Genomic DNA, 244,455 nt, shown 5'->3' on the forward strand with positions numbered 1-244,455 from the left:
TAAAATGTTATTCTTAACTACCATTAAAGTTGACACAATGTGGTGGTTTTCTCCCTTGTAGAATCTAAATCTCACTATAATTTCTAATCTTGAAGAAGGAATACTGACCCTCAGGCAAAGACACCTGCCAAAAAAGACTGTATTTGGAAAGAACCACATAATAGTTGGGGGAGAGGGAAGGTATCTAACAATTTATGGTCCTATATTGATTGAAATGTTTCCTTTAGAGCTTGAAAATGCTCTCTTCCTGTCATTGGTAACTATTCAATCAGTCCAAAACCAGTTATACTATGTGCAAGGTATTGTGCTAAGTGATGGGAATACAAAGGCAAAACAGTCCCTTATATAATAAATCTTTCCAAACCTCTCTACAATAATATTCCTATAAATAACAGTTGTCTACCTCAATTTGTTCAGCCATCCCCTAATTGATGAATACTCTCTTTGTTTACAGTTTTCTGCTAGTGAAGTCCACAAGCATTTATTAAGTACCTACTATGTGCAGGCATTGTGCTAAGCACTAGGGATTGTTGTCGTTGAGTTGTGTCTGAGTTTTCATGACCCCCATTTGGGGTTTTCTTGGGAAAGATACTGGAATGTTTTGCCATCTCTTTCTCTGGTTCATTTTACAGCTGAGGAAATTAAAGCAAACAGGGTTAAGTCACTTGCCCAGGGTCACACAGCTAGTAATTATATTTGAACTCAGGATTTGAATTCAGGTTTCCTGATTCTAGGCCCCACATTCTATCCACTGTACCACCTAGCTGCCCCAAATTGGGAATACAAAGAATCAAAAGAGTTCTTGTAGGGTAGCTAGTTGGCACCAGCCCTGGGTTCAGGAGTACCTGAATTCAAATCCGACCTCAGACACTTGACACTAGCTGTGTGACCCTGGGCAAGTCACTTAACCCTCATTGCCCTTCAAAAAAACCAAAAAAAAACCCAAACAAACAAAAAGAGTTCCTGCTCCTCCATCTCATGGGGGAGACAAAATGCAAACAAATATATACAAAACAAGCTCTATACAGGACAAATAGGAAATAATTAACAGAAGGAAGGGACTGGAATTAAGAGGGATTGCAAAAGGTTTCTTGAAGATGGGATTTTAGTTGAAACTTGAAAGAAATCAGGGAAGCCAGGAGATTGAGATGAAGGTCAAGAACATTCCAGGGATAGGGGACAGCCAATGAAAATGCCTGAAGAGGGGAGAAGGTGTGTTTTTGTTGTTGTTTCAGTTGTTTTTCAGTCCTGCCAGACTCTTTGTGACTCCATTTGGGGTCTTCCTGCTTGTAGGCCCAGAGCTTTATACCCTGTGCCACCTAGCTGCCCATGTCTGGTGAGAGGAACATTTCCAGGGATACTGGATTGAAGATGACACTGGGGAGTACAAGGTATGGGAGGACTGGAATAGTAGGGAGGGGCCAGGTTATGATTCTTTTTTTTTTTTTTTTGGCAGGGCAATGAGAGACAAGTGACTTGCCCAGAGTCATGCAGCTAGCAAGTGTCAAGTGTCAGAGGCTGGATTTGAACTCAGGTCCTCCTGAATCCAAGGCCAGTGCTTTATCTATGCGCCACCTATCTGCCCCCCAGGTCATGATTCTTACCTTGAACACATCTGCCCTTTTTATGAAGACATTTATGAGTGATTATGAGGAACCTTTGGCAATAATAATGCCTCACATTTGTTGTTGTTGTTTTAATTTTATGGATGGCAATTTTTTTCCTGTAATTTTCCAACTGCCCTCCTTCTTCAATGGAACTATCCTGGGTAACAAGATGTATAGCTGAGCATAACAAACTGATACAGTGACCATATGTTTCATTTCTGAATAGCCCTCTCCCACCCCTCACCCCCAGCCCCCATTCCGGGCACCTTCTTTTGTAACACAAAACGGCAAACAAAAAGAACCCATAGATCGAGCTCTTCTGTTCCTGTCTGCCACGGTCTGCTTTCCTGGTCAGCAGAGTTTCTCTCTTTAAAGACTTTCCTCATTTTTCCTCCAGAATTGATTGATCAGTTGATAGACAGACTTATACATAGGGTGTGTATATATGTGTGTGTATACACACACACACACACACACATATATATGTATGTATGTATGTGTGTATATATATACACACATAAATATATATATATATACTTATATTTGTCTACATAGCTATATATATAACTATATCATCTATCTATCTATCTATCTATCTATCTATCTATCTATCTATCTATCTATCTATCTATCTATCTATCTATCTATCTATCTCTATAGCACAGTGGATAGAGTGCTAGATCTGTAATCAGGAAGACTTATCTTCCTGAGTTCAATTCTGGCCTCAGACACTAACTAGCTATGTGAATGTGGGCAAGTCACTTAATCCTGTTTGCTTTAGTTTTGTGAGATTTGGAACGCTACCAACCTGTTGAGAAAGATATTGTAGGGAAGCTCCACCATGAGGAGAAAGCATGTGACTTGGAAACCATGTGACTTTAGCGTCCATAAGTTACCACCTGTTAGTTGTGTCAATTAAAGTTACCAGCCAATTAGCTTGGAGGGGTGTGTGTGTGTGTGTGTGTGTGTGTGTGTGTGTGTGTGTGTGTACACCGTCCTGTTTCCTGTTTCCCAAGAGGTTCTGGGAGAAGCCACTGAGGCGAGGCCCTTGGTTACTGACCTCAGCTTTGGTGGGTAAGATGCAGGGCGCTCTTAGAGATAGTTAGATTTTTACCTCTCTCTTTCTCTTCACCAACTTCTGATGCACTTTAATAAATACTTAAAAGTCTAAACTCTTGCTAAAGCTTCTAATTTAAGGCGACCAATCATTAGATTTTAGACATCATAGCTAGAATTTTAGGCTCTTACAGTTTACTCATCTGCCAAATGAGTTGCAGAAGAAAAAGGCAAACCACTCCAGTGTCTTTGCCATGAAAACTCCAAATGGGGTCACAGAGGGTTGGAGACAATTGAAAAAGATTGAACAACAATTATATGTATGTATATATGTATATATATATATTTTAAATTACTGTTCATTTTCAAGTAGAAATATTTGATCTTGTTGTGGTCTAAACCTCCACTACAATTTCACCACACTATGACCCAGGTAGATGCCATTTCTACACTTCTGTGTGGATTATCTTTTTCATTAGAATGTAAGTTCTTTGAGGGAAGAGACTGTCTTTTGTGGGTAATAAAGCCCCCAAACCCATTAGTAGTATATTCTCTCCTCAGTGGTGGAGATAACTGTGCCTGCATGTGACATGTGGGGTAAAGTTGGTAAGAATGAGAACTCATTCAGTTTTTTCAGTCACTTTGGGTTATGGATTCCAGCTTCAAGATAGAAGACTTACAATGCCAAGCCCTCTTCAGCACCCTCTTCCCGAAGGGAGAAAGGCCCTGGAAAGAAGCTGACATGATAGCAGTCGGCAGTTTCCACCATGTCCCTATTCTTAGCTTGCTATACTAGAGACTTAAGGGAATTTTCCTCTTTGGGTTATATCTGGGACTCTTTCAGTTGAGCTGAGTTATCTTACCCCCAGAGAAAGAGATTATTTCGTCTTTGTATTGTTTGGTATTTTTCTCACATGTATACTTTCTCTCTGTTGTTGTTTTGTTTTGTTTTGTTTTTGCAGGCAATGGGGGTTAAGTGACTTGCCCAGGGTCACACAGCTAGTAACTGTCAAGTGTCTGAGGCCAGATTTGAACTCAGGTACTCCTGAATTCAGGGCCGGTGCTTTAACTACTGTGCCATCTAGCTGCCCCAAAGATAACATTCTTTTTTTTTTCAGGGCAATGAGGGTTAAGTGACTTGCCCAGGGTCACACAGCTAGTAACTGTCAAGTGTCTGAGGCCAGATTTGAACTCAGGTACTACTGAATTCAGGGCCGGTGCTTTAACTACTGTGCCATCTAGCTGCCCCAAAGATAACATTCTTTTTTTTTTTTTCAGGGCAATGAGGGTTAAGTGACTTGCCCAGGGTCACACAGCTAGTAAGTGTCAAATGTCTGAGGCTGGATTTGAACTCAGGTACTCCTGAATCCAGGGCCGGTGCTTTATCCACTGTGCCACCTAGCCGCCCCCGTACTTTCTCTCATATGTATACTATGCTTGGATGTATACTTTCTCTGATTTCTGTGTTGCTATCAGCTTGGATAAATGGATTTCTTTGCCATTTGCTATGTGTGCTCATTGTGGAACTTGTATTTGGTGGGAAGAGGGTCAAGCCTTGGATATAAAGCTTGGGGCCCCTTTTTCCCCATTAACAAATAAAGATCAAGAGTTTAGTTTGAACCCTAAAAATTACTTCTCACAGACTAACAATATTTAAGGGAGCAGACAAGTATAAAGTTAGTTCAATATTTTCTCTCTCTGAAGAGAGCAGAGTAGTCAATCTTTGGTCCTAACCTCCAACTTTTCCTTTTGGCAAGAATTAAAGTTTACATTGGAGAAGGGTGGAGAGTAAAGACATTAGAGATGTCTACTTTTGCCTCTCTTTAAGAAACATATGACACCCCTTGTTATGTGCTTGTATTTGTATCCTCATTGCTTAGTACAGCACCTGTAACTTAGTAAGGGCTTAGTAGATGCTTTATTTCTCTCTCTCTCTCTGTCTAAAAGAAAATTTTCTGAAAGTGATTATAAATGATTTTACACATAACTCTACAACTATGTTATCTGTTAATCATTAAAAAGAAACAAAATCTTTGTTTATTAACTTTAACAAGGTTGGAATAAAGTTAGCTCATGTTCTCATCAAAGAGGAGTCCTTCCCTTAGTAATTTATGTTGGCAGGTTTAGCAAAGATTGGTCTGTTTAAAAAAAGTTTTCATTTTTATTATAAACTTAATAAACATCAATAAATAGGAACATTTTATAATACAAAGAAAAATAAAAAAGAGGATTGTATATGAAACTGTAAAATGTTATAGAGTTGTTTTTTCTCCCACAGTATACATTTTAGGTTTGTTTGTACTTTTTTTTTATAATTCAAATTTAATATGGTGATTCTATCATTGTTCTGCTTGTCTGTATCCCCTTCTCAACTTCCTTCTGCTTTCTTCTATTTTTAACGATTTATTAGCATCTTTATTTTCTTCCTTTTTTAAGTGATTACTGTCACTACTTCTCTCATTCCCCTTCCTTCTTCAAAAAAGAAAAATAAAAGCCTTCCCTTGTAACAAATAAGCATATTCATGTAAAGCAAATTCGCACCCTGGCTGAGTCTGAATATTCTATTCTTCTTCTGTACTTCTAGTCACCCTTCTGCAAAGAAGAAGGAAGTATGATTCATCAATGGTTTTTTTGAAGTGTTGGTTGGTCATTGAATTGATCATAGTTCTTAAGTCTTTCAAAGTTATTTTCCTTTACAGTTTTGTAGTCATTGCATAAATTGTTCTCCTGGTTGTTTTGAATGAACTCTGCATCATTTCCTATCAGTGTCCTGTGTTTCTCTGAATCCTTTTTATTTTGTTATTTGTTACAACACAATAATATATCTTCTCATTTATATGTGATAATTTCTTCGGCCATTTCCCTTCATTCCCTGTTCAGTTGGCAAGTAATTACTTTGTTTCCAGTTCTTTTGTAAATATGAATCCTTTTCCTCTTTGATCACATTGGGATATGTCTATTAGTGGTATCACTGGGTCAAAGGGTATTCACAATTTAGTGACCTTTTGAGGTATAGTTCCAAATTGTTTTCCAGAGTGGTTGGTCCAATTCACAGCTCCAACAACAGCATACTGATGTGGCCTCAATCTCATGCCCCCCCCACAAATTTCCATTTTCATCTTTTGTCATCTTTTCAAACCTGAGGGTTGTGAGGTGGAGTCTTGGATCTATTTTACCCTGTATTTCTTTAATGATGATTTGAAACATTTTTATGCATCATTGAATTTTAAGCATTTTTTTAGTTATGTGGAATGAATGTAATTTTTTAAATTATAATTTCTTCCTAGCTTTTGTTAGTATTGGATTGAAGAATCATCCTACGCAATTCTAGTTCATTGTTGTTGTTGTTTAATAATTTTCATTCATGTCCAAGTCTTCATGACCCCATTTAGGATTTTCATGGCAAAGATATTAGAATGGTTTGCCATTTCTTTGTCTAGCTCATTTTACAGATGAGGAAACTGAGAAAAACAGGTTTAAATGACTTGCCTAGGGTCACACAGTAAGTGTCTGAGGCCTGATTTAAAATCAGGTCTTCCTCAAGCAGGATGATTTCAGAAAAACCTGGAAAGACTTACATGAACTGATGTATAGTGAAGTGAACAGAACCAGGAGAATGTTGTACACAATGAAGAATTATGAATGACTTAGCTATTTTCAGCAATACAATGATCCAAAACAATCCCAAAGGACTAATAATGAAGCATACTGTCCACTTCCAGAGAAAGAATTGATATTGATTAAATATAGACTGAAGCATGCTATTTTCCACTTTCTTGTGAGCCTTCTTGTATAAAATGACTAATATGGAAATGGTTTACGTAATTTCACATGTATAACCTATATCTGATTGCTTACCATCTCAGGGAGCAGGGAGGGAAGGGAGGGAAGGGAGGGAGGGATAGAATTTTGAACTCAAAACTTTAAATAAAAATGTTTGTTTTTTTTTTAATTGGGGAAAAAAGGAAATCAGTTCCAGGGCTGGCACTCTATCCATTGTGCCACCTAGCTGCCTAATTCTGGTTCATATCCTCCCATAATTCATTCAGAGAACATCCACTTAACCTTTCCTGGAAATCACTGAACATTCCATCAGTACCCAGGCTGCCCATCTGTTATCCCTCCAACAATGGTTTCCAAACATGAATAATATAAGCATAAACTCCCTTTGATAAATTGGATACACATAGGGGTGAACAAGGCACACCAAAAAGCCATAGTGATATGCAAACCTGGTTTTAAAGAGAAAAATTAAATTAAGAAAAAAGCTCTCATCTCTGTGTTGAAATTCAGAACATCAGGTAGTGTCTTCCATTGAGTTGTGCTGAACAAAGTACTTTATAGCCAAAAGAAAAAACTGTCCAGGTAGAGAGCTGGAGGTCAGAGACACTCCTCCCCCCTCTACCATCTGTCCAAACACTTTTGTTTTGAATAGTTTTGAGTATCCCCAGAGATATTCTCAAAGGAATCTATTAAGGAAATGACAAGTCAGAATCCATGCTAAGAAAAAAAAAATGAAGAACACTTGAGATAGGACACTAACAACTCACTTTTACAAAACACTTTTTCAAAGTGCTTTTCTCACAATGGCAATGAGGTTGGCAGCACATCTTTTATTACTTACATTTTACAGATGTAGAAACAGAGAAACCTGCTCATGTTTCTCACACCTAGTAAGTACCAAAGCTGGGACTGGAAATCTAATCTCCTGATTCTGACTCCCATGATTTTTCCCACTATACCACAATGACCAAGATCCTCCATCTGTGAGCTGCATACTTTTCTCATTGAGTCATGAACCACACATTTCAGCAGGATTGGGAGGAGGAGGAGGAGAGCATACGACTTCAATCATGCCCTAGTATCAGAAGTTTAAAGGTTGGAGTAGTGGAAACACATCCACTAAACCGTTTCACTGACTCACTGTAGCATGGCAGTGACCCTTGTTTCTGGAAGGCCAGGACAATAGGACATGTGATCTGGCAGGTTTAACCATGCTGGGAAGACTAACTATGGGCCCTTTGTCTGTGAATCAGGCTAACTAAATTTGGAAGGGCTCTGTCACCAAATTGGCTTTAAGATGATAAGCTTTCTGAGCCAGGATAACTTGCAAATAATGTCTACTTGGTTGGAGAAGAATTGTGATAGGCTTTTGAGAAGGGAATCTCCACACCAATGAAATGACAGATCTTTGAAGTACTAAATCAGTGAAAAGAATACTAGCTTCAAAGTCAGTAGGTTGAGATTTTAATTCCTGATCATTCTACTTAGTATCTGTATGATCTTAGGCAATTTATTTCATCTATCCGGGACTCAGTTTCTTCAACTGTAAAATAAGGGGTATGGACTAAATTATCTTGAAAGTCCCTTTTCAACTTTAAACTGACCAAAAATGAGCCATCTGTCATGCAGAAGGAAGACCTGATTTCTTCTTCTTCTTTTCAAAAATAATAATAATAATAATAATTATTATTATTATTATTATGGCAATGAGGGTTAAGTAACTTACTCAGGGTCACACAGCTAGTAAGCATCAAGTGTCTGAGGCCAGATTTGAACTCAGATCCTTCTGAATCCAAGGCTAGTGCTTTATGCACTGCACCACCCAGTTGCCCCCAAGACCTGACTTCTTGATAGTAGGACAGGTACCTTAGTAGGACTTTAGAAATTAGGAGACCCGTTTTGATTTCTAGGCACTTCTGCAGCCACAAAGTTTTGCTTCCATGAGCCCAAGCCCCTAACAGTCACCAGTCTTCCTTATTCAACACCAGGTTAACTAATCTTTCTTTTTAAGTTGTCCAAGGAGGTACACAGAAGCAAGAAGAAGAAAGTAAATCTGAAATTAGAGCTTAGTGGGGAAAGAAATTAAAACTAATGACCCATAAGAGCTTTTAATTTAAAGATATTATCAAATGTGTTAGATTTAAACTTTCATATTTTTTTTTACCACAAATGTGGATTTCATTTATCAAAATGTACCATTTGTGTTGTTAAGGGCTAAAATTCTAGCTAAACTGTCTAAAATATCTAATGAGTGGTCGCCAATAAATTATAAGCTTTAGCAAGAGTTAGACTTTTAAGCATTTATTAAGGAGAATAAGAATTTGGTAAAGAGAGAGAAAGGCCTAGATTCCTATCTATTAAAGGGAGAGCACATTTCTAGCTCCCTTCTCCGCCAGCGTCCTCAGGAAAGAGCCCCAGAGTCAGCGCCAGTCTCTTCCTTCCTCCTCCCACTAGTCTGCGTCACTTCCTCCCCGCCAAAGAAAAGACTCCTGGTCTTGCCCTCAAAGACCTTCGCTTCATGGGCAGAACTCTTCTACAGTAAGTATCCAGCAGGTGGCGTCATTCCAATCGTTACAGTGTCTTATCTTCCTGTCACATTGTTAGCTTCTTGAAGGCAGAAAAGATGCCTTATTTAAATTCTTAACCACTTTTAGCACCTAGCTTTATATTTCTTAACAGTTTTTTTGGAGGGGGGGGCGGGGAGTGAGGCAATTGGGGTTAAGTGACTTGCCCAGGGTCACATAGCTAGTCAGGTGTCTGAGGCCGGATTTGAACTCAGGTCCTCCTGACTCTAGGGGCCCACCAAGCCTTATATTTCATTAGAAGTTGAGTCTATAATGCTTATTGAATACATCTCCATGAACATTAAAAAGTTAATTGCAATTACATTATAATTGGGAATTGGACAGATGGGAATAAGAGAAAAAGGTTTCATTGTAATTGTTGTTGTGGAGTCCTTTTAGTTGTGTCCAACTTTCTGTGTCCCCATTTGGGGTTTTCTTGGCAAAGATACTAGAATGGTTTGCCATTTCCTTCTGCAGCTCATTTCAACATGAGGAACTGAAGCAAAGAGGGTTAAGTGCTTTGCCCAGGGTCATACAGCTTGTGTTTGAGGCCCATTTGAACCCAGATCTTCCTGACTCTAGGCCTGGTGCTCCATCACTGCACCATCTAGCTGCCCCTAAGCATAATTACAAATTATCATTTTGTCCTCTCCCAAGTTTTCCTTCTACAGTGTTCTCAGGAACAACATTCTCTTACTAAGCAGTTTGCTTTCACTTTAGTTCTCTTTCAATTCTACTTCTTTCATCTTCTAGTATTTATGGGACATGGTTTCTCACAGAATACATTTTATATCTGGCTATTTTTTCTTTTCTTTTCATTCAGGTGACAAGCAATTAAGTGCCTAGGAGGTGCTAGGCATTGTGCTAGATAGATGGGTATGTCTGGGGAGGAGGGGATATTAAAGCCAAAATAAAACCATCTCTGCTCTCTGGGAGCGTACATTCTCATCTTTTTGTCATTCAGGTTCACAACTGTAACGATTGGAATGACGCCACCTGCTGGATACTTACTGTAGAAGAGTTCTGCCCATGAAGCAAAGGTCTTTGAGGGCAAGACCAGGAGTCAGGAAGTGACGCGGACTAGTGGGAGGAGGAAGGAAGAGACTGGCGCTCAGTCTCGCTCTTTTTTCCTTTGGACTCTGGTGGAGAGCGGAGCTAGAAATGTGCTCTCCCTTTAATAGATAGGAATCTAGGCCTTTCTCTCTCTCTTTACCAAATTCTTGTTTTCCTTAATAAACGCTTAAAGGTCTAACTCTTGCTAAAGCTTATAATTTATTGGCGACCACTCATTAGATATTTTAGACAGACTAGCTAGAATTTTAGCCCCTTAACAGATGGCTGACCACGAAGAGGAAAGCTAACCCTCAGTCTTCTTCTGATCTTCTGGTTGGGTAAGAAATTTCCCCTCCCTTTCCCTTTAAACTGCTAAGTACTGGCGCATTGGCTGTGTTTTCCCTTTAAATTTTTTCCAATGGACCTTTTAAACTCCCTAATTATCCTATTTTTGATTTTAGTCTGTTTAACCAGACAAATGGGAGATAAGATCATGTTAATGCTTTGTTTTTGTGGATTTTCTATTTTTCTTTTTATTTTTGTTAGAAGAGCCAGCAACATACTCACACAAGGAAATATCTCCCACTCTCCCAACCATGCTTTTTCAGAGAAACCTGAAGAGATTCCTGCAGCTTTTCCCAGTTCTAACACTAATTGTTGCTCTAATTTTGCATGCCTGGAGGCAATGACCCACCCTCTAGAAGCTTTTAATCCCCTAGCACCTGGAGGCAAAGTGGGGGAAGAGGAATCCAGGCCTGAGTTCAAAATCAAGTCTGATTCAAATTGCTCTGGTCCCTCCCCTCCTCTCCAGACCCCACCCTCTACTCCTCCTATGGCCAAGCCCATAGCTTCCCCTGCCTGGGAAGTCCAGAGATCTGATGCGCATGCTCACCTTTTTCTAACTACATTTGCAGCTTCAGGCTCAGCCCTTCCCCAGCCTGGCTGTGCTTCTGAGACAACCTTAGAAAACCCTTTAAATTCCAGATATACTCGTTTTGTTCATAATTTTGCTAACCTGCTTTTGTCTTTAATTAGTAATCTTATAAAGCATTTGTATGGTGAAAAGACTGACAGACAATATAGAGGGGTTAAAGAAGAAAAGCTTAAGCTGAATGAGAATGACAATCATCACCATAGTTCAAGACTCCGCTTCTTTTGCCATGGAAGTATATATATTTTACAGAAATGTAGAAGTAAACAGCAAGGTATTGATATGAGTATTGGGGATTTTAGATATCGGAATCAAAAGTGTTCTAAATTCACTCAGATTATTAATAGTATCAGTTCAGAGGTTACATAGGATTTCTATACTATTACATATACATTTTGAAATTAATGGTATGGGTTTATTTTCATAGAGATTTTCATGCTTTTGAGATTGTGTCATACTTAGTTTCTAAAACAAGGAGAATATTTGTAAAAGCTTTTTATAGTCATGTGATCAAGTTTATATTTTATAATACTCTTATTGATATTAAGTTCACATTCATTTAGACTTCCTTAGTTTGAATTTCATTGTCTTTTATTGTTCCATGTGTATTTTCTTCTATTCGTTTATCTATCTAATTTTGAAAAATTGCAAGATGGTTTTGATTTCATAATACAATGTTAATTCTAGGAGTATTGTGCTCCCATATTCTGAGTTGTTTGTTTTTGTTATTTTTTTTTTCCTCAACTGATTATTTGATCAAACTCTTTAAAGCATTTCCCTGGCAAATTGGTTGCCATGGCAAGTGTAAATTGATTCTAGAAGTATTATTTTTGATAAGCATATTCCCAAAAAAAAAAAAAAGAGGGGAACATTTGTAAAAGTTTTCTTTTTTCAAAAAAAAAATTCTTTGAGTTTCTGTTGTGCTTTAACTTGTATTTAAGTATGTTCTGATTTTTCACAAAAGTAATTGTATACTAAGTAAAAAAAAAGGGGTATTATTTGAAATTGTTGCATAATTATATATTGTGTTCTGAGTCAAGATGTATTCGCATTTTTTGCAATCATTTATTATCCTCAATTTTTAAATCCATATGAGACTTGGATTATGGGAACTTATCATTTAAGACACTAATTACCTTTATTCTGAGTTATCAGATGCCAGTTGGCCAAGGTGCCATCCAATCACAAGAGGAATACATGCAAGAGCAGACACTGAACTGTCACATGAGGGGAGACATGCATGAAGTCAAGGTATGGCCGAGGGAACGGCTTTTGACAAATGTTGAGGTTGGATTCTCTTGGTTTAATATTTTATTTTATTTTTCCCCACAATATTGTACAGATGGCTGGAAGTATTCATCCCACCCATCTCACTTCTACACCTGGCTTCCATGCTCCCTCCTATATGCCTGATGCCATGGACATCTCAGTCCCATGCATCTGATTAAGTCTGACTCAGTTTCTTCCAATATGTTCGGTGGCATGGACATATATTCCATCCACCTATTTTAAGCCTGGCATACTGTATGGGCAGAACATATTGCTCAAGTGTGGGAATGCTCATATCCCATCATTTCTCTGTTCTTTTATGGTAACCCCCATAATTATCTCAGGTGTCATGATAAATACAGTGTTGAATTTGGCCTTGACACCTGTTACCAATTATATTAGATTTTTTAATTTCTCATAATGGCATGAGGATAATTAGGCAGATGATGCAAAAAGTGATGAAACAAAGATAAAAAATTATTTTTAATAATTAATATCGCAGCAATTGTCTTCTCAATTACCCTCCATAAGGGGGGGACTATAGTAATATTATAATTTTAAAGAATGTTTCAATTTTTGTTTTATTATATGTTTCATGTGTAACAACTAAGATTCTGAATTCCCTTAGACATGTTTTTGAGAACTTTCATTGTTTGATTTGATTATTGACAAAGCTATTTTAAAGTTCTGTTAAGCTCAATTTTGTAGGAAATTTCCTGGCTGATTACCAGTATCCACACATCAACCCCTGAAAAGACTTCCATTCCACGACTACACCTAGAGGACATCTGAGAAAAGACTTTCAGAGACTTTAAATGAACAGTTTTGTTTTGTTTTTTTTCTCTTTTCTTTTTCGGTTATAATATACACCATCTGTAATATGTACTCTCTGCAGAGGCCCTCCCTTTGCAAGACCAATGTCAAAGCGTCGGTTCATGAGGACAAAAAAAAAAAAATCGCCCCTCTGGACAAAACTTTCCTCTCTTCCTTTTCTATATTGTTGTTCACATATTATTAGTTAGCAATAGTTATTATATTCTTTTTACTGTTCCGTCAAGGAAACATTTTGTTTCTTGAGGAACAACAGGGGGGACTGTAACGATTGGAATGACGCCACCTGCTGGATACTTACTGTAGAAGAGTTCTGCCCATGAAGCAAAGGTCTTTGAGGGCAAGACCAGGAGTCAGGAAGTGACGCGGACTAGTGGGAGGAGGAAGGAAGAGACTGGCGCTCAGTCTCGCTCTTTTTTCCTTTGGACTCTGGTGGAGAGCGGAGCTAGAAATGTGCTCTCCCTTTAATAGATAGGAATCTAGGCCTTTCTCTCTCTCTTTACCAAATTCTTGTTTTCCTTAATAAACGCTTAAAGGTCTAACTCTTGCTAAAGCTTATAATTTATTGGCGACCACTCATTAGATATTTTAGACAGACTAGCTAGAATTTTAGCCCCTTAACACAACCTTGAAGTCATCCTCCATAGTTCCTATTCACTCATCTTCCAGATGCAATCAGTTGCCAAATCCTGACAAGTCAATTGCTGTCTCTCTCACCTAGCCCCTTCTGTCTATTCACATAACCACTGACTTAATTTAGGCCCTTAACATTCTTCTCTTAGACTATTACAATAACCTTCTAATTGGTCTTCTTGTCTCTAGTCTCTCCTGTCTTCTATACAGCTGCAAAAGTCATATTGCTAAAGACCATGTACAATATATTACTCTCCCTCTTTTTTTTGTGGGGGGGGGGCAGGGCAATGAGGGCTAAGTGACTTGTCCAGGGTCACACAGCTAGTAAGTGTCAAGTGTCAAGCTGGTGCTTTATCCACTGTGCCACCTAGCTGCCCCCTATTACTCCCTTTCTTAAGAAGCTTTGGTGGGGCAGCTAGGTGGCACAGTGGGTAGAGCACTGGCCCTGGAGTCAGGAGGACCTGAGTTCAAATCCGCCCTCAGACACTTAACACTTACTAGCTGTGTGACTCTGGGCAAGTCGCTTAACCCCAATTGCCTCTCACACACACACACACACACAAAAGAAGCTTTGGTAACTGTTGTTTCTAGAATCAAATACAAACTCCCCTGTTTGGCATTTAAAGTCTTTAACGATGCAGTTCCAACCTGCCTTTCCATACTTATTACACATTACCTTCTTGCACACTCTGTGGTCTAGCTAAATGATGTATTTGCAACACCTTCCCTTCCCCCCCTCCCAACATTCTATTTTTCATCTCAGACTTTGCACAGTCTGTCCCCTATGTTTGGAATGATTGTCTCCTCAGTACCACCTTTTAGAATTCCTAGCCTCCTTCAAAGCTCAATTTAAACACCAGCTCAAGAAGGACCCACATGTACAAAGATATTTATAGCTGCTCTTTATGTGGTGGCAAGGAATTGGAAGTTGAGGGGATGCCCATCAATTGGGGAATGGCTGGACAAGTTGTGGTATATGAATGTAATGGAATATTATTGTGCTGTAAGAAACGATAAACAGGAGGAGTTCAGAGAAACCTGGAGGGTCCTGAGTGGGCTGATGATGAGTGAGATGAGCAGAACCAGAAGAACATTGTACACAGTATCATCAACATTGTGTGTTGACCTACTGTGATGGACTATATTCTTCTCACCAATGCAATGGTACAGAAGGGTTCCAGGGAACTCATCTTGGAGGAGGATCTCCAAATCCAGGGGAAAAAAAAAAAGAACAGTGGAGTATAGATGCTGAATGAACCATACTATTTCTTTTGTTTTTGGTGCTGTTGTATTTCTATTTTGAGGTTTTTCCTCATTGCTCTGATTTTTCTCTTATAACACGACTAATGCAGAAATATGTTTAATATTATTTTATTTGATTAATCTAGACTGATTGAATCAAGTGAGAGTGATTAACTGCTGATTAGCCTACTTCAAGTTAACTGGATTGTAATCACACCTTGAGAACACCTTCAGAACCAATGGATTTGGATGATGCCAACCAATCAGCTTGAAGCAGTGTGTAAGGACCGCCTCTGTTCCAGAACTATAAAATGCTTCCACAGTCAGCTTGCTGGACAGTTCCTGATTAAAGCAGGAGGACTTCAGGAAGAACCCAACCAGGCTGGAACTCAAGGCTAGGTAGGACTTCTTTTTCTTAACTTTCTGAACTTCTTGTGAATACCTCTATGCTTTAATAAATGTTTAATGCCCAAAGACTGGTGCTGAAGCTTCTAATTTAAGGCAACCACAATTTAGATTTTAAACATCATATATATATATATATATATATATATATATATATATATATATATATATATATATATATATATATAACCTATATCAGATTGCCTGCTGCTAGGGGAGGGGGGAGGGGGGAGGGGGGAGGGAGGAGGGAGGAGGGAGGAGGGAGGGGAAGGAGGGAGAAAAATCTGAAATTGGAAAGCTTGTATAAACAAAACAAAAGTTGAGATCTTTATATGTAATGGGAAAAATAAATAAATAAAATACTTTATAAAAAAGAAAAGTTTAAACACCAGCTCCTATATGAGGCCTTTCCTGATATCCCCTCTATTAACCCATCACCCATCATTTTGTATTTACTTTGTATTTCGTATCAACTTATATGACTACATACCTTTCCCCTCAATAAAATGTAAGCTCCTTGAGGTCAAGGACTGTTTAATATTTACTTTTGTATCATCAGCACCTAGCATAGTGCTTGGCGCATAGTAGATATGCTTTAAAGCAAGATTTACATTTTAAAGTACCAGGTATTCGGATTTTCCAAAGTAGATCGATTAGCATGAACTAGGGACTAAAGTCTTCTATGAAAACTTAATGCCGACAAACTTGATCTGGAAATTGCTTTCCTCCATCTACCTCATTATGGACACCCTAAATAGGTGTTTCCAATATTTTCCCTTTCGTTGCTTTCCCCTTCCCCCCCCCCCCATTTCTAGGCTTTATTCCAAGGGGCCCAGACCGAGGGCGGCTGCTGCCCTTGGACCAGACTGGGTGTGAGGAGAGTGGCGCAGGAACTGGAGTTTCTCAGGTACAGGAAGTCCGCCCTAATGTTGGCAGCGATTTCGGCTTCCCACTCGTTCCCGTTATTGAGAAGTTTCTTCTTGTTGTAAAGCAGTTTCTCGTGGGTCTCCGTGGAGAATTCAAAGTTGGGGCCCTCCACAATGGCGTCCACGGGGCAGGCTTCCTGGCAGAAGCCGCAGTAGATGCACTTGGTCATATCGATGTCATAGCGGGTTGTCCTCCGGCTGCCATCTGCCCTGGGCTTAGCCTGGATGGTGATGACCTGGGCTGGGCAAACGGTGTCGCAGAGTTTGCAGGTGACACACCACTCCTCCCCTGAAAGGTAGCGCCTCGAGGCGTGCTCCCCACAAAAACGGGGGCTCAGAGGGCCTTTCTCAAAGGGAAAATTGATGATGGCGGGTTCCCGGAACAGGTAACTCAGAGTCATCCCTAAACCTCTGAAGAGCTCTGTCCACAGTAGGGTCTGGGCTGCTCAGTCAGTCACAGACTTCATGTCCATGGTGGGCTCCTTCACATTCACATACTTGGAGGAGGAGGAGGAGGAGGAGGAGGAGGAGGAGGAGGAGGAGGAGGAGGAGGAGGAGGAGGAGGAGGAGGAGGAGGAGGAGGGACGACTGCAGTGCAGACCTCTGGCCAGGCTTCGGCAGCTGGCTGGTCCTGTGCCCACGACCCGGGAAAGGACACGCGGCAGAGCCATGTTTGGGCAGCTCATCTGGAGCAAGAGCCACCGCCACCACTCCCTTTCATTGCTTTTTTTTTTTTTTTTGAAGTGAGGCAATTGGGGTTAACTGACTTGCCCAGGGTCACACAGCTAGTACGTGTTAAGTGTCTGAGGCCAGATCCTTTCATTGCTTTTTAAAGCATCTACTGGGTAGCAAATACTATAAAATTGAGTAGTCAAGAGGAGAGGAAGAATAAGCATTTATTAAGTGCCTCCTATGTTCCAGGCACTGTGTTAAGAATTTTACAAATATAATCTCATTTGATCTTCATTCATAACCACAGAAGTAGGTGTTATTATCATCCTATTTTTATGAGGTGAAAACTGAGGCAGACAGTTTAAATGGGTAAGTGAAATGCCCAGGGTCACACAGCTAAGAACTATCTAAGATTGGATTGGAACTCAGGTCTTTCTGACTCCAGTCAGAGCCTTCTTTCCACTCTGCTACTTAGATGGTCCCAAAAGTACAGAAAGGCTACAATTCTTAACCTCAAATCACCTAAATTAGATTTTGAAACAGATATGCAAACATGCATAGGATGCTCATTCACAAGATATTTCTTTTTTTCCTCTTCATTTTCTTTTTTTTTTAGTATTTTATTTTCCCCCAATTACATGTAAAAAACCATTTTTTAGCATTCATTTTTTTAAAACTTTTGAGTTTCAAATTCTTCCCCTCCGCCCATTGTGAAGGCAAACAATTTGATATGCTATACATATTTAGTCATGCAAAACAATTTACCTATTAGTCGTGTTGTAAAAGAAAACATAGACAACCCCCCCCCCCAAGAAATATAAATGAAGCCAAAAAAAAAGTATGCTTCCATCTGTATTCAGACATCATTGGTTCCTTCTCTGGGGGATGGATAGCATTTTTTATTTTAAGTCCTTCAGAGATGTCTTGGGTCATTGTATTGCTAATAACTAAGTCATTCACAGCTGATCATCTTACATATTGCTGTTACTTTGTACACAGCACATTTCACTTTGCATCAATTCATGTCTTTCCAGGTTTTTCTGAGAGCATCCTGTTCCAGATACTTACTTCTTAAGTCAGCTTTGGGAAACTGGCCCTTTTTGTTCTCTAGGATAGCTAGAAATTGCCTTATTGGTAAAAACAAACAAATAAACAAACAACAACAAATTAGGGTGGGCATCCCTAACCAAGAAGATGCAGTATTCTGGCTATCTTCCCCTTCCTTCCCTTCCTTCCCTTCCTTCCCTTCCTTCCCTTCCTTCCCTTCCTTCCCTTCCTTCCCTTCCTTCCCTTCCCTCCCTTCCCTCCCTTCCCTCCCTTCCCTCCCTTCCCTCCCTTCCCTCCCTTCCCTCCCTTCCCTCCCTTCCTCCCCACCCTTCCCTCCCTTCCTTTCCTCCCTTCCTTTCCTCCCTCCCTTCCTTTCCTCCCTCCCTTCCTTTCCTCCCTCCCTTTATATTTCCCCCAGTAAAGACAATTTTTAACATTCATTTAAAAAAAAATGAGTTGCAAATTTTCTCTCTCTCCCTTCACCATCCTCCTCCCTGAGATGGTAAGCAATTTGATATAGATTATACAAGTTCGATCATGTAAAACATATTACCGTATTAGTCATGTTGTGAAAGAAGACAGACCCAAAGGAAAAAAAAAGAAAAAAATTTAGAAGGTGAAAAATAGTATGCTTCAATCTACATTCAGACATCATCAGTTCTTTCTGTGGATGTGGATAGCATTTTTCATCATGAGTCCTTTGGAATTTTTTTTGGATCACTGCTTTGCTGAGAAGAGCTAAGTCATTCACAGTTGATCATTGTCCTGTTGCTTTTCTTACAAGTGACCCCAACATCCCACCTAAGAGAGACAATTCCTTACACAAATACCTTGTAATAAATAAGAATGGGAAACTCCAAAATGAGTCTCAAAAAAAAGAACATGAGACCAGCTGGTAGATGGAAGGATTAGAGTAAGGTCTTTGAAAACCTGATGCTGACAAATTTGAATAAGAAATTGTTTTCCTCCCCCTACCTCATTATAGACACCCTAATTAGGTTCTTCCAGTCTTTTCCCCTTCAATGTCCTAAATTATCAGCCTGTTCCAGTCTTTGGAACAGATATTCTTTTGTCCTGGCCTAAGCTGTGACTGTAATACTTGAAGAACAGGCCAGGAGGGAAAGTAAATGTGAAACAAACCTGTGCCATCAATTTCTCTGTAATTACCTGTGAAAAGATCCGTTTTCAAAAAATGTGGTTTCTATTGATTTATTTTTACAACACAGTTATGCTGGGGGGAGGTGGGGAGCAAGGGGGAAAGGAGAGAAGAACCTTCTCACTCCAGATTGAACCCTTCCTTGTGACAATTAAGCAAAAACACCTGATACAGTGACCATATCTGCCAAATTCTGACCCAGTAGTCCCCTCCCTCTGTCCCTAAAATCTATTTTCTCTCAGATGTTTCCAAGTTACTGTGACTTAGTATATAATGGTCTGAAATCTGTATTTGCTGAGAGGATTGTCATGTTCTTCCCCTTTGCTTTCCAATGGTTTAGAAAGACCTTAAAATCACAGGTTATGGGCTTGTTTCATGCACCCATTTGCTACTCAGATCCAGGATTTCAAAGAACAGGGACACAGCCACATTCGTTGTAAGATGGCGTTGGGAAAAGAAGCTGTATATGCAAATGCTGCCAAGAAATCATTTCTAAAGAAACTAAAGATAGATTCTGGATGGCCCATGGCTATTAGGGGCTAAATGATTTTATCCTGAGGCACAGTGGGCTTGGAGTCAGGAAGACCTGAGTTCAAATATGGCCTCAGATACTTACTAGCTGTGTGACCCTGTGCAAGACACTTAACTCTGCCTCAATTTCTTCATCTGTAAAATGAGTTGGAGAAGGAAATGGGAAACTAGTATGCTGCCAAAAAAAAAAAACCGTCCAAAAAACCCAAACGAGATTATGAAGAGTTGTACATGACTGAAAATGACTGAACAACAACAAAAGATAAATATACCAATTGAGAAGATGCAGACTGTGGGTACCTCTTAATAAACCAAACATAAGGTTGGACAAGGCTAAACATCGGGGTGAGTAGAACTCCTCTAGGGTCAAGGGCTATGCTTATGGATTCTTTAGCTACACTGGTTGCCTCAATGCATGCCACCTCCTTTTAAGTCCAACCATCCTGTATCACAAACGAGATTACATATGTTAGCAATTAATAACCTGTACCAATGACCATAACAACAACTTGTTACGTGTCTTAAGCATTTGGTCTTAAGAGTGTCTTACATATAGAATTTCCTCTTTATGTGAGGTAGGTAAGATGTTTTATAGACAAGGAGACTGAGACTCAGAGTTTATGCAATTTTCCCAAGGTCATACAGTATTACTAGCAACCCTGTGGTCATTCAACTGGAGATAAATAAAACTCTGTTTTGTTGATTAAAGCTCTTTTAGCACCTTGAGGCTGCATTATGTTTTCAGACAAATATCACTTTAATATGAGCCTGTTTGCCATTTGCATGGTCACAGTACAGTTCCCTCAAGACTGTGTTTTGGAGAAGTCATGCAAGTAAATGAAAATTTATATCCTGCTAGAAATGTAAAAACACAGGAAACATAGAGCCGACATGATAAGCGAACATGATTTATCAGTAATTTGTCAGGTCTATATGGTGTTTGCACAGTTATTTGCATGTTGCCTCCCCCAGTAAACTGTGAGCTTCTTGAGAGTGGAGTCCATTTAAAAAATTTTCTTTGTATCTCTAGTGTTTAGTCTAATGTCTGTCACATAGCAGGTACTTAACCCATGGTTAGTGATTTATAATTGCTTAGTGACACAAAATCTTATTTCTCTTTTGGCTGAGAACAAGGTTGCTGAACCTGGAGGCAGGAAAACCTGAGTTCAGATAATTGTTCAGACTCTTTCTTGGTTATATGACCCTGAGCAAGTTCATCTCTCCTCTGCCTGCCTCAGCTTGTTCATCTGTAAAATGGAGATGACAATAGTACCTACCTCCTGGGGTTGTTGTAAGGACAAAATGGGATATTTGTAAAGTACTCTGCAAACCTTTTAAAAAGTGCTATGTAAATGCTATCTAAACATAAACATGAGTATGCACACTGACTGAAATGCTGTTGTATATTTTCATGCAATTTGGTTGATAGAAAGCGCATGGGATCAGGGCAGCTAGGTGGCACAGTGGATAAAGCACCGGCCTTGGATTCAGAAGGACCTGAGTTCAAATCCGGCCTCAGACACTTGACACTTACTAGCTGTGTGACCCTGGGCAAGTCACTTAACCCCCATTGCCCTGGGGAAAAAAAAAAAAAAGAAAGCGCATGGGATCAAGGAATGAGCCTGTTTTCTAATTCCCACATTTCCTTTCCAAACATCCAGTATTGATAGCTCAACCTGCCTTACCTAATGAATTTAGCATGTTGATGGGTAAATCTTTTTTTGAGTTGCAATTTTTTTTCTCCTTCCTTCTGTCCCATCTCCCCTCCCCAAGATGGCAAGCATTCTGATATAGGTTATACATGTTCAATCGTGTAAACAGGTGGGTAAATTTAATGTGACTTCTGTTGGCATGGAAGTGTAGGAACATTTGAGAGTAAAAACATGATAAAAATGATAATATTCAGGACTTGAAGTTTCAGTCTTTGTTTGGAGAGAATTATAACTTATGTGATGCAGGCTCTTAGAGTCTTGGACACCACAATTTGTCCTCTGTCTACTCACTACATTACTGAAATATTATGAGACCTTTATGAAATTGTATTAGGAAATATGTCCAGCAACCTTTGTTTCTCTTCTCTTACTAATGGCTGCTTTCTTATATTTCCAACAATGGTATTCCATTGATGGGGGTGAGGTAGGGAAAAGTCTTTACCCCTTTAAAACATATAAAGGCTTATAAGGTTTTAAAAGAGGATGCTTTAATTTTTGTCCTTTTGTTGTTGCTCATTAACTTAATTTTTTATGTCTTTATTCTTCTTCTTTATAAACCAATATGCTTTAAACAATTTCCCCCCAATTACATGTAAAAATAACTTTAAACATTCTTTTAGGAAATTTTTTGAGTTCCTAATTCTCTTCCTACCTCCCTTCCTGTCCCCCCCCCCCCATTGAGAAGGCAAGCAATTTGATATAGGTTATACATATGGAATCATGCAAAACATATTTCCATGTTAGTCATGTTGTGAAAGAAAATAAAGAGAAAAAAAGAAAAAATAAAGGAAATAAAAAGTATGCATCAATCTCTATTCAGACTCCACCAGTTTTTTCCTCTGGAGATGGATAGCATTCTTCATAAGTCCTTCAGAATTGTATCACTGAGAATAGTTGTCATTCACAGATGATATACAATATTGCTGTTGCTGTGTACAATGTTCTCCTGGTTCTTTTCACTTTACTTTGCATCAGTTTATTTAAGGTTTTACAGGTTTTTCTGAGAGAATTCTGCTCCATATTTCTTTTCTCTTTCTTTTTTTTTTTGGCAGGGAAATAAGGGTTAAGTGACTTGCCCAGGGTGACACAGCTAGTAAGAGTCAAGTGTTTGAGGCTGGATTTGAACTCAGGTCCTCCTGAATCCAGGGCCAGTGTTTTATACACTCATATTTCTTATAGTACAATAGTATTCCATCACAATCATATAATACAACTTTTGTTCAGCCATTCCCCAATTGATGGACATCCTCTCAATTTATAATTCTTTGCCACTACAAAAAGAGCCACTAAATATTTGTCTACATATAGTCCTTTTCCTTTTTGTTTTTGTTTGTTTTTTTTTTCTCTCTGGGATACAGACCTAGTAGTGGTATTGCTTGGTCAAAGGGTATGCATGGTTTTATAGCCCTTTGGGCATCATTAACTTAATTTTTTAAAAGCCCTAAAAATCATTTATAGAATATATAAAATTCTTTAATTTATAGTAATTCTGAGTGATAATGACTTCCTTTAATTTAGCTCGAATTAAAACATTAGTAGCAGAAACTCAAAATGGAACAATCACTTCTATAAAACAGCATTGTGGTTATCGGTTTCTTGACCTTGAAGTGGCAGGCACATAGTAGCCACTTAATTAATATTTGTTGACTATTCTCAACAATACAATGTTCCAAGAAAATTCTGAACAACGCATGATGAAAAATGCTATCCACCACCAAAGGAAAACTGATAGTCTGAATGTAGATCGAAACATACTTTTAAAAAACTTTATTACTATTTTTTGGTCTGTTTTCTGTCATAATATGACTAATATGTTTTGTATGACTGCACGTGTATAACCTATATCAAAGTGCTTGTCTTTTCCATGAGGAGGGAGGAAAAAGAGGGAGAGAGAGAATTTCAAACTCAAAATTAAAAAAAAAAAATGTTGGGGGCAGGGAGGTGGTGCAATGAATATAGTACCCACCTTGGACTCAGAAGAATCTGAGTTCAAGTCCAACCTCAGACACTTACTAGCTGTGTGGCTCTGGGCAAGTCTTTTAACCCTGATTGTCTCTCCTTGCCCGTTCCCTCCAAAAAAAACCCCAATTGTTTCTCTGTGTAATTGAGGAGAAGAACTTAAAAACAAAAAGATGTTTGTTGACTTGACTTGTTGACTTCCCTCACCTAGGGGTTGTACAATGGTCCCTGAGGCCTCTCTAGATCTAGCATCCCAAATTTGACCTTTCTTGTCTCCACCTGTTTTCTGTATATATTTCTCATGTGTTCACTTTATCTTTACTGTCATCATTACTTCCTCTTAAAAATTAAATGTTGAACGACAACTCTTGCCTTCAGCCCCAATATGTCTGTCATTGCTATCTTAGATGTCATAAAACCCCAGCATGTCCCAGACAGTGCTTCCATCTCACTAGGTCACCCTCTCAGCTGCTGGATGCATGACCTTAACCTGGGAATAACTCAGTGTTCTCAGGGTGAAGGCAGTTTACACTGGGCACATGATTCACTTTCTAATGCAATGACTTCATCTCTATTATCCTAAAGGAATGCAGCGGGTGGACTGACATTTTGCACACTGGCACAAGGGAAAACAATCTGTTGCTGTGCTATTATTCCCCAGCTGTGCCTTGATAGGATGCTGTGGACTAATTAGAGAAGCCCAAGAGCCAATGAAGTCTTTTTTGAAGTCCAGGTTAATACAAGTGCACATTGCCTTTGGAGAACAAATTAGTTTTTTAACTAGCTCTTCATTTTGAACTTCCATAAGTAAAAGTTAGTCAGGTGGCAGTCACTGGGCTTTCCTGGGACAGATAAGATGGGTTTTCTAAGGGAAGCCTAAACATTTCTGAGATCACCTATTTGACACAAAAGGTAAACAAAAATGTCAGAGTGTGTGTGTGTGTGTGTGTGTGTGTGTGTGTGTGTGTGTGTATGCTCAAGCTTCAGAGGTCATTAATCTAATCCAAACCCCTCATTTTTAAAAATGAAAAAGCTGAGTTTGAGGTCAAAAAGTGAATGTGGGTGTGTATGTATATGTGTTTATATACACGTGTATAAAAACTCAAACTGCTGGTTATTTTCACACTATGCAATTATCCCCTGTAAATAATTCTTGAAATGAAAGACAGGGACTTGAATAACTGAGTCCCATGGACTCAGGAGTACTGGTTTGGTTCATACAAGTTCCCCATTAAACTACTTTCATTTTACCTACCCTTAGGGGAAGACCTCAGAAAGGCACTGTGCTGCTCAGTCACCTTCCCAAAGAATTTAACAGGAGGAAAGACAACTTTGTGGTTGCCCCCAAATGAAACAACAAAGGGGCCGTGCAGGGAAATATAAAGGCTTGAAGTATGGAAGAAAAGAGCTGTCTCTTACTACCATTACCTGTTCCCAACTGGAAATTCACTCCTCTTCTAGTCCCTGACAGTGGGACTGTGTATGAAAGAACAGTTTCAAAGGCTCTGGCTGGAGCCCTAATAATTGAAGCTGAGCAAGAGCGGGCCATGTGCTTTTTTGAGAACAGTGGATGCATTGTTCATTACAATAAAAGTTCCACTTGTCAGCCACACAAATATTTAATACGATGAAAAGGCAGATCTGATTGGTAACTAGGAGAGCAAAATAGCTCTTTTGGTTTCTCCCACTCTGATTTGAGTAGACTGGAACTTACTATTCTCATATTCTCGTAGGAAGTCACACAGTTCTGCTAACTACAATTCAGTCACGAAAGGGGAGTGAGTAAATTCCTGCCAGAGGAATCACTCCAGCCCTTGAAGGAGAGGGGAAAGGCATCATAAAAGCAGCCGAACTATTTCCTGTTTATAACTTTTGGTCATGAATGGACACTCCTCCTGATTTATCTCTTAATACATCTTGGACCTTATGAGAGACCAAGTTATTCTCTGTGACCTAGAAAGACTCAGTAGTGATAAAAAGTATTTGGTTGTAATCATGCTTTAATATTATGACATTAAATAATGCTAAAAGGATGGAAACAATTAAAAAAAAATAATAATTGAATAAGATAGGGTAGCTAAAAGGTATTACTCAAATTTATGAACAGAAACTAGAAAAGGGAGGAATCAGTTTAAATTCAGAGCCCTTAAGGGAATCTCTGCAAAAAGCCTGTCCTCCAGGCTTGTTCTATGTATATATGACAGGTTTTTAAAAAAATTCTTGTATGGATCTTTTTTTTTTTTTTTTTTTTTTGGTGAGGCACTTGGGGTTAAGTGACTTGCCTAGGGTCACACAGCTAGTGAGTGTTAAGTGTCTGAGGCCGGATTTGAACTCAGGTCCTCCTGACTCCAGGGCCAGTACTCTATCCACTGGGCCACCTAGCTACCCCTCTTGTATGGATCTCAAAGCACAATAGAACCTGCTCAGGTGAATAAGCCTACAAACTAATAAAAAGCTTAAGAAAACTACTGATTTAACATTGTTTTTGAGGGAAACTGGGGAGAGGTCAGACAGCTTCCTAGCTTCTCTCTGCCATCTTGGCATGCTACCTAGAATTGACACTAGGGTTTGCTTTTCCTTCTCATCACTTCTTGATACTAACTGTGATATATGGAGTAAAAGGTCACTAGAAGAATAATGCTCCCTGGCTCACTCTGAGCATCTTTATACAATTTTCATCAAACTAATTTTTTAGGTTTATGCAATGTTTATTGGTAATTGGTTTATTGACAAGAGTAGGGCATCTAGGTGGTGCAGTGGATGGAGCACTTGACTTGGAATCAGGGAGACTCATCTTCATTAGTTCAAAACTGGTCTCAGACACTTAATAGCTGTGTGACCCTGGACAAGTCACTTAACCCGGTTTGCCTCAGTTCCTCATTTGTAAAATGACCTGGAGAGGGGAATGGAAAACCGCTTCGCTGTCTTTGCCAAGAAAACCTCAAAGGGGGTCACGAAGAGTCGGATAGGACTGAAATGACTGAACAACAAGAAGTCAGGAGGAAAAAAAAAAAAAAAGAAGTCAGGAGGAACCCTGTGCCATTCATCAAAATATTTGTTTTATTTCTTTATTTTATTTTATTTTTGGTGAGGCAATTGGGGTTAAGTGATTTGCCCAGGGTCACACAGCTAGTAAGTGTCAAGTGTCAAGTGTCTGAGGCTGGATTTGAACTCGGGTACTCCTGACTCCAGGGCCAGTGCTCTATCCACTGTACCACCTAGCTGCCCCTGCCATTCATCAAAATAGCTAAATAAAAACATGTACTTTCTAACTAACTGATTTCATAGAATAGTGAATATGATTTTTTTTTTAAATGGATGTTTTGAGGGCAGCTAGGTGGTGCAATGGATAAAGCACAGGCCCTGGATTCAGGAGGACTTGAGTTCAAATTCGACCTTGGACACTTGACACTTAACTAGTTGTGTGACCCTGGGAAAATCACTTAACCCTCATTGCCCCGCAAAAAAAAAAAAAAAAAAAAGGATGTTTTTATTTCTGTTCTGATGATCCCTTGACTGTAAGATCTAAGAAACTTTTGAACAATATTCAATGTAATAAGGATTCATTAAGTAGCCTCTATACTCCAGGCTCTGTACTAGGTGTTAGGAGGCATTTGAGGACCCAAAACAGAATAGCCCCTGTGTTCAAAGAGCTTATGTTCTTCTAATACAATTCAGCCAGCCAGAACATTATCAAAAAGAAAAAAAAAGGAAAGAAGCTCATTTGGGGGGGGAGGGTAAAGTTTTAATCACTGTCAGTAGTATTATGGTAATTATGTAAAACAGTTGGAATTTTTAGAATTCAATTTTACAACAGAATTCACTAAGTTTTTGGACTTAACAGGAAAGTAAATGGATATTTTAAAGGGAATTGGGACTAAAAGCAATTTCTCCTGCTCAGACTGGAGAGGCAGACTCTCAGGATTCAATTTAATTCAGTTCATTAATATTGTTTGAGAATGTGCCATATGCAAAGCACTATCCTAGTTGCTGGAGAAGTATTCCCCAGGATCATATTTTCCTGTTTCTAAAATAAAGGTCACAGCTTCCATGCCTATGCCTATGTAGAAAACCTCTCTGTTTTATGCAGATAAAGAGCTTCCTGCTGTGGAAATCTCTTCCTGGCAGGTATGAAAAGAATGTCTCATCCATGCATTTTGTAACGGCTTCATCTGAAAAGTAGTTATCTCGCCCTTGCCATAGAATGCATCTTTTTTTTTTTTTTCACAAAAGGCCCTTTTGAAAAAAGTACATGATAATCTTAGGCTTTATTAGAATTGTTTTGATTGTGGGGGCGCAGAATGGTAAATCCTGATCTTGTGTAAATCCTCATGAATGCATCCCATGTGCCCTAAGTCTCCTCCCTTCAGTTCCACATTATCCATAGTACAGTTAATCTGCCTCTGGATAATCGAGAGTTAATTATGGCTGGGAAACTAATTCATGCTCAAACCACACCAGTCGGCTCAAATATTTATTATGTATCATTGTAGAGATCTAACACAAAGACATTCTTTCCTGAGCAGTTTTATTTCAGATCTATAGTATGCTGCAAAAACAACACAAAAACGAATCCATAGCTTTGTGAATTCACTTTCCCCAACCTTTAATGTTTCCTTTAAAAGAAAAAAAAAGGTGATTCAAATGCTTTGTCACATTCATATCACAGAACCATAAAATTTCAGAGTTGGAAGGGACCCCAGAGACCATCTCATTCAATCCAACTACAACATATTGTATTTTGTAGTTTAGGTGTGATGGTAGAGGTCATTTGTAGTTTGTGTTTAAGATCTTACAAACCCACTTTATGCCTTAATACAGTGTTTACTAGAATGTTATTCAGAAAGAAATATTTCTAGTGGAAATTTGTCTGCTAAAGATAATTCTAAACCAACTTTGGATATTTGTCTTTCAAAGAAAATTAGAGTCCCAAGTCTCTTCTACTTTTATTTTACCAAACTTTCATAAAAGAATGAATATCCAATTTCCAAGGGGGTATCCAATTTCAGATGGGGATACGTAGGTATAATATGGCTGTGGCGTGGTGAAAAGAAAGAAATCTTGTTCACTGCATCCATTCGAAACAGATAGAGTTTCACTTTTAACACCCTTTGGGCTCTGTAAATTATATTTGACTGAGGAGGTCAGGCATTTTCATGTACTAGCTAGCTTCAGAGCAAGGGAAGTTCTACATCAGAACAGAAGAGAAACTAGTGTCTTTCAAATCTGCTGATTCAATGGGTGTGCAAGATCACTGTATGACATTATTTCATATATGAAGGCTGAAGGCAAAATAAGGAAGCAGAAAATTAAAGTCTTTTGCTTTAAGTCAAGGCTTTGATATTACAGGAACATATAAATATTTTTTCCCCATCAGATCACACTGTCCCTTCACTATTCATTTATTACACCGTGCTAGATATCAGGACTGAAGAGTCCAGGGTCTATGATTCATTCTAATTGTTTAAGAAAGCCAAAAGCCCTCAGCTGTAAACAGCTCAGGTGAGAAGTCTTTAAGTAGTAACTCTTCTATTATTATTCTTACAGAGTTGACAGTTTATTCTGGAGGAGAAAACCTATACCACTGCACATAACTTTAAACTTTTCATTTTTTTTTCTTCAGCACCTTAAAAATGAACTTTTCAGCCATTACAGTTTGATTCCCACTAATAAATATGTTTCGGCTTAGACCTTGTTCTTGGACAACCTATGTCCATTGAAGACCTAGATCAGGCTGGAATTGGCTTGATTTGTAAATCAGTAGAATATGTTTGCCAAATTGCAATTTCTGTGTTTATCTGCTAGTGAGAGGGCCTCCAGGACACCATATACTCTGACCTGGGAATAAGAAAGAACACGTGGATTGTATTTTAAATGGCCTTAAAAAATGAACCTTTAATTCTCTTCTCCCTAAGTCATGCTAAAGAATACTTTCTGTGAGGATATGGTTTCCTAAACGGTCCTCTTCCAAGCTTTTGAAATCGGGTGCAGATCCAAAATGAGAAATGCAACGTAAGGGGCTATGGTCCTCCATGCTCTAGTCCCACATGCAGAAAGAAGCAGTTCTAGGAAGGTTTCTTTCTTGTGTCATGATATAATTTAATCATGTGTAATCTCTTTCATACAAATGATCTTCTTTTTTTCTCCTATAGAATAATGTAATATTCAAGAATGTTTAAAAAAAAACAGGGAAAATACATTTGAGAAGAGAAAAGAATAAAGGGAAAAAAAAAGAGTGAAGAGAGTTTTCATCTGAAATGGAAAAACAAAATACTGTGAAATCCCAGGTTATAACAAAAGGGCTCTGGGTGACCAAACTTTGGCAAGCCGTGGCACTTTGGCTGCTTCAGTGTGGTAGAAAGAAAAGCCAGGCAGGCTAGGGTTTCAAGAGGGTATTCTAAGCATTTGCTTCTCTTTTACAGACCCATTACTACCTTCTGGAGTTCTGCAACATTTGCTTGGTCATGTTTCTTGATAAGAATTTTTCTTTAGTGAAAGGCCATAACATTGGGGTTGAAGTATAAGAGGGTTTTTTAATGCAAATTTTTTGGGTGGAGCAATGCAGGTTAAGCGACTTGTACAGGGTCACACAGCTAGTAAGTGTCAAGTGTCTGAGGCTGGATTTGAACTCAGGTGCTCCTGAATCCAGGGCCGGTGCTTTACCCACTGTGCAACCTAGCTGCCCCCTATAAAAGGGGTTCTTGCTCATTTTATCCTCAGCCAGCAGGATAACTAACTCCTTGGTTCTGGCTGGGAAGCAGTTGGAACAAATATCATATTTGTTAGTTCATAGGCTCAAAGGATCTTCAATTTAGAGTAAGGAGGGACTTTGAGAGTGCATCTAGTCCAAACCCTTCATTTGACAAATGATGGACTGGGCCCAGGGAGATTAAATGATTCAGCCACAGGAAGTAGCAGTCAGGATTTGAATCTGGGTCCTCTGGGTTATGCCTCCAAATCCAATATTCTTTCCATGGGAACAAGTTTCTTTCCTAAGTAGCTGAGGGAAATGACCCAAGCTCATCTTAGGTCATTAAATTTTAAGTTCAGTCTTGAATCTCAGCGTAGTATACAGCGGAGAGAATATGCAGTATGGGTTCAAAGTCACTTTCCAATCAACATGATCATGGATAGCCTTTCCTTTGGGTATAGGAGAAAAGTACTGTGTGCCTGTAGATGTGGTGGAGAATTAGGACTTAACCTAAGGAGTATTTCATGGTGCCCAAGGAAAGACCTTGAAGAGTGGTGATAAAAATCAAGAGATAAGATGGTTTTGTAAAACCTATCTGATTTTTTGTTTGTGTACAAAAGAACAGCATTGGAGTGGTGGTTCTCAAACTCTTTGGCCCAATGCTTCTCTTCCTTCTCTAGGGCTCTTGAAATCTTTACCTAGACACCATTTTCCTCCTTTTGCTGCACCTAAGTCAAGACACATCCATCTGCCACACAGCAGGTCTTTTACCACCTCTTTTTTTTTTGGGGGGGGGGGGTGCGAGGTAATGAGGGTTAAGTGACTTGCCCAGGGTCACACAGCTAGTAAGTGTCAAGTGTCTGAGGTACCACCTCTTCTTATTAGAGAAAAATTTATTTGGACTTGCTACTGCTTTGGCAGCCATAGAACAAGATCACAAATCTTGTGTTGTAGCAGTTTGGTACAGACATCCTGGACATGAGTTTGGGATCTATATTTGGCCCAAGGTGACATAACTCAAGTATTACCTGGCATATCCTGACTGAAATAAATTCAAGTAAAAAAAGAGAAAAGTGAAGGGTAGGGGAAGAGAAAATACAAGGGCATCTCAGTTGTAGCCAAACCCAAATCACAGCACATAATCCCAACAAGTGTAGCAGAAAGTTGGAAAAGATGAGGTCTGGTGTGCAAGGGTGACTAATATGTCACTGAGGCAGATACTTTGGGCCCTGAATGATAGCCAGGGTAAATGGCCATACCTCTGGACCAGTAAACATCCAGTTAAAGTTGATTCCAAGCCCCAAGGAAATATTTACAACATAAGAGAATTATGTGAATATTCATTTATATTCACAAAAACCACATGTACAAAACTTTAAAATGTATGGATTAAATTAGCTGTTGAACAGTGTATATTAATTTCAATTAAAAATTGTCAGGTTTCTCAGATGTACATTACCTAGATTCTGATAAAAAAAACAAATTATAAATCTTATGAAATTTTTATAAAAAGAAGTTCACACATGTACTTAGATGATGTTTTTGTAACTATGATTATTTTCTAATGGGCTGTTCCAACAATTAATTTTTTTCCCAGGGGGGAGGGGGAATTCAGTGGTTAAATGTGCTTTTTAAATAAAATGAGAATGACAGAACTCTACATATTTTCTGGTGTTGATATCCTCTCCTCTTTTAATGTCCAAAAAACACCAAGAAATATCCATTTGTCTTGCAGAGACGACTCTACAAAAGATTCCCAGTTTTACAGAGTGTGCAGGCCTTTACTTATTAGGAATGCCTTTTGGTTTGGCTCACGTTTCAAGAACCTTCGGAGCATGTCCATGCCGTCCTGTGATCCCCCAGGCTTCAGGATAAGGTTTCTGTATTTCATTCCAACCTAATAAAATAAAACATTATGTCTTAGAGTTCATGTTTATACCAATTTTCCAAATCTATATATAGGTTTTTTAAAGTTGGCTGGGGGGGAGGGGGAAGGGATAGACGTGTAGAGAAGGGAAGCTCTGGCTGGATTCTCTCTTCTCCCTAGAGTAGAATTGCTTAGCAGATTTTTCTTAGTACTTTTCTGGAGAGCAGATTCAATTGTTCTTTGGTCCTCTCTCTGCCCCAGTCTGACTCCTCGGAGTTGCAGAAGTTAGCCTTTGAGTACAAGGCAGGAATATATTAAAAAGGAATATCTAGAATATTCATGTTTAGTATCCTTGGGCAAGCAGAGCTGCAACTTGTGTATAAAGTAAACTTTCTCCACTCTCAGTTGCTCCTTCAAACTACCAGTTCTAGCTCCAAGAGAAAGCAAGGAAAACAAATACTACAAATAAGGGTTCTAGTGATCTGGAGGTACTGTTGGTGCTTTCTCAGAAAAGGCTGAATTAGAAGTAGCTTCCAGTGTGCTTGGGGCCCATATAGAGAAAGGCTCCTTGTGGTTCTGGAGGGGTGTTGGGCCCTTTACAAAGTTTGGCTTGGGAGCCTAGAATTCAAATCATGGCACTATCCCTCTATACATCCTGTATTTTACTATGGGGACTCCCTGTATTTTATGCATCTATATGAACATAATCCACCAGAGAAGGAAATGGCAAACCACTCCAGTATCTTTGCCAAGAAAACCCCATTGACAGTATGGTCCAAGGGGCAGCTAGGTGGCACAGTGGATAGAGCACCGGCCCTGGATTCAGGAGTACCTGAGTTCAAATCCGGCCTCAGACGCTTAACACTTACTAGCTGTGTGACCTTGGGCAAGTCACTTAACCCCAATTGCCTCACTAAAAAAAAAAAAAAAAAGAAAAAGACAGTATGGTTCGTGAGGTCAATAAGAGTTGGACGTGACAATGATTGAAAAACAACAAGATGAACATAGCAAGTATCATTTGTCTACTGCTGAGAAACAAAGCAGCTGTAATTAAGGGCAAGAGACTGGGATGACAACCTCATGTGCACAAAGGAGGGAGTTCCCGAAGGGAAAGAGGACTGAGTGGGAAACTTGATGGAGAATCTAAATCTATTTGGGTCAAGAGGACTAAAAGACTCCACTCACTGCAAGATGAGCTAGAGAATTGCTAGTGACTAAAGCAGCATGAACCTCTGACACACACCTGATTCTGAGTAACAACCATGAGAGAAGTAGCAGTGACACCAAACACATTAATATGGAACAAGGGAAAATGGATACATGAAATCAACAGATTACCCCTACCCCTCATTTGAGCTGACTCTTTTCTCCCGAAACAAGTCTTTCATTGTGAGATAAGAGGCATCAGTGACAGATGTGTTTTACCTCATTCTTTTCCTTGAAGTCAGTCAACAAAGATTTATTAAGTACATACTATGTGCCAGCCACATAGTTGGACAGAGAGGTGGCACAGAGGATAGAGTGCCAGGCCTAGAGTTAGGAAGACTCAGCTGAGTTCAAATCTGGCCTCAGACACTTCCTACCTGTGTGACCCTGGGTAAGTCACTTAACCTTGTTTGCCTCAGTTTCCTCATTTGTAAAATGAGCTAGAGAAAGAAATGGCAAACCACCCCAGTATCCCTGACAAGAATGCTCCAAATGGGTTCATTATGCATTGGACATGACTCAACAACAACAATGACAAAGGCGGGGTGGGGGTGGGGTCATTGAAAAATGACTTAACAACATGTGACAGGCACTGTTCTAAGTGCTGAGGTTACAAAGAAAGGCAAAGGGCAATACCTGCTCTCAGGGAGCTCAAAACCTAATGGGGAAAGGGGGAGACACAACATGCAAATAACTATGTACAAACAAGATATAGATGAGATAAACAGGAGATAATCGATAGAGGGACGGCCCTGGCATTGAGGGGAATTGGAAAAGGCTTTTTAAAAAAATTATTATTATAGAAGATGGGATTTCACCTAAGACTTGAAAGGAGTAGTCAGGAGGCAGAGATGAGGAAGGAAAGTATTTCAAGCATGAGGAACCACCAGTGAAAAAGATAATTAAAGACAGCTTGGAATATTTGACCTGCAATAATACTGTGTTGTATATCATTTGAGAAGTTGAGGTACAAGATACGGAGATGCCTATTCTGGTCATGGGCTAGATATATGCCTTACACAGACCAAGACACACCAAGTCAAAACTTCGGACCTCAGCCACAAGCTACACCTTTGACCCTTATGCTTCTTTCCTTTTCTTACATGTCTAAACTTGACCTATTCCTTTCATCACAGGCTGCTAAATAATGAGTTAATAAGTGGCAAAAAGAGAGGAGGAGAAAGAGGTCACCCTAAAAGTCAATCCTCCAGCTGAGGGTTAGAGAGGAACTACAGTCCATTTGGATAGCAGATGGGAAGAGACCTGGGTCTTGGTAATAACATATGTGTGTGCACATGTCATGTTTATTTAGCACTTTAATGTTAAAGAGCCACTATTTAAGGATGGTACCCAGGGAATTCTCCTCATCATTTTCCCAGCCAGCTATTTTCCTGGGCCCCATCAGTTCCAGAAACTCATCATTCTGCAAGATGAAATCAAACTTGTAAACTCATACCTCCTCTGATCACTTCCCCACCAGATTGCATGACTACATTGTGCCCCCACAGATAACCTTGCCCCACTTCCCCTTTTTAGCTTATTTGTATGTGTTATTTCCCCCATTATGAGCTCCTTGAGGGCAGGAACTGTCTTATGCCTTTTTTTTGGTATCCCCAGCTTTGGGCATGTAGTAGGAGCTTAATAAAGGTTTTCTGACTCTGACTTAGAGCACTGCCCTTACAATAACCTGAGTTAGACGGTGCAAATAACTTTGTCCTTAATTTTTACAGGATGATACTGAGGTCCAGAGAAAATTAAATGACTTATCTAAGAAATATGTTAAATCTAAGAGCTGGGATTGGAACCCAAGTATTTTGACTGCAAGATCAGAGTTCTTTCTACTATCAATCAATCAATCAATCAATCAATCAATAAACACTTATTAAGTGCCTACTATCTGCTGGGCACTGTGCTAAACTCCAGGTATACACATAAGGGAAAAGACAATCCCTGCCCTCAAGGAGATTATAATCTAATGGAAGAGACAACATTATTGTTGTTCAGTTGTGCCTGACTCTTCATGACCCCATGGACCGTAGCATGCCTGGACCTTCTACCCTCCACTAGCCCCCAAAGTCTGTCCAAACTCATGTTGGTTGCTTCCATGACACTACCTACCCATCTCATCTTCCCCTTTTCCTTTTTCCTTCAAGCTTTCCCAATGTCAGAGTCTTTTGCAATGAGTCCTATCTTCTCATTTATATGTCCAATATACAAACAATAAATAAAAAACAAACTAAAGACAGGATAAAAAGTAAATAATTGATAGAAAGAAGGCACTATAATTAAGAGGGTTTGGAGAAAGCTTCTAGTAAAAGACCAGGCTAACTCTGACAAAATGATATTCCTGAATACCTCTGCCCCAACAACACTTGCAAACCAATGACCTTGAGTCCACCATGGGGGCTAATCCACGGCAAAGTTCCTATCTGCAACATCCAGTTGAGAGCCTTGAGAAAGAATCTGGGCTTACTGGAAGAGCTGTTATTTGTACTTTTAGAAGGGTGGGGTAAGAAAAGAAAAGCTGGTTCTTGCTGGTAGTAGAGGAACAGAAAATATGGCCTTTATCCACTGATTAGCCCCGACACTCATTTAGCTATTAAATGACAGGCACAGATTCTAAGATTAAATGGCTGTGTTTTGATGGGGGCAGCTCATGACTCATCCAAAAGACCGAGTCATTTTGGAGTTAGGGGCTGCTCAGGCTCACACTCTGTGGTTGAATACAGCTCAAGCCTTTCACTGCTTACCAGCTCCAAACAAGTTGATTCAATTTCCTGAATTACAGTGCAATGGTCTCTTAATAGTTTCATTTCCTTCACAATGAGGTTTTGAGAAGAAACTCAGAGCCCTTGTGGTAACAGGATCTTGTTTTTCTTAAAAGGGTTAAGTGAATTCTTGTGCTTTAGGAAAGCACCAGGCTCTCAGGATGAGAGAATGGAGCCAGTCAAACATATCCTGCACAGAGAGGAGGCAGGGCTGGTCCATTATGTCCATGTACTAGAGGTGCCTAAAAGTGGGACAAGAGCAGACCCCACTTCCCCACCTCTTGAACCAAGGTGACTCTGTAAACTCCTTAAAATGCAGGGGCTGTTTTCTTTTTGGTTTTTCATCCTGAGCATTTACCAGGCTGTCTGGTAAATAGGAAACTCAGTTTCCTCATCTGTAAAATGAGCTGGAGAAGGAAATGACAAACCACTCCAGTATCTTTGCCAAAAAAAAACCCAAATGGGGTCATGATGCCTTGGACATGTCTAAAAAAAGACTGAACAACAACTGGTAAATAGGAGGCACTAAATTAAACTGAATTAAAGATTTAAATAATTGCCAGTAGTGATTATTCCATAAGGAACCAGTCATTTCTGAGATAAAGGAATAAATACATTCTAGTCAGGGTACCTTTCTCTTCAATACAACACAAACAAAAGAGGGAAGATCAAATAATTGTGGGTTCAGTAGCAACACTCTCCAGTCCAGTGAATGAACTGGCTCTGTGGCTAATATTTCTAGCACCAATGAACCAAGTTCTCATAAGCTAATAAATACTTTCACCAAATAGAGAGGCTTAATGTTTTCCCATTTTTCATATTAAAAAATTTTTTAAAATTGTCCATTCACTGAAGCGTCTTACCAGCAATATGGTAAAATGGGGTTGATATTGTGAGAAATGGGTAATTGTCTCCTCTCAATGTGGATATAACAGTCAATCATACTCCCCTGACCTGTTTGTAGGACAAAGGTCTCAGATCCCCTCCTCCCCCTCAGGTTAGCAAGGTCATATGGTTCAAGGAGCCCTGGTCTCAATAAGGTCTGCTCCAGAGTTGTGTCCATATAAGTATAAGGTCCACTCCTGAGTTATGCCCATACAAGGAAGAGGGGTGGGAATACTGCGTTCTGATTAGCTAGTTTTTGTGTGTAGATTGTAACCCCGACCAGTGATGAAAAAGGGGAAGGTCCATTTGTGTTAGGGACTAGGTATAAAACAGGGCCTGTGAGCCCCCTTTCTGGGCACCCACTAGCTGCACACTAGGGTGCCTCCTTCTCATGAGAAGAAAATAAAGCCTTTGTCACCTCGCTGCTGAGTTCCTGAGAATTATTGAGAAGAGGATGGATTTTCCCCTCACAATATGAAATCGTGTGTATATGGCTATTAATACTAGAACCCTTGTGTCTTTCAAAGATTGCGGAAATTCTCCTCACTGTTGATGTTTTCTAAAGTCTTGGGTCTCTCCTGAGGTTGGTTATCCATGGACAAGGTCTGTTAAATAGTCATATCTTTTACTTGAGATTCTCTTGAAAATACTAATGTTCAAAAAAAAAAAAAGAAAAGACTAACGTTCACCTTTTGAGTAAAGCTAAAGGTGGAACAGTAGGTGTGTTTATTAACATATATGTGGAAATAATTTCCATCTCCATTTTTTGTTTTGTTTTGTTTTTGCAGGGCAATGAGGGTTAAGTGGCTTGCCCAGGGTCACACAGCTAGTAAGTGTCAAGTGTCTGAGGTTGGATTTGAACTCAGGTCCTCCTGAATCCAGGGCCGGTGCTCTATCCACTGCGTCACCTAGCTGCCTCCTCCATCTCTATTTTTTAAAATAAACAGTGACACTAGGTGGCGCAGTGGATAGAGCACCGGCCCTGGATTCAGGAGGACCTGAGTTCAAATCCGACCTCAGACATGACACTTACTAGCTGTGTGACCCTGGGCAAGCCACTTAACCCCAATTGCCTCATCAAAAAACAAACAAACAAATAAACAATGACAAAGGTAATTCTTTTTTTTTTTTAAAGGCTGGGTTTGAACTCAGCTCCCCCTGAATCCAAGGCTAGTGCCTTATCCACTGCGCCACCTAGCTGCCCCCAAAGGTAATACTTTCTTGAAGAATGACAAATGGGAAAGATGAGGCATTTATATTATTCAGGTACATAAATCCAGTTTAAACCCAACTGAGGTGATCCATAATCACTCAAAGGGTTTGGCTTATCCATACAGAAAAAAACAAGCCTATTAAAAATATTATTCAGGCCATAAATAGCAGTTAAAGGGACAAACTCCAATATGTATCCATCACTGTATATATATGCATATAAATGTCTTGGGCAGATATCAGTGTTTTATATATGTCTGGGAAAGATACCACCTGTGGACAAGGGATTGAGCCTAGAATTGAAAAGGAAGAAAGGATTAGGCCAGGTTGCCTTTGGAACTATGCAAAGTTGTTTAAGTAATCTCAAGTTTTTTACTGAAACAAAGATCCATCTTTTAAATACCAACTTCTGGTATTGCTGTATGACTGTAAATCCTAGAACACTACAGTCTCTGAAGCTCAACCTATTATATCACCCATAGAGTGGTGGAAAAGCAAATGTTATATGTGAAGCAGGCTGTCATATACTGCAGGGAATTCTTAAAGGAGAAAGGTATAAAGGTGTCATCAAAGAAATGTATGAGTAATAAAGATTGACTAGTGACATGGGTGATGGTGAGGTATAACCCCTGGACAGTGTATGTGCACAACAGATGTTAAAAGAAAGTGAGGAAGGCTCCCTAGCATACTAGGTGGATCCCTTTGTGGTGAATTTAGGGGAACAAATGAACTGGATTGACCCAGTACAGGAAAGCCTGGCTGGACTGTTAGTCAATAAACATTTACTAAAGAAAAACACAGTAGTCATTTCCCTCAAGGAACTCGCATTCTATTGGGAGAAAGGAGTGGAAAAAAAAAAAAGCACTTGACTGGGGTGGGGGGCAGTGTTGGGGAGTCAGTGGGCTAGGGCACAGACAGTTGGACTATGTGTTGTGGTTTGAATCACTGGAGAAAAATCCACTGAGGAAATCATAGACCCACTGGAGTACAGTATATGTGTTTTGTTTGGGATATTATATATATTAACATATGTGTGTGTGTGGCTATCATACACACACACACACACATTTTTCAATTAGCTCTTCAGTGATGATCTGTCATTAAATCGAATAGCTCTACCCTGTATCTCTCCCCCCTCCCTACTCCCAGGAAGCTATCTTTTATAACAAAGACTTTTTTTTTAAAGAGAAAAAAAAATCAGCAAAACCCATTAATACATAGAAAATTCTGATGTTCCACATCTATGGAACTCTACCTTTGCAAAGGAGTAAGGAAAGGGTCTTTGCATAATTATTCTTTGGGGTTGGGAAAATAAATTGCTAATAGAATGCAGGGTGAGAAGCAGCATGGTGTAGGGATAGAGTTGGAGTCAGGAAGACTTGGGTTCAAATCCTGCTTCAGATATTAGCTGCGTGATCCTAGGTAAGTTATTTCACCTCTCTGTTTAAGTTGGACCTGATGGTCTTCTAAGGTCCTTTCCAGTTTTAAATCTTTAAGTCACGAACAATCATAAATTAACTAAATGTATAGGTGGCCAAAACATAAGGACATTTCTACTTTATTTACATCTCTCCCTTTGCCATTTCAGTAGGCTCCTCCTACTATTATTCATTCCAGGAAAAGCACCCGGAATTCCATGGAGGATGAGGACACACACAACACACCTTGCCTACAACATGCCTGTCCTTTCCCAACTTGACCACAAAAACCTCCCCAATCCCCCCCACCCGCATTTTCTAAAGAAGAGAGAATGAAGGTAAAGGAGTAGGATTTTGAAAAGGTTAGTTTGGCAATAAGGGGAGGAAAAGAGCCAAGGAGAAAGAAGCTGTCAATCACCCATGCTTAGGGCAAATTTATTTTGATTTGGGGACCCTACCTTTAGGCTGAGATTAGAAAGCCTTAGGCCCTCAGGGTCTCCCCCCTCCTCCTCAGCTTCCACTGAATGAAAAAGCCCCGTGGGCTATACAAAACCCCAGGTCAGACAGCTGGAGGGAAAAAAAAGCCCCCAGCTCCCTCTGACCTGAGCGGATCCCAGATAGCCTGTGCTGAGGCACGTGAAGTGGGAGTGCACCCCCCCCCCACCACCAGCCGCAGCTCTGGCTGGCGGATTAGCTTGGTCTGTGGGGGCGAAGGAAGCCCCGAGATTTGAGTGGAGAGAAGAAAAGGTATATATAGACCTGGGAGACGGACTAGAGGAGAACTGCTGACTAGAGCGAGGAAGGAGATTAGGAGGGGGACGGAATAGGAGAGAGGCTGACTAGAGGGGAGCGGACAAGGACGGAGCAGAAGACAGACTGACCGGGAGGTGGAGAGCACAGAAGCAGGTCAGCACAGAGTACAGGTTGGAGAAAGTGAAGATTAAGAGGAGTTAGAAGAAAATAGCTGACCAGGGAAAGTGTATCGTACCCTGAGGTCGGAGGCAGCTAAGGCCCTTATTGTATTCAAGAAGTTCCAAGCGCAGCAGGTGCGAAAGAGACAGCAGGAAAGCAGTCAGGTTGTGCACTTTATTTCCCCGTATTCCTAATTTTCAATAGTATCTCATAAATAAACTCTGCTTTGATTATTTGGTTAACAGGCTTCTTAATCTTTAGTCTATCAGTTTGGGAGCAGTGTGGTGGAACTTTATAAACAGCCCATGTTAAATTAACGAAGCCAGACAGCCAAATAGTCAACAGTCCCCAGATTAGTTCTCCAGTCAGCTTCAGCCCCCAAAATTAGGCTAGTCAATTTAAAAATATTTTTACATCATTAAGAGGGTAGAGACAAGAAACAAGAAGTTCCAGCTCTATTCCCTTTGCCTGTGCACCCTGCCATCAAAAGCATTAAGAAAAGGGCCACGAGGTGCAGCTAGGTGGCCCAGTGGATAGAGCACCAGCCCTGGATTCAGGAATACCTGAGTTCAAATCCGGCCTCAGACACTTAACAGTTACTAGCTGTGTGACCCTGGGCAAGTCACTTAACCCCAACTGCCTCACTAAAAATAAAAAATTAAATTAAATTAAATAAAAAAAAGAAAAGGGCAGCGTGTGACAGCAGTTAGATGGGGGGAAGGGGGATGACACTGGTACATCCTGGCATACTGGTTGAGAAACCCTGCCTGAGAAGGCTCTATTAGCTGCTAATTCTGTTTCTTTTCCCACACCATTTCCCATAGACATCTCCCATTCTTCAGTCACATTTCTACTACCTTAGTTCAGGTCCTGATGACTACTTGTTTGGTCTATCATGGTAGCTTCCTATTTGGCATCTACACCTTGAGTCTCTCTTCACCTCAATCCATGGCCACCACAGTGCTGTGACCTTGATGTGACCCCACTCGATAAACTCTGGTGGCACCCTCACAGTTAAAACTCTTCAAAGCATGGACCCAACTTGTCTTCCTGGTCTTTTATATCACTACTCTCCAGGGCACGTTAGAGTTCAGCCATATTGCGCTGCACTCTTTCTTCTCTGTTTTTGTATTGGCTGCCTCCCATGGTCTCCCTAATCCCCTCTGCTTCTAAGAATCCCCAGCCTTCAAGATTTAATTTACATGCTACCTGCCAGAAGAAAGCCTTTCCTGCGCTCCCTCCCCCTGGAAGGTTCCCTTCTCACTACTCTGTAGATGCATGTTTTTGTATCTTGTATGTTGTCTCTTTCATTAGAATTGTAAGTTATTTGAAGCCAGGGACTGTTTTTGCTTTTTCATTATATGCTCAGCACTTGGCACAGTGCCTGGCACCAAGTGAGCACTTAATGATGCTCATTGGTTGGCTGAATCTATAATTGAAATATATGCTCAACAAGTCATTTTTACTTCCCTTCCCTTCTCTCCCTGTTCATCAGGCAAGGGACCAAAAGAATGCTGAAATGGGACTGGGAGAGGAGGAAAGAGGAAGGCAGAGAAGATGCATACAGGGAACAGGAAGGGGAGGTGGGGGAAGGAGGGACAGAATTTGGAACTCAAAACTTTAAATAGGGGGCAACTAGGTGGCACAGTGGATAGAGGACCGGCCCTGGATTCAGGAGGACCTGAGTTCAAATATGGCCTCAGACACTTGACACTTACTAGCTGTGTGACCCTGAGCAAGTCACTTAACCCCAATTGCCTCAACCAAAAAAAAAAACAAAACAAAAAAAACCCCAAAACTTTGAATAAATTGTGTTTATTATTTTTTTTAAAGAGAGAAGATACATGAGATTTAGGAAGAGGACTAGTAAAGCACAAGGAAGAACCACATCTAGGCATTTTAGACAGAAAAGAATCTGTCCTATCTTTAATGATTTCCAGAAGAGGAAAATCTACAACATCCCTTAGGAACTCATTCTAGCTGGAGTTTTATCTAAGATTCCAAAGTTTGAAGGAGCCTGAAGTAGATTCTACTGTAAGAAGACCCTGATGTCAACCCTAAATTCTTCTTGGTTCTATGTGTGTGTTTAAAGCTTGCTTATAAGACCATGTTGCCTCTGTATGGAATCAAAAATTGAAATAAAAGTATTCTTTATACTCAGTCTCCTTTGAGATGCTTGTGAAAGTGTCACTCAAGCCCTACTTCCTCTTCAATGTTAAAGGGAACAAAGTGAAGCAATTCCTCAAAATGGAAGGAAAAGAAAATAATTTTGGCAAAACAAACAATTGTCCTTGAATTGAGAATGTTTGTTGTCCATTGGAAGCTGACCATAAACATAAATGGTCCTAGTGAAGATGTTTGTTCTACTCTGCCAACCCTGGGATACCTGATAGAGACAGACAGATAGCTATAAACACACATTGATTTTCCTATCTTTCAAATAATTCTTTTTCTGATTCACAGATAATTAGATAAGGGACTGGACCAGTAATTTCATTAACATAGGAAACTCCAGGATGAGGGAATTCCTCCTACCAGTACTTTGAGCCCCTTACCTGATGAACAGGGGGAGAAGGGAAGGGAGGTAAAAATGACTTGTTGAGCATTTCAATTATAGATTCAAGCAACCGATAAGCTTGTTTTCTGGCAATCACATCTGGTGTATCTAAAAGGCATCCTTCAGAAAACTGTAGCCAGACCAGAAGCTGCCACCCCAGGTAGCCTCTGAAGGAGGGGACTTAGCTCTTGGATAACAAGATAACTTTCCCAGCCATCATCCAGATCCCCAAACAGATCTCAACTGTGATCTTAAAAGCTAATAAAAGAGCTGGAGTGCAAATATAGCTTTATTTTCTCCATGGAAAGAAACCCAAGAATTGACTGTCAGTGAACTAGGCATAGGTCTGAAATCAGAGAAATAAAGTTTCAGGGCATTTACAGGAAATCTGACAGCTTTAATAGTTTGATAGTGGAACTTAAACTTGAGTTTCACTAAGGTGCTTCCTAATATGTGTGTATATATGAATGTATATGGGTATGTATGTATTGTGTATACACATGCATATGCACATATACATATACATGTTTGTAGGAGAGACAGTGAAGCAGAGAGTATACAGAGCTGGCTTCAGAGATGGAAAGACTTGGGTTTAAATATTGCCTCTGCCTTGGTGGCATAAAGGCTGTGTGATTCTGATTCTGAGCAAGACATTTCTATTTTTTCAAACCATTATTTATTTAATTTATTTTTAAACCTTCTTTTAATGGGGGGGGGGCGGGACAATGAGGGTTAAGTGGCTTGCCCGAGGTCACTCAGCTAGTAAGTGTCGTGTTTGAGGTCACATTTGAACTCAGGTCCTCCTGAATCCAGGGCCAGTGTTTTATCCACTGTGCCACTTGGCTGCTTCCTTAACCTTCTTTTGTTTGTTTGTTTTGTTTTTTGTGTGGGGCAATGAGGGTTAAGTAACTTGCCCAGGGTCACACTGCTAGTAAGTGTCAAGTGTCTGAGGCTGGATTTGAACTCAGGTCCTCCTGAATCCAGGATCAGTGCTTTATCCACTGTGCCACCCAGTTGCCCCCTTAACCTTCCTTTTTTTTGTTTTTGTTTTTGCGGGGCAATGAGGGTTAAGTGATTTGCCCAGGGTCACACAGCTAGTAAGTGTCAAGTGTCTGAGGCTGCATTTGAACTCAGGTCCTCCTGAATCCAGGGCCAGTGCTTTATCCACTGCACTACCTAGCTGCCCCTTAACCTTCTTTTTTAAAAAATCTTGAGCTCCAAATTTTTTCCCTCCCTCCACCATCCATTATTAAGAAGGCAAACAATAGGATATCAATTATACATGTGAAATCATGCAAAACATATTTCCATACCACTGGGCAAGACAATTAATTTCACAGTGTCCCTGGGCAACTTTTTAAGGCTGTAAGTTACAGAGAAGGTTTGGACCTGCACTGGTAGAAGGAATTTCCTCATCCTGGAGTTTCCAACATTAATGAAATTACAGGTATAGTCCCTTATCCAATTATATACATATATGTATATACCTATCTGTGAATCAGAAAAAGAATGATTTGAAAGATGGAAAAATCAATGTGCGTTTATAGTGCACTCTCTCTCTCTCTCTCTCTCTCTTTCTCTCTCTCCATCTACCTACCTCATCCCAACCCATTCATCCATTTGTTGTTGTTCAGTTATTCTGTCATGTCTAACTCTGTGGCCCTGTGAACTATACTGTCCATGGGGTTTTCTTGGCAAAGATACTGGAGTGGTTTGCTGTTCCCTCTCTAGCTGATTAAGGCAAACAGAAGTTAAGTGACTTGCTCGGGGTCACACAGCCAATAAGTGTCTGAGGCTGAATTTGAACTAGGGTCTTTCTGGCTCCAGGTCCAGTACTCTATCTACTGAGCCATCTAGCTGCCTCCATTTATCCATATGTACATATAAATATAAACACACACATGTATATACATATACATGCACATGTATGTGCATATATGTGTGTATGTGAACAATATAGCATAGTTCTATACTAGATTTCTCTCAATTTAGGATGTTTAAATTTAACCTTTTTGAAAGTAGAGCAATCTCTTCAATCTTACTTCTCCTTTGGGGGGGGGGGGGGCGGCAATCAGGATTAAGTGACTTGCTAGTAAGTGTTTGAGGCTGGATTTTAACTCAGGTCCTCTTGACCCAAGGGCTGATGCTCTATCTGCTATGTTCCCTAGCTATCCAGTCTTACTTCTTAACATTCAAGCTGGGCAGCTAGGTGGCACAGTGGATAAAGCACCGGCCCTGGATTCAGGAGGACCTGAGTTCAAATCCAGGCTTGACACTTACTAGCTGTGTGACCCTGGGCAAGTCACTTAACCCCAATTGCCCTGCCCCCCCCCCCCAAACAAACAAACAACATTCAAGCTGATGCCCAGGGTGGGAAACAGTAGACTTTCCAGGATGAACAAAGAGATATGTGTAACCTCTCAGACTTCAGTCACTGGAGATTCACAAGTGTACCAAGGAATTCTTGGGAGACTCCAAAGTTTTCTCCTTTGATTGATCAAACAACATTCAAGGGAAGGTGGGTCTCAGTGCACCAAAGCTTGCCCCAGCATCTTGTGGTCTCACCCTATTCCCCTTTACCCTTGAGAGCTTCACATTCATGTTCTGACCAGACCTGTTAATTTCCCTGTAGGAGGGAGCTCCCACTGAGGGCCCTTTCTGGTGATGCAAGTTGGGACCCTCTCTGCAACTTATTGTCTTAGAAGATAGCTGGAACCTTGAAAGGTCAAGTGACTTGTGCAGAGTCACACAGCCAGTGTATGTCAGAGGCAGGACTTGAACCCAGGTCTTTCTGACTCCAAGGCCAGCTCCTTATCTACTATATCACCCTGTCCATACCAAGACTATTAAGTAGAAGCTTTTAATGTATTCCTTTATATAAGACACAGGTAACCTTTTCAAAGGAGTCTGATTTGTAGCCTGATGGCAGAGGTACATGCCCAGAAAAATGCAGGATTTTAAAAGGAACAAAATACCAAATCTCAAACAATCTCAGTTAAATCTGCCTTTCTCTGATGTCAGTACCTATCATATCATTCCACGTCTGTGATATGGAATAATTATCCATGATTTCTGTTGGTCTGAATGACAAATCTGCCTTTATTCTTTACAATACAACTCAAATGTTTAATTAAAAAATATTTTTGAGGGGGCAGCTAGGTGACGCAGTGGATAAAGCATTGGCCCTGGATTCAGGAGTACCCGAGTTCAAATCCAGCCTCAGACACTTAACACTTACTAGCTGTGTGACCCTGGGCAAGTCACTTAACCCTCATTGTCCTGCAAAAAAAAAAAATTGAACCTGTAGAGAACAGGCTGAAAATTATTAGTTTTTAATACTTCTAGAAAGAACATTTGATTTTCCTAACTCAACATTAACCTCAAAAGTAAATTCTTTCAAAACTGTCAGTAATCTGATGATATAGCCTATGGATGAGTCTCATTAGATTCCCCGATCTCTTTGAAAAACTGGCCTAGAATCTGCTACTGCTGATCTTGATTTCCAGCTCTGGGAAAGGAAAAACTTTTGCTAATGCAATCTCCAATGTTCCTTTGAGATTTAAGGTGCATGGATCTATCTGGGGAGTAACTGATCCTTTGCTCTAAACTATCAGAGTACCAGTCACTGGTGCTATGAAAATAAGAGAGAACTGGAACATCCTAAGAGTGGGGAAATCACAAGAAGGGTAGCCCAGAGCAATTAACAGTATCAGAGGGAAGTGGTTAAGAAAAATGATACGGCATAAAGGCTTTTAATCTGTACCATATTGCTGAAACACAGAATTTGGGGGGAGCTGGCTATTGTTTTGCCTCTATTAAGTAAATGGCTTCAAGCTACGTTCCATGGGCTTCCTAGTCATTGGACCTTGAAATACTGGAGTCTGGATGGATTGGTCATCATGCTTGCTTGGCTTCTAGAAATCCAATTCGGTAGCATTCCTAAGTCTATATTAAAAATGATTTGGCTAGTGGCCAACTAGAGAGTTTGAGAACAAGGCCAATGTGGTAGTATAGAGAGGACACAAAGACAGCTATTGAACTCTGGAGTTATCCATCATTTGGCTGATCCTTCAGCATATAGCTACCTGGTTAAGTAAAAAGATGTCTGACACTTGACACTTACTAGCTGTGTGACCCTGGGCAAGTCACTTAACCCCCACTGCCTTGCAAAAAACAAAAAACAAAAAAAACAAAAAAGATGTCTGAGCTGAGGGAAACCAAGGGGATGTTGGTAAGATGAATGAGAGCATGGAGGAGATGATGAAGTGGATTTATAGAAGGGTAGGTGGTATCCCAAGTCTTCCAAGGAAGCAGTTTTGGACTTATTAGAAGAGGTAGGAATAACATAATTAAGCCTATCTTGGTGTATTTAAATTCTATGGATAAGGGATAAAGTCTATCTAGAGCTCAAAAAAAAGTTAGAATTGATCTCTTCAGTGGAACCAAGTAAACCCAACCAAACTTTTTTCCAAATTAAATCATTTATTCATTCAAGAAATATCCCTTTATGTGCAAGCACAGTGGGGAACATAAAGATATAAAAGATGCAATCCTTGCCCTCCATGGCCCTATAATCCAGTGTTGGAGATAAGACATACATACATATAAATAAAAAACAAACCATCCAAATGATATAAATAAGCTTCAGAGGAGCAAGAGCTCAATTCTGGTTGGGGTGATTAGGGAATGCTATAAGGATATGGATGAAGCATTTGAGTCCGGTCTTGAAGCACGACTAAGATTCTGATAGCTGAAGATAGTGAAGAAGGCATTTCAGGCATAATGAATGACATCAGCAAAGGCAAATGTGTAAGTGCAAATAGATCAGTTTGACTAAAGCCTAAAGTTCATAAAGGGAAATAATAGAAGGAGATAATTGCTAGAAAGGCAGATTGGAGCCAGATTACAGAAGACCCTAAATACTATGATGACAAAAATGTTGAGGTTTCCCCCACTTTCTAGATATATGACCTAGAAAAGTCACTTAAGCTCATCTGTCTCAGTTTTCTCATTTGTAATATGGGAATCATAATAATACCTACCTCCCAGGGTTGTTGTGAGGACCCAACGTGATAATAGTTATAAAGTGCTACTGCTCTGATTCTCTTGTAACAGGATTAATGCAGAAATAGGATTAATGTTATTATGTGTATATATATGTGTGTGTATATATATATCTATATGTATATGTATAGAGATATATAGATATAACCTGTATCAGATTGCCTGCTGTCTGGGGGAGGGGGGAGGGAGGGGAGGGAGGGAGAAAAATCTGAAATTGTAAAGCATGTATAAACAAAAGTTGAAAACTATCTTTACATGTAATGGAAAAAATAAAATATCTCATTAAAAAAAACCATAAAAAAATAAAAAGTGCTTAGTACACTGTCTAGAACAAATTAAATGCTATATAAATATTAGCTATCTTCAATTTGTGGGGTTTTTGGTTTTGTTTCTTTTTGTGAGGCAATTGGGGTTAAGTGACTTGCCCAGGGTCACACAGCTAGTAAGTGTCAAGTGTCTGAGGCCGGATTTGAACTCGGGTCCTCCTGAATCCAGAGCTGGTGCTTTATCCACTGCACCATCTAGCTGCCCCAGCTATCTTCAATTTGAACTGGAATAAGGAGGGTCTGTGCAGGGACACCAATGGCTACAGAATTATATTAGAAGAGTAAGGTGGGGGGGGCGGCTAGGTGGCGCAGTGGATAAAGCACCGGCCCTGGATTCAGGAGTTCCTGAGTTCAAATCCGGCCTCAAACACTTGACACTTACTAGCTGTGTGACCCTGGGCAAGTCACTTAACCCCCACTGCCCCGCAAAAAAAAAAAAGAGTAAGGTGACAAGGATCCAACATAGGGTGGAGCGGAGGAAGAAATAGGTCATGAAGGTAGACATGAGGATAAGAGGTGGTCACTGATTATTACTGGGGCGAGGGAGAGGGGCAGTCAGATATAATGTTATGATTTCAAACCTAATGGATTGGGAGAATGACATCACCAATGATAGAAACAGAGACAAGGAGGAAGGGAGAAAGCTGTTTGGCAGGAAAGGTTATTTTGTTTTTTGACGTGATGAACAAGAAGCTGGTGGGACCAGGGCGGGGAATGAGCATTCCAAGGACAGAGCCTGGGGGAACATCTACATTGGGAAGGGAGATGGCCCACAGCACTGTTTCTTACTAACTAACTAACTTCTCACAAGCTCTGTTTCCTCATCTATATAATGAAGCATTGGAACCAAATAATTTCTAATATTTCTGCCAGCTCCACCAAAGAATGGCTGGAAAGACATGAAAATAATTTTATTGCAGTAACTGTCAAAAAAACCCAAGAAAGGACAAAGTTCCTCAATGGTCAATTTTCAATAGTAGTGTCAAATGCTGCAAGGAAATCAAGGAGGATGAGGACTGAGAGGTCAGTTGATCCAGTGATTAGGTTGTCACTGGTTCTTTTTTTTTTTTTTTGGTGGGGCAATGAGGGTTAAGTAACTTGCCCAGGGTCACACAGCTAGTATCAAGTGTCTGAGGACAGATTTGAACTCAGGTCCTCCTGAATCCAGGGCCAGTGCCTTTTCCACTGCGCCACCTAGCTGCCCTGTCACTGGCTACCTTTAAGGGAGATGTTTTGGTAGGAAGGAAAGGAAACAAGAACGTATTGATTGCCTACTATGGGCTAGGCACTGTGCTCTGTGCTTTAAAGATACTATTTCATTTGATCCTCACAACAACCCTGGAAGGTGATGCTATTGCCATCCCCACTTCACAGCTGAGGAAACTGAGACAGAGGGAGGGTAAGTGAGTAAGTGACTTGTCCAGGGTCAGGCTCCCAGCCGAAGTTATATAGTGGGACTTTGTTCTGGGCTTGGTCAGTGTGGCCCTATGTTTTTCTCCGGGAATGTTCTATAGCCAGAGAACATGAATGAAGAAAGCAGATGGTAGGGGTGAAATTTACAGGACTGAGAAAGTTGGGGGCATCAATAAGTGCAGGTTAAAAGAGCTGCTCAGGGCAGCTAGGTGGCGCAGTGGATAGAGCACCGGCCCTGGAGTCGGGAGGACCTGAGTTCAAATGCGGCCTCAGACACTTAACACTTACTAGCTGTGTGACCCTGGGCAAGTCACTTACCCCCAATTGCCTCACTAAAAAAAAAAAAAAAAAGAGCTGCTCAGTGTCCCCGTTGGACAGGGAGTGAGGTTCTAGGCATGAGAGGTCCTGAATGAGGTTGGTGTGAGAAGCAGAAGGGAAAGGTATTCTTGGGCTTCAGTCAGAGTGAGGGCACAATGCTCTCAGATCAAATAAACAAATGCTTATTGAGCCTCTAGCACGGGAAGGCACTGACTGTGCTTCTACACCCTGAAAGGCCAAGGCCAGGAAGGACTTTGAGAAGCCTCCCTTTAGCTAGCTATTCTTCTTCTGACCATCGTTCAAACCACAGGAGTCCAGGACGACACTATAGAAACCAAGAGCAGCAGCAAACACGGTGCCGGGTGAAACTTCAATAGGGCAGGATGCAGGGCTGTAACGAAGGAGTCTTTGGCTGGGGGCCACCTGGTACACTATTCACGGTGCAGTGAAAGAAAAGGCTCAGGTTAAAGAATCAACTTGAGTTACTGAAAGGCATTCCTGTAACCAAGTAAGGGGCACCAGCAGTGGAGAAAAGGTGCCTCTCACAGAAAGGAATCAGCGAAGGCATGCACACAGGATCAAAACCCAAGGAGATCATTTGGATCAGCAAGGAGCTTACTTTCTTCTCCCCAGCTTCCAAAAAGGTAAAAACACAGCAGAGCACATGTCAAAACAAGCAACTATAATGCCCAAGTGCTGTCAACAAAGCTTTGAATTTTTAATTATGCAACATATCGGAATGTTAATGAGCAAGAAAATGCAGTTGGTATTATAAAAACCCTTATGGAATTGGATTGAATCACTTCCACCTCTCAATTCATTACTAAGTACACATGATTTATAGAGATGCAGAGGGCTGGAATGAGAAATAAACTATCACAATCTACTAGAATCTTGTTACACCCATGGTTTTAGCATTTAGAGTGGGAGGGAAGGAAAGAACCTGAGTCATTTATCTAAGAAGAAGAAGAAGAAAAAAAAAAAAGCAAATATTCTACCTCTGGATTCATGATCCCTTCTTTTTCAAAGCAGCTATAAAATATGTCCATGGAAAACACTTCACTCCACAAGTATCCATAATACTGGGCATCATAGCCTCCTGCCAAGTGTCCAAAAGTTGCTGGCATGTTTGTACCTTTAAAAGAAACATGAAGGCAAATTAATACCCTGAATGAAGTGAACAGTGAAGAGACTCTCAGCTGGCTAAAGTTTCCACGCTAGAGGGGGTGCCTGTGGCTCTGACTTCCCCACCAGTACAGTTTGGATCACTGCCCCAGGCCAAGGTGTTTACAAACGGCTCTCTTATCTTAGGCCCCAGATTAGAGCTGGTTTCGGCTATGTTCAGGAATGTCTAACAATAGTTTAGAGGCCCTGCCCACACCCTTTGGATGTTTCAGAACTCCTTGTTCTTCTCTCTTCCTTCAGACATTCATCTGTCTCTACAATGACTATTAATCATAGCCCGGGCCCATCTCTTTATATTTTATAGTAACATGGTCATTAAATGTCTCAGGACTACAATTGGGTTTTAGGATAATAACCACTTAAGTGGGGGCCTTTCGTTTGAGGGTTATCAAAAGTGGAGCACTAATTAAATTTAATTTACTAATTTCTACCACAAAACTGTGAATAGCCTCTCTAAATATAATGGGGAATAACAGTGACCCAAGGAACAAAACCACCCTGTATGTTAGATGATTGATGCTATCTGATTACTTTAATCTCTCTTCTGTCTTTATATGTGACTGAATCACTTCAATAACTATTTCTTTCATGAGCATCATCCTGGCTTATATTTCATAGTGATCATAGAGCTAGAAGGGCCCTCAGAGGCCATTTAGTTGAACTCCCTCACTATACAAATGAAGATACTGAAGACCATAGAGGTTAAGTGACTGGACCAAGGTCACAGAGTTTTGTTGATATTTTTAATTTATTTATTTGTTGATATACCCACCATATCTCAGATCAGGAGTGGCTAGGGAGATAAAAAAAAGGAGGAAGCCAGACTTGGCCAGTCAGACAAACTCAAAACTTAAGTTAGGTCAAAGTATGCTTAGTTTTCAGTTCCAATCTTAATTTTTTTTTTTTTTTGGTGGGATAATGAGGGTTAAGTGACTTGCTTGGGGTCACACAGCTAGTAAGTGTCAAGTGTCTGAGTCCAGATTTGAACTCAGGTTCTCCTGAATCCAGGGCTGATGTTTTATCCACTGTGCCACCTAGCTGCCCCAGTTCCAGTCTTTCTGAGTAGGAGACTGACTCTGTAGAAGGGTCTGGGCTCTTCCTTCCCAGCAGCTCCTTATAGAGAGAAAGGGAATAATCACTGCACAGGATGGCACCCAGGAGGTGAGAGTACCATCCTATTCTAACTCTTTGACTCTTGTCTTACTGCAAAAATGGTCTTTCAGGAGGCTGGTCCCTCTATTTGTGAAGGGGAAAAGCACAATTTCAAGCAATTTTGACAAGGTATGTTGGAAGTACCCTTGTCCTTATTGGAAGTAATTGTGACACTACAGAAAAAAAACCAAACAGATGAGATTAGGCCATCAGTGGCTCCCAGTTGCTTCCAGGATCAAGTATCAAAATCCTCTGTCTTTTCAAGCCCTTTCCTACCTTATATCATACTTTCTTTCTCATACCTTACTTTCCCATAAGAGACTCTAGCCTCCTTGAACAAGATACTGCATCTCCTGACTGCATTTTCATAGGCCATCCCCCATTTCTAGAATTCTCTCCCTCCTCTTTCTCTCCTGGTTTCCTTCAAGTCTCTGCCGCAATTTCACATTGGGCATGAAGCCTTTCCCAGCCCTTTTTTATGTTAGTGCCTTCCCTCTGAGGAGATCTCCAATTTATCCTGCATTTGTATATAACTGTCTGCACCATGTTTCCTTGTGCTAGACTAAGCTTCTGGAGGACAGGGACTGTTTTTGACTTTCTTTGTGTCCCCAGTGCTTAGCAAAGTGTCTGGAACAATAATAAGCACTTAATAAATGCTTCTTGTCTTGACTATCTTCCCCAGCAGGTTAAGACCAAATGTACGGTTGGCTACACAGAAGAAAAAATAATAACTATACTAAATCTTTGAATTTACATACCTGGAGTAGCTGAAATGCCTAGAATCTCTGAACAGTATTTGGCATATTCCTTTGAGGAGTCCAACGATGCATCAGTATGGAGAGCTTGATCAACTTTGCTCAATACAATCTGGCGGAGGGTCAAAAGACCTAACAGAAGAAGAAAATTGAGGTAAGGTTTTAACAAAGGAGAAGCATGTGTTCTTTCTAACATGCTAACATTACAGGTTCCAAATATTGATTCCAAAAGAAATAATCACCTTCCCTAACGAGTAAGAACAAGTTATAAATTCTTTGAAAGAATATTTCAGCAGGTAAGGGCTACTAAACTTCTCCCTTTAGGCTCATTCACAAAGCTTCTTTACTCCAGTAAAGTTATCTTCCATTATCACTGATGGGCACAATGGTTTAAAGAAGGAGAGAGGGTGAAGGGAAGGGCAGGCCAGAATTTTGCCCTCAGGTGTTCTATTTTCTTTCCTTCTCTGGCCTTTCCAGTCATACCTGTGTTGACCAGTCGAGAAGCAACAAGTTTTTCAAGGAGATCCTCTGTTATAGGGTTCCCATCTTTATAGTGTTTTGATAGGCGTCTGAGGGAATCCTTGTCCCATACCCAGTTCTCAAGCATTTGGGAAGGCACTTCCACAAAGTCTGTTTCCACATTAGTCCCACTAAATCGAGCAAAATCAGTCTGAAAGGCAAGACAAATGGACATTTACAGGAGGAAAACCTGAAAATATAAAAAGATCATCACTTATATTTGTAGGATTTACAGAATGTAGGTTATATTGCTGGATTCTCACAGCAATGCTAATTAAATAGCTAGCTAGGATAACTCTTATTATCCCCTTTTACAGATGAGTGAAGGTAATGTCACTTGCCTGGTCAGGGATCCTGGAATCCAAGGTCTTTTGACTCTAAATCTAGTGTTTTCTCCTCTGTACTACACTGCTTCTCCTAAGTCACTTGGCAGTCAATTATATTCAATAAAATTGCAATGGAAAGAATCCAAAACTAATGATCATAACAACACAAATTTCTATAGCACTTTATCACATACAAACTCTGGGAGGCAGGACCTATGTGTATTATGTGTACATGTACTAGGACGAGGCAGCTGATAGAGGGCTGGGCCTGTACTCAAGAAAACGTGAATTAAAATCTAGCCTTAGACACTCCCTAGATATGTGACCCTGGGCAAGTCATTTAAGCTCTGTTTGCTTCTTGTTTCTCAACTGTAAAATGGGGATAATAGTATCTACCTTGTAAAGTTGTGAGGATTGAATGAGATATTATTGTAAGGTGCCTAGTATACAGCAGTTGCTATATAAATGCTTATTCCTTTCCCTCCAGCACACTTTTTTCTCCCCAGACCTACAATTTCATCAGTTTAGAAAAGTCTCTGGTGAGGAAACTCACTCTATCAATGCAGGCCAGTACCTGCCCTGCAATTTATTGTCTTAGAGAGATACCTGGTACACTGAGAATAAGTGAATTGCCCAGGGTCACAAAGTCAAAATGTGTCAGGAGACTTGATCCAGGCCTTCCAGCCTCCAAGATCCATTTACTATATCATGTTGGCCTTCAGTGCATGTATTAGTAATCTTTTTACAGATGAGGAAACTGAGGTTTAAAGAGAAGTCAATGGTCAAAAGTGAGTAACTTCAGTGCTGGAACTAGAACCCTAGTTTTATTTCAAATCCAATTCTCTTTTCACTCTGACATTTTGCCTCTTACACACAGATCAAGTAAAGCTGGAGTCAACTCTGCCCTTTAAAAAAGCAATATTAAAACAACCTCAGGCATTCGAATGAAAATAAAAATACTGTATTTAAGCAGCATGAAAAATAACCTGCTGAATAATCTATATTGAGCAATTATTTCATGATTCCTCAGCCTCAGACACTTGAAAAATCACCAGGAAACCATGACTGACATGAATATTGGCCTGTACTAAAAATAAAAAATAAAAACCTTCACTTCGAAAGTCAAAATATTTCTAAAGAACTTTCCATTCAAAACAAAGAGATCCATAATCCAGGATAGGCAAGTTCACCTCAACTCCCCCTTCCAGCTGCTCTTATGTTTATTCAACACATGCCTTTCGTGAACACTCATGCCCCACTGCTTAAGTACTCAGTCATAGTCAAAAATCAAAGAGTTAAATTACAGTACTAGCAATTGCCTCCATATTTATTTTTTATTCATTTTGGGGGAGAGAGGAAGAATTATAATCTAAGTTTAATGATTATACATTTATAGTCTCTGAAGTAATGAAAATCAGCTTAGGGTGGTTAGGCGATGACTTAGAAGCAGCAAGACCTGAGTTGGAATCTGGATTCAGGGGCTTATTAGCTGTGTTCACCAGCTGTGTGACCTTAGGAAAGTCACTCAAACTCCTCCAGTTTCAGCTTTCCCATTTGTGGTAAAAAAAGGGTGGAGGAGGGGGATAATAATGGTACCTACTTCCTAGGGTTAGTGTGAAGATCAAGCAAGATAACATATGCAAAGAGCTATGTAAACACTAGCTATTATTATGTTCATTATTATCACTAGTATGCAGTGCTGAGAGGTGCATGATAGATGAGAGTAGACTGACAATTTTACAAACAAGGAATTAGGAAGGAGAAATGGAGGAAAGGATGTTATCAAAGAGAGTGTAGTGGGACCCCAAGAGACCCAAAGATTCCAAACCCAAGGAATCCTTAAACTTGCACAGCTTTACCTCCTACCTCTGGAATGTGGTGTTGCTGAGCAGGACCTTGGTATGTTGATAAGCAAGATCAAGGTCTGCAAGATGATATGCAAGATGGGTGCTGCAGTTGTTTTGCCTTTCCCAGTTTTGCATTTCCCTCCCAGGGGTTTTGTAATTCCCTCCCTTTTCTTTGTTTTGTAAACATACAAAAAGACCAGGTCTTCTCTTACCCAGGAAGACAGTCTCCATAGTGATTCTGCCTCTAGGCAATATATTCCCCTCTCCTAATAAATCTTTTTTTGTTTGTTTGTTTTTTTAGCGAGGCAATTGGGGTTAAGTGACTTGCCCAGGGTCACACAGCTAGTAAGTGTCTAGTGTCTGAGGCTGGACTTGAACTCAGGTTCTCCTGGGCCCATGCTCTATCCACTGCACCACCTAATAAATCTCTTTTTATTTTACTAGGTTTGTGATAAACTTCCAATTCTTTGGGTGAGCTAGCCCCCTGATCCACGTCATAAGTGCCCCCAACAGAAAGTATGGATGAAAAAGAAGGCAGACTAGCTAGTGATAAAAGCAGGGGATTGGATCACTCAGCCCAGGTATAGCAGGTATATCACTGGAGAACATCAGGAAGAAATGAGGATGGCCCAATCAATCAATAAACATTTATTAAGTTCTTACTACATGCCAGGGTCTCTAGGAGGCATAATAGATAGTGCTGGGGCTGCAGTCATGAGGACCTGAGTTCAAATCTGGCCTCAGACACTTACTAGTTATGTGACCTTGGGTAAGTCATTTAGCCCTGTTTGTCCTAGTTCCTTATCTATAAAATGAGCTGGAGAAGGAAATGGGAAGCCACTCTAGTATATTGGCCAAGAAAACCCCAAATGGGGTCACAAAGAGTCAGATATGACTGAACAACAAATATACCTTATACCATGCTAAGCATGCTAAGGGCTAGAAGCCTTCTTTTCATTAACTTCACTAATTAGTTCTAATAATGGTGGGTGTGGTGGTAAAAGTCGAATAAGAAATGTTAATCAAACTTCTTGACCTAGTAACCTTGGTCAGTTTACTTCTCCAGACAATGAGTAGACAGACCCCAGTGATGAAGTTGTAAGAGGGTATGGACAAGAGTCATACCGGACAGGCAGGCATGGATGTGCTGGGATCTGTATCACAGAAAGAAATACTCATATCAATGAGATCAGCTAACCATCTTTGTATAGATCTGTGAGAAAATAATGGGTTTGGGGGTGTCTCAGAGGCCCCCTACTTGAGGGAGCCTTGCCTCATCTGTTTCAGAGCCAGCCCAGAGTCAGTAAAGTTGGAGCTAAGACTCTGAATAGAAATAATAGAGATTAAAACCACCCCTACCTGAAAACCTTTTCCCTCAGACGGTCTGTCCTCTGGACTCTGATCTCAGCAGTACTGCTCATTTTAATATGGACCATCCTTAAGTCCAGTAAACCAATAGATTTGAATGATTCTAGCCAATTAGCTTTGAGCAGTGTGTAAGAGCCGCCTCTCCTCTGGACTGCATGGAGTTTATGCTCTCTGACAGCTCTCTTGGCCTGGGACGCTAGAGGAGGCAGACACATGACCCCCTCACACACTTGCATGTTCGTTCTCGTTCTCGTTCTCGTTCTCTCTCTCTCTCTCTCTCTCTCTCTCTCTCTCTCTCTCTCTCTCTCTCTCTCTCTCTCTCCCCCCCCCAAGAAGTAGGGCTTCTGAACTTTCAGAGTCATGTGCTCTCTCTTTACTAATATTACTTAATATGCTTTAATAAATGCTTAATGCCAAAGACTGATGCTATAGCCTCTAATTTATAAGTAGCAATCTATTAGAAACCCCAGCTAAGCTCCCTAAAACTTGGGACAGAGATAGGCACCCTCATATAATTTCTTTTTTCTTTTTTTTTTTTGGTGAGGCAATTGGGGTTAAGTGACTTGCCCAGGGTCACCCAGCTACTAAGTGTCAAGTGTCTGAGGCTAGATTTGAACTCAGGTCCTCCTGAATCCAAGGCCGGTGCTCACTGAGCCACCTAGCTGCCCCCCCTCATATAATTTCTTTTTTTCTTTCTTTTTTTTTTTTTTTTTGCAGGGCAATGGAGGTTAAGTGACTTGCCCAGGGTCACACAGCTAGTAAGTGTCAAGTGTCTGAGGCCAGATTTGAACTCAGATACTCCTGAATCCAGGGCCAGTGCTTTATCCACTGCATCACCTAGCTGCCCCCTAACTTTTTTTTTTTCCCCTCATATAATTTCAAAGGACACAGATCATTAAGTAGAAAAGCAAAAAGACTGAGTTTAGGCTATCTTTTGGGATGCCTAAAGCACATGGGTGCCTCAAGTCAAAAAGAAAAGATCCTTCAATGGGAAATGACAGTAATTATTGGTTGGGCATTGGGGGGGAAGGGGGAGTGGTGAGGAAGTGAGGAGACTTCAGCAGAATGGAGGAATCATACAATTTAGAGCATATTAACAGGCCTTAGAGATCATCTAATCCAACTTCCTCATTTGCAAAATGAGGAAATAGGCCCAGAGAGAAGAAATAACTTGCTAAAGGTCACACAGGCACGAATTAACACAGCCAGGCTTTGACCCCCACTGTCTAGTCTATATCCAAGACTGTCTAACAGAAGAAGGCAATCTCCTTGAGCAAGGAGATTGTTTCACCTAGCATATAGTAAGCACTGTAACTCTCTAAGAATTTCCTAAAAATAAAAATTTTCCAAAAGTAGAAGGGACAGTCTTGGGAGGAAGCAAATTCTGTTATTGGAGGTCTTCAACCAGAGGCCAGATGACCATTTGTTGGGATTGCTGGAGAGGGAACTTCTGTTCAGGTTGCACTAGGAACTTCTGAGGTCTCTTCTAATTCTTAAATTCTATGATTCCAGATGTAAGGTGGGAGGGTGGGAATGGGGACTTAGGGATACTTAAAATAGAACATTGGACCTGGAGTCACAAAGATCTGAGTTCAAATTTGACCTCACTTACTCACTCTGTGACTCTGGAAAAGTCACTTAAGCTCTGTTTGCTTTAATCCACTGGAGAAGGAAATGGCAAACCATTCCAGTATCTTTACTAATAAAACTCCATGGACAGTACGGTCCGCGGGGGGTCATGAAGAGTAGGACAGAACCGAACAAAAACAAGAGAGAAAATGACATTGGAAAAGGTAATGAAATATTTATTGGCTTTGGGTAATAGATTAAAAAAAAATAGAACTGTTAAATTTAGTCAAGCAAAAACCAAACATCTCAGGCAAAGAAATTTAATAACAATGGTATGAGCCAATGCTTTTTAACCTTCTTATATTCTGCAGTACAACTGTAAATTGCCACTGGCAGTGGAAACACGGCCCTCTTCCAACTGGGCGGTAGAGAGAATAGTGATCATCTGGTCTTTTCTCCCCAGATCTTTGCCCCTATCCCTGCTCACTCAGCCCATTTTTATTTCTTCAATATTCTCACCTCTGGGCCTTAGCTAACGGAGTAACCGAAATGGGATGTTTCTGTCTATAGCAAGAGTTAACAGATGGGATGTAGAATTGGCAGCTCCTACTATTTTGTTCTCTGCTCTAGGCAGGAGCACAGATGTCAATCTAGTCTTCCTTTCTGCTGCCCTCTTTTTAAACAAGAAAAAAAAAAAGACTGCTCAAATTCCTATGAAAACTGGGCTGATTATTGAGGTAGGAACCACAAGTATCAAAGAATAGAGAAAATTAGAATTAGTAGCCAGATTTTTTTTTCTGCTGCTACTCTCAAGAATCCCCAAGGAATCTAAATTCTAACAGGTAATCTTTGAGGAAGGGATCTTTGAGGGGCAGAATGTTAAGTATTTTAGAGTTCTGGTCTGGGATTGTGGATCCTGACTAACTACCTTTCTTTATGATACAGTAAATGTTTTCTTTATACCTTTCTCTGGACCTTCAGACAGAATTAATCTCCCTTTTCTTTAAACATCTTGTTCTTTTAACATCTTCACACATCCCTTTTCCATTTTTCATATTCCACTTTGCTTTGTTGCTATTAATTATGCTTCTTGAGGACAGAGTTCCTGTTTTGTTTATCTCTGTATCTGCCCCCAAACTAAACAAATGTCAGTTTGCCTTACTGTAAAGCTTTCCATTGGTAGATTCTATGCAAGAAAAGGTAGCACAGTGGATAGATCACCAGGCCTAGAGTCAGGAAGACCTGAGTTCAAATCTGACTTCAGACACTTATCAGCTTTGTGACCCTGGACAAGCCACTGACCCCTGTTTGCCTTAGTTGCTCATCTGTAAAGTGAGCTGGAGAAGAATATGGCAAAACACTCCAGTATCTCTGCCAAGAAAACCCCAAATGGAGTCACGAAGAGTCAGACAGAATTGAACAACAATAAATGCAATAGAATTGCCTCATATGGAAAGTAACATAATAAAGTGATTTTGGTACCTCAGTAACTATGTCCTCTTGAAAAAAGTCTAAAACAGGACCACCTTATACAAACTTGTCTATAGTAAATAAAGTTATTTGAATGAACAACCATTTATACAGTGCTTACTCTGTCTCAGAAACTGGGCTAAGCCCTGGGAACACAAACACAAAAAGGAGGCAGTTGTTGCTTTCAAGAAGTTTGTATTTAAAAGAAAAAAAAAAGAAGTTTGTATTTTAGTGGGGCAGATGATAGATAAAGTTGAAGTGTAGCCAGGAAAGGGAATTTTGGTCTAAGGAATGACAGAAAGGTGAGTGGAGCATTGGGTAATTGATCACTTCATGGGGCTAGAAGCCATTTTAGTACTGTTTGGATTACTGAACCAAGAGCAGAAAACAGAAAGGGCATGGGGAAGTAAGGGTGTGGTGATAGAGCAAAGGACTGCAAGTGATAGGGAACATTATCTAGTCTGGAGTCTGCTCCTTAGAGTGGGCTAGGCCAGTTGGCACTCCCTGAATTACTCCCAGATCAGTTCAGCCCTAGGGTGGGAGTTCCAAAACAGGGTGGCTTAATTGCTGCTGTGAACTGGGGGCACAGGGTAAAGCCTCCTTTTATTTCCTAGGCTGTAGTTTCGACTTCCTTATAGCTGAGATGGCTGAAAATAGGGCTGTGATGCAAAAATTCTCAATGAGTCAGTGCTATGGGTCATTTTCCCTATACTCCATCTTGATTTTATCCCATAGGTCTAACTACCATCTACATACAGAAGTCTCCTAAACCTACCTGTCTTATCTCATTCGAATTCTTTTATTATTATTATTTTTTGAGGCAGTCAGGGATAAGTGGCTTGTCCAGGGCCACACAGTTAGTGTCTGAGGCCTAGGCTGGATTTGAACTTGGGTCTTCCTGACTCCAGGGCCAGCGTTCTATCCACTGAGTCACCTAGATGCCCCTCTTTTGAATTCTAACCCTGTATCTCCAATTGTCAGCTGGATATCTCCACCTAGATTCTTCATAGAAATCTCAAACTCCACATGTCCAAAATAAAATCATCTTTCCCTGTCAAACACACTCTTCTTCCAAACTTCCCTATTATTATTGAGAGTATCTCCATCTTCTCAGTCACTTAGGCCTGCAAACCTAAGGGTCATCCTCACATCTTTGCTTTGGTTCACTCCACATATCCAATCTGTTGCCAAATTTTATCTTTTTTTTTTTTTTTTAGTGAGGCAATTGGGGTTAAGTGACTTGCCCAGAGTCACACAGCTAGTAAGTGTTAAGTGTCTGAGGCCGGATTTGAACTCAGGTCCTCCTGACTCCAGGGCCGATGCTCTATCCACTGCGCCACCTAGCTGCCCCTGATTTTATCTTTTTTAACTTTACCAGAGCATCCGTCTATATCCTCTTTTCTCCACTCACACAGTCACCACCTTAGTTCAGGTCCATCTCACCTCTCATCTGGATTACAGGATTTTCTGCTTCAAGAATCCCCAGTAGGTAGCTAGGTGGAGAGAGCACTGGACCCAAGTTCAAATCCAGTGTCCCACATACCTTAGTTGTATTACCCTGGGTAAGTCATTTAACTTCTATTTGCCTCCATTTCCTCATCTTTAAAATGGGGATAGTACGAGCCCCTACCTCCCAGGGTTGTTGTGAGTCTCAAAAGAGAGAATATGTTTAAGGGTCTTTGTGAACCTTAAAGTGCCACATAAATGTTCACATCATCATGATTTTCCCCCCTCCAGTACACCTCAAAGCTACCAGAGTGATTTTCCTAAAGCACAGGTCACCTCCTCTATTTGATAAACTCCTTTGGCTCCTGATTGCCTCCAGCATAAATATAATGCCCGCTGTTTGCTGTCTGAAGCTCATAATGTGGCCCCCTTTTATCTTTCCAATTTTACATATAACTCCTTTCCTCATACTCTACTATCTAGTTATTCTGGATAGTGCAGTGGATAGAGGCCTGGGCCTGGAATCAAGGAGTTCAAATCTGACCTCAGATACTTACTAGCTGTGTGACTCTGGGCAAGTCACCTAACCCTGTTTGCCTCAGTTTCCTCATCTGTAAAATGAGCTGGAGAAGGAAATGGCAAACCAGTCCAGTATCTCTGTAAAGAAAATCCCAAATTGGGTCATGAAAAGTTGGACACAACTGAACAACAACAACAATGAGCTATTATGAGAACGTGACGCTGCATCTCTCCCATCTTCATGTCTTTGCACTGGTTATCCCCCATGCCTGAAATACTGTCTCCTCCCCTTAGCCTCTTATGTTTCCCTGGCTTCCTTTAAGATAGCTCAGATCCCAGTTATGTAGGAGGCTTTCATCAGCTTCCATCTTGTCTCCCTATTAGAATCTATTGTCCTAGAGGGCAGGAACTATTTTTGCCTTTCTTTGTTTCTCTAGTACTTAGCAGGGTGTGTGGCACATAGCAAGTGCTTAATAAATGTTTCTAAATTCATATTTCTATTTTTTTGAGGCAATCAGGGTTAAGTGACTCGTTCAGGGTCACAAAGCTAATAAGTGTCTGAGACTGGATTTGATCTCAGATCTTGAATTCACAGGCAGTGCTCTATCTACTGCACCACCTAGCTGCCCCTAAAATTCATATTTCTAAAGTTCAGGTCTGACTGTATTACTCTCTTATATGAGAAACTTTACTAGCTTCATATTACCTGTAGGATAAAATACAAACTCTGTCTGGCATTTAAAGCCTTTTACAATCTGGCTCCACCTATCTTTTCAGGTTGATTACACATTATTCCCAGTCATATATATTTTATGCTCTGGCCAAAATGGCCCACCTGCTGTTGCCTGAGAAAGAACTGATAAATAGAGGTATGGATAGAATGATTTTTACATAAATTCACATATTTGCATCTAATGATAGCCATCTCTGGGCTGGGAGGGGAGAGAGAGAAGAAAAAAATTTTACACCATAACTTGATTGTATATTTAAAAGGAACAGTAAGTTGTATATAATAGATTTGCAGTTCCATGTGCAACCATCTTTTTTAAAAAATGATACTATATTATGGAAATGCTTGTTTTATTCCATAAGTAAAAAATAAATAAAAAATTTTAAAGTACCTTGTACTTATTTATCTGCATGTAAACTCCTTGACAATAGGGTTTGTTTCACCTGGCACATAGTAGGCACTTAATACTTAACTACTCGTTGATTGACTAATCTGTGACCATGTTATATTGTCACAGTAGAAGGTAAGCTCCCTGAGGGAGGAAATTGTCTCACCTTGGTGAAGGAAATGCCAGTAGCTAGCAGACTCTCTAGCACATTGTAAACACTTAGTAAATGATTGATTAATCTGCAGCTGAAGCAAGCAAACCTCTGAAGATTCTAATTTTTAAATAAACATTACCACACAGAATAAAGCTAACATTATAGTGTCACCCGGTACCACTTAATGGTTCAGAAAAAAATGCAGTCTTGATGGTTGACATGCATATCATGTCTATGCAAATCATTTTTAAATGATTTGCTTATGAGGGGAAAAACCCATCAACCCCAGAGAACAAAGACTTGGAGTCTCAGTGCTCTGAGAAAGGCTGAACAAACGAATGTCTAACAAGAAAGAGCTAAGATGCAAGAAAAGAACCAATGGAATGTTTCTGTCACCCGGGTAGAGAAGAGAAGGCTTATTCTGTTCACAAGCCATCCTGTAGGTGGAGAGAAGGGGGGGGGCACAGCCAGTGAATGAACAGATCAACAATGTCTTCTGAGGAACAAAAGGAAATATTCTGAGGGAGGGGAGCCTAAAAATAGATCCATCACTCACTAATTTTCCGACAAGTCAGTCATGCCGATTCTCTGTGTGCCCTCAAGGCAACTCCATTTGAATATTTTTTTCAAATAAAAGCAGCACAGACCCAGCAAAATTCAAAGGCTCCATTTCCAACAAACAGCTAAAAGGCCCAAATAGAAAAGAATTCATAGCTAGACGCTACTGGTATGTGACCCCACAAAACAACAGCAGTAACAAAAACCATAGATAGGAAAGCACTAGGCCCAACAGAGGCTGAGAACCCCTCTGTCTGCATAATGGAGCCAGCCCTACACTGGGGCTTCGGAGCAGGGGAGAGAAGCAGCCTTCTCAGTGGGTGCAAGTGGCCTCTGAATTATTCACTGTTCTGGTACTGGGGCAAGTTCAATTTTCCAGCTCTCTGACTCATCCGTACACTCCTTAAATCCTTCGTATAGTTCTCTGTGAAAAATTGTATGGTGTTGGAGTAAACTAGCTCTGAGAATTAGTCAACAATGTTAACAAGCATTCCAGAGATACTACGGTATTTTTAAATTAGATTCAATGTCCCACAAAATAAGTAGAGTAATCCACTGAATCACCACCCAGTTAGGTGGCAACCCCAAAAATTACCAGATACTATTGCTGCAGGAAATATTCTGACATGAAATGCCTGAAAAACAATGCAGGCATGAACTCCAGCCTGGTTAAAAATCCTGGAGAGGAGAAAGGTTTCCTGAAGTCCAGATTTTTCTTCATTATTCTCTTCAATAGACAATAGTAGGATGCCTAAAATATACTTCATTAAGAGCACTTATGCTCCAGCAGAATCTACAACAGATGACTTGATACTATAAAGAGAGATTAACCTGCCAGGTCATACATCAAGAGTGTGCCAAAGTAAACTTTGTCTGAACTGAACCACTGAAAATTCTGAACTACAACTTGGTTTTACTTGAACAACAACGTCACCTGGCTTGTCCTCCTAATTAAAAAACCTGTTTTTAGTAGTCCCACCTAAGGGTTGTTTTCATAAGCCAGAACCCCAAGAGAGATGAAGGAGACTCCTCAAATCAATGATGAGAATTGATTGGTAAAAAAGACTCATCTCATGAGATTTGACCTTGCTTGTTCTGGGTTATCCCACATTCTTGATTCCTGAGCCATGTTGCTCAGGCAGAGGCTTCTGGATCTGAAAGCTCTACAGTTAAATTCAAAGAATATGGAGATGTCCTCCAAGTGAATAAATTCAGCCACAGAAAAGGGACAGTTGCAACCCACAAAGAGAAAGCTGAAACACCACTGGCTCTTGTCCCAAGTGACCTAGCATTCCTATCAATCACTGGAAGTAATAGCAGTAATAAGAAGAATGAATATGAATCACACTTTTAGTCAGAATTTTGTTACTTATTAACTGCCCTTCTCACAGGGTTGTTGTGAAGAAAGCATTTTGTAACCCTTAGAGTGCTATATCAAGGAAAATTATTATTATTGTTATCTATACAACATCCCCACAATTCAAGTAGGTCAGTTTCATCATTTCTATTTTGCAGATGTATAAAATGACACATGCATTAGTTGCCTGCAGTCAGGGGCAAAAGGAAACTGGAATGCTGGAGACAACTTCCTAGATCAGTTCTCTCCTCCCTGGCTACTTGCATCACAGAGTGTTTCCTTACTGACAAAGTGCTTTTCATTTCTATCTCCTCCTTAACAGATGGATATCAGTAAATTACTACTCAATTTCAAATAATGAGGTATTTTTAAAAACTGACCTGTATTAACCTCAGCTCATTAGCCTGACATTCAAACGATAGCAAAGAGAAAAAGAGGTGATAGTTTTAGTCAGCCAGAAGATGGCTAGGTTGCCTGGGGTTGAGAGATGGGTTCCTTTTCTGGGTCTCTTTTCTCTTCTACCTCTATCCAGGCTGGAAAAACTCTGACTAAATTTTCTTCCTAATATGTTAATTTTCCTTCATTTAAATTTATTTTGAATTTTTATTTTCAATTCCAAACACTCTCCCTTCCTTCACCCCTCCTCCATCCATTGAGAAGGCAAGAAACAAGATACCCATTATACATATGAAGTCATGCAAAACAAATATTCTTATCTTTAATACTCGTCCAGTCTTTTCTGTTCTTACTTCAGAAAGAGAAATTCTAATAGCAATTATAATTGAAAATTATGAAATGTTTTAAAATTTACAACATGCTTTTCACATATTATCTCAATCTGAGCCTCCTGACAACCCCTCGAGGTAGGTATTGCGTGTATTAAAATACTCATTTAACAGATGGGGAAACCAAGGCTCAGAAAGGTTAAGTGAATTGACAACTTCCACGCAAGTGAGTTTCTTTTTTTTTTTTTTTAGTGAGGCAATTGGGGTTAAGTGACTTGCCCAGGGTCACACAGCTAGTAAGTGTTAAGTGTCTGAGGCCGGATTTGAACTCAGGTACTCCTGACTCCAGGGCCAGTGCTCTATCCACTGCGTCACCTAGCTGCCCCAGCAAGTGAGTTTCTGCAGCAGGATCTGAACTCAGGTCTTTTGAACTTTATGTGGTCCTTTACCCACTACATCAAGCTGTTTCTCATTAGTAGGCAGCCTTCTCTCTTTTAAATTGTTTTTATTCAAGAAGGGTGAGGCTCCACCAGGTACAGTTTCAGCTCTGAAAGCAAATATCAAGGCAAATATAACTGCTAAAGTTTGGCTAGGATACTGGTGTGTGTAGGTGTGGCTACCCCTAAACTAAGATTTTTTAAATGGTAGCTTGAGCAGGAAATGTATAGAATCAAAAGAGAAAATATACCCTTTGGATGAGCTCGGTTCTGGGGTATTTAGTACTAAAATCCAGGGGTTGGCAAACTGGAGGTCTGTTTTTGTATAGTTCTCGAGCCAAGAGCAGTTTTAAATAAAGTTTGAATATAAACTAAAGGATTTAAAATGTAAAAACTGTTGTTGGCTCGAGGGCTGTACAAAAACCCAACCCCCTCCACTTCATAGTTTGCCAGCCCCTGTAGACTCTGCTCCACCTGACAATTCTGTCTCTTGGCATTTCAACAGCTCTGAACTGTCAACAACTGTTTCTAGACTATGGGGCTGGATCCTGGTTGACTCTGGACCCTGCCTGGTTGTTACCTAATGTTAATTGACTCTTTGTATTCCTGTGAATTCCCAATATGATTATGGAATACTGACAATGAACAAGCCGTTGACACTGGACTCCATAGAGGGCCCCAGACAAGGAGGAACAATACATGTGCATGGCATTGTATAATTCTTTAATTCTAAAGCAATGGGTTCTTCACCTTTTTTGTATCATGGACCCTTTTTGCAGATTGAGTACTCTTCTCAGGATAATGATTTTAAAAGCATAAAATAAAATACACTGAATTACAAAGGAAACCAATTATGTATAGTGAAATACAGTCACCAAAATATTAAAAAACAAAGTTATAGACCCCAGGGTAAGAACCCCTATTCCAAAGTAACTGTATGTTACCCCCTAGGTATTAACATTTTTCAGCTTACTTTGGTGCAGTTTTACAAATGCCATATATTTCTCCTTAAAAAGTTCAGTTCTACACAATTCAATTCAACAAAAACAACCAATCAGTAAGCATTTAAAAACCTGTACTAGATGCTAGGCTTTATACTGAGTACTGGGGGATACAAAGAGAAGTGAAAAAAATCCCTGCCCTCAAACAACTTTCTTTCTTTCTTTCTTTCTTTCTTTCTTTCTTTCTTCTTTCTTTCTTTCTTTCTTTCTTTCTTTCTTCTTTCTTTCTTTCTTTCTTTCTTTCTTTCTTTCTTTCTTTCTTTCTTTCTTTCTTTCTTTCTTTCTTTCTTTCTTCCTACCTTCCTTCCTTCCTTCCTTCCTTCCTTCCTTCCTTCCTTCCTTCCTTCCTTCCTTCCTTCCTTCCTTCCTTTCTTTCTTTCTTTCTTTCTTTCTTTCTTTCTTTCTTTCTTTCTTGCAGGGCAATGAGGGTTAAGTGACTTGCTCAGAGTCACACAGCTAGTAAGTGTCAAGTTGTCGGAGGATGGATTTGAACTCAAGTCTTCCTGAATCCAGGGCTGGTGCTTTATCCACTGCGCCACCTAGCTGCCTCCAAACAACTTACATTTGAATGGGGAAGAGAAAATGCGCTTTGTAAATATGTACAGAACATAAAGAAAATGAATACAAGGTAGTTTGGAGAGTAACAACACTAGAATTTGGGGAAAATGAGAAAAGCTTAAACTGTATCTTGAAGCAAGCCAGGGATTCTAAGATATACAGGTAAGGATGGAGGGCATTTCAGGTGTGGGAGCACAGGAAGTAGAAAGGAATGGAGATGGGAGATGGAGCTATTTTGTGTGAGGAATGGCAAGCAGGCCAATATGTCTGAACCAGAGAGGGCAAAGAAGAGGGAAATGTGTAAAAAGACTGTAAAGGGAGGAAGCAGTCAGGCCGTAAAGAGCTTTAAATGTCAGACAGAGGATTTTACATTTGATCCTGAAGGTAATAGGGCATTGATTGAGGAGGAAGGTGACACGGTCAGACCTGCACTTCAGGTAAAATCACTTGGCAGCTCTGTCAAGTATGGATTGGAGTCAGGAGAGACTTGAGGCAGGAGGATCAATTAGGAGGCTACTGTAACACTCCAGGCAAGAGGTCACAAGGGCAAGACCCAGGTGTCAAAGTTAGGGGTAGTTAGGGTAGGGGCTGAAGTGGAATGCATCATGTGACACATTTATTAGTCAACACATTTATCAAGTGCCAACTTAAAGTAAGGCATTGAGGATTCAAACGTAAAACAACAATGTCTCCAAGGAGTTTACAATCTACCTGGGGATGGGTGGCAGGTAAACAAATAAGTATAAGGTGAAAAAGGACAGGACAGCTCAATGGCACAGTAGATAGAACTCCCAGCCTGGAATCAGGAAGATGAGCTCAAATACATTAGCTGTGTGACCCTGGGCAAGTCACTTAACCCTGTTTGCCTCAGTTTCCTTATCTGTAAAATGCACTGGGGAAGGAAATGGCAAACCTCTCCAGTATCTCTGCCAGAAAACCTCAAACCACTGTTGAGTATTTCCAGTTTATCCTGTCCATAGTTTGTTCATAAATAGTGGTTTACGTGTTGTCTCCCCCATTAGATTGTGAGCTTCTTGAGGGTAGCAACTGTCTTTTGTCTTTCTTTGTGTCCTCTATGTTTATTACAGGGCTTGGCATGTGGTAAGTGATTAATAAATGCATATAACTGACTTTCACATTACTGAATTTGACCCTCAACAAAAGTGAGATCAGTGGGATTTGACTGCTTGCCTACTGAGTAGTACAGAGAGAAGAAGTTAGGTTTCCAGGTACCTAATGCAGAGTGTTCTTTTGATTACACTATGCTATCTCCTGATTAATGTAATATTGGCTTGTTGACAATCACCAATATGTCAAAGCTGATTAGATTCTTTTATAAAAATCCAATATGATCCAATAATAACATGAAGTCCTTCCCTTCCCTTTATTCTCTCCTCATCTTTTAACTTCCAGATTTACAAGGTTTTACTCTAGTCCTGGAATATTAATGTGTCAAAGTTGTCATCCTGACTTAATATCATGTAAACCTTATGATTGTGCTCAAATCACAAACCAACACTGAAATCAGAGTGGAGGCTGGTTAGAAAAATCTATCTACTTGCCTATTTGTCTGTTTCTCTTACCTACCTATGGTCCTATCTCATTGATAAGGGCATAGGACTTGAAAATGCCAGTGATTACTGAGGACATGAAACAGGAACAGATACCAGGATATTCTACCTTTTGATTGTTATCTTACAAATGACTTAGTAGTGCCAACACAAGGAAATGCTGATGAAATGCATTTACTGACTATCTAGTTCTAAGATAATGACCAAACACTGAACCAGTGCTGCCACATGTCTGAAAACTGGCCTGTCCTGCCAACACATCTAACCATTCCTAAGACAAGCCCAACAGGCTAAAAATCTCCAGACAGCTGTGGTGGAGGACTCATCCACTGAACCACCATCTCTCAAGCTAATTTGCTAAACGTGTGTTGCAAGTTATTTATTCACTCAGTCTTTCCCAGACAGACAAGACAGGCTATTCCTATACATGGAAATGATACCAAAGCACCACCATGCTGTTTAGAGAAGAAAAAAAGGGCTCTGAAACTGTTATGCAGCTGGGCCTTGGTAGGTCCTATCAATAACTCAGGAAAACAAATCCACTAAACACTGGCTCCAAATATTGCTCTTTAAATATATCTTTTTTTTTTTTTTTTTTTTAGTGAGGCAATTGGGGTTAAGTGACTTGCCTAGGGTCACATAGCTAGTAAGTATTAAGTGTCTGAGGCCGGATTTGAACTCAGGTACTCCTGACTCCAGGGCCGGTGCTCTATCCACTGTGCCATCTAGCTGCCCCTTTAAATATATCTTAAGGCCCCTATGGACTATGGGAACACTTGAAAGAATTAAGAGCCAGGCAAATCAGAAATTATAGTTATTCAGAGATAATCAATGTAATGTATTAAAGCCCTATTCTGCAGGATGTGACACATTTGTGTGCATTAATGAGGTCAGGCAAAGCTCACACTGCTGGATATGTTCTTCTGCTGTAAAGGAGAGATTCCAACCTGATAAATGCATCATGTTCAGCTGTACTGATGAGGTAGGAGTTGATAGTATAAAATAGTATAGTCCTAATTATGTGGTTTTTAAAAAATATTTTTTCTATTGACATCTTGTCTATCACCCACCTTTCCCACTCTGTGCACCCCTACTCTTACCCTCTCCCAGAAAGCCATCCTTTATAAAAAAGAAAAAAGGAAGACTTTAAATGCAGTGAAAAACATGATTTTCAAGATTGAAGGAGCTGGTTTCTTGGTTGTAGCAAAAACATAGAATCTAAGGGGGCACCCTAAACAAATTGGGAAATATGAATAGAATTCTTAGTTTTAATCATCACACCCTGTTCTCTTTCAGCCTACTAGGAATTCATGTTTCCAGGTCTGCTGATAGCTTCTGGGGTGATTTTACCTTTTAAAGTTCTATATTTTTTGAACTTTCTAAAACATTTATTTTAGTTGTAGAAAAAATAAAACAGGATGGGGAGCAGCTAGGTAGTGCAGTGGATAGAGCACTAGCCCTGGATTCAGGAGGACCTGAGTTCAAGTCCAGCCTCAGACACAACACTTACTAGCTATGTGACCCTGGGCAAGTCACTTAACCCTCATTGCCCTGCAAAAAAACCAAACCAAACCAAAACAAAAAAACAGGACTGCTTAGAGGGGGGGAAAAGTAATTCACAGGGTGGGCCACTATGGAAGAACTATTGAAATATGGCTCATTGGTGCCATGGAACAGCTATTCAGGTACCTTGGGATGAATTTTTCAAGTATTTTGAATGACTTTCATTCAAAGCAAAGGGAAAGGGGAAATAATCACATTATGATTGAAATTTTAACACACTGATTGCATCGTTTTATAAGATAAAAGATGGCATCTCCAGTAAATAAAGCATATAAAACTCAAGTTAGTAAACAAAAGCACAAGAAACAGATCAAATCTCAGATAATTTATGTGGTCTACACCAATGCCTTACAGGGAAAAATATAAATGAAAAGAGAAGCCAGTATATGGTACCCAACCTGCCTTGGACCATAGGGATCTGCTCTCTTTCCATAAGCTGGGCTTTCTTGGGCTTATTCATCAATGGCTTATGCCCCTGAAGTAGGATGTGGTAACAAGAAGATTAATAAGCCAAAGGTTTTTGTCTGAAGATTTCTGATCAATGACTAACTGTGATTTTATAGGGTTTATGATGGACTCAATATGCAGAATGAGACTTTTTTTGCGCCTTTGAAAACAGTTTTATTTTTCTTTCTTGATGGGGATAGACAGAAGGAGGTAGGAGTGAGAGAAAAGCTTATTAAATGGAAAAAAAACATTAAGAAGAGAAAAGAAACAAATGGTTACACCTTTGTACTGTTGTAGAATAATGGCAAAACTTTTGAATGGGTTTAGTTCATGGGGGAGAAAAAAGGGATTTTAGGTGACAAAACACGACACCAGTCAAAAGAAGAAAAAAACACCAGATCTGGAACAAAGCAGTGCCAACAATGGGGTTTTTTAGAATGAAAGATTTTTTAAAAGCCACTCACCTGTGCACATATCTGATGCATGACGTGACCAAACTCGTGGAAGTAGGTCCTCACCTCATCGTGCCTCAGCAGGGAGGGACGGCCTGCAGCAGGCTGGGAGAAATTTACTACCAGGGCAGCCACAGACATCATTCGGCTACCATCAGGTAGGAGACAGCCTGGCTGGAGGCCAAAGCAGGCTGCATGGCCATATTTTCCTTCCCTGAGTTAAAGAGACACAGAAACACATAAAGAGGATGAAGACATATATTAAGTGCCTGTGATGCACAGGCTGAGAACTCTTACAAATAACAGTCAGCCACTAAAGCATGCCAAGGGTGAAGAAGGTAGAAACATAAGGATATGGTCTGTTGTAAGCATTACCAAAAACTTCTTATTACACTTTATCCACCCTGTGGCAAACAAGGTAGCTTGGGATTTTTGTGAAAGGTTGTTTTTTTTTTTTTAAACAGCATTTTGTTTTTTCCAATGACATGTAAAGAAATTTGTTTTTTGGTGGGGCAGTGGGGGTTAAGTGACTTGCCCAGGGTCACACAGCTAGTAAGTGTCAAGTGTCTGAGGCCAGATTTGAACTCAGGTACTCCTGAATCCAGGGCCAGTGCTTTATCCACTGTGCCACCTAGCTGCCCCCTAAAGAAAATTTTTAATATTTGTTTATAAAAAATTTTTGAGTTCCAAATTTTCTCCCTCCCTCCTTCCCTAAAAAGGTAAGAATTTTAAGTACTCTATATATGTGCAATCATGTAAAACATATTTCCATATTACTCATATTGTGAAAGAAGAAACAGACCAAAAGGGAAAAGAAAAGAAAAAAAATAAAGTGAAAATAGTATGCTTTGATCTGCATTCAGACTGTAAAAGTGTTAAAAACCACCTTGAAGTTATGTAATCAAAACACTTTATTGGGGAATACGACTCTTAGAATAAAAATTATTCCTGACCTGGCATATTTGACCACCCAGATTATTTTAATAATATCCTTCTTGTCATTTCTGAGGACAGCACCAGTTCAGCTTTTGTAATTAGCCACAGAGGTAAAAGTAAATTTGAAGTCAAAAGTAGCTTTCATTTTATACAAGTGGTTGTTTCCCTTCTTAGGTCAGTATCCAATTCTAGATTAGACCACAAACAATTCTATTCTTCCTCTATTCAAAAAGGGAAGAAATCATACAACCAAAAGCAGTCAATTTATAAATGGGACTGTCTTGTCTGAAACAGAATACTCTACCTTGGCCTGAGAAGAGGCACTCAATACAGGATGAACTTACCTCTCCTTGGAGAGAAGTAGTATCAAGGATGGCAACTTCAAAGCTGCAGGTCACCTAATGAAGGCCATAGGGCCAGCTTTGATTTCCTTTCCCCTGGACGACTAAAAGCCCTCAGGTTTATGGTTTTTTTCTTTTTTTCTTTGTTTTGTCTTTTCCCTTCCTAGCATCTCCCATCACTTTCTGACTCTTGCCTGCTGAAGCTGCTACAGTTAACAAGGAGTTGGTCTGTCTTGAAGCTATTCTGGGTGGTTCTTACTCAGACAACCAAACCAAAAAAAAAAAAAAAAAACAAAAAACCTAAGCAGGAACCATTTATCTAGATTCTAGACTGAAAGATTATCCTTACGAAGAGAACAGGCAAAGTAGCTAAAAGTCTATGTCATATAGAACAAACATCCTAATCATCCCAGAGCTTTCTCCACTCCCACAAAAGATAATTAGAGTCATAGCTAAGGCCAGAATTCAGAAAAGAGTAGGGCCCATTCTCTGAGTATCCAGTTCAGTTCAATTCAACAAACTAATAAAGTGCCCAAGGTATGTAAAGCACTATGCTAGCTCCTAGGGAGATGAAGAGGAAAAAAAAAAAAGCAAACCAAACCAGTCCCGGGCCTCAAGGAGCCCATGCCTACTAAGAGGGATGTGCCATGCTTGCAGATAAGTATAACGTCTGTGACTAACACAAAGGAGAACTTCAGCAAGAAGGGTCTAAGAATTCTGGCAGAATAACCGACTTTCAGCTAGGGGTGAATATCAGGGCAGATTTCATGGAGGGAGGAGATAGTACTGGTTTGGTCTTAAAGGAAGAGAAGCATTTAAATAAGAAAGGAGTGCTTTCTATACATAGAAAATGGCCTCTGTGAAGACACATGGAGGTGGGACAGTACAGGATGAGATCTGAGAACAGCTGGTAGACCATTCTGTCTGAAACATAGAGAGTATGTAGGGGAGTAGTGTGAAATAAAGGTAGGTTGGAACCAGATTGTGGAGGACCTTAAATGCTAGGCTAAGAAGTTATATTGAGTGTATCTTGGCAGATATATAGTAAAGGAGTCTTGCAGGCAAGAATAATCACACCTGAGCCTGGAAAGGGACCTGAGAAAGAATTCTGAAAGCTATCACTGTGGTCCACATGTTCCCTGGTACCTCTCAGTTTATTTATTTTTTTGTTTTGTTTTGGTTTTGGTGAGGCAATTGGGGTTAAGTGACTTGCCCAGGGTCACACAGCTAGTAAGTGTTAAGTGTCTGAGTCCAGATTTGAACTCAGGCCCTCCTGAATCCAGGACCAGTGTTTTTATCCACCGCACCACCTAGTTGCCCCCTCTCAGTTTAAATAAGCATTTGGAGTGGTTTTATTTTAAGCAATCAAATTGCATGGAACAGCTAAAGCTCACACTGGGGACACTGGTTGAACTATATAACAGTATTGATATGGTCACCCAGCTGCCACTAAATGGGCCAAATAGTCACTCATCCTCCTACCCAGCAACTACAGGAAGTCATCTAGAGTTGGTGGGTGAGCAATTTCTGCCAATTAGTGACCTGGGGATACTGTGTTTTCTTTTGCTCTAGCAAGACTGAGGACTAAAACTGACCTACTATGGGTTTCACAGACATTTTCAGAGAATGGAAAAGAGATTCAGAAGAACACCTGTTAAAGAACCAAGCTGAGAGGATTAATTCCAGAATGGAGACTAGTGGACTCTCAACAACACGAATTAAAAAATAACCAAACCCAAAGGATATGACAGAATTACTATCAGTAGAAGTCTAAGAGAGAGAGAGAGAGAGAGAGAGAGAGAGAGAGAGAGAGAGAGAGAAAGAGAGAAGAGTAACTGATAGAGTTACCTTGGGTATAGGTCCAAGTAAAACTGCCCTAATACCTCTCCTGTTGCTTTATCTTTCACTGTATAGAGAGTAACACTTTCATTCCAGACATGGGCATCAGTCACTTGCTCAAACGAAAGGCCCAACACCTCTTGATAAATGTTCAGGAGGCCTTCAGTGACCACTTCCATTGGGAAATATTCCTTGAGCTTCTCTTGGTTGATGGAGTATTTGAGTTCTTCTGCCTGGGTCATGTAGTAATGCAAATCCCATGCATTGATTTTTCCATCATATTCAAACCCCTTTTCCTCACATTCCTTTTTCTTCAAATTCAGAATGAACTCTCGTTCTTCTTCACCCAAAGGTTTTAGTTTCTGGCTTAAGTCATCTGTAAGGGCAATGAAGACAGTATTCTGGTTTTTCTCAGCGGGGGAATTCATTCATTCAACAAGAATTCATTAAACATTTATTATATGCCAGACACCATGCTAGGGAATGTAGGGTATGTATTTCTGGTATTTTTTAACACAATGTTCTCTTTAAAAACAAAACAAAACAAACCTTTGGGAGGGGTGCTTTTTGTCTTTATATCATAGTCATTTATGGAAAAAAATTCCTCTTCTTTCCCCCTCCAGATTGAACTCTACCACACAACAAGGAAGAACGAACCAAAAACTGACTACATCTAACAATGTACCTTTGATGTGACGAGAGTGGCATATATCATTGCTTCTCAGGAATGACCATTGTATGTTTTTAAACTCCATTTTTAGTGATTAAAAAATTTTATATTGTTGTAGTCATTGTGTCTAGTGTTTCTTTGGTTCTGCTTATCTCACTTTGCATCATTTCTTTTTTTTTTTTAACTTTGTATCATTTCATACTAAACTTCTTCTCCTTCTCTGGATTCCTTATATCAGTCATTTCTTATCAGACAACAGTAGATAACACTGATATATAATGGGGTATGGTTCAGCCATTCCAAAACTGATGGGCATTTACTTTTTTTTGGTCCTTTGCATCAAGCTATGAATATTTTGTTATATTTTAGATCATTTTTTTTTCTGTCTTACTTGGGGAATATGTTCAATTGCTAGGCCAAAGGGTACTGACAGTTTAGTCACTTTTCTTGCATGATTTCAAATTGATATTCATAATGGTTGGATCAATTTACTGCTTTACCAGCAGTGTGTTAGTGTTCCTCTTTTCCCACAGTCCCTGCAATGTCTACTGATTCTGGTTTGGTTTTTTTTTGGGGGGGGGCAATCATCTTTGTTTTTACCTTCATTTCTCTTACTCTTTTTTTTTCCCCCAGGGCAATGGGGTTAAGTGACTTGCCCAGGGTCACACAGCTAGTAAGTGTCTGAGGCTGGGTTTGAACTCAGGTCCTCCTGAATCCAAGGCTGGTGCCTTATCCACTGCACCACCTAGCTGCCCCCCATTTCTCTTACTCTTGATCATATTTGAAGCATGCTTTCAAATAGTCATTGATATCTTCAAATTCTCTTGAAAACTGTTCATATCCTTTGGCCATTTATCTACTAAGGGGACAGAGCATCTTCCTGCATAGAGAACATGCTCAGTAAACATTTGCTGACTGAATTCACTGTAGGGATTTGTAAGGGCAACACTAATTTCCTCTCCCACAATGTTTTTGTGGCTTCTCTACCCATGGTACATTTTGTACCTAAACCCCGCTAAGTATGTGATCTCCTTTCTCTCACATGGACATTTTGGCTAGAATTAATTCAGAGGAAATTTCATCTTTCTAATGTCATGACTAAGGGAACCAGGGAATACAGAAACCAAATTCACAGATGTGGTTCTCTACTGGAGAAGGTTCATATCTCTCATGAAGCTGGAAGGGGGAATACACAAATATAATCTGAATTGTGTAGCTGATCTTGTCTATAAAAAGTACAACCCATTGGGCAGGTGGAGTTGGGCCTATCATTATGTCATCTTTATGAGGGGCCAATGGTGGGGCAAGGCAATTACATTCTGTAAATGTTTGCCCCCTGCACCAGGGTCACCTAAATGGTTAACACACTGTGACAAAACCCCACTTTTATGAATCTGTATTGTATTTGGTTGTACTAAGCTGTTGTTTTGTATATTGTTCTGTGTTATTGAGTCAAGGAAAGACACGCTTGACTCTGTAAGGGGTGTATAATTTAGAATCAACTGCTATATTGTGAGATACAAAGGGGCAGCATGAGAGAAGTTCTGAGAAGCAAGAGAAAATCTAAGACGGGGAAGAACTAGGGGAGGGGCATAGAGAAAGCCATTCCAACCGAGCCTGTGAGAGAAACATGTCAGCAGCAGGGCCAGAGTGAGTATAAATTTATCCTCAGCGGGGATGAGGAAGGAGGAAGGTGGCAGACGGGAGGAGGAATGTTTTGGACCTGTGGGGATAGAAATTCCCTTCACAAATGTAAAGTGACAACTCATCTATAAATGAAGGTCTTAAAGAGTTGCCTGGTATACCGGCTTGTCCAAACTCGTATATGGATCTGAGAGAGGACATGGAACCAGGTCTCTGGCTCTGAGGCCACCATCTACTACTCTTTTTGTCTTTTTTTGGGGGGGGGGGGAGGAGGCGGAGGTTTTTGCAGGGCAATGAGGGTTAAGTGACTTGCCCAGGGTCACACAGCTAGTAAGTGTCAAGTGTTTGAGGCCGGATTTGAATTCAGGTCCTCCTGAATCCAGGGCTGGTGCTTTATCCACTGCGCCACCTTGCTGCCCCCCTATTTGTCTTTTTAATGTGAGAATACTAGTTTTGATTTAGATGGAAGACAATGCTAAAGTAATTAAGTTCCTGGAAGGACATTTAATACTGAAGAGAGTATTTTAACTGAAGGTGTTGAAAGTAAAGGAGATGGAAAAGTCTGAGATGGACCTCTAGGAAAATGTGGCAATTTCAGCAAGAATAAGAATAACTCTTGGCTACAGCCTAATTTTAAGAGAGAAAGAATCTCTCTAATCTTAAGGTATTGTTGTTCAGTGTTTCAGTTGTGTTCAACTCTTTATGATCCTGTGGACCAGAGCACGCCAGGCTCTTCTATCCTCCACTATCTCCTGAAGTCTGCACAAGCACGTGCTCATTGCTTCTATGACACTATCCATCTCACCCTCTGCCAGCCCCTTCTTCTTTTGCCTTCAATCTTTCCCAACATCAGGCGCTTTCCCAATGAGTCCCATCTTCTCATTATATGGCCAAAGTATTTATGCTTCAGTCACACAGTAAGGAAGTAGCAGATTTGGGATTTCAATCTAGCTCTCTTTCCACTCTGCCATGCTGCTAGCATGTATACTTTGACTAGGGATACCAAAGATGGCAATTTAAGAGTGGTAGAGATGACAAACCAAAAATTCAAAAGTAAACATAACAAAATTATAATGATTAAGCAAGACTTGAATGAAGAGATATGAGAAGACACCCACAACCTGCTCCTCTGTAGAGGTGGGAAGTCCAAAGGTCGCATTTTCTGCATGTTTTTGGACTTCTGACTCTTCTAGCCTATTTCTTTATTGATCAGTTATGGTGACTTTTTTTTTCTTCTTCTTTAAAAAAATACTGTTTGTCAAATGGGATGGTTCTCTGGGAGGCGGAGGGGGAGGGGGAAGTTTGCATGGAATACTATGGTTATATAAGAAATAGAAAACAGCAATAAAAATTTGTTAAAAAAAGTGGTGTAGAAGGAAAATTGTAATAATCTCAAAATAAGAACAACTCTACACCAAGGCTATTTGTAAACAAATAGAATTTGTGTAAAGTAGCTGAGTTAAACCCATCCCTCAGTTTAAGGTGAAATAGAATGAGAATGAATATAAATGTTCCTTTGGAGTCTGTCAAAAGGGTGATGAGGAAGGTGATATAAAGTCCATGACTAAGTGACACCAGCTGACAGAGCTATGGATTTAAAAGACTTATTTAAACCAGATGTGAAGATAGTTATTAAGTAAATAGTTTTAATGTTAGAAATGCTGTGATATGTTCTCTTGTACATTTCATATGGTACCAATGCTTTAGCAGCTCATTGGCTCAGTGGATGGAGTGCCAGGCCTGGAGTCAAGAAGACTTACTTATCTCCCTGAGTTCAAATCTGGCTCATTCACTTACAGCTCTGTGACCCTGAACAAGTCACTTAACCTTGTTTGCTTCAGTTTCTTCATCTATAAAATAAGCTGGAGAAGGAAATGGCAAAAACCACTCCAATATCTTTGCCAAGAAAACCCAAAATGGTGTCACAAAAAGTCGTACAGGACTAAAAAACGACAACCACAAACCAATGGTTTAGAAATATATTTCAAAACTTTTATTTGTAAGTACCCTGTCTCCATTTTCTAGTGTATTGCTGTGCATCTCCCAGAAATTTTCAGTACTTGCTAGTCCTTGGTAGCAGTAAACCAAGGAGATGTGGTAACATTTCTTTCTTTTTTTTTTTTTTTGCAGGGCAATGAGGTTTAAGTGACTTGTCCAGGGTCACACACCTAGTATGTGTCAAGTGTTTGAGGCTGGATTTGAACTCAGGTCCTCCTGAATCCAGGGCTGGTGCTTTATCTACTTCACTACCTAGCTGCTCCAAGTGATAACATCTCTAGTTGGGATTTAAAAAGTGTTCTTAAGCATTACTACAAAAACAAATACGATCCTAAAAATCAACATACAAAATGGTGAGCATAAGCTTGTTCAGTTCTGGTTCCTCCTGCAATGCTCCTGTGATGTAAAGAGCCAAAGAAGGAGGAATTACAGAGAAAGATTCTATGGTTTATAAACTAGAACCCACCTAAAAAGCCAGTAACGCAGCTCGTACTCCTGGCAGTGTTAAGTTCTAGCACAAAGTCAGCGTGTGTGCTATAGCCAAGTAATTTTGCAACTTTGGCCCGTAGTGGAAGTAGCTGTTGCAGAATTTTGGTGTTTTCCTGAAAACCAATAAACAAACAAACAAATAATAAAATAAAATAAAGAGAGTCATTAGCAGGAGACAGACTTTGAAAAGGAAAGAATTATTTTTGTTGTATTTTGCAGTAATATGAAGTGACAAACATTAGAAGACTTTTTAGTAAATGGCTCATTGAGAATGCTATAATTTAAATAACATTTATCAGGGTTGGGCAGATACTGGAATTCCTCAGAAATGAACTATGATCCTATGGGGGGAAAAATGTATTTCCTTCCTAGCTGTGTTTATCTCTGTTTTATAAGTATAGCCATGTCATCAACAGCAATCACATCCCAGATGCCAGTTTTGGAATTTATATAATTTAAGAACTTATAAAATGACTGCACGAAATAGGAATCATGAACAAAGGTTGAAAGTAAATGATAATTTCCAACTAATCTTAATTCTTTTACTTAATTTTTTCTTTTAAGTTAATACATCTAGGATCAATTGTATGCAGTCAAAAAGTTCACAATTGTCAATAACTTGACAATAAACACAATAAAACTAGATTACTTAAAAAAAAAACTGTCATAAGCCAGGCTTTCTAGTAATTTGGACTAGCTTCCTTCTTCCCTTTTACCTGGAGTGAGGGTTAGTTGGAGGTTGGGACTTGAATTTGCTAGATAGCTGAACAGAAGTATGCCTTAATTTAAGTAATATTTAATTTTCAGTTGTTAAAAATTATAATCTTGCTTTCCATTTGAAGCCAAAAACTGGTAAACAACTTCAGAGTCAAATTCTGAATTCTACCATTGACTCCATTATTAAATTGCTATTACCACAGGCAGATGATTTCACCTTTTTGCATTTAAATTAGAAAATGTGAATAATAATACAAAGCCCAACTTATACAACTGTTTAAGGTTTGACAAATGGATATCTTCAAGGTATTTTTAGAGCTGTTTACATTTTCAAAGTGCTAAACGTTATTATTATGGAACCAATATTAAATCATGTCAGAGACCATTTTACAATATTTCAGTGTCAGCATGCACAATTATTGCTGTCATAAAGTCTGCCTTTTTAGCAAGATAATGATGCCATAACAGTAATTTGTACTTACATAGCATCTTCCAAAGAGCTCAAAGTGCATGTACAAATTTCATGCTATTTACTGAGATTTATAAGAATGCAAAGACATTTGATAGCATCTCTATTTTTTTGATTCCGAAAATTTAGGCACAGAAAGATGACACAACTGGCTACATAATAATATAATGATTTGTGGTAGAAGTAGAAATTCTGATCTCAGTCCAAGTCTAGTGTTCTGTCCAATACATCACGCTCAGAAATGACAATTTCAATAATGTTCATTCAACTTGTGTTCACTTTCTGGCTGTTAATAGTTCTGCCATAACAAACCTGAAGTGCCGAAGTTTATAATTATTCCATGAGCGATAGAAAGAACCTCTCTAAGAGAACAAATTACAAAAGATAAACACCAGTGATGATTCGGGTAACAGGTTTATTGGAGGTGTTCTATGATGTGAAATGATAAAGGGGAAGTAGATAGAGTAATAGATTTGGAAACAGAGGACCTGAGTTCAAATCCTCACTCTTCTACTTATTACCTGTGTGTCTCTGAGAAAGTTACTTCACATCACTGGGTTTCTGTTTTCTACGTGTAAAAAGAAGGGGTTGGACCATAAATGGTATTGAAAATCCCTTTTGTCTCTAAATTTATGATCCTAAGATAGCTGGTGGTTTATTATCAATGCCAATGGACAAGAGATGGACTACCCACCTAAAGAATGATCTTGTAAAAGAGAGGAGGATCATGAGAGGTTGATTGTGTAGCAAATACTATACATGATGGGAATCTGGATAAAGATTGGAATGGATACCCTGAGATTTTTAATTCTAGTTTTGAGTAGACTTTTGTTCACAACAAGATGATTGATGACAGATTTCATTTATTTATTTCAGGGCAATGAGGGTTAAGTGACTTGCCCAGGGTCACACGGCCAGTAAGTGTCGAGTGTCTGAGGACGGATTTGAAAACAGGTCCTCCTGAATTCAGGGTACCACCGAGCTGCCCCACTAAGATAGATTTCATTAGAGAATCAATGAATATTTGCAAATAATTCTCTAACATGTTACTTGGTCACTTAACCAACTTACTACTTGTCTATTTGTTGTACTGCAGAATTCGTGGAAATAAATGTGCTTTCTACTGTGTGTGTTCCAATAGATGAGTTGTTCATCATTTTCCTTAAAAGTAACAAATGAGAAAACACTGAAGTAAAGGCTTTATGGGATAGGGATGAAGTACATTATTGTGAGTGCTTCTTAAGAGGCACAAATCAACTATAGGGAGAGAAAATAAATGGTTGAGTTTGACTAATATGCCAACAACCTTAGGGAAAAGCTAAGCACTTTGTGGTCCAGTTTTTTCTCCCCACTTAACAGTATTTTATTTTTCCCAATTACATGTGAAGATAGTTTTCAACATTCATTTTTCTAAGATTTATAAGAGTTTCTAAGATTTATAAGAGTTCTAAATTTTTCCCCTCCTTCCTCCCCAAGACAGCAAGTAATCTGATAGAGGTTATACAGTACAATCGTGTTTAAACATATTTCCACATTAGTCATGTTGTGAAAGAAAAATCAGAACAAAAGGGAAAAATCACAAGAAAAAAAAAACAAAAGTGAAAATAGTATGCCTCAATCTGCATTCAGACTCCATAGACTCCATAGCATTTTATATCACGAGTCTTTTGGAATTGTCTTGGATCACTGCATTACTGAGAAGAGCTAAATCTATCATAGTTAGTCACCATATACTGCTGATGTAACTATGTATAATGTTTTCCTGGTTCTGCTAACCTCGCTCAGCATTAGTTCATGTAAGTCTTTCCAGGTTTTTGTGAAATCTGCCTGCTCATCATTTCTTATAGTACAATAGTATTCTATTACATTCATATACCACAACTTGTTCAGCCATTCCCCAGTTGATTTGCATCTCCTCAATTTCCAATTCTTTGCCATGTGGTCCAAAATTTTAAGCTTGTTGTTTGTTGCTCAGTTGTTTTCAGTTCTGTATGAGTCTTTGTGATCCCATTTGGGATTTTCTTGGCAAAGATACTAGAATGGTTTGCCATTTCCTTCTCCAGCTCATTTTACAGATGAGGAAATTGAGGCAAACAGGCTGAGTGATTTGCCTAAGGTCACACAGTTAGTAAGTATCTGAGGCTGGATTTTTTCTTTTAATTTTTTTTTTGCAGGGCAATAGGGGTTAAGTGACTTGCCCAGGGTCACACAGCTAGTATGTGTCAAGTGTCTGAGGCTGGATTTGAACTCAGGTACTCCTGAATCCAGGGCTGGTGCTTTATCCACTGCACCACCTAGCTGCCCCCTGAGGCTGGATTTTAACTCAGGTCTTCCTGACTCCAGGCCCAGCACTCTATTCTAATGTGCCACCTAGCCACTTCCCCCTTTCTTTTTTATTTTTTTAATTTTTAGTGAGGCAATTGGGGTTAAGTGACTTGCCCAGGGTCACACAGCTAGTAAGTATTAAGTGTCTGAGGCCGGATTTGAACTCAGGTCCTCCTGACTCCAGGGCAGGTGCTCTATCCACTACGCCACCTAGCTGCCCCTTCCCCTTTCATTTTAAAGCTAAAACCTAGATAAATCAGCTTTGGTTATGAGTATAAACTTTTTATAATCTTAAGCTAGGCCTATCTGAAAGGACTCACTTGTAAGATTTTAATAACTGATATTCAGATGAAATAAATGGATGACATGACTAATAATAACAACAATAACAGCTGATATTTAATGGAGTTTTAAAGTTTACAAAGCAGTCAATATGTTATAGGTGTGATTTGAATCCAGATTTTCCTGACTCTTAAATTCAGCTCTTGATTCACTCTACCATGCTTCCTCTGAATATATGCAATGTCATGATGGTCTGTGAAAGTGGGTATGGTGCTCAGAGTTGTACTTGGCTGACAATAGATGACACAAAGCCCTAACAACTGACAATGCCAACTATTTCAGGAGTACCCTAACTCCTTTCTTTTAGAAAAGCTCAAAACAAACTCTGACAACACATACCATTTATAAGCCATGTGACAGTTGCAGGTAATAAGAGGAGACTATAGGGAGCCTAATCTAACTAGTTATACCCCTTACCAACTTGGCCCAAAGTAACACAACCTGTGAATACACAGCCATGCTACATAAGCAGACAGCATATGAAAGGGAAAATCAATAAGAAGGATGATTTTACATTCTTCACAGATGTCACTATGCTGTGCAAACGATATATCCTTGTATACCTGAGTATATAGTACTCACTTCCTGTGATATCAAGTCGGTAACATGTTTGTTCACATTTTGCAACATCATACTTAGCAAGTATGCTTAAAGTTGCCTTAGCTATTTAATTCCTTTCATATATGTTTAGTTTAGCTAGCTAATAAGGGGAGAAGTTGCTTATGCTCAAACTATCGTCACTGTAACACAGGGGTTCTTAACCTAAGGTCCATAGATTATGAATTTGGATGAGATAAAAATTATGTCTTTATTTCCACTAATATCTGACTAAAATTTAGCATTTTCTTCAATTTTGAATGTAGGTAACAAACAACAGTTGTACTTTTACTATCTGACTGTGTCATTGATAGAAATCATAGATATTTTCATATTCTATTACAGTTGTTGGCAATATCTTAAAATATCATATGTGTTCACTACTTTGAAATCACTTGTTATTAGACCTGCCTCTAGATCACATGTGATTGCAGTCTTTTTGTTTACAGACTATTTCAATATAATTGGTTTCCTCTGTAATCTTATGTATTTTATTTTTTGCATTTAAAAACATTACTTTGAGGAGTCCATAGGATTCACCAACCTGCCAAAGGGGTTCATGATATAAAAAAAGTCAAGAATTACTGCTGAAATACCACCTTGGTTCCTAAGGACTCAGGACCTGGGATGGAGTTAGATATATTTTTTGCTCAGGTTTTTTTTTTCATTCTCCCAAAGATCAGGTAACAATGGTTCCAGGGAATATTGGTAAGAACCAATCTGAAGGGGGTAATTTATAGTTATCTACCTTTCCCTTCATCTTTAAAATGAATCAGAAGTCATCCTGGAGATGAAACTGGGAGAAAGATAAACACTTGGAAGAACCTTGGTGGGGGTGGGGGTAGACAATGATGACTGCTTTTTACTTGGGCCTGAGTCTCACTGGGACATGGCTTCCCTATTCCCTTCCTCTTCTGTGTCATCCCATACCCCTCTCCTACTCCCTATAATCTTCTGCTTTATAAAGTTAATTTCTTTATAGAATCTATGATTTAATCATTGTAGGGAAGTGCTGGTGAGGAAAATCACTCCATTAATACAGACTTATAGGCTTCCAGAGTTGCCCAAGGCACTGAAAAGGTTAAGTGATTTGTCCAGGATCACAAAGCCAGTACGTGGCAGAGATGAGACTTGAACCTGGATCTTACTGACTCTAAAGCCATTCTGCTATCTATTTTTTTTTTTTTTAGTGAGGCAGTTGGGGTTAAGTGACTTGTCCAGGGTCACACAGCTAGTAAGTGTTAAGTGTCTGAGGCTGGATTTGAACTCAGGTACTCCTGACTCCAGGGCCGGTGCTCTATCCACTCCGCCACCTAGCTGACCCTATCTGCTATCTATTATGCTACACTGCCTCTCCTGGGAAATGCTAACTATGTCAAGGTTAAAGTTTTTGGTTAAGTGGCTTGAACTCTTTTTGGAAGAATAATAATATTATGTAAACAAAACAAAGAAATACATACTTACTGAAAGGGGCTAAAATAAGCCTTGGGTGCCCCAAACGGGCAGCGCCTCCCCCAGGGCAACTGCTCTCCCCGAAACCGCCCCAGGCACGTGGGCCTTACGCCATGCCCAGCCCATGCCCCACTCAGCAGGGATACAAACGGAAAACCCAGGCATGACCCGGGTTTCTTGGCCCAGCCCCCAGCTCCGGGCACACCTGGCACAGGGGCTTAGTGCCCCTGCCAGCCTTGGACACCTGCCCTGGGCACAGCCGGCAAATTATCTTAGGGGGTGGGGGCAGCCCAGGCCTGAGGTTTCTGAAAGAAAGAAGGGATATATAGCCTGGGGGGGTAGAGATTCTAGGGGGACACTACAGAGACAGTCAGAGAGAGAGGAGGAGTGAAGACTGAGTAAAGGAGGACTGAGTAAAGAAGCTAAGAGGGCGGGCCGGAGAAAGGACTGAGCACAGAGAGATGGGTGGAGTGAAGGAGACACCAGGAGACGCAGGGGAACTAGAGTGAAGGGAGGTGGCAGTGACAGCTGCCTGACACACTCACAGGCAAGAGACTCACAAGGGGATACAGAGAAACAGAGAGTCGGGGTGGGCAGATTTTACAGGTCATATGTTCCTACTTTTCTAAGTTTATCTCTAAGTTTATTCTTATAAATAAACCCTGGTTTTTGCTTTAAATTGAAAAAGGCTTTTGCTTATCAGTTTGGGAGAAGCAATTGGGGGATTTGTTAAACAGCCCTTACAGACTGGTTTAGGCAGCTAATCGCCTATAGCCCCACAGACAGCTAGCCAGATAGCTAGCTAAAATTTTACAGAGATTGCCTTAGTGGGGAAGACAAAGTTACAGATTAGAAAGCCAGTTATAATTTCTCAGATATAATTTCTCAAATAGTTTTCAGATAGTAATTTCTAAAATCAAATAGTTAAAAACCTTTACATTACTAAGATGAATTAACTAGATTTTTAGAGTAGAAACAAGTCTTCCAATGCTGTATATTATATTAACATTTCCAGTTAACAGTATCTGTACTTTGGGCTTAAACAAGTGAATTTGATCTTACTGACAAATATGCCCACTGCTTCCCAGAACTTAAGACTGAAATTTATCATGAAATATGAAATGACTGTTCATTGCCACTTATCAAGATGACTAAAACCCAGCATATTCTAAAGGAGCCATTTATAAACAAAGCTTCACGTTCAGAACGCCTGCATATAATTTTTAAAGCTAAAATGACACAACCTCCTTCAAACACAGATTAGAGTGACTTCTGCAATGGAAAGCATTTTCTAAATATAGACTCAGAAAAACAACCTTTTGTATCCTTGATATAAAAGTTTCTTCACATATGTGAATTATAAAAATTGTCAGCCCTGGGTATATTTGATCAAGTTGGCAATTACTACTGAAAACTAGTTTAATAAGATTGATAAAGAAAGCAGACAGATGTTCTATTCAGGGGAAAATAGATCCAAATGATTATACAGTAGATTCGAGGACAGACTTAGAAGTCTGACCTTTTAAAGGTACAGCTTGTTCCATTTACATCAAAGAAAATATAGATTGAGGCAACATAAATAATAGAATTTTCTGGAACGCTAACACCAATTAAGTTTTCTTCTCTCTCTGTCTCTGTCTCTATCCCTCTTTCCCCACTCCCCCACCCCCTTCTCAGTTTTTTCATATTTATTCCTCAAAGGAGGTGTCATCAGGAAATAAAATAGCCAGAGGTAAGTCAGCTGATTAGAATAAAAGGACATGAATAATGCCCAAACTGGAAAATATATCTAAAAAGTTTATTGCAATTCTGGCCAAGAACACAACCCCCTTTCCTTATCATTTGTTTTGTTTTTTGTTTTTTGTTTTTTTGGTGAGGCAATTGGGGTTAAGTGACTTACCCAGGGTCACACAGCTAGTAAGTGTTATGTGTCTGAGGCTGGACCTGAACTCAGGTCCTCCTGACTCCAGGGCCAGTGCTCTATCCACTGTGCCACCTAGCTGCCCCTTCCTTATCATTTGTAAAGTGAACAGGATAAATGCAAACATTTAGCATACCTCTTTGCATCTTGTATTAAAAGCCATTTCCATCTTCCTTCTGGTTTCTGGGATACAACATTTTTTCATAACAGGAAAGTAGTGGGGATATTTTAAGGTAACTTTATATTTGTTATCTTCTATCTTTTCTAAACTGTCAAGAAAATCATCAGGAAGAGCCCCTGGAAAACACAATTTTCTCATATGTTAATTTCATCCCTCAAAGATGAGTTTCTTGCAGTATTGGCATAGTGCAGTAGGAATCTCCAGGTATTTGGAAGTTAAGTGAATTTGAAAATAAGAACAAGGATAATTCTCACAATATTCTAAGAGTGTATTCTAACTATGTATATGTTTAAGTGCTCTTATGGTTACTGTGCTGCTAAATAATCAAATCAAAAAAGACACAGAACAGAACAAGAAGAAAAATGCTTAAGTTGTCTCTTAGAATAGAGATAGGATGCTTGTTAAATACCAGAAAGAGTACCACCCACAGAGGTTTGGAACTCTCCTTTGGAAACCCTTGTCTGTCTGAAGTTGGGGATGGTTTAAACATGGCCCATTCTAAAAAAAGGGAAACAGCATGAATGACTTCTTTTTTAAAGGTTTAGTCTACAACTTCTGTTAAGAGGTAGGGACCGTGTTTCATCATTGGTCTTCTGGAATTAGGGTTGATCAGAGTTCTGAATTTTTTCAGAATTGTAATGAATGACTTCTTAAGTGTTCTCTCAACCCTTACTTTTTCATTTCAATATGGAAAATAAAGTTAACTAAGGCACAGTTAACTTGTGAAGAGCTTGCCCACATGATCATATACCATTTAATCTATACCATAATACCATATAGTCATTTAATCTATACAATGTCAATATTTACCAAGTTCTTCCTTAGAAAACATAAGAAAGGTATTATCTTCATTGAGGTTTTTGTTGAAGTCTATACATAATTCACTCATTCTTTTCTTCATTGCTTTGATTTCCTGGATTGAGGATAAAGATTAATATGGGTCAAAAGTCAAAATAAACTTTAATTTATTTCTAAAAAACATTCAAATATTTATTTTCAAATTTATTCAAAACATTTTAATTTAAATTTATTATTTCTAGTAAAAATAGATTTCAATTATCCAAAAAGAACAGTTTAATACCTAATTTATACAAAATACTTTCTTAGCGAAGTGTATAAGAGAACCTTTACCATTCTTCCAAGTATATGTGTATATACATACAAGCACAAACATACATATATACACATAAACTCATATATAGATAAAACTATAGATTTGTATTTATGTATATGCGCACACATCTGTATCAGTGGTGGTGGTGGGGGGGGCTTTCCACACAATGAGTTCCTTACACTAATGAAATCACAGGTCTAGATGGCAACTCACCCCAAACAAGTTCTTTTTTTTTCTCCACATATAAGAAACTAATTTAAATCTACTGACTCATGTTTGATATTTCTATCTTGCAGAACATTGGCTTGATGGTACTCAAAATTTGGAGAAAGATGCATTAAAAAAACGAACAGGAAAGGAGAAGGAAGTCTGAACCCTGTGCTTGAAAAATTAAGATTCACATGCAACAAAAGGCTCCATTACTCAAGAAGTATTTGTAGTTTCTTTAAAAAACTGACAGCATTGACAAAAATGGCAATTCTGATGATGTTAAAAATGTACTGTGAATTGGGAAATAACAAATGAAAACTGTCAGCAGGGTTAAAGCTGAGTGATATGGCATATTACTAATTTGAAAGCTCCAGGAGCTGGCATTTCTCATATCCTCCAATACAAATTTTCAATGGAGTAACCAATACTGAATGCAGAAGCTAATTAGCTAGCATTTATTTCTCACTTTAAGGTTTACAAAGCCCTGTATGTGTCATCTCATTTGATGCTCACAACTCCGAGAGATAGAGGTGCTATTATTTTCCTCATTTTACATATATGGAAACTGAAAATGAGAGGTCAAGTGACTAGCCTAGAGTCATATAGCTAAGTGTCTGATATGGGATTTGAACTCAGGTCTTGTGTTTTGTAGTTTTTCAGTTACGTTCAATTCTTTGTGACTCCATTTTTGTGGTTTTCTTGGCAAAGATATTGGTGTTACTTGCCATTTCCTTTTCTAGCTTATTTTACAGATGAGTATGAGGCAAACAGGGTTTAAGTGACTTGTCCAGGGTTTACATAGTAAGTATCTGAAGTCAGATTTGAACTCAGGAAGATGAATCCAGGTCCAGTACTCTATCCAGACTGCACAACCTAGCTGCTACTGGGAGTCAACTTCTAGAGTAATTAGGGAGAGGGCTACTAGGCCATAGCTGTCAAACTCAAATGGTAAAGGATCTCTGACAGCATCATATTAATTCAGAATATCACAAATTAACATTATCTGTGTTGTATTGTATTTTTGTTTATTGTTTTAAACATTTCCCAGTAGCATGTTAATTTAGTGCAGGCTGTACTCCATATCACGGGTCTGATATCTCTGTACTAGAGGGTTGGTTTTTGTGGTTCCTAATTTTTGGAATACCCTTTATGGACAAAGATGATTTACATGTATAAATCATTCACTTAAAGGTCTTAGAAGGGCCAGCTGGGAAGCAACAAAGGCATGGGCAAAACAAAAGATTCTGAGTCATCAATGTCCACTTTCCCCCAAAGTGTTTGGTAACCAAACTTTATTCACACATAAAGAAATTAATCAGATTTAGAGGGAGCAAGTAAATACTAGCACCTGTACTATCCTGGAGTCTAGGAAGGAATAAGGAAGCATCTTATAAGTTCTACTAAAAATAAACAGACTAGCATGAGGTATCCAGTATTCTGTAAACTCACACTATCCTTAGCATGTCTGCTGAATGATAGTTACCAAAACTTGTTTCCATTGGCTTTGACTGTTTTAAAAATTTGAATTTCTGTTTTTCTGATAAGAAGAGAAGCGAGATTCACTGATTGGGCTTCTTTCCCTGGAAAAGGAAAGTGTGGAGATAAAACTACCCTGCAGTTAGTTCTAGGAAATCAATTAACAGGCTTAGAAAGGCATTCTATAGCTTCCTTCCTTATCTTTAGCACTTCTCTGGCTAGGATATGAGAGGGAATGGGGACAAGGAGCCATGTAGGGACTTCCTGATCCCCCCCTCCCCCAAATCAAAGGTTGTCTAAGAAGCTCTAGTAGAGATGCGAGCCTCATTCCATGACTTAATTCCACACCCACAGGTAAGGACCTCAGTAGCCTCTTTGATCTGCTAACCAGGAAGCCTGAAATCCCCTGGGTCACCCCATCAAAGTTTGGCTTTCAGTAACTTCTTCCTCTGGGGAGTTTAAAAATGAAATAACTGCCCAATCCCAGGTGTCTTTGTTCATCCCCTCAATCCCCCATATGAATCACTGCACCAATCCTGTACCTTGAACTCTGATTTACATACCATGTCCAGGATTCTTGCTTACTCCTCCCAGTTTCCAGTTTGACTGCAGTAAGAACCCTTTAAGAACTCACTGGACTTTAATTGTTTCTGTGCCACAACCCCACTTCCTTCCTTCCTTCCTTCCTTCCTTCCTTCCTTCCTTCCTTCCTTCCTTCCTTCCTTCCTTCCTTCCTTCCTTCCTTCCTTTCTTTCTTTCTTTCTTTCTTGCAATGAGGGTTAAGTGACATGCCCAGGGTCACACAGCTAGTAAATATCAAGTGTCTGACGCCGGATTTGAACTCAGGTCCTCCTCAATCCAGGGCCACAATACCTCTCTTCCACTGGGGATTCCACCGGGACTTCACCTTCTTAATGCAAATATTTCCTTTAAATAAAACTAGCAGGCTATACTGTTTCTCTCTGTTTTCTCTCATCTTGTACTGTGTTCTGTCTTGTGGTGTTCCATGCTTCCTCCTACTGTATTTTGGAATCCTTAATCTCACTCAAATAGCATTAAGATGCCATGTCAATACTATTAGCATTGTATTCTTTTCCCTTACAGTCAAAACCCTATTCTCCCCAGTGTTTTCCTACTAGTACTCCATTCTCTTACCTCTTACTTCTCAACCTTGCTCCAAGCTTAATACAGATGATGAAAATCTGCTCATTTTTGAACCAGGAGAAACACAGTGAGGTTTCTAGTGTTGTTATAGTTCTTTCCTACTTTCTGCATGGAAGGTATTTAGAGTCTAAAATTTGTTTCCTTCTCAAAATGGACTCCCCCTTTGATTTCGCTATTTGGGTCAATGGTAGCAACACCATCCAATCACACATGACTGAAGCCTTAATATCATTTTAGGTGGTTCCTCTCCCTGATCTCCTTACACCCAAATGGTTACCAAATGAGATGGGGGTTAGGCATGACTACTAATGATGTGGTCTGGAAATTTGGGGTCCAGTTGATTGTGAGTCATCCCAAAAGAATTACAAGACTCAGTGACTCAGTTTCCCAAGTTGTATTGCAATACTGTGGGTGACCACAGGGAGAGAACCAGAATATTGGAATGGTATCTCTCAAATAAGGAAAGGAAAGACAGTTATATTTATAGTATGGATAAATTGATTATCAGTCTCATTATAATAATCTCCACCTTGGGGAGGTACAAGGGAGGGCTTATCCTAATTTGGAATTCCTGGGGTCCTAAGCCAACCCCTGAGGCTGGTATCTTTTTCAGTGGAGGTGTGTTTTGGGGGTTTACACGTCATAAGGTGAATCTGGGGACAAATTTGGCCTTTTCTGCGCATGTCTCTTTCTGATTCCCATGACTAGTTTCAAAATATAATCATTTTTCATTAGAATTTCTATAGGTTGTCTTTTTCCTTTATTGTTATTTTGACCTGATCTGTTCTGGTCCGTTATGGATGTTGATCACTATGGGTATGAGAACCTAACATAAGTTATCCATTAACTGGGATCTGACTCCCTTTTAGAGCTAATACCTGAATTAAAGCTTGGGTCTTAGGTTTTTTCTATTAACCCCTTTTTGCCTCCTACATTACTACCTGGACCCAGAGATAACTAAACAATAATGCCCCTGACTCTCAGGAATTTTTCCCCATCCCACCTCCAAAAGGAACTTTCCATTTTCAGGTGGTCACCCCATCTATCCTCTATAAAAGTTTTGGTCTTCCTTCTGTTCTGGGAGGAGACTTTCCTGCTACAGAATTTTATCTCCCCTTACTTCTTAGGTATGTCCGTCCTGATATCTGATATCTTTAATAGTCCCTTGATTCCTTGATATGCCTGTCCTGTTATGTGGTCATCCTAACCCCCATGTCACCAAGCAAGTTATATTAATTCATTTTCCACAATCTCTCTTCCATCTCTTCCCTTCTCTTTATTTCCATTGCCAATAGTGGAAGGCCATCAGGCTTCAGTAGTACTTCCACTGTTTATTGCATCCTCCTCCTAAGTAGTCAGCTGACCACCAATTTCCTCCTTCAGTGGATACAGCACTGGGCCTAGAATCAGGAAAACCAAGTTCAAATCTGACCTTAGACACTTAGTAGCTGTGTGACCCTGTGCAAGTCACTCAATGTCTACCTTAGTTTCCTCATCTGCAAAACAGGGATAATAATAGCACCTACCTCATAGGGTTATTGTGGGGATCAAATGAAATAATATTTGTAAAGTACCTGGGTGCCAGGCACATGGCAGGCACTTAATAAATGCCCGTTTCCTTCTTCACCCCCAACCCCCTTCTCCAATTCATCCTGAACACTGCTACCAGATTATTCTATCTCATATACAGAACCACTGAGGTAATTCCTCAGCTCAAAATACTTTGACAGCTCCCTACTGCCTACCATATAAAGTCTAAACTAGCATGAAAATTCTTCTGCACCTTGGATCTCTTCTACCCTTAAAGTTTTCTCTTATCAATCTCCCTGCTAGACTGTAAGCTTCATGAGGCCAGAGGCCACATCTTAATTATGTATGAATATTTCCCAGGGTTTTGCCAACAGGAAGTAGCTAATCATTTTTTTGATGAATGAAGGACTATACGGTTAAAATATAGGGACAACACAATAAAAAAGCTTGGGAACCAGTGTTCAAAAGCTAATCTCCCCTCCTAAAAAGGGCAAAGAGTTTCTTCTAGCTCTTCTCTCTCTCTCTCTCTCTCTCTCTCTCTCTCTCTCTCTCTCTCTCAACATACACACAAACATATTTATGGTGTTCTATTACAAAATAGCCTCATTTGATGACTTAGTGAATAATTATTGAGCACTTATACTTAGCACTGAGTGTAATGGGAGGAGAAGGTTAGAGGGGAAAAATAAGCTATGATCCTTGCCTTTGGGGTTAGAATCTTGCTGGGGAAGTAAAAAAATAAAGGCTATTTACCTAAGAGAGATAAAATAAGTCACAATTATATGTTAATTACCATAAATTCAGTAAGAGTTCCCAAAAGAGAAAGCAAGTAAGAAAGTGAGCTTAAAGTCTTACAGTTTCAAATAAGGACTGTAGGGAACAGACAGCTCAGTATCTAGAATGCCCAAAATGATTTGAATATGCCCTTGCTTCCCAAATGTGGCAGAAGGAAAAGAAAACCAAACTCACATTTTGCACTTCCTCTGGAAGATGAAGACCATTCCTCTTTCCCATTTTAATGGACTTTTCTAGGTAGCGCTTGGCTTCAGGCTTTATTGTTTCAAGATCACAGGTTTTCTGAAATTAAAGCATGGGATAAACCATTTCTTTATACAAGGTTACAAATGGTACATTATAATGTGTTTGTGAAGTCTGGGTAAATCTGTTCTTTAGTTCTGTTGGAATATGTGTGTGTGTGTGTGTGTATGTGTGTATGTATGTATGTATACATAACATGTAAGTGACTAGGAGTGGGTCTGATCTGAAAACCTGATTCTGAAGTTCACTATACCAGGATGTTTTCCTAGGGCAGATGAAGCCACCCAGAATGTCCTTGTCTTGCATTCAAATGTAGAGGGAATGGCTGTTCCACTTGAAAGTGGTAGAGCAGACATAGTCTCCTATGTTCTTAGACTTAGAGCACTCCCTTCTTGTTATAGAATATTCTTTTTCCTGGGCTGCATTCCTCCTCACAAATCATCTGGATTTCATTTTCACTCATTTTGTGTCAATCATGCTGCTTTGCTTAGGAGGTAGGAATAGAAGTGTGGGAATAGAATGCAGAAAAAAGATGGCAGTCAGATTCTGCCAACATAGCATTCAAGGACATCTGCACCAAAATGCTAGAAAGTCTCGTGGAACTTTAATAAATGCCCTACTTGTCGCATCACCATTGGGAGCAAGGGGACACAGCAGACAGAGGATACAGAAATATCTGGGGGAAATGAGTCAGCACATAAAGAGGTAGAAAGCTAGGCAGTTCACATAAGCTTACATGCAGCAACATAAGCAATGTTCACTTGAAAGAATGATATGCCTGGAGGAGCATGGAAAATGTCTTCAATAGTTTCATGGCAACATGGGGTGTGACAGAAAAGCAGGTAGCCAAGTAGAAGGTCACACTGCCCTTGTGGGATAAAATGTCAGATTGTGTGGTAACTGAGAGGAAGGGGAGGGCAAGATCCAGAGGGAGTCAGCAGTCCTACGTCCTTCTCTACAGTTCCAAGAGTTAATAGTTGAAACTTGTTAGTTGGTACTTAGTGGTCTCCCAAACTTCAGGTATCTCAAGCTCAAAGAAAAGTTTGAAATGATTTTTCTTCCCTTAGGTTTTATACCTTGTCAATCAATTAGATTTTTAAAAGGCCAGGGATCAGCTCTGGATTCTGATCACCAATAGATAGTTTTCCTCTGTCCTTGCTGGTCTTTGATACAGGCGAGTGATAATTTTGGAATTCCCTAAATTTTGCTGTAACAGTGAACACAGGCACTGATTACTTGCAACCTTGGGGAGGGGGGAGGGGGAGGGAGGGAAGGAATGAGAAAGGGATAGAATTTGGAACTCAAAACTTTAATTAATTAATTAAATAAACAGTGAACAGGAAATGGGGTGACAGTGTACTGTTTATAAAAAAAAAAGCAAATTTTACTTTGTTTTACTTTGTTTCCCCAACATCCGCCTGAAAATTAATTCATGTTGGAGCCTAGAATCCCCTGTGATGGTGCTTTGCTCACAGTTTAGTCCATACCATCCTCAATGGAGACAGTGAAGGGTTGTTTCCCTTTGCCATAATGATAAGCCTATGTGTGCTTGGAGACTGTGAATAAGCCTTGCTGTATGGAGAGTGTAGCCTTGGGGACCAAACATAAGACAATCAACTGACTAGAAGCTGTTTCCTTTTTCTTTTTTTCCTTTTTCCTTTTTTTTTTTTATGGTGCAATGAGGATTAAGTGACTTGCCCAGGGTCACACAGCTAGTAAGTGTCAAGTGTCTGAGGCTGGATTTGAACTCGGGTCCTCCTGAATCCAGGGCCAGTGCTTTATCCATTAGCTGCCCCTAGAAGCTGTTTTCTAATAATAGTTTAACACTGAACTACATCATGACCTAATCCAAACCATTACATAGGCAGATAGATGAAGATAGCAAGTATATATATGTTGAGAAAATCAGACCTCAATTAAGCCCTAATTAAAACTAGGTGAATTGAGCCAAATTTTTAGAAAAGTATTGTTTTATGACAAAGCCACAATTTAAAAAAAAACAAAACAAAACAACAATCAACTTTGTTCAATTAATTACATTCATTGTTGTTGCCCTGTTTGCCTCAGTTCCTCTTCTGTAAAATGAGCTGGAGAAGGAAATGGCAAACCTCTCCCGTATCTTTGCCAAGAAAACCCCAAATGGGGTCACGAAGACTTGGACACGACTGAACAATGACAACAGCAACAAAAATGGAAACATCTGAGAGATATTCTTTTCCTGCTTAAAAGGAAAAGAAAGGGCTCACTGCACCTTCCCACATTGCTCTTCAAGGAGGTGAACAACAGACTTTGTGCTCATCTCACCTCCTGGCCTTTTGGGTTAAGACCCTCTTCTTTGACAGGGTTTGTAGTGGCATACATTATTATTCATTTTCACAATAGAGAATCTCATATTGATACCTGCAGGGATAATATTCAGTTTTCCTGTAATTTCTTCCTACTATCAGGAACTTTTAAACACACACATTTGCATGCATGTATTTATATGGATATTCATGTTTATACTTCATTACTTAGGGGTCTAATAGAGTCTGACACATAGTAGGAGTTTAATGGAAACTAGTTGAGTGACTGACTGACCCAAGTATCCTGGCTTCAAGGGTTACCACACAATCTCACTCCCCAGCCTGAAGCAAAATGGATCCTCCCTCATATTACTTTTTAGATGACCTGCAAGAGCTAGTGTGACTGAAAAAATTCATCATTATCCTGCAGGCAACTTAGTAAAGAAGCTATTGGTACTTTATCAGGTTGGTCATCAAATGACATTCAGTCTATCACCAGGCCAATAATGGATACTATCTATCTGTCTAAAAGGCCAGGGATCAGCTCTGGATTCTGATCACCAGGAGATTGTGTGTATACACACACACACACACACACACACACACACACACACACACACACACACACACGATAGTATCAAGTTAAAAAGACTTCCATTATATATATGTATATATATATATATATATGTGCTATCTTATCTTCCTCATTACCATCCCCCTTAAGCCTCTCACCCCCAAATTTCAACCAGATGTCACCCATTCCTCCCACTGTGCCCTCTGGAATAACTGCTCCATAGAAAACAAACTTTCTCTCATCCTTTTTTTTTTTTTTTTTGGTGAGGCAATGGGGGTTAAGTGACTTGCCCAGGGTCACATAGCTAGTAAGTGTTAAGTGTCTGAGGCCGGATTTGAACTCAGGTCCTCTTGAATCCAGGGCCAGTGTTCTATCCACTGCACCACCTAGCTGCCCCTTTCTTTTCTTTCTTTCTTTTTTTTTTTTTAAATGAGGCAATTGGGGTTAAGTGACTTGCCCAGGGTCACACAGCTAGTAAGTGTTAAGTGTCTGAGGCTGGATTTGAACTCAGGTACTCTTGACTCCAGGGCTGGTGCTCTATCCACTGCGCCACCTAGCTGCCCCTTTCTCTCATCCTTAATCTTTCCTCTCCCACTCCTTCTATCTACTATCTATTACTGAAACTCTTCCCCCACTCTTTCCTAATGACACAACCTCCCTGGCTGCCCTTTCCAGTATTGGCTATTTCTTCACTCATTCTTCTAGGCTTACTGGTCAAGGCAAGGGAGTTGAAATATTCCTTGTTCCCCATAGCTACTTCCAGGTTCTCCCCCATCTCCATCACTCTGTAGTAACCTTCCTTTGCGGTTCATGCTATTTATATCTACCACCCAATTAAAATTCTGGTAGCTACTGTCTACAGACTCATGGGTCACTCACAATTTTCCCCTCCTCCCCTACTCTTGTTCTCATACTAGGAGACTTCAACATACATATTGGCCTCCCCTCAAGCTCCCTCATCACTCAATTCCTCAACCTGCTCACTTCCCTTGAGCTATTCCTCTACTCCATCTCAGCCACACTCAAAGATAGCTATACCCTTGATCTTGCCATAACTCACAAATGTACAACTTCCATGTTTAAGGATTCTGAAATCTCATTTAATAATAACCTCTGGGCTTTTCATTTCTCCCTCTGCTTTCCCTTACTCCTCATCCACCCTATGACCCCTCAATCCCCCAATTCTCTCCTAAATCCTCTGTACTAGTCATTCTCTCTTCTTTCCCCCATCTTGACACCTTGGTAAACCAATTCAACTCTAGGTTGTCCTCCTCTCTTATATTCCTAGTCAGCTTACCATGTCACTACACCCTGCCAAGTCTCAGCTTTGGATCACTCCCACCATTTGCTGCCTTCACTCCTACACATGTGCTGCTGACTGAAGGTGGAGAAAATCATGCAACTGTTCTGAATGGGTCCAGTACAAATTTATGATACACACCCTCAACTGGGCCCTCACTGATGCTAGACAATCCTACTAGATCTCCTTTATCAATTTACTGTTTCACTCTCCACTGTGGTTTTTCCAAACCTTTTTATCCTTCCTCAAACTTCCCATGGTTCACCCTTTCCCCACCCTCTCAGCTGAGATCTTTGCCTCATATTTCACATTAAAAAAATTGAGGCCATTTGCCCTGAGTTTCCTCTTCTCCCCTCTTTTCCATATCCTTATCATTAAACTGTCTTTTACCACTTTCTCCTTTACCCTCTTTTCCATGATGAAGTGAACTTATGCCTTACCAAGGTTAGCCCGTCTACGTGACCAGACAATCCCATCCCATTCTGTCTTCCCTAACAGATTTGCCCCCTCTGTCATCCCCACTGTATCATTTATTTTCGGTATCTCCCTGTCTGCTGGCTCACTTTAGGCCATCTACAAATATGCCCATGTCTTTCCATTCTGAAAAAATCCTCACTTGATCCTTCCATCCTTGCCAATTATTGTCCTTTGTAGCTGAACTCCTTGATAAGGCCATGTACAGGGTGAACCAAAAGTCATGAAGGGATTTCAATATTTAATAACTCCTTTATTTTTTGTTTTTAATCTACAATACCATAGCATCACATACAGTATATACAGGAAATGAATTTACATTATGTATGAAAAATCAAATCTCATAAATGGTAAAAAGAAAAAATAATTTTCAAAAAGTTATTAAAATATTTTGACTTTTGGCCCACCCTATATAATGGTTGCCTTCACTTTCCTCTTTTTCTTTTTTTTTTTTCTTTTTCTTTTTTTTGCTGGGCAATGAGGGTTAAGTGACTTGCCCAGGGTCACACAGCTAGTAAGTGTCAAGTGTCCAAGGCCGGATTTGAACTCAGGTACTCCTGAATCCAGGGCGGGTGCTTTATCCACTGTGCCACCTAACTGCCCCCTCTCTTTTTTTTCTTTAAATTTTTTTTTCAGTTTGATAGTATTTTGGCTTTTTATTGTAAAGATTGTTTTCAACATTCATTTTTGTAAGATTTTGAATTCCAAATTTTTCTCCCACCCTCCTTTCCGTACCTCCTCCCCAAGATGGCAAGCAATCTGATATAGGTTATATATGTACAATCGTGTTATACATATTTCCTTATAATTCAGATTTTGACCTTAACATTCCAGCAAAACTATTCCCTCCAAAGTGACCAAATCCAGTGGTCTTTTCTCTGTCCTCATTCTCCTTGACTTCTCTGCCGCCTTTGACACCTTTGGTCACTCTCCTTAATACTCTCTTCCCTCTAGGTTTTCAGGACACCTATCTCTGCTGGTTATCCTCTAACTATGGGGCAGCTCCTTCTCTGTCTCCTTTACTGGATCCTCACCCAGATCACTCCCTTCTGTAGGTGTCCCTTAGGGTTCTGTCCCGGGCCCTCTTCTCTCTCTCTCTCTCTCTCTCTCTCTTTTGGCAAGGCAATGAGGGTTACGTGACTTGTCCAGGGTCACACAGCTAGTAAGTGTCAAGTGTCTGAGGCCAGATTTGAACTCAGGCCCTCCTGAATTCAGGGCCGGATGGGCCCTCTTCTCCCTCTGTACAACTTCACTTGGTGATCTCATCAGTTCCCGTGGATTTAATTACTATCTTTATGCTGATGATTCTCAAAACTACCTATCCTGCCCAAAACTTTCTGTTGACCTTCAAGCTCACATATCCACCTGCCTTTCAGACATCTCAAAGTAGATGTCTAGTAGATATCTTACTTAAACTAAGCATGTCCAAAACAGAAGTAGTTTTCTATCACCTTAAACTTTCCCTCCCTCCTACTTATCTTATTATTATAGTCCCTCAGGCTCACAATCTAGCTCTTCACTCTCTCACCCCCAAATCCTGTTGATTTCACCCCTGCAACATCTCTCCTATAGGCCCCCTTCTCTCCTCTGACACTGTCACCACTCTGGTGCAGGCCCTTATCACCTTGTGCCTGGACTACTATAATAACCTGCTGGTGAATCTGCCTGCTTCAAGTTTTTCCCCATTCCAGTTCATCCTTCATTTAGCCACTAAAGTGATTCTCCCCAAAGTGCAGATAGGACTATGTCACACTCCTCCCACCCTGCCTTCCCCACACTCAATAAACTCCAGTGGCTTCCAAAATGCTGTTTGGCATTTAAAGCCCTTTATAACCTATCTTCTTCCTATCTTTCCAGTCTTCTTACACATTATCTCCCCCCACCCCCACCTCATCCCATACATATTTTAATCCACTGACACTAGCATCCTGGCTAGTCCATAAACAAGACACTTCATCTCTTGGTTCAAGGCATTTTGTCTGGTTCTCCAAAAATTCCCTCCACCAGAGATGAACTTTTATGGTGAGCAGTAGTGCTATGGTTACAGGAAGCTAGGTGATGCAGTGAATAGAGTCCTGGGTCTGGAGTCAGGAAGATCTGAGTTCAAATCTGGCCTTAAACATTTATTATTATTTTTTTGCTTTTTTGTTTTTTTTGGGGTTTTTTTTGTTGTTTTTGTGTTTTTGTGAGGCAATTGGGGTTAAGTGACTTGCCCAGAATCACACAGCTAGTATTAAGTGTCTGAGGCTGGATTTGAACTCAGGTCCTCCTGACTCCAGGGCCGGTGCTCTATCCACCGCACCACCTAGCTGCCCCTCAAACATTTATGAGCTGTGTGACTTTGGCCAAGTCATTTAACCCTGTTTGCTTCTGTTTCCTCTTTTGTAAAATGAACTGGAGAAGGAAATGGAAAACCACTCTAGTATCTTTGCTAAGAAAACCCCAAATGAGGTCACAAAGAGTTGGATACGATTGAAACAACTCAACAACAACAGTGCTATGGTTGCTGGGAGTTTGGGTATGTAATTATTTAAAGAAAGGATTCATGGTTATTACTAGTCTATGGGACTAAGATGATTAAACCTAAGAATGCAAATTCAATGCCACATTATTGATATATTTTATTTCTTACCTAAAGATTCCCTTTTCCTTTGTAGTATATTTCTGATTCTGGGATCCTATTTTGCTCCTGGACAAACCACTGAACTACCAAAACCTAAAAATGTTTCTCATTCTTGTGGATTTTCTGAATCCATATTTATAGCTCCTAGAATAAGGTCACTCCCTATTTCTTTTTCTGTCTAGGTCTTTTCAACTTCTAAAATAACTATATGACACAATATACTTCAACAAGGGCTGCTGCCTGAGTGACATCTGTGGTGATTAACCCACATTCTTCTAATCCTTCCAAAGTATGTCTGCAGTATTCCAATAACATATTTTTATTATTATTACTTATTGCTGTATATACCCCAACACAAGAATGGAAGCTAATTAGCAATATTCTCAATCTTAAAATGGATGTGATTGCTGCTATTAGGTTTTCCCAGTGTACAAAAGACCAATCTAGCCTTCGTGTCTAATTATTTAAAGAAAGAACTCAAAGTAATTACTAGCCTATGGAGATACAGATGATTAGCTCTAAGAATGCAAATTAAATGCTGCATAAATGTAAATATTGTTCCCTAGAAGAAATGTAAAGTAGTTGAGAATTTTAGAAGTAGTAAAAAAATTGCCCTTTCCCTCTTCTCTACCATCTTCACTATTCCTAAAATCAGATATTTGGGAAAAATTGAAATATATAAACTACTTGGACCACTTCTCCCTCTAGGCCTTGTTCCTGATCTTTAGACTTCCAAATCATGCCTCTACTTCTGTCTCATCCTAGAATTTCCTCCAGTGCCTAGGGTCTTCTCACTCTGAAACATTCAATGACCACTGGGGCCCAGAGAAATTAAATACATTTTACAATGTAACATTTCTAGTTAAGTGGCCAGGTTGGTCTTCATTTCAGTACTCTTGCCACTTTACATTGTGTCAAGCTTTTCTTAAAGATTTCATTCATCATTTTTAAAAAATCACAGTCTAAAATCTTTCATTTTCTCTAATTTCTCTCTCTCTCTCTCTCTCAAAAAAAAAAAAGTGTATTAGGGGAGAAAATCTGCCTGCAATGTAAAACAGGGCTATTAAAAGGGTTGAAGGAATGGGAGAAGGAATACAGAATGGGTTATCTCTTCAGGGAGTCCAGAAAACCCAAGAAGGAAGGCAAGGGGACTAGGTGGCACAAGGTGCCTGGGAAGGAAATACAGGGGAAGAGAAAAAGGTTATTCTTTTCATGATCTTACTTGGGGCCAACTCAATACCTAGCAATCATATGCCTGAGGTGAGTACTTCTGCCGGGCATGTATCTCAGCCTTCCAGCTGCCCTAGATTTCCAATGGCTATTTCTGGAGAAGTAGAGCTTGCTGCTAAGCACCTCCTCCTAGGCCTCTCACTTTCACTTTCTCCCCCTAACCCTCATGGAAACCATCTGGTCCCAATATTTTCCAGACTCATTTTCCAGTTCTGCGACAGTGTTGCTCACATCACTGGTTTTACTCATTTCAGACAAATATATTACATTTAGCTATTTCTAAGCTGACTCCAATTCAGAATGAACAGAATAGATGAATTAAGAATTAAACACCTTGTCTTGAACAGTCTTTCTCCACATGTTCATTTTCTCTATATAATAATAAGCTTTATTGACGCCTGTTGTTTTCATGATACATTTTGTGATATACCTTCTACCCCATCCCAAGCTCCCATTCTTTTCTGAACATTGATAATTATATGAACACCAAATCAGTATTTTAGTTTTGTTCTTTTCTTTTGTTTAGCTTTTCAATCCATAACAACATAGTTTCTCAAAAACTTGAGGGACAGATTAATATTAAAATAAAACAAAAAGTATATCCCTTATTCCAAAAGTTACCCATCATTTGTGCAATTCTAAAGCTTTCTTTTTTTTAAAGGTTACTTGTGCTTAAGATTGTGATGTAAAAAGTCATAGAGAAGCCCAGCCCTCCCAAAGAAATCACAACAAAAATATGTAAACAGCCCCATAATGATCATTAGTAAAGAAATCTAAAAAGACTCAAAGTAAGCTCCTCTAACCAATCTAAGATTTGCTCAGAAAATATGGTCAAAAGGGTTTTGAGGCCAGGAGAAGGCTTGAGCCAGGAAAACCAGCCAGAAAACAGCAGAGGTGAGGAGAGGAGAGTCAAAGAAAACTCTTGCTAATGGACTTGAAGATACAATAATTAGGCATCTGAAGCCTGAACAGAAGTGGGGACAGAATCAGCTCCCATAGACAATGCACAGGGAAACTGAGCCTAGTTATACACTTCTCTGAGCACTATAAGTCACAACAGTGAAAGCCAGTGTTGAGGACTATGCAGGAGGCTTGATATCAGAAAAATAAAAAAAATCTCATTGAGTCCCCATGGAGGATTGTGCCAAGAGAAGAAGAAAGACCTGTTGAATCTTGAACCTGCAGTGGACCATCAAGAGAATGAGGCAGAAGCCAACAAATAAGGCAGAGGATAGAAGCTAATTTTATTACATCCAAGCATTTCATTCAGATTAGTGGTGGCAGCAGTGGTGACAGCATTCAGATAGTAGAAAGGACGAGACCAAACACAATTTTAATTAAACAACAAAGGCTAAAAATATGAGTAAACAGAAGATAACAAACACAATGAAGAAACATTATGGTTTAAGAGAAGCCATGCTATTTTACACAAGGTAAAACAGGAAGAAGAAAATAACCCCTTAACAACCATAAATAGAATCTCAGATAAAAAATAGCTTCACCCTAAGAACTCTAAGCTGGAACTAAAGAAGCAAAGGATAAAAAGTTAAATTAAAAAGGAAATTAGAGTTTAGGAGAGAAAAGACTGATAGAATAAATAGCTTAGAATACAAGGTTGAAAACCTTATCCAACTACTGGATTACTTTTTAAAAAATCAACATAGGGGCAGTTAGGTGGCACAGTGGATAGAGCACTGGCCTTGGATTCAGGAGTACCTGGGTTCAAATCCGGCCTCAGACACTTAACACTTACTAGCTGTGTGACCCTGGGCAAGTCACTTAACCCCAATTGCCCTGCAAAAAAAAAAAATCAACATAACTCAATGACTCCATGAGAAAATAAGAAATATTAGAATGAAGTCAAAAGATGGAAAAAATTAAACAGAATGTAAAGTATCTACTATCAAAAACAACTGACCTGGAAAACTAGTTAAGGAGAAATAACTTTAGAATCATTAGACACCTTGAAGACCATGATCAAACAATAACCCTGAACATAATATTTCAAAAGCTCATAAAAGAAAATAGTCCAGATCTATTAGACCCAGAGGACAAACTGAAAGTACAAACAATCCAATGATCTTCCTGAAAGAGATCACAAACTGAAACACCAGGAAATGTCACAGCCAAAATCCAGAGCTTCTAAGTCAAAGAAAAAATATTGCAAGCAACCAGAAGGTAAAAATTCAGGAACCAAGGAACCATACCAAGGATCATTCTTCAGCAGACTTGTCAGCGATTACTATAATGACTTTATAAACAAATCTGAGGAGAATGGAAGGAGATACCTTTCACAAATATAGATAGGGGTAGAGTTCTTGACCCCAAAAAAGGGCAGAGATGATTACAGATGATAAAATGGACAATTTCCATTACATTAAATAAAAAAGGGGGTTTGCACATAAAAAAGCAATGCTGTTAGAATCAGAAGAGAAAGTTAATTAAAGAAAAAAATCTTTGTAGCAAATTTCTTTGATACAGATTTGATAGCTAAAATATGGAGGATATTGATACAAATACACAAGACCAAAAGTCATTTCCCACTAGATAAAAGATTGATCAATCAATACCAACTACAGCCAGTACTGGGGGATACAAAAAGAGACAAAAGACAGTCCCGCCCCTCCTCAAACTTACAATCTAATGGGGGAGACAACATGTAAACAAATGTATACAAAGCAATGTATATACAGGATAAATAGGAAATAATTAACTGGATGAAAGCTCTGGAATTAAGAGGGGTTGGGAATTTGGAATTATGCCCAAAGGGTGATAAAGCTGTCCATACCCTTTGACCCAGCAATACCACTTTTGGGTCTTTTTCCCAAAGAAATCATGGAAAGGGGAAAGGGACCCACATGTACAAAAATATTTATAGCTGCTCTTTACGTGGTGGCAAGGAATTGGAAGTTGAGGGGGTGCCCATCAATTGGGGAATGGCTGGACAAGTTGTGGTATATGAATACAATGGAATACTATTGTGCTGTAAGAAACAATGAGTAGGAGGAGTTCAGAGAAACCTGGAGGGTCTTGCATGGGCTGATGATGAGTGAGATGAGCAGAACCAGAAGAACACTGTACATAGTATCATCAACATTGAGTGTTGATCTACTGTGATGGACTATATTCTTCTCACCAATGCAATGGTACAGAAGAGTTCCAGGGAACTCATGATAGAAGAGGATCTCCAAATCCAAGAAAAAAAAAAAAGAATTGTGGAGTATAGATGTTGAATGAACCATACTATTTCTTTTGTTTTTGGTGTTGTTGTTTTTTCTATTTTGAGGTTTTTCATCATTGCTCTGATTTTTCTCTTATAACATGACTAATGGAGAAATAGGATTAATGTTATTATGTGTGTATATATATATACATATACATATACATATACATATACATATACATATACATATATATATATGTATATATATATATAACCTTTATCAGATTGCCTGCTGTCTAGGGGAGGGAGGAGGGAGGGGAGGGAAGGAGAAAAATCTGAAATTGGAAAGCCTGTATAAACAAAAGTTGAGAACTATCTTTACATGTAACGGAAAAAAAATAAAATACTTTATTAATTAAAAAAAAAAAGAGGGGTTGGGAAAGGTTTCCTGTAGAAGGTGGGATTTTAGTTGAGATTTAAAGGAAGCCAATGACAATAATGTAAAGCATAAAGAATAAAAATCAAATGTGAGCACTGTGTAATTATGATAATCAAGTCTGGCCCCAGAAGATAAATCGAAAAAAAAAATACATCTATTCCTTCTTTGAAAGGGACTATAGGTATAGAACATTTCATTTACATTCAGTGTCAAGTTGATGTATTTAGTTACATTGGGTTTTTTTTTCTTTTTAAAATCTTTGTCATAGGGAAAGAGGGGTATATTTAGAAATCAAGGTTATATAAAAGAAAGCAATAATTGTTATTCTTTTAAAAAAGAACTAGTGTCCAATAAGTTTCTGATTTTAGAACAGGGCAGGGACTGTCTTTTGCCTCTTTTCGTATCCTAAACCCTTAATAGAGTGCCTGGCACAGAGTAGGTACTTAACAAATGTTTATTTGTTAATAAATGAGACTTTGTAAGGAAATTAACAACTACAATTTAGAATAGGTTTCTACTGTGCATAATCTTTAGGCTTTATTGTACCATTTTTACTATCACTGTCTTTGAGGGCAAACATTACTTCCAGGACATTTAAAAGTTTATCTTCAATAAAATTTTTATATTTCTCAATAATATACATGCTTCATGTTTCAAAAACTTTACTTTTCTAAACAAAAGTGTTCCATCCTCCTTCCTATAAACTACAATAGCACTTTGTTTAGTGCCACTCATGCCCTTTCACAGTCTACTTGGTATTATATTTATTTTTGTAAATGCCTTATTCTCCTTGTCCATGAGACTGTTCTCTGAAAGTTGGGACCATTAATTATGGTATCCATTGTAAGGGGCTAAAATTCTAGCTATACTGTCTAATATCTAATGAGTGGTCGCCAATAAATTATAAGCTTTAGCAAGAGTTTAGACTTTTAAGCATTTATTAAGGAGAATAAGGATTTGGTGAAAAGAGAGAGAAAGGCCTAGATTCATCTATCAAAGGGAGAGTGCATCTTTTGCTCTGCTCTCCACCAGAGTCCTCACAAAAGAGAATGAGAGAGCCAGCCTCCCTCGACTTCCTCCCACAAGCAAACATCACTTCCTGACACCAAAGAAAAGCCACATGGCTTGCCCTCAGGAGCCTTCTCCTCATGGCAGAGCTTTTCTATAGTAAGTCTCCAGCAGGTGGCATCATTCCAATCATTACACCATCTTGTGAGGCAGAGCTTATGACAGTACCTTGAAGATAAAGAGGCTCACAATAAATGTTTGAGAAGTGAATGCCCTCAAAACATCAGTATATAATCATAGGACTAGAAATGATCTTTAAAGTCATCTGATCCAGAAAGAATACTGCCCCTGGAATCAAAGGACCTGGGTTCAAATCCCACTTCTGAAGCTTACTGAATGTGTGACACTGGGCAAGACACTTCTCCTGGTCTCAGTTTCCTCGACTGTAAAGTGAAGGTAAAAGAGAACAAGGTAACCTCTGAGCACCTTTCTAGCTCTAGCTCTATGGTCCTAAGCAAGGGTTCCCCTAACCTCACAAGACAAGTGAAATGAAAATCCAATTTGTTATCAAAAATTTCTCAAGAACTTGTCTAAATAAACTGATCTTACAATGTTGAATCATTCCCATAGAAATTACAGAGCCAGCAACATATCCTTTGGGGGAAAAAACAGAATAGGTCTTTTTTTGTTTTTTAATAGCTCTATGGTCATTTGACATATTTATTCATTCACTCATTTACTGAACGTCTTCTGTATACACAGTGCTTTGAGTTATACAAAGAAGACTAAATCCTGCTTCCTGATCTAAAGGAGTTCATAATCTAGCAAACAGGACAAGTAAGCAGGTAAGTACCCTAACTGTGAGATAAACAAATGCAGCTGTCCCACTCAACAGAGGAGTCAGATTTTGGTAAAGGGGCAAGGAAAACTAAAAGCAAGTTTGTCTTATTAATCCTTGATTGTGTTTCTAAGTGTTGCTTACATCCAAAGTACAGCAAGAGCTAAAACAGCTCTGCATCAAATTTGGCCAATATTATACTTGGTTACAAAGGACATTAGTGATATCCTGAGACTTCAAAAGTATTCACAAGTTCCTCATCATAATCTCATAATATGAAAGAGAATGCCATAAAATGGTAAATTACTTGTAGTCCTACTTACTTTAGTCTTTATTGTACCATTTTTACTATCACTGTCTTTCACTTAGAATACTCTGGGGAAAAACATAAATAATCCTACTTTTAAGTGCTTATTTTTAGAAACTCCTCTTAATTTACAGCTTAGCCACCACTACAGTGAGATACTTGCATCTGCTGCTTTGCCTAATTTCAATTCCACCCAACCAAATGCCCCTTCCAATAATACCAAAGAAGAATCGGTGTGCATGATGGGGTTTTCAGGCCACTGGAGTATAACAAGCACTGAAGTTGAAGCCCAAGGACTTAGGGTCAAATATCACTTCTGACACTGGAGCAGGGTAGTGTCCTGGAGCAGGCCAACTGGCCTTTCATGGTCAGTCTGCTCATGTAAAATGAGAGAGCTGGACTCATCACAACCTCAGATCCAGGACCCTATAACCAGTGTATTCTTTGTTTTTTTTTAATTGCAGGGCAATGAGGGTTAAGTGACTTGCCCAGGGTCACACAGCTAGTGAGTGTCAAGTGTCTGAGGTCATATTTGAACTCAGGTCCTCCTGAATCCAGGGCCAGTGCTTTATCCACTGCACTACCTAGTTGCCCCCTACCAGTACATTTTTTTCTTTGGTGGGGCAATGAGGGTTAAGTGACTTGTCCAGGGTCACACAGCTAGTGTCAAGTGTCTGAGGCTGGATTTGAACTCACGACCTCCTGAATCCAAGGCCAGTGCTTTATCCACGGCACCACCTAGCTGCCCCCCATTCTTAAGGATAATTTACTAAAAAGGACTCAGTTTATTCCTTCCTTGCTGATAGGTTCAAGCCTTAAAAGTTTAAAATTTAAAAAATAAGGAAGTTATAAGGTTATATAAAGTGACAACACTATTTCCTCCAATGCCAATACATGAATAATATTAACAAATATCTCAGTCTAAAGAACATAAGGACAATAAATAAAATGTGAAGCCTGTGAAACACTATATACTTTAAATAGAGGGAAAAAAACTTGGAAGTAAGGGTGAAAACAGGGTTAACCACAGGAAATTGGAAACCCTAGGGGAAACACTTCTAAAACACATCAGTGTGTATTCTAAATACAGTCAAATAGGAACTTAGAATATTATGGGATAAAACAGAAAATGAAGGTTAGGGAAGACTACCATCCTAGTCAGAAGGAACAGATCTCTAAGGAGGTGGGATCAAGGGACTGGGGTTCAAGAGGAGAAAAAGAAGGAATTCGTTTGGCCAATAGCAATGGTGATGAGATTTCCATTTACTTAATTTTCACCATGCTAAGGGTAACTTACCACAAACCATGGTTGCCAGTGGATTTTAAAGAGTGAAAAATACTTGGGTGACACAGGACAATGAATACCACATAAATCTTTGCAACATCTAAATTTCAGTAATTTAAGTAGGTTGATTTTGAAAAACATTGTCATACAAAATGTTTTATGTCAATTTTAAGCACAAAAGGTTACAAGAAGCAAAATAATACCAATGATCTTGCAAAAGAAACATGCAAAAAGAAAATTGGAGCTATAAAGCCTTTGTTTTTTGGACAGACTATAAAAATACTATAGAATTACATTTTAAAAGCAAAGGCAAATTTTAAAAAAAGGCTAGGAAGCAAAACAACAAATCTTTGAAGGCAGACCCACCTAGAACATTCATTATCCTTAATTCCCGCCAGTCCTGCAAAATGTAAGGATAACATACAGGAATGACTCTGGCTTTCAACATCAACACTGTGTCACCATTATAGAATGATAAATACAATGTATTTACTAAGAGACGATTGACATTGTCAAGGTTTTAGTGGGTTCTAGCTAACATAAATATATGTTATGCTTAGAAGAACTAAATTTAAAAAACCAAACTTGTTCCATAAGATCCTACATTGATAGTTATACATACATAAGACACAGTTTTCATTTTGGTCCTCACTTTGTAATGAATTTAATTAACAATATAAATATAGCTAATTATGTCTATTATTACAAGCATCTAAAAATAAGATCTCTTGGTGGATTCAAATTACTGATGTATGAAGCATTTTTTTTCCATTAAAAAAAAATCTACCTGTAGATGAACAATTCTCTGAAATACATCCTCTCTCATGCTCATCTCAATGTCGAAACGAGAAAGTCTTTTGTCAGCTTCTGTACTGGCTGCTCGTACATCTTTGTCTGAGGAGATATGCTGAGGAAAATCCAACATGCTTCTTTCCACTGTTGGCAGAGAAAAATCTTAAGTGATGCTGTACTGGTCCAATGAGTGTTATGCTGAATAAAGTATTTTCTACAAGTGCAAATTATTATTTTAATGTTTGTTTCCCATTTTACATACTTGGGAAGCCTCTCAAAATGATAAGGAAATCACATATATAACATGGTTTCAACATACTGAGATATCATCAACTAATATTCATTTAGCACTTACAAAGGGTAAGGCACTATGCAAGCCCTGCGGATGATAAAAAAGGAATATCAGCTGGTATTTAGCTCTGAAGAGTGTATGATATAGTTAGGGATATCAGGGCAAAACTTTGGCTGCACATCACTCCAAGGGGCCAGTAATAATATGTTGCTCAATAGAAAATGTGCTTACTTCAGAGATTACTGCCAGGTTTATCTTGGAACACTTATATTAGAGGTACCAGGAAATTCAGGGCCCAGCATAAGAGATGTCACAGATATCATTACTATAATGCTTTGCTAGGTGTCATGAATCATTGCATAGCCCGTTTGGCTTTCTAAATATGAAAGCTCCCCAAAGTTCTGTCCTGGGTTCTTTTCCTTCTCTACACACATGCTTTTTCTCTCTAGTTAATCTCATCTAATTCCATGGCTAAATGGTCCAGGTATTTAGTTCACAAATTATCATTTCACCCTGTATGACTGACTGGGATAATGACCACAGACCATAAGAAAACCTGAATTGAAGGGAAAAATCAGTTTAATTTATACATTTGGCATTTGAGGTAACAGAATAGCCAAATAAAAATGTTCAGCAGGTTTGAAGATGTGGGACTGAAATTTAGGAGGGCAGGTAAAATCTAGATGAGAATTAAGCATCTTGTTAGGTGATAATGTTAATCACTACTTACTCCACTCTTTGTAATTTAAGGCTGAAACTTGAACTCGGGACAAAATTCTATAGATAGCTAAAGGACACAGTGGATGGAGCATTGGAACTGCAGTAAGGGAGACCTGAGTTCAAATCATGCCTCACACATATACTAGCTGAGTGACCCTGGTTAAGGGTCACTGAACCTCAGTTTCCTCATTTGTAAAACGGGTTATTGTGAGGCTCAAATAGAAAATATTTGTAAAGTACTTTGTAAACATTAAAGTGTTATCTATTTAATAAAGGCCATTGTTATTAATATTATCATCAGGAGAATAGTGATATATATATATATTTTAATTAATAAAGTATTTTATTTTTTTCCGTTACATGTAAAGATAGTTCTCAACTTTTGTTTATACAAGCTTTACAATTTCAGATTTTTCTCCCTCCCTCCCCCCTCCCTGAGAATAGTGATATTAAAAGATGAGTTTTTGTGTCAAGGAGCTGCCTATGATCACAGAAAGCCCTGAGTAATTTCACAAATGCAATCTAGCCCATACTTTTCCTCTTTTTTAGTTCTGGGGCAAGCTCCATATCCTTTTGTAGTATGTGTCCTAGAGAAATACACACACATATAATTTTATATAAATATATGCATATGAATACACATACATATATGCACATATACACACATGGATAAATATACATACATACACATATATATGTACATATATATATATATATATATATATATATATATATAAATGGGCTTTTTATTCAGTTGTCTGCCATTTGTACACTATGTATCTGTCATTTATGTGATTTTGTTTTTTACTGTGTATGTTAGTTATTAAGCAAGTCTCTTTGGGATGATTTATAAGTCTCATTAAGGAGGCCCTGTAGTATCATTTATAAAAAAAAAAAGCCATTGATAGGTTCCTACCATTTATTTATTTAATTAATTATTCATTCATTCATTTTTTTTCCTTTTTTTTTTTTAGTGAGGCAATTGGGGTTAAGTGACTTGCCCAGGGTCACACAGCTAGTAAGTGTTAAGTGTCTGAGGCCAGATTTGAACTCTGGTACTCCTGATTCCAGGGCCGGTGCTCTATCCACTGTGTCACCTAGCTGCTCCCCATTCATTTATTTTTGCAGGGCAATGACAGTTAAGTAACTTGCCAAGGTCACACAGCCAGTAAGTGTCAAGTGTCTGAGGCTGGATTTGAACTCAGGTCCTCCTGAATCCATGGAGGGCTGGTGCTTTATCCACCGGGCCACCTAGCTGCCCTGGTTCCTATCATTTATAGAGTTCTTCCATTTTGACCTATATAGGACAACCTCAATAGCCACCTCAACCACCTCAACAACAAACATTTCCTTATCTGCAGTTACTATCAGTAACCTTATCAGTTATTCTTGTATGATCTTGGCCTATGCACAGGAGGTACAGTGTTGGAGAATAGACTCTAAGGTAGTTTGGGAGGGAGGGCATTAGTTGTAGGGAGGAATCAGGAAAGGACTCATACATAATATGGTGCTTGAGCTCCTTGCAAAGGAAAAGAAGGTCTCTCTGAGGTAGAAGTAAGGAGGAAGAGTGTTCCAGGCATAGGAGATGGATGGGGGCAAAGGTACAGAGAGACAGAATGTCTTGTGTGAGGCAAAGAGAAAAGGCTAATTTGACTAGATCATAGAGTATAGGATGGGAAGCAATGTCCAGCAAGCCTAGAAAGATAAGTTGGGGCCAAGTTGTATATAAATAGAATTTATATTTTGTCCTAGAGGCAATAGGAAGCCACTGGAGTTGTTTAAGTAGGAGTCACGTGGTCAGATCCGCATGCTGTGAAAATTACTTTGGCAGCCATGTATGAGACAGATTGGAATGATGACAGGCAGGGCAGGAAGACCAATTAGAAGGCTGTTGCACTAATCTAGGCAAGAAGTGATGAAGGTCTAAATTAAGGTGGTAACTGTGTAAGTAGAGAGAAGGGGTCAGATGTGAGAGATATGCAGGTAGAAATGGTAAGATTTAGCAACTGATTGGAGATGTGGAGTGAGGGAGAGTGAGGAGCACAAGATAATGTAGAGATTTCAAACATGGAAGAATGGAAGATGATGATAATAACAAGGGAAATAGAGATGTTTGGAAGATAGGAGTGTTAATGGGGAAAGATAATGAGTTTTGTTTTATATATATTAAGTAGAAGACATATTTGTGGAATATCCAATTTGAAATGTCCATCAGAACACCAGTGATATGGATTTTTTGTTTGTTTGGTTTTTTGGTGGGGCAATGAGGGATAAGTGACTTGCCCAGGGTCACACAGCTAGTAAGTATCAAGTGTCTGAGACCAAATTTGAACTCAGGTCCTCCTGAATCCAGGGCTGATGCTTTATCTACTGTGCCACCTAGCTGCCCCTACCAATGATATGGAACTGAAGTTCAGGGGAGAGAATGGATGTGGATATGTTGATCTGGACATAACCATCTGCAAAGAGATGAGATCTGATGAGGTTACCAAGAGAGATAGTATATAGGAACCAGAGAAGAGGGTCCAGGACACAATGTTGTGGAAAATCCACATTTAGGGGCCATGATGTGGGTGATAACTCAGGAAAGGGAGACTGGGAAGCAGGTAGACAGGATGGGAGCCTTGAGAGAGGAATGTCATGAAAATCCAGAGAAGAGAAGAGTATTGAGGTATAAATGTCCAATGCAGCAGATAGCCTGAAAAGGATGTGGACTTTAAAATGATTGTCATATTTGGCAATTAGGGATCGCTAGCTTTGGAAAGAGCAGTTTCAATTGAGGGATGCGGTCAAAAGTCTGATTGCAGAGTTGAGAAGTGAACAGAGAGGAGGAAATGGAGTTAGTGTAGACAACTTTTCCCAAGGAGTTTAACTAACTAAACCTGTGAACAATCTTGGGTTGATTTGACTGGTTACTAAATAAAAAAAAGAAAAAAGAAAAAAAATAACTTAGGGGCAGCTAGGTGGCACAGCTGATAAAGCACTGGCCCTGGATTCAGGAGGACCTGAGTTCAAATCTGGCCTCAGACACTTGACACTTACTAGCTGTGTGACCCTGGGCAAGTCACTTAACCCTCATTGCCCTAAATTTAAAAAAAGGAAAAAAAAAAAAGATTTGACTGGTTAGGTCCCCTGTCCAGGTCATTGTTCTCTTCACTTCTGTTTTTCTTTTTCTATTCTGTAAGGTGATATTCCTTGAAATCTTCTGCCATCTTCCTCTGTAATGTTTACAATTAAGCTTGCCTTCTAAACTAGCACTGACTTTGGTTTCCATGTCTCCCTGCCTTGCAAGGAGATAAATTTGGCGGGTGCAGGGCTGAAGTAGCTTCTAGGCTCTTTCTCCTGCTTACTTAAGGACTGTGCCACATCAGTTAAACTTCTTAGGGAAATGATGGTAATCAAGGTCGATGTCTTTTCTTTTATCTTATTTTGAGGGGTTTTTTTTAAAGCATCAACAACTTGTTTAAATATGATCTGTTCTAATTGCTAGGGATGTTATCTCTTCTCTATCTTTTCACCTCTGGTATAATCAGGTGTTGGTATGACTATACATAGACAGTTGATTCAGAAATGACTTCTATATTAGTAACCATTGGTTTCCTGCCTGTTCAGATAATCAGTTTCATTTGTGTGTGTGTGTGATGCTGTTTGTTGCTTACAATGTCTAATGCCTTCAGACTCACTTCTGGAAAATGGTATCCATGAAAAATATATGAGATTTTTGAGTTCCCTACTAGGCTTTGGTCTCTTTTCTGTTTTAAACTTGAACCATAACTTCCAAGATGATTTTCACTCTTGACCTTTGGAAAGGGCCAAGGAAAGAATTTTTTTGGTTCATTTTTAAGAAGCAGAAGATGAAGATTTAGTGAAAGACTGAGGAGGATGTGTCACTCATACAGGAGAACCATGAGACTTCAATGTCATGGAAGCCAAGGGAAAAGATATCATAGTGGATGAGAATTTAAAAAACCAAACAAACCCACAAAACAACAACCCAGCAACAATGAATTTGGTGATAAAATCAGTGACTAGGGAGTTCATTAGAGTGGTGGTAATGAGAGTCCAGGTAGAAATGGTTAAGGAATGAATGGGAGGTAAGACAGTGAAGGCAGAGAATACAGATTAATTATTCTATAAGCTTGGTGATGGAAGGGAAAAATTAGAATCACTTGGAGAATCAGGGTCAAGGGACAGTGAGGGGAGATCTGAACATAGGAAGAATGGAATTGGTAGAGAGGGATAGACTGAATACAAATGAGACAGAGTTATATTATTTGTGGATCAATGTCCTAGAACCAATGGATTACACTGTATACCATGACATTTCAATATGATCTTAAAGTATTTGTTACCAATGACTTCTGCATGTGTGATATAACCTTTGGAAGAGAATGAGGATTGATTTACATCATCTAACTAAAATATATCCAGGAAAATATCTTACGTACCCCTTTGGTGAATTTATTTTTCAGTTTTTATTTTATTTTTTGCTTTTTTTTTTTGGTAAATTGTAAGGCATCCCTTCATTTGTGATATCATCCTCATCCTTTTATTTCCATATCAAGGTGTAAATTGAACTATACATGCTGTATCTTGTTAATGGTAATGGTAATAACATATTCTATTATTACAATATAGGCCCATACCTGCTAGAAGACCTTAGCCACTAATATGTTTTCTCACCTACTTTTCTCAACTATAATTAACTGTATAATAATTACATGTATAATAATACATGGTAAAAAGCCTGTAATGTCTGCATCCTTGTGCCTAATATTAAAGTATACAAAGTCACAATTGCAGAAATAAATAAATAAAGTGATTATTGGCCCCATGCAATGATATGCAGACAAAGGTCTTTACTGGGTCTGATTTTTGGATGAGGAATTATTTATTATAAGCTTGGCTTCTGACCCTTAATATGTGAATGACCTATGATCACACAGCACATTTGTGTCATACATTCTTTTTTTTTTTTAAATAAGTTTTTTGGGTTTTGGTGAGGCATTTGGGGTTAAGTGACTTGCCCAGGGTCACACAGCTAGTAAGTGTCAAGGATCTAAGTCCGGATTTGAACTCAGGTACTCCTGACTCCAGGGCCAGTGCTCTATCCACTGCGCCACCTAGCTGCCCTTGTGTCATACATTCTTGCACTTGATTAGAAAGACTCTTCTCCAGTGGACTCTAAAGTAATGATCTTCCATGCCACCCCTATGAGATAAATTCATGAAGTAATCCTGACTAAATGCTGTGGTAAAATCCATCTTATAGTATATACATTGAGAGAAAAAGCACTTATTAGGTGCTAATTGTCTGACAGGCAGTGTGCCAAGTGTTGGTGATATAATTCTAAGCAAGCAAGATAGTCTCAAGTCCTCAAGGAGCTTACAGAAGACAATATATCTCAAGGGCAGAGTTCAGAGTGTTTTGAGGATCAGATGAGATGAAATTTGTAAAGCACATAGTAGGTACTTAATAAATGCTTGTTTTCTTCCTTCTTTCCTTCCTTTCACTCTCTCCAAAATGCAAAATAAGTAAAACTCATACATCTAAAATATGGAGAAATTCCAAAAAGTAGAGATCTCTCAAAAAGGGAAATAATCAAACAAGTATTTGTTAAGTACCTACTATACCAAGTGCTTTACAAATATCTTCTCTTTTGATCCTCACAACAACCCTGGGAGGTAGATGTTATTATGATTGCCATTATACAGTTGAAAAAACTGAGGCAGGCAGAGGCTAAGTCTGAAGTAAAGTCTTCCTGACTCAAGCTCAGGACTCTATCCACGGTACCACCCAGCTGCCTTAGAAGAACCACAACTTTGTCTAGATACATAACAAATACAACCCTTATTAATGCCTTTATGATATCATTGTAAATATCTGAGTAAATGAACCATTGCTAGGCATCACCACATTGTGATGATTAGGATATTAAGATCTTATTAAGTATAAACTCATTCTCCCTTCCAAAGAAAGAATAAAATACAGATTATCAAGCCCAATATGCATAATATTCATTTAAAAGCATGTGGTTAATAATACAATTAAGACTTTGATTGGATTTTTTGACATTAACTTAAAAAAATTAAAAGGGAAGCTAAATAGATCATGATCTCAAATCAGTAACATAAACAGGCACAGACAAATTTAGAAATGATTTTAAATAAACAATAATGTTGAAAAGATATTCCTTATCTTATTCACAAAGAACTAGTTGAAACTAGAATTTGCTTTCACTGCTGAAATGGGTAGTCAAGAACATGGACACCCAACATCCTACATTAGGTATTTGTGATGTTGAAAGACTGTAGGAGATGGCTAAGAGCTGTTATGATTGAATTTTGAACTTGGGTCCAGGAGGTGAAAGTTAGTTGTCTTTTTTTTTTTTTTAATTGCTTAAGAAGTTATGCTTGGTTCAAACTTATCAACTACAGGCATATTGCTTGCAGCCTCAAATCTAGAGAGAAATTGGAAAGAAAATCACCAAACTAAAAAGTCTAAAAAATGAAGAAGCTGGCAAAACAGAACACAAGACAATTGAATACAAAGTGATTAGCTAACTATTGTGTAAAAAAAAACACCTATAAAGTCCCAACTATTATTTACTTATTGTTGTAAATTCAGTTTCCCCCTAGGCTAGGGACCTGTCTCTGTCATGGTCTCCTTTGGCAGTCTGGTGAAGCAGAAATGGACTCCTTTCAGAATGATGTTGCATGTAATAACATACATAGGATTATAAAGAAAACCAATTATATTGAAATATGGTTACCAAAATATTTAAAAAGCAAATCTTAACAGGTTAAAGAATAGGTTAAGAACCTCTGACCTCAAGAAAGGCATGCTCCTTGAGACCCATTTTGCCTATTGATCCCCAGTGTAAGCACAGTGGCTTCTACAGATTTGGTGCTGACCAGATTTTTGTTGAGTTCAATTTAAAATGCTTTGTTACATTCTAAATACTCTGTTTTGTGAATAACATAATGGGTTATAAAGATAAAACAATATGCCCTATTGCACTGATACTCACCTGCATATTTCACTTCTAAATCTGCGAGAGCCTGCAAACTATTCTCGTATGTCACTTTCTCGATATCAAGCATTCCAACAGTGTCATACACCTGCTTGGTTTGTTGTATGAGCTCATCAGTTCTTGCTTTAATTTGTTCTGGTGACAAATCCCACTTCAAAAAGTTTTTTTTGGTTGCTGAAGATGAAGACCTCAGTTGAAGAGGGGACATAATATCTTTTCCTAAAGTCATTCTTAAGAAAATCCTGGAACCACCAGCTCTGAAAAAGATTGAGAAAATAACTGTAATTAGGTCACAGGATCATAAGAGCAGGCACAGATGAGGAAACTGGATCCAAGCATGGTGAAATAATTTGTTCAAGCTCAAACAAAAAAAAGAGTCAGAGTTGGGATCTGAATCCAGAACCTCAGACTCCAGTCCTTTCCTCATACCATGTTTGTTGGCACTGTCTTTATAGTCCAAATGCCCAAGCAACAATGCTTGCCTCCTCACTAAATTAAGAAATAAAACAGATATAAATGAACATAATTCTTTTATATGGAAAGGGACAATGTTTTTTTTAATACTTCCATCTGTATTCAGGTACCATCAATTCTTTCTCTGTAGATGGATTGCATTTTTCATAAGTCTTTCAGAGTTGTCTTGGATCATTGCATTGCTGAAAATAATTAAGTCATTCTCAGCAGATCATTTTACAATATTGCAGTTATTTTGTATACAGTACATTTCAATTTGCATCAACTCATGTAAGTCTTTCCAGGTTTTTCTGATAGCATCCTGCTCATCTTTTTATTTCTTTAATAGTAAACTACATTTACATAGTACTTTAAAGGGAGTTTCCTTACAAAACACCATTAGGTTGATTTTTGCAACAATAACAGCTAACATTTATATTGTACCTTATACTTGACAAAGAATTTTCTTCACAATAGCCCAGCAAAGTAAGTACCACCACCATCATCATCATCTTACATTGCTCTTGCCTCTGCTTCAAATTTTCCCCCAGTTACTATTGCTGTGTTTCTCTCCATCCTATTTGTTTCCCATGATATTTACTCTATTTTCTATCTTCTTTTACCCTATCCCTCCTCAAAAGTGTTTTGTTTCTGACTACCCCTCCCCCAATCTGCCCTCCCTTCCTTCATCCCTCCCCTCTTATCCCCTTCCCCTCAGGGCAAGACCCACTTGAGTGTGTATGTTATTTCCTCTTTGAGCCAGTTCCTTTTTTTTTTTTTTTAATTTTAGCGAGGCAATTGGGGTTAAGTGACTTGCCCAGGGTCACACAGCTAGTAAGTGTTAAGTGTCTGAGGCCGCATTTGAACTCAGGTCCTCCTGACTCCAGGGCCGGTCCTAGCTGCCCCTTTGAGCCAGTTCTGATGAGAGTAAGGCTCATTCACTCCCCCCTGCTCCTCCTTATTTCCCCCTCCACTCCATAAGCTTTTTCTTGCTTCTTGATAGGGGCAATGATTGAAAATTTTTTTTAAAAATTGAACTTAATAAATACCAAATAAGATGAGCATTCCCATTTGGAAGAACAGGAAAACAAAATCCTTCTATCAAATATGCAGTCAAGCAAAACCAATCCCCACTTGGCCACATCCAAAACTATATGTCTCCTCCGACACCCTGAGTTCATTGCCAGAAGGTGAGTAGCATGTTGCATCAAGATCCTCTAATGATTGCAATGATCAGAGTTCTCAAGGCTTTCTCGGTTGTCTTTTTTTTAAGTTCATTTTTAGCATCAATAGCCTTCCAATGAAGCTCTATGCTCTTTGAAACATGGAATGCCACCGTCACTGAAGGATCAAAATTGCTGTTCACCCAAAGGGTGATGGAGAAATGCATGATGGGTAAAAATACCCATGACCAATAAAGACACAAATGGGAAAAGTAGTGTAAAAGATACCATCAAGGAAGTAAATGACAGAAGGAGGGGCCTGGTTTATAGAGCAGTGGTGAGGGCTAACAAATGGATCATTTTTGTGCTGCACTGGTGCCCATGTAATGGGTTTTTTTGTTGTTGGTTTTTCTTTTGTGCCCATGTAATGTTAATGAGACCTGGAGGAAGGCCTCCAGCACAATGGATGGATCTCCAGTGGATGATTTATGGGAAGCCATGCATATAAAAGAACAGGATCTAAAAGGTGAGGTTCAGTAATGCATGTACCATTGCAGTCAGGGTGGCGCTCACATGTCTGAGACCCCAGATATCCTGGAATTTTGAAGGATAAGTTTCTCTTCCACTAACTTAACCAAGTTCCAATCTAACATATATGCTTGGGAAACTGAATCAATTGGAACCCAGCCATTGTGAGCATGCACAATTGTAGCATACACAGGTATTCCTGCTAAAGACTTTCCTGTCTAATTACTGAGTAGTGGGGGAAAAAAGGCCTTTTCAACTGCTTCCTGAACTGGAACTGGGCATGCAATCAAAAAACTCCCATGGAAGCAAACTCCTCTCTTTTTCCTTCTTCCCTGTGCTTAAATGAGGAGACAATAACTATTGTAAACTACTGGGTGGAGAGAGCACCAGGGACCTACTCTCCCATTAGGATCAACATAGAACAAAACAAACAAACAAACAAAAAACTCCCATAGCATCAAGTGCTAATAGTCCTGCTTCTGTCCCTGCTCTATTCTTCGCTGCCTTGGGTGGAGGGGTATTGGAAACAGAAAGGGCTACATTATGTCTTTATGCCAGATTCTGTGCCAGAGTTTACTAGCTGCCAAACCCAGTGAGGAGGAAGCTGCTTGACTCAGCAAAGTAATAGATTAATGGTTGGTTGGTAGTGTTTGTCTTTTTTTTTTTTTTTTGCGGGGCAATGAGGGTTGTGACTTGCCCAGGGTCACGCAGCTAGTATGTGTCAAGTGTCTGAGACTGTGTCCTTCATTCTTCTTTTGTTTGTTTGTTTTTTGGTGAGGCAATTGGGGTTAAATGACTTGCCCAGGGTCACACAGCTAGTAAGTGTCAAGTATCTGAGGCCAGATTTGAACTTCAATCCAGGGCCAGTGCTCTATCCACTGTGTCACCTAGCTGCTCCTCCCCCCCCCCCCTTCATTCTCGAAGAAAACCATGACAGATGTCATGACTTGCACTGAATTTTAAGTGAGGAAGGGCTGTTCAAAGTCAACAGCCTCGCTCTCTCCTCCAGAACCATCTGGGTCAGTGGCAAGATATACATCAGGAAGACTGGAGATGGCTCTGAATGTTTAAGGCAATTTGGGTTAAGTGACTTGCCCAGGGCCACACAGCTAGTAAGTGTCTGAGGTCAAATTTGAACTCAGGTCCTCCCAACTTCAGGGCCAGTGATCTATCTACTCTGCCACCTACTTGCCCCAATAGATTAATAACAGCTAAGAGCAAACAACTCATTCATTGGCTATGCCATATTTGGGAATTAATTTGGCAAGGTACATTTTTTTAAGGAACTGCTTTAAGTTTGAACCCACTTCCCCCAAGGACCAAAGTGGTTTGGAGAGTGTGCCCTAGGTGGGAGAGTGTACAACTGGGTGGGATATATATTTTGATTCTTGCTGCATTTGTTTAGTAAATATTGATGTTGATTGGTTACATGGTAATGGGGAGCTAATCACTAGGTCAATCATTAATATAAGGGAGATACTAAATATGATGGAGGAGGAAAAAAGGGGTTAACAGATAAACTGAGGCTTGAGTCCTTATTAATAGTACCTAAAAGGGTTAACAGAGAAACTAAGGTTTGTGTTCATACAGTAACCCAGAAGGTTTGTTCTCATCAACCCTCACCATCAACAGACAGTAACCAGGGACCATTAACCATTAATAGCCATTAATATTTCTAGATGACAGGCCACCCATAAACCAGATCTTAAAAGGTATCTTAAACACAGAGACCCTCTGGCTTTGACAAGTTTAAGCTTGTCTTTAGGAACATGGGCAGAGAAGGCCAACTGTGTCCTTAGGTTCACCTTATGATGTGTAAACCCCCAAAACACACCTCCAAGGAAAAAGGTACCCTCCTTGGGCATTGTCTTAGGACCCCAGGAAGTCCAAATGAGGATAAGACCTCTCAAAGACCTCCTTAAGGAGGAGATTAAGATAATGAGGAGATAACCTACTTTTTCTCACTATAAATAAAACCATTTTCATCCCCCTATTGGCGACACCTCTCTCCTTTGGGTGATTCTCCCTGTGGTCAGCACAGTATTTTTGTTTGTTTGTTTTTTGTTTTTTGTATTTCAGGGCAATGGGGGTTAAGTGACTTGCCCAGGGTCACACAGCTAGTAAGTGTCAAGTGTCTGAGGCCAGATTTGAACTCAGGTCTTTCTGAATCCAGGGCCGATGCTTTATCCACTGCGCCACCTAGCCGCCCCTGCACAGTATTTTAATAAAACTTGGGAAACTGAGTCACTGAGTCTTCTAATTCTTTGGGACATCTCACTATCCATTTGAAAATCCATCCCCACTACAAATATAACTGGTGATTGAAATTAGGGAACAACACACCAAAATGGGTGCTCAAGCCTATAGCATTGGAGAAACGCCCCCCCCCCCCCCCACACACTTTTCAGGGGTACTCATAGAACCGTAAGAGAAGATTTAGCTACCCTTGTTCTGGGAACCTGATCATGAACCTGGGAACATGGGGGAAGGGAAAAGAGGAACAGGAAAGGAGAAAAGGGAAAGGGGAAAGGGGAAGAAAGAAAGCACGAGGCACAGTGCTAAGTGCTAACAGGGTAAGTCCAGAGTCTTGTTCCATGTACATATGTGAATTCTAAATAGACAAAGGTTTTCTTTTCAAGTTGAGCAGCTATTCAACACAACTACCAACTACCAAAATTCTATGGAAACAACAATAACATTTTGAATTTTAAGGCAAGGAAAAGAGACTGACAGCTGAAGTTATCATCAGCAGTTATCTGACAAACATCAGCAGCAAAAAGAAAAAGTAAATTAGAAATGTAAATTTAAATAGATGATTTGGAATTCTGATTGAAGTTTGGCTGTACTCTACGCAACATTTCACCCCAGGAGTACAAGTTTTATGGTCTAAGCTGACTTTTCCCAGGACAGCCTCCATCTGTGGTAATTTCACTCCTACCATGTATGTAATTTTGATTATGATACAAACATCTGATTTTTATTTAGCTATCCTAGTGAAGGAATGACTACTTCCACCTTTACTACAGAGACAGACTGATCACAGCCCTGTTTCTGAATTTATTACCTTCACATTCAAAAAGCAGCGCCTTTCTGAATTTATTAACGAGTTTTATAAAGTTTTATACAGGGGAAAAAGAACAATTTTGAAAGCACTTTTCCTCCTAGTTACTAGTTTAAAAAACAAGAAAACACTAGCTGTGTGACTCTGGGCAAGTCACTTAACCCCAATTGCCTTACCCCCCCCCCCCAAAAACAAAACAAAACTCCAAAAGACAAAGAAATCATTTTCCCTCTTCACAGAAAACTTTCGTTTCCTTTCTCTGGGGTTTTTGGTGTGGTTTTTTTCCCCTCTGATTCCTTCTTTTCTCATTTTCTTGTGGTAAAAGACTGAGCTTATCCCCTTAAGGACTTATCCTTCCACTTACAAAATGATCTGGAGGGAAAAAAAGGAGTCCAACCAAGTTTCTATTTAAAACACTTCCACCTGTTTGTCTCTCTTGTCTCAAGTTTATTCCTTTGGCACTTTACTTTGCCCTAACTGTTCCTCCCCTCTTTCCCTTCTGTTTATTTTTAAAATTTCGACCTTGCTGTGGTTCCCTGGACATTTCTTTCCCTCACTCTTTGTGACCTAACAGCACCTGTGTTAGGAGACATAGGGCATTTAAAGGCAGGAAAACAGCTGTGCTTGCTGCCCTTGGGAATAGGGCTAAGACAGTGCATCACTCCTCAACTTCCTCCAATGGCCAACCCTAACTACTACATGTAAGCACAGGGGCAGGTGTGACCCTCAGTTGCTATGAGATACACAAATGCTTTGAAAACAAGAGTCCTGGTAAAAGAGATTATTACACTAAACCCCGAATTTTTTTTTCTCTTAAAAATTATTAGGTCCTACCAACAGTTCATTTCTTCCCTGACATTTTTAACTGTTTCCACTGTCTGAACCATTCCCAGATACAGGTGAATATGCTATTTCTTTTCTCTTCTCTTCTCTTCTCTTCTCTTCTCTTCTCTTCTCTTCTCTTCTCTTCTCTTCTCTTCTCTTCTCTTCTCTTCTCTTCTCTTCTCTTCTCTCTTCTTTTCCTTCCTTCCTTCCTTCCTTCCTTCCTTCCTTCCTTCCTTCCTTCCTTCCTTCCTTCCTTCCTTCCTTCCTTCCTTCCTTCCTTTCTTTCTTTCTTTCTTTCTTTCTTTCTTTCTTTCTTTCTTTCTTTCTTTCTTTCTTTCTTTCTTTCTTTCTTTCTAAATAACAATATGCTATTTCTAACCCTGAAATAAGGCAGAATCTTCATCAAAATTTATGGGAAAGAGTAGTGAGGGATGGTGCTTCCTGCATTGCAAAGGATAAATAAAATGCTTATGAAGCAGAGACAGGGCAGCAACATGGCCAAGTGGATAGAACACTGGGCCTGGAGTCAGGAAGACACTAGATATGTGACCCTGGATAAGTCACTTAAATCCCACTTGCTTCAGTTTCCTCATCCATAAAATGAGGAGTTGGAGAAAGAAATGGCAAACCACTCCAGTATCTTTGCCAAGAAAATCCCAAAAGAGGTCACAAAGAGTCAGACATGACTGAAAAATAACTAAACAACAAAGCAGAGACAGGCTGTTTAAGTTTTAACTAATGAAGATGTTGCAGGGGCATTTCATTTAGCCACATGATTTGTTACAGCTCTGAGTTGTTTATTCTCTTACTGTGTTTTGCAGAATGTTTTGAAGATTATGTTTTCAGACTTTTTTCACCTAACTGGATGAATTTTTTTTTCAAAGTTTACCTGAAGTCAAAATTTCTCTTTGAAATGTCTCCTTGACATTATTACTTACCAGGGTCTTCAATTCCTGTTTCATTTACTGTCTATAACACTCCCTTTGAGACTCACTCAACACTGATATCTGGTTCATGAATGTTATGACTTTTCTCTCAAATACTATTATAAGCAAATTGGGGGCAAGAAACCTAGCTAAATCAATGATATTCACCTAATGTGCAAAAGAACTGTTATCTGGTACAGATAATAGGGTGAGAAGAGCTAAAGTTTAGATAAAACACTGTCTTTAATTCCAAATGTAGTCTTAAGGCTACATTTTGTTCCACTGAATCAAATTCAATTTAAAAACTCCACAAACATCTATTCGGTGCTTACAATGTGCAAGGGGCTGAGGATGCAAAGATGAAAATGAAAACCATTTCCTACCTTCTAGAAGCTATATTCTACAGGGGATAAAACATGTATCCAGAAAACTGAATGAAAGATAATTTGAGGAGGGAAAGAATATTGTCAGTTGGAGGGCTCAGAAAAGGCTTTTTAAGATAGCATCTGAGTTAAGCCTTGAAGGAAGCTATTAAGAGGTAGAAGTGCATCTCATCAGATTGGCAAAGTTGACAAAAAAGGAAAATTACAGATACTGTAGGGAACATGGGAAAACAGATTAATGCACTGTTGGAGGAGCTATGAACTGGTCCAACCATTCTTTTGTGTGTGTGTGTGTGTGTGTGTGGCATTTGGGGTTAGGTGACTTGCCCAGGGTCACACAGCTAGTAAGTGTCTAGTGTCTGAGGCTGGATTTGAACTCAGGTACTCCTGACTCTAGGGCCGGTGCTCTAACCACTGCGCCACCTAGCTGCCCGCAAGGTCCAACCATTCTGAAAAACAATTTGAAATTATTCCATGAAAGTTATTATAAATAATGTCTGACATATAGTAAGCACTTAATACAAGCTTCTTCCCTGCCTTTGAATCAATGAGATTAGGTTTATGCCACAAAGAGATAAAGAAGAAAAAGACCCACATGTTCAAAAATGCTTATTGTAGCAATTTTTGTGGTGGCAAAGATTTGGAAAATGAGAGGGTAGCATCAACTGGGGAATGGCTGAATAAATCATGGCACATGAATGTGATGGAATACTATTGTGCTATAAGAAATGATAAAGGATACAATTTCAGAGAAACCTGGGAAGGCTTCTATGAACTGATACAGAGGGAATTAGGCAGAACCAGAACAGTCTATATATAACAAGATTATTATAAAGACAAAAACCTTTGAAAGACTTTAGAACTCTGATCAACACAATGATCAGCCATGATTCCATAGAACTCATGATGAAATGTGCTACCTAGTTTCTTTTTTTTGTTTTGTTTTTTGTTTTTGCTGGGCAATGGGGGTTAAGTGACTTGCCCAGGGTCACACAGCTAGTAAGTGTCAAGTGTCTGAGGCCGGATTTGAACTCAGGTCCTCCTGAATCCAGGGCCAGTGCTTTACCCACTGCGCCACCTAGTTGCCCCTGCTACCTATTTTCTGACAGACAGGTGATGGACTCATGCATTTGTTTTGTTTGACTTTACATTTTTGTAATAGGGGTTTTGTTTTTCTTCTTTTGGCAATATGGGAGGGGGCAGGCAGATGGGAAGGAGAGCAGGTAGATTTTCATTTATTGAAAAAAAATCAAAAAGATGTTTTTAAAAAGGGTGGATATGAGGAAGAAGCACATGCCAGGCAGAGGGGCAACCTACGTAAAGGCAGAGAGATGGAAAAAAGAATGATTATTTATAGTCAACAAAGAACAAGCATAGTAAGCTATTACATTCCCTGCACCTTTGTGCTAATTGCATGGTTACAAGACCATAAGTACGATTTACTATAAAATATAAGCTGTTAAAGCCTGATTGTTCTCTTTTATGAAAGTTGCCCTAAACATGTTTTTATATTTATACAGAATGAGCAAACATTTGTTAAAGTAGCCATATAGGTTGGTAGTCACTGATATTTTATTTTTTGGCAGGGCAATGAGGGTTAAGTGACTTGCCCGGGGTCACACAGCTAGTAAGTGTCAAGCGTCTGAGGCTGGATTTGAACTCAGGTCCTCTTGAACCCAAGGCCAGTGCTTTATCCACTGTGCCATCTAGCTGCCCCCAATGATATTCTCTTGACTGGCTTTTTTTGTGATAATAAAGTCTGTGAACCACCCCCCCCAATCCTTTAGTATTCTCTCTCTTCTTTCACATATCTTGATACCAAGTTCCTTAACACCATCAAAATTATGTCTCTTCCAGTACAGCTCTTTATGTATATCTAGCTTAGTCCCACTGCTTATCCACTCTTTTTATCTTTTTTTTTTTTAATAATTCTATATCTAATTCTCCAATCAGCTTGTCAGAGATTTGGGGGGGGGCAGGGCAATGAGGGTTAAGTGACTTGCCCAGGGTCACACAGCTAGGATGTCAGAGACTTATGTTGGAGTCCCAATACAGCAGTCCCACAGTCAGTGATGGAGGGAAGACTTTGTTATAGAAATCTTTACAGGTCTTTTCTATTTTTCTTTTGTTTGTTGTCTTCCTTCCAATTTTATCCTTAAATGCTTTTTAACAGAATTTGGTTTAAATGACTATCTTACTAAGCTTTCTGAAAACTTTTTTTTGGGGGGGGTTTCTAACTATTTTATGAGGTAATACCATCATCTTTTTTCTTTTTTTGGTGGGGCAATGGGGGTTAGGTGACTTTTTTATAAAGAAATTTCTATTTTAAATTTGTGATGGTCTGTGTCAATGTTTGTTCCTTCTATCCATTTTCCACTTTTCAATTTCAATAGCTTGTTTAAATAGGCCAAAATGAAGATGTTTTAATTGTTTGCTACATGTTCTCATTTCTATTCTTCTAATTTGGTATTGACTTTGTTGATACTCCTAACAAGTAAATGGCCTGGCAGTACACAGATAGTTGATTCTGTTCTATGTCCCAAATTAATAGCCAGTCAGATTTTGAATATTGAAATATATTCAGTGTTTACCATGTCTAGAGTCTCATAAGTTGGTTCTCAAGAAGAGTTTAAAATACATAGATATGAAGGCAGCTAGGTGGTGCAGTGGATAAAACACTGACCCTGAATTCAGGAGTCAAATCTGGCCTCAGACATTTGACGCTAACTAGCTGTGTGACCCTGGGTAAGTCACTTAACCCTCATTGCCCTGCAAAAAACAAAACAAAACAAAATACATTAATTCTTTACAATAGATATGAGGATTCTAAACTTTCTCTTGCATTTGTTGCTCCTAATACATATTTTCTAACACTTGATACCTTTGACTCAGTGATCTCACTCATGGGAATACTCACTAAAGAAGTAATTAAGGAGAAAACAAAGAGCTCCTTCTACAAAAGTATTTATAGCTGTGTTGTATATAATAGTGAAAAATGAAAAACAATTCCCACTACTGAGCATAGTGAAAGCAAGATGTAATATATAACAAATTATTCACTGCAACACTCAGTAATGGCAGAAAAACTGGGAATAAAGGTGTCCAAAGATTGGGGGGAGGGCTGAAGAAGTTGGAATATATGATATGATGGCATATTATTATACCATAAGCGATGCTAAGGATTTTTTAAAATAAGAAGACTTGGGGCAGCTAGATGACACTTACCAGCTGTGTGACCCTGGGCAAGTCATTTAACCCCAATTGCCTCACTAAAAAAAAAAAAAAGAAGACTTGAGTAAAGTGATTTGAAACAAATAGAATTTAATTCAATGAGCATTTATTAAGCATTTACTATGTGTCAGATACTGTGCAACCCACATTTACCTCCCTATTTATCTCAGGCTCATCAGCTTCCTTTATGTGCTGATTTTCCTCTAAATCTAACTTCCTCCAGAGCAGGGCTGTGACCTCGTGAATGCTTTTTCTCCTATTATTTAAATAATTCCTTAAATCTGACCCAGTCCAGAGCCCATCCAATCTGGTAATTCTGCAGACCCTTCTCTCAAATCTCCCTCCAATTATGTACTTATCTTGTCTAAACTCCACCCCGCAGCTGGACTTGCACTTTCTGTATTTGTTATGACCAAAGACCAATGTTGATTCACCTCCAAAGCCCAGAGGAACAATTAACTCATAAAATGTGCTTATATTTACACTTCTAATCTCAAAGGTAATTGCAAAAACCTTCTACCTTGATTATAGTTACTTAGTAAACCAAAATGTGTCTTGTCATCTAGAACTTCACAAATCTTATATTTCAATGCAGAGATGCAGGTTCGGCTAATACTTTTTTATACCCAAACTGTAGTAAACATAAAAGGTTTTTACTAAAGCAAATAATTGCCTCTGGGAATAGAATTGTAAACATAACAAGAGTGTGTTAATTTACTAACTTGCTCATCAATTGAGGACATTTTTCAGTATGGCTAAACATAGCAAAAAGTCTCCAGGATTTGGAGGGAACCTGAGTCTGAATCCTGGCTTTGCCACTTATTACTTCTTTAATCCAGGGCAAATTCCTTAAATACTACAGGCATCAGGGTCCCCATCTACAAAATGAAGAAACTGGACATGATGACCTCTAAAAGTCCCTTCTGAGTTCCTTAAAGATATAATTATTGGTTTAGCCATTTCTTGTTAAAGTGAAAATCCATATCATGAAAATGGACTGTGACCCATCTTTGGAGGTCTGGGTACTGTGAATGGGCAGGTAGGTATTCATCTCTGAATCTTTTTTTTTTTTTTTAGAGAGATGACCCTTCAGACATGACTCTCAGGGCAGTTCCACCAAGGGAGCTGTGAAATTTCCATAACAGTAAAAAGTAGTTTATAGTTTATACAGTGAAAAATAATTATATTTTATTATTTCGTATTAAGCAAAAATCTCTCAAACAAGGGTCAAGGAATAGGATTATTCAGTTTTTAGCAGTAACATTTACCAAAATCTTTATTCACAAATAGTTCAGAATTTTTATTTTACTATTGGTATATATCCCATCTATTTGATAGAGTTAACTTACAAAAGACAGAGGGCTCTTTTTAGTTTCTGTGTTGTTCAGTCGGTCTGACTCTCTGTCATCCCATTTGGGGTTTTCTTGGCAAAGATACTGGAGTAGTTTGCCATTTCCTTCTCCAGTTCATACAGACGAGGAAACTGAGGCAAACGGGGTTAAGTGACTTGCCCAGGGTTACATAGCTAGTGAGTGTCTGAGGCTGGATTTGAACACAAGAAGATTATTTTCCTGACTACAGGCCCAGCACTCTATCCACTGAACCACCTAGCTGTCTGCAAAGGGCTCTACATATGCTCTATATTAATGACATATAATTAAATACTCAATAAATTATGTCTACTGATGATGATGAAGAACAGATCCTGTACAGTTTAGTACCCAAGAAAGAATATGGGTGGTAAGTGGCATATTGGAATGCTCAGTCATACTAACCAATGCCCACAAACATACTGTAAGAATGACTGATGTGTGAACTGACGCAGAGCGAAGTGAGCAGAACCAGAACATTGTATATAGTAATAGTAATATTGTACAATAAACAACTGTGAATGACTTAGCTATTCTTAGCAATACAATGATCCAAGACAATCCCAAAGGACTCATGTCCAGAGAAAGAACTGATAGAGTTTGAATACTGACTAAAGCTTGCGTTCATTCCCCACCTCCCCTCTTCCTTCCTTCCTTCTAGATGACTGTACATTTATAACCTATATCAGACTGTTTACCATTGTGTGTGTGTGGGGGGGGGGGGATGAGACAGGAGGAGGGAGAGAGAATTTGGAACTCAAAATTTAATTTTACATGGAATTGGGGAAAGAAAAAAAAATATTTTTTAAAAGAATGACTAATGAATTGGAGAATTGGCGTCCTTAACTTTTTTTTAGCCCTCCAATTGGTCACCTATCATCCTTAAGGAAAGAGACAAGCATGAGGAAGGAAGAAATAAATTTATTAAATGCTTACTGTATGCCAGGCACTGTGCTAAGTGCATTTCAGATATTATCTAATTTGATGCTGACAACAACCCTGGGAGGTAGGTGTTATGCAAATTAACAACTTTTCTGCAGCTTAGTTTTATTTAGTTGCCTGGAGTACTAAGATAGAATTTGACTTCTCCTGAATCACACAGCAAAAACTACCTGTTACCTAAGCCTGGCTCTCTATTGGCTATGCTATCTTTCTTCTCACATTTAATATCAGCCTTTTAATTTGGGCTTGGACTGACCTTCTTGCCTTGGTAAAAAGAGACAGATGAAATATTTTGAAGGTCTCTTCCAACTCAAGTTATGATCCTGTTTTGTAAAGAGAACTGTCAAGAACTACATGGCAATTTTATTAATGTAGTCATAAACCACATTTTTCTATTTTGATAGAAAAAAAGTGATTTTTGACTTTCACAGTGCCTGGCACCTCGTAAGCACTTAATAAATGTTGACTGGTTGGTTGGTTGTGGAAGCATAGAAACATCAAATTAGGCACCTTAGTTCTGTGCCAAAAATTGAAGAAAACATGAATGGCTCAGAGGTGTAATAAGTTAGTTACTAAGACTATCATAAGAGTTCAGAGGTCATTGCTGAATGCTATGTGATGAAAATGAAATGGTTATTGTCACAAGTGGCAAACAAAATAACAAAAGTTAAATAGGATTGAATCGAGACCTAAGAGGGGTCTTACAGATAGATCACCTGGTCCAGCAACCTCATTTTCCAGTTGAGGAAATTAAGGTTTAGCCAAGTTAAATGATTAGTCTAAGGTTACACAGCCTGCCACAGGGAACTAGTGTCAGGGCCAAGACTTGAAGCCTCTGAATCCCAAAAGAAAGAGAAATAGCTTTTTCTAGTCTATCATGCTTCATCTTAGTTATAAAGTTTTAGGTACCCCTAAAGAGATCAAAGAAAGAGAAGGACCTATGTGTACAAAGGGATTTATATTAGTGAATGTATGTGTGTGTGTGTTGACAAAGAATGGGAAGTTAAGGGGGGTGCCCATCAATTAGGGAATGGCTGAACAAATTATGGTATACACATGAATGTGATGAAATACTATTGTGCTGTTAGAAATGATAAAGGGGGGGGGGGCAGCTAGGTGGTGCAGTAGATAAAGCACTGGTCCTAGATCCAGAAGGACCTGAGTTCAAAGCCAGCCTCAGACACTTGACACTTACTAGCTGTGTGACCCTGGGCAAGTCACTTAACCCCCACTGCCCCACCAAAAAACAACAACAACAAAAGAAATGATAAAGGGTACATTTCAGGGAAACCTGGGGAGATTTGTATCAAGTGCTACAGATAGAAGTATTTCTCTCTCTCTCTCTCTCTCTCTCTCTCTCTCTCTCTCTCTCTCTCTCTCTTTTAGAGGCAATAGGGGCTAAGTGACTTGCCCAGGGTCACACAGCTAATAAGTGTCAAGTGTCTAAGGCTGGATTTGAACTCAGGTCCCCCTGAATCCAGAGCTGGTGCTTTATCCACTGTGCCACCTAGCTGCCCCATGCTACAGATAGAAGTGAACAAAACTAGTAGGACAATTTGTACAACAACATTATTGTAAAGACAACTAACTTGAATGACTTAACTCTGATAAAAGAAATGACCAATTACAGTTTCAGAGGATTCATGATAAAGAATGTACCTACCGGGGCAGCAAGGTGGCACAGTGGATGGAGCACCGACCCTGGAGTCAGGAGGACCTGAGTTCAGATCTGGCCTCAGACATTTAACACTTACTAGCTGTGTGACCCTGGGCAAGTCACTTGACCCCAATTGACTCTCTAAAAAAAATAAATTAAAAAAAAAAAAAGAATGTACCTACCTCCTGACAGAAAGGTGATGGACTCAAGAGTATGTATGTGTGTATGTATTATGTGTGTATGTATATATGTATTTATGTGTGTCTATATCTGTAATGGCCAGTTTGGGTATTTATTTGCTGTGATTGACAGTACATTTATTACTAGGGTTTTGTTTTTGTTTTTCAATGAGGGGTAGTAGGAGGGAGAGGAAACATTTTTTTCCATTAAAAAATGGAATTAAACTTTTAAAAAGCTGATGCAATGACCTAAGTGATGCTCAATTAGTCAACTTATAGATGTTATCTATAAATGCATTAACTGAATTTTTTCTTCTCTAATGTAGCTTTGCAAATATAAAGTCAGCTACCTACATATGTCAAGGGTACATCTTACCTGTCTGCATCACACAGTGTCACTGTACCCCTAAGTTAAATCACTGAACTCTGACTACCATTTGTCACACATTTCTTCTGTCAAGAAAGTCTTAAACTGAAAATGGTTTAAGGGTCAGAAATATGTCCAAATACAACTAATAGGCCTATTACCAAAGAGAGCATCAGATTTTAAAAGGAAAATAGCAGGGAAACTCTCCAGTAATTCACAGGTTGTTGTTTGTGCTTAAACTTCAAAGAGGATCAATGACATCCTAGGGCAATGTCTTGACTTATGAATAAATTGGATTTAAGAGAGGCAGAGTTGAAAAATTGTCAGCCTCACTCTCTCTTCCAGAGTCACTGAAATCCAGTGGGAAGACAAAAGTCAGGATAACTGGCAATGGCCCAGGATGCAGTGGAAGACCTTGGCTTCTTCAATGGGTGTCTGACCAAGCTCTAAGCACTCCACATGGCCTGCTTCAGCAACTTTCATGGTGTTGAAAAAATTTGTTCTCATCCATTCATTCCCTCCAATGGAGGGAAGTTTTCCCATTCTTGGAGTAGATATTCCCCTAACTCACTGATGCATTTGGGGCCCATTGGTTACCCTCAACCTGGTTTAACCCTTCTGCTGAGATGGTTTGTTGTTGTTGTTTGTTTGTTTTTGCAGGGCAATGGGGGTTAAGTGACTTGCCCAGGGTCACACAGCTAGTAAGTATCAAGTGTCTGAGGCTGGATTTGAACTCAGGTACTCCTGAATCCAGGGCTGGTGCTTTATCCACTGTGCCACCTAGCTGCCCTTGCTGAGATGGTTTTACAGGGATGTGGCTGATGAACATGCATTCTTGGAGCCACAGGTGAGAGTTGGGTGATTGGTTGGATGCCAAAGGTGGGTGAGCAGCCTGGAAGAGGGCTTGATAAGCCCTCATACCAGAGGTATTAGTCCTCCCTGAACACCCCATATATGCCTAGCAGGAAAATATAGCATGGAATAGCAGCAAAACTCGCCAGTAATTCATAGGTATCAATAACTGGGAAGAGAAGCAGAAACAATATTCAAAACCTCATATAACCATACTAATGTGCAATATATAGGTAACAAGCAAGGAGTTTTTACTGTATTGTATTAAGAACTCATAGATAACTGTGATGGACTGGATTCTTCTCACCAATACAATGGTACAAGAGAGTTCCAGGGGACTCATGATGGAAAAGGCTCTCCAAATCCAGAGAAAAAAAAAAGAACTATGGAATATTTATGCTGATTGAACCATACTATTTCTTTTGGTTTTGGTACTGTTGTTTTTCTATTTTGAGGTTTTTCCTTATTGCTCTGATTCTTCTCATATAGCATGACTGGTGCAGAAATGTTGTTATGTATGTGTATATGTGTGTATATATGTATAGGTATATATACACATCTATACCTATACCTATACCTATACCTATACCTATACCTATACCTATACCTATACATATATATGATTGCCTACTGTTGGGGAGGAGGGAGGGAGAAAATTTTGAAATTAGAAATCTTATGTAAACAAATGCTGAAAGCTATCTCTATATGTAACTGGAAAATAATAAAATGCTTTTATTTTTTAAAAAGAGTTCATAGATAATACTGAGGCTTAGTAGGATGATACTCATGACTAGAATACAGCAATAGAAGGTTAAATATTGTGCAAAAGAATAGATTAGACTGACAAGGCTGATGGGGTATATATATATATGATTTCAACACCTGTGTTGAAATCCAAGGAAGTGAGAGGCATATTATGGTGGAGAACTTAGAGGTAAGGATCAAAGGAGAATGAAAAAGAAACAATATTTTGAGAAGACCACCCAGTCAGATTGATGATATGTTTCAAATATAGATCAGAAAGCTGGTATGGTTGACAACAACAAGCTGAGACAGAATTTGGCTGTGATTAGAGAGTCTCATTATCTGGACATCTGTTATAGGTTTCTCTATGATCAAGGCAGAGAAGCTGGTAGAATTTTTCATTTGTTTTGATAAGCATTTTATTTTTCAGAATGTAGGTGAGGAGTGTGAGAAAATAATGGGTTTTGGCAGATGCCTCACCTGAAGATTGATTTGGAATTGATTGAATTGGGTGAGACTGAGAGACTGAGAACCTACTTAAGGTTGATTAAATCCAGACCACACCTGATTGGCCCTGAGTAGGATGTTACTCTCAGAGGCTGTGGACTAAGACATCAACAGGAGACCACCCTCAACCAATCAACTTGAGAAGGAGGAAGGTGAGGCTGGCTCCCTAGTTTGGGAACAAGCTCATGGTGGCAAAAGAAGGAGGAGAGTAGACAGGTTTCCTAACTTGAGGAACTTCAAGTGTTCCCTCTTGGATAGCTAGGGGAAGTCGGTTTTCTCTCTCTCTTTGCTAACCCCTAATGTACTTTTTTTGTTTGTTTGTTTTTTGCAGGGCAATGGGGGTTAAGTGACTTGCCCAGGGTCACACAGCTAGTAAGTGTCAAGTGTCTGAGGCCAGATTTGAACTCAGGTACTCCTGACTCCAGGGCTGGTGCTTTATCCACTGTGCCATCTAGCCACCCCCCCCCCCAATATACTTTAATAAATGCTTAAAAGCCTAAATTGCTGCTGAATTTATCAGTAAATCTTAGCTAGTTCTTCCCCCCCCCAGTTTGAGGGGGGGCAGGTAAGGACACATTAGATTTTAAATATCACAAGAGACGAGGAGGAAGGCAAATCTGATTCTTATTAATAGAGGGGAATGGATGGATTAGACAATCCTTTTGCTACCAAAGGGAAGAACCAGGAGTAGCAGCTATAAGAAAACTGTTTTTAGCTCAATATGAGGAAAGTTTCCTAACAATTAAAGCCCATAAGTAGAATGCACTAGCTTGGGAGTTCTTTCCTTATCACTGAAGTTGTCTTTAAGCAGAAACTTCGTGGTCATCTGTTAGGGATGTTTCATAGATTTTAGACCTGGAAGGGACCTTAGAGGTCATCTAATCCAACTTTCTCATATGACAGATCAGGGAAACTGAGGCCCAGAAGTTGCAGGGGGATTTATGTTTTAGATAAGGACTAGCCTTTGAGCTTACTTCCAGCTCTGACATTTAATGATTTTATGACTTCTACTCAGCTTCACTCCTGCAGAAAAGTATGGCAGGTAGATGCATTAAAAAATGTTTGTAATGACAAATGTTAATAGTTACCAACAGAAACAAATACACAAAGCAATGGATATAATTCCACTTAAAATTCTTAATATTTAACAGGGTAAAACCTAATAAAATAATAAATAACAGAAAAGCTACAGAAGTGCTTTTGTTCTGGATCTTCTTCCAGGTCTGTTTGAAGTTCTATGGGTAGACAAATGTAAATAAGGTGCATTTGATTTGATTTGTATGACTGCTCTAATGTTATCCATAACACTGTTAGGGAGATGGTTCCAAAGGTTATGGCTGGGGTCTCTCCTGAAGTATTCACCCCATTCAGAGCCTGGACAGCTTTAATCATTTTTGTTTTTGTTTTTTGCAGGGCAATGGGGGTTAAGTGATTTGCCCAGGGTCATATAGCTAGTAAGTATCAAGTATCTGAGGCTGGATTTGAACTCAGGTCCTCCTGAATCCAGGGCCAGTGCTTTATTCACTGCACCACCTAGATGCTCCCAATCTTATAAAAGAAAAAAGGAGCCACCCAAACCAGGAATAAGTTGGTAGTTACCCTTTGCTCTCTCATCTGTCCCCCTTTAATTAATTAATCAAGCTCATCTTTGGCTATTTGTAAACCACTCAGGAAAGTGTTTTCTCTGAAGACTGTAAAACCTTTCTCAAGTTCCTTCTATGAAACAATTTAAGCTTTTTTTTTTTTTAAATCAATGGGGTGTACTGATTCTTTATTCCTTTATGATTCCTCAGAAAAGGGATAGTACTGGCAGGTATATTAATATCTCTACTTGGCAGAACAGATGTAGTCCAACAGAGTTGACTTTAAAAGGAATTTCCATTAAGTGACTGCTATTTAATCACTGATCTCCACAATTAAATTGATGTTACAATCTTTCATTTGAATAAGTTGAAAAATGTTGACAATGAAACAGTGCTGTGAAATAATCATGAGCAAACTTGGCTCTAAAGAAGAGATATTTCTGCTTGTTTGCAGGGCTAAGGGGACTACGGGTGTGGAACACTATGTGTCCAACTTTTACCATCTTGGTTTGTTTTGCTGAATTGGGTTTTTTTTCCTTTTCTTTATTCTTTGTTGTAAGGGGTGGCTCTCTGAGAAGGGAGGAGGGACACACTTGGGAATATATGTGGTATTAAAAATAATAAGATATTTAAAAAGAGAAATGTTGGCAAAGAGTTAAAATAATGGACAATCATGGGGCACACTAGGCATTATACTACATTAACAGGGATTTTCCTCTGGATTTTCCTCTTTCCTGGCCAGAATATTTCAGTGTTGTATTTTACTAGATGTTGCTAATGTGATTCGCTCCACATTGAAAATACTTTAGGTTTAGGGGCAGCTAAGCGGCGCAGTGGATAAAGCGCCGGCCCTGGATTCAGGAGGACCTGAGTTCAAATCCAGTCTCAGACACTTAACACTTACTAGCTGTGTGACCTTGGGCAAGTCGCTTAACCCCCATTGCCCTGCAAAAAAAAAAAAAAAAAACCAACAACAACAACAAAAAAGAAAATACTTTAGGTTTAACAGCTTGGAAAAGGAAGCACAAAGATTGACAAAAGAAAGCAATTTCTTAAAAAATTAATTTGGCCAAATGGAAAAGGAGGTACAAAAGCTTACTGAAGAAAACAATGCTTTAAAAATTCAAATTGGACAGATGGAAGCTAATGACTCCATGAGACACCAGGAATCAGTCAAACAGAATCAAAAGAATGAAAATACTTTAGGTTCAAAGCTTCTGATTCTATAAAATTGAATGAATTTTGTGTTCTACCAGTTCACTAAGTTGGAAATCCTCTATATTGGATTTATTTAAAATGATGGATACCTACATCAGAAACTGGCTTTAGTGTTTATTAGAAGAAAAAGAAATAATTAAGGTCTCAGGATCCACTCGGGGTGAAGCTTTGGACAAGACTGGTGAAAGGCTGAACCCAAGACATCTTTACTGTGTGGGTTGCCAAGTGGGCAGGCCAGATTGTTTCATCTGAATGGGGCAATATACAGCAATAATGTTTGATCCAGTGGGGAGTCAGAAGGAAGACCTGGGCCATTTGGAGCAAAAGAGTAACCTACTAGATACAGAGTAAACAGAAGGTAACAGCAAAGGTCTAGGATCCAAAAGAACAGGTTGGAAACATTATGTTGATGGGGTCCCCAGAATAAATAGACAACACGATCCAAGGTCAAGTATACTATTGAAAAATTAGATGAAAAAATGTATTGTGCCTATTATATGCAAGATTTTGCATTAGATGCTGGGAATAAAAAGATTAAAATAATGAACTTACATTCCTGGGGGTGGGAAGGGATATGATATGTCCACAAGCAAGTATAATGCCAAGTAAGGTGTGATGAAGTCAAACAGAGCTTGAAAAGGACCTAGGAAAATTCAATAAGTAATACTTCAGCTGGAGCTATCACAGAAGCTTTACTAAAGAAGTGGCAACTGAGCTGATCTTTGAGAGGAAAAATGGACTATGAAAGGTAACTATGAGGAGGCAGTGAATTCCAGGCATGTAGAAGTACATGGAGATGAGCATGCATGGCAAGGCCAACAAAACAAACTGCTGCAAAATTTCCCAGAATGCCTAGTTTCTTATGTGTACATGGATATGGTTTTGTTTTTTAAAAATAATTTAAAGACAAATTCTATCCTTTTTCACTCTAAGGAATATGAATGAATTAATACTACTTGATATAGAATACATGCACAGATACACATATTTATTTATTGATTGGTGTAGCTATATCGATAACTATGGCCTTTATCCCATTGCTAAGATCTTTGGGCATTAGAACATTCTATTTACCCTATGGATTTGCTAGCATTTCACATGTAGAATCCCAAAAGAGAAAATCCATAAATACCTCTGTAAAACCTTTGCTTCCTCACATGTGAGAACAACTGAAAAGCATTCACCTAGCACATGCTAGAAAATTAGTATGTGTCTTCTAAGTGTGCCACATATGTACATATATATATGTGTATGTGTGTATAGATATAGATATACTTTTTCCTCAATATTAACTTTATAGAATCAGGGTTCAGATGGCCCCATAGCAGCAGGTATCATATAAAAGACCTTTCATGCCCCAATGTTAGCAACCTTGAGTACACCAGAGAGCATTCTACTTTCATAGATAACACCTTAATGCCTGATCCCTCTCCCCTGAAAAAAAAAGAAAGCTTTTTTTTTTTTGAGGCAATTGGGGTGGTGACTTTTCCAGGGTCACACAGCTAGTAAGTGTCAAGTGTCTGAAGCCAAATTTTAACTCAGGTCCTCCTGAGCCCTGGGCCAGTGCTCTATCCACTGTGCCACCTAGCTGCCCCAAGCATCTTTTTTTTTTTTTTTGGTGAGGCAATTGGGGTTAAGTGACTTGCCCAGGGTCACACAGCTAGTAAGTGTCAAAATGTCTGAGACCGGATTTGAACTCAGGTACTCCTGACTCCAGGGCCAGTGCTCTATCCACTGTGCCTCCTAGCTGCCCCCCCCCCCCCAGCATCTTTAACATACATCAGAAGTGTAACTTTTTCTATGCAGAAAGAAGAAACCATCTTTGGAGCTGTCTCTCCATTAAAATCCAGGCAAAATCATTGCCTCAATCTAGATGAAGAAATGGAATCCCATGGTATCATACTCTTGGCTACAGAGAGCTGTAAAGAATGTCCTTTAATAAATTTCATTTTGACATCTTAGATTTGTTTCCTGCCCCCTTCCCTGGTGCAGCTATAGTAATCTTCTTTTTTAAGTATTTTATTATTTCCCAGTTACATGCAGAGATAGTTTTCAACATTTGTTTCCATAAGACTTCCAGTTCCAAATTTTTCCCCTTCCCTCCCCAAGATGGCAAGCAATCCGATACAGGCTATACATGTACAATCATATCAAACATATTGCTGCACTAGTCATGCCTCAAAAGAAGAATCAGAACAAAAGGGAAAAACCTCAAAAAAGAAAAACAAAAAAAGTAGAAACGGTATGGTTCAATCTGCATCTAGATTCCACAGTTCTTTTTCCTAGATTTGGAGATCATTTTCCATCATGAGTCCTTTGGAGTTACCTTGGACCACTGTATTGCTGAGAAGAGTCAAGTCTATCACAGTTGATTATTACACAATGTTGTTGATACTGTGTTCTCCTGGTTCTGCTCATCTCACTCAGCATCAGTTCATGTAAGTCTTTCCAGGTTTCTCTGAAATCCACCTGCTCATTGTTTCTTACAGCACAATAGTATTCCATTACATTCATATACCACAACTTGTTCAGCCATTCCCCAATTGATGGGCATTCCCTCAATTTCCAATTCCTGGCCACCACAAAAAGAGCAGCTATAAATATTTTTGTAAGCTATAGAGTTATCACAATTATTTAGGATGTGATAACTGAGAGACTTTTGCTGAAAATGAAGGATCGGAAATGGGTTAAAGAAACTGATCAAGCCTCCCCATTTTCAAATTCCTTGTACTCAAGGAACCTCTATTCCATTTGTTACAATGAGGGACCCTAATTTAGCATGTCAGATCTGAAGAACAGTTAATAACATCCTGTTTGGCTAAAACATACAAGGAGATTTATGAAAAATAAGGTGGGAGAAGGTAGGTTGGAGCCATGATATGTAAGGTCTCATTCAAGATTTTGTATTTTATCCTGGAGACAATAAGGAAGCCCTGTTGTTTTTTGAGCAATAGAATAACAGTCAGGCGTATGCCTTGGGAATATTATTTTGTTAGCTGTGTGAAGTCAGAAGAGCTAACGAGTGGCTATCTCATTTGAAGCTTATGACAACTCTCTCAGGCAGGTTCTATTATTATTATTCCCATCTTACCTTTGAGGAAACTGAGGCTGAGTGAGATTTAGTTAGGCAGTTAATAAGTACCTGAGTGGAGGTTCAAATTCAAGTCCTCCTCTTACACTTCATGACACTTAGCTGACTCAAGAAGGGAAAGACAAGGGAAAGTCGAGAGCCCTGATAGCCCAAATGAGGGGGTGATTAGGTGATAAACTACAGAGGTGGAAGTGAATGAAGAGGAACAAAAGATCAGAGAGATTCTGGAGAAAGAAGGAAAAGGACTTGGCAACTGATTGTATATGGGAGAAGGATGAGACAGAATAATTAAAGTTGATGCAGGTCTGAGTGATTGGAGGTCATTAGAGAATAAAAGAGAATTTGGCAGGAGGTTTGGGTTTGGGAGTGGGGAAAATGAGGAATTGAATTTTGGATGTGTTGCTATTGAATTGCCCATGGGACATTAAGATAGAGATGTTGACCAGGAAGGAAGAGGTGGGGGACTGAAGTTCAAGAAGGAGATAAGATTTGTTTACAAAGTTTTGGAAATCCTCTTGGTAAGGACAGTTAAGGTGGTCCAGTGTATCTCTGAGCATTGGATCTGGGGTTAGGGAAAAACCAATTTCTAATTCTGCTTCAATCACTGACTAGCTGTGGCCCTGGGCACATCTCTTAACTTCTGCCTGCTTTGGTTTCTTCATCTGTAAAATGGGGCTAATAATAGCATCTATTAACCAGAGTTGTTGTGAGGATCAAATAAAATACTTGTAAAGGGTCTGCAAAGCATTAAGTAAATACTAGGTAGTATTAGCTATTATTACTAGAGGTGATAGCAGAACCCAGATAAAATCAACAAGACAGACCTGAGACAAAGCTTTGAGGGATAATCATACCAAAAGAGCAGGTGAGAGATGATGAGTCAGTGAGGGAAACCAAGGAATAGTTGGTTTCCAGACAACCTGATCCTTGACTGGGTGGAAATGCAGACATCCTTGTTGAGAAGGGGAGGGAAGGGATTAAACATTTATACACCTTGTACTATGTGCTAAATTTCGGGCAGGTGGGGCTCCTTAGCCTTGGCAGACAAGCCGCCTAGGGGAAGGAAACCCTGATTTTAAACCTCCGCTGCCTTGGCTATACCCATATATGGGAAAGGCTTCGGGAGTTAACCCTGAGGAAAAATCACCAGTCGGAGTCCCTTAGGCAGTTGGATGTTGGACATCACATCCCTCTGGCAACTCCTGAGGCGGCACTGGTGCCAAACTGTATTGGCTCTGCCTCTCCTTTGGATCCACCAATGTCGCAGAGAGAGAAAAACCTGCTGCATGGGCAACAGCTTGTTTTCCAATTGATCCGCCCAGGCCAGCACCCTGGAGAAGACACTCCAGCTACTCCTCATGGGATAGATACAACACAGGATGCAGCAGTTACCGGTTATAAGTCACTCAGGAGGGGGCAGCTAGGTGGTGCAATGGATAGAGCACCGTCCCTGGAGTCAGGAGTACCTGAGTTCAAATCCGACTTCAGTCACTTAACACTTACTAGCTGTGTGACCCTGGGCAAGTCACTTAACCCCAATTGCCTCACTAAAAAAAAAAAAAAAGTCACTCAGGAGCTGTGGCTCCCGTATCAGACTGACTGCACAGCCACACTCTGGCCTATGGCTCTTCAAGGCACTGACCCATGGTCATCCGCGACTGGTAGAGGCCTACACTATGTGCTAGACACTGTACTATGCTTTTTTTTTTTTTTATGAGACAAGGACATTTATTTAGGGGGAAAGGGGAAAACAGATGGAAGATTCATAGATTCTTCAACCACTGGAGGGAAGGACCCTGAGGATCCTGAGGATGGCTGGGGATGTCAGGCATGTTACCATCATCTCGAACAGCAACAGGGTAGTTGTAAGGTGTAGCTTGGTTGATCATGCCTGCATACTTGGTATAGAGGCTTAAGAGAGGTAAGAACAGAGCCATGGTTCCTATAGCGAAGGACACCGTCAGCAACAGCTCCTTGGCCCAGGCCTCCTTCAGGAACTGGCCTAGTCTGCCCGCCACACTGGCCGCTTTCCTGTACTATGTTTTTTACAAACATCTCATTTGATGTTTATGACTGTCAGTTAGGCACACTTCCTGGCTGCCCCCCATTGTTTCCCACATGTGTGCCAGTACTCATTAATATTAATTTTTGAACCACAAAATGCTAATCAGTTCTCTTTCCAGTATTTAATTAATCAAAAGTCATTGATTAATTTCTTATTTTGTGCCAAGCACTGTGCTAGTTGCTGAGGACACAAAAAACAACAAAGCAATTCCTGTTCTCAAAAACTTATATTCTAACAGGGGAGACAACATATACATATATGTGTACATATATTTACAAAATAAATATAAGCAGAATAAACACAAAATGTAAACAAGATATTTGAGGAGAGATATCTTTTGTTTTTTTATCACTTATATCTCACCCTGTATCCCTTCCTTTCCTCCCACTCAGAGTCATCCCATAGGACAAAGAACTTATTTTTAAAAGAAAAAAGGGAAAAGAGGAAAACAGTCAGTAAAACTGAGCAACATATTGAAGGTTGGCTATATGTGCAATGTTCCACACCCATGGACCCTCCATTTCTGCAAAGGAGTGAGAGGGGATGTCTCCTCATAATCTCTTATTTGTGGTCATGCTTATTCTTTGCATTTTTGATACATTCATTTATCTTCATTTTGTAGTCGTTCTTTCTATTTACATTGTTGCAGTCATTATGTGTATTGTTTTCTCAGTTTTGCTTTGCTTCACTCTGCATCAATTCATGTTTTTTCATGTTTCTCTGAATTTATCATATTTGTGATTTCTTACAGAAAGTAATATTCAATTATATTCATGTATCACAATTTGTCTAGTTATCCCTCCACTGATGAACATCTATTTTATTTTCAGTTCTTTTCTACCACAAAGAATGAGGTATTAAATATTTTGGTGTATATAAAGTCTTTCTTTTTTTATCAGTGACCTCTTTGGAATATAGTAGATGCCTCACAGTGGAATTTCTTGGTTAAAAGGAATGGATATTTTGTTAACTTTTTTTTTTTGCATAATTCCAATATGCTTTCTCATTCACAATTCAACCACCAATGCAATAGTGTGCCTGAATTTCCACAAAATCTGTGACATTGACTAGAGTATATAAATTTACATTCATATACCATAAGAGGTATTTTTATGCTGTAAGAAATGATGAATATGGGAAATTCAGAGAAATATAGAAAGATATGTATGAACTGATACAGATCAAAATAAGCAGACTAAAGAGAACAATATACACAATGAATATAACAATGTAAATAAAAAGAGCACTAAAAGGAAGTCAAACTGAGTAACTGAAAACCCAGTGAAGGTTCTGGAGAACAGATAATGAAACATTCTTGCCTGTTCATGGCAGAGAAGTGGGATACTAGCAGAAGAGAATATTGAATATGTTGTCAGTCATAATCACTGATTCGGATGTTTTTGCTTAGTTTTTTTTTGTCACAAGGAAGGTTTGGTTGGGGGAGGAGTTGAAATGATTTAACTCTAAAGATAAAATACATCAATAGAACAAACAAACAAAAAGCCCTTGGGAGCAATGGAGTTGCTCTTTAGGAAAAGGAAGGTAGTGACTATGGGGAAATTTATTTGGGTAATGATTTTCCTTTCAAAACATAAAGAGGGGCAGCTAGGTGGCGCAGTGGATAGAGCACTGGCCCTGGAGTCAGGAGTACCTGAGTTCAAATCTGGCCTCAGACACTTAACACTTACTAGCTGTGTGACCCTGGGCAAGCCACTTAACCCCAACTGCCTCACTAAAAAACAAAACAAACAAACAAAAAAAAACCATAAAGAGACAAAAGCAAGGTGGGGGGGGGAGGGGAGGAGGAAAACCCACATATATAGTCTTTTAAAAATGTATTACTCTTGAAAACCTATTCAGTCCCCATTGGCATCTCCTTCAGGGTTTCATCAGGGTAACAGCTGGCACTGGCCACCATCCCAGTTTTTTTTTTTTAATAGATCTGTCTTATGCTCCTTATCAATCTAGTAAACTCCTAGAAAGGAGAGAGGACTTTATATGACTTATCTGTTCATCACCCCAGTGCCTAGAATAGCATGCTTCATATAAGAGGTGGTTCATAATGCCAAGGGTAAGGAGACGAAAGTAGTCTGCCTTTTAATACCCAGAGATTTGCCTCAGGGAACCAAAGGCTGCATCTATGTAATGAAACAAGCTGACGCAATGCTGAGATTGGATAAAGGAGCAGCAGCCTGAGAAATCTGCATACCAAGAAAATTCTTCTGTTTATTAATAATGAATCTATAAAGTGTGAATTGGGAACTCACTGCTCTTCTGCTGATGTTGCTTCCACCTACTGGAATGAGAAAGTACCTCATTTGTTTGATCTTGTACTGTACACCAAACAACACTGGAAAATTAGACAAAGATTAACTCTTTGAACCACTTGATAGCAAAAGAATTGTGGAAAGAGCACAGGAGTCAAAGCACCTGGGCTCCCACTTACTACCTGTAGGATTGGGGGGTCATCAGTCAATCATTTGTTCATTGTCCTAGGGGCTAGGGATACAAAGACAAAACGGTGATACGGTCCTTACTTAGTTAATAAGAGAAGGACTTACATAATTCCTTGAGAAAGGAATTATATCCCAATGCTTAGTCTGCACTTCGGAAAGAGACAAATGGTTCTCCCTGAAACGGTAACATAACTGTGTATGATTTACAGGATGAATAGATTTCCAGGGGTGATGACTGTTATTCCCATAGGTATTATCTATATATTTGTAACTTATTCCTTTTTATCATAAAAGTATTTTATTATTTTCCAGTTACATGTAAAGAGAGTTTTCAACATTTGTTTTCATAAGATTTTTAGTTCCAAATTTTTTTCTCCCTCCTTCCCTTCCCTCCCCCTTCCCAAGACAGAAAGTGATCTGATATAGATTATATATGTACAATCACATTAAACATATTTCTGCATTAGTCATATTGCAAAAGAAGAATGTAACTATTTTCTGAAAACCTTATATTTACATTATAAAATAAACATATCCTCAGCCATTAATTTTTTTAATAGAAGTCTTTTAAGTCTGATTTCAGGTTATAAGATAAGGATATCTCATTTCTAAATTCTATTATAAATAAGAGAAAGGGGATTATCCCAAAATTTTTGCAAGAGAAATCCCTGTTGCTATGTAGTAAGATTGGTAATAAGGAGACAAGTCCTTAGAACTTGGTGGTACAGTGTACAGAGCACTGGACCTTGAGTCAAGAAGACCTGAGTTCAGATCTGTCCTCAGACCTTGACTAGCTATGAAACCCTGGATAAGTCACTTAAAAAAAAAAATCTGTTTGCCTCAGTTTCCTTATCTGTAAAATGAGGGTAATAATAGCACCTGATTCTCAGGGTTGTTGTGAGGAACAAATGACAAACTTTAAAGTGCTTTGCAAAGTGCCTGGTACATTATAAGTACTGTATAAATGTTAGCTATTAGAACTACATTTCCCATAATCCTTGGGCAAGAAAAAATTTGCAAATAGGAGAAATCCTAAGGACTCATTTCCCATGAGACTTTTCTGGGTGCCTTTGAGGAGCAGTCAGTGAGAGAATCTTCTGAGAGCTGCTAGGTTTAAAAGCAGGAGAGGCTGGAATGGGAGAGTAAGCCTGAGAGGAATCAGGGCTGCTGCTGTATCCTTGAACCTAGGAATCTCAGTGGAATACTCACAACCCCATGAAAGAAGCTGCGACAAATGCCTGAACACTAGAGAGGCTCCAACAGAACCTCACATCAGCTACTAGAAGGAGAGGAGTGAAGATTCAGATAAAGTAAGTTATCCTGCTATATAGGACATGAGCCAGCCTGTATAGAAGCCTAAAACTCTTATCCACCAGAGAGTGAAAGTGTAAGAAAAAGTCCTCTGTTGGGGAAAGAAAGCTATGACTTTTTCTATAGCCTTCCTCATGTTCTCCTTCTTGATCCACTGAAAAGGACCTGAGTTGATACCAAAGATTCTTAGCCTTTTGTGTGTCATGGCTCCCTTTGGCAGTCTGGTGAAGCTAATGGACTCCAGTTCACAATAATGTTTTTTAAATGCATAAAATAAAATAAAGTACATCAGATTACAAAAGAAACCAATTACATGGAAATATAGTTATCAAAATTTTTTTTACAAAAACAAGTTCATGGACTTTTGCTATTAACTGAGAATCTAGATCTGAGCTAACTTTTTTTTTTGGTGAGGCAATTGGGGTTAAGTGACTTGCCCAGGGTCACACAGCTAGTAAGTGTTAAGTGTCTGAGGTCAAATTTGAACTCAGGTCTTCCTGACTCCAGGGCCAGTGCTCTATCCACTACACCACCTAGCTGCCCCCCTGAGCTAACTTTTGAAGTGCCTGTGCCTGGTTTCACATGGAGATGCAGGCTCAAGCCAAATGAGGTCCAATTACCAAAATATACTGACCTCAAATACAAAACTCTGTCCAGCTTGGGCTGGTATGAGAACAACAGGGAAAAAGAGAAAATACTTGGAAAAAAAACAGGAGGAAAAGGTTAGTGAAAAATTTAACATTTTTACTTTCATCAAGTTGAACTTTAAAATTCTAAAGAAAAAAGATTTCACAGTGCAAAGTAATTATAAGGAAAGAAGCAAAGAAAACCTATCACCCTTAAATCTAAAGATCTTGAAATGTTTATTAGTTTCCCAAATCAAGTCAGTAACCATACACAAATCCTGAATAATTATAAGAGCTGGGTGGCACAGTGGGATAGAGTTGGACTAAGAGTCAGGATGCCATGATTTCAAATCTTGCCTCAGACACATACATAATGTACGACTATGTACAAATCCCTTAACCTCTCTGAGTCTCAGTTTCCTTATTTGTAAAAAAGGTATAATAAGAGCACTTACCTCACAGAGTTGCTGTGATCGTATAAAATAATGTATGTAAAGTGCTCTACTAACCTTAAATCAATATACAAATGCTAGTTATTATTATGAATGGACATTAATCACAAATTCTACACTTTAACCAAGTAAAGCCCCCCTGAGACAACAAAAATTAAAAACAAAAATGGTGCTTCCCCTAAGAAATCAATAGTTGTTCCTCATTCATTAGTAAAGGGCTATGTCTGCATGCTATGAAAACCATAGCTGAAGCACACCATTACCCAAACGATTGCCTCCAATTTCATTTTTCCCATAGAGACATGATATGAGTTTGGGAGGTTTAAATAGAGGCTTTAGAATTGATTGTCTAAGCATTTGGGAAAAGAAAAAATCCTCCCTAAAGACTGTCTGATCAGCTTAATATTGCTCAAAATCTATGATTTTTTCTTTCAATTTGACAAGCATTTATTATTCATCTACCAAATGCTGTGCTAGGCACTTGGGACATAAAGGGGAAAAAATGAAATTAGTCTTTGCTCTTAAGAAGCTTACATTCTAGGAAAGGGATACACTCAGGGACAATAATTCAACTGTTTCTCTTTCAGAGTGTAGGCATTATGGTCCTGGGGAAAGTCAGAGGCAGGCATAACCAGATTAAAATGACATTGGGAAATGTTTACAAAATAAATAAAAATACAATAGAACACAGATAATGTAAATTTGTGGTTTTCTAGGTCAATTTGCTGCCTATAGGGAACCCTTTCTATTTGAGTCTGACGTCACTGCTATACAACATTACCGTTGAAAGAGGTCCCAGTTTCTTTTAGAGATCCCCAGTTAGAGGGATTTCACTTTTAGAATATGCTACCTCTAACAGTTAGGATATTCTTCCTTTAGATCCACCTACAATCTGCCTCTCTACTACTTCCACCCAATCTTCCTAGTTTTGCCTTTTATAGTCAAAGAGGTATAAATCGTCCACAGGATATCCTTTTTCTTTCCTTTTCCTAACATTTTTTTTCCTTTTATTTTTAAAATTCTGAAGTTAACAAACCCCAAAATAAATGAGTATTTCCATATTTCCAAAAAAGGTTATACAAAAAATTGTGATTCTCTTATTACATAGCTCGCTTTTCCTTTTAAGTAATAATAATAACAAATAGCATTTATATAGTGCTTTAAAGATTATAAAGTGCTTTAGAGTGTTATCTCATTTTATCCTCACAACCCAAGCCAATAGGTGCTCATTTTACAAATGAGAAAACTGAAGCAATTGATGTTAAGTGACTTTTACAACATTTCATAGTTCTCCTTGTCTATGTTTCTCCTGACTTGCCTTCTGTTCTCTCTTCTGTGCCTTTAAAAAATGCTTGAAAGACCCTCTTTTTCCTTTTAGCAATCCTATTCTAATCCTTCTCTACCTCTTACCTTTTTTCCCTCTGTTCAAAAAGTTTTGGAAAAACAAAAACAAAAGTCTTGCAACAGAAATGCATAGTCAAGAGAAGAAATTTCTACATTGGACATCCTTTTAATATATTAAAGACAGATATCATACTTGCCCCCTGCCCCCATCACCTCTCCAGGCAAGCATTGTTACTAGTTCCCTTCAACAGTCTTGCCTGCTTTCCAAATAAAATTTATAATTTTTATTTAATTCTACAAAATAGATAAGCAGTTTAGTCTATAAATTAATTTGGGAAGCATTGATATTTTTAGTACATTTGCTTGATCTTGCCATAAACCTCACCATCTTTTTTTTCTTTTTGTTTTTCATTTACTTTCTGAGGCTGTTTCTTCAAGTTGATTTTATTAACTTTTCTAGTACAGTGGTTCTTTTTCTTCCCCTTTAAACAACCAAAATGCCCACATATAAAAGGTGCCATGCCATGTATAATATATTTACATGCATCTTGTCTCCCCTGAAAGAATGCACACTCCCTGAATGTATAGATTCTTTCCTCCTTTGCATTTAAATATCTAGCACCCAAGCACATGCAGGTGCTTAACAGATACTTGCTGATTGTCTGACATCTAGCAAGCAGCACAGTAGGCCTTGGTTTGACAAACTTGTCAGAGTTTCAAAGATTTAGAGCTGCAAGCAAATATAAGGGTCATCTAGTCCAGTGCCTTCATTTTACAGATCAGGAAACTGAGGTCCCTGAATATTAAGTGATTTGTCCAAGGTAATAAATCTGGAGCCAAGATTTTATTTGAACCCATGTCATATCATTGAAATCCAGCAAATGCAGGCCTCTTTCTGTCCTGTTATGCTGTTTCTGTTAGCCTTTCAACCCCTAAAAATTAATCTCTTTTTTAAAATTACTATATGCAAATTAACATAGTGCCTTGCACATAGTAAATGTTTGTTGAATTTAATATTGATGTCCCTGAGGCTGATATGTGAGAGTGGGACAGTGAGCTATATATTAATTGAGACGATGACTTAGAGATTGGTAGATGACAGCAAAAAGGATCAGGAGAGGCCAATATAGGGGCAGCTAGGTGGTGCAGTGGATAAAGCACCAGCCCTGGATTCAGGAGGACCTGAGTTCAAATTTGGCCTCAGACACTTGACACTTACTAGCTGTGTGACCCTGGGCAAGTCACTTAACCCCCATTGCCCTGCCAAAAAAAAGAAAAAAAAAAGGAGAGGCTGGTATAAATAGATTTAGTAGACCTCAGAAGAATAAAGACTACTGAAGGATGGTGGTAAAGGAATGAACTAGAAGCAACAGAGGAGAGCAAGGAGTCTGCCCACCCTAAATCTACTCCTGGGAATTTGTGGTCATCAATGAAAAGGATCCTAAGGGATACAGTACTCAGCAATGAGTCTGGTTTCCATTAAAGTGAGAAGGTGGAATGAATGTTCTGGAATAAAAATTTGTAAATGTTGAGGGGCTTATGAATAATAGAGTAGAAATTCAAAGGGACACAATGAAATGGGTGATCTTGGACTGCATTGAAGCTAGAGAAGAACAGGAACCCATATAAAAGAGGTGAGGGTAAGGAGAAGGTAGGATGGGTGTGTCACTACACCATAGGCAATAAAACTGGATGACTGAGGTGAGAGATCCAGGATGACAGGAGGTAGAGTGTCAAGTTCTCTTGGGAAGCACTTATTTGATAGAGGATTTGCAGAGTTAATCGACATCAGAACTGGAAATAGAAATCAGAACATTAATAATTGGGTCTGCATATCTATGAACCTTCTCCATGGGTATTTCTGTCTTTTGGTTGAGAGGGTAAGGGCTCTTGAGCTACCAGATTGATTACAGGCTTCTCCAGCCAATGGAAACTCAAGAGCTGAAGCATCAGTCCAGTGAGAGGCCAGGCTAAGTGATAGCTGTTATTACCTAAATTATCCATATAGTTGATTCAGCCAGTCTAGTCAGGTGCCTGGAAGCATATCTTCCTTTCCCAGCGTGTCACATGACTCAAAATCCCAGAGAGAAAGGCTAAGGCTCCAGAATAACTTTAATGCCTTTTAACAATTTTAGGTATATAACAGAGTTCTTTGATACGTCATTGTCCCTTCTTGTACGTACACAGTTGTCCCTTATTAGATGGAGTTCCTGGAAGGTAGGGACTATTCTTGCCTTTCTTTGTATCCCTATCACTTAGTACGTATTCAGTCATTTTCAGTCATGTCTGACTCATCATGACCCCATTTGGGATTTTCTTTGCAAAGATACAGGAAGAGTTTGCCATTTCTTTTTCCAGCTCATTTTACGGATGAGGAAACTGAGGCAAACAGGATTAAGTGACTTATCCAGGGTCACACAGCTACTAAATGTCTGAGACCAGATCTGAACTCAGGAAGATGAGTCTGACTCCAGGCCAGGCACCCTATCCACTGCACCACCTAGCTGCCTTATCACTTAGTATGGTGCCCTTACATTGATTGGTGAGGTTTGTTTATTCAGTAGGTCAGGAATAGTGGAAGGTAGGGGAGAGGAAAAGGGATTCTAGAGTAGTAGAGTCAGACACTAAAGCAGTGGGTCCATGGTCATGGCTGGGCATAGATTAAGGAAGGACTTGAAGATAAGGAGTTGAGGGAATCACAGGAAAAGCAAAGAAAGCTTATGGGAGGGCAAGAGAGGAGGTCATGCTAGGAGAGTTAGATTTTGGATAGAGTTAGATAAAGCACCAGCCCTGGATTCAGGAGGACCTGAGTTCAAATTCGGCCTCAGACACTTGACACTTACTAAGCTGTGTGACCCTGGGCAAGTCACTTAACCCCCATTGCCCTGCCAAAAAAAAGAAGAAAAAAGGAGAGGCTGGTATAAATAGATTTAGTAGACCTCAGAAGAATGACTGGAGGTCATGCTAAGAGAGTTAGATTTTCTTATTCTAAAAAAACATAGTACTAGTTTATTTGTCCCAAGAAGAAACAAGCATGATTCATGCTGGAGACCCCTTCCTAAGAAGGTGCTCGAAGACTCTCTTTCTAAGGGTGTGTAAGGTTTCTTTGCTCACTGGTTACAAGGTGTAGTCAGTTTCATTAGCATGATACAAATCGGGGCAGCTAGGTGGCACAGTGGATAGAGCACCGGCCCTGGATTCAGGAGGACCTGAGTTCAAATCCGGCCTCAGACCCTTGACACTTACTAGCTGTGTGACCCTGGGCAAGTCACTTAACCTCAATTGTCTCACCCAAAAAAAAAAAAAAAGCATGATACAAATCAAGCCCAAAGCAAAAAGGAAAGGAGGAAGGAAGGAAGGAAAGGAAGAAAGAGAAAGGAAGGGAGGGTGAAAGGGAATGAAGGAGGGAAGAAAGGAAGGGGGAAGGGAAGAAAGGAGGAAGGAAATAAAGGGAGGGAAGAGGAAAGGAAAGGATGGAGGGGGGAAAGGAGAGAGAAGGAAGAAGGAAGGAGGGAGAGAGGGAGGGAAACAAGAAGGGAGGGAAACAAGAAAGAAGAAAGGGGTGTTGGAAAGGAGGAAGGATTATTAAATCTGAGGTGTCAGGGAGACATTCAGGTGAAGCTATCTAGCAGGTCACTTCCTATCACCCCAGACCACCCACAGTCACAGAGATATTTGGCAAGTCACTTAACCTGTCTGGGCCTCAGTTTCTCAACATATAAAAGGGCCAGATGACCTCTAAGCTCCCTTCCAGATCTAAATCTATGAAACTACAAGCAGCTGTATTTTTGGAACTGGAGCTCTCTGAGAGATTAGGCCTGGAGATGCAGATCTGGAGTATAGAGGTGATAATTGAACTCTTGTGAGCAGAGTAGATGAGATCACCAAGGGAAAAAGCTTAGAGATGAGTAAAAGGACCACAGAAAGAAACAAAGATAAGTAGGGAAGACGCAAGACATACATATTAAATTTATTATATACTTAAAAGAAAAAAATGCTAGGTGCTTTAAAAAAAGAAGAGTAGAAGGCCCAGGAAAGAAGCTAGGGGGAGAGCCCCACTTAGAGGATGGGAAGAGGAAGATGAACAAGCCAAAAAACAAAAAGACATTTATTAAGGGGGGGAAAGGCGGTCAACACTATCAAATGCTGCAGAAAGGTTAAACAGATTCAGGACTGAAAAGAGTCCATTGGGTTTATCATGTCATGGATTTGAGTCTTCTTGAACAAAATGACTAATATGGAAATGTTTTCTGTGATTGCACATGTAGAACCATTATCAGATAGTTTACTGTTTCTTTTCTTTTTCTTTTTCATTTTTGGAGAGGCAATTGGGGTTAAGTGACTTGCCCACGGTCACACAGCTAGTAAGTGTCAAGTGTCTGAGACTGGATTTGAACTCAGGTCCTCCTGAATCCAGGGCCAGTGCTCTATTCTCTGTGCCACCTAGCTGCCCCTAGTTTACTGTTTCAAGGAAGGGGGAGGGGAGGGAAGGATAGATTTTGGAACTCAAAACTTAAAAAAAATGTTTTAAAAATTATTTTAACATGTAATTGGTGGGGGGGAATATTATACCAAAAAAAGAGGACATGGATAACTTTTGGGAAAAAGTTTTAATACAGCGATGGGATCAGAAGATAGTGACCTCTTTCAGTGCCTTGCAGGTAGAAATAAGTTAATAAGTTTTTGATGGATTGAATGGAGAGGGCTTGAGGATTGAATGGCTGGTGAAAAAGTGAAAGCAGTTCAGGTAGCTTACTTTTCCTACGAATTTAAAAGGGAAAAGGAGAACATAGTTTACAAGGATGGTAGGGTCAAAGGAGAGTGTGTGTGTTTGTGTATGTGTGAGAACAATGGGGAAACCTGAGCATTGTTCAAAAACAAAAACAACAAACAATGGAGAAACCTAAGCAGGGTAGCTAGGGGGCCTGGCCTGGAGTCAGGAAAACTCATCTTCCTGAGTTCAAATCTGATCTTAAGACACTCTCTGTGTGACCCTGGACAAATCACTTAACCCTATTTGCCTCAGTATAAAATGAGCTGGAGAAGGAAATAGCAAACCACTCCAGTATATTTGCTAAGAAAACCCCAAGTCAAATACAACTGAAACAACTGAACAACAGCAACAAACCTGAGGGTGTTTGTAGGCAGTGGAGAAAGAACCAGTAGATAGGGAGAAATTGAAAGGGACGGGGTAGATATTAATAGACGGCTCCTTTAACAATCTGTCTGCGTAATTCCTCAAAGTCTCCAATATCAATGATCTTCTCCATCCCACTTCAGTTATATTCAGACTCTTAAACCTCACTCTCTCTGAGAATTGTTTTACCCCCAATAGCCAGAACTCTAAATGCTACTCTCCAAGCAGTATCTCCCATCCTTCTACTCGATCACACTAATGATGTTCTTCATTCCTGTGACCTTTGGTCCTTTGAGATTTCTCTCTGCTCCCAGATTATCTCTCCTACTCTAGCTTCATTTGTTTCCAACCTAGCCTTGATTCTTTGACCTACCACTATCACCCCAAGATATTTTGCCTCTATTCTTTTGCTATTTCCTACCAGCAAACATTTGTCCCTAGGTAACTGCAGTGATCATATTTGCCCAGGACTACGAAGAATTGCAGGACAGTCACAAAATGAGTTGATTTCATCTGCTACAAGTTGATAGTAGATAACTTTAATGGGGAGGGGTGGGGAACAGGGGCTTACTAGGCCCTGGAAGCTCACTCCAGCTCTGGACTTCACACCCTGGAAGTACCCGCTGAACCTGCGGCCTCTCCTTCTGATTTAAGGAGTACATCAAGGCTAATCATGTCTTTGTTCCTGTCTAGCTTCAAATACTGATTCCTCAAACTTTCTCTACCCTGACTCTGTAAACAAGTATTTCCATTTTTCCCATTTGTTCTTCCTTGTTTACTTTTTCAATATCACCAGCTTATCTGCTTTTTCTATCATATATTTCTTTTATCACATTGTTTACAGTGCTTTTGTAGAATTCTGACTTGAACTGTGTTATAACCCACCCACACCCACCATGAATCTATCCCTTTGGGTAGTTGTCAACTTCAGTTCTTTAGAGACTGTAGTGTTCTATGATTTGGAGTCACACAACATTACCCTAAGAATGGTGGTGTTTAAAAGAGGAGTCTTTGTGGAAGGAGAAGCTTGGGATCATTGTGCCTGGCACATTGGAACAGATTAATAAATCCTTGCTGAGTGAATGAGCAATTGACTAAAACAATCATGCAATTTCCCAAATGGAACCAACCCATTTAAAAACTACTTTTTCGTTCCAGGTCTAGCTCTTAGTCCATTTGTAGTCTCTGTCAAATATATACATCCCAATGTATAAGCTCTATGGATTTTCTATCCACTAGGTGGCTCAGTGGATAGAGTGCGGGACCTGGAATTAGGGAGACCAGAGGTTTTGTTTGTTTGGTTGGTTTGGGGGGTTTTTTTTGTGTTGTTGTTGTTTTTGTTTTGTTTTTTTAGTGAGGCAATGGGGGTTAAGTGACTTGCCCAGGGTCACACAGCTAGTAAGTGTTAAGTGTCTGAGGCTGGATTTGAACTCAGGTCGTCCTGAATCCAGGGCCGGTGCTCTATCCACTGTGCCACCTAGCTGCCCTCGAGACCAAAGTTTAAATCCAGCCTCAGAGACTTACTATCTATCTGTGTGACTCTGGGTAAATCACTTAATCTCTGCCTACCTCAGGTTTCTCAATTGTAAAATGGGAATCATACCTCACAGGCTGTTGTGAAGATCCACTGAGATAATGTCTAAATAGTGCTTAGCACTGTGCACAGCATACAGTATGCACTTAATAAATGTTTATTTCCTTTCCCCTTCCTCTAGTAAGGCCAAACTTTGGAGTGATTATGGATTTCACTTAGTAGACTGCAAAATTTGGGTGCTTGATGCAGTTTACGTAATATCATCTAAACTGGAATGTCTAGAACAAAGCTTCTGAAACTGTGGGTCCAGATGCCATATAGGGTAGTGTAACTGAATGTGGGGGTCAATAAAAATTTGGCAATAGCAAAAGGTTATGCATACCTATTTCACATACCTATATACCTGAGGTAAAATAAAAACTTCTCGGATAGGGGGTTCAGGGAGGAAGGGGGTCTTGAGTGGACAAAGTTTAAGAAGCCTGGGTCTATAATAGACAGAAGTATCGGGCCACTTTCATCCCCTCCCCGCCTTCTGCTCAATCAGATTGAAATGTAATTAGGTGGGAAATGTTTAATAAATTAAATAAAAATGCAATACAACAAATATAATGTTAATTTGTGGTTTTCCAAGTCAGTAGCAACCTTCAGGCATCTGTTTCTATTTGAATTTGACACCACCATTCTAGAGCCTAGCTTCTTAAACTGTGTGTGTAACTGAATGTGGGGATCAAGAAAAATTTGGCAACAGCAAATGGTTTATGTATATCTATTTTATAAACCTTTATACCTGGGGTCACGTAAAATTTTCTCAGGCAAAAAGGGGTTTTGAGTGGAAAAAATTTAAGAAGCTCTGGTCTAGAGGAACATACCATCTATAGTAAGGGTCCTTACATTTTGGGGGGATCATTTATTTCTTTAGCTTTCTAGTGAAACCTATGCATCTCTCCTCAGAATGATGTTTTTAAATGAATAAAATAAGATATATAGGATTGCAAAAAAGACCAATTATATTGAAATCTTTATCAACATTCCAAAAACAAGTTCATGGGCCTTAGGTTGAAAATCCCTAATCTGTAGGGAGTCCGTTTTTGGCTTGGCCTCCTCCGTGAGTCAAATACTTTGATTGATGTCAATAACTAGAGGCCCATCTTCTTTCCTGTACCTTTCTTCATTTTCTCCCTTACTACTACTTCCTTTCTATTTGTCCACAAAAACATTAAGATCTCTGAACTCTAAAAAAAAGAGTCTCCTCTTGATTTTTCAGCCTCATTTCCTAGTACTGGTTCCATCTCTCTCCTCTCTCTTTTTTCTTTTTTTTTTTTTTTGCAGGGCAATGGAGGTTAAGTGACTTGCCCAGGGTCACACAGCTAGTAAGTGTCAAGTGTCTGAAGCCGGATTTAAACTCAGGTACTCCTGAATCCAGGGCCAGTGCTCTATCCACTGCGCCACCTAGCTGCCCCCTTCCTCTCTCTTTTTTAAAAGCTAAACTTTTTACTTTCCAAATCTGAGGCTAGCTTTTTAATATGCTTTGTAACACTACATCCTGAATTTTCAATTCTTACCTAGCCTTTAACTACTGAATGGATGTTGCCTCAGAAAAACTGAGACCTGGGAAAGGCCTGGGAAAGGCCAAGGTCTCCCACTATCACCATCTGTCATCCTGATTGATGTCTCGCCATTGGATTCTGATGACTCTGGAGAAGAAAGAGAATGAGGCTGATACTTTGCACAGCTCTGCCTCACTTAATTCCAATCCCTTGCAAGTCAAGACATCATCCTGCTGGTGTCATTGGTCCTTTTTGAGAATGAAGGACAAACAACTAAACTCTTAGATAAACTTTTCTAACATGGATAATGCTAAAATTTGCTTTGCATGACTACTTTTCCCACCTTTTTTCTTTATGTATTTATATTTATATTATATTATTTATAATTTTATTTTACTTGCTTTCTGAATGGGTAGAGAAGAGGGAGGGGGAGAGAGAGAATTTGGAACTGAAAATAAGATAAAACTGAATAAAAAAAATAAAGAAAAAATTATCAATAGTCTGCCTACTCACTATTCACTCTCCAACTCCGCAAAATGACTTCTGCTTTTACCAGTCTACTTAAACTGTTGTTTCTACAGTTACTGGTGACCTAATTGTCAAGTATGGTGGCCTTTTTTTAGTCCTCATCCTTGTTGAACTTTCTGAGATTTCTCATACAATTAATCGCCACTCCCTTAGTAGAGCATAGGTTCTTACACTGGGGTCTAGAGATTGCAAAAGGTCCATGGATAGATTTCAGGAGTTCTATAGCAACCAAACTAAAATCAAACCAAAAACAACTACACATTTATTTTGGCTGTTAAGTGAAATTTATCATTTCATTCCATTTTTTTTTCTAAGACGTTATTCTGAGAAGGAATCCATGACATAAAAAAACATTTAGAACCCATTCCCTTCTCTGCTAGCTTTGGAGGCACCATGAGCCTCTGGTTCACCCACCTCTCCAATAATTCTTTCTATTTTGTTTCTGGTTTCTCATTCTCATCCTGACCCTTTAATTTGGGTGTTCCTCACAGGTCTGTCATAGGTCTTCTATTTTTATACTTTCTGACTTGGCAGTTTCATTCTCTCTTAAGGCTTTAACCATCATCTTTGTGCTGATCATTCCCAAATCTAATATCTCCAGTCCTGCATTCTCCTCTGAACTTCAAATCGGCATTTCTAGCTGCTTACAAGTCATCTTCAACCTAAATGTTTCACATTCAAAATCAAACTCATTATTTTTCCCAATAAACTTGCTCTACCTTCTGACCTCACTATTCATCTCTTAAAACCTGTAACCTTAAAGTAATTGTTACTTTTCCCTCTTTCTCATTTTTCACATGCAGTCAGGCTCCCAAAGATTTTTTTTTTAGGACAATGAGGGTTAAGTGACTTGCCCAGGGTCACACACCTAGTGTCAAGTGTCTAAGGTTGGATTTGAATTCAGGTCTTCCTGAAACCAGGGCCAGTGCTTTATCTACTGCACCACCTAGCTGCCCCCTCCCAAAGATTTTACCTCTGCAACCTCTCTTAAATCTGAACCCTCCCCTCCACTTCTGCTGTTGACAAACTAATAAACCGAACTTGACTACATGACATTCTATTTCCTCCTTCCTTCTTTCATCATATTCTTCATGCCTAGAATGCTCTCCCTCCTCAATTCTACTTCTTAGAATCCATAATTCCCTTTGAGTTCAGTTTAAGTACTAACTCCTACAAGAGGACTTTCCTGATTCCCTTAATACATGGCACTAAAATTACTTTGAATTTATTTTGTATTTACTCAACTGTGTACAAGTTGTTTATATCCAATAAAATATAAGCTCTTTAAGGGCAGGGATTGTTCTTGCTTTTGTATCCTCAAAGCCTAATGCACAAAGGCTATCACATAAATAGGCTCTTAATAAATGCTTATTGAACTGAATTGTCTGGCATCCCACAATCTGGTATCACTCTAGCTTCCCAAGCTTATATTCTTCATTGTTTACTCATTCAGTACTCCAGCCAAAGTGGATAAATCTTTTCCCCTGGACACATGCTTCTATACTTTTTTTCAAGCTGTTCTTATACCTAGAGGTTTTTTTCTCCCTCTGCCTACTGATGTTTTGTCTAGTGATTCTTATTCATCCTTTAAGGTATGACTTAGATGCCACCTCTTCACTGAATTTTCCCCTGAACCCTCCCACAGTTAACTCAATTAGACTTTCCCTTAGTGGTGGGTGAAAAACAAAATGACAGAAGAAACAAAGGTTCAAGCTCCCAAGCATATCAATAGGACCAGGCCCCTTCCTCAGGTTAGGACTGGACCCCTAATACAGGGGGAGAAAGACTTTTATACATTACAAACAACCAAATAAGACCAATTAACTAAAAGGAAAAGTTAACCAGGAAACAATATCAGGTAAATGTACAATTGTGAGAAAACTCCTTCCATCAATCTTTAGATCTGACTGGGTTTCTGGTCTGCACAGACGAAGCCCTAAGTTAAGGGTCTCTAAGCAGCAGGTAGAAGTAGTCCAGTTTCCCAATTATGCAGGGCTAGGTTTATTGTAATGAGGTTTTCTCCCAATTCCCACAATCAAATAAAGTTTTCTCACAAGACAGAAGTTGGACTAGACCCATAATTTAATGGAAAAGGAGCTAAGGTAGCTCCAGAATTGAGTTACAAGATGGAGTCAATGTGGTTCACCCAATTCCCACCACCATTTGCTGCTCCAATAATCCCCTCAATCCCCTCACCCCTAAGAGCTTACTTTGTTTTATAACTCTTTATGCACTTTTCATGCAGTATTGTATATTATACCCATGTTGGCATGATTTCCCCTCTAATGGACCTGAATCTCCTTAAGGGTAAGGAGTAGTATTTAATCTAAACTTTGTCACCTCAGCACCTAGGACAGTGCTCTGTAGACAATAAATATCTATTTTATTTGTTATATGATGCACTTAGGGCTAATCAATGTCTTCAGCTATTGTTAAAAGCTAACAATTATAGGGCTTTTAAAAGTACATATAGGAATTATTTGTTTTTATAGCATCTATATATGCAATAAGAAGAAAATATAACCTAAAAAATATTTCTCCCATGTTTTCCTATAGAGATTCATATTAGTAGAACTCATATACAGTGTACATTCCATAATTTTCCATTATCCTCCTAAGAATTTTTCCTTCCTGGCATAGTTTGTATAGCTAGTCCCCTTAAAAACAGCTTCCAAGTGTTGTCCTATATAAATGATGAATCTGGACCCTAAATCTGTCACTTGAAATATATGAAGAACCTAGGTTCAAATCTTGCTTCTGATGCTTGCTATCTTTTGACAAGTGACTTTCAGCAGGTGACTTAACCTCTCTAGGTCTGTTTCCTCAAGTATAAAAATGAGGGGCCTTTTTGGTCCTTTCCAGTTCTATGTAGGTTGATGATACTAAGATTTCTATTTTTCAGCTCGTCTGATGGCTTACAACCTAGTGTGGAAATTTATTTTGATTTGGGGACCCTACCTTTAGGCTGAGATTAGAAAGCCTTAGGCCTTCAGGGTCTCTTCCCCTCCCCCTCAGCTTCAGCTGAGTCAAAAAGCCCCGTGGGCTGTACAAGACACCAGGTCAGACAGCTGGGGGGAAAAAGCCCCCAGCTCCCTCGGACCTGAGCGGAGCTATCCGAAAGATCCCAGATAGCCTGTGCTGAGGCAAGAGCTGCTCAAACACCGCCCCCCCCCCCCCACCAGCCGCAACCCTAGCTAGCCAATTAGCTTGGTCTGTGGGGGCGAAGGAAGCCCCAAGATTTGAGCGGAGAGAAGAAAAGGTATATATAGACCTGGGAGTGAGACAGGGGGGAGGACGGACTAGATAGAGAGACAAGATTGAAGGGGGGGGGGCGGACAAGGACGGAGCAGTTCGTACAAGGAGACGAGGGGCTGACAAGGTAATTTTCCTAAACTTATCATTTTTCATATAATCATAATTTTTCATTAGTCCAATTATATACTTTTTCAGATTAGATATAGTTATTAATAATTAATTTTTGTACAATAGGTAGGTGGCAGCCTGCAAAGAGTAGCATGAGGAGACTAAAAGTCAAAAGGTAATAGGAGCTCACTCATTAGGACATTTTCCCAATGATACAGATGGCCATTTATCAATGCCTGTTTATCCTATGGAATTTTTGTCTGTGTCCTTTCATGAATTCACCACACAGGGGTCCACTTAATATGCCTAACATCTTCCGTGGCTTTTCCTGACATCATGAGAATAGCAGAAAGGTATTCAGGCTGTCCATCACACCTGGTCCATGCCCTGTAAGTAGCCCATCTTCTTTTCCAAACCTACATTTCCTTGATAGTTTCTTTTCTTATACAAATTTCCTCACTGTTTATATGTTTCAGGGTGGCTAAGTGGCACAGTGGATAGAGTGCTGGACCTGATGTCAGGAAGATTCATTTTCCTAAGACTTACATGAACTGACTCAAAGTGAAGTGATCAGAACCAGAACATTGTACACAGTAACAGCAACATTGTGCAATGATCAAATATGAATGGCTTAGCTCTTTTTTATTTTGGTTTGTTTTGGCTTAGTTCTTTTCAGCAAAACAATGATCCAAGGAAATTCCAAAGGGCTCATGATAGAAAATGTTATCAAAATCAAGAGAAAGAACTAATGGAGTCTGAATACAGATTAAAATATACTATTTTCACTTTGGGGGGTATTTTTTCCCTTTTGTTCTGTTTCTTCTTTCACAACATGACTAATATGGAAATGTTTTACATGATTGCATATATTTATATATAAGAGGGAGAGAGAAAATTTGGAACTCAAAAATATGTTTTAATGAAAGTTAAAAGTTGTCTTTACATGTAATAGGAAAAAGTAAAATACTACTTAAAAAAGATGTCTTCCTGAGTTCAAAGCTGGCCTTGGATACTTACTAGCTGTGTGACCCTGGGCAAGTCACTTAACTGTTTGCTTCAGTTCCTTATGTGTAAAATGAGCTGGAGAAGGAAATGGCAAACCACTCTATTATCTGCACCATGAAAACTCCAAATGGGGTCACAAAGAGTTGGACACAGCTGAAAAAACAACTGAACAATGACAAATTATATGTTTCAGCCTATTCATGTTACCATCATTCTCTAGTAAAAAGCAGCTGGATTCTCCTAATTTCTTGTCATTCTATAAGCTGAACAGTAGTACTTAAAGAGACAAACAATATAATTACTACTGTTTAAGTAGCCCTTTAAGGTTTGCAAAGCACTTTATGAACATCACTTCATTTGATGTTCAAAGATAACCCTGTGAGATTGTGCTATAAGCATTATTAGACCTTTTTTTTTCTTTTATTAACAGATCAGGAAACTGAACAGAGGTGAAAGGATTTATTGGTGGTTGGCCAGCTCAAGCATGTTAAAAGCAGCATTTGAACCCAGGTCTTCCTGATGCCAAACCCAGGGTCTTTTGAACCACACCGTGCTGTCTCAACAACAGGAAAATAAACTCTTCATTGTAAAAAAGTGCAACTCTAAACAAGTGGGAAGCTATACAGGCCTATTGGGATGGTGTCCTGGAAAGAATGGCTGAACTTGGAGTCTCAAAACTTAAGTTCCAATTCTACTTTTGCTTTGTACTATTTGTACCCCCCCACCCCCCAGGGGGTTGGACCAAGAAGGAAGTATTTGAATAAAGCAAACAATCATTTATTAAGTACCTACTATGTACCAGGCAGTGTTTTAAGAGCTTCACAAATATCTCATTTGTTTCTCACAACAGCCCTGGGAGGTAGATCTCCATTTTACAGCTGAGGAAACTGAGGCAAATGGACAGACTAGATAACTTCTAAGATCCCTCCCACCTCTTTATCTATGCTCCTATGTATGATCTTTTTGGTTGTTCACCTATAGGCTTACTTAGTATTAAGATAAGACTTGTAAATAGAGGGTCTTTGCTTGTTTAAACTTCCCAACCAGCTAATAGGGAAGAACTTTTAACTCAAGATTGTTTGAGAAAGGTAGGATATAATTTGGAAGGCAGGTAGAAAAGGAAAGACAGAGGAATATCCGTGGGCAAGGAAAAAGCTAATTTGACCTCTTTATTGGGCAATCCCAAAGCTGCAATCCTAAAACTGGCCAAAATTAAACTGGCTCCCAGAAATCAATTTCCAGGTTGTGCCAACCAAGTCTCTAACTATTTCATGGGGAGAAAAAAAGAATAGAAATTTGAAAGTAATGGAAGTAAAGGTACCAGAACTTGGGGAGCTTTAAGGGACTGATGCCTAATGAGCAGCAAGACATGCAAATTGGTATGTTATTTTTCTTTATTATTTTTTTTTTTTGGTGAGGCAATTGGGGTTAAGTGACTTGCCTAGGGTCACACAGCTAGTAAGTGTTAAGTGTCTGAGGCCGGATTTGAACTCAGGTACTCCTGAATCCAGGGCCTGTGCTCTATCCACTGTGCCATCTAGCTGCTCCATATGTTATTTTTCAATGAAGGGTTCCATTAGTTTTTAATAACAGGAGTGCAAGAAGGCAACCCAGGGCTGAATATGGCCCACCTTGGCAAACATCTAGTCAGCTTGGCTGTATAGTGCTTTTCACTGCAGCAAAGACAAGATTACTGGGGCTATAAGGAATCTTAGAGGTCATTTAGTCCAACTCTCAGATGCAGTGGAAAGAGGATTTGAACTGCTGTCAGAGGACCTGGATTTGAATGCTGTCTCTGCCACTTACTATCTGAGGGATCTTGGGTAAGTCAGGAAAACCCGAGTCTCAGTTTCCTCATCTGTAAAATAAGGGTATATAGGAATGGATTGGCCTTGAGTTCCCTTCCAGCTCTAAACACATATCCTATGATCTGAATGTCTCTAGACCTCACTTTCCTCACCTAAAAAATGAATGAACCGGACCAGATGACTGATTCTTAAAATCACTTACAGCTCTAAATCTAAGATCACACGATACCGTTCGGTAGATGAGGAAACTGAGGCATCGAGGAGGGAAGTCAAACAAAGGGGACATGCATACTCTCCCTAGGGATGGAAGGAGAAAGGAAAAAACCCTTACCGGGTCCCACCAACCCGAAATCCTCCTCTGGGGTGGGAGTGGTCGAGGGGGATTTCTGGTGGGGCTTCAGGGTGTCATCTCTTATTGAAGGGGTGTCGCCTATCACGGCAGGGCAGAGTCACTGTCCACCGAGTGTGGGTTCGTTCCTAACGTGCTCCTGGGGGGGCGATGACAGTCAAGGTGATGTGTTCGTGAGTGGGTGGGTACCTGTGGAGGCCTTGCCACGCTGAAAAGCACCGGGCGAGCATGAGGAGGGCGGAGGAGGCGGTGGTGGCCTGGGTGGCCCCGGGGATCTCGGTAGTTTCGGCCGCTTCCTCCAGCTGCTGCTGCTGCTGCTGCTACTGCTGCTGCCGCTACCGCTGCTACCGCTGCTCAGGGACAGGGGGACGTGGGTGGACACACACTCTGCAACGCCGTGCAGCTGGAACCCGTAGCGGTTACCGCGACTCCACCCGCGTGTGACAGCCCCACGCCGGCGCCCACTTCCGCCCGCGGCCCCGAGCGCGCCCGCGCCCCGTGCCCGCGCCTGGAGGAGGGGCTCGGGAGTGCGGGCCGCGGCGGCAGCAGAAGCGGCGGCGGCGGCGGCAGCAGCAGCAGCAGGAGGGAGGGGGCGGGCGCCGGGGAGGGCGTGGGGGTAGGCGAGCGAGCCGCGAAGTTTGTGCAGGCGGGGCTGACTGGGGGGCGGGGAACGGCGTCGGGCCGGGTGGAGCAGCGGGAGACGCGCTCCTGTCGTCGCTGCCCGCAGGTCTTCTTGCAGTCCGCGGTCCTGAAGCTGCATCCTTGTGGCTCATCCTTCTCGCAGGGTAAGAAGGCTTCTACTAGAGGACGTTCCCCTCCCAGGACCACCACCACCCACCACCTCCCCACTCTGGAGCAAGCCTCCGAGGTCTTGCATGAGTGAGATCTGCTGCAAACTCAGCCCCCCACCCCATCCCCTCCAGGTCAGGGAGCAGGGGGAGATGCCGTGGGGTGCAGGAAGAGAAAGAAAGTGTCGTTGTTGTTGTTGTTTGGGGGGGGGGCGGTGCAGTGCAGAAAGGTGAGAGTATAAAACGAAGCATCCTTCCTCTTTCTCTTCTATCTCCCCCTCCCTTCTCTACCTTCATCCCCTCCTCCTCCCTTTTCTTTCCCAATCTCCTCCTCCCTTTTCCTCTTGTTCCTTTTCCCCCCAACCCCCCAAAAAAGAAGAGGGGGAGGATGAGAGGTGCTAGGGAGAAAGGGTGCTGGGAATGTGGATGGCGCTATCAGCACCTGCAGCCCTAGGGCCTGAACACTGGGTTCATCCTCCCCCCACCCCCGACCCACTTTATTTTCTGAGAACATCAAATAAATAAATGAAGAGGGGGGGGGGAGAAAGCAGAGGAAACCAACAGCAGGTACCACACCCTGGCTTTGAATTAGGGAGACCAGAGAGCTAAATGAAGGAGTGTTTAGAGAAATTAGAAGCCATAAATATATAGACTGGCCTTGAGCCATCGTTTAAATGTTTTTCAGTGTTTTGCAAAAATGAAGGGTCTATGAATGAATGTTGGGAATTTTAAGCCCTACTGGACAAAGTTATACATATGGTATACTATATTAAGAAATGTTTACAGCATGCACTGATAAATTTGTATAATTAATTACAGGTGTAAAATTGAAAAGATGTAGTTTTATTTTTACTATTATATATAGCACATATATTCATGCATACATTATTTTCATTTTCATTACTGTTCCCTACAAGTTCCTTAGACAATAACTATTAGAACATAAAAGATTCCTCCTCCACCCCCATGATGATGCATTTAAGTATTGTGTGATTTTTATTCAGTTTACTCTTTGAGACTGGTTAAGAAAGTTGAATCACCTTAAAGTTGTAACTCGTGAATATAGAGAAATGACCTGTTTTGAAAGTAGAATATTATTTATTAGAAGTTAGAGTTGAGGTTACTGTGTTTTAATTCTCAGTAAGGACAAAGTGATTGAGGCAGTGATTGATAAAGAACATGTTGAAAAATTATATATACAGGTCTTTATTGAATCTGTCAGTCTCAGCTTAAATTCAGCATGTGCTCTTAGAGAAAATTTCTAGATAGATAAAACTCTGTTGCCTAATCTAATACAATTTTACTGTCATAAATGTGTCATAAATTATCCATAATAAGCCTTTGAGTTCACTTGACTAAAAAAAAAAGAATCCATGTTGATTTTTAAGGTGTGATTTTTAAATTTAATTTGTAGAGCCTCTGACATGTACCAATTGTTTGACCCTGGGCAAATCACTTAAACTGCCAATACTCATGGAAATCCTCCATGACATCAAGTTTCAGAGTAGTTGCCTTTCAGCATTGGTAGAGAGAATTTCCTCACCAGAAGTTCTCTAATTTAATTAAATCATAGGTCTGGCCCAAAATAATTTAATTTGTAAGTTTCATATTTCATTCTTAGTAAACTATCCTAGTAAACTTAATATTTCTCTTTCTCTTAGGTAGGGGGACCATTCTCTAAGCTTGCAAAATGTCATCCATCAAGCATCTGGTCTATGCAGTTATCCATTTCTTGCGGGAACAAAGCCAGATAGATACTTACACTTCAGATGAACAAGAAAGCTTGGAAGGTAATGTTAATGGCCAACTAGGTATCTGCTTTTTATGTTAGCTTTTATGAAGCAGCTAGGTGACCCAGTGTATAGAGTACTGCACCTGGAGTCAAGAAGAACTGAGTTCAAATCCATTCTCAGATGCTAAGAAGCTATATGACCCTGCTTAAATCATCAGTTTCCCCATCTGAAAATGGGGATAATAACAGTGCCTACCTCATAGGGTTGTTGTGAAGATCAAATAACAAAAAACATAGATAAAGCATTTTGCAAACTGTAAAACTTTATATAAATGTAAGTTATTACTATGATCATAAACCTCCTCTAGAGTCGTTATTGCCTCAATGTGGCATGGAGGTGACCCTGGGTTCTCAGAGCCCAGTCCAGAGGAATGCAAGCTCTGTAAAATCTTACCAGACTGGAAAGACTTCAGGTAGAGAGACCCCAAGTTGGCTTAAGGGTAAAAAAATTTTTGGAGGGATGTCAGGCAACTTTTGAAAGACATCAACTAAGTCAAAGGAGTTTGTTCTGTACATCAATTAAGAGATACTAATGAAACCACAGATCATTGAAGTATGGTTTTAAACAACCCACAAATATATTTTTAAGCATCTACTATGGCTGTAGGCACTGTTCTAGCTGCTAGGGAAGTGAAGACAAAGATTAATTTTTTCCTGCCCTCAAGGGACTTATGTTTTGTTTAGAGACACAACATATATACATGTAAATATATTTAAAAAATGGAAAGTCACTAGCAGCTAGGAAGGACAGAAAAATTCTCATGACATGAGCTTTAAAGCAAACTAGGGATTGTATGAGTTAAAGATGAGGAGAGACTATATTCCAAGCATGGGGGTGTGGGTGGATGCCACCTATGCAAAGGTGTCATATGAGTTATAGCAGGAAGCCTGTTGCTCTGAACTGGATAGTGTATAAATGGAGTAATGTATAATAAGACTGGAAATGTGGACTGGAGCCAGGTCATGAAAGGCTTTAAATGCCAAAGAGAGGAATTTATTTAATCCTTGAAATAATAGGGACCCTCTGGAATACACTGAGCAGGGGAGTGACATGAAGAGACCTGGGCTTTAGGAATATCACTGTGGCAACTATTTGTTAGATGGTTTGGAGGTGGGAGAACTTTTGAGGCAACAAGACCAACCAGGAGGCTATTGCAATCCAGGCAAGAGTTGATAAAAGCCTGAACTCTGGTGGTAGCCATATGAGTAGAGAGAAAGGGATGTATACAAAAGATGTAGATATAAAATCCAAAAGATTTGGTAACTAATTGGATGTATGGGCCGAGGGAAAGTGAGATGTGGAGGATGATTCTATGTTTGCAGACATGTGTAACTAGAAGGATAGTAGAGCCCTGAACAAAATAAAGCTAAAAAGAGAAGTGATTAAAAGAGTGGTCAGGGGACAGCTAGGTGGCACAGTGGATAGAGCACCGGCCCTGGATTCAGGAGGACCTGAGTTCAAATCCGGCCTCAGACACTTAACAATTACTAGCTGTGTGACCCTAGGCAACTCACTTAACCCCAATTGCCTCACCAAAAAAAAAAAAAAGAAAGAAAGAAAGAAAGTGGTCAGCTTTTCTGGCAGTGAAGATGTCCCCATGCCAACATGCCTCTCGAGAAAGATCTTCTGCACCCCTTTCCCGAGGAGGAGAAGCAGAAACACAAGAAGAAGAGTCTGATACAGAGTCCGAACTCATATTTCATGGATGTAAAGTGCCCAGGCTGCTATAAAATCACCACTGTCATTAGCCATGCACAAATGGTGGTTCTCTGTGTCGCATGCTCCACTGTACTTTGTTAGCCTACAGGAGGAAAGGCAAGACTTACAGAAGGATACTCCATCAGAAGGAAGCAGCACTAATGACTGAATCAAGATGAATGAGGAAGTGTAATGAATAAAACAAATTTGGTAAAAAAAAAAAAGAGCGGTCAATGAATTCTTTTTTGACTGAGTAGAATTTGAGATGCCTGTGGAACATTCCACTTAAAATGTCCATTGGGTGGTTCATGATGTGGAATTCATCTTAGTAGAGACTAGATCTACAGATCTGGCCATCTGTACAAGTATGATAAATAAACTTATGGGAGTTGATGAAATCACCAAGAGTATAGAAAAAGAAGGGTAGCTAGGTGGTACAGTGGATCGAGCACTGGGCCTGAAGTTAGGAAGGCTCATGTTCATGAGTTCAAATCCAGCCTCAAACACTTACTAGCTGTGTGACCCTGGGCAAGTTGCTTAACCCCGTTTGCCTCAGTTCCTCATCTGTACAATGAATGAGTTGGAGAAAGAAATGGGAAATCACTCCATTATTTTTGCCAAGAAAACCCCAAATGAGGTAATGAAGCATCAGATGTGACTGAAATGACTGAACAACAACAATAACAAATATAAAGAGAAGAGAAGAGGGTCCAGGGCATGACCTTGCTTGCTGTGGCACTGCTAGGAGAGAGGATATGATTACTGATCTGGCAAAAGAGACTGAGAAGGAGCTGTCAGGAGAAAAACCCACAGAAAAGAGATGGTCAGTGTGGTACCATTTGCTTCAGAGAGATCAAGAAGAATAAAGATCAAAGAAAAAGACATCTGATTTGGCAGTTAATAGATCACTGGTAACTTTGGAGAGAGCTATTCCTTATGTTTAAAGCAAAATCAAAATATTTTGTTGATCTTTCAGAAAGAGGTACTCTGATGAAAGAAGACATCCTGGCCACTCTAACAGTTTCTCTAAGGCTTTTTTTTTTAATTAATAAGAAATAGCATCCTGTTTACAACTGATTATATTGACAAAAAGATTTCTTGGAAAAGTAGGTGGATAAAGAAAATAATACCATTGAAAAGCCTAATCGTTGCACCACTTGTGGAAGGTCTGAGCTTGTGATATATATTTGGGAGCTGCTTATCTTGAAGAGAGAGGTTTCCTCACCAAAATATCAAAGGTTTTTTTTGTCCTGTATAAGCCTTTTTAGTGTTTAGGTGATCTGCAGTCACAGAGAATGTCACTGTCACATGCTTTCTTGAGTTTATGTTCCTTCATAATAAAATGCAAGTTAAAAATAGTCATAGCAGCAGTAGAATTCAGCAGATGGGTTTGTGGTGGTTCACTGAGCCTACCTTCCTTGTGGCTTGAAAGATTTAATTACTGCAGTGAGGCAGTGCATTGGGTAAAATGTAATGAATGGTGGTCCAGTTATCATTTCCTTTCCGAAGATATGTTTCCTCCAAAGGGACAGCTCTCACACTGGCTTCTGAGAGAGCCTCCCTTGTGGATAGGCTTTTAGGAGGAAGGAATGAAAACTAGGCCTTTGTTTAAAATTTACTTGCCTCTGGTGATAGGGGAATTCCTTTTCAGGGCTGTCATGAAGAGCAGTTAACATATGGTCAGAGGATTGGAGAACATTGCCATCAGTCCTGTTCTGGAATGAAATGGCTGTTGATTCTTAACGGTCTCTGCAGTAGAAGGTGAAGGTGATAGAGGAGAGCATATGAGTTTAGGTTACCATGTCACGAGTAGATAAGTGAAATCATTCTAACAGAGGGATTTGTTTTCTAACAGAAAGAGAATATAAACTGCCAAAAATATAATCAAGCCCTTCGTTTCACCAAGATTTTCAATCCTATTTTTAGTGTCATATGCAGCCAAAATATGTTGCCTTAGGCTTCCTTACATGGCATTCAGAAATGTTGCCAGACTATTTGTGTGACTGCCCCCCACTTTTTTTTTTCAGCTCTTTGAGTTTAATTTAGTTGAACATGAAAATAAAAGTGGAAGTTTAAACCGTGGAATAGGCCAAATCTTATCCTTAATTCACGTGACCTTGAGTCTGTCATTTAACCTTTTTGTGTATGTTTCTCTATATGTAAAGGGGAAATAATATCTGCTCTACCTGTCTCATAGAGTAGTTGCAATAATCAATTCAGATAATGTGTATGAATGTGTTTTGAAAAGTAGATGCTTCTATATAAACAATGTGGATTTTAGGTTCAGACCTGGGATTGTATCTGTGTAGGGCACTCCTTGTGTGGAAATTCCTTCCCACTGACACATAGTGGCAACTCATCTCTGACTTGGTCTTAGAGAGTTGCGTGGGACACTAAGAGGTAGAATGGGTTGCCCAGGATTTCAGAGGCAGGCCTTGAACCTGGGTCTTCCCGTTTTAAAGGCTGGCCTTCCATCCACTAGACTACCCTTTCTCTCTTTGGAAACATTCATTTTTTTTTAATGGATATTTATTTTATTTTCATAAAGATCACTTTCTCTCTCTCCCCTCCCTCTCTCCCAAGCCCCATTGAGAAAGCAAGGAAGAGAAAAACCTTGCTACAAACATGTATCATAAAACAAAACAAATTTTGACATTGGCCATGTCTAAAAAATGTCTCAATCTCTACTCTGAGTCTGTTAAGTCTATCAGGAGATTTAAGTAGCATGTTACATTGTGAGTCTTCTGGAATTGTGGTTGGTTATTGTGTCTATCAGAGCTCCCATCTTTCTTTCTTTCTTTTTTTTTAGAGTTCCCATCTTTCAAAGGTGTTTGTCTTTACCATATTGACATGGTATCCGTTATCCTCCTGGTTCTGTCCATTTCACTCTGTGTCAGTTCATGCAAGTTTTCTCAGAAACTATCCCTTTCATCTTTTCTTATAAAGTGGTATTATTATCATCGAGTAAGAAGTAGTCACCTCTCTTTTGGGCTACAAGTAGGTCTGTTTTCTCTTTCCAAGTACCAAACAGATATAGTTTTTTGTTACTTTTGGATTCAGTAACATTCAAGGCAATGTGTTTCATTAGTATTTTGCAATATAATTCAATAGATGTTAAGCATCCAATACAGGAAAAAAGCACCATGCTTGACGCTGGGTGAATTTGTACAAATCGATCAAGATAAGTCTCCTGTTTCCATGAAGCTAATCTAGTAGTAGGGATAAGACATGCACACAAATAACTATAATAAAAGATAAGTACATAAGAAGGATGGGAACAAAGTATTATGTGATGTCACAGTGGGGAAAACAGTTATTGCCAACTGGGAAGACTTCATGGAATAAGTGGCATTTGAATTGAATTCTAAAGTTTGGATAGAAATTCAACTGGTCAAAGGGTAAGAAAAGGTTATGTTGTGATTTATTCAATAATTTTTCCAGGAAGACGTTGAATATTTCCCCATTTTAAAGATGAAGAACATGAGGCACAAATAAATTGACAAAAAATCACATATTGCATTATTTGCCATAGAATAATGGCTCATGTATATAGAGCATGTAAGGTTTTTTTGTTTTTGTTTTCGTTTTTTGTGGGGCAAGGAGGGCTAAGTGACTTGCCCAGGGTCACACAGCTAGTAAGTGTTAAGTGTCTGAGACTGGATTTGAACTCAGGTACTCCTGAATCCAGGGCCAGTGCTTTATCCACTGCACCACCTAGCTGCCCCTGAGCACATAAGGTTTTCCAGAGCACTTTCTTAACAATACCTGTGTGGCATGGATAGGCAAATATTATCCCCATTGTAAAGATGAAGAAACAGAAGCTTAATTTCTTTGTCCCTAGTTACATAATGAATAAGGCGTAGAGATGGAAATCGAACCCAGGTTTTTCTGACCTCTAGTCCAGTGTTCTCATTAGTAGTATATAATGCCTGAGTTACAAGGATTTGCAACTTGACCCACTAAACAGTGTACATAATATTAAAAGCTAGTTTTTAAATTATTATCATTATAGATTGCTTTCCCATTGAAATAATTCACTTTTAATATATTTAATATTTTTATTTCTCAGACATTTGATACCCTTTCCCCTCTAAAAATAATTTCCTCTATATCTGTTAGATTCAATAGGAAACTCTTCTAGCATCTCTGAATGTGTACTAATCTAGAAACATAGAGATTGCTTATTTAAGGAGAACTGGGGCCCTATTTTTAAAAACAAAAACAAAATAACACCCTACTTTTAGGTGTGTTCATATGCATATAGCATATTACAGATCTGGCCTCTGGTGTTACAGACAACAACTCAGAGCAGTGTTAAATTTACTCCACAAAGCAGGTCTTGAAAATTCCTGTGAAAGCAGAGTTTTGAAGGTAAACCAAATGCTATTACTTTATGGAGATTCAGGAGTCTGGTGTAGGGTGGTAGCAGGTTTTTTTTGTTTGTTTGTTTGTTTGTTTTTTTAAAGGGATGGATTTGGGGGCAGCTATGTGGTGCAGTGGATAAAGCACCGGCCCTCGATTCAGGAGGACCTGAGTTCAAATCTGGCCTCAGATACTTGACACTTACTAGGAGTGTGACCCTGGGCAAGTCACTTAAAACTCATTGCCCTGCACCCCCCCCCCCAAAAGGGATGGATTTTACAAAGATTTGAAGGAATTATTGAAGGGGTCTCTATACTCAATAACAGAGAAATAGCATAGTATAGTAGAAAGAACCCTGACCTTAGCATCAGAAGATATAAATTTTTAAAAATAAAGTTTTTTGTTTTTGTTTTTGTTTTTTGCAGAGCAATGAGGGTTAAGTGAGTTCCCCAGGGTCACACAGCTAGTAAGTGTCAAGTGTCTGAGATTGAACTCATGTCCTCCTGAATCCAGGGCCGGTGCTCTATCCACTATGCTACCTAGCTATCCCCCCAAAACAAAGTTTTGTGGTTTTTTGGTTTGTTTTGTTTTTTAGGCAATGGGGGTTAAGTGACTTGCCCATGGTCACACAGCTAGTAAGTGTCAAGTGTCTGAGGCCAGATTTGAACTCAGGTACTCCTGAATCCAGGGCCGGTGCTTTAACCACTGTGCCATCTAGCTGCCCCCCAAAACAAAGTTTTAAAAAATATTTATTGTTTATTTTTGCCATTCTTAAATTCTCTCCCTACTTCTCCCCACCCACCCACTGAGAATGCAAGCAATATAATATCAATTATGCATATGAAATCACACAAATCGTATTTCCATATTAGAAACATATTAGGTCCCCCGCCCCCCCCCAGAGCAAAAAAAATAAGAAAAGTAAGAAAATTATACTTCAATTTGCACTCAGAATTCATCAGTTCTCTCTCTGGAGGTGAATAGCATTTTTCATTATGAGTCTTTTGGAATTTCTTGGACCATTAAATTAATCAGAATAGCTGTTTTTCACAAATGTTACTGTGTACAGTGATCTCCTGGTTCTGCTCACTTTACTTTGTATCAGTTCATACAGGTCTTACTATGTTTTCCTGAAACCCTTCTCATCATTATTTCTTGTAGCACAAATAATACTACATAAAAATCATATGTTATAACTTGTTCAGCCATTCCCCAATTGATGGGTATCCCCTCAATTTCCAATTCTTTGCCACCACAAAAAGAGGTGCTATAAATATTTTTGTATATATCTGTCTTTTCCTTTTCCTTTGATCTATTTGGAGTTCAGACTTAGTAGTGGTATCATTGGACCAAAGGGTATGCACAATTTTATAGCTCTTTGGACATAGTTCCAAATTGTTCTCCAAAATAGTTGAACTGGTTTTTAATTCTACCAACAGTTCATTAGTGTACCTATTTTCCTGCATCCCCTCTATCATTTGTCATTTCTGATAGGTGTGAGGTAGTACCTCAGAGTGGCTTTAATTTGCATTTCTTTAATCAATAATGATTTAGAACATTTTTAATATGACTATAGATAGCTTTGATTTCTTCTGAAAATTGTCTGTTCATACCCTCTGACCATTTGTCGATTGGTGAATGACTTTTATTTTTATAAATTTGACTCAGTTCCCTATATAGTTGAGAAATGAGATCTTTATCAGAGAAACTTTCTGGAAATTTTTTTTTTTTTGGTATTATTTCATTGTCTATGGTACCCTTTTTAGCAAAATTTAGTTTCCCTGATTATCTCTTTTAATTAGGTCTATTTTTGCTTTTGCTTTGTCTGAGACCATGATTGTTACCCCTGCCTTTTTTATTTCAGCTGAAGCATATTAGATTCTGCTTCAGCTCCTTATTTTAACTCTGGTGGTTCTGTTTCAAGTAGGTCTCTTGTAAATAATATATTGTTGGATTCTAGTCTCTAATTCATTCTACTGTCTGCTTCCGTTTTATGGATGAGCTCAGACCATTCATATTTATAATTATGATTACTGTGTATTTCACTCCATTCTATTTTTTTCTGCTTATCCTTCTGTTTTTTGTTTTTATTGGGTTTTTTTTATTGTTTTGTTTTGTTTTTGCAGGGTAATGAGGCTTGCCCATGGTCACACAGCTAGTAAGTGTCAAGTGTCTGAGGCCAGATTTGAACTCAGGTCCTCCTGAATCCAGGGCCGGTGCTCTATCCACTATGCTACCTAGCTGTCCCTATCCTTCTGTTTTTATTCCATCCTTCCTCAAAAGTCTGTTTTACTTCTGACCAGTGCCTTCCTTAATTTGTCTTCCCTTTTTATCATTCCCCCCTTTCTCTTATCCCCTTCCTATCCTATTTCCCTTTTGGGTAAGTTACATTTCTATACACAACTGAGTGTGTGGTATGTGTGTGTGTGTGTGTGTGTGTGTGTGTGTGTGTGTGTGTGTGTGTGTGTGTGTGTGTATTCTTCCCACTTTGAGCAATTCTAGTGAGAATGATGTTCCAACATTGCTTGCCACTCCCCCTACCACCATTTCACTCTTTGCTATAAAACTTCCTTGCATACCTCTTTTTTGTGAGCTAATTTCCCTCATTCTACCTCTCTCTTCTCCCAATGCATTCCTCTGTCTTACCCCTTCATTTTGTTTTTTATTTTCCTTCTGTCTATGGTAAACTCTTTCTAATTGCCCTAATAATGATAAAGTTCTTAGGAGTTGCATATATCATCTTTCCGTATAGAAATGTAAACAGTTTAACTTTATTGTTGCTTAAGATTTCTGTTTCATATTTACCTTTTTATGCTTCTTCTGAGTCGTGTGTTTTAATGTCAAACTTTTAATGTCTTGTCATCACAAATACTTGAAAAAGCCCTCTATTTCATTAAATATCCATTTCCCCCCAAAGAATTATGCTTAGTTTATCTGAGTAGGTTATTCTTAGTTGTAGTCCTACCTCCTGTGCCTTCTAGAATACTATATTTCAAGCCCTCCACTCTAATGTGGAGCTAAATCTTGTATGATTCTGATTGTGGTTCCATGATACTTGAATGGTTTCTTTCTGGCTGATTGAAGCATTTTCTCCTTGACCTGAGAGCTCTGGAATTTGACTATAATATTCCTGGGAGTTATCATTTTGGGATCATTTTCAGGAGGTGAACAGTAGAGTCTTTCAATTTCCATTTTATCCTCTTGTTCTAAGATACTGGCACAGTTTTTCCCTTATAATTTCTTGAAATGTGATGTTTAGGCTCCTTTTTTGATTGTGGCTTTTGGGTAGTCCAATAATTTTTAGATTATTTTAGATTATCCCTTTTTTTTGTGGGGCAATGAGAGTTAAGTGACTTGCCCAGGGTCACACGGTTAGTAAGTGGCAAATATCTGAGGCTGTATTTGAACTCAGGTCACCCTGAGTTTATATTTTTCATAATTTTCTTGCATTATTCTAATTTCTTTTCCCAACTTTTCTTCTACCACCCTTTCTTTAACTCTTCCAGTAATTTGTATTGGGCTTGTGTCCAATTTACATTTTTCCTTTGAGGTTTTGCTTGTAACTATTTTCACATTGTTGTCTTCATGTGAGTTTGTGTCTTGGTCTTTCCTGCCATTATAGTATCTTTTTATGGTCAAGTTCTTTTTTTGCTATTTACTCATTTTCCAACTTTTTTCGACTTTGAACTTAATGTTAAAGTTGGGCTGTGCTCACTTAGGAGTGGGGAAACACTGTTCCAAGCTTTAGGATTTTTTGTGCTGCTCCTTTTCAGAGCTAGCTCTGGGGATCTACAAGTTTTAAGTGTTTTTAAGAAGGTGTGATGCAGGGAGAAGTATGGTTACTGCTTTCCTGGTCTGCACTCTTGTCTTTACCCAAGAAGGGTCCCTTGTACCCACAAATGCTACTTCCTTTCAGCTTTGGAATTGTGACCAGGGCACCTGCTTTCTCATGTGACTGACCACAAGTGCTCCTCTTCTCTCTGGAACTGTGATCCAGATCTGAGTATAGATAATAGAGTTGCCAGTCAGCACCAGCTGCACACAGTGCCAGCAAAGGGTCTCCTGTAATCTCTCTCTGATTAGTTGTCTGATCCCCTTACCATCTCTGAGCAGAGAACTCCAAAAGATGCTCCTGCTGCTGTCATAGCCACCTCCACATTCCAAACTGGTGTTGACACCACATGTCTGTGCACCATATTCCCCCTGCCCCCAGCAATGTCACTGATCTCTCCTGCCAACCTCTTATTCTGGAAAAATGTTTCACCCTGACCTTTTGTTGGTCCTGCCACTCCAAAATTTGATGTGAGGTGTTATTTTAAAGTTGTTTGGAAAGGAATGTTGGGAGAGTTCAGCTAGGTTGTTCCTTTACTCCACCATCTGGAAGAACTAAATTTTAATCCCAGTTTTGCAGCTTATTAACTAAGCAGCTCTTGGATAATCACCTCATGTTTTTGTATGTTAGTTCACCCACCTGTAAAATGGGGGATAATAAAATAGTGTATATCTCACAGGATTATGAGGAAATCACTTTGTAAATTTAAATTGTTCTATAAATTTGAAGTTGAAAGAGAAAGAAGTTTCAAAATTAACTCAGTCATTAAACATTTACTAAGCACTGCTACATGCCAGGCACTGTGCTAAGTCCTGGAGAGACAAAGAAAAGCAAAAGACAATCCCTGCTGTCAAGGAACTTAAGGAGAAAGATGACATACAAACAAATAACCAAGTGCAAAGAAACCAAAAATTCCAGGATAAATTGGAGATAGTTTCAGAGTGAAGGCACTGGGAAAGGCTTCATGTAAAAAGTGGGATTTTAGGGGCAGCTAGGTGGCGCAGTGGATAGAGCACTGGCCCTGGAGTCAGGAGTACCTGAGTTCAAATCTGGCCTCAGACACTTAACAGTTACTAGCCGTGTGACCCTGGGCAAGTCACTTAACCCCCATTGCCCCTCCAAAGAAAAAAAAAGTAGGATTTTAGCTGAGATTTTTTCTTCTTGGGTGGGGAAATGAATGTTAAGTGACTTGCCCAGAGTCACACAGCTAGTAAGTGTCAAGTCTCTGAGGCCGGATTTGAACTCAGGTCCTCCTGAATCCAGGGCCAGTACTTTATCCACTGCGCCACTTAGCTGCCCCCTTTAGCTGAGACTTGAAGGAAGCTGGGGATGCCAGGAGGAGGAAAGGTAAAGGGAGAGCATTCCAGGCACAAGTATGGCAAGTAAAAGCATGGGGAATAGGGAAATAGAATGGTCAAGTGATCTAGGGGTCTATACCTAGGGAATATATTTTTAATGATATAGATGAAACACAAATGATATGCTTATCAAATTTGTTGGTCATCTAAATTTGGAAAGTATAAGAAAGGGAGGAAAGGGGAAAAGAATTAACATTTACATATCACTGACTGTGCCAGGTATTACACTGAGTGCTTTACAAATATTATCTCATTTGATCCTCACAGCAACTCTGGGAGGCAAGTACTATTACTACACCCATTTTATAGTTGAGGAAAGTGAGGCAGACATAGATTAAGTGACTTGCTTAGGGTCACATAGCTAGTAAGTGTCTGAGGCCAGATTTTTTGTTTTTTGGGTTTTTTTTGGTGAGGCAATTGGGGTTAAGTGACTTGCCCAGGGTCACACAGCTAGTAAGTGTCAAGTGTCTGAGGCCAGATTTGAACTCAGGTCCTCCTGAATTCAGGGCCAGTGCTCTATCCACTGTGCCACCTAAGCCGCCTCTGAGGCCAGATTTTTTTTTTTTTTTTGGTGGGGCAATGGGGGTTAAGTGACTTGCCCAGGGTCACACAGCTAGCAAGTGTCAAGTGTCTAAGGCCAGATTTGAACTCAGGTCCTCCTGAATCCAAGGCCGGTGCTTTATCCACTGTGCCATCTAGCTGCCCCCAGAGGCCAGATTTTTAACTCAGGTCTTCTTGACTCTAGGCCCAGTGAACCATCTACTATGCCACCCAGTTGCCTCTGCTAAAATATTGGATGAGAGATTCAAGAACCAAGAAAAACTTGATGGTTTAATGAATGAGGTCAGATCTAATATGAGCTTTAATAAAGACAAATAGTCTTATATTTAGGTTCAAAAACGTCAGTTTTACAAGTACAGAATGGGGGAAGTTTGGATGGATTGAAATTCGTCTGTAAGAGATCTGCTTATGTTAGTGGACAGAAAGTGTAATATAACAGATGAATGAGGCAGCCAACAGGGCTAATAGGACCTTAGGCGGCATTAAGAAAGGCAGTGTCAAGGCTAGAGAGGTGATAGTTACCTTGAAATCTGCCATGGTCAAATACTATTTGGAATATTGTGTTCTATTATAGGTACCTTTTTTTTAAAGCAATGATAATGATAAACTGGAGATCCTCTAGAGGAGGGAGCTACAGGATGGTGAAGATCATGCCATTTGAGTATTGACTGGAGAAACCAAGGTTGTATATCCTGGAGAAAAGAAGACTTAAGAAGGAGAATATAAGTGTTAGCCCTCTACATATTGAATAGCTATTTATGAGAAAGGGATTAGATTTATTCCAGTTGGCAGAATGCAGAACTATGAATAATGAAAGTTACAAATGGATAGGTTTGATATCTGTGGGAAAAAACCCCAAACTTCCAAACAGAACTACAGGAAAGTGGAATGGACTGTCTCAGGTGGTGGTGAGTTCCCCTTCACTCTGTCTTCCTCACACAAGACTCTTTATCTCCCAACTCTGGGCATTTTCATTGGTGAACTCTTCCTCCATGCCTAGAACTCTGTCCCTCCTCACCTAGAACTCTGTCCGTCCTCATCACTACCTCTTGGTTTCTCTGACTTCCTTCAAGTATTAGCTAAAATTCTTCTCTTGCAAGAAACTTTTCCTTATCTACCTTAATACTAGTGCCTTCCTTCCGTTGGCTATCTCCATTTTATCCCGTCTTTATCTTGCTTGTACAAAGTTGTTTGGGTGTTGAGTCCCCTGTTAGATTCCTTGAGAGCAGGAACTGTTTATTTTTTTTAACTGTCTTTACATGCCTAGCACTTAGCACAGCGCCTGTTGTATAGAAGGCATTTAATAAATGCTTGTGGTCTTGAAGACTGGATGACCTCTTTCCTACTATGATGTATTTTTTCTTTTATCTCTCTTTATCTTCAAAGTCCTTTTTGAGCGCCTCTATGGCCTGAGACCAATTCATATTTTTCTTGGAAGCTTTGGATGTAAGAGCCCTGACATTGCCATCCTCTTCTGAGGGTGCAACCTCGATCTTTCTTGTCAATAAAGAAACTTTCTATGGTCCTCACTTTTTTATTTCTGCTCATCTTGACAGTCTTTTACTTGACTTTTAACTCTTTAAAGTGGGGCCCTGCTTCCAGGATGCACTGTCCCAAGCTTCAGGGGGTCAGCTAATCACTCAACAAGCATTCATTAAGTACTGTGTGCCAGGCACTATGTTTAGTTCTGGGGATACAAAGAAAAAGCTGAAATGATCCCTGCCCTTAAGGAGTTTACATTCTGATAGGGGAGACAACAGGCACATGGGTGTTTACAAAAGTAGACACAGGGTTACCTTAAAGGAGACAGCGCTAGCAGCTGGGGAAACCAAGAAAAGCCTCCTGGAGGAGGTGACAATTAATGTGAGTCTAGAAAGAAGCCAGGGAGGGGGCAGCTAGGTGGAACAGTGGATAAAGCACAGGCCCTGGATTCAAGAGGACCTGAGTTCAAATCCGGCCTAAGACACTTGACACTTATTAGCTGTGTGACCCTAGGCAAGTCACTTAACCCTCATTGCTCCACAAAAAAAAAAAAAGAAAGGAGGAGGAGGGAGGGGAAGAGGGAGAATAACCCTCATTGCCCCACCAAAAAAAAAAAAAAAAAGGAGGAGGAGAAGAAGTAGCAGCCAGGGATCCCAACAAATGGAAGGGAGGAGGGAGAGAATTCCAGGCCAAACAAAGGGTACAGGGATAGGAGAGGGAAAGCCCTATGTGAGAACCAGCAAGCTCACCAAGATGGTTCAGTTGTCTATGGCACTGAAGGGAGTAATGAATAAGAAAATGGAAAAGATAGGAAGGAGGAAAAACCACATTTTGAAGATTTTTTTGGGAGGGGGCAGGGCAATGAGGGTTAAGTGACTTGCCCAGGGTCACACAGTTAGTAAGTGTCAAGTGTCTGAGGCTGGATTTGAACTCAGGTCATCTTGAATCCAGGGTCAGTGCTTTATCCACTGTGCCACCTAGCTGCCCCTGAAGATCTTTTGGTACTAAATAAATATAGGGAAATTTATTTGGCAGTAGAGGTAATGACCACTGGAATTTATTGAGTAACATAGTCAGACCTGTGCTTTAGGACATCACTTTGGCAGCTGTGTGGAAGATAGATTGGAGTGGAGAGAGATGAGGCTGGGAGAACAATTGGGAGGCTGTTATACTAGTCCAAGTGAGAGGGTAATGAGAACCTGAACTAGTGGCTATGTGAATACAGAAAAGGAAAAGGGATGGATGAGTGTGGGAAGTGCTGTGGTGATAGAAATAAGATTTGGCAATTGATTGTATATGCAGGGTGAGTGAGAAGTTGAGGATGATACCTAGGTTCTGAATCTGGGTGACTAGAAGGACAATGGTGCTCTTGACAGTTATTGGGAAGTTTAGAATTTGGGGTAGACATGATCATTTCTATTTTGGACATATTGAGTTTGAGACGGCTCTGGTTAATCCATTTAGACATGTTTGATAGACTGTTCATGATGTGGGATTGGAGCTAGGAGAGACTAGACTTGGATATGTAGATCTATGAGTCATCTGTGTTGAAGAGGTAATTGACCCCGTGGGAGCTGATGAGATCACATAGGCAAAGATCCAGCAAGAAATGGAGTGGTAAGATGGGTAAGAAGAGAACTGGGATTGGGTGTGAAAACCTAGAGACTAGAGAGTATCCAGAAAGAGGAAGTGGTTAACAGCATCATATGCTACAGAGAGGTCAGCTGAAGGTCAGACTTTCTCATTTCACAATTCTAATAAGTATCAGAGACAGGATTTAAACACAGGTCTTTGCTGATTCCTTTTGCTGAAAAAGTTTCATGGAAGAGCCAACATTTGAGTTGGGTTTTAATAGAATATTATAGAATCAAATTCAGCTGATGAGAGAGAGACAGAGAGAAGACAACCCAGGTACAGAGAGTGACTCAGAAAAAGGCACAGGTGCCGTGCAAACTGTAACATGATATATACATGCTAGTCATTCTTCCTATTATAGGTGATTTACCCAAGGCCATACTGCTAGTATGTGCATGGGGTATGTAAGGGGTGTATGGGGTGTTCAGAAGGACTAGCACTTCTGGTGTGATGGATGCTGAGCCCTTTTCAGGGTTATTTATCCACCTTTTGTGTCTACCTGATTCACCCAGATCTCACCTGTGTCTCCAAGAAGCTGGAGCATGTGCCGTGGTTGTCTTGGCAGATGGGCTAAACCAGGTTGAGGTTAGCTGACAGGCCTCGCACCTCTTGGTGAGTTGAGAGAGTGTCTACCCCAAGCATATGAAGACTTCTCCTGGTGGAATGAGCAGATGAGAATGATTTGTTGCAGTGGCCGTGAAGGGGGCTGAAGCAGGTGCTGTGAGTGCTTAGAGCTTGGTCAGACATCTATGGAAGAAGCCAAGGGCATCACCACATCCTGGGCCATCGCCAATTGTCTTGACTTTTGTCTTGCCAGTGGACTTTGATGACTCAGGAAGAAAGAATGGGGCTGAGGACTTTGTGCAACTCTGCCTTACTTTAATCCAGTTCATGCACAGTTGAGACGTCATCCATGGTGCCATCCTTCTCTATGAAAATGAAGGACACACAACAACAGCAGCTAGTGGAGACCAGGTCTTTTGACTCTTAGTTCTACTTTCTTTCAACTACTTCATGCTCTCCCTCTTCCTGCTATAATTAAGCACGATGTTCCATTCATAAATCCACAGATAATGGTGCGAGTGTAAGAAAACACTATTTAAGTAGAATAGGATTTTAGGCAGTCATACAATTTCAGAACTTGAAAGCTGGAAGGAACGTAGGAAATCATCGAACAGAACCTCCTTATTTTATAGATAAAGCAGCCGAGAACCAAAAAAATGAAGCAACTTGTTCAAGGTCACAAAGCTAATAATGGCAGGGCTGGCCTTAGCACACGGGGTTTATGCCCCCTCCCTATGCCAGGGCTTTTCCCACCATCCCTACTATCTCTAGTTTTTGTAACAAAGTCCAAATTCATTAGAATTGAAAATAAAAGACAAAACATAAGATCATGATCTAGAGGAAAAGAAATCAGAAGCCATCCAGACCAACCCCCTTATTTTACTAGTGGGGAGACTGAAGCTTAGGGAAGATGTGACTTGTACAAGGTCATACAGGTACTAAGTATCAGAGTCAGCATTTGAACCAAGGTTCTCAGACTCCAAAATAAGTGCTACTTTCTATTTTTATTGCCTTCTTATCAGTTTCAGAATTTCTTTTACCTTGTGTGTTTTTTTATTTTAGATTAAGATTATTTTGTACCTTCTGTTAAGACAGTTATAATATTAGTCATTAAAGTTAAATTTGAAATATTGACAGTGACAAATGATTGTTCAATTAAATGACATACTTTAAATTGTCTAGTAGTAAGGACTTAGTTAATAATATAATGTGATGTCATGGTCAAGTGTTGCCTGGTATTGTCTTCTGTATTACATTGTAAAGTGATTAATATAAATGCACATTTCTTTCCTGAAACAGCTGGTCTATAAACAGAATTGTCTATATACAGCTGAAGCATTTATTTTGCCTTATGGTCTTGGCTCAGAAATGATGAACAATCATAAAATATGATCCCACTAAGAGAAAAAAAATTAGGGCTTCCTCATCATTGTTTTTTTTCCTTGACTGCTTTATTTTTTTTTCTAGTTGCAATTCAGTGCTTAGAGACAGTTTTCAAGATCAGCCCAGAAGACACTCACCTTGCTGTATCTCAGCCACTGACAGAAATGTTCACAAACTCCTTCTGTAAGGTAAGCTTGATAGGATTTTCTCTTCCTTTGCGAGTGATTCAAGTGTGACTAGAATTGATGCTGTGTGTATGGCTTAATTGATGAGTCAGATGTTTGAGTAACAAAGTACTCCCTGAGAGCAAGTTAGGCAAGTCCTATGGGTACCATCTAGTGCCCTACAGTGGTAGTTAACTGAGTCTTACACATTTGGGGAGGATTTCTTTCTTTCTCTCTTTCTCTTTTTCTCTTTCTTTCGTCTTTCCTTCCTTTCTTTCCTTCTTTTTCTCTTTCCCTTCCTTCCTTTCTCTTCCTTCCTTTTTTCTTTCTCTTTCTTCCTTCCTTTCTCTTCCTTTGTTTCTTTCCCTTCCTTCCTTCCTTTCTTCTCCCTCTCTTATCTACCATACCTCCATCTCTCCCTTCCCTCTGCTTCTCCCTTCCTCTTTCCTCTCCCTTTCCCCCTCCCTTCCTCCTTTTTCCTTTCCCTCTCTTCCTTTCCTATAGATTCAGAGGGAAACCATACTAGGGCTTCTAAGGAACCCAGAGCACTTGAATATTATTTATATTCCTAATTTATAAAACAGCTGGCCTTTTCTAAAACATAAGGCACAACTACATGAAAAAATGCAGTTTAGTTAAAATTGCTATCAGTTCATTGAAGTCACAGCTATTTGAAGTATTAGAGTATAAGTAAAATGAGATGTTCACACAATTCCTAGTACAGGTTTCATCTCCTCTTATTGTTGATAAGAACTAACAGACAATCAGAATGAATAGGCATAATTTACAAGGAACCCAGGTTTCCTCACTCATAGTCCAAAGAAATCTTCACACAGATCCTATTCCAAAGCTTTTTTTCACTTCTAGACTTTTTTGGAAACAGACTATAAAATGATGAAAATTTCCAGTGTTGGCCTGCTCGCTATTCCAGTTCATCCTTCAGCTCATTATACCTGGACTTCTGTAACCTAGGGACTGTTTACTTATTGCTTAAGTATTGGCTCTTTCCTGGTATAGGTCTCCAAAGTGAGAGTAGAAAGGTATCCAATTTGCAATATGAATCCAATATGGGACAGGTATTTCCTAAACACAAAAGAAATGCTAAGTAAAGAATATTCATAAGCATGCGTTTGACTTTTGTCAAACTTAAAATAGGGTTCAGTAACTTATAGCTAGTGTTGCAATCTTTGTGGAAAGCTTATACTAAGAATTCACCAGAACACAGTGGGTATGGTAGGTATGGTGATGAGGTACTTTATCACTTCTGTACTGGCCTAACTTCCTGGCACCCTCTTGCCGATGGCCTTCTTCTCTGATAATCAAGAACTTTTTTCTACATTATCTCTGATGGACCTATAGACTTCTCAGACTCACAAGGTTGTCTCTGAGCCTGGAAAGATCTACCTTGGAATGGATGTTCAGTTACATAGTCACTGTGGGAAACAATACAAAGCAGAAAAAAGCAGCCAGGATCCTAAGTGCAAGTTTATTAATTTGAGTCCATATTCCATTTGTAACTGGTCACCATACAGCTGGAACTGAGGACTGGCCTGCCCCCCACCTGGAAGCCTCAGGGTTAATGATCCCAGCTATAGAGTCGAAAGAAGAAAGTGAGCAGGAAGTTTTAATTGATACAGCACCTTTAAGGTCAGGAGGTAGGGGAGGATCAGTCATTCAGTAAACATTTATTGTTTACTAAGTGCTAGGCACTGTGCCAAGCTATTAGGGGTATACAGAAAGGCAAAACCCTCCAAATGAACAATAAATCCTAGTCTCAGGGGCAGCTAGGTGTCGCAGTGGATAAAGCACCAGTCCTGGACTCAGAAGGACCTGAGTTCAAATCCATCCTCAGACACTTGACACTTAACTAGCTGTGTGACCCTGAGCAAGTCACTTAACCCTCATTGCCCTGCAAAAAAACCAAAACAACCAAAAAAACCCCACCTAGTCTCTGCTCTCAAGAAGCTAACGTGGTGACAACATACAAATCATTATATACATACAAGATATATGCAGTGTAAATGAAAAGGCAGTCTCACAGGGAAGGGACTAGAAGTATGAGAGGACCAAGAAAGGCCTCTAGGAGAAGGTGATGTTTTTTTGGTTTTTTGTTGTTGGTGGTGGTTTTTGGTGAGGCAATTGGGGTTAAGTGACTTGCCTAGGGTCACACAACTAGAAAGTGTTAAGTGTCTGAGGCCGGGTTTGAACTCAGGTCCTCCTGACTCCAGGGCCAGTGCTCTATCCACTGTGCTACCTAGTTGCCCCTAGAAGGTGATATTTGAACTGAGCCTTGAAGGAAGCTAGAGGAACCGAGAGGTAGAGGTGAGGAGGGAGAGAACTCCAAGCGTGGGGCACTACTATAGAGTCAGGAGATGGAATGTAGTGTGTGAAGCCAGTGTAGCTGGATGATGTAGTGCATAGAGTCAGTCAGTCAATAAACATTTATTAAGTGCCTACTGTGTGCTTGGCACTGTGCTAAGTGCTGGCCATGCAAAGAAAGGTAAAAGACAGACCCTGATCCTGTGGAGCTCATATTCTAATGGGTGAAACAACATGAAAATAACTATGTACAAACAAGATAATATACAAGACAAATGGGAAATCATCAATAGAAGGAAGGCACAAGAATTAAGATGGAGGGGAGCAGCTGAGTGGTGCAGTGGATAAAGCACCAGCCCTGGATTCAGGAGGACCTGAGTTCAAATCTGGCCTCAGACACTTGACACTAGCTGTGTGACTCTGGGCTGGTCACTTAACCCTCATTGCCCCACAAAAAAGCAAAAATGAACAAGAAAAGAAAGAAGAATTAAGATGGATTAGGAAAGGTTTCCTGTAGAAGATGGGATTTCAGTTGGGACCTGGAGGAAGCTGGGGAATCCGGGAGTCAGTGATAATGAAGGAGAGTATTCCACGGAGGGACGGACAGTGAAAATGCTCAGAGTCAAAAGATGGAGCATCGAAGAGGACAGTGTTACTGGACCACAGAGTTAATGGTGGGGAATAAGGTATAAGAGGACTGAAAGGTGTGGTGGGCAGCAGATTATGAAGGACTTTGATCCTGGACATGATAGGGAGCCATTGGAGTTTACTGAGTCAGATGTACTCAGTGGTCAATCTTACTCTTTTTTTTTCTTTGTGGGGCAATGAGGGTTAAGTGACTTGCCCAGGGTCACACAGCTAGTAAGTGTCAAGTGTCTGAGGCTGGATTTGATCTCAGGTCCTCCTGAATCCAGGGCCGGTGCTTTATCCACTGCACCACCTAGTTGCCCCTTGGTCAATTTTACTCTTTAGGAAGATCATTTTGACAGCTGAGTGGAGCATGGACTAGAATGGAGAGAAACTTGGGGCAGGTAGTCCCACCAGTAGGCTATTGCAACAGTTAAGGCATGAAGTAATGAGGGCCTATACCAGAATGGTGGCAGTATCAGAGGAGAGAAGATGTAATTTGAGAGATGTTATGAAGGTAAAATTGACAGGTCTTGGCTCGCCAATCTGTAAGGGCCACATTTTAATTGGGCAGCTTGTTGTAATATTTGGGTTCAGAAAATAATGAGAGACATCTAGGTCCAAAGTTTCCTCCCTTCTAAACTGCCTTTTTTAGTTATTTCTCCCAGACTAATAAGAAAGGAGATTAACAGCCTCTTTTCTACAAACAAACCAGGTTTTATTAAAGGGAACAAAATTTACAACACAGGTGAAGTTATAAAGCCAGGGACAATGAGGAAGGGAATGGGGGAAGAGAAAACAAATAAGCTCCCTGGCTCTAGCAAAGACTGACTCAAACCCCAAACTTGCTTGCTGCTCAGCTAGATCAAAGAGCTGGCCTCGTTTCCACTCACTACCACCTGGGTCCATAGTTTTTCTTTCTTTTTTTGTTTTGTTTTGTTTTGCGGAGCAATGGAGGTTAAGTGACTTGCCCAGGGTCACACAGCTAGTAAATGTCATGTGTCTGAGGCTGGATTTGAACTCAGGTCCTTCTGAATTCAGGGCCGGTGCTTTATCCACTGCGCCACCTAGCTGCCCCCGTCCGTAGTTTTTCAATGAGAGTCAGCTGTGCAGTCCCTCTCTGGTTCACTCCCATACTCTCTCACACAGCTGCTCTCTCCCCACTTTTTGCCTCACCCATAGGAAGGGGAGGTTCTTAGTCATGCTCAGTGGGACCTAGATTGTAAGCCTGGGAGACTGGAAAGGTGATGCCCTTGCCAGTAAGTGGGAAGTTTGGAAGTAAGGAGGGTTTACGGAGAAACATAATGAGTTCAGTTTTGGACACATTGAGTTTATGATGTCTATAATTCATTCAGTTTGAGATGTCCAATAGGCAGCTGGAAATTAAATCCTGAGATTAGCAGAGAGGTTAGGGCTGGATAGCAGATTTGAGAATCATCAGCATAGAGATAGTAATTGAATCCATGAGAACTCATGAGATCACCAAGTGAAATAGTATAGCGGGAGAAGACAAGAGGGCCCAGGACAGAGCCTTGCAGGATACCAACAGTTAGTTGGGGCTGTCCTGGATATAGATCCAGCAAAGGAGACTGAGAAGGACTGGGCAGATAGGTAGGATGAGAACCAGAAAAGAGCAATATTTGAATTTTAGGGAAATCACTTTGACAAATGAATGGCAGAGTGGTGAAGAGACTTGAGGCAGAGAGATCAATAAAAGTCCACTAGTTCAGGTGAGAGGTGACAAAGGCCTGTACAAGGATGTATGGGTAGCTTTGTGAGTTTAGAGAGGGAGATGCATAGGTGGGATGTTGCGAGGGTAGAAATGATAAGATTTGACAGCAGATTGGCAGCTAGGTGGCACAGTGGTTAGAGTGCTGGTCCGGGAGTCAGGAAGACCTGAATTCAAATGTGACCTCAGATACTTACTAGCTGGGTGACCCTGGGCAAGTCATTTACCTCTATTTGCCTCAGTTCCTCATTTATAAAATGAGTTAAAGAAGGAAATGACAAACCACTCCAGTATGCTTGCCAAGAAATCCCCAAGTGAGGTCATAAAGAGTTGGATACAACTCAAAAATTAAACAGAGCTCATGAGGGAAACTAAGGCTGGACATAGATCTGTGAATGAACCGTATATACGTGATAGTTGAACCAAGGGACTACTTGGGGTTTGGTATGCTCTATCAAAATGCCAAATCCTTCCAGCATTGGGTTACCACATAAATAGAAGCAGCCACAGAATTCGTCATCTCTGATGTTCTGGGCCTGAGCTCACCCAACAGAAGACAGACTGTCTCTACTTTTTCCTTTTTCTTAGCTGTCATCACCACTGATGTGATGAACCTCACTGAAGAACAGAACTTTTCCTAAGCCCCTCAATGCCCAAATTGCCTTTGTTCCCCGAGCATTTTTTAATAGAGATGTCACTGTAATTGCATGTCATAGAACTGTCTAGTAAGAAATGTGGCTGTCTGCTAGCTATTTATTCACTTTATTCAACTCTTTATGGGATTTCTGAAATGAAAGTACAGCAAGTTATTTGTGTTTTCATAAATAATTCTTTATGAGATCAAAGAAAAGGGAAAAGGCCCTATTTGTACCAAAATATTTATAACAGCTCTTTTTTTGGAAGCAAAGAATTGGAAATTGAGGGGGTGCCCATCAATTGGGGTATGGTTGAATAAGTAGTGGTATAGATTGTGATGGAATACTCTTGTTCTATAAGAAATGATGAGGGGGATGGTTTCAGAAAAACCTGAAAAGTCTTACATGAACTGATGTAATGTACAGTGAGAAGAACCAAGAGAAGATTGTACACAGTAACAGTGACATTGTAGTAATCCACTATGAAAGATTTAGTTACTCTGATCAAGACAATAATCCAGGACAATTCCAAAGGACCCATGATGAAAAATACTATCCATGTCCAGAGAGAGAACAGACAAATTCTGAGTAGATTTTTCTCTTCATTTTTCTAGGTTTTTGGTCTGTGTTTTCTTTTGCAACATGGCTAATGTGGAAATATTTTTTGCATGACTTCACATGATAATTGATATTGTATTGCTTGCCTTCTCAAAGGGTGGGGGAGGGGCAGGAAGGAGAGAATTTGGAACTCAAAATTTAAAAAAAGAATGTTAAACATCTTTTAAATATTTAGTGAAATAAATAAAACTATGATAAAACCAAATAACTCTCTAGTATTTTTATTTTTTTAAATGTTGTTTCATTAAGTATGCTTGTTACCAGAGGTTGATTAAAAAGTCCCTGAGCATATGCCTGAAATTGAAGAATTTAGAAAACTCTAACAGAAGAAAGTACACTTGGTTATAAAGTAGGTCATCTTAGTTTTATGATTATTCTGATTCTGTTCTCCTTTTAACCTCAGTTTGTCTATTTATCAAGCAGTGGTTAGGCCTTTGGTTAGATGAAATTAAGTTAGTCCCCAAGTCATATGATGGTTAAATTTACCTCCAGCCTATGAGAGGAGGTTTTTTAGATGTTTCCAAAGCTGAAGTTACATCATTAAAATGGAACATTCTACCTTCTATAATCTAGAAAAAGTGATAATTTAATTTCTAAGATCAACTTATTAAAAATAAAATATTGCTAACATCTGACTTGTTTTTAAAAAATAACTTTTCAACTCCTACTCTGTCCATGTTTGCTAGAGATTTAGAATTAAAACAGCAAAACCCCTAAAAACCCTGAAATGTTCAGGGCAAAGATGCAATGCTGTACCAAATTTTTTTCATCTTGTATAGCTACAGGCAATTTTAACTGATTGCAGCTGTTAGAGTCTCCTATTAGGCTTTTAGCAGAATTATAATCTGCTTTTCCTTTATTCCTTCAGTTTACTTGATTGACTTAAAACAAGAACAAAAACCTTAATTATTTATCTAAAAATCCAATGGTGAGATTCAGATGCTTTATTAGTAATCCTTAACTTCTAATTTGACAAGCATTTATTAAATGGCTACTTGAGTGAGACACTGTGCTAGGGGTTAGGAATACAAAAACAAAAGAACAACAGTTCCTGCCCTCAAGGAGGCTATGTTAGTCAAATATGAAATAGGTAATATTTGTAGCATTTTAAAATTATATATACTGTAATTTTAATAATTGTGAGCCATATTTTATGGATTTCTTATAAATAAGCATTATGATTATTCATAAACCACATGTTATGGAGAATTGTAAATAGATTTATGTACTTGAAAAGGTGAACTCCAAGATAAAAAGAAACATGAAATCTTACATGTAAGCAGGTAGTGAAATACAGGCTCTTTCATGTGCCTTTCAAGATACTGGTTTGAATATTTGTGGTATTTACCAGGGGAGAGTGTTGAGTATCTCTTTGTTAGATTCGGGTCTATTAATAGAAACTCTGAATAAAATGATAGGTATTGATACCATGTGATGGTTTCTATAGCTGGTAGATGATGTATGATCAGAATCTTTAATTTGGCATTATTTAGATAGAGGTTCTGTTGGATGAATCTTTGTTGGCTTAAATGGAAATCACATTGATTTTTTAAAAAAATGTTTCAGAATGACATTTTGCCGCTCTCAAATTCTTTGCCTGAAGATGTGGGGAAAGCTGATCAATTGAAGGATGAAGGTAAGTAACTTCTACACAAAATCACTTTTCTCAGAACTTCTGTTGGAACTGACCCTGAAGTATTAGAAAAGGGATAAGAGGGATGTTTTCCTGGCTCAAACCACCGTGGCTGACTTATTAGCCAATCAAAATTCATACCACAATGTCAGAGTAGAAATGTATTGAATATAGCCAAAATTGAGACAAGGTATGTCTGTGTCCAAAGCAGGGTTCAAAAATTGACTTCTCTTTGTGTTATTGTCCATAAGAGCCTTTAAGCATTCATTTTAACCAGCAATTTTGATTTACAATAAAATAAATGTCTGTATGATATGAAGAATATGATTTTCTGGCATAAAAATATGTGCATTTAGTTGAAATACTATTTTAAAACCATTGCCAGCTATCCACATCATTTATTTCTAGTCTTACCTTTGGTCATAGCACAGTAGATAGAGTACTGGGCCTGGAGTCAGGAAGAATCTTACTAGATGGGTGACCCTGGGCAAGTCACTTAACCCTCCTTAACCCAGTTTCCTCATTTGTAAAATGAGCTGGAAAAGGAAATGGCAAATCACTCCAGTATCTTTGCCAAGAAAACCTCAAATGGGGTCAGAAAGAGTTGGACACAACTGAAAACAACAGAACAAAAACAACAAACATAAAAGTCTATACAGTGTGAGATGATTGGTAGGTAGTACAGGTGTGTCTTCTTTTAAGAAAATTAATTATAGGAAAATACAAACTTATACAACAGATAACTTAGAATTTGATTATTTGCACCACATAGTAAAAACTATGGTGGTTTGGTGGGAGTTTTCTGTGTAATGATAATTGACTTAATAATGACATAGAGGTCTTGTGAGATCTTATATTAAGAGCATTGGAATAGATGACTTCATAGGTCCCTTCCAACTGTAAGTATATGATTTAAGATGACCTCTTCATCAAATGAAGCTGACTTTATGTTCAATATAGTTTTGATTTGAAATGTTTTTACTATATTCTTATTCTTTAAAAATCAGTAAAACATATGGCATATGAGATAAATGATTATTATTAGCCAAAATAGTTGGGTAAGGAATTTTGATTTCCTGACCATGATGAATAAGAGAGGTTATAATAGAATAAATTATTTGCTTTGCAAAATACAAATATAATAATAACGAATATATGTTTATGGAGTGCTTATGATCCCAAATTGGTCCCCTACACAAAAACCTATTTTTAAGCACTCTTTTTTGGTTGACATTATATGGTTGTAGAATATTTGAGGTCCCTGAAGAATCAAAGCTACAGATAACCCGAAAGAAATTGGAGAGATGTGTGGTGGGTGCAAGTAGCCCAGGTTACAAAGGATGACTTAAGAAGTGGTGAGAGAGATACCACATAAGTATAAAATTAGAAAAGCTGGTGGATAGATACAAGAGATCCAATCAGGATATGGATTAAATCAGTCCTCGTAAGTTATAGGAAGAGTCAAAAATGATCTTAAAGTTATAAATGTGAGAGACCCTGTGAATTATGGTTAAGTTAGAATGAGGACCAGACTTAGGGGAAAGATCATAAGGTCACTGGTGAATATGTTGACTGGGATAGGCTTGTGGGATATCCAAGGAGAGAATTCCTGAAGGCAGAATGCAATGTGTTCTGGAGCTCAAAGGAAAGACCAATAAGTGGAGGTTGAGGTTTGGGAATCATTTGCATAGAGATGGTTGTCAAAACCACGGGAGTGAATGAATTCTCACTCAAATAGAGTGAGAATATAGAGTGAAAGGGACAAAAACCAACAATAGAGTCCAGAAGAAAATACGTCAGTGAAAGAAAGAGGGAGGAGAAGTGATTAGAGAAAGAGGTAGAGAGCCAGGAGGGTATGATGTTTCTGAAGCTAAGGGAGGAAACCAGTATTCAGGAGGAAAGTGATAAGCAACCATTTCAAATCTTGAGAATGGTCAGGGAGGATTAGTATAGAAAAAAGCTCACTGGACTTCCAATTGTGGTGGATGACCTTTGAACAAGGAAAATAGTTTTTATGATGACCATAATGATACAAAGGGAAACAAATTTTGAAGGACTTAAGAAAGAACCCTGATCAACACAATTACCAATCATGACTGTAGATCATTGCTTTAAAAGGCTGACAATGAAGCATATCTAGTACCTCTTAACACGGAGGTGATGGATTAAAGGTGCTGAACGAGGCATGGATTTTAAGACTTGGTTAACTGGTTGATTCATTTAATTTAAATATACTTACTTGTTCCAAGGGAGGGAATTTTAATGGTTAGTGAGAGAGTGAAGTAAAAAGAAGGAAAGAATGGTAATAAAACTTCACAAAATTCGCCAAAGAAAACAGAACGAAGTTTGTAAGGGGAAGGACACAAACAAGGCAATTTGTTACTACCTTGTTAAATTGAATTATGCTTAAAATACTGCATTTAACAGAAGTTGAAAGGTTAACATAAAATCTTTTTTGCTCTTTGAATGTTGAAATGTTTGTGTTGCTAAGTTCATAAGAGAAAAGAATAAGTTTTTAAAAAGATGACCTTAAGATGACAGTTTCAATACAATGACTTGTTCAGCAAGTTTAACTATGAAGAAAACAAGAAAGACTGGACAATAGCTGAAAACAATGGAAGGGAAAGGAGATGGTATATTTTGAAGATTGATGGGAGAAAACCAAGTGGATGAAGAATGACTGTTATTCATTCTGTCATATATAGATGGATGGCCAACCCATCAACTTGGTATATTAGTACGTAGATCTTGGGCAGAGATTGCTTAAAGACAATAAACTGGCCCCAGAATTGAAATGAACAGAGAAAGGGATAGGATTGTCTTTGGGAAATTGCATGATGCTCTTAATCACCTCAAGCTACTTCCTGAAACAGACATCTTTTTTTTTCTTTTTTTGTAAAAAACAAAACAAAACAAAACAAAACAAAGCCATCAATATTCTTCTGGTGGACTTACATGGTTCCAAGTCATGGAATACAAAGTCTCTGAAGAATGAAAACTTCATGTCACTTAAAATATAAGGCATATGCTGAGTGTGAGTAGGATGTATATTACCAATAAACAGTTGTGCAGGAGCATCATAAAAGATATAATCAGGGGAGCAGCTAGGTGGCGCAGTGAATAAAGCACTGGCCCTGGATTCGGGAGGACCTGAATTCAAATTCAGCCTCAGATACTTGACACTAGCTGTGTAACCCTGGGCAAATCACTTAACCCTCATTGTCCCTCAACAAAACAAAACAACACAAAAGATATAATCAGAAAAATGTATTAGTGCAAAAAGAAGGAAGGCCAGTCATGTGTGAGTGATAACTGATGGTTGACTTCGGTGCTAGATTAGTGTCAAAGCAATATCAAGAGGTTTCAGAGGATAACACCCAACAAATTGGAAGGACCTCCCTGTGGAATACTTAAAGGAGGTCATGGATAATAATGACATAGAAGAAGAAGGCATGCGTGGGTATCATTCTACATCAAAGTATCAAGGGGACCTTAGTATTTGGTGGACAAATGGGAAAAAATTCCACTGGAAAGGGAAAACCTTATGATTCATGAGAGAAGCAGAAAGTATTGTTAGAATGTGTAGCTGAAGGAATCAAAGCATAGGTAGTGGTATGGCTTTAGTGCAGGGGTTCATGAAAAAAAAATCTTGATTACTTATTTCAATATAATTAGTTTCCTTTGTAATTCTATTTTATGCATCTAAAAACATGGTTCTGAGAAGAGGTCCACAGGCTTCACTAAACTGCCAAAGGTGTAAATAACACTAAAGAGATTAAAGATCCCTTTCTTAATATGTAGCAGTAATAGTTTTTCATTTTTGAGCAAAAGGAATGAGGGAGAATGAAAGTAATGATGCTGAGAAGCTTTGAAGAAGTGAGGAAGAGGAGCTAGGAAAGTTGTTATCAGTTGTCCTTATCTTTCTTGGAATAGTTGGAGGTTATAAACCACTTTTTTTGTTTAATGTTAGGTGTGATAGAATGTGAGAGCAGAGTATACAAGGTTGGAAACAGTTACTGTGGTCAGTAAGATAAGGAGTCCTTAAGAAAAGAGTAGAAGGTAGGTGGTACAGTAAATAGAGGGCTGGACTTGGAGTCAGGAAGACCTAAGTTCAAATCCGGTCTTAGACACTTACTTAGCTATGTGACCCTGGGCAATTCAAACCTTGTTTGCCTTAGTTTCCTCATCTGTATAATGAGTTGGAGAAGGAAATGGCAAACCACCCCAGTATCTTTGCCAAGAAAACCCCAAATGGGGTCACGAAGGGTCAGGCATTACTGAAACAAATGAACAACAACTTGTTGAGTAGAAACAAGGAACCAAGTGATGCCATGTAACTTGAATTTTTTACTGGGTGAAATCAACTTGATTTTGTGATTTTTGTCCAGCAATGACCAGTAGCCATGGAGCAGGGATTGGAAAACTCCGTTGGAACTAGTTTTCCAAGGATGAGCATTTGATTAGAAAGGACAGGACAAAGGATTCAGATTGTAATGTCTGGTGAACCAAAAATATTCATGGGTCAAGGCTGGATGTAGGGACAAGTGAATACAGAGAGATATGCTAGGTGAATCTGGAAGAATCAAAGAACTTTTCCCCCTCTTTCTCATCTCCTACATCTGTTGCCAAATCATGTCAATTCTGCTTCCCAATACTGCTCTTACCTGTCCTATTCTACTTTTTCACACTGCTAATAGTCTAATTCAGGCCCTTGTCACCCTTCACTTGGACCATTAGACTCTTAACTTGAACTGCCTTCATTCTTTCCAATCTGCAATTCAAAGAGCAAAAATAATCTTCCTGTGAAATAGGTGTAACCATTTACTCACTTGCTCAAAAACCTTAGGTCATTCCTTATTGTCTGAAGAATAAAACATGAATTACCCAGGTATTTAAGGCCTTCCATAATCTGACTCCAGCCTTTCCTAGCCTTATTTCTCATTACTGCCCTTGACTGTGTTACAAACCACATGGTTGCCTGACTGTCCCCAAAACTTGTGATGGCATCTTCTACTTTTGTTCATTTGCAAAGCCTTTCCTGCATCCCTGGAATGCATTCCCTTATTCCTCTTTCTATCAGAATCCTTCTCTCTCTTTTTAAAAATTAAATTATGTTTTTTTCAATGAACAGAAAAGTCTATTTTCTCTTCCTCTCACATTCCCCTCTCTTTTTCTTCTTCTTCTTTTTTTTTTTTTGCTGGACATTGAGGGTTAAGTGACTTACCCATGGTCACATAGCTATTTTTTCTTTTTTTTTTTTTCCACCTTCCTCTCTCATTGAAAAAAAAAAAGGGAAAACAATCTGTAATAAATATCCATAGTCAAGCAGAATGAATTCCTGCCCTGACCACATCCCAAAATATATATCTCTGTCTACACCCTGTGTCCATCATCTCTCTGTCAGGTAGACAACATCTTTCTTCACAGTTCTCAAATCCTACTCTTTTAAGATTTGGCTCAATTACTTACTCCTATATGAAGCCATCTTTGATCCTTCCAGCTAAAAGGCATCTCTCTTTTAATTTCTCTAGAACCATTTTCAGTCCAGGGATTGAATAATTTTTAGCATTTTTTATTACATACAATGTCTTGCCTATAGTAGGTACTTACTAAATGTTTGTCAAATAAAATTGAATGTGGAAATTCCTGATTGAGGAATCAGGTATAAATGGAGAGGGAAAACTGTGAATCTGAGATTAAAAATTTGTGATCTAAATAATTTTTAAAAATGGGAGAATAAGGAGATCAGTGGGTGGTAACAACAAGGATTGGGTGGATTGTATAGACCCACTAAAGAGCTAGAGATAGAAATAAAAAAATAAGACAGTTTCCTCCTTCTCAAAGAGTTTGCAATCTAATGGTGGGAGTTTCATAGACATTTCAACTGCTAGACTGGTTCTTGGACATGTTTAGTTTGTACTAAAATCCTTTCCTGTTTGGCAGAACCTGATTGCTGGCATTAACTTTGAGAATACAGGGGTCACCTTCATACCTAGATAAGGCATTAGAGTAAACTTTAGTGGAAGAATTTTGAATATAAAAAAATAACAGATTATCTGCAGTGTTTCACACGTATAATCCCCCACCTCTGCAAAGGATTAGGTTCATATAATGTTGGTTAGTTTTTTTGAACTTAAAAAAAACTCTTGTTTATTTTTTGCCATAAAGGATGACTCAGGGAGAGAAGAAAAGGCAGGCACAGATTAGAAAATGTAGGTTATTTAAAACCAAAAAGAACAATGAAAAATGAAAGCTGCTGCTTTCAGGTCTCTATTATGTATAAAGTGAGATGCATTGTGATAGATGGGAGCCAAGGTCCTCCACAGGGTCTATATCTCTGGGCCCGAGTTTCTTTATCTATAATGAGGCTCTTTTCACTCTAAGCTTTGATGATCCTACAATTCTTTGCCCAAGATTCTGATGGGGGTGGGGTTGGAATGGGGGTGAGGAGGAGATTGCACTGCTTGAGTGGGAGCAGAAAGTTCTTTGCCACCTATGTGTAGAGCTGGCTCTTTTGTGATATTAAACTAAAGAGGAGCTGTTCTCTGAGAAGTCCTGAGATTCCCTGGGAAGTTCTGTAACAAATACTCCTCTGTCCCTTTCTGGCAGGTATTCAAGTAGAAGTTAAAGATCACTTGGCCTCTTTAAAAGAGAGTAGGGATGAAGCCCGATGTTCCAGCCAAGGTTACCTATTGCAGAGAAACAGATCCTAATGTCCTAAGCTGTGAATAACAACCAACAGATTCCCTGTGGTAGGCAGGGTACTTATTTAGGGAACGTGCTGTGTGTTAAAAAACCACTTGGAGGCCTACCTCAGCCTCCTTTTCAGTTTACTGTGTAGAAAAAATGGCAATTTGATGCAGAAAATCATGTGGCCAGCAGTAATGGAACTGCTCTTCCTATATACAGACTTTCCCTTGGAGCCTGGGGTGTTTCTTCTATTCCCCCTGGCCTTGGTCCAGAGTGCTGACTCATGGAAAATATTCAGCAATTCCCTGTGAGGATTCTAACCCATTTTCTACTCATCTTCTAAGGTTAGTCTTAAAGGCATAGGCTAACCACTTTTAGGGCAGCTAAGTGGTGCAGTGGATAGAATGCCAGGCCTGAAGTCAGGAAGACTCATTCTCAGACACACTTACTGTCTGTGTGACCATGGGCAAGTCAATTAACCCTTTTTGCCTCAGTTTCCTCATCTGTAAAATGAGCTGGAGAAGAAAATGGAAAACCACTCCAGTATCTTTGTCAAGAAAACTCCAAATGAGGTCACAATGAGTTGAACACAACTGAAAAAGACTGAACAATAACAACCACTTTTAAGAACTAGGGTACAAAGCACAAATGTTTATTTCTAACAAATATGTTGGTTTCTATACTTGCAAAAAGGTTTATCTTAAAACTCCCTTCCTCCTGTCCCTCTGCAAAGTATTTTGCTGCTAACTACTGCCTCCTTTAATATACCCCCCTCGTTATCCCCCTCCACCTTTTCTCTTTCCCCCATCCCCTCATATTTTCCTTTTGGGTAAGTTACATTTCTCTACTCTAAAACTTTTGGATGGCGTGATTTTGATAAAGCACAAGTAAGACAAGAAAATAGCACAAGCAAGAGGAAATAAGAAACTATTTGATTTAAAACACTGAATGAAGGACTTGGCTTTTACTTTGTCCAACTATAAATGTTCATAGAGTTAATCCCTAATAGCTACCACAGAAGCTGACTTTGATCTTCACAGTAACATGGTTGACTAAAAGGTGTAGAGGACTACATTGTCCCACTGTGTTTATTGTTTCATTTTTTCCCTAGCATTTAAATTTTATTTATTTCTTCCTTTTTTTTTTTGTGAGGCAATTGGGGTTAAGTGACTTGCCCAGGGTCACACAGCTAGTAAGTGTTAAGTGTCTGAGGCCGGATTTGAACTCAGGGACTCCTGATTCCAGGGCCAGTGCTCTATCCACTGTGCCACCTAGCTGCCCCTATTTCTTCCTTTTTAAAAAGTATTTATGGCATTCTTTTCTTTTCAAATTTTGAGTTCCTAATTCTCTTCCTCTATCCTACCCCTCCCCGACCCACTGAGAAAGCAAGCAATATGATAACAATTATACATTTGGAATTATGCAAGATATTTCCATAATAGCCATATTGAAAGAAAAATAAAGTGAGAAAATTATACTTCATTTTGTACTCAGAGTTCATAAGTTCTCTTTCTGGAGGTGGATAGAATTTTTTCATCATGAGTCCTTTGGAAAAATCTTTCACAGTTGATCATCATTACATTTCTTTTACTGTACACAATGATTTCCCAGTTCTTCTGACTTCACTTTGCATCTGTTCATATATCTCTTGCCATATTTTTCTGAAACCACCCCCCTCATCATTTCTTATAACCTAATAGTTCTCCATTACAGTCATATTCCACAACTTGTTCAGCTATTCCCCAATTGATGAGCATCCTCTTGATTTCCAATTTGCTACCACAAAAAGAGTTGCTATAAATATTTTTGTATATATAGGTCCTTTTAACTTTTCTTCGATCTCTTTGGGGTACAGACTTAGTAGTAGTATTGCTGAGTCAAAGGGTATGTACAGTTTTATACCCCTTTGGGCATAGTTTCAAATTGTTCTCCAGAATGGCTGGATCAATTTACTACTCCACCAGCAGTTCATTAGTATACCTATTTTTCTCTTATTCTCTCCAGCATTAGTAATTTCTGAGAGGTGTAAGGTGGTACCTCACAGTTGTTATAATTTGCATTTCTCTAATCAATAGTGATTTAAAGCATTTGTTCATGTGAGTATGGATAGCTTTGATTTCTTCTTCAGAAAACTGTTCACATCCTTTGACCATTTATCAGTTGGGGAATGATTCTTATTTTTATAAATTTGATTTAGTTCTTTACTCACTATATATTTGAGAAATAAGATCTTTATCAGAGAAACTTTCTGTAAAAATGTCGATATTCATTGTTTATAGTACCTTTTAACAAAATGCAGTTTCCCGGATTATCTCTTTTAATTAGGTCTATTTTTTGCTCTTGCTTTGTCTCCTATCATGATTGCTACCCCTGCCTATTTTGTTTCAGCCGAAGCATAATAAATTCTGTACCAGCCCATTATTTTAACTCTGTGTGTGTGGCTATTTCAAGTGTGTTTCTTGTAAACAACATATTGTTGGATTCTGGTTTCTAATCCATTCTGCTATCTGCTTCTATTTTATGAATGAGCTCATCCTCATCCCATTCACATTCACAGTTACATCTACTAACTGTGTATTTCCCTCCATCTCATTATCTTCTGTCTCTGTCTCTGCCTGTCTGTCTGTCTGTCTCTCTGTGTGTCTCTCTTGCTCCTTCCCTTCCTCCTGTCCCTCTGCAAAGTATTTTGCTGCTAACTACTGCCTCCTTTAATATACCCCCCTCATTATCCCCCTCCACCTTTTCTCTTTCCCCCATCCCCTCATATTTTCCTTTTGGGTAAGTTACATTTCTATACACAACCAAGTGTGTAGGCGTATCTTCCCACTTTGAACCAATTCCAGTGAGAGTGAGGTTCAAGTATTTCTCACCATCCCCTCCCATTTTCCTGTCTACTATTAAAAAACTCTTCCTTGAGTACCTGAGTTCAAATCCGGCCTCAGACACTTGACAGTTACTAGCTGTGTGACCCTGGGCAAGTCACTTAACCCCCATTGCCTACAAACAAAAACAAAAACAAAAACAACAAAAAAAAAACTCTTCCTTGGGACAGCCAGGTGGCACAATGGATAGAGCACTGGCCCTGGAATCAGGAGAGCCTTAGTTCAAATCCAGCCTCAGACACTTGACACTTACTAGCTGTGTGACCCTGGGCAAGTGACTTAACCCCAATTGTCTCCAAAAAAAAAAAAGCTCTTCCTTGCATGTCTCTTTTACATGAGAAAAATTCCCCATTCTGTTTCTCCCTTCTTCTCCCAGGGCATTCCTCTTTCTCAGTCCTTCATTTTTGGGGGAAGATCATTCTAACAAAATTGCCTCATATACATGCCCTCTATGAAAACTCCTTCTAACTGCCCTAATAATGAGTTACATGTATCATCATCCCATAGAGGAATGTCAACAGTTTAACATTATTGCATCCCTTATGATTACTCTTTCATGTTTGGATTTCTATGCTTCTCTTGAGTGTTCTGTTTGAATGTCAGAGTTTGTGACATTCTTAACTATCTTTTTTTTAGGTAATAACCACATGAAGGAGGAAAACTATGGTGCTGCAGTGGAGTGCTATACACAGGCCATAGAACTGGATCCAAATAATGCAGTTTATTATTGTAACAGGTAAAGAGTTATTTTATTGCAACCAGTTTAAAACTCTAAACTTTTGGACAAAAAAGTATGGCGGGGAGAGCTGACCTATGAATTAGAAGCCTTTCAAATCTCCTGCACTTGTTGACATGGTCTAATAAAGGGGAACCCTTGTGTTGCTTGGGCACAGCAGTGAAGAAAACCTCAGCAGTATGGGATGGCTGATGCTTTCCTGAAGTTGTGCTTTAAAGGCTCAGGTTCCATTTCCTGTGCTGGGTTTCAAAGACCTCCAGCTCAGTTCCTTAGTTGGGCCTGTGGAATTTTATGATAGGTATCTTAAAAAATGCTATGCAATCCCTGGGTTCAGATAATACCCAGTACAAGAAATGCTGCTCCTTTGGTATAGCCCAGAAATGTCCATATTAAAGAAGCAAGAAATAGTTTTAATTATGAACAGACTATGGCCCCTATTTGAAAATTTAAGAGAGGTCGGCCGGCCCAGATAAGCCTATTATTTATAATGAGATTAGGAATCCAGGACTCTTCTGTGTCTGGCAGTGGGACATTAAGTATAGCCAAGAATCTTTCCATGCTTGACATTCTCTCAGCTCTCATGAAATCTGAAATCCATAATAATAGTACTCTTGCCTTTAAAACAGTGCCTTTCCCCAAAGGAGTCCAGTAGGAGAAGAGTGTTTAATTTACAGTAATTAGAATATTTTATTCTTATGTTTAAACCAATATTGAATAAAGCTCAAGGATGGCTTCCAGTCTTTTAGGTGAGACTCTCATAGCTCAAATGTCTATAAATATCTCGATAGACGGTTGTCCTGCCAGCTCCCCCATGCCGTTTCTCAGCCAGCTGGCTTCTATCATTTGGAGGCTCAGAGGAGCAGATACAAATATTCCTTTTAAGATTCCTTTTTATGGTCTTATCCATAATCAGAAATACTTCTCACAAAACATGCTTTTTCACAATGAGTCTGTTTTCCTTTTTACTGTGTGGAGTTCTTAAAAGAATAGGAAACAACCAATAAATAGGTTTCCCCTCATCTTTATTGGTCAAAATCCTCTCTGTCCTTCAGGGTACTTTCTCCCCTAAAATTTTACCTGTCATGTGGTGCTTTTGCTGAATATCCTAGCCAGCAGTGAACTTTTCACTCCTCATAGCATGTCTAGGATTAACGGTATAAGTCATCTTTATACACAGAACTAGGTTTTGGGGGCAGCTAGGTGGTGCAGTGGATAAAGCAACACCCCTGGATTCAGGAGGACCTGAGTTCAAATCCAGCCTCAGACACTTGACACTTACTAGCTGTGTGACCCTGGGCAAGTCACTTAACCCCAATTGCCTCACCAAAAAACAAAACAAAAAACAACAACAACAACAACAAAAGAACTGGATTTTGTTTGTTTTTAGACCAGATAGGTGATTTCATCCATATGGGGAACTCCCAGGATTAAAAATCCTTCCTTAATACAGATCAATGACAAGTCTATGACTAGTAGTCTTGGAGTTGCCTGGAGCACTTGCATCGTTCAGTTGTTTCAGTCATATCTGCGTCTGTATGATCCCATTTGGGGTTTTCTTGGCAAAGATACTGGAGTGGTTTGCATTTCCTTCTCCAGTTCATTTTGCAGATGAGGAAACTGAGGCAAACAAGGTTAAGGGACTTGCCCAGAGTCACACAGCTAATAAGTATCTGACAACAGATTTGCACTCAGGTCTTCCTGACTCCAGGTCTGGCTCTTTATCCATTGTGCCACCTAGCTGCCCACTGAGAGGTTATGACTTACCCTTAGTCATACATCTTATATTTGGTAGATTTTATATGTGCTTCCAGGGCAGCTAGGTGATGCAGAGGATAGAGTGCTGGGCCTAAACTCAGGAAAATTCGTATTCCTCAGTTCAAATCCACCCCAGATACTTAGTAGCTATGTGACCCTGGACAAGTCACCTAACCTTATTTGCCTCAGTTTCCTCATCTGTAAAATGAACTGAAGAAGGAAATAGCAAATCACTCCAGTATTTTTGCCAAGAAAACCCCAAATGGGGTCATGAAAACTTGGGCACAACTAAAACAAGTGAATGACAACAATATCTGTTTCCAAAGCCATCCCTCCGTTCACTGTACCATGTTGCTTCTTAGTCACACACACTGATTGTATGCATGCATTGTAACCTATGTGGCCACATATTATAATTATTTGTTGACATTCAGTTTATCTCCTCAATTTGAAGTCTCTTAAAGCCCAGAGATCATGTCTTTGACTTCTCTGTGTACAGCATATAGCCTCACACTTGGCCCAAACTCAATAAATATTTGTTGAATAAATGAATATAGAAATTAATATAGAAAACATTGAGACAAGGCCCCTGCTCACAAAGTTTCCTTCCTTATTAAAAAGACAAAGATCTATACAATTTTATCTACTTCATCATTCTCTGATCCACACGTTTATGTCTTAAAATATTGTTAGAGAGTCATATAGGGATAGGGACCAGATCTGTGATTATATAGGCATGGAGAACTCGCTGATGAGGACATACCCTTTACCAATGTAAATCAGTACTTTTCTGCAGCTTAAATTCAGAGACTTGTCTGAACACTGAGAAGTTAAGTGGCTTTGTCAGTCATACAGCCAGTATGTATCTCAGGCAGGACTTGACCCCAGGTTTTCCTGGTTTCCAATACAGCTTTCAATTGACTTCACCATGCTGTAGTATGTAATAAGACACTGATTTTGGTTTTGGTTTTTCCCCTCTAATTTGTAAGCTATTGGAGGGCAAGCGTTTCCTTGTGGAATACAAATTCTAACTACAAACCTTTGAATTCATCCATCTGTCTGTCTATCATCTAGTTTTGGGAGGCAATTAGGGTCAAGTGACTTGCCTAGGGTCACATAGCTAGTAAGTGTCTAAGACTAGATTAGAACTCAATTCCTCCTGGTTCCAGGGTCGATGCTTTATCCACTGTATCACTTAGTTGCTCCAACCCTCTGCATGTACCAAGATGCCATGTACATAGTAGAAACTCATTACTTGATGGATGAATGAATGAAAACTAGAGACAAATAAAATAGTCAGACCACAAAGAAAGCAGCTTGGAAATATATGAGTAGTGTAATAAGGAACAGTAGTGGCATTACTGTGTCCTTGGGGTGTCTTGGTCCACTGACTCTTATTTGGGCTTCTAATAACAAAAATAATAAGTACAGTGGATAAAGCACCAACCCTGGATTCAGGAAGACCTGAGTTTAAATCTGACCTCAGACATTTGACACTTACTAGCTGTGTGACCCTGGGCAAGTCACTTAACCCTCATTGCCCCGCACAAAAAAAAAATAGAAATAAAATAATAAGCATAGACTCACCTTTGAATTACAAATGCAGTTATTAAAACACTTATGAAGTGGCGTGAGAATCATATATATATATGTAGTATATGTGTTATAGTGTTATGACATCACATGGCATTGAAAGGTTATTGTTCATGTTTCTACTCCACATGTGTTGATGCAGCATTAGAAGGATATTACTCTTGTGACATTGCAAAGTGGATACTCTTGTATCTAGGCTGATGACCTTTCTTAGCTTATCTTTACCTGAGTATTTCAACATAGATGTCCTGGACCCCAGTCTCCTGTCTCTGGAAATATAATCAGTTTTTAATCATTTGAGTTGCAGTCAGGTGCCATTAGGTCAGTAACTGCAGGTTGAATGGCTCTAGTGGGCCACTATGGCACTGAATTTTTATAGTACTCTTAGAGGCTCTTACAGTTCTCAGTTCCTTCCTTCCTTCCTTCCTTCCTTCCTTCCTTCCTTCCTTCCTTCCTTCCTTCCTTCCTTCCTTCCTTCCTTCCTTCCTTCCTTCCTTCCTTCCTTCCTTCCTTCCTTCCTTCCTTCCTTCCTTCCTCCCTCCTCCCCTCTTTCCCTCCCTCCTTTCTTTCCTTCTTCTGGATGGGGGTAGGTTTCCCAAGTTTATTGGAAAGAAGGCAAAAGTAAATATTAAACTCCACTTGGTGTTTTTAAGTTCATCTCGTCAGTGGGCTGGGTAACGTGCAGGTTGGACAAACTATGAAAGTCCAGGAGTTTCAACTTTTCTTTGGTATCAGCATCCACTTCAAAGATGTCTTGATCCAGAGACCTCAGGAATGTAATTATCCCTCCTTTCTCTTTCTTCTTCCTGCAATTTGATGGCAATACCTCTCACAGGACCTCTCTGGTTTCACTTCTTCAAATGAATAACATATCCTGAGATCTTGTTGTGGAGATTATTACTGAGTATGGTGGTGATCTGCTTGTGCACACAAACTCATTGGTGTGGAAATTGTTGCCCATGTATGTGTAGTATTTTTCAATGCTGACCCAAGCCTCCTTCTTCACAGTCTTGGTCTGAATATGACCCATATTGGCTCTGAGGGGTAAAGGGTCCAGTTGTTGCTTTCTAAGAGCTGTGCCTTCATTATTGGTTGACAGAATTTATGCCATGCTTGTAGAATATCTTGAGCTATATTGGTCAGTGAACTGAGTGGATTCCCAATGGCAAGCTCTGACCAATCATGCTGGGAGTAGGAGATGAGGATCTCCTAGGTGCTCTTCCCGCACTGGTCAGAATGATTATATGAATATTTCAAGGTCAGTAGCAATTGAATGTTTGTGATAAGTATGTAGTTCAGAGGTTTTGAACCTTTCTTTTATCACAGACCTTTTGGCAGTCTAGTGAAGCTTCTGAACAAATTCTCCTCAGAATAATGTTTGGTTGTTGTAAATAACTCATAATTGAAGGAAATGCTATATTTCAGTTAAAGATTAGTAAAAATAAAGATGCATTTTTTTTCCTACCCAAGTTTGCAGATGCCCTGAAATCTATCCACAGACCCCTTGGAGTCTGGGTTTGGGTTAAGAACCTTGGTTTAACATATTACAAACTCAGGTAATTAGTCTTCCAAGGACATAGGTATACCTTGTGAGTTTGCCCACAGCCTTCTCTACCCCACAGGCCTTTGTATGTATAGCACATATCTGGGGAAGCTTGATGGTGCAGTGGATAGAGCAGTGGCCCTGGATTTGGAAGGACCTGAGTTCAAACCTCACCTCAGACACTCACCATATGTGGGCAAGTTACTTAATTCCAATTTCCTTAAACATCCGGGGCTATCTCTAGTTGTCTTGATACATATCTTGCCACCGGACCCAGATGGCTCTGGAGGAGAGTGAGGCTGTTGACTTTGCACAACCCTCCCTCACTTAAATCCAATTCAGTGCAAGTCATGACATCACCCTGATGTCATGGTCCTCCGAGAATGAAGGACAAACAACAACAACAACAACAACAACAACAACAACAACAACAGCAACAACAGCACACATCTACCAAGAAGATGATTGGGAACTTTGTATTTTGGATCAGCCCTACCTTTTGCCATCACTTCTCTGTGGTATTATTCAGGAATTGTAGCTGCTTGATTAATGCTTATTTGAAGGAAATCCTACAGTTTCCTACTTCATCATTCTTGTTGCTGTTCAGTCATGATTTTTCTTAAAAACCAGATTTGTCTTAAAAACCAATGGAAAGACTTGTATAGTGGTTAGAATATGTATTTTATTAAGGGTGTTCACTAAATCCCTGATGTGCTTCATATTTAGTTGGGAAATGAATTGCCAGGGATTTTAGGCACCACTTGAGGGTTTTTTCTGCCCTATTTGCTATAAACATGGAACACTTGGAAACCATTTTTGTGCTTTCCATCTAACAAGCTAAAGCTATTAGAAGTGCTCACCAAGATATGCTAACACTGAATGCATTATTGCGCTGAAATTTCATTAGTTCTGCCCTGATAAGCAGACGGTGCATGCAGAGACAGCAGATCACATTGTTATTCAATTCAGATGTCAGTATGTTTGGCTTCACCACAGAGGAGCTACAAATAGAGCCTCCTGTTCTCTTCCTAGCCTTTGATGCTTGCTCTTTTCTCTGTGCTTTGCGCTTAGATACAGCTGAGGCTACAAGCAGCTCTTCCTCAAGCAAGTCAGTTGGTGAGCTTACAGGCTGTCACAATGGAAGGGATAGATCTGCTTATTGTACTTGTACGGAAGATTTTTTCACAAGGGGATGAAAAGAGTTGAGAACACATTATTCACAGGCTCCTTCTGCGAGCCTGCCAATCCTAATCATATGCTCTAGAAAAATGTTAGAAACATTGGGCTGGTGGAGGTCATAAGATCTTAGATTGAGAGTTGGGAGAGACCTTAGAGATCATCTAATTCAATCCCCTCATTTTTCCTATCAAGAGTCTGAGGACAAGAGAAGCTAAGTGACTTGCCAGAGGTCACACAGGTGGTAAGAGGATGAGTCCAGATTTGAACCTGGCTCTCTTGATCCCAGATTTCATGCTGTTTCCACTACAAGTACCTGTCCTACACTTTCCTTTACAAACGTTTTTACCAAAGAAAAAAACTTTTATTAAAGATCTACCACAATAACTACATTGGCTACTTTTTTTCTTTTAAGGAGTATGATAGCTTTGGTCTTCCTTACAGATTCTAATGGAATAACTTCAGGCCTTTATTATTCTACCTACTTAAAAAAAACAGGTTTCATTTGGACTCAGTTATCAAATTACATATGGTCAGAAAGCTTTTGTGTCACTTGAGAGACAATAGAATTCTATTGATGAACAAACTGATTGAAAGTTATATCCTTTCTAAATTACTTTTAAATACCTTCTAAATGTGTTGTATCAGGGTCATTTTTTTTTTATGATAAGAAACTTTTTTGGTTATTCATTTGAAACCTTGTATACAATGTCAGCGGAGGGTACACAATGATAACTCTCAAGTCATGGAGAGAATTTTGTTTGGAAGCCATTGCTGATACCATGACCCTTTCTTTTAGCCTTTCTCACATTTCAAGATGAGTCATAGAGTGCTAGGTTTGGCTTAAAGCTGTTGTTATGGCTCTTCTCTGAATCTTTTGCTTGAAATATTGGCTGGCTCGGTGAGACTGGGGAAAAGAATGGTAGGGAGTTTTGTCAATCAATGCGGCCATAGCCCATGACTGACAGGACTGAGTTTTCCAACTGACCTGTAAGTGATCCCTATGCTACATTGTCACATGGTGATCATGCATTAATCCAAGACTATCTTGCTTTTAAGATAAAAGTTGATAAAAGAAATACTGACTACTTTTTGAAACTGTGTTTTGATGAGTTTTATGTTAGGTCAGATGAATTTATTGTTCAATGCCAGCTTCAGAAATTCAGAATAAAGAGGGCTTTATTTGTCTTCTTCTTTTTTGGGGGGTGGGTAGGCAATTGGGGTTAAATGACTTGCCCAGGGTCACACAGCTAGCAAGTGTCAAGTGTCTGAGGCCAAATTTGAACTCCAGTCCTCCTGAATCCAGGGCTGATGCCCTGTGCCACCTAGCTACCCCAAGGGGGCTTTATTTGATATTTAAATGTAGTTGGTGAAGGTTTCTGAGATTCAGAATACTGGGAATTTTATTCCAACTTTTTTTAAAAACCTAAGTCATAATGCTTTAAGCTTTTAATATGTTTTAAATGTGTCATCATCCAGCGTCCCAGTGCCCAAATACAGCTAGAATTACTCTTCTACCCAAAGTTACATTTGATCCAAGGAAACATCTAAAGTCAAGTGATACTCAGAACCAAGTCTGGCATTCCTCTATGTTCTTGGTTTCACTTTGTTTTCGAGACTGAGTCTCCCTATTTTGCTTGAGTAGAGAGTATAGCAGCCACAGGCTTGATCCCTCTACTATTTGGCATAGAAGCTTTCACCTGATCCCTTTCTAACCCGGGCCAATTCACCCCTCCTTAGACAGATTTGTGGCCCTCTACTGCTGGAGGGTTGCCATATTGTTGTTGGACTTAGTGTAGTCATTTGATCAGCCTTAGCCCTCTAACAGTTTAGAACTCCCTAGCTCAAGAGAGCCACCAGTGGCCTAGCATTAAAGAATCATTAGACTATACTGCCTGGGAATGTGTTTTTAGAAGTAGGTTTGTTAGGGAGTGGGACATGAAGCGAGAAATGCATTAGAAGTCAGGAATCCTTACATTTCTATTTTGTGTTCTCTGTTCATTCTGTATCTTTTCCTTTGGTTCTCCACTATAAATGAATATTAATAAATGTTTATAAATCCTCAAAAGACAATAGAGCTGTTTTTTAATATTTGTTCTTGTTGTTTTTCTTTTTCACTTGTATCCAACTCTTTGTGACCCCATTAGGTACCATGTTATTAATAGTATCATAAAAATATTTTTTTCTTCAAACTATTAATGAGTTCATTCATACTTTGTCCAACAAATAACTGCTGAGTGTCTACTATGTTAGAGGCATCATATTGAGTGATATTGAAAAACGACACTGTATTCAGTGATGAGAGAGAAACAAAGATGAATAACATATGGACTCTGCCCTCAAGGAATTTACTGTGTAGTAGGGAGAAGAAGGCATGCACATTCTACACTGAATGACAATTACCTGTGTAAAAGAATGCTTTAGGTCTTAAGAAAAGAGAAGGAAATCATCTCCAGCTAGGAGGGATTTTATAAGACTTCATGAAGAAGGATATTTGAACTTGGACTTGAAAAACTGAGACAAAAGCCTGGAGGTAGGAAAGCATTAAGAATGTTTGAGGACCAGAGAAGAGTCCAGTTTGACTAGAAAAGAAGTTACATGAAGCAGACTAGGAGGATTGGGGGCAGCCAAATGATGAGTGGCTTCAGATGGCAGGACTTTATTCCATAGGCAGCAGAAAATGAGAGAAAAAGAGAGAGAGAGGGAGAGAGAGGAAAAGAGAGAGAGAGAGAGAGGGAAAGGGGGGGGGCAGCTAGGTGGTACAGTGGATAAAGCACTGGCCTTGGATTCAGGAGTATCTGAGTTCAAATCCAGCCTCAGACACTTGACACTTACTAGCTGTGTGACCCTGGGCAAGTCACTTAACCCTCATTGCCCGCAGCAAAAAAAAAAGGGGGGGGGTGGAGAGAGAGAGAGAGAGAGAGCGCATGCGAGCAAGCATGTGAACTCAGCCACTGACTGCAGCCATAAAATTAAAAGACATTTGTTCCTTGGAAGGAAAGCTATGGCAAATCTAGACAGCATACTAAAAAGCAGAGATATTAACCTTGCTGACAAAAGTCCATATAGTCAAAGGTTTTTCCAGTAGCAATGGTTGGCTATGAGAGTTGGACTATAAGCAAAGCTGAGCACTACAGAATCAACGCTTTTGAACTGTGGTGCTGGAGAAGACTTTTGAGAGTCCCTTGGACAGCAAGGAGATCAAATCAGTCAATACTTAAAGAAATTAATTCAGACTATTAATTGAAAGGTCAAATGCTGAAACTGAAGCTTAAATACTTTAGCCACATAATAAGAAGACAGAATTTATTGGAAAAGATCCTGATGTTGGGAAAGACTGAAGGAAAAAGGAAAAGGAGATGGCAGAGAATGAGATGATAGCATCATGGAAACAGCAAACATGAACTTGGATAGACTTTGAGAGATAGTAGAGGACAGAAGGGACTGGTGTGCTGTATGGTCCATGGGGTCACAAAGAGTTGAACATGACTGAACAACAAAAATCCTTTGTAGATCAAGTGATCTACATTCATCTTTACACTCCTGTACCTTTTTGGTTTTTCTAGGATGTATTTGACAACATTCTTGTCTTTTCATCATAGCTATGTAGTTCCTCTGATGAACATATTCTAATGGAAGGTGTTGAAAGGTTTTGTTGTTTTGTTTTGTTTTGCGGGGCAATGAGGGTTAAGTGACTTGCCCAGGGTCACACAGCTAGTAAGTGTCAAGTGTCTGAGGCTGGCTTTGAATTCAGATCCTCCTGAATCCAGAGCTAGTGCTTTATCGACTGCGCCACCTAGCTGCCCCCAGGTGGCAGGCTTGTGGGTCTGTGGTAGGAAATGAGAATTTATCATGGGGCAAAAATCTGTGAGTAGTAAAACCCAAATTAACCATGATCTTTAATTAACCCCAATTTTTTCTTGGTCTTTTCCCCATTGTAACTTTGCTTTTATGAGGAAATGGAACATATTTTATTATTTCTATCAAGGATTTAGTCTCCAAAGCTGCTTTTCATCCATCTTGTAATCGGTACACATTTATCCCGGTATCCCCTGCCTGCATTTACAGTCTTGTAAAGAGGTGATGTTCAGAAAGATAATACTGAGACCCGACCCCAGAGACATCAGTCATTGATGTGAGATTGGCTGTTCTTACTTTTTTATGGCAGGAAATGAACTACATGTTAGAAAGTTGTACAACTGCACAGAAACTGAAAGGTTAACCCATAATTCCATCTCACTGCCTGAGTCTTCCAGTTAATAGGGGTTTCAGTCTACCTGGGTGCAGGTTTATAATGGCTGCTAAACTATGGTTTGATGATGTTCATTCAGGCTTTGTCCTTTTTTTTTTTTTTAAGAGGTTTGGTTTCTGATATCATTTTCCACTTATCTTGGTAAACACATGGAAGGATTTCAGAGAACTTTAGTGCACAAGGCAATGTCCATAGCAAACATTTACCACTTATAAATTAAATGTGGAGAATTTCATGGTTGTTATTTTTAAATGACCATAGAATTGACCTCCTTAAAATAGAACTACTACATTTCTTTGGTGGGATGGAAGAGTAGAATAGTGACAGGGTCAGGAATTTAACTCTGTGAAAATTTGCTTTTTACAGGGTTTTCACTAGATCTTGATGGCTTTCTAGTTTTAAAAAATGTCAGGTACTAAATGCCTTTAGCAACTACTACCTTGGGAACTAAATACCAAATTAATTTTACATTTAGGTTTTACCAGATAAAAATTAGAAATGTAGGATAAAGAAGTGAGACATCCATGTGAGTTATGAGATGTAAAAGAAAAGCTAAAACTCAATTTTTGAGTATTTTTGCCTTACTGATTTCCAAACCATTATTATTGTCCATTTCCACCCCCCCCCCAGTTGTCTCCGACTCTTCCTAACCCCATTTGGGGTTTTCCTGGCAAAGATACTAGATTGGTTTGCCATTTCCTTCTTCAGTTCATTTTTTTTTTCAGTTCTTTTTTTTTTTTTTTTTAGTGAGGCAATTGGGGTTAAGTGACTTGCCCAGGGTCACACAGCTAGTAAGTGTCAAGTGTCTGAGGCTGGATTTGAACTCAGATACTCCTGAATCCAGGGCCGGTGCTTTATCCACTGCACCACCTAGCTGCCTCTCAGTTCATTTTTAAAGATGAGGAAACCAAGGAAAATAAGGTTAAGTGACATACCCAGCCAGAGTTATGCAGTTATTAAAGGTCTGAGGCCAGATTTGAACTCAGAAAGATAAGTCTTCCTGATTCCAGAATGGGCACACTATCCACTGTGCCATCTAGATAATTTTTTTAAATGACTTAGTTGTATGTATTATCACATTTGCAGAGCTTATTTTTTTATTCTGAAATTGAACTCAGGCTAACAGCTAGAATGAACTGCCAGAAAGGGGTAACAGAGAAACACATGGCTATGAAAACACTTGGTGTGGGTGGAGCATTTAGGAGCCATAATTAGGAGGCATCATGGCTCAGTAGAAGGAGCGCTAGATCTGGAGTCTAGAAGGCCAGGCTTCAAATCCCCGCTGTGGGACCTTGAACAAGTCCCTTGATTTCTCTAGGTTTCAGTTTTCTCACTTTTTTTGTGTGTATGAGGCAATTGGGGTTAAGTGACTTGCCCAGGGTCATACAGCCAGAAAGTGTCAAGTGTCTGAGGCAGGATTTGAACTCAGGTCCACCTGACTCCAGGGCCAGTGCTCTATCCACTGCACCACCTAGCTGTTCCAGTTTCAGTTTTCTCATCTGTAAAATGGGAGAATTGATCTGGACCACAAACAAGCACATGGTCAGTGGGCCTCATGTGACCCACAACACTCCCGAGTGCTGCCTGAACCAGATGAAAATGTAATTGAGAAATACTTAACAGAATAAATAGAAATAAAATAAAACTGATTATATTACATTTTAAAACTAAATTATTATGTTTCTATTATATAAATCCTTCTGTATGGATTAGTGGCCCCTTTTTCTTTTTAAGTATTTGACATCACTGGTTTAAAGGACCTCTAATAACCCTTCCAGGTCTCAGTCTATGAATCATTGGATTCTTTGATACTCCCTTATGTCTATTTTCCTCTGGGTTGGGAAGAAGAAAATAAGCATCCATTTATTTATTTGGGGGGAAGCAATTGGGGTTAAGTAACTTATCAGGATCACATAGCTAGTAAGTATCTGAGGTTGAATTTGAATTCAGGTCCTCCTGACTCCAAGGCCAGAGCTCTACCCACTGTACCACCTAGCTGCCCTGAAATACACATTTATTAAGCACACTTTACTAATATTACCTCATTTGATCCTTACCATAGGTAGGTACTATTATTATCCTCATTTCACAGTAGAGGAAACTGAGGCAGACAAAGATTAAGTGACTTGTCAAGACTTGCCATAGAGCTACTAGTGTCTGAGGCAGGATTTGAACTCAGGTCTTCCTGATTCCAGGCCCAGCGCTCTACCTAGCTGCCTTTGAGTCATTCATTATTTCTAACTCTGCATCCAGATAAATGGGCCTGGAAAGCAGGTCAGCCTGTATTAAAACCTTACTTTGTTATTTTTTTAGGGAAGTAACCTTCTTGTAAGAATGAGTTTGGAATATAGCATCTGCTTTGTACTATGTCGTGGAATGTATTACTCATCTCTGAGAATCATACTCTAATTCAATAGACTTTTTAAAAAAGTGAACATAATTAAAGATCCAAGGCTTTAATCATCATTAGACCCATTCAAGATTGAAGCAATAATAGTTTGTTGTGCTCATGTAACAACTTGAATAAATTGAAAGCACCAAAATGAAATTAGCTCATTCATCCTGTCATCTCTACCCCTTAGTGTGGGAATGAGCCACGCTTACTTTCTTACCCCTCTTGTCAATATATAATAGGACATCTCTCCATCTCTATAAGGTTGGTATGCATGGTGGCACCTGCAGGCGGGGACAGAGTTATCCTGAGGGAGGAAAGAGTAGGAGTCATTAGAGGCTGAACATGGTGACAGATGGCTATCAGCAAGCTATGGACCTTCTTTCTTTATCCTGGGAGAAATATCTGGAGTGGGAAAACTGGACCTCTATTACCATGCCATTGGCAAAGCTTATCCACATTCTCCTGGTGAAATTAGTGGATTATATTTATTTTACACACTTTCTCATGCACAGAGTAAGTAACTTAGGGGTCAGTGAATGTATGGTGAAGAATTATAGATGCCTACCTTTAATACCAGTAAAGCTTGACCAATATATACATGCATATATACATACACACATTTTTATGTATTGATATTGCTTCCCAGATAGAATGTAAGTTCTCTGAGGACAGGAATTATTTGATTTTTTTCTTTTTATCTCAGTGCTGAACACAGTGCCTGGCCATCATGGCCTCTTTAATAAACACTATTTTGATTCATTTGATTGTGCTTATACAGTGAGAGTGTTGTTATATGATAAACATTTGTAGATGATAAAGATTTAAAAACTAAAATATAAGAAGGAACTTAAAAAACAGATAAAAGTGGAAGTGGTAGAAAATCAAGGATTTCGTTCCTCACTGACACCCTGGCAGATGGGATTTTGTGTGAATGTCATTAGTAAAAGCGGAAGCATGACCACACCGAATGTTCATTTTGAAAAGTGCTGTTTTTTAACCCTTAAATGCCTGTAGTATACAAAGTGCTGCCTCACGATGTGTAGGAAACATTCAGTCTCTGATCAAATTTTATTATAAGACAAATATCTCATACTCAGCATGGAATTTTAGACAGTTCTGACATTGTTCAGTAAATGCCATTTAGAGGGTTTGGTATCAATATTTTTTTTTGGAGTGACTGTGTCAGGAGCTCCGAGAAGTTCAATCAATATATTTTTTTAAATTATTCTTTTTTTTCCCCTGTTATATAGGCCAGCCTTGTAGAATCATTCATCTGGTTTATAGCCACCTTTAGGAGGCTGCCAGACCTGCCTAAAATATGTATGAAGTAATAGTGCTTTCTTTCCTGTCTAATAGTCAGATGTGCACATGGACAGGACATAGATCCCACATTCAATTTCTGGACCAGTTTCATCAGTGGCTCCTGAATGCCTCACCCAACAAAGGGAGGTCATGAGAACCTAGCTCTTGAAGCCTGGAGAGTCAAATGGTGTTTAAATCAAGCAGAATAGACAGTAACAGATTTAGCTTAAACCCACAGGGCACGATGGTATTTGCTCCAGGGACTCCCATGATAGAAGTAGATTGCTTTTTGTTGTGAAAATCAAATGAGATAACATATGTAAAGTGCTTTGAGAACCTGAATGCTTAATAGAAATGTTAGCTATTATATATGCAAAGTTAAATAGAAGACAGCTTAGGGGGGACATCATTAGTAGTTGGGTAGAACAGAAAGACTGAATTTTAAAGAAAGGGAGGAGAGACACTGTGAGGTAGAGGTAAGAAGGGAAGCTCCACTGTAAAGGCAGAGAGATGGAAGATGGAATGTCACAGATGAGAGCAAATGGAGTCTTGTGTGTGAGGAACAGAGGGAAGGCCAGTTTGACTAGATCACAGATTGAAGGAGGGAGAGTGATGGCCAATGACACTGGAAAGGTAGGTTAGAGCCAGGTTATGTAGGGCTTTAAAAAGCTAAGAGACTTGAATGGACTGATGTGGAGTTAGTAGAATGAGGAAAACAACATGTGTGGTAACTACAACAGAACGATATTGTTAAAAAAAAACAAAAACAAAAAAAACCTAAAATCTGTGTTGCTATACTGATAAGCTTGGTCCCAGAAAGGAGATGAAAAAATAATCCTCTCCCTAGTGGTTTTCTTTTCTTTCTTTTTTTTTAAACATTCTTTAAAAAAAAAAAAATGAGTTCCAAATTCTCTTCCTCCTTCCAGCCCCTCCCCTACTTATTGAGAAGGCAAGCAATATGATACCTATTATTCATGTGAAGTCATGCAAAACATACGTTCATATTAGCCACGTTGAAAAAAAAGCAAGGAAAATAAAGTGAAAAAAATGCTTTAATCTGCAATTGGAGTTCTTTAGTTCTTGGAAAAGCTTTCAACTTCCTTATATCACCAGCAGTCAGGGTAAGAATTGTTTTTTGAGAGGTGGAATATTGCATACATTGTCAGATGTAATGTTTTGCTTAATTGTTTTTGTCTTTGTATGTGTATTACAAGGGAGGTTCACCGAGGGGGAAGGAGAAGGTTTCTCTGGAAATGACAATGATATAAAAAGGGAAGGGAAGGGAATAAACATGTATATAGTACCTATTGTGTGCCAAGCACTGTGACAAATGCTGTTTACAAATATCTCATTTGAAGTTCACAACAACCCTTCGAGTCAGGCACTTTTATTATCCCCATTTTGCAGTCGAGGAAACCGAGGCAAAGAGAAATTAAACGAGGCTCACACAGCTGGTAAAGTCAGATTAGAGCTCAGATATTCCTGATTCCATGGCCAGAACTCTATCCACTGCACCATCAGCTTCTTCTAAAAACACAAAGGCATGCACAGTTTCCAGGCTTAGGGAGGTGATAGTCCCACAACCCTCATCATGATTCACCTGAAGTACTGTGCTGAGTTCTAGGCATGCAGGGTAGGAAGGACATAGATAAGCTAGGATGTGACCAGGGAAGGGTAACCAAGATGATGCAGAGCCTTGAGTGAGTGTCATGAGCATCAGTCAGAAGAACTGGGTTTATTTAATCTGGAGGAGGGAAGATTCAGGGAAGATGAGCTAGCTATCTTCAAGTATTTGAAAGGCTTTTAAGTAGAGGGAGCACTTGTTCTCCTTGGTCCCAGAAGGCAGAACCAGGAGCAGTGAGTACAAGAGGCAGAGAGTCAAATTTAGGCTAGATATCAGGGGAAAATCCTAATAACTAGAGCCATCCCAAGGCAGGGTGTGCAGCTTTCACAGTGTAGGGTGGGCTGTGATCACTCTGCTTATAGGTTTTCCAACAGAAGAACAGTAGAAGTGTGAGATACACATATTTAGAGAATTTCCATTCCAAATGTTCATACAGACTATTTGTGCTGAGCTGTGGTAGAGCCTTCAGAGCTTGGATTAATCTAATCAGCCACAGTTGGACACACTATATATCGACCCTGATATGGTGATGTTGTTTTGATGGACAACAACCAACCAGGTCTTCCCGCAAAGACCCTGACCACTTCTCAGGTATGTTATAGCGGGGATTCCTTTTCTGTTATGGGTTGGACATGATGGCCACTGAAGTCCTTTCCAACTCCCAAAATTCTGATTATGGAATAAAATTTGTTTTTATGTGCTGAAACTTAGGATACAAGCTTGGCCAGATAGTTCACCAATGCTCTCTGTGTTCTGTCTTCTAATCTGCCACTAGCTTCCTGGAAGGAATTTCTGTTCCTGCTTGTTCATCTGTTTCTTGTTCATCTCAACATCTTGGATTTTGGTGTATCCTGAGCCACCTAGATGTCGATCCATCCTAGCCTTTGGTGTATGTTTCCTTAGATTCCACTTTGGGTCCCATCTCTTTTCCTCTCCTCTAGAGGCTTGGGACACCCCTTGCTTTCCCCATCCCCAGTAATTGCCCTGATTTTTTTCTACACCATCGCCTCTCTTCAGGGTACGCAGCAGTTTTTTGTCCTTCATTCTCGAAGAGGACCAATGACATCAGGAAGCTGGTGTCTTGACTTGCAGGTGAATTGGATTTAAATGAGGCAGGACTGTGCAAAGTCACCAGCCTCATTATCTCCTTCAGAGCCATCTGGGTCCAGTGCAGTAATGAGAGAGTAAGAAGGACTTCCTGGGGCTGTGAGGGGCCTGAGGCTGCTGACTCTAATTGCTGCTCTTGTCAAATTTTTGCTTCCCATACAGAGTAGCAAGTGTGTCTTGTAATGCAGCCAATCACTCAGAGATCTGCTTCAGTCAGTTAATAAACATTCATTAAGTGCCTACTATGTTTCTGTTCTGGGCCCCCTCTCTTCATCCTCTCCATTACTTTACTTGGTGAGTTCATTAGTTTTCGTGGATTTGATCACCCTCTATGCTGTTGATCCTCAGATTTTCCTGTCCTGCCTCCATCTCTCTGTTAACAATCTCCAATCTTGCATCTCCAACCACCTTTCAGGCATCTTCAACTGGATACCCCGTAGGTATCTTCTAAAACTAAATTTATCTTCCTAAACTTTCCCCTTCCTAATTACCCTATTACTGTCAAAGGCAACACCACCCTCTCAGTCCCTCCAGCTGACAACCTAGGAATCCTCCTTGACTCCTCACTTCCCAAATATAACCTGTTACCAAGAACTGCTGATTTCCCCTTTGCACCTTCTCTTGAATGTGCCCCCTTCTCTCCTCTGATGCTGCCACCACTCCATTGCAGACCCTGATCACCTCAAGCCTGGACTATTGCAATAGCCCTGCAGGTGGGTCTTCCTGCCTCATCTCAACCCATTCCAGATCCATCCCCCATTCAGCCACCAAGATGATTTTCCTAAAGTGCAGATCTGACCATGTTCCCCCTCCCACTCAGTAAACACCAGGGGTTCCTCTGTTTAGAGTTAAAAGCCTTCTCTGACCCAACACCCCCATAATTTTCAGGTTTTTTTCACCTTACTCCCCTGCATGGACAGTTCCATCCAATGGCCTTGGCCTCCTGGCTGTTCCACGCACAGGGCCCTCTGCCTCCCAGCTCCTAGCGTTTAGTCTGGCTGTCCTCTCATTTCCCATTTACCTATTTCTTCCTCTTCATCTCCACCTACTGGCTTCCCAGGCTTCCTTTTAGTTCCAACTAAAATGCCATCTTTTACGGGAAACCTTTCCCAAACCCTCTTAATTCTAGTGCCTTTTCCTCTATTAATTATTTCCTATTTATTCCATCTATAGCTAACTTTGTGTGTGTGTATGTATATATGTATATGTATGTATGTATGTATGTATATTTGCTTTTTCTCTCCCCCTAATGACTGTGAACTCCTTGAGGGCAGGGACTCTCTTTTGTATCTTTCTTTATCCCCAGCATTTAGCATAGTGCCTGGCACATAGTGGGTGCTTAAAGAACATTTATTGACTGACCAACTGCAAGGGTCTGTGCTTAGTACTGGACACAGAGAGATAAAAGACAGTTCCCTGCTCCCAATTTGCTCATAGCCCAGTGGGGAGACAACAACATATATGGAAGATCTCTAGAAGCCTCTGCTGTGTGGCTGGCAGATGCTATTGTGAGCTATGAGCATTTTATTGAGTGGAGCCAGACAATACTGTCAATTCCTTGCACTCTTCCTCAGGAATTGGCTCTGACATCCCCTGCTTAAATATCCTGTTTCCTGTTTATCCTTGTCCTTTGCGTTTCATCACTGCACAAAACCCAGCTCAGCCCGGCCTGTGGTCTATGGACCCTTGGATCCTTTCTCTTCGGGCCAAGACCTCCTCTCACGCTCACCCCCTCCCAAGCCCCTTTATTGCGCCCTGCTCTTGATCCTAATCTTCAAGATTTCTTTCCATTTTAGAGTGTGGGATTCCGTGACCAGCCTGAGTTGGCCTCTTGCTGGGGGGCATCGGGGAGATGAGACATTCCTTCCCTTCCTTCCCACTGTGAGACTGTTCCTGTTATTATAAGGTCATCCAAAGCTGCCACCTTGCGTCTTCAGATAGAACATCTGAACCATTTCATGCAGAAATCTCTCTGTTAACTCTCGAGAGACTTAAAGATCTCCAGGGTGGGGGATGTTACAGGTGACACACTTCAGGGTTCCACACAGGTGTTCAAAGAACATGGATTTCCCTTGTGAAGCCATTCTGTTGACTTAGAAAGGAAGCTAATAAAAATCCTTATTAGATGACTGTTAGAATGGCAAGTAGCTTGTCCCAAGTCTCAAGGAGCAGAGGATTTGATTTGCTAAGAATTGGGAATTAGGGCAGCTAGGTGGCACAATGGATTCATCTTCCCGAGTTCAAATCTCCCTTAGACACTAGCTGTTTGACCCCAGGCAAGTCACTTAACTCTGTTTGCCTCAGTTTCCTTATCTATAAAATGAACTGGAGGAGGAAATAGCAAACCACTCTACTGTCTTTGCCAAGAAAATCCCAATTGGGAACAGAGACAACTGAATAACAATGTCTGTCAGCTCAACTGTCCATTCATAACATGTTGAGATGGCACTTGGAGGTTTGCAAAACACTTTACATTTATGTTTTCTTTTAGGCCTCAGAACAACCCTAAGAGAGTAGGTACCACAGATATGCTAATTTCCATTTTATAGATGATAAAACTGAGGGCAAAAGAAGTGGAGTAATTTGTCTGTGGCCCTATATCTAATAAGCATCAAAGATGATACTCTAACCCTGGTCTCTCTGACTCCAGTCAAAGATGTCAAACTTGGCAGTCAGAACTAGATTAAAATGTAAATTGGGAAATGTTTAATAAAATAAAATTTAAAATGCAATGCAGGGGGTAGCTAGGTGGCACAGTGGATAAAGCACTGGTCTTGGATTTAGGAGGACCTGAGTTCAAATCCAGCCTCAGACACTTGACATTTAACTAGCTGTGTGACCTAGGGCAAGTCACTTAACCCTCATTGCCCTGCAAAAACAAAACAAAAACCAAATAAAATGCAATGCAACATCATAGCCACTAGATAGCGCAGTGACTTGAGTGCTAAGCCTGGAAGCCCTGATTTCAAATATTACCTCAGACATTTTACTAGCTGTGTGACCTTGGGAAAGTCACTTATCCTTTGCCTCAGTTTTCTCATCTGTAAAATGGGATAACAAATCACCTAAGTCCCAGGGTTTTTGTGTGAATCAAATGAGATAATAAAGCATTTAGCACAGTGCTTGGCTCTTAGTTGGCAATATGTAACTTAGCTATTTTGACTATGTTAATTTGTGGGTTTCTAAGTCAATACGTGGCCCACAGGGATCTGTTTCTATTTGAGTTTGACACCACTGAAACAGATGAATGTTTTGATCAAGGTGGATAATCCCTCTAATGATGAAGACTGAAACCCCTCCATGCTTGCTATCCAGTGTGACTTTGTTCATGGCTACTATAAATCTGTCCTAGGGACTCTGCCAAGCATGATGGGAACCTTCTTCTTCTGGACTTTGCATGGATACTGATAGATCATAAGGGTTGCCTCTCCCTCATTCCTGATACATGTCTCGTGAGTCTATTTTTCCTGTAATATATCTCTCTGATAGTATCTTTTCCATTACTTGTCTTTTATACCATTCCTCATTCGGTAGCTAGTTAGCATAGTGGATAGAGTTCTGAATTTGGAATTAAGAAGACCCAAGTTAAAATCCTGCCTCAGTCACTTAGGAGCTGGGAGATGCTGGATGAGTTGAGTCACTTCTCAGCATTAGTTTCATAGTCTGCAATATGTGAAGAATAATAAGAGCATCTGCCTCCTGAGGTTGCTATGAGGATCAAATAATATATGTAAGTGCTTTGCAAACTTAAAGCTCTTACTGTTGACCTGGCCCCTGGCACTCTCAGTTCAGGTTTGAATTTGGGACAAAATGTACTTACAAGTCACTGTATATTTATAAATGTTAGTTTACTTTGCCCTAAAACAAGGACACGATGTCACTTAGCTTCCCAATACACAGTTCCTTTCCTTGTCTCCATCTCTAAATGAGATAATACAAGAAACTTTTTATGTACCTAGATGATCAGAAAGCTGTGAGGCCATTGTGGCCACAGGTGCCAGGCCCAGCTTTGTAAGCAGGTTTGGAAAGAAGTCCTATTAGGAAATTAGTATCTTATTACTGTATTGTATGCCAGTATTAACACTGATGATCCAGGGGATAGAGCACTGGACTGGAAGTGAGGAAAACCTGAGTTTAAATCTAGCCTCAGACCCTGGGAAGGTTACTTAAACTCTTTCTACCTCAGTTTTTTCATCTATAAAATGGGCATAATAACAGTACCTACCTCCTAAAGGTTGTTAGGAGGACCAAATGATATATTATTTGTAAAGTACTTCACAAACCTTAAAGCACTTTATAAATGAGAGCATTTTTATTGACTGCCTTCTATGCCTAGAATGCTCTTCCTTCTCATCTCCACATCCTGATTTTCTTGGCTTCCTTTAAATCCCAGCTAAAATTTCATAGTCTACAGGAAACCTTTTTCCAATCCCTCCAACCCAGGCTGGAGTGGAAATTGCACAGCATGTACCTGCTGGTCAGTACTTATTTGCAAGGCACTATGCTAACCTCCATCCTGTCTATCACTTCTTTGTACATATTTGCACATTTTTGTTTGCTTGTTGTCTCCCCCTCAATTAAACTGTGAGCTCCTCCAGGGCAGGGACTGTCTTTTGTCTTTCTTTGTATCCCAGTGCTTAGCACAGTGCCTGGTATACAGTAGGGATTTAATAAATGGCTATTGATTGATAATATTGAAGCCTGCTTGCACCCATCCTATGTCCTTTAGTTGATCTTCCACTTCATTTCCTCTCCAGCTTGTATTCTATGACACAGCTCTACATCATCAGAAGGATATTGGTGTTGAAAATATATATATTGAGGGGCAACTAGGTGGCACAGTGGATAAAGCACCAGCCCTGGATTCAGGAGTACCTGAGTTCAAATCTGGCTTCAGACACTTGACACTTACTAGCTGTGTGACCCTGGGAAAGTCACTTAACCCTAATTGCCCTGCCCCCCCCCCAAAAAAAAATATATATATAATATCAGCCTCCTCTGAATGTGCCCTTCTCAATATATATATATATATATATATATATATATATATATATATATATATATAGAGAGAGAGAGAGAGAGAGAGAGAGAGAGAGAGAGAGAGTTTGTTCCAGGGAGAAACTTGAGGTCACTAGAAGAACTTTGTATTTTTCCCAGCCTTTTTGTGTGTGTGTGGGGGGCAATGAGGGTTAAGTAACTTGCTCGGGGTCACAGAGCTAGTAAGTGTCCAGTATCTGAGGCTGGATTTGAACTCAGGTCTTCCTGAATCCAGGGCTGGTGCTTTATCCATTGAGCCACCTAGCTGCCCCCAGAACTTTGTATTTTACCAAGGAAAATCCATTGCTCTCTCCTGTTCAATTTTGGGCCCAGGTTGTTAGTTATCTGCAGTGTCTAAAATAAATGTACCAATGGTTGGGCTCTCTGAGTTGTCCTTTCATAAGCATCATGATCTGGATAACAGGCATTCTTCATCCTCTTGGTTTTTCCTTTGTGGATAGCTAAACTAACCTCTTCTGTGTGATTCAGGAAGCTCCTGTAGTATTCTTGATCTTGATACCACCAGCACAGTATTAGGCACAACATCACATATGCATAAATATGAATTTTAAAAAAAGGATTAAAATGTTCTTTCCTCATAACAACTCTGTTATCATTAGAATTTTACTAGTGGGGGTGGATCAAGGTAGAACCTATTCATAGAAAGAGAGACTATAGAAATTTTTTGGTGAATTCGCTTAGAACCATTTTATGAGTACATTACTACCAGGAGTGTTCCTTTATAGTTATACACTTATGGCAGTATGTAGAGCAGTGAACTTGAAGTCAGTCCTGAGTTCCAATCCAGCTTCAGATACTTACTAATTGTGTGAGCCTGGGTGAATAATTTCATTTCCCTGTGCCTCAGTTTCCTCAGCTGTAAAATGGTGATAATAATGACCCCCTGCCTCCCAGGGTTGTTGCAAGGACAAAATGAGATAATATTTGTGAAGCATCTTGCAAAGCTTAAAATGGTATATAAAGACTAGCTATTCTCTCTTTTTCTCTCTCAATCTATTACCTGTCTCTTTTTCTATCTACCTGTCTATTTCATTGTCTTCTTCACTGGAAAACAACTCTTGTGTTACCTTCTGTTAGTGTGGAATATGTCCTGGGAGGCCCATTCTGCACTTACGCCCCTTAGGATAGTAGAATTTTCTTTGTCTGTTTTCTTTCCCTTGGGGAATCAGTGGGAACAGTGAGAGGGTTCCTGCCAACCATAGAATCAGTCTATAACTTTTAAGACCCTCTGTAGGAAAAGGCTGAGTGGAGTCAGACTTTCTCCCAATTGCAGTAGTTGGTCACTTTGCTTGGTAGGCTGTGTTGTATACATAGCACATTAACCTGCACTCTTGTATTCTTCCCTGGGTGGATGAAACAATTGCTGTAGCCCCACAGGATGGAACTTGGCCTAGCCTGCAATATGGAGGGAGTCCAACCCAGGCTGGAGTGGAAATTGCACAGCATGTACCTGCTGGTCAGTACTTAGTCAGCTCCTTTACACCCCTCCCTAACCCAGCATGTGTGCCCTGTTCTCGGAAGGATTTTGGCAGATGCCTCCTTCCTGAGAATTGGCAGCTCTGTTCACCCTCTCCTTGCTGTTTGAATGCGTAGTCTGTTCTCTGACTCGGTTTGTGTTTCGTATAGTGTTTTATATTCACAGGTATCTCAGAACCCCTTTCCTCAGCTTCTTATGGTATGGTCACAGAGCTTAGTGAATAATTGAGCTCTTATACTTAAGCTAGTATTTATACAGGCAGCATTGTGCTAGATGCTATACAGGAAGCAGGATTATACATAGTCTCTGAAGAGTGTGCTTACCTCCTAATTTGAGAGGTACATGAGACATGAGTCATGCTCAGAGGGAGAGAAGCGCACATTCAGAGGAGGCTGATAGATGTGGAACTGGGGGTGGAACTGGATGGTATTTCATCTGCTTTGTTGTTTCTCAACTAGGCTTAGTGAGATTAGAATAGATCCCTGGAGGAAGTGATCCATGAAGAAAGATTTCAAAGAAGGAAGGGAGATGGTTCATTGTGTGGGTAGTTGTAAACTTTTCCAGGGCAACAGAAAAAGAATGTATGTGGGTGAAGTGAGAGAAGGGAACAAGTGGAACAGAACTGGAGTAATGTTTCTTAAATTGCTGATGGAAAGTAGTTGTGGGTTTTTGGGGGGGGAAGGGGGAGGGTGGTGATGATGGTGTTGGTGATGATGATGATACGTGTGGGTTTAAGGGGGAGGTTAAGAATGTCATAGAGGCCAAAGTACAGTGTGGGAAATAAGTAAAGTATTTTTCTGGTTTTGAGAGCTGCTCATAACCCTGATGATGAACTACAAAAAGTAGATGTAGATCAAAATTCAGGGCTTCTCTGCAGAGAAGGTCCCTTTCTCTCTCATTAATGGCAAAATCAGTAGGTATTTAAAGATTGCTTCTTCCTTTTGTGGTTCTTGCTGCAATGGAGAGACACCAAGGGCAGCATCACAACACGGGGCTATGAGCCACCTGATAAGTGTCTTTCTGAGTATGTAGTATCCAAGAGTGTTTAAAAGTAATACCTTCAGGGTAGCTAGGTGGCACAGTGGATAAAGCACCGGCCCTGGATTCAGGAGGACCTGAGTTCAAATCCAGCCTCAAACTCTTGACACTTACTAGCTGTGTGACCCTGGGCAAGTCACTTCTCATTGCTCTGCCCCCCCCCAAAAGGAAAGTAATGCCTTCAGTTGATAGTCTTTTTTTATTATAATATTTTCTATCTGCCTTCTCACCCTTCCATCATAACCACTCCTCCATTAAGAATGAAAGACAAACAAAATACTTTACAAATATGTATAGTAAAGGAAAACAAATGTACACCATTGGCCTTGTCCAAGAAAATGTCTCTTTCTGTACTGAGTCTTCCATCTCTCTATTAGGAGGTTGCTAGCATGTTTCATCATTAGTCCTCTGGAATCCTGCTTGGTCATTATGCTGATTAGAATTCCTAATTCTTTCAGAGTTGTTTATCTTTACCATATTGTTGTCACTGTATAAATTGTTCTTCTGATTCTATTTACTCTGCATCAGTTCATAGATGTCTTCCCATATTTCTCTAAAACCATCTCTTTCATAATTTCTTACAGCACAATAGTATTCTATCACATTAAGTACCAGCTTCAGTTGTTTTTCAGTGCTAGTTCTCATATTGCCCATCTTTTGTTGTTGTTTAATTGTTTCAGTTGGGTTCAATTTTTCGTGACCCCATTTGGGGTTTTCTTGGCAAAGATACTGGAGTAGTTTGCCATTTCCTTCTCTAGTTCATGTTATAGATGAGAAAAATGAGGCAAACAAACAGGATTCAGTGACTTGCCCAGGGTCACATGACCACTAAGTGTCTGAGGCTAGATTTGAACTCATGAAGATATCTTCATTGTCCATCTTCCCCTTCTCAAAAGGAAATTGCTTCCATTTTCCTCCTATAGAATCTAACAGTTGGATGGCAAATTGGAGAGCTTTTGTTCCCACCTCTACCTAAAAAGGAACCCTTTCTACAATGTGCCTGAAAATTAGTCATCCAGCCTTTGATTGAAGTCCCCATTTACCTCTAAAGAAAACTCCTTCCACTTTTGGATAGTTCTAATTGTTTGAAAGTTTTTCCTTTTCATTCAGCTGAAATCTACCCTTCTGTTCTCTGAGTCCAAAACAAGTCTAATCAACAGTCAGTCCTTGAAACACTTTAGAACCTACTCCCCACTTTAATTGATTCAATATCCTTATTTTCTTCCAATGATCTTCCTATGGCATGATCTCAAAGACCTTTCATCACCCAGGTTACCCTTGTCAATGTCCTTCCTAATAACACTCTGTTAAATGTGCTATGGCCAGGTAGAAGGATAACAGAATTATACCTTTCTTGTTCAAGATACTGTCTGTGTCCAAGATCAGAATAGCTTTTTGGGCTGCTATGTCATACTGTCTTTCATATAGGACTTAGGCCAATTCGATTCAATGAGTGCTTGTTAAGAAATGGCTTAAGGCCATTATTAATTAATTAACTAATTATAAGGCCTAATTATGTCTAGTCATTGAAGATGTCAAGAGACAAAAATGAGACAATTGATGCCTTTAGAGAGCTTACATTTTTCTAAAGCCCCTAAATCTTTTTACATTAGCTGATGTCTGTTCATGCCTCTATCATCTTGTGGTTGTAAAGTTATCTAACCCAAATATTTGCTTTGTCCTTTTTCTCTGTTTTACTTTATTAAATTAACTTCAAATTTCCAGTCTATTGGAATCTTTTGGGAACCTGATTCTGTCATCCCTTTCAGTTTTGTGTCATCTGCAAATTTGGTTAGCATGTCATGAGTGCCTTTATTCCATGTTATTGAGGCACGTTGCATAATTTCACATCGTAATTTCATTCTTTTTTTGTTTTGTTTTGTTTTGTTTTAGTGAGGCAATTGGGGTTAAGTGACTTGCCCAGGGTCACACAGCTAGTAAGTGTCAAGTGTCTGAGGCCGGATTTGAACTCAGGTACTCCTGACTCCAGGGCCGGTGCTCTATCCACTGCACCACATAGCTGCCCTATAATTTCATTCTTGATAGCTGCCCCCTCCTATTGGACCTACCTTCCCTGGTAGAATGTTAGGTCATAGTTCTCCCTTAGCATGAGTTCCTCTCTTTATTTTTGCTTATTCTCTTTTCTACCTCAGTCAGTGCCACAGTGAGATACCTTATATTGTGGTATAGTTGTTTAGGATGCTGGTAATTAAGAAGTGGTATGGATTTTCTGATGAAAGCCACTTTTATGATTGAGGAGGCAGAATCAAAGGAATCTTTGGAGGTTGGTAGGATAAGAACATTGGATTTGGAGTTAGAGAAACTGGGTTCAAATCCCATCTCTGCTACTTGCTATCTGAATGACATTGGTTAAGTTACTTTTTTTTTTTTTTTGGTGAGGCAATTGGGGTTAAGCGACTTGCCCAGAGTCACACAGCTAGTAAGTGTTAAGTGTCTGAGGCCGGATTTGAACTCAGGTACTCCTGACTCCAGGACCGGTGCTCTATCCACTGTGCCACCTAGCTGCCCCAGTTAAGTTACTTCTCACCCTCATTTTCCTAACATCTAAAAGGAGAGTTTTCTAGCCTTTAAGGATACTTGCATCTCAAAAATCTATGATCCTGTTGTAATAATCTCAACTAATACCAGGCCTAGGGAGTCTGGGGCACCTGGTCTCTTCATCCTCACCAAGGAGCCCCCATCAGCTTTGTGACCCAGGCATGCACTGACCAGGTTTAAGATTAGGGGAGCTTGGCTTTCTTGAGAGAGAAAGAGAGAGATTAGATTCTTCTTGAATTATTTGGCTCTTTATATCTCCACCTCAGAACCCTGGGGAAAATTAATTAAAACTTAGGCTTTGGTTCATGTCCAGGGTCTTAACCAAATTGGGAAAAAGGTACTCAGTATACAACATAAATCAGGTATGGGCCAGATATCTGATTTCTCCATACAAAAGCAATGAAGGCTTAATAGACTTACAAGTTCACATTGTCAAAAAAATATAAAACACATGGCACCAATAATATAACTGTTAGGCTTTCCTAGAAAATTGAGACTCAAATCTAAACATGATCAGTTTCCTGTACTGCTGAATAGGTGATTATATTTCACCTTGGCTCTGCACTGTCTCCCTCAAAGTCCAGATCTTCAACAAAGCCAGGACAGGGCTTGGGCTTATTTTCTTCTTATTGGTTGTCTTTTTCATCAAGAAGTACTATAGTGGATAGCTGGCACCTCCTATAGTATGGCTGGCATCACCTGAGGGACTCAGGAGCTTTCAGACTCATGAGACTTGCCTTCAAGGCTGGAAAAACCATCTCAGAATGATTACTCACCTGTAATTAAGCAAAGAAACACAAAGCAGAAGAGGCAGCTAGAGACTGACTCCAGTTTGCCTAACTGCACCCCTGTTCAGGCTGTCATGGAGGAGCGATAGCTTTACTGCTACCCCCCTCCATATCTCATGGGAAATTCTAGATGCCAACTGAAGAGTCAAAGGGAGAGAGATAACTAGAGGGTGGAGTCACTCTTAAAACCTGCTGAGCAGTCAGTACTCTGATCCAGCCTCCCTATGCCACTTTTAGCTCTCATGGGGTGAAGAACAAAGGGACCATCTAGGGCAAGGGTTCTTAAACTTTTTTGTGGACCACTCTGGCAATCTGGTGAAGCCTATAGATTTCTCAGAATTAAAAAAAATTTTTTTTAACAATTGAAGGAAATGTTAAATTTCATTTAGAGATTAGTGAAAATAAAGAAGGGCCACTAGATGGAGCAGCAGATAGATCAGCAGGCCTGGAGTCAGGAAGACCTATCTTCCTTGTGTGCAAATTTGGCCTCAGACACATACTCAGATGTGTGACCCTGGGCAAGTCATTTAATCCAGTTTGCCTCAGTTTCTCATCTATAAAATGAGCTAGAAAAGGAAATGGCAAACCACTCTAGTATCTTTGCCAAGAAAACCCCAAATGGGGTCACAAAGAGTCAGAAATGATCGAAAGACAACCAAACAGTAGAAAAAAAAAGATGCTAATTTTTTTTCCCAGTCAAGTTTACAAGCCTCCTGAAATCTGGTTATAATTCTAGAGGTACATGGACCTTAGGTTAGGAATCCTTGACTTAGGGTTTACTATGTCATCCCAAATTGGCAAATCAGGGATGAGTTGCCCCATATGTGTCTGTGGAAGTTTCCAGGGAAGCTCCATAGCCCCCTTTACACTATATTCCATGTATTTAATCAACAAAGAAAAATCCTTGAATAGAGCAGCCTGATGTATTTGAAAGAGCCTTGGATTTAAAGTTAGAGAGATCTGGTTTCAAATCTTGGCCATGTTACTTCTAACCTGTGTCTTTGGTGCCTTACCAGTCCTTAATTTTTTCATCCAAATGAAATGGGGGGGGGGGAGGGGGGACAGGCAGCTAGGTAGCGCAGTGAATAGAGCACTGGCCCTGAATTCAGGAGGACCTGAGTTCAAATTTGACCTTAGACACTTGACACTTACTAGCTGTGTGACCCTGGGCAAGTCACTTAACCCTCATTGCCCCGCCAAAAAAAAAAGAAAAAGAAAAAAAATAAATGAAATGAGAGGATTGGACTAGATCAAAATTTCTTAAACTGTTGGTCACTAGTATGGGGTCACTAATTGGATGTGGGGGTTGCAAAAAATTTGGCAACAGTAAAAGGTTCTGTGTACCTATTTTATACATCTATATAGCCAGGGCTATGCCAAAATTTCTTGGGTGAAAAGGGGTCACCAGTGGAAAAAGTTTAAGAAGCCTTGGACTAGGGGCAGCTAGGTGGCGCAGTGGATAGAGCACTGGCCCTGGAGTCAGGAGGAACTGAGTTCAAATCCGGCCTCAGACACTTAATAATTACTAGCTGCATGACCCTGGGCAAGTCACTTAGCCCTAATTGCCTCACCAAAAAAAAAAAAAAAAGAAGCCTTGGACTAGATGGCCAACCAATAAAAACAATTATTAAATGCCTGCTATGTGTCAGGTACCGTGTTAGTCTCTGGGCATACAAGTACAAAGAATGAGACACTCCCTATTGTAAATGAGCTTACATTCTGTGTAACATGTATGTAAAAATATATATAGCATAAAGTTCAGAAATATATATTTGCATACACACACACACACACACACACACACACACACACACACACACAAATAGTTGAATACAAGTGATTATTGGAGAGAGGGCAGTGGCAGTTAGACGGATCAAGAAAGACCACAAGCAGAATGTGGTGTCTGAACTGCCTCTTAAAGGAAGAGAGGAACTGTATTGGAAAGTGCTAAGGAAGGAATACATGGCAAGCATAGTGAATGTTTAGTGCAAAGGCCTGGAGATGGGAAATGGAGATATTCATTAAGGTTACTTCCAACTCTAAAATCGTATATTTTGCTTTTTTGTCATGAAAGGCATTTTAAAATTAGTAACAGGACTCATAAAGTACTTATCGGTTGCTGGAGCTGTTTTGTATAGAATACAAGGTATATAAAGTGAGAAGTGAAAGCACAGTACAGTTAGACCCTGTTGACCTCCTTGTGCTCTCTGTTGACTTCTTAGCATTTTCAGTTCCATTTTTGAGTGTGTGAATTAGCTAGACCAGTCATTTGCTTTTATTTGTCCATCTCTCCTGTATACACAAAAGCAGATAGGAGGAGACCTTGGATGTTTGGACTGATCCCGGTTATTAGGTATCAGCTAATTGATGCACCTTTAAAATCAGAAGGGATAGGGCTTCAGGCATCATTGGAGGGTATCAAAACAGCAGTCTTGGGGCAGCTAGGTGGCGCAGTGGATAGAGCACCGGCCCTGGAGTCAGGAGTACCTGAGTTCAAATCCGGCCTCAGACACTTAACACTGACTAGCTGTGTGACCCTGGGCAAGTCACTTAACCCCAATTGCCTCACTAAAAACAAACAAACAAACAAAAAAAAACAAACAGCAGTCTTGCACTAACTTTGCAGGATCCACTTCCAGCCACCTTTGACCTCCTTGCTCCTTGAGCTAATTACTCTAGGGTGCTTCCTGCTTAAACCAGCTCTGCTACTTTCGACTTGTATCTTCAAATCTTCTGCCTAGCATTGTCATTTCAAATCTCCTCTTCCTTTGTGGTATTGCCCTCCCAGTTTCTAGAGCTACTAAATACAAGGATATGATTTTTGTGCCTCCTCTTCCTTGGAGTCTACGATGCAGTCATTTCACACATCTGGGGGCTGGTTTACAGAGCTATGGAGCATGAGCTGCACATCCCATTCATTGTGGGCTTGTGGGCTAGTTGGTTCCTTGTATGCATCCCTAGGACTGACTGACCCACTGACTATGCCTGTCAGCAAAGGAGCTAGAAATGTGGCTCTCTGCTGCCCCCTGTGTTCCATCTCAATATTTGTGTGTCCTTATAGGACCTCTGGGATCTCAACACCTTTGGGATACAACACCGCAACTTCCCCAAAATGAAATAACAGCATTTATTTATTTTGTGTATATATTTTTATAATTGATATGGTTGCTTGGCAGAGTAAGACTCCTGGAATTATTTTATTTTTTTATTTTATTGCCAGTCAGTTTGGACCAGGAAAAACTATTCTGTGCTGTTAAAAAAAAAAAATCCACCTGTAAGATTCTTAAGATCCAAATCTATGTCTCTAAGGATGATGATAAAAAATGTTGTTTCTTTCCCCTCCTATTCCCTCCCTCCCTCTCCCTTTCCCTCTCCCTCTCCCTCCCTTTTTCCCTCCTCTCTCCTTCTCTCTCTGTCTCCCTTTCCTTTCGTCCCCTCCCCTCCCCTCCCCTCCCCTCCCCTCTCCTGTCTCTGCTCTCTCTCTCTGACCCCCCCCCCCTTTTAGGGCTGCTGCCCAAAGCAAACTAGGTCACTACACGGACGCAATAAAGGATTGTGAGAGAGCGATAGAAATCGATTCCAAGTACAGCAAGGCCTATGGGAGAATGGGGTAAGCTCTCTAGAATGATGTTCAAGCCTGTCTTGCAGTTTTCTGCTGCTCTTACATACATGGTTCTTCATTTATCACTTAATGGTTTGTCTCCTTAACTGATATGGAGGCTTAACATAGTTGTGGGGGAAAGGGAGAAGAACTGACCCAAATCCCTGTGGTTTGTTGATGTGAGAATTAGAATTAGGGCCTCTGATCTCGTTGTATTGGCACACTGGTAGAAAATAGCTTTTTGCTTCTAGTGCTAATCCTTCTGCCACTATGAATAATTAACTGTATTAAGTAAGTGCTGAAGTTTGTCCAAATGGCAAAAGGCTCTGGCGGGCCAATCAGGCTAGAACTGAATTAGTCTGATTTTAAAACAGAATCAACAGCTTAGGGATTATGCCTGTAGTTGGCCCTTGTTTTTCAGTGTGATTGTAATGATTATCCAATAAAAGGATCCTGCCTAGGTGGAGCTGAGCACTGAAATGGGATAAGCATGAGCTTAGGGTCACGGTTTAGCTGATGGAATAGAGACCAAATGCTGGGCGTGTTCAATAACTCAGTTCCTTTTTTTTTTAAACAGTGCTTAGAGTTTTGTTTGTTCTCTCTGCTGCTAAGCATGAAACAAGTCCAAAGTCCTTAAAATGTCCATCCCAGAAAATTGTTGAACATACCAGAATTGTATGATTAAAAGGATCTAAATCAGCTGGAGTGTTTGCAGAGCTTAATTTAGATATTCATGAAACAAAACATTCAGAATACCAGCCTTAAAAGTGAAAGGACAGGGGCAGCTGGGTGGTGCAGTGGATAGAGCACTGGCCCTGGATGCAGGAGGACCTGAGTTCAAATCCGGCCTTGGACGCTTGGCACTTACTAGCTGTGTGACCCTGGGCAAGTCACTTAACCCCAATTGTCCTGCAACAAAAGGACAGATAGAGGTGTCTGTTAAGCATGATACCTCAATGACTAAGAGCTAGACTGTAAATTCTTGTACCCATAGAATCCTTCTCTCCAAACACATTCATTACAGTGAATGCATTGTGAGGTCCAGCTCTGATATGGACTGGATATTATTAGAGGCAAGGTGGTAGTATGGTGGATGGAGAAGGAAGACTGGGGTTTCAGTCATACCTCTGATATGTACTAACTGTGTGACTCTGAGCAAGTCATTTAACTTTAGTGCTCCAGGCAATTTTTTAAGACTATAAATTTTAGGGAAGGTGTCAACCTGCATTGGTAAAGGGAAGTTCCTTATCTTGGAGTTCCCTGTACCAATGAAGTCACAGAGGTAATCCATTTTCCTATCCCTCTCATTACAGAAACCTGGTGATGTGGGATGGAATTTGGGGTCAAATTGATCGTGAGTCGTCCCAAAAGAATTACAAAGTGACTCAGTTTCCCAAGTTTTATTGCAATATTGTGGGTGACCACAGGGAAAGAACCAGAATAGTGGAAAGGTATCTCTCGAATAGTGAAAGGAAAGACAGTTATATTTATAGCATGGATAAATTGATTATCAGTCTCATTATAATAATCTCCACCTTTGGAAGGTACAAGGGAGGGCCTATCCTAATTTGGAGTTCGTGGGTTCCTAAGCCAACCCCCGAGTCGGGTACTTTTTTCAGTGGAGATGTGTTTTGGGGGTTTACACGTCATAAGGTGAATCTGGGGACAAATTTGGCCTTTTCTGAGCATGTCTCTTTCTGATTCCCATGGCTAGTTTCAAAATATCTCCATTTTTCATTAGAAGTTCTATACCCTTGTCATTTCCTTTATTGTAGTCAGGTGTCCTCCACCTAGGTCCCTCTGTTCCCGTTATGGGTACTGATCACTGTGGGTACGATAACCTAGCATAACTTATCCATTAACTGGGGTCTAACTCCCTTTTAGAGCTAATATCTGAATTAGAGCTTGGATCTTTGGTTTTTCTATTAACCCCTTTTTGCCTCCTACATCACTTGGACACCTTTTGTGATGTTTTGATATGTTGTTTTTTTGTTTTTTTAAATAATGAATGATGCTAGATTTCTACCCTGATTTGCTTTCTTCTCAGGCTAGCCCTCACTGCCATGAATAAATATGAAGAAGCAATTACAAGTTATCAAAAGGCATTGGATCTTGACCCAGGAAACGATTCTTATAAGTCTAATTTGAAAATAGCAGAACAGAAATTAAGGGAGGTGGCCAGTCCTGTAAGTTATTCATGATAACTCACTGGAATATTTTTCTCTGACACTTCTATGCTTTGTATTAAACTATAATGGGGTAGAATGATTTTGGGGCATAATTTCATTACAGACAGGAACAGGACTGAGCTTCGACATGGCTAGTTTGATCAACAATCCAGCCTTCATTAGCATGGTGAGTACACTTGCTTGATTCCTTCTGTTGTACCTATGCTTCTAGTAGCTTCACAGAAAATACCCTACAATGAGTGAAAGTAAAGATTGCCTTTAGGAAAGTGACCTTAAAAAGGTTTTTACTACAGTGGTTTTCTTAGGTCTTCCCATTTTGTCCCTTCCTGCTCTCCTTTCTTAGTGCATGGTCAGGCAATTTAAACTTTTGATTATCCAATTTCAGGCTCACCAAGCCTTTTCCCAACCCACCCTGCCAACAACAACAAGCAGTGGGCAGGTTTACACTTGGCTGCTTGATTCTGACATTTCTGAACATGAATGGTGCTCATTCTGGGCCTTGGATTGCTCTGCTCATTTTTAGGGGTAAAGGCTGCAACTGAGTTTAGGAGCCTTGAAGAGGGACAACACTTGTCAAGCATTTAACTTTCTGGTAATAAAGCAAATGGGAGTTTTTCTCAGTGCTTGTCATTTAGTGCCAGGGAATAAAGAAAGAACTGTAATCTACAGATTGATAGCTGTAAATACTAAATATTGTCGAAACCTATGCCAATGTACCAAGCAGAAAACAGGCATGCATCCAAAACAGAACATAGGATGGAATATTTGAACAAGCATTCAGGCCCAGACATTTAAGGAAAAGGAATAAAGCCTTTGGGTCCTACTGTGCCCCCCTCCCTTCCTATTGGCGAATGCGCTACTACTAATGCAAGGGACTTTGAGGGTCATAGCTTTAATTTGTTCTCATTCCTTTTGACTCAGGTGCTTAGTCAATAAAGTAACTGCCATCACTGGAGCAAGATAGTGTTATCTGAAATCTCTCTGCCCTTGGAGCACAATTCTTCAATGCCATTTTCTCAGTATCTTATCTTTCTTTCCACACCCACTTATCTTGCACATTATAATCAAATTCCATAAGATATAGATGCATGCTTTATGCTTTCTACCTCCACCCCACTTTAAAAAATGTGCTTGTAAATACTAACAGTCTTAATGGCAGTTGTTTCCTGTCTATTCCAGGCTGCAAGTTTAATGCAGAATCCTCAAGTTCAACAACTGTAAGTATTTGGATGTTCCATATTGGGGGGGGGGGGAGTGAGGAGGACGAGGAGGAAAAGAGAGAAAGAGAGAGAGGAGGAGGAAGAGGAGGAGGAAGAGAGAATGAGAGAGAGGAGGGAGAGAGAATGAGAACGAAAGAGAGAGGAAGGAGAGAGAAAGAGGATGAGAGAAAGGAGGGAGAATAAGGATGAAAGAGAGAGGGGAGGGAGGGAAGTAGGGGGAGAGAGAGAGAGAGAGAGAGAGAGAGAGAGAGAGAGAGAGAGAGAGAGAGAGAGAGAGAGAGAGAGAATGAGAATGAGAATACAGGAGGGAGAAGAGAGAAACAAGCATGTTCCATATTGCCTTCATGCTTGGAGGTTAGTTGGGCATCTGAGAGAGTGAGGACTTGAAGGAGTTGTCAGAGATCACTCTGAATGCATCTTGTTTTTGGAGCTCTCAGTTACCTAGCTCCAGTCCTGTCATGGCTCTAACTTTCTCTCTATGCTTTGGATACACCAACTTTCCCCAGCTACCTAACCCTATTACTGGTTTATTATGAATGCATAACCATCCCTGTAACTTATCTCTTACATATTCTAGCATGTCAGGAATGATGACAAATGCCATTGGGGGCCCTGCTGCTGGGGTTGGAGGCCTAACGGATCTGTCCAGCCTCATCCAAGCGTAAGTGTCACATTTAAGGGAATTCACTGAAAAGAAAGTATTGTAAAGTTCTGGTTAGTATGCATAATGAATCCCATGAAGTCCAGGTATTGAAATTAATTCCATTTGAAGTTATAATTTTATAAAATATGGTCATTGGTTCCAGCCCAATGGAAAATGCAGTGCGTATTTGAATAGTGTGACCACTTCAGGGGACTCATTATTGGCACTTATTGGGGCCTAACTGTAGTTGAAATAGGACCAAATTTGGATATGTGGAATTTAGAGTCCCAACTTTGCCATTTGCTGACTGTGCGACTTTGGGCAAGTCTGTTTACTTCATTCAATTTCAGTTTTCCTGATTGCAAAATTGAGACAATAATAACTTAAACTTCCTGTCTCAGAGAGTTATCAGAATTAACTGATATAATGTATGTAAAGCACAATATGAATGCCACCTATTATTACTTTATCTTTACTTCTGGTACTATTGTCACCTTGCCACATTCACTAACCATCTAGGTGGCACATCGAGAACATAAGACCTAGAATCTAGGAGACCTGAATTCAAATGCAGCTTTACATACTTGACTAACCGTGTGACTCTGGGCAAGTCACTTGACCACTGTCTCAATTTCCTCATCTGTAAAATGAAGAGAATAGTAGTATCTACTTTCCAGAGTTGTGATAAAATAAAAGAAATATTTATAAAATGCTTAATAAACCTTAAAGAACTATAGAAAGGCTAATTCTGGGGCAGCTAGGTAGCACAGTGAATAGAGCACTGTCCCTGGAATTAGGAGGACCTGAGTTCAAATTCGGCCTCAGACATGTGACACTTATAGCTGTGTGACCCTGGGCAAGTCACTTAACCCTTATTGCCCCACCAAAAAAAAAAAAAAGGATATGGGAGAAAGGCTACTTCTACTACTATTATTATTTTTAATTATCTTCCATGTCCTCAGAGTTAATGGAGCTGAAAAGGAGTTCATACATTAGAATTTCTTTTTTTTATCAGATAGATAAATTGGACAGTGAGACAAAAAGGGTCAGAATTTTCTGGTTAGTTTTCTCTATATAGTTAGGAACTCTATGAATTATTGTGTTTCTCACAAAATACTGAACTATTTTTGCATGTGTTTTTTTTTAATCTCATTTTACACATGGAGAAACTGAGGCACACATTGGTTAAGTAATATGTGGAGAGAATCCATGGCAGCTCCCAAACCAAGGTCCTAGTTCTTGGTGACTCTGACTTATTGTTGATTATACTGTCACTATTTGATTCCCTAACTTTTTTTTTTTTGTGCGGGGCAATGGGGGTTAAGTGACTTGCCCAGGGTCACACAGCTAGTAAGTGTCAAGTGTCTGAGGCCGGATTTGAACTCAGGAACTCCTGAATCCAGGGCCGGTGCTTTATCCACTGCGCCACCTAGCTGCCCCCCCCTAACTTCTTAAATAAGGATTTTAATGTATTCCTCTCATCTCCCTTCTTTCTCCAGAGTATCCTAAAGGTTGGTGAACTAGGATCTCTGTCTGCTCTAGAATATAAATTCATAAAGAAAAAAGAAGCTATGCTAATTAATAATGAGCCACGTCCTCTGGATGTTGTCCCATATACATGTTCCAGATTTCTTTCAAGCTTGTTCAGTTGTTCAGTTCTGTCTGACTCTTTGGGACCCCATTATGGGGCTTTCTTGGCAAAGATACTGGAGGGGTTTGATATTTCCTTTTCCAGTTCTTTCAAGCTTAGAATCTTTTTAGTTTAATGGAAGTAAATCTTGACAGATTGTACTTAACAATTTCTGCTCACATGGGCTTTATCTTGAAAATAGGGGTGTATGTCTTATAGAATTAAAGTAATCACTTTGAGAAATTTTAGCTCAAATACAAATATGGATTTCTTTCCCCTCTTTCCCTCTGTCCCTCCCTCCCTTCCTTCCTTCATCTTCCTTTCCCTCTCCCTTTCTCTTCCCCTTCTCACAAAAGCATGCCAGCTAGAGCTCACTAGAAAAGTGTTTTATTCAAGGAACAGAACTTAGAATAGAAGGGTGTGAGGATACCCTATGTACTATATTTTCCCAGGTTTTGACCTGTAAAGTACATATTGAACTTTCCTAGTTTTGCTAGGCTTGATTCAGCTTTCTTATTCCTTTTAACACAAATCCTGAGTAGAGTTTTACCTCAGAATTGCCAGCTTGTACAGTATGTCTGTTTATCCTTAGGGCCTCTTCTCCTCTGATTTGTTGTTTTTTCCTATGACTGAAGGGATTTGATGGCTATGTCTGTGGTTAACCAGATGGGACTTATTCCTCTTTGGGAATGAAACCAGTAAAAGCCTTAAAAAAAAGTCCTGCCTCACTGTCATGTAACTGCTTCACCCTTTCTATCCATTGCTCGTGCCCATCTGTGTAGAACCATGGTTCTCAAAGCGTGTTTCTGGGCACACCAGTGCATGCTAGATGTGTCTTGAAATTTTGGACATGCTATTGCAATGAGCATTTGTAAATAATCTTATTTAATATGAATTTTACTTCTCTATCATGCATAGTATGATTAGTACTATGCAAACCTTCCCTATGACACTTATGCACTAACCTCAATTAGACCTTGAGCTCAGAAAGAATTCCATAAAAATGTCAGCTGTTATGGAAGGGAAGCTGCTTGTCGAGTGGTTTCCTAACTCTGATACTATTGCCAAAATGAGGATTTAAGTGACACCAGTCCTGATGGCAGATATTATGCTCTGAGAAAAAGGAAAAGAAATGTTTTTAGAATGAACCCAGTAGTGAAATGAGGCTTGGCCTGACCACTATTATGGCTCCTGGGGCACCCTGTTAAATTGCAGCCCTGTGTCAGTTCTAAGTTCACAGCTTAGTTTTTTCAGTTTGCTCAGTTCTGGATGCCTTGGTTTTGCAAGGGGCCTCAATTTTGCCCAGAGCCTTCTACCAGACCTTCACTCTATGTTGTGTGTTGGTTTTGGACTCTTCACCAGAAGACTGGAATTGAACAGGCCTAATCAAAGGCAGCCAGGTGATTCAGTGGATAGACTACCTTGCCCCAGGGTCAGGAAGACTTGGAGTTCAAATGAGGCCTCAGACACACACTAGCTGTGTGACCCCGGGCAAGTCATTTAATACGTTTGTCTTAATCTATTGGAGAAGGAAATGGCAAACCACTCCAGCGTCTTTACCAAGAAAACCCAAAATGGGGTCTTGAAGTATTGGATGTCACTAAACAACAGCAATTTGCTTTTTATCTAGGAAGATGAATTTTCCTTTCACAGGCTTTCATTTTGGGAAGTTTCAGTTAAGTCACCAAGTGTTTATTAAACACCTCCTTTGTGCCAGGGAATATACTGTGTTCTGGGAATAAAAAGAGAAGAAAAGAAGATTTCCCTGCCCCCAAGGAGCTCACAATCTAATGGGGGAGACAGCATGCAAAGAGCTATGTCCAAATAAGATAAAACTGAGGCTAGTTTCAGAAGGAAGTCAGTCACATTAAGCAAGACTGAGAAAAGCTTTTTGCAGAAGGTGGGACATTGGCTGAGACTTGAAGGAAGCCAGGATGGGGAGATAAGGGAGAGTTCTAGGCATGGGGACCAGCTGGTGAAGATGCTTGGAATGGGGTCCTAGAGCGTCCTTGTGGCAGGGAACATCAGAGAGGCCAGCGTAGTACCTGCAGGCCAGTATTGGAAGCACACACATGGCTGATTGAATGTGTTCTACATAACTGTGTTTCCTTTTGCATGTGTCCTATATCTTTGGGTTCTCTTCCCTGCTCTCACTGCCCTCTATTTGCTGCAGGGGACAGCAGTTTGCTCAGCAGATACAGCAGCAGAATCCTGAGCTCATTGAGCAGCTGAGAAATCACGTCCGGAGTAGATCCTTCAGCAGCAGCACTGAAGAGCACTCGTGACTTGATGGGAGACTCATCTCCTAGAACTACAATGTGAATGGTTTTATAGGCCTGACATGTTTACTGTAGTTAGCTGGGGGGAGGGAGGGTGGGGGAGAAAGAAAGAAAGAAATAGAAAGAAAGAAAGAAAGAAAGAAAGAAAGAAAGAAAGAAAGAAAGAAAGAAAGAAAGAAAGAAAGAAAGAAAGAAAGAAAGAAAGGGCACCATTTTAACTCTACTGCTTGGAAATGAGATTAAGAGAAAATCCTTGGTGTTCCTTTAAGAATAAATCTGTTTAGAAAATAGATTTACCACTCACAGACTTGAACATATCATTGTATGTAGAGTGATTCCTTTGTAAATGAATATTCAATAGCCTTGTTAACTAGGATACCAACATAACAGTTGACAGGATTCTACTTTCAGTCTCTGTCCTGTGTATTAGTATTGTGTCAGAGCCTTTTCATGGAAGGAAATATTGACTGAACGATAGGGCTGTTTGTTGGTGAGGGTTTTGGCTCAGAATTCCTATAAGATACTTGTTGGGCAAGGGAGAGGAAAGGTTTTTAAATGCCACCTTATTCCTTTGAAGTTCCAGCCAGGCATCTTTTGCTCTGGGCCCCAGAAGTACCATATTTGTACCTGAGCAGCATGGAGCCAGGGTTAACACAGCTCACCCCCACCCTTGGCGGGTCCCCTATTGCATTGCTCATGTTTGAGGATCCAGACCATAGTTACCTGTGTGAGAAGTAATGTGTGAGAAGAAAACTAGGAGCTAGTAAAAAGGAAAGCTTGGAGTAATAGAAGGTAAATTTAGAGGGAAAAAACAAGGGCAAGGAGCTGGGGGGAGGGAGAAAGGGGGATGGAGATTGAGAGGAAGGAGGGAGATGCAGAGATTGAAATTGGGGATGGGATGCTCAGATTTTCTACACAACAGCCCTCAGAGAATCTTACCTACAGTGTGGTACTGGTAGGCTTTGCATGGCCAGCTGTGTTCTGTATAAAAATATGCATACCTATGCATATGTATGAATGTGCATAATGAAATAAGCTTAGAAATCTTTTGTGGTGATACATAAGTCAGCTATGTAATGGTATCATTTAACTAGCACAATCTTATCACTGGAAACCTCACCACAGGCAAAAAAAAAACCCCAAACCCCAAACCCAACCAAACATCAAAATTTAACGTGGGTCAGTATATATATTAGGTTCAAATAAATCAATGGCTTGGACTTGAAGGTTTTCTAAGTGCATTTAATTATGTTCTAATAAACATTGGGTTTTTTTGATCTTGGCAATTTTATGATGGATCACAAATGATATCCAACTGTGACTAACATTACTTGCTCATACAATCATGTTTCCTGAAGCTTAGTTTGGCACACTAACTTTACGTTTTTAAGCCTCTGTCAAATGCAAGATCTAACCATCACCTTTATCGGAAATACTACAAGTGTTCCACTCCATGCAGGATACTATAATCAGAAGAGCAAAGGTGTTATGAGAATACTAGAGTTCTGTGGCTAAAACAGTGGACTTAGACTGGGCTTTAATCCCACGTTGACCTCAAATTTGTGTGGCCTGTGTGGTAAGCCACTAGACATTATCATATCTCTGATCTCATCCTTGATTCATGCCATTGGTATAGATCACAGCCCAACTATGCCTTCTTATCCTGCGACATTTTTATCCTTGTTCTTCTAGAGACCCTTCCAAGAGGAGCTACACAATGTGTCAGAGACTTTTGTTTAAGTTCTTTCTACATCTCATGGGTTCAAATATGGCCTGGTCCATCTGTTATCCTTTTCCCTTGCTCCTCTTTTCCAGCCAGACATTTGCTGATTGAACCTTCTTAGGTCATGACTTGCACCCAGGCTAGATCACAAGTGTCATAACATAAGGTCAATACACAAGTCTTATAAGTATTATGAGAAAGGGCACTTAATTTCCTTTTTTTTTTTTTTCATTTATCAATTTGTTTTTCAGATCTTCTATCAATGCCAGTAGTTTCTCATTTTCATCCCTTTAGCTTACTTTGGAGTATCCCAATTACCAATCCAAAATTCATACCTGTTATCTAACTTCTCTCATTTCTGAAGAAGGGATTGCTGAAAATCAGTCTTGACTTGGTGATATGGTATTAACCACAAGGTTAACTCCCCACCCCCACCCCATCAGCTCATTTTTTCCCCTAATCTATCAGAGCCAGCAGTTTTC

The 244,455-nt window shown here is 39.6% G+C and overlaps 3 protein-coding genes, 1 long non-coding RNA gene and 2 pseudogenes across 7 annotated transcripts; 3 read left to right on the forward strand and 3 right to left on the reverse strand.

Moving 5' to 3' along the window:
• Positions 1-16,185: 16,185 nt before the first annotated feature.
• LOC122749580 lies at positions 16,186-16,986 on the reverse strand (annotated as a pseudogene).
• Positions 16,987-27,838: 10,852 nt separating this feature from the next.
• On the reverse strand, positions 27,839-165,996 carry NLN (neurolysin). Of its 4 annotated transcripts, XM_043976921.1 has the most exons (14): positions 165,722-165,996; positions 139,469-139,559; positions 118,925-119,184; positions 110,878-111,026; positions 94,496-94,603; positions 88,843-88,945; positions 87,988-88,148; positions 80,006-80,141; positions 75,237-75,603; positions 72,124-72,325; positions 53,590-53,776; positions 53,110-53,238; positions 51,013-51,149; positions 27,839-31,965 (listed from the first exon to the last, which is right to left on the reverse strand). In XM_043976921.1, exons 3-14 carry the CDS (start codon positions 119,154-119,156, stop codon positions 31,831-31,833), a joined length of 2,046 nt encoding a protein of 681 aa, XP_043832856.1. In that variant the 5' UTR covers positions 119,157-119,184; positions 139,469-139,559; positions 165,722-165,996; the 3' UTR covers positions 27,839-31,830. The 4 variants fall into 4 exon arrangements, with proteins under 4 accessions (XP_043832856.1, XP_043832853.1, XP_043832854.1 ...); XM_043976918.1 differs by lacking the exon at positions 139,469-139,559 and having other exon boundaries at positions 165,722-165,894; XM_043976919.1 differs by lacking the exon at positions 139,469-139,559 and having other exon boundaries at positions 165,515-165,865.
• On the reverse strand, positions 143,771-156,060 carry LOC122737089 (NADH dehydrogenase [ubiquinone] 1 alpha subcomplex subunit 3-like). Its single transcript, XM_043979524.1, has 2 exons — positions 156,019-156,060; positions 143,771-144,043 (listed from the first exon to the last, which is right to left on the reverse strand). Exons 1-2 carry the CDS (start codon positions 156,058-156,060, stop codon positions 143,771-143,773), a joined length of 315 nt encoding a protein of 104 aa, XP_043835459.1.
• LOC122735400 lies at positions 162,309-164,144 on the forward strand. The gene is made up of 4 exons (XR_006354128.1): positions 162,309-162,386; positions 162,497-162,545; positions 162,660-162,759; positions 163,806-164,144. It is a non-coding gene; the product is annotated as an uncharacterized LOC122735400 (long non-coding RNA).
• Positions 165,997-166,168: 172 nt separating the features above from the next.
• SGTB (small glutamine rich tetratricopeptide repeat co-chaperone beta) lies at positions 166,169-242,340 on the forward strand. Its single transcript, XM_043979397.1, has 11 exons — positions 166,169-166,317; positions 167,982-168,110; positions 185,073-185,176; positions 192,647-192,716; positions 202,922-203,021; positions 234,194-234,298; positions 236,337-236,475; positions 236,582-236,644; positions 237,658-237,695; positions 238,276-238,359; positions 242,145-242,340. The coding sequence occupies exons 2-11, from the start codon at positions 168,011-168,013 to the stop codon at positions 242,254-242,256; spliced, it is 915 nt and encodes a 304-aa protein (XP_043835332.1). The 5' UTR covers positions 166,169-166,317; positions 167,982-168,010; the 3' UTR covers positions 242,257-242,340.
• On the forward strand, positions 169,719-169,973 carry LOC122737002 (annotated as a pseudogene).
• Positions 242,341-244,455: the final 2,115 nt, after the last annotated feature.

Source organism: Dromiciops gliroides, chromosome 1 (assembly GCF_019393635.1).
Source record: "Dromiciops gliroides isolate mDroGli1 chromosome 1, mDroGli1.pri, whole genome shotgun sequence".
Lineage (NCBI taxonomy): Eukaryota > Metazoa > Chordata > Mammalia > Microbiotheria > Microbiotheriidae > Dromiciops > Dromiciops gliroides.

What these genes read in the sequence shown, in the direction of transcription:
- LOC122737089 (XM_043979524.1), bottom strand. Translation starts at nt 156,060, where the DNA reads ATGTACTCCTTAAATCAGAAGGAGAGGCCGCAGGTTCAGCGG. An exon ending in AGAGGCCGCAGGTTCAGCGG is followed by an intron (nt 144,044 to 156,018) that starts GTACTTCCAGGG and finishes TAAAAAACATAG; the next exon opens with TACAGGAAAGCGGCCAGTGT.
- NLN (XM_043976918.1), bottom strand. Translation starts at nt 165,762, where the DNA reads ATGCTCGCCCGGTGCTTTTCAGCGTGGCAAGGCCTCCACAG. An exon ending in GTTTTCTAAGGAAGAACTTG is followed by an intron (nt 88,149 to 88,842) that starts GTAAATATTGAC and finishes TGTGTTTTCCAG; the next exon opens with GGGCTCTTCCTGATGATTTT. An exon ending in TTCTCGACTGGTCAACACAG is followed by an intron (nt 53,239 to 53,589) that starts GTATGACTGGAA and finishes TTCTTCTGTTAG; the next exon opens with GTCTTTTGACCCTCCGCCAG.
- SGTB (XM_043979397.1), top strand. Translation starts at nt 168,011, where the DNA reads ATGTCATCCATCAAGCATCTGGTCTATGCAGTTATCCATTTCTTGCGG. An exon ending in AAGGCCTATGGGAGAATGGG is followed by an intron (nt 234,299 to 236,336) that starts GTAAGCTCTCTA and finishes CTTTCTTCTCAG; the next exon opens with GCTAGCCCTCACTGCCATGA. An exon ending in TAAGGGAGGTGGCCAGTCCT is followed by an intron (nt 236,476 to 236,581) that starts GTAAGTTATTCA and finishes ATTTCATTACAG; the next exon opens with ACAGGAACAGGACTGAGCTT.